General features: G+C 35.6%; 1 protein-coding gene across 2 annotated transcripts; it reads left to right on the top strand.

The window, feature by feature from the left end:
• Nucleotides 1–111,385: 111,385 nt before the first annotated feature.
• Nucleotides 111,386–242,063, top strand: HNF4G (hepatocyte nuclear factor 4 gamma). Of its 2 annotated transcripts, none has more exons than XM_012751493.3 (10): nucleotides 111,386–111,682; nucleotides 221,261–221,432; nucleotides 225,842–225,936; nucleotides 226,883–226,989; nucleotides 228,505–228,660; nucleotides 231,720–231,807; nucleotides 233,944–234,096; nucleotides 234,225–234,461; nucleotides 235,660–235,782; nucleotides 239,296–242,063. In XM_012751493.3, exons 2-10 carry the CDS (start codon nucleotides 221,287–221,289, stop codon nucleotides 239,415–239,417), a joined length of 1,227 nt encoding a protein of 408 aa, XP_012606947.2. In that variant the 5' UTR covers nucleotides 111,386–111,682; nucleotides 221,261–221,286; the 3' UTR covers nucleotides 239,418–242,063. The 2 variants fall into 2 exon arrangements, with proteins under 2 accessions (XP_012606947.2, XP_012606945.2); XM_012751491.3 differs by lacking the exon at nucleotides 111,386–111,682 and adding an exon at nucleotides 217,220–217,760.
• Nucleotides 242,064–288,358: the final 46,295 nt, after the last annotated feature.

Here is a 288,358-nt window from a genome sequence, read left to right as displayed (position 1 = left end):
TCCTAAACAGGTTGATAAAACTAATCATCTGCAAACATGTGCCACTTTTTAAGAAAATGAAAGGATAACTCCTAGGGCACAATCAAGAGCCCAGAAGGTGAAGCCACAGCCTCAGACAATTATTTCCAGGACAAACTTGAATAAAGTTTGTCCAGATGATATCAAAATTACTCAGACGTTTCTTTTTCCCATTTTTTTTCCCCTTTTAAAATGGAAATGTCTATAAACTATTATCCTTTGCCTGCCCACCATTTTATTCAAATGAAAATAAGTCATTTCTTGAGCATCACTGGTTCACAGCTGGAGATGAACTGTGACTCAGGATGGATTATATACATAGCCTCACCCATGTCTGATTTAGATGATTTAGATAATGAGACTTGGGCCTTTGGGGTTGATATTTAGATGAGCCATTGAACTTTGAGTTAATGCCGTAATTGCTTGAGAATTTGAGGACGTTAAAATGGGATGACTGTACTTTGAATGCGAGATAGATGTGAATATTTGGGGGCCACAAAATAGACTATGATAGGCAGAATAATGTCATCACCTGAAAGATGTGCATGTCCTAATATACAGAACCTTTGAGTAAGTTACGTAACATAGCAAGGGGATAGGAAAGTGGAAGATGAAATTAAGGTTACTAGGGAGCTAACCTTAAAATGAAGAGATTGTTCTGGATTGTCTTAAATAATCCAGTAATGTATGTGTCCTTTTGTCAGTTTTGGAAAAGGTTAGAATTTTTCCCAGTGTTCCACAGCTAGGAAATGAAACTCAAACCTAGGGCTTCTGACTAAATCATGTATACTATCCACTTTCTACACTGACCTAAATATGACAGAACAAGGAAAAAATAAAAGGAATTTAGCCTGGAATTCGATTTTATAGATTTATACATTTAGGCAACAATGATTGTGGTTTTTTTTTTCTAGGAACTGGCTTTATGGAAAGCACTAAAAATAAAAAATAATAATAAGAGGATGCCTGCTCTAGAGAAGCTAAAAGTTCGATTATATTAAAATTACAAAGTCTAAAGTTACTGCTGTTGTAATGAAATCATTACTTAAACAAAATTGATCTGGCAGCTTTATAGAAGGAGTTTTAAAAAAGGGAAACAGTGACAGATGCCAATTAAGAAACTGGTGTAGTAATTTAGATGCAAGGACATGAAAAATTAATCCAAGACATAGCAGTAAAATCAGGGGTAGGGATTTTTATAGGTCTTCCTAGCTCTTTGACCTGGTGAAATGAGAGAAGAATTAAGTCACTGTGTCTTCACATTTGTAATCTCTGAGGCATGGGTTTATGTAATACCTAGCAATGCATACCGTCTGCATTAGTCGAGCTCTAAAGCAGAAAAGCTCCCCCTAGTGTGTTCTCTGAAATTAAATGCAAACCTTTAATAATCAATACATGAATTTGGGGAAACTGTGGGTCAGGAAATGGAGTCTGGTTTACTATACATTAGCAGGAAATGAAGTAGGCAAAAGCATCTATGACAAGAAAAGTAGACTGAATTCCTAGGAATCTGGGGAAGAAAGAATATGGGGCCAAAGAATCCAATGATTGAAAGAAGAAATGGATCTGAGGTTTAATCAGCTGAAGATCCTAAGTGGGTTTCCCAACAACCAGCAAGCAGATAGAAGCAATAGTTCTAGGTGGGTGGGCCTTGTTTCCAACATACAAGTCTGTCACCTGCCCTGAATTCCTAGAGAATATGATTTGACTAACCACTATCACCCCATTATATATCTAGCAAAGTGACATCTATGGAATTGTCTTAGGAACCCTTTTAAACAACCTGTATCAGTCCAATACACATTTTTGAATTTTGTAATGAAAAAAATCTACTCTCAAAATGTGACAATCAGTAAATGTATTAGGACTCAAAATAAATAAAGTGTAATTTCTACATTTAAAAAACTTACAATCTAGTTTTATTTGTTTACTCTGACTCAGAGTCAAATGTATTGCCACATTTAATAATCTTTTCTTGGGAAGTAATACCTAAATATTGAAAATTGGTTCATGAATCACTCTTAAATGAATGCGCTCATCTTAAAATAAATTTAAATATTTATATTTCAATTATACTGAAATAATATTAATATGTTATTTTAATATAATACATTAATTATATTAATATATTATACTGATATATTAATTAATATATAGCTATATATTTCAATTATAATGATTGAAATATAAACGGGGCTCTATTTTCTCATTGCTTAGACTGAACTGTAACTATTTTCCTCTATAGTCAAAAGTCCTTGTTTTTAAAGAAAAATGTAGCAGATGTTGCATGCCCCCTAGTGGCCACACAATATATCTTTACATCTTTTCGTACATTTTAGTGGTTTTGTCCAAAATGCATACATGTCAGACATATTAATTTAACTAACATTACATTTTAGATATTCTATTAATTCTTACTACTTCTACTACTACTACAATAGTTAAAAATCAAATTTTAACTTCTTGGTATACAGGAAAACATAACCTATATGTTTTTTTAAGAGAATATTTAGTTTCAAACCACAGAAAACTTTGTGAAAGTAGCTCAAAAGAGTCACGTCCAATAAGTGCAATTTAGAAAACATGCAGATTAAATTATTCCCAAAACATTTTTATGGTCTCATATTACCTATTATGCTGTGCTAATATGTACCAAAAAGAGAACAGAGAACATTTAACTTACTAAGCTGCAATTAATATATTAGTCAAGTCTCTACAGAGAAACAGAACCAATGGGACACAGATAAATAGAGATAGAGGAAGAGAGAGAGATTGAGATTTATTTAAAGAACTGGCACACACAATTGTGGGGGCTGGCAAGTCTGAAATGTATAGGGCAGGCCGGCAGGCAGGAAAGTAATTTAGGAGTTAATAATGTAGTTTTGTGTCCAAAATCTGCAGGGCAGGCCAGCAGGCCAGGAATTCAGACAAGATTTCTATGCTCTGGCATTACTCAGAATTTCTTCTTCTTTGGGAAACCTCATTCTTTGCTCTTAAGGCCTTTGACTGATTAGATGAGACCCACCCTGTCATGGAAGATAATCTGCTTTACTTAAAGTCTAAGAATTGTAAACGTTAATCACATCCACATATTAGCGTCACAGCAACATCTAGGGTAGGGTTTCGCCAAACAGCTAGCACCATGGCTAGCCAAGTTTACACATAAAATAAACTATCACAATTGCCAGCCCCAGTTTTAAGTGTTTTAAGTATATTAACTCATTTTTTCTTATCCTCCTATGACCCTATGAGGCAAGTGCTTTTATTAACCTATCCAAAGGAAACTGAGGCACATATTTTAAAGTGAGTTGGTACAGTGACAAGGGTCATAGCTAGCATGTGGGGGAGTTAGAATTGAAACAGCATCACTGTCTTAACTATTAATATGAAATATTGATGTCTCAATAAACTGATAATCCCTTTGTAATAAAGTATTTCAGGCATATACAAAAAGACAATAGAGTATAATGAAAATCCTTGTCAGCTTTGTCAAATTTTACTGTTTGGCTTCATTTGCATCATTGTTTTTGAATTTTTAAAAATAAATAAGTCATGCAAGACAGAGTTGTGGTCACTCATATAGTTCTCCTTAATTGTATAACTCACTCTTCACCTTCAGAAGTAGGCTCTACTCTGAATCTGGCATTTATCATTCCCATGAATGTTTTTGGGACACTTCATATACAGATTCATATAAATAAAAACATTATAAAATTTTTCCAGTGTTTAGTTGTTTTTTTTTTTTTTTGAGACAGAGTCTCGCTCTGTTGCCCTGGCTACAGTGCCATAGCGTCAGCCTAGCTCACAGCAACCTCAGACTCCTGGACTCAAGCAATACTTCTGCCTCAGCCTCCCAAATAGCTGGGACTACAGGCATGTGCCACCATGCCTGACTAATTTTATGTGTGTGGGGGTGTATACACACACACACACACACACACATATATATATATATGTTTATATATATATTTAGTTGTCTGGCTCCTTTATTTCTATTTTTTAGTAAAGATGAGGTCTTGATCTTGCTCAGGCTGATTTCGAACTCCTGACCTCAAGCAATCCTCCCACCTCGGCCTCCCAGAGTGCTATGATTACAGGTGTGAGCCACTGCACCCGGCCCACTTTTTAGCTTTAAAATATGGTACAATAAAATGTACAACTTACGTTTTGTTAACAATGATGTTCTGAAATTGATCCATGTTGACACATGAGGCTCTAGTTCATTTATTTTAACTGAGTCTATTGTTTGAATGTACCACAATTTGTTAATGTAATCTTCTTCCAATGGGCATTTGGATTATTTCAAGTTTTTCAATATTACAAATAATACTGCAATTAATATTCTGTGCACATGTGTCTGTGTGTCTTTTGTGCACGTGCATAAGAGTTTCTCAAGAGTATACTAAGAAGTAGAATTGCTAGTGGGGAGACAGACCCTAGTTGGGCCACAAAGACTTTTCTCTCCTTGATGTTACACCTTTGTGTGAACTTTTCCTAACTTTTTTAATGAGGGGGAGGTGTAAGGGAGTGGAGAGAGAAAGAGAAAGAGAGAGGGAGACAGAGAAGTAAGAAAGGAAGGCAGTCAGAGAGATGCAACCTTGCTGACTTTGAAGATAGAAAAAGGGAATCCTAAAACAAAGAATATGCTTCTGGAACCTGGAAAGATAAATTAAATTTCATAATTGGTATAGCTATCTGGTAAACTTTTTTGAAATTTCAAATGTAGTGAGTCTTTTATCCCTAGTAAAGACCCTAGTATCCCTATTTCATCTGGTATTAACAGAGCAGTTGCAGTTTTAATTTGCCTATATCTTTTCCCACCCCTTCTTTTTCCTCCTTTAACTAGACTACTTTTTAGGGCATTTATAGGTTCAGAGCGATACTGAGCAGAAAGTACAGAGTTCCCATACACCTCCTGCTCCCCTCATGGCTTCTTCCACTATTAACAACCTGTATCAGAGTTGTACATTTGTTATAATTGACGAGGCTACATTGACACATCCTCATCACCAAAGTCCATAGTGTGTATTAGGGTTCATTCTTGGTGTTGTACATTCCATGGATTTTGACAAATGTATGATGACATGTATCCACTATTATGATATCATACACTATGGTTTCATTACCCTAAAAATCCTTTATGCAACATGTATTCAACCCTCCCTTCCTCCAACCTGTGACAACCACTGATCTTTCTACTGTCTCGAAAATTTAGCCTTTTCCAGAATGTCACAGAGCTGGAATCATACAGTATGAACCTTTTTCGGATTGCCTTCTTTGACTTAGTAGTATGCATTTAAGTTTCCTCCATGTCGTCTCATGGTTTGACAGCTCATTTCTTTTCAGCACCGATACTATACCATTGTCTGTATGTATCACAGATTATTTATCAATGTGATTTATCCATTTGCCTACTGAAGGATACCTTGGTTGCTTCCAAGATTTGGCAATTATGAATAAAGCTACCATAAACATCCCATGCAGGTTTTTATGTGGACATAAACTTTTACCTCATTTGGGTAAATACCAAGGAATGTGACTGCTAGGTAGTATGTGTGTGTAGTTTTGTATATATGTTTAGTTTTATACGAAACTGCCAAACTGCCTTTCAAAATGGCCGTACCACTTTGCATTCCACCAGCAATCCTGTCACTCCACATGTTCACCAGCATTTGGAGTTGTTAGTGTTGCAGATTTTGCCCATTCGAATAGGCGTGTGGTGGTATCACATTGTTGCTTTGATTTGCATTTTCTTGATGACATATGATGTGGAGCATCTTTTCATATACTTATTTGACATCGTTATATATCTTCCTTGGCGAGGTGTTTGTTAAAGTCTTTGGCTGATTTTTTAAATGAGTTGTTTGTTTTCTTACTGTTGAATTTTAAGAGTTCTTTGTGTATTTTGGATAATAGTCCTTTATCAAATGTCTTTCACACATATCTTCTCCCAGTCTGTGACTTGTCTTCTCATTTTCTTGAAAGTGTCTATTGTGAAGCAGAAGTTTATCATTTTAATGATGTCCAGTTTATCAATTATTTCTTGTATCATGTAGTTCATGTATTTCATGTTTCGTGGCTTTCATTTCTCATTTTTAAGTATTTTGTATCCTAATATTTTAGGACTGAATCTTATAACCATCACAAAGCTGAATTTTTATTTAATTCAAACTTCCAGTCTCTTTTTTAAAGAGAAATAATCAATAATTTTACATTTATTGCATTTTCAATATATATATTTGATTTACTTCTACAATATTTTCTGCCTTCTTTCTTTTCTGCCTTCCAGTCTGCTATTGGATTAATAAAGTTTCTTTATTTTTATTTATTAACATATTCTCTATTAAGCTTTTGTTTTATTTTCCTTCATTAATTTCTTTGTGTCTTTTGTTTTTTAGGGACACAGTGTAGTGTAAGAGTTCAGCATATATTACCTAAGCTTGAATTTTAACACATACGTTTGCATATATGAGTTAAGTATTATTATTTTCTTGTTCGATGTAAAAGTTACTCAGTATATCTTTTAGATGCTACCCTTAGACTTTTTGGCATGCACACATGACTAAGCAAAGTCTAACGTTAATCACTAGATCTACTCTCCTCCCAAACAAAGCATGACCATGAATTGCTCCTTTTATCTTACTAGTAGTTGTCACTATTTCAGTTTTCTATCTTATTTTTCAGTCTTTCCCAAGTTACACATTAATTATTAATTATTGCAGTAAATATTTGTTTAAATTTACTCATTTTTTTAAAATCAAAGTCTGTTCCTATAATTTCTTCTTGGCTATCATTCCCAACTGTGTTCAATTTTCTCTTTTCATGAGGTTTATCATGTAGTATAGTTTCTTAAAGGACTTTGTTGTATATAAACTCTCTAGGCCTCAGTTCATCTGAAAACATCTTGATTTTTGTCCTCACTGTTAATAATAATTTAGAATTATATGTAATTCTAAATTGATAATTATATAATTTTAAAATATATAATTTTACATATGCATTTATATATAATAATATATTTTATGTAGTATTCCATTGCTTTACTTGTTACTGTTTGTTTTTTTTTTAAGTAATCTCTCGTCTTCAAGTTAGGCTTTAAAATTTGTTTTCCTTTTTTTGTGCAAATTCCTTGTTAAGTTTAAAAATGCCAGATTATTTTTTATTTATCTTGCTTAAACTCATTTTACTTATTGAATATTATGATATATACCTTTCACCTGTTGTGGAAATATCATTTCCAATATTTCCTTTACATTAGTTTTTCTATTATACCTTTTATTGCTTCTAAGGAAATATATTCCAAGTTCTCAATCTTCTGTGCCTTTTAACTTCATTTCCTATTTTTCTTCTCTTTATATTTCTGTGATTTCTGAGTGTCTTTCTTATCTTTATTTTCCATTTCTCTATTTTTTCCAGTAATTCCTAATCTATAGTTTTTAATTACAGAGACTTGAATTATCATTCTAGAAATTGTATTGAGTTGTTTTCAAATATGCCTTTGTTTTTTATTGTCTTATCCTTTTCTGCTGCTTTTATTACTTTTTTTTTTTTTAATCATTGTCTAATGGTAGCGTTAACTTGTGCTGCTCAGTCTATTCTTGTCTCCAGGAATGCTATCATTCTGATCCCTAGCCAAGATGGGAATTAAATACACAAGCCAATGATTTCTAATGTGTTGCTTAAAGTTAAAAACTCACCTGGAGGTATCTTGTACCAGTTTGACTACTCTGTTTATTGAAAATGCATACATTAATGCTTTGCATTTATTTCACCTGATTACTCAGCCTCCTTTTAGCTCCATGACTGATGTTTTATAAAAGATCCATCCAGTAAACTTTTATCTTGGATCTGCTGAATCACAGTCTCTCACATGTAACTCGGTGGTTCGCAATCCACAGACTATGCACCTTCTGTGTGACTGAGAAGAGTCTGGAAGCTGTGCCTGGAAATCTCTATCCTTTCTATTGTCTGTGTTTCATATCTCCTGCTGCATTATATCCTTTTCCTTTATTAAAGGCTTGCAGGAACATACCCTGTGGAGTCTCAGGAGTATTTTCAATTGTCTGACCCTGTGTAATTGCTGCAATTGGTATTCTAAGCAGGATATTTGAAGTGGCCCTGGGCTCTATAATTAAATAATGGATAAGGTTTTGCTTGGGAGAAGGGAACATGAGGAAATGGGGCATGAAGAATCTTTGATGACCAGGCTAGCACACATTTGAATGGTGCTGTGACCATTGACAACAGGAAAAACACATCAACTTGAAGGTGGGCAGATCTGGAGCTGAGAGAAATAGCTAAATGGATTAAAAAGGAAACTCAGACAGAAGGGAAGTCAGCCAAGAATTCTGTGCCTTGGCTGCTTTGGGCTGCTTTGGCAAAAAATGAGAGTAACTAAGAAAAAGCATGAGGCTTCTGGTCTGCCAACTTACCACCATTGATTCTGTCTGTAATGGGAAGGGACATGATAAAAGCAGGGTGTAGTGCAGATATTTCTTTTGATCAGAATGTTACCCTGCCTAACCAATAACCACTGAAAAGATTATGCAGGATTTGGGAGTAGGGGGTGAGGTGGGGCGAAGATCAAGAGGTATCTGAAACCTGGAACCTTGGAACATTTGAAGGGTTCAGACAGGGCAGCTTTTGCAGAAATGTGGACACCCTAATTTGCTGAACTGGGTGAAGGCAGAGCAGTGTAAAAATACCTTGATTCGGGAAATAGTGCAACTCTACCCTTATGAGATCAATTAGTTACTCCTGAGGGTGCTCAAATGTTGAAAATGTAGCCACTTTAGATTTATTATACAATGATAAAGTTTGTTCCAAGTTTAGACTTTTTACCCAAAAAATGATTGATATGACAAATGGGGCTCCAAATTCTTGGGATGTTTTTTGTGACTGCAGGTAGAAGGGTAAAAACCTGTGAAAAAGGCTGTCACAGCTCTATGGCTCAACTCCCCCAATAGGTTGGATGATGGGAAAAACATTAGAAATATTGGGAAGAAAAGGAATATTAAGAATAAAAGGGATGAAAAATCCTACGGACAATTACACAAAGTGGGATTGTCCAGATGCTAATTAAAAATGTCATGAAAAAGGAGGTGATAGAATAAGTACTAAAATTTGAACAGATTGCTATAGAGAATACATGGTCCAGCTGCTCCACCAGCTTTTAAAACTGTAAAAGGAACAAGGCAGCTTTGTTCAATTTATCTTAGCTGTGAAGATTTTTTTTAAATCTTGGGCTGTGCTCAGTGGCTCATACCTGTAATCCTAGTGCTCTGGGAGGCTGACATACTGGAGCTCAGTGGTTCGAGACCAACTTGAGCAAGAGTGAGACCCTATCTCTACTGAAAATAGAAAAATTAGCCAGGCGTCGTGGCTTGTACCTGTGTTCCCAGATATTTGGGAGGCTGAGGCAGGAGGATCGCTTGAGCCTAGGAGTTGGAGGTTGCCGTGGGCTACGATGACGCCTCTGCAGTCCACCCAGGGTGACAGAGTGAGACTCTGTCTCAAAAAAATAAATCTTATAATGACACACAAAAAAGTTCTTCAGAACCAGTGTTAATGTGAGTTTAAAAAAATATATATGTCAGGTTGATCCCCTGGTGGAGGGGGTGTTCTCCCAGCAGGGTATCTGAGACCATCTACACGGACATTGAGTGATGGGTCATGGTCATGAGTGTGACAAAGAAATTTTATCAGAATTGTTCTACTCTGGTTCATAGTATTTTTATACCTAAATCTGCTAATAAAATTGAAAAGGCAATGTAATAATGTTATGGGGATGTGGAGAATGTTCAGTGATTTGAAATGGAAAATACTGCTCAAAGTAGAAATTTATGAACAAAAGTTATTTATGGTTGTTTCATCAACCCTACTAGAATGTGCTGTTGGAATGTTTGTGATGTCTTGAATGTTGGAGGTGAGGGGAGACTGCAGGAAACTTTCTTTACTTGAACAATTAGAGAAAAGCATACTGTAAAAATCTGTTCTTTATCCTGTTTTAATTGGGCCTGGTAGATGGAAATCTTTAGAATGACCTTACCCACTCAAGTGGTTAATTTAAAATAACATAGCAAACCTGAGGAATCATCAATAAATTTCTGATTTGAATAAGGATATATTAGACACAAGTATATTAGCACCCACAAAATACCTTTGTTAATAAGGTATTGGTCTATGAGAAAAGTTCGTGAATCCTGGAGGTTAACTGTAGACTGTTGAGGACTCAATAAAATGATTAACATTACCTAACAGGGTAATAACAATTCAAGCTTGCAACAAGCTCAGGAGGATTGGTATTCTATGACTGCTTTATCTAATGACATCTTTTTTACTTCCATTATGGAAGAAAGTCAAAGTCAATGTGCATTTATGTAGGACTCAGAATCCAATACAGTTTTATTGAGCTTTTGCAGGGATATGTAAATACTTCTTGCTTATTGCCACAACCTGTTGAGAAAAGGCTTTGATTAAATTCAATTGAAAGGTACTGTTATACATTATCCTGAAGATATAATGTTGATCTCAAATCTTAAGATCAAGTTAAGACAATTAGAGGTGCTGGTTACTCATATCACTGTCAGGGACTAGCTAATTAACCAGCTAATTAACCAGCTGAAATAGAGGGCCAAGAACGCATGGTAACATTCACTGGAATGACTTGGGACAGGGACATTAGTAACCTAAAGAGAGCTTGGGTGACTATCAGACCAAATATATTTTGAGTAAAAAAATGTTACACAAAGGACACTATATATTGAGAAAAGGATCAAACTATCAAGAAGATATAACAATTAAATATATATATGCACTTAAAAACAGAGTCCCAAAATATGTGGAACTAATCTTGACAATTGAAAGGAGAAGTAGACATTTTTTAAAGAATAGTTGGAGATTTCAATACTGCACTTTCAATAATGGAAGAAACAACTAGAATGAGATGAAAAAAGAAATAGAGGACTTGAACAACATTATATACCAATTATATTTAATGAACATATACAAAACATTCTGCCTATCAACAAAAAACCCATTCTTCTTCAGTGTGCTTGGAAGAATCTATAGGATAGATTGAATTTTAGGCTGCAAAACAAGTCTCAGTAAATTTTAAAAGATGAGAATCACACAAAGAATAGTCTTCAAGCACAATGGAATGAAATTAGAAATTAGCAACAGAAAAAAATGAGAAACTAATAAATATTTGCAAATTAAATTAACACACGATTTTATAACACACTATTTAAAAGCCAATGGGTCAAAAAATAAATCACAAGGTAAATTAAAATATATTTAAAGATAAATAAAAACAAAAACACAATATAATGAAACTTTTGGGATTTAGCGAAAGGGGTCCTCAGAGATTAGTATATGGCTGGAAATGCTTACATTAAAAAAAGAGCAATGATCACAAATAATAACCTAACCTAATCTTTAAGAACTAGAAAAAGAAGAGTAAGGTAAAATTAAAGCTAGCAGAAGGAAGGAAATAATAAAGATTAGAGCTGACGAATCCAAATGTTTATCAAGATAATGCTTATCAACATAATCCATCACGACCAAGTTGGCTTCATCCCAGGGATGCAGGAATGGTTCAACATGCTCAAATCTATAAATGTAATTCACCACATAAACAGAAGCAAAACAAAAGATCATATGATCCTTTTAATAGACGTAGAAAAAGCATTTGACAAAATTCAACACCCTTTTATGATGAGAACACTTAATAAAATAGGCATAAAAGGGACATACCTAAAAATGATACAAGCCACATATGACAGATCCACAGCCAACATCATACTGAATGGGGAAAAAATGAAAGCATTCCCACTTAGAACTGGAACCAGGCAAGGTTGCCCACTATCTCCACTTCTATTCAACATAGTGCTAGAAGTCCTGGCTATAGCAATCAAACATGAAAGTGCAATTAAAGGTATCCAAATGGGGGCAGAAGAGATCAAACTTTCACTGTTTGCTGATGATATGATATTATATTTAGAAAATCCCAAGGATTCAACTAAGAGACTCCTGGAATTGATAAATGAATTTAGTAAAGTCTCAGGATACAAAATCAATACATACAAATCAGAGGCATTCCTATATGCCAATAACAGTCAAATTGAGAACCAAATCAAAAACTCAATACCCTTCACAATAGCAACAAAGAAAATAAAGTACCTAGGATTATACTTAACTAAGGAGGTAAAAGACCTCTACAGGGAGAACTGTGAAACACTGAGGAAGTAAATAGCAGAGGACATAAACAGATGGAAATCCATACCATGCTCGTGGGTTGGCAGACTCAACATTGTTAAAATGTCTATACTACCCAAACTGATCTACAGATTCAATGCAATCTCTATTAAAATCCCAACACCATTTTTCACAGATTTAGAAAAACTAATTTTACCCATTGTTTGGAACCAGAGAAGACCCTGTATATCAAAAGCAATTCTAGGCAATAAAAACAAAATGGGAGGTATCTATATGCCAGATATCAAACTATAGTACAAAGCTTGTAGAAATTAATCAGCCTGTTATTGGCACAAAAACAGGGACGTTGACCAGTGGAACAGAACTGAGAACCCTGATATAAAACCATCTTCATATAGCTATCTAATCTTTGACAAAGCAGACAAAAACATTCACTAGGGAAAAGAATCCTTATTCAATTAATGGTGCTGGGAAAACTGTATAGCCACATGTAGAAGACTGAAGCAGGATCCACACCTTTCACCTCTCACAAAAATCAACTCACACTGGGTAACAGACTTAAACCTAAGGTATGAAACTATTAGAATTCTAGTAGAAAATGTTGGAAACACTCTCCTAGACATTGGCTTAGGCAAAGAATTTATGAAGAAGACCCCAAAGGCAATCACAGCAACAAAAAAATAAATAAATGGGACCTGATCAAACTAAAAAGCTTCTGCACAGCCAAAGAAACAGTCATGATAGCAAACAGACAATCTACAGAATGGGAGAAAATTTTTGCATCCTACACATCTGATAAGGGACTGATAACTAGAATCTATTTAGAACTCAGGAAAATCAGCAAGAAAAAAATCAAACAACCCTATCAAAAAGTGGGCAAAGGACATGAACAGAAACTTTTCAAAAGAAGACAGAATAACTGCCAACAAACATATGAAAAAATGCTCAACATCTCTGATCATCAGGGAAATGCAAATCAAAACCACAATGAGATATCACTTATCTCCAGTAAGAATGGCCTTTATCAAAAAGTCCCCAAACAATAAATGTTGGTGTAGATGTGATGGTGTGGATGTGTAGGAGATGGGAACACTCCTACACTGCTGGTGGGACTGAAAACTAGTTCAACCTCTGTGGAAAGCAATATGGAGATACCTTAAAAGTGATACAAGTAGATCTACCATTTGATCCAGCAATCCCACTACTGGGCATCTACCCAAAACAACAAAGGACAATCTACAATAAAGACACTTGCACTCAAATGTTTATAGCAGCACAATTCACTATTGCAAAGCTGTGGAAACAACCCAAGTGCCCATCAATACATGAGTGGATTAATAAAATGTGGTATATGTATACCATGGAATACTATTCAGCTCTAATAAACAGTGGTGATATAGCACATCTTGTATTTTCCTGGATAGAGCTGGAATCCATACTACTAAGTAAAGTATCCCAAGAATGGAAAAACAAGCACCACATGTACTCACTAGCAAATTGGTTTTAACTGATCAGCACCTAAGTGGACACGTAGGAATTACATTTATTGGGTATTGGGCAGGGGGGAGGAGAGGACGGGTATATACATACATAATGAGTGAGATATGCACCGCCTGGGGGATGGTCACGCTTGAAGCTCTGACTTGAGGGGGAAAGGAAGGGACAAGGGTATTATATGTAACCTTAAAATTTGTAGCCCCATAATATGCTGAAATAAAAAAAAGAAAGACAACCTCAGGGGGAAAAAAAGATTAGAGCTGAGATAAATGAAGTAGAGACTAGAAACACAATAGGATTAATGAAACCAAAAGTTAGTCTTTTTGAAAAGGTAAAAAAAATTGATAATCTGTAACTAGATCAAATGAAGGAAATTTTATCATTCTCAACAACATAGATGAACCTGGAAGACATTATGCAAAGTGAAATGAGCCCAGCACAGAATGACTAATATTGCATAATCTCACTTACATGTGGAATCTTAAAAAGTTGAATTTCTAAAAGTAGAGGAGAATGGTGGTTGCCAGAAGTTGGACAGAGGGTGACTAGGGAGAGGGAAGATGTTCATTAAAGGGTATAAAGTTTCAGTTAGACAGGAAGGAAAAAAATTAGTAATCTATTGCTCATCATAGTGACTATATATTATGTATAATGCATTTTGTCTTTCAAAATTGCTGAAATAGCAGATTTAAATGCTCTTACCTTCAAAAAAGATGAGATGAGGTGATGGTTATGTTAATTAGTTTGATTTAATCATTCCCCAGTGTATACATATGTCAAAATATCACAACGTGCCTCATAAATGCATACAATTTAAAAAGAAGGAGAAGACAAATTAGCATCAGAAATAAAAGTAGAGACATTACTAACCTTATAAGAAGCCAGTCACACAGGACCACATCTTGTATTATTCAATATATATGAAAGGTCCAGAATAGGCAGAAAATAGATTATCGGTTCCTATGGCCAGGGGAAGGGGTGTGGCGTTTGGGGGAAAGATGAAAATGTTCTAAAATAAATTATGGAGATGGACACACATATGTGTAGATATTCTAAAAGCCATTGACTCATACACTTTAAAAGTGTGAAAGGTATGGTATGTGAATGATATCTCAGGAGAGCTGTTAAAATATCCCTGAACCACATTAAAACAAAAAAAAGAAAAGATATCTTTGAATGTGTCAAGCATAGTTTTGCACTTAACATTAGAAAATTCGGGGATGAAATAGTGACAATAACATCAAATTGAGAAAATGAAGAAATAAAAAGATGCATTTATTATTTCCATGGACAATAGAATTTTGTACAAGAAGGATATAATACAGAGTAAATATGGCTCAGCTATGGATTCTGATTCAAAGACAATTATAAAAATAATAGTAATGTAGAGATGAGATGTAGTGAAGGAAGAAATGAGAATGAGTTAAATGCTTTTCTTTCATAATTTTCTATTTTAAACAAAATAGAAAAAAACCCATAAAATAGAAAGGTATTAAAAATAGAAATAGAAAAATAGAAAAAAATCATGGAGTAAGAGTATAGGTACATTATTGAAGTCTGGCTATATAAATGCCACCTCTGAAAGAGGCACAGTCATCTGCAGAGAGGTAATTAGAAGGAGCAGGGAGACCGGGACTCCTATTCTTCATAATAAGCCTTTTAAAGTTATTGTATTTTTAACTATGTGCACATTTAACTCGCTTTAAAATTAAATGTAAAGAATACTAGAATGTGTACTTTAATGTTTACCCAACAAAAAATGTTTTATCGCAGCACAATTCACAATTGCAAAGGTATGGAATCAACCTAAAGTGCCCATCAATTCACGAATGGATAAAGAAAACGTGGTTTATATTGTGATATATATATATATATGTATACACATACATACACATATACATATATATAGCATGGAGTGCTATTCAGCCATAAAAAGGAATGAAATAATATCTTTTGCAGCAACTTGGATGGAACTGGAGATCATTATCCTAAGAGACATACCTCAGAAATGGAAAAACAAACAAATACCACATGTTCTCACTAATAAGTGGGAGCTAAACGATGGATACACATGAGCCCTAAGAGATATAAAGGCCACTGGAAACCAAGAAGGGGGAGGCTAGGACAGGATAAGGGATAAAATCTTACCTATTGGGTACAATGAACACATTCTGATGACAGGTACGCTGAAAGCCCTGACTTCCACGTGACATAATTCATCCATGTAACAAAAAACACTTGTACTCCCTAAATTTTCTGAAATAAATAATTTTTTTAAATGTTTTAAGGAATCACAAAAAGCATATCAGCACGGCTAAGGAAATAGTTTCCCATGTCTTCCTGATCATTCCCATTATTCTTTGATGGTAATAGACTAATACATTTTTTTTTTCAATTCAAAGCGCCTGTGACAAAGGATAAATACATTTCTAAGTAAGAGACCATTATCCTCCAGTAGTTTGATTCTGCCTCTGACTTCGTAGTTGGCACTCTATAACATAAAAGAGGAAAAGAAAGAATGAGAAATTAACAAGGAGACTATTGCCGATGGTTATTAATCAAGAAAACAAAAAAGAGTACTGCAATGACTTTATACTAATTTAGGAATTGGCATGCTGGGGATAATTGCAGTAGATTGCCCTATGGTGACATCTAATGTCCATGGAGAATTGTAAGAGAGGTTTGACCACGGAACTGGGCAGGAAGTCAAGTTAAGTCAACCAGCTGCATGTGTGTTCTATGAGTTCTTAAAAAAAAAAATAAAAATAAATAAATAGGTCAGATACTCAGCAAATACACATAAGTCATAGCAATTAAACATGAAGAGTGGCACTTGTTTGGATAAGTAAGTCTGTTTTTAAAATAACCTTTCCACAAGTTAATAATACAAACTATGGGGAAATGTAAAAATTCATCCTTCTACTTAATTTCACAGAGTACCCAATCAACAATTGGTACAATAGAAATGAATGCAACAATTAAAACACTTGCTAGATATTGGATTTAGATATAGATGTATCTTCCTTACGATATATCAATAGATCATTTTCATAGGGAATGAGAGAGTACACACACAATCTCCTAGATTGGCTCTGAGACAGAGCTAAAAAGCAAGACCGAGGGCGTTAATCTTCCATTCAAAAATGTATCCCTATAGAAAGCTTTTGCACTATATTGTCTTTTGTTCAAAATACAGCCTAGTCAAAACTTATTTATATTGAAATTAAATGGGAAGCGGTTTTTGTCAGTTTTTTTCTCCGTACAAATCGAGTGACATTTATCAGCACCTCAAAAGCCGGCTAAGGTTAATATTTGACTAGACATTAAAGGAAAAAAAGGAAGCACAAACCCACGGGGCTTAAGATTTTCAATGTATCAGCTCTTGATTAGCACATCAGATAGAGCATTGCTGGGCTCTGTTGCTAAAAGGCATTGTCATCATTCCTTCTCCCATTTCCATGACAATAATATTAGAGATATAAAATTATGAAAGGCCTTCAAATGTCAGTTCTGTTCAGTCTAACCGTGCTTCAATATCTGCACCAATTTTTTCAGTTAGGTTGCAAATACTACTCTCTGCGGCGGACCCAGCCAAAATTTAATCAGGTAGAACTACTAGGAAAATTGCTAAATATTCAGATGTGATTATGAACATATTATATAATTTGTGTCAAAATAAAGATTTTAAAGGAACTCATTAAATCATATTTCTCTTCCAAGTATCCTTTAATATACAGTAAATAAAAATAGATCATCATTGGGATGTTAAGGTATTTTTTGTTGTTTTTCCTCAGAATCAAATATGTAGATCAAGAAATGTACTTCTTTTAAATGCTTATACAATATAAAAGGATATGCCATGTGTTAGATACAGGCTTATGTTTGTGGGCAGAGTTGCCTAAAATGTCTGGATTCCTAAAAGCTTTGGACATATTCACCATAATATTTAACAGGTGAGGGCAGTGAATCTTTGTCACAAAAGCTACCATTGGAGAAGGCAAGACACTTTAAGAGCATGAGACTATTGGCTTTCAAATATACAGTTCTTCAAAGAGAAAATATTTTGGAAATAAGGAAAGTTTATATTTTCAGCAGTGACTTTTAGAGTGTTATTTTTTCCTCTTGAAATGAGAACAGCAAAAGTAACTGGGTGCTGTTAAGAAAAACCTCCGAATAAAGCCCTGTCTCATAACCAAACTTTCTGAGTTTTCGGATCTCACTTTGCCTAGTTCAATATTTCTCTATCCATCAAAGAATAGCTTTGAATAACTTGATTTATTAGCATTATGGAAAGATTTTTTTCCCTTTTCCCCTTTTTAATTTACACTAAGAATAGTAAAAGAAATAACTGCTTAATCCTTTTTAAAAGAAATGTCATTATTTCTTTTCAAAATATTTTATATAGTTTATGACTCAACCATAAATCATCATGCTCACTGAACAGAGGAACACTATTATGGAGAACCAAGAATAGTTGCTGATCCAAAAATCACAAATGAATATTTCATATATAAGATCTATGTTACAGGGATCAAAGATAAGAGTATGTCATTTATTTTCACTTATTTCTCAACAACTGAAAAAATTATTTTTTAAACCCCAGTTAAGAAGCACCTTCTTTGAGAAGATGGTCTAAATTCTTTCAGTTTATTGTTCCCTCCTCTATGGTCATTTCATAGCACTTTGTAGATTATTACATAATATTTTTATCTGATTTATTTTAATTCCTGTCTGGACTGTGAACTCCTTCACAACACTGACCCTATTTTACTCATTGTGTACTTTTAACACTCATTCATTGATTTCTTCAGTCAACATTTATTATTTATTATATGTCAGGCACTGTGCTAGGCACTGAGGTCAAAATAGTGTTTAGGTTCCCTTCTTCCCAAAGCTTCAATCTGGTGGAGAAGTCAGACATAAATAACATTTATTCGTTTGATTTTTAATATCAACCGGTAAGTGTTAGGACTGAAATGCACATAGTGATAAACAGGGAGATATAAAGCTAGCAAAAGATTTGAAGCCTGAGCTGACATCTAAAACATGAGACTAAGTTAAGGAACTAAAACGGTGGCAGGGGTGAGATGGGGAAAAAGCCTTTGGCAGAGAGAAAGTGCAGGGAAATGATCTGTGGTAAGAGGGAACATGGCCTGTCCATGGGGCTGTTACCAAAAATGACTAGATCACAAAACAAGGGTTTGGTGAGGAGGGGAAGCTGAAGAGATGGGGAAGGCCAAGCCACCAAGGATCTTGTTGACCATGCTAACAGTTTTTTGCTTTTCCTTCAGAGCAATAAGAAGCCAGTGAAGTTACTGAACAAAGGCAGTATTTCAATAAGATCTGCCTTCACTCTAGATTTTACATGAATTGATAGTGGCCATGTGGAAGCCAGATTGGAGCAAATTAGAATGGATGGCAGAAGCCAGCGAATACTGATCTTAGCCATGTGCCTGATACGATCAATGAATTGTTAGATCATCCCCAAACACATCTGAGTGGTTTACCCTCCCCAATTTTTGCAATCAAATGAGAAGGATCTCAGCAGGGCCCAGAAAGGACTGCATTGAGGTTTTTGTTTTATTTTTAAATTTTCAGCCTATAAGTAATTCACTGAGATTCTAGAAGTCAAGGGATTTGTAGAAGTGATGATGATTGTTTGAAAAAAGTATTTAGAGAGCATTAACTTAACTTTATTAATAGGTGTATAGATATGTATGCTTTATCCATCTTTTAAAAGCTGCTGTGTGTTATTTGTTTTGTACATAGTGAGAGATTAAATATACAAATGGACAATGGCCAGAAAATATATAAAATAGAACTGTCATCCCCGACTGCAGTCACTAGCCTAGGAAATCCACCTGTTATGTACATTAACCAGCCCAGGAAGCCAGCCTATCCATAAGCCAAACTTGCAGGAAGTCAGACAACTATCTCTAGCCACAATCCAAGAAGTCAAACAGTAACAATTGCATCAAAATGTCCAGAAATTATTTAATAACTGAGAGCTTTCCCAATTTTTGTCCCTGCTTTCAACCTATGCCCGACCAGAGAAAGCCAAATACTTAACCCTAACAAATAATATAGATGGCCCACTTCTAGTTAGCCCACCTACGGCTTCTCTCTGCCATCAGCCTTTAATCAGGGCATACCTGAAGCCTGCCCTTTTATTTGCTATGAAGCTTCTCACTCGTCTGTCTGCCTTTCAGTCTTTGGTAAAATGCAAATGATGATGGCTTATGCCTTTGCTATAGCAACCTCTGAATATGTAGCTTTCGCTTCTTCTTCTTTGGGTGGTCTTCATTTATTTCTTCAGTAGACCCTTTAATCACCAGAAGCCATGAAGAACTAAATGTCCATTTGCTATTTCTAGCCATATATCCATTTAATCAGGGCCTGGAAATTTGAATGAATGAGTTATTATGTTTTTGAATTAGGATGTATGTGAGTATATGTGTGTTTGAAAGAGAAAGAGACAAACAGAAAGAAAAAAAAAGGGAGAGAAAAAAATGAGCAAGGTTTTTAAGAGTGGGAGGTTGGTCATGTTCATTCATTCAGCTCATTCATATTCAACACCCACAATGTGTCAGGCACCATTTAAGGCCTCTTTGATGGATAGATCCTCATCTGTATGGAGCTTTGCAGAATAGAAACATTGCAGAATAGAAACAAACAATAAACAATGAACATAATAACAGGTAAATTTTAGAGCATTTTAGTAAATGGCAAATGCTATTTTTTAAAAAAAGGCAAGATAGGAGGTTTTTAGGAGTCTATAGGTGAGGAGTAAATTAAATAGGTGGTCAGGGAAGGCCACCTGTGAAGGTGAGAGTTGAGCAAAAACCTGAAGGGGGTGAATAGTCAGATATGCAGATATATCTGGGGGGAAAGTTTTTTTAAGCCAGGGAGAGCTAAAACAAGGACCTAAACATGGACAAGTGTCTGGTGTATTTGAGTAATAGCAAGGCGGTGAGTGTGGCTGCAGCTGAGTCATTGAAGAGGAAGAGAATAGATGAGGCTGAGGGGGTGGAGTGTATGTAGGGAAGAGGAAGTTGAGGCTCTTAGGCCATTGTTAGGCCATTGCTTATTATCTGAGGGAAATAGAGAGCTGTGGCAGAGTTCTCAGCAGATGAATGGCATGACTTAAGTTTTAAACAAGATCCTCTGCAGCTGCATTGAGAATAGGCTAGGGGGGAAAGAGTGGCTTTAAAGTATAGTTTTTTGTTTACATTTAAACATCGGTGTGTTCAATAATATAGACATTCTCACAGTGGCTAAAAATATAATGAGGCAATTCTGGAAACACCAATTCCAAGATAATAGAAACCTGGAACTCTTATGGTTTTGTTTTCCTTGTCATCTTTTCCCTATTCCATTTAACTAGAGATCAGGACAAGACAAGTTATCCCTCCTCTCTAGGCTTGTTTATTCCATAAATGTAATGAACTTATGAAGGGACATTTGGCCTAAAATACACTGATATTCAAACATTTCAATAATATCTCCTAAATTCAAAGCCCAGTTTATAGATCAAATAATGCCTGCATCCACTCTATAATTTTCAGTCTATGTGCTAATTATACCCAATATTAGCTCACCATAAATAATTAAGCCAGATGCATTGGGAAAGAGTAAAAATAATTTGAGAAAATTTAAATATATATGCATTCTGATTCAATTGTGAGAATCCGTAAGAGGGAAAAGCTAGAAAAGAAACTTGGTTTAAATCTTAATATAATTCTATGGCAACTGTTCTTGGAAAAAAAGTCTTAACTTCAATATTAAGCTCAAAGAAACTTGCCCACTCAGACCCCTGCCCAGGGCCCATGTCAGAAAATTCCTCTAGTTCGGTGTTAAAGTGATGCTTAAGCGGAAGGTATTGGACTGACACCAATAGAAAAACACACCTGCACAGAAGGCTGACTTGTGCCATAAATGGAAAATAGAAAAGTGTCGTTCAGAAGAATGTATTACCTAAAAATTCAATCTGTTTTCTAACTAATCTCATGTGAAGACAAATTTTAAATGGAGGAATGCAAAATGCCTTACATTTTGGCCTCAAGATGCTATCCTGCCTCTTTGAATTTTCATTGAAAAGAAAAATGCAGGAATCCAGAAAGAATGCATGTCCAGTTAACCTGGTTATGGCCCATTGGCAAGGCATTCCTTTCCAACCATAAATATTTCCTGATGGTTGAGAGATATTCCAAGAGTATAACCCATTTAGATTTTCAAATCTAATAAGCAAACAACCATCTTCACTTCATTACTCTTTCTGACACCAGTTTAACACCACACTAGCGGACTCCAAAATGGTCAGTATCACTCATGGTCTTTTCATATCAACACTTTTAGTAGAATTAAAATTATTTGTTTAAATTTTCAATTTTTTAAAAATGAGTTTCAATTAGACACTATATAAAAGGTGAAAAGAGATGTTGTTAATAACCCTCCATTCATCAATCACATGCAATATACAGGTGACAGCCTGCTAAATTAAACTCCGAGGAACTAAAAATAGCTTGGTAGAAATTGTTGCTTAAAATAACTTAATCTTTGAACAAGTTTGCAAGTCTCATTTTCTTTCTCTCTTTGTTTTAAGACTTTTTTATTGGACAAAGTATTAAACACACACATGGGGACTCTTAAGGCAGTATTTAAAGAATCTAAAATTATCCCCCATTATATGGCAGCAATTGCATCTATTCTTCCTTCTTTTTGATTAACTTGTCACAGACCATGGCATATGCTCCCCAGAAGGAAGGCCATATTTCCAGCCCTGTTTGGCAGTCAGGTGTGGCCATGTAACTGAGTTGCAGCCAGTGGGATATGAGCAGAACTGATGTGTGAAATTTCCACGTAGTGACATTAAAGGGAAGGAGTGTGTCTTCCCATGTGTCCTTCTCCACGCTAGCTGGAATGCAGACGTTTTGGCAATCTATTTTAGACATCCAGTTAAGAGCAGCACTCAAGAGTAGAAGAATGGTAAAATAACAAAATGAAAATGTAGACCGCTGATGGCTTTGTGGAGCAGAGCTTTCATACCAGCTGGGACTTTTAGGTAAGGGACAAATAAATTCCAATTTTTTAAACTATTATTTTGGGTGTCTCTATTTCCTGGTAGAAATTATTTTACCAGTAACACATATTACGAACACACCTTGTGTAGCTGAGAGCAGAGATGTAAGAATCAATAAGTGTAAGTTCAGTGGGAAGCATGTGGCATATGGCACCAGTGTGGCTGAGCACAAGTCCCACATTAATCACTTTAGATAGCTGCTGATTTACAGAAAATCAGTTAACTGCTCTTTGGTTCTTTCATCTGTAAAGTGATGATAGTAAAAGCAATTCCATAGTTTTGATGGGAATAAAAATGTCTTACAAGTTAAATCAATCTATAGAAATTTTAGTTTCTATTGTGATATGCCTGCCTTTAATATATAAATAAGCAGCTAAGTTAAGCACAAATTCTCTTCATTTACATTAAGTTTATACCAAAATTATATATCTTAATGATGATCTAAAACTGATGGGGTTTTTTTCTGAGGGAGGGTTGTGTTTGTTGGTAGTATTGATTGATTGACAAAACATAGGTAACAAAGATGAGAAAAAGGAATGCGATTTTATTTTTAATGCTTAGCCAACAGATAACTGGAAACACAGGCATTTTACAGTATGCCAGATGGTGGGAAAAACTTGATTGTGCTAAGTATTTGGTGAGAGAGATTCTGTCGTGCTATCTCATTTACTGTTATTAGCCATTTACCTGCAATTGTTGACCCATGAATTTCAGAAGAAAACTGATCTGGAGCATATCAGGTAGGATAAAATTTATTTAGCCAAAATTATGGAATGTGGTTAAAATCTAGGCAGCTTCTCCTAGGCCCCTCGAGTACTTACTGGGGACCCCATTGCCATTCAGTGTCAGGGAGCAAGGTCTCACTGTATCCAAGAAGTTCAGTACTTGCCACTGTACAGTTGATACATATGAGCTTACACCACTATTTTGAAAGAATGCACAGTATAAATTATGTGCTTCTGTTTAGGAAGTTCTTTATTTTGAGCTCTTTCAGGGTTTGGAACAGGTGTAGCATCACAAAGGTTTTACCCTTATTGGTGAGAAGGGGGAATCAAAACTAGATTCAGTGTCCAAGTAACCCTGGCTAGCATCTCTCCTTACCCTGTGTATATGCATTTTCTTATATGCCTGTTTGTGCAAATATTTGGGTCCCTAATGACCCATCAAAATATGTCAGTATGGATTATGAGAATTAATGAAAATATTTTTGCCTAGTATTATTTCCTTCCCATATACACGCATGATCCATTTTAATGGATCTTCATAGTTGACTTGAGATCCAGTAAACAGGATAATTTACCAGTTAGGCCTTAAATACAAATGAGTCCCTAAATGACCTCTCAATCTTCTATGAAAATGGAGGTAGATAATAATATGAATTTACAGAATAAATTTCTGTTTGTGTTTGGAATCCATTTTCTTTACTTAATGAGCAAATAAACGTTTTTTTTTTTTGAAGACTGAGATGTTGTAGAACTTTATTTCAAACTTATTAACGACAAGTAACCATGAAGATCTAACTCAGAAGAAGCTTGGAATTCGCCTTTGCCTTTCCTGGAGCTCCTGTGCCCCACTCTGATACAGACAGACCAGGGCCCCTGACTGTATAGAATATCATGTTGTGGGAAGGAATGTAGCAAAGTGCACATATTAAATTTGTGTACCTCGTCTATTATCCTGGATAGAGCTGGAGCCCATCCTCCAAAGTGAGGTATCACAAGAATGGAAGAATAGGCACCACGTGTATTTGCCATCAAATTGGTACTAACTGATCAACACTTAGGTGCTCACGAGGTAGTAATATTCACTGGGTGCTGGTTAGGTGGGAGGTAGGTGGTAGGGGTGAGTAAACTAACAACGAATGGATACAGAACACACTGTATCGGGGAAGGGTATGCTTGTAGCTCTGGCTTGGGCAAAGCAAAGGCATTATATGTAACCAAAGTGTTTGTACCTCCATAATATTCTGAAATTTAAACAATAAAATAAATAAAGTCAATTAATGTAAGTCTTCTAACTTTGCATTTTGTTTTTCAAAGTTGTTTAGTTTCTTCTAGGTTCTATGCATTTCTGTGTTATAAACTCATCTTCTCAATCAGTTCAAGAAAACAGCATAGATTTTGATTGGAGCAGTGTTTTGATATCTAGAGATAAACCTGAGGAAAATTTATCTATAATAAATATCAAGTCTTTTGATCTAAGAAAACATTGTGTAGTCATAGTGCTTGTTTACCATCCTGGGCTCATGAGGCAAACAGGGGTGCAGGCATGGGCAAGGAACAGTACATCAAGCACAGACATGAGGGAGTCACATGAATGCTACCACTTTACATAGATTAATTATTTAGGATTCGTGAGTTAGTCAACACAGGAGTTCTCCTGAAAGAAATCTTCCTGCTGATCCAAGCAAATAGACTACAAAAATGCACCTGGATCAAAAGGTATATCCATTATCATTCCTCATAAATATATTCAAATATATATAAAATTGTATACAATGCCCGCCTGTAAGTTTACTACATTTGGAGTTCTAAACTTCGCAGGTTGGATGATGGGATGTCAATAAAGCTAATTAAACATTTCCAGAAACCACACATAACTGAAAGGAACTTGGAGGACTCATCTGTTGACATTTAAATATCTACCTCTACCTTGCAAAGTGGAAAGCAAGATTTGCATCCAACAATGCCACTTGGTTAGTCCAGCAGCTTTTATAACCTGGCAAATTGTTTTTGTGCAATAGCGCATTTTTATGAAATTAGGTGGATATTGTCAATGTTATAATCAACCTTTTTTTCTCATTGCCCTTTCATTGGAGTAGCTCCATTGTACCAGATGTTTCCCTCTTTACTGCTGAGGTAAAACTGCATGTATCTTGACACAGGCAAGCAGCACTTGGCTTTGGAACATTAAGTCTTCCATCAGGTTATTCCCTCAGTTTCAGTCATTGGCTTAAATAGGTCTGTTTCTTCCAAGCTCAACAACATGGGATCCAAACACTGTTTCTCCATTAGTCACCTGGTTCCATGCTCCAAAATGCAATTCAGACTTGGAAACAAGTGTGTATCTGTGACCTTTACAGTCTAACATGGTCTGGTGGAAAGCATATTGGAAGAATGGTAGTCTCACCAACTTGCTAGGTGACCTTTGACAAATTACTTGACCCCATTGTGCTTCATTTTCCTTTCTACACAAGAAACATGGAGGCAACAGCATATAGCTTCCTGCCTATATTACAGGGATTTCATAAAGCTAAAATGTAATAACTGTTTACATTCTGTTTTGACATGTTGATGCTGAAATAACTTCCCTTTCTGTGCTGGTAAAAACATGTTACCAAATTTATAATAAAAATTGTTGGAAAAGGGTTTAGAAGAAACACAATTTACTCCATTTTTACTATGGAGAACAAATTTATTCCATTCAGTGATGATGCCTGTTATGTTTTTAAATGGTAAAAGCACAAGATTCAGAATTCAGACCTGAATTGAAGTTCTAACACAGCTACTTAAAAGTCTCTGGTCCATACATCTAGGTCCACTAACGCTCTCCCACCTTATGCTTAGTCCCATGCAATAGAAGAGACAATGTTGGCCAAGGCAGGTAGGATTCTAACAGCCAAAGGCAAATTCTCACTCCCCAAATCAAGTAACTCATAGACATCTGTTGTGCTCTCACATTGCTCAGTTTGTCTCTTTGTGCAAGTGAGGTCCAGAAAACAGGACTACCAGTTAGGAAAGACAAGGTGTGTGTTCTTCAAGTCACAGTTCTACCAACCCCGAACTTCTTCTGAAAGTAGTACAGTTCCCATTCAGGTCCGGAGGTCTGATCAAAATCCAACCCTAGCATAGTTTCTGGCATAACAGTAGACAATTTACTCTGCTTTTGTTTCTCTGCCCTCCTCCCTAAGACTGACTCTTCATCCTCATAAATTGGGATCTGAGTTCCTGACTTACAGGACATAACCTTTAAATGACAACCATCTATTACTCTGACAACTGTTTCTGAATTCTCTAAAGTTGTGCTTTAAATTCCAAGTGGAAATATTGGATCTGATCATTTATAGAATCCTAATTTAGACTTTTGGGTCATCTGGCACCAATGGCCTGATCACTGGAAGCTCTGAAGTAAAATTTTAAAATGAGATCAATTCTCTAGTCTCTCTTCCATTTTGATCTGTGATTCTGTTAACAAAGCAGAAGCTTCTCCCAAGCATTCAAAAACGTATATTGATCATCCATTATGTGTCAGGCAGAGTGTCTGGGTGGGATTATAATAAACTAATATTTATTTAAAATTTTCTATATTAAGCATTATTCCCATTGTTCCTCTCTGCCTCACAACAGCCTCCTGAGTAGGTGATATTCTAATTTTTATTTTACAAATAAGGAAATTGAGGCACAGAGAGGCTTACTTATTCACCCAGGGTTACATACTTATTTAGTGATAGGGCTAGGCTCTGAATGCAAGCAGACCAATTCTGGAATCTATGCTCTTAAACATTATGCTGTATTGAGATGAGGGGGGAATTAGAAATTGTTTCCTGGAAGAGGGGATATTTGAAATGGGATTTCAAGATTAAGAGAAATGACCCAGGTAATGAATTGGGGTGAGAGCATTTCCAAAACACAAGACCAGGTGTGGGTTATATGGGGGTGTGTAAGTACATTGCAGGGTTGGAAAGTATGGGGAATTGAATACACAGCAAAGTTGCTGATTGGAGGGGCCATGACAGATAACCCAAGTGAGACAGGGAGGAGCAAGAACAGCCCTAAAACATTAAACATATCTTAGCCATTTGGGTATTATCATAATGTCACTGAGGGAAGATCATAGTAGTTTAAGTCCTTGAGTGACATAAATAGTACTACTCTTAGACATGAGCCAAAGGGATCTCTGATTTTGGAGCCATGCATATCACAAACACGTGCACACATTTTATTAAAAGACATGCAGACTTTCTAGTAGAAGAATCCTGGTTGCCTGGGATGTTCTTGGTTTTGGTGCTGAAAATCCTACATCCTAGGAATGCCCCTCAGTCCCAGGAAAATCAGAAAGGCTTGTCACCCTAACTCCTGTCACGGATAATCTGACTTTCAGTGTTGACACAGTAGGACCTAGAACCCTAAGCCTACACTCCTGTGAATAAACCCATTCAGGCCCTAGAGAAATGCTGCTCATATATTATTTTCCACACATTCTCAAAACAAAAGGTGACTGCCTCTGAAGCCAGGGAAGGACTGTGGGTTGTGCCACTATTGATATTGTAGACAGACACTACTGTGGAGTATGGACAGAATTTGAAATACAGAAATATTTAGGTAAGAGAAAAAGACAAAGTTTTTCAACTTGTTAAATCCTTCCCTTTAGATATTATAAATATAATAGATACTTGAAACCATCTGATTGTTTTCCAGTAGTGCCAACTGTTCTTATTGCATTTAAATTCAATGTATGGAGGCACTCAGAAAGTGATATAGTTTATACAATAGTTAGATATTGTTTATGTTAGTAGTTAGGGATGGTTTAGATATTGCTTTAAGGGAAGGCAAAAATATGACATGATCAATGGTGACTTATACAATGAAATTAAAATATTTGTAATATTTATTGCAATAATAATAATTTATCATGTAATCCCACTTCAAAGTTTGAATATAATATATAAAATTCACTGTTTACTTTTGATATAGGTATTTATTTAAGAATTTTATTGACAGTTCCAAATGCCAATGCCCCAGAAGAGAAATGTTCCTCCACATTGCCATTAATAAAAAGCTATTTAAGAGCTACAGAAATTCAGGGAAGATGTGCTAATTTGGTATGATTAACAATAAAAAACAAATTATGAGAAAATTTTGATGATAACAATATAATTTGTGATTTTGCTATAATGAAGTCAAAAAACATACATTTTATTGAAAAAATTATACAATAATTACTGATTACTGAATTACTCATGCAAAAGTTATCATCCCAACATCATAAAATCTATACATGGGCAATAATAATTCATTCAGATATTTTTGATAATTTGCCAAACATTAGTTATATAAAACATAGCTTTGCAATACATTGACTTTATTGTTACCAAAGTATATACTTTAAGATACAAAAATATAATTGATTTTTTTTTTTTTGAGACAAAATCTCACTTTGTAATCCAGGCTAGAGTGCCATGGCATCGGCCTATCTCACAGCAACCTCAAACCCCCCAGGTCTCAAGTGATCCTCTTGCTTCAGTCTCTGGAGTAGCAGAGACTACAGGTGCACACTACCACACCGGGGTAATTTTTCCATTTTTAGTAGAGATGGGGTCTCACTTTTGCTCAGGCTGGTCTTGATCTCCTGACCTTAAGAAATCTTCCTTCCTCACCCTCCCAGAGTGCTAACATTACAGGCATGAGCCGCCATGTGAGGCCCTGTAATTGATTTTATTTAATAGTTTTTTACATTTATTTACCACTTTTAAATATCTAATTATGTGATAGGTGAACCTCCATGTGTACTCTTATTCTAAACCCACTACTGTTAGCCACAGAGAGAGGCATGGGTGATTAAATGTACATTTGGAAAGATCACTCTGTCAACAGTTTAAATTTTGGGTTGGGGGAGAATAATAGTAGAAACAGGGAGATCAATTAAGAAGATTTTGCAGTAATTCCAAACTCATGGATGAGATTTCTGGCTTGTGTGATTGAGTGGACAATAGTATGATTTGGTAAGGTGCTAGAAAACTCTGGAGATCTAGAGGGTTGTTGATGAACATGCTGAAAAACACTTTAAACAATATTGAGTTTGAGGTACCTGAAGAAAATATTAAGAAGGAAGTATATATGTGTGTGTATGTATAGACATATATGCATGTATGTATTTATGTATGCAACTGAAGCTTGGAAGAGAGGGCCAAGCTATACATTTACAATTCTGCGTCATCAATGAGAATGAGTAAGGGTTGATTTCACAAAGAAGAATGTGTACAGTATAGCGTGCAATACGTGAGGAACAAAGGAAAGGACTGGTTTTAAAGGCGAAAAGAAAGTTAACCTATGTTGAATGCTACAGTAGATCAAGAATAGTTAAGAGTTGAAAATTATCAATGGAAGGTATTGAGAACAGACAGAAAACTGAAGTGGCTGATGCATAAATGGAAAATAAATAGTTGGAGATTGAGATTAGACTGCTTTTCTCAGAAGTTTGGTAGTGGATGGAAAAAGTTCTTTGTTAAGTGTAATTGTGACGATATAGAAATGCATGAGAGAAACAAGGGTTCAAGAAAAGTGTATTGTTGTTTTTTCAAGGTGGGAGTGATATAATGATGTTTACATTTCAAGTACAAGGAGATACAGGTGAGGCTAAAGATGTGGGGGAGAGAACACTGATGACCAATGGTATAAGATCTCAAAGAAAGCAAGAGAGATTATCCAGAGCACATAGAGAGAGAAGGAGACTGACCCATGATAAAAGAGAAACTATTTCAATGAAGTTGCAGAGAAGGATGAATAGACCTGAACACTTGCCCACATGGAAGGTTTTGTTGTTGTTGTTGCTGCAAGTATTTACAATCCATTTGCTCTAGTTTAACCAGAAGTAGGGAATATAAGGTTCAGAGGTATCTCCCAGGACCTCAGAGCAAGAAACACACCTCACTAGGGCCTGAAAACAGGAACAAGAAACTCTTTAAAATCCCTCTCTCCAGGGCTGTGAGTCTCTCATTTCTGCTTTTCCTTGTGCACATGGCTCCTGGGTTTACATCTGGCAGTTCAAACAATCATCAGAGACCACCTAAAATCTCTGAAACCAAATATCCAAATATCGCATTCTAAGGAGAGACCATCTTATTAGCCCAATGTGAGTAGATGTGCTAATGCATTCAGCTATGGTCAAGGAAATATTATGGGCCATGTGATTGAACCTCAGCAACCGAAACCCATCCCTGCAAGTAAGTATCTGAAACTCCCATCCCTGTCCTAAGTCATTTATCACACTGCAGGTGAGTATTTTTAGTGAGAGAGGGACACGAGTTGAAAGAATTTCTGTCTGATAGTCTCTATTTAGTCACTGAGTTAGGAGGCAAGGTTTTCTGCTAAGTGTGATTGTAGCGGTATTATATAAATTGTAATGAGAGTAAGGAAGGTCAGAAGTGGCTGTTTTGAGAAATTGGAGATGGATATCTACGGGGACCTAAGAAGTTTCAATAAGATATCATTGAGTTTCCCGCTTAGACGAAAGACCACGAATCTATCCTGGTGCCAATCCAAGCTATTGTTTGTGTAGAAATTCTTGACATTCTGGCTATGAGAAAGTGGCTGAATAAGTGGATGGACTAACACAAGGTTAGAATTTTGTCAGGGGATATCCAAATTTTATCAAGTTTACATAGAAGAACTAGTAGACAAGACAATGAAATGTTAACAATCTAGTGGTTTAAGTAATGGATTTTTATGAGACTGATGAGAAAGAGAAGAGAGAGAGTCCAGAGTACGCTCTAGAATATTTAGGAATGTTGGGTAATTCTTAGTCATTAACAGTTTTAAGGCATGACTATGGGTGTGGTTGGCTGCAGTAGAGTTGAGGTGCATTGGTGTTAAGACGGGCAACAAATTATGAGACAAGGTTTTTGGATAGATCAACCATAAGCACTAAAGCATCTAGGATGATAGTTGGAATTGTGGGTGAGGGAAGACCGTGAGTGAGGTGCAATAAACAGTGTAGATACCAGCATTGAGGTGGAAGATGGATAAAACAGCATAATATTAATAGCATGAAACTAAAGAAATTTTATTTGAGTGAGAAGGAATATTATCTTTGGAAACAAAATAGTTCTAACACTCTTTTCTAGCCTGAAATATTTAGACTTTTGAACAATAAACAACATCCATTTAAAGATTCAACAGCAATTGGATGAAAAAACATCCAATTAAAGATTCAAAAGCAAAATTCTGCAGAGGTTCTTGTTTGACTCTTAAGAGACTGAAGATTTAGAATGCTTGGGGATTTCTTTACTATGAAATTCAATTATATCTGGATCAGATGGAGTTGGATTACATTAGTAAATTATTTAAAGGTGGAAAAAATGTCAGTAATAATAAAAATTAATATTTTGGATTCCTCCTGTCACCAAGGCACTTCTGAGCATCTTCCACATGATGTTATCTCATTTTTAATAATCACAAACCCATGAGCTATATACTATTTTGCCTATTTTACGGAAAAGAGAACTGAGGCATCAAAGAGTTAAGCAACTTGTCCAAGACTATGCAGGTAGTAAGAGATAAAGTTGATAAAGATCAAGTCAGAAAATCTGATAGCCACCTGAGCATACTCTTAACCACTATGTTATACAGATGGAACAATCTAGGTTAAAATAGAAAAGATGATGACAAATTCAGGAACTTAATTATGACAGTGAAAGGAAGGCTGGAAGTACTTACATTTGGGCCAGTAGCACAGAATTACAACATCAAGCACAAAAGATTTATCAGGTCACAATACTCCCCATCAAATACAAATGCCAGTGTAAGATGTGCAACAACTGCACCTCAACACACGAAGGCTGAAGACTTTTCTTGGTGTTTCACAGAAACTTTGGGTAAGCACGTGTTACATAGCTCAGGAGTGAGGTGTAGGATGGGGGATCCTAATTTTAGTCCAAGAATGTAAGCAACAGAATTAGTTGTTTTAGGGAACTTCAATCTCTTTTAAAGAAAAAGGTTAAACTTTCCTTTTCCACTAATGAGTTTAAATACTCAGCACCTTTGAGTCTAGCTATTCAACTAAACAAATCAGTTGACTTACCTTTCCCAATCTTACTTTGCTTAAATGTCTGCCAGTGATTTCTAAATTTTAGAGGCCCCAGGTTGATTAAATCACACAATCTCTTTGAATATTTAGTACTCTCACTTGTAAAATATAAATAAATAGTACAAACTTCATAGTCATAAGGGAAAAAATAAAACCACACATATGAAAACTATTAGAACAGTTTAAAAGCATTGAATGAACAAATGCTTATTCTTTAATGAAAAATAATAGCTTTAATATTTGGAACCTTTGTGATGTATACAATGTTTTATTTTTAATATTTATTTCTCATTAAATAATCATAATAATCTTTAAACATGGGTATTATAGTATTTCTACTTTACAAATGTGGAAAATTAGTCTTAAATGCCAAGCATCAAGTCATGGAAACAGGACTGGAATATATCTCTCTGACTTCAAAGCAATGTTATTGTACACTATTCTCTTAATACTAATGCAGAATACTCCAGGTAAATATCACTACTGTATAAAAGTAAGCAGAATCATTACAACTCACTGGTATAGTAGGTCTCAAAATGCAGTGCTCCAAGCTATCTGGCTTAAATATAAACCATTTAATGCAAACATAGAAATATATAGTGAAAACTAGGATAGCCATTATTCCCAATATTTCTTGTAGGCATATTTATCCAAGCCCCCAATTACTAAGCCTCTACACAGCAGTCATATATGAACTCACATATTGATTGAGTGACTGTAGGTCCTAGACTCCCCAAGACAGTTTTGATTTGTGCTACTGAATTGGCAAAATCTAATACCTTTTACTCTCAAACATACGCTGGTTTGGACAATGAATTATATGAGCATCCCACTTTAACGTCTAAAGGGGTTAGACCTTACCATTGTTCCTACCAGTGATGGATCCACTCGCACTCATCTAGACAGTCTCAAAGTCAGTAGAATACCCTCTGAATATGATAATTTCTAGAATGCTTCCTGTATTCCACAACTCTTCCGGTAGATACTTAGGCTGATTTTAATCTGAAAACAAATAGAAATCATAAATTATAAGGAACAGTACTTCATATCCCTATCTTCTTATATGGACATAATTTAAATATAATATTTTTATTGGTCATATTAAATTTAATTCGAGTTAATTTTGACTACATAGTTAATAGAGTATATGATGACCTATTTCTAATGAAACATTTTCTAAAATAAAATGTTGCCTTTTAAAATTTTTCAAACTCAGAACATTATTCTCTCCTTGACTTTAATCTTTACACTGAATTTTGAACTTTCCCTTGGTAGCCTTTGGGTAGCAAATATTGTAATTTCTCTTGTTCAAAGCAATATAATCAAGATCTTCTAACACTTGCAGCTTCCTGTCATGTTAAAAACACTATTATTTTTTCTTATTATTCTATATTTTATATGTTTTAGGTATGATATTGATATAAGGTTTTTAAAAGTGTAACTTGGAATAACTAAGAACAACCAAGTAGATGGTTTGAAGTTTGCTTGTTTATTGAAGTCTTTCTAGTCTAAAAGAGCTTACTCAACTCTTCAGATTAAAAGGATTAAATAAGAATGATGGTTTATCTTAACATAGAGGAATTTGATCAAGTACATTTAACAACAGTTTTCTCTAAAAAGGAAAAACAATAGTTTTTTTTTCTTAATCCTCTGTCTTTAACCCACTGAATGTTATCTCAAAAACCACCAATAGAAGGCGACTATATGAACTTTCTTCTCTCTTTCCCTCCCTCAGCTTCTGCATTTATGACTACAATTAGACACTCTATTGCTTCCAGAGTAGTTTCTACTATAATTAAACTCTAACCAACAATTATGTTTAAACAGTGGGAATTTTTTACCTGGCCATTGGCAAGAAAGAAAAGCCATTGTCTCACCTAGTGTCTATGAAATCTCCAACAAACAAGAGTTAATGCAGAAAGTTTTAGGCTGTGAGAAATGTTGTTTAAAGTTCAGTTTATCTAAATCTAAACTATTTAGATAAAGTATCTCGAAACTGTTGAAATAAAGATAAATGCGTAAGAGTTAAAAAATATTTACCAATATAATAATTTAAACTTTAATGGATCTTAGGAAACAAAATATCTTCTTTCTGAGTTTGATACATAGAGCTTTCCAGCAGAGGGCTCCACAATACTGAAGGATGTTACATCCCACAGACTTGAGGAGGTAACCCTAGTGAAGCCATTTTGTAATTATACACAACGTAGTGAACAGTATTTCGAAACTCAACCCATAGCATTTTCCACAACCCCATACAGTAGATTGAGACTTAAGTAAAAAAAGAAAAAGAAAAAAGTAATCTCATACTAACTTACAGTAATAATCATTAGTTTGATTTTTAACACTGTCAAAGTATATGTAAACTAGCTGGTTTCTCTAGACTCTTGTCTGATGATACAAAGCTATCTACCCTCTGAGCTGCAGGATGCATGTGGACAATAGAAGCTGTTTCCTTGGAAACGACTATGTGAAAGCTCTTGGAACATCTCCTCCCCAGGAGTTAATTTGTTTCAGATGGGGAAAGGTGATTACTTATATCTGTGAGGAAGAGGGAAAGAGAGAGAGGGAGAGAGAGAAAGAGAAAGAGAGAAGCTCATAGATTTTTTTTCCTATCATCACTGTAATTTTTTTTTAATGTAGAGTAGATGGCAATAGCAAGGGTAAATTAATGACATTGTCACCATCTATGATTATAACTCTACAATGGTGCTGGCCTATTGTAGAAGAAACAGAGAAGGGGTGGAATAGGAAAATTTCCTAATTGAACCAAAGTAGTCCAAAGTGTGTTGCCTACTCTTCCCAATTTGCTGGAAATTTTCCAGTACTCTGCTTCTCTTAATGCTGATCATTATAAAGTGCAGATGTTTACCATGTGGGTAGAATTACCTATAAAAGATAATGAGCTGTCATATAATAAGGAGGAAATTTCTGTCCCATTGATGTAAACTTTTTTTTCAGTTGCAGTGAAATATTAGTCCTGCAAAATCCTCTCTTTTGCTTGCACTCTTGCCTTCTTTTTCCCTCCTAGCATGGATTCCTTAGGGAGTGTGTCGTATTCACTCCTATGGAAATTTCCTCAATTCTGGACACAGAGTAGCAGGTCTTGAGTAAGGCTCTATTAGTTGATTGGTTAATTGTTGGCAATACTGACCATTGTGGTTTGGAGCTATGGAAGTGTTGAGTTGTGATTTGGGGCTATAGAATTGCATAAAGCTAATCAGTCCATAAGTGGAAGAAAGTTAGGACCTATTCTTTAGTATCACTTTGTAGATAAACAAAGTTAACCAAACAACAGAGATCTTACACAAATTACCAGGACTCAGCTAAAACAAAGCAACTAAATCATTTTGGTACATAAGTTTATCAAGAGTAGTGATTGTGTTAATCAATTTTTACAGAGCCTTTTAGTTCGATATGGTCTAATATAAAGAAGTGTAAATTAACCTTAAATATTTGAGATTAAAATCAAAGCCAGATGTCTCCACAGGAAAAGTGATCCTGTACTCAGATAAATAGCATTGGTATTATCTCTTGTCTTTTTAAAATAGATTTTTAGTAATGTGAATTCATATTTTCTATGTAACTCTATAAATTCACAAAGAAAAAGAAGTGACTAGTTTGATAAAGCCCTTTCTTTGCTATTCAACTATATTGTCATGAAAGATTCTTAAAGAATTCCCATAAGAGAGAAGAAAATATTGAATCTTGGGGTGTTGGTTGTCACTCAGAAATTCTCAATATCATGTTAGTTTTGTGACTATTCTAAACCAATAAACATGAATATTATATAAATAGATTATCATTAGTTGTGCCAACTATCAATAAATTCTGTTTACGCAAATACTTATAATTTATAGTTTGGTTATCATTAAGAGATAGTTACACTGTGTTTATGGTAGTTATAGAATTCGTTTTTGTTTGTTTGCATCATCTTTTTGGAATTCTTAAATACCACCAAGTTTCATAGAAAATCTACTGGATCACTACCACAAATACATAAACACACTGATCAACGTAAGAAAAAGATGAAGATTTCTCAAGTAAATGAATGTATTCACAGCCTACAATTTTATCTATATACCAGAAAGACAGACCCTAAAATCTACATAATTATCTTGCACATATACTTTTTAAAAAATACTATGTAGCAAGTAACTTTGTTCAATTGCTTAGGTTCACTTATAAATGGTTTATTTTGGAGGCCATAATAAATAATTAACTGTAACTCAATTGCAAATTCTATCTCAAAAGGTACAGATTATATGGCAGATTTCCTGAAGTTTCTTTTTGAATGGCTGAAGGTTTGATTACACTATTTTTGGTCTAAAACATTGAGTTTTTATCTATTTGAATAAAACTTATCTGCATGTATTAATAAATTCTTACCAACCTTGTTCTCCTACTAATTCCTGTTTTCTCTGGCTCTTTTTTTTATATTTTTTCATTCAGGTCCTAAAGGTGAGCGTATTCCAAAACTGTCTCTAGACTTTGACTTTGATCATTTCACATATCTTTAAATATAACCCACATGCAAATTCTATCCTAAAATGTTCACCAATAGCTTTGATTTGTCAGCACAGTGTTTTTTTGCTCCCCTGCCTTCAAAAGATCAAAAAACTAGATATGTCTTCTCCATCTCCAATCATGCTTCTTCCCTTGCATTCAGTACTTCTCATATTGCTTCACTATTTCCCCAGTAATCTAAGATTAAATCCTTATAGACTTCATATGTTTTTCCTCGAAAATCCCAAATGAATTCATTGACAAAAAAAAATCCTATTTCTTCCTCTACCTCAATCTCTCACATTTTTATTTCATTACCTTTATTTTTTTTTTCTTTTTTGTTTTTTGAAACAGAGTCTCTCTCTGTTGCTCAGGGTAGAGTGCCATCAGCCTAGCTCACAGCAACCTCAAACTCCTGGGCTCAAGCGATCCGACTGCCTCAGCCTCCCGAGTAGCTGGGACTACAGGCACGTGCCACTGCGCCCGGCTAATTTTTCTAATTTTAGTTGTTTGGCTAATTTCTTTCTATTTATAGTAGAGACAGGGTCTTACTCTTACTCAGGCTGGTCTCGAACTCCTGAGCTCAAGCAATCCTCCTGCCTCGGCCTCCCAGAGTGCTAGGATTACAGGCATGAGCCACCGCACCTGGCCATCATTATCTTATTTATTACATTTTTTTTTCCTGTACAGTGAATTAGATAGTTTTGCAATAGTACATATCGTAAGTCTTTCTCTTCCAATTCATCTTACACAGGGTTCTCAGTAAAACTTCCCAAAAGACTTTTTCGCAGAGCTCATGTACATAATTTAAGTAAATAAAGTGTAAATTCTAGACTTGGCTTTCCAGACCTTCTGTGTTGAACCTTCTGTACCATTTTAAATGTTGACCTCTACAAATCATTATGTGCATTATATTCCAGAAAATTCAAATTTCTGCTTTCCCTCAAACACTCCATGAAATTTCCTAGCTCCATGCCTGTCTTTTCCCATTCCTTTCACTGGGAAAATACTTTGACCTCCCTTTTTCTACTTAAGTCCATTTACCTGAATAATTTTTCTTTCATCACTCTCCTTATATTAGTTCATTATGGTTGTGAAAAATTACCCCAAAACTTAGTGTCTTCAAACAACTAACATTTATTATCTCATAACTTGTTTTCATTAGAAATCTGGGCACATCTTGGTTGGATGCCTCTGCCACAGGGACTGTCACTCATCTGCAGTCAAGGTGCCAGTAGGGGCTACATTGATCTCAAGGTTCAGTTGGAGACAGAATCTACTTCCAAAGTCACACCTGTGGCTGTTGTCAGGATTCAGTTCCCAGTGACCTGTTGGACTGAGGTCCTGCAGGCTTGAGGTCCTCGCTGGCTGTTGACTGGAGGCCACCCTCAGTTCCTGGCCACTGCATAGGACATCTCATGACGTGACTTGCTTTATCAGAGCAAGCAAGTGAGTGAGCAAGCAAGAAAGGCCAACAGGATAGAAGCCAGTGCCATTTTGTAATGTAATCTCAAAAGTGACATCCAGTCCCTTTGCAGCATTCTCACCATCAGTAAAAAGTCACTTAAAAGAAAAGGATTACACAGGATGTAAATATCAGGTGACAAAGATCATTAGGGACCAGCTTAGATGCTGTCTACTAACCACACGCCTCAATTGTCATTTCTTTCTTGTCTCTCTCAGGAAATACAAATTTTTTTGGTCTCTGAATTCCTGTAATAGTTGATTATCTTCCTTTCTGTGGCACTAATCAGTTTTATCTTTTTATTCAAGTACTTTCACACATATTAGCTATTGACTACAATATTTTTAATTCCCAATGTATTTCTGTCTATTGCAATATTTTATACATAGCATTTTTGACTAAATATTGCTGGGTGGTTTCTATCTCTGTCACAATCCGTCTTAACAGGAGGGACATGCACTCCTGTTGGTACCTTTTTATTCAAATGCTCACCTCAAATATCATGAATATTCTAACTAGCAAAACCAACCTAAACTTTAAAATACTCCGCGGAAGAAATCTTGTAAGATGGTCTCACTTTTATTTTCACCTATAGGTCTCAAGTTATGCCCTTGCAGTTTTTAACAATGTAAACTTTTTTTTAAACAATATCTACTACAACAAAATATTCCTGAAATAAAGAAACAGCTCTAATGGAGTTTCATCTATATTTACATCTATATTTACTTGCTACAAAAAACACATAAAAATTGATATTAATAATTGGCACATGCAATTTGAGGCAAGTATACTGCAGGGTTTCTGTCTTCTGCCATTTAGATGCAAACTTGGCTGAAAACAAAAATCTAAAACCCATATTAAAGAATATTGTTATGCAACTTAACACATTTCTTCTTATTGAAACCTATATGCAGACAATAATTTCATAAAACATAGTATAACAATGTCACAAAACATTGTCTAATAATGGACTGATATTACCAACCCTTATCCCATAAAATTTGGGGAATTTGATTATTTCTCACATATTTCATCAAACAACACTCTATATTACTTATATTTATAAACTCTGCTGTAAAATTCCCTTTGTATTTTAAATTAGTTTACAAATACATCATATACATTAGATTATACACTTTTAGCAGATATGATTTACTCATTTTAAGAGAACCTTAAAATATAGCCCAATCACAGATGAATATCTCTGTTTCAAATGACAGTGATTATTTCCTTCTTTGACCATAGCTGGACTTTTTTTCTTTATTCATTACCTTTGCATATCATAAAAATAGCTTTGAATAATTATATAACCAAATTATGTATATGTCATATTATTTCTGTAATCTTTGCTATTAACATCAAAGAATAGCACCATTGTGCTTGAATTGGATCATTGATAATTTTTCTCCAAGGGCATTGTTGATTGGCAGGCCAGTGGAATTGTTGGTGATGCTACAGAAACATTCAAAGAACAACATTGTCTCACTGGATACACAGGAGAACTGTCATAAATTAAATGCACCATCTGCTGCTGTTTAAATGAAATAATGATTTAAAAGCCTCACATAACATATACAAACTTCAGAAAACATTTTTTTTTAGTACAAATACAAGAGCTATAAAATTTGATTCCAGGAAAAAAAAAAAAAAAAAAAAAAAGAAGGAAACCACAAAGTCCTTGAATTCCCCGAGACTGAGTTAGAATCCAGATCTTCCTGAATTCAATTCCTTTTAACATTTTGCATCAGATCTTTAGTTGATCTGGTTTCCCAAAAGATATAAGTTTCGCTTTCATAATTCATTCCCAGTTTGGCCTGGAATAAGATAGCTTACCTCCACATTCCTGGCAAGAAACATTTCTTTGCTGGAAGAAAAGTTCACCTTTTAACTGAATGTTTGGCTAGAGATCAGGAAAAAATAAGATCTGATTTCTTTTACACTTGACTTCCTTTTTCATGTGAGCCTTACACAGAATTGTCTTTATTCTTCACTCTGTCAGCTGAAATATAATAAATTATGCCAGTTCCTGTTGATCTATCACCCTTAGGAATTCTTAAACATATCCCACAAATAATGTATCTTCCAACTCATTGAAATCTAGCAGTTTGAGAATTTATTCATCTCAAACAAAGGACTTGAAATATGCCTTCTTCAATTCCTAAAAGGCCCAATATACCAACTGCCTTTAAACTGGTATTTGATTTTCCAGGCTTCTAACTAGTGCCAATGTTCTTTCTTTACAACGTTGCTGACTCCTTAGTTTTAGCTTCCTCTCTTTTGCCTTCTGGGCCTAAAATATTCTCTCTTCCAATTTTTAAACTGCTATTGCTTTGTTTATACAAGTTAACAATCCCCTACCAATTTTCCCCCACCCTCTCCTCCTTTCCTCTGATAGCTTAGTCAAGAAGAGAAGGCATGAAGCTGTGGATTCTAAAGCAAATTTGCATGAAGAGAATGTTTATATTTGAGCCAGTTTAATATTAAATTTTTGCTATGTCTGTGTATGAATGAGATCATTGAACTTCCACGTAAAAATAAATAATACTCACATAAAATAGGTAAAAAGATTACATTATTCTATCTTATGATGAAATAAAACAAGCATACTAAGAAGGATGGTGTTCAATAAAATTTACCAATTGTTGAAATGATATAAATGATTTTTTTAATTGACAATGTAGGATACAAGAGCTTACATATGGAAGTTTCTTGTTATTGCTCCACTGAGAGAAAAGCAAAGAACGCCACTGAAATTACAAACCCCCATGGTGACTAGTACAATGTCTTGAACGTTACAGTCTCTCAGATACTCAATTAATTGTATTAAAGTGAGATTTTATTTGAAGAACAAAATATAAGACAGAAGAAGCTCTTGCAGATTCAGTAGCAATAAATGTCTATGTAGTGTTTTCAGCAGAATGTTTGCAAAGAGAAGGAAAATAAGCACATGCATCAGTCAGGGTCCACTTAGGAAAACAGTAATTGCACCAGGTACCTTAATGGAGAGAATTTAATAAAGGAAATAGGTTAACAACTACAGGAGAACTACAGAGGCTAAAAACAATGCACTGAGATAACAGAGATAGTCATTTCAGCATGTAGACTTCACCTATAGGTCAGAGACAGAGGAAAAATCAATCGATCATCAGGTTGTGGAAGTTTGGAGTCAGGTCTCCACGGGGCTGGGACCTACAACTTCTAAGGATAGGTGCTGTCCAGCTGGTGCTGGTGAGGAGGAATCCCACAGACCCACCCCTCGGAAGAGCTAGGCACCAGGTGGATGGTGCTAGTATCTTGGATATGGCTATTCAGGCCTGTGAGTGAAACAAACCAAAAGAAAGTGGAAATCGGCTGGGCACGGTGGCTCACGCCTGTAATCCTAGCACTCTGGGAGGCCGAGGCAGGCGGATTGCTCCAGGTCAGGAGTTCAAAACCAGCCTGAGCGAGACCCTGTCTTTACTAAATATAGAAAGAAATTAATTGGACAACTAAAAATACATATACAAAAAATTAGCCAGGCATGGTGGCTCATGCCTACAGTCCTAGCTACTCAGGAGGCTGAGGCAGGAGGATCACTTGGGCCCAGGAGTTTGAGCTTGCTGTGAGCTAGGCTGATGCCATGGCATTCACTCTAGCCTGGGCAACAACGCGAGACTCTGTCCCCAAAAAAAAAAGAAAAGAAAAAAAAGTGGAAATCATAATAATTACCACTGGAACCAAATGCTGCTTCCCAAGGAGGGGTGGTGAGTGTGAAGAATTGTGGCTGACAGAACAGCAAACAAAAGGGACCAAGCCTATCCCTTTTCCCTCCTCCAGCCTTCCAGTCTCGCCCATCAGCAGAACCTACCAGGAGACAGCTGGCAATACAGAAATGCAGTTTGCAGAATCCCAAGTCCAGGTTCACAAAACAGAACACAGAATGCTGTGAGAGATGATGGCCTGATAACCAACACAAGACAGTGGAGGGAACCATTAGAACAGGCAAGATGTGCTGCATGACTGGAGCAAACTGGGCATGTGCGGTGATCAGGGGAAGGCTGGAGAAGGTAGTTTAGGAAATCCAAGAGTTCAAGATGTTCCTTGCCCTCAGCAGAGCCTAAGCATCTGTTCAGACTTCTTCTCCGAATTGCTGGAGTTATCTCCTTGCCTAATCCCTTTGATAAGGTATGTGTGGTTCCTCATTGACCATAGACTGAAATTCGACTCTTACATTCATGTTCATATCCCCTCATGATTTGGCCCCTTCCTTCCTTCCCCATCAAGGTTCTTAGGTCCAGGTGCCTAAAAGCATTAGCCTGAACATGACACGTTGAGACACATATGCTATTCTCCCCTTCCAACACTCTCCAATATATCATTCGGAACAGAATTGAACTGCCTGTCCGGGTGAGCCCTGTTGTGTGGTCCAGTGCTTGGCTCTCCTCTCTAGTAAATGAGACCAACACTGCTCTTTTGGCTTTTTTTCCTCCTGTCACATCTCCTTCTCCCTCGCTCTGTCTGCATCAGCCACACTTGTCTCTATGTTTGTTTGTTTTTTTGTTTTTGAGATAGAGTCTCACTCTGTTGCCCCGACTAGGGCTAGAGTGCCCTGGAGTCAGCCTAGCTCACAGCAACCTCAAACTCCTGGGCTCAATCAATCCTCCTGCCTCAGCCTCCTGAGTAGCTGGGACTACAGGCATGAGCCACCATGCCCGGCTAATATTTTTAGTTGTCCAGCTAATTTCTTTCTATAATTTTTTTAGTCGAGACAGGGTCTCGCTCTTGTTCAGGCTGGTGTCAAATCCCTGAGTTCAAACGATTCTCCCGCCTCAGCCTCCCAGAGTGCTAGGATTATAGGCGTGAGCCACCACCCCTCCCCTTGCCTCTTATGTTCTTGTCTTAGGGTTTGGCCCCGGCTTGACCCTCCTTTTCCTGCTTTATTTTTTTACACTGTCCTTATCACTTTCTAATATACTATAGAGTTGGCTTATTTCATGACATCTGCTCCACGGAGGCAAGTTTTTGGTTTGTATTGTATGCTCACTGCACCTGGGAGTAGGGGCAGCCTAGCACGTGGTAGTTCTCAGAAAACGTTGTTGAATGAATGAATTGGGGCTGAATAAGACACTGCAAAGCCCCCGGGGCACTGAGAACATTAGCTGCTAGAGAATGGGAATGCAAAAAGCTGAAAGTAAAAAAAGGATGATGGATTCCAACTCTTTTAAAAAAGATAGTATTCCTTGAATGTACAGAAAGACATGGGGGGGGAAAAAGTAAAGTATTTTTTCAAGAAGAAAGGAACTTGGAAATATTTTTTGGTTGAGGAGTAACAAAAATAAGAATTTGATAATTTTTAGAATACATTATTGAAGGAAAAGGAGGCTGTTGATTATGAGCATAAGTAACGTGGTCAAGCTTAGAAAAGATTAACTCATTCTCCTCTGAGAGTAGAGGGAAAGCAGACAAATGAAGGTAAAACACTTCATTTCAGGGGAAAGAAGAAAGTTGCAGAGTGCTTCTGAAGTGAAAAGTTACGCCACCTAGTTAAAGCATCTGGTCAGAATGAAAAAGGACAAGTGTTCTGCAGCTGCGCGAAGACCCCGGCGAGAGGGGTGTTCCTGTGAGAGGCTCTTTTGCAGAACATCCACAGTCTTTCTCAGCTTCCTGCATGTCACAGCGCAAAGTGCAAGGTTGAAAGAGTGAGATTTGCCTTCGTCAGAGCTGCTTCTGAGTTGGAGAAATGGCAAGGATGTGAGAGCAACAGATAGAAGCAAAGCGGGTGTTGATTTGAGCTTTTCTCTGGAAGTTGGCAAGTGGAGAGGAAGGAAAGAAAATAGGTGTTATTTGTTTAGGTTTTTGAGATATGTGGTGTGAGGTCATTTTCAGTTAACGTAATTGGTAGAAAGAGCATTTGCAAGAAAGTTAATGTCAGAGATTGCCCTTCAACCTAAGCCAATTTATGGCACCAGCGTCCACAGTGATGGAAGATAACACACCAGCAAGGAGAATTGGGGACAGGATTAGCACAGGGAAATGAAAACCCAACAAAGTAGAGGGGAAATTAGGCTTCTGAGGTGGTGACCAAGGTCACAATGACAAAGAAAGCAAGTCTATTGTGAATAGGCATCAAGAGAATTTAGGAAAAATGTCGACCTCAAGTTAATAAACTCAGAGGATGTATTTGTACCATGCAGTGGTTCTCATGTTTGACCTTAGTATTCCTTACACTCATTTCTCAATTTTCAACTCACATTGTAAGGCAAATAAATGATTCTGTAAAACTTTAAGGACAATGCAAAAACACCAGACATCAAGCTGTTAAAATCATATTCTTCTGAAAGTAAGAAATGTATTGCTGGACATGGTGGCATATGGCTGCCATCCCAGCTACTTGGGAGGCTGAGGTGGGAGGATCAGTTGAACCCAAGAGTTCAAAACTAGTCTTGGTCAACACAGCAAGGTATCTAAAAAAAAAAAAAATGGTAAGAAATATATTAATCAAAGCTATAATTTCTGTGATTATGTAATGATCGGTTGCTTTCAAAGATTTTAAATATTAAAGAAACATTATTAAAGTATTAGAACATCTGAGGTCTGTAGTTGTGCATGATATGCAAGGAGATTAATATGATGTCTTCTATTAAAAAAATGAATAGAAAAATTAGTTTACATCTGTATAAATCCCTGCATTCTTTATCAGGAGTCTTTTCATTTTTTCTTTTTGTTCTAAATTTTTTGTTTGTTTGTTTGTTTTAAATTTCTAGTATTTGGGGACACTAAACTCTGAAACTTTTGGTATTTTAAATGTGCTGCTAATATACTTCATTTTCTCATTTATATCATTTCCATTTCTTCAAATAAAGTTTTAAGAAATAAAATATAATTTCTTAATTTACAGATTAAGAGTATACAATCTTTAAAATGGATAAAATTAAGAACTGTTGATAGAAAGCAGAGTTAAATCAATCTATCAATTTAAATAATCATTATAAAAACTCTAAATTTTTGAAGTCACCGTACTCTTACATGTTAATTATTTATTTTCTGTAGTTCTGCACTGCCATGGTTTGATCAAGTCTCACATCTTGAATATTGTGGCTGTGCTATTTATTGTGGCTAATAATGTGTCATGCCTGGCTGTACAGTATCTCTCTTTCTCTTGATTTATTTAATTCATCTAGGAAAGTTCTACAAACACAGCCTTCAGGGCATCATATACGAAACTTTTCACCCAAACTATATTTGAGATGGTGAGTCATTTATGAACTCCTATCTTAAAAATCAGAAAGGCCCACAAGGCTTTCAGATTTGTTTATGAATAATTAAAAATAATGTAACCCATACTTTTATATTATGGTAATTCAAAATTTAATAATATATAAATGAGAATCCACTTTTATATGTTTTCAGTTTTGTAAACTGTCTTTCTACTGTAAAGCATTCAGACTATAATATTTTGGAGTTCAATGGAAAAAATCTCAAAAGCCGTCTTTAATTAGCAGAGTACAAATTTCGTTAGTCCCTGTTCTCCATTTCACAGCAGAAACATTCATACTGGTGAAAACTCCTTGACATAAGATAAAACATATATCTATATATATATGAACCATCTTTTTAATTCAGGTACTTTCTTCCTACAGACTATTTTGCGTTCAGCCATTCAGAAAATAGTATATTTATACTATTAACCCATTAAGCACATTTTCCCATTAACATAATTTTATCCACTACAAAAATATGCTTTTCAAAAATGTACTCAACTTATAATCCAATCCCACAATGCTTTTAGAAGTACGCTATTTATCAACAAAAGAATCTAAATAGCATGTCAAAAATAATGCAGTCTCAGCATTGATATGCAAGATTTGGCTTGATTTGGTTATGACTGTTGAACTAGTCTAATTACCCATTTATCTGCTATATGACTTATAATAAGTCACCTAATATTTCCTCTCCTTGTTCTGAAGTTTGGAAAAACATGCCATCAGGATATAAAACTTGCTTATTTAGTAAATATTGACTTGCTCATTAAACTTTCCTATGCTATAACTATGAAGCATTATTTGAAAATTGATGCCAGTTAATAGACTATTAAAGAAGATAGAGGATTTCTGAGGCTCATTGACACGAGTTGTTTTTATAAATGCTGAAAGCATAGGCAGTTACCAAAAGAGATTAAAATATATACAAGAATATTGAATTCATAATGCTTTTTTAGTGAAACTTGTGTTATACTAAGAATGGCCATGGTTACTTGGATTTAAATCAAGAAGGGCAATAATGGCCTATCAAAGTTCCTTGTTGCACTTTTCAGACACACAGATGCAATTCATGTTTCTCAATTTGACCAAAAACTCTCTCCTACCAGAAAACATACTCCATGAGGGCATATACCCCTTTTTTCTTTTCTTGTGGTTATTTATCATTGCATCTTCGAGGCTCTCTATAGTGGATGCCACATATTAGGAGCTCAATGTATATTTGCATGAATGAATAGGATAAATCTTTGGTCTTACCAAACATTTTAATACCCATGTAGCATATTTTTAGTTATATTACAAAAGATCTTTCTAGAATGAAAATTAGTTATATATCAGAAGAATTTTGAAAGAAAGGCTATGTAAATATACTTATTTTTTATTTTTAAATATTCTATTACACAGGACATCCATCCACAAGGGAAATATTTTTCTAGGCTCTGGCTACATGACCACAGGTGAATTGGATCAGTGTTGAAAAACTAATTGAACAATTCAGGCAATCTGTTTTCCTAAGGGCTGCTTAATACATCACAAGTGTCAGGACTAGTACTTTTGGTTCCTCACTGCTGAATTCAGGCATATAGTTGAGTCATGATTAACTGTGTTAAGACAGTTTTCAGACTTTTAGTTTTAGTATTGAAATCATTACATTTGATATTCACATCAAATCAATTCAATTCACATTATTCACCAAAAGTCTGAAAGTAATGGAAGTTATACTAGTACTTAGAAATATATCCAAGACCCTTTAAAGAAATTGAAAGAAAGCACAATGGCTTCTATAAAAGTGGTTGTCCTGGCATATATTCTGATTTCAGATTTCAGTTATTTATGTTCAGTAATTTCAGAATGATCATCCTAACAGCTTGAAATAAATTTGTTATCTTCTAGGAAAAAAATTAATACCTGTCCATAAAGCAAGAATATCACAAAGAGGATTCAGTCATCATGTCCTAGTATAATCTACATAAAACCAGACTGATTTGTACGTGCCTGGAAGTCTGCCTCAGGATAGTGTTTTATTAAAAGAACTGAGTCCAGCAACAGCAACAGATTAATTGAAAATAAATTGTCCAATAGTTCTAAATGAAATCCTGAAACAAAAAAAGGACATTAGGGAAAAACTAATAAAATTTGAATAAAGCTTGGATTTTAGTTAATAATAACATATAAATGTTGAATCATTAAGTGTAGCAAATGTATCATAGTAATGAAAGATGTTACCAAGAGGGAAAACTGAGTTTGGGGTATTTGGGTACTCTTTGTACTATTGTTGTAACTATTTTGTAAACCTTAAACTATCTAAAACAAAATTTTATTTTTTAAAGCAAATTATCTATGTTGGAATTGCTGTGAAAAAACTCAAAGATTCTGTTCATTATTCATGCCCAAAATGATTGAAATTCAGCATTTTATTTCTTTTTTCTCTTAGTATCTCACATTATATAACTGCCTCAACTCTTGATTATGCTTCATGAATATTCCAAAATTTTTATTCCATGACATAAACAGCTAAAAATTTTTATCTCACTTTCCTGTTGATCCTTTTTCATTTCTCTTATTTTTTTTCTTCTGCCCATCAGTATCACAGCTTCTCTTCCCCACATCATTCCTTAACCATGTGCTATATAATATTCTGCAATCATCAAGCAACACAGAATTCTTGATAGTATCTGAGACAATGGCTGCACATGTATTAGTATATTAGAAAGTAATATAGTACAACAGACTTTCAGCGAAACAATTAATTATTAAATAACTCATATGAGGTTTATAAATTACTGAGAAACAATACTTCTTTTAAATAATCTAGCTCTATGCCTTGATATGAAAACAAAGACTGGATATCAACAAGTTGTCAGTTCTTTACAAATTAATGTCTATAGTCAAAGAAACTCTAAAGAAATATTTTTAAAATATTAATGAAACTTGAAAACTTATTCTAAAATTTAAATAGTAGAGGATGAGTTCAGAAGTAAACTAGGTAGTTCAAAAAAGAGAATAAGGATAAAAAGTTATCCTTCTAAGATAGACTCATCATCTGCTATACCTATATTTTATGTTTGTTTGTTTGTTTGTTTGTTTGTTTGTTTGTTTTTGGTCTCTCTTCTACAAATAAAGTTTATGTCTCTTGATGCAATGTTGTCTGATTTTATCCACCTTTGTATCCCTTCAATATACTGTTTCTACAATAGTGCATGGCACATAGTAGTATCTCATAAATATTTGTGGAATAAACCAATTATACATCTACAATTGGTCAGTGTAATACTTGTCAAGAAAGATAGCCAATTAGCAAATGAGCAAGAAACAAACTCAAGCATACTTGGGACCTTATAATATGTCAAAGGAGATATTAAAAATCAGTCAAACTCAAGAAATCAGGGTTTCTTAGCTCTGTGCAATTATTTAACTGGGACATAAAAAGACAAATAAATATGAGCATGAAACTTGTTAACATTTTTTGTGCCAAAATATAAGGAAGTACTCAAAGAATGATGAAGATATATGTAAAGGTCACAGGAGCCATATTGAAGGGGCCATCACAGGGCAAGTCTGGGATAATTTAATATAAATAACAATATTAAAGGATTATAATCTATTGAATGGTTTAAGAATCCTTGAATCAACATTGATATAATGAATGAAGGATGATTGAGTGAATAAATGAATAAGGAGCATTCTTCCTTGTGGTAGACACCAACTCATGAACACAGAAGAAATGATAGAAGTAGAAAATTACCATTTGCCAAAAATCATAAGGACTTAGTTGCAAGAAAGAATTAAGTGTAAGCATATAGGTGAATATAAATAAATATCAACCATATGGAATAATAATATCTAAATTGCTGTATTAAAATTAAACAAGACAGAATGAAAATACTGGACAGGAGCACAATTAAAGTGGGAGATGTTGATCACAGTTAAAGCATGCTAAGTTTGTCATAGTGATTGAAAGGAGAAAGATGGGTTTTAGAACTTAAGTTACATACACATTATAAAACTTCTAAGTTTGCCATTAAAAGTTACAGGCAAGACATTAGCTGGGTTTCCCATAATCTGAAGACAGGCTTCAGGATGAAGGACCACATCCAAGGTGGCTCACCTGCATGCCTAGCAAGTTAATGATGGTGATTGACAGGGGCCTCTGCCTTTCCTCATAAGCCTCTCATAGGACTGTTTGGGTGTCCTTCCAACATAGCATCTGGCTTGCTCAAGAAAGAATTATCAGAGAGAGAGAGAGAGAGAGATTCTTTTATTTCTATAATACCTTACTGGTTACATATGATGGTCTCATTAGACATAGAAGGAGCTACACAAGAGTGTGAATACCAGGAAAGGAGCCATTTTGGAGGTTGGTTATTACATGTGCTTTTAAAAAAAATGTGTATTCTATAATTGTTGAATGTGATGTTATAAATACACAGTAGCTCAAGATTTTTATTTGTATTGCTCACATCTATATTCTTAATTTTAAAAATCTTTCAAACAATGTATAACATACCTACAGTAAAGCAATAAATCTTGAAATTTTACAAATGCCTACATCCACATAACTACCATCCATAGCAAGAAATAAAACGTTACTAACATTTGAAGTATCCTGCAGGCTCCCACTGATTTCCTGTCTTTTAAAAAATAGTACATAAATAAAAATCATTAGTTTGTACTCTTTTTCATTTTCTTGATTTTATGAGCTTCAGCCATGTTGATGCATGTGACAGTGATTCATTCTCTTTCATTACTATATAGAATAAGACTGTTTTATTTTACAATAACTTGTTTATTTTTTAGCCAGTAATGTCCATTTGGGTTCTTTCCAGTCTTTAGCTATTGCAAAGAATGCAACTATAAACATTTCGTATATGTGTTTTGTATATAAATACTTACTATAAACATAAATGCTATGGTTTGGATATTTGCCTCCTCCAAACTTCATGTGAAAATCTTATCTCTAGTGTTGGAGGTGAGGCTTAATGGGAGGTTTTTGGATCTTAGTGGCAGATGTTTCATGAATAGATTAATGCCTTCCCTCAGGAGTGACTGAGTTCCCATTCTACTTAGTCCCATGAGACTTGGTTGTTTAAAAAGCCTGGTACATTTCCCTTGCTTGTCTTGTTTCCTCATTCGCCATGTGATCTCTGAACACACCAGCTCTCCTTTGCCTTCCACTATGAGTGGAAGCAGCCTAAGGCTCTTATCAGATGCAGATGCTCAATCATGAACTTTCCAGCCATCAGACTCATGAGCCAAATAAACTTTTCTTCTTAATAAATTGTCAAGCCTCAGCTATTCTTTTATAGTAACAGAACAGACTAAGATAATATGTAATTAGGACAAAACTGCTGGATGAGATGATGGTGAGTATGCTTAATTTGAAAGACACTTCCAAATATTTTTCCCAAGTGGTTTTATCAAGTTATATTCCTTCCAGAAGCCTATGAGAGTTTTGGTTGCTCCAAATTCTTTCCAACACTTGATATAAGATTTTATATATTTTTAAATTTTAGTTCTTCTAATGTACATGTGGTAGAATTTGCTATGATTTTAATATTAATCTCTCTGATATTTAATCTGTGGCATAATGGTAAATGTTTAATAAACTGCTCTCCAAAAACTATATGTATATAATAAATACATATATGCACACATACATTAATTATAAATTTTATTTAGATACTGGCTGTTGCACACAATTTATGAATAAAAAATTAAATACTGAGGAGAACCTGGAAAATGGTGGACCAGAGATACCAGCTACAGATCATCTCAGAAAGAAGGAAAAGTTTTAGATGAAAATGAAAATATAAACAAACGTAGATTGAGTATAATTCTGAGAGAAACATGCCAGAACCTACCAGAGACTCTATGAGAAGAAGGTGTGGAATAGAACAGGAAGTAGAAAGGTATTGGCACAGGTCAACCCTTGAGAGGCATGGAGTCCAGTGAGAATGGTAGGTGGTTTGTTTCTCCCTCTGTCACATCTCTGACAGATGGTGGATCCCCAAGCTGCTGGAGAGAACTTCTGTCCATACAAGCCCAGAGTCTGCTGCTGCAAGGGAGCTGGAAGCTTCTTGTGGACAAGGTACCAGAGTCCCAGCCCCCCTGGGGCATGTTCTGCCCCACTGACCAAAGCCAGGACAGCAGGCACCCTATTGTTTCTCTACCCACCATGCATCCTTGTCCTCCTCAGGGGGCTTCAACTCCCCAGGTTTCATCTCACTAGCTCCCACACAGACATTTTTCTAACTCTAGCCTAGACTGCAGGAGCCACAGGGGTCCAGTAGGTCCCGGATGACCTGTGTGGCTCCATTCTGAAGATTCCGGGCAGGCAACCTCCCAGAGGGAGGATGGGCATGACCAGAGTGGTAGATTTCCTCCATCTAGACTTTTCTTCTCCCCTTCTCCTCCCCAAACTGTGGCTGCCAAAAGAGACAATTGAGCCACAACACTGAGGCTTCCACAGAGAGTGATGCTCAGACGTTTCTTCTTGGGGTCCTGCAACAGACTTAGGGATTCTCAGACTGTGAGCTCCCTGCCTTCCAGCCCTCCCTGGTGCTGCTTATCCAGGAACTCCATCAGAGCAGGACCTGCCCAGAAGTGGAGGCACGTTGAACCTCTTGGACAACTTGGAACTAGCATGCTTCTCCCTGGCATGGTCAAGGATTAATCTTCAAGAACCCAGGGATGGACCCACAAGCAAGATTTCATGCCCCCCCCCCCCAGTTCTCAATCATGTTTCTTGGGTGTAGGTAGAAGAGATCTGTAAATTAGTCTTGGGAGTCAAGGGAGCCCACATGAGCAGATCAGGGGGAGGGTGTAGGAGGTCCTAGCTGCAGTCTGCTCACAGGACACCCATGCCTCAACAAGAGGGCCATGCTCTCAGCTCAGGTTGAGATCCTGGGAAGGGAATTTCCTGGCCTGCATCACAGTTATGGAAGACATCAGGAGATTTGAGCTTCTGCCTACTAGCAGATGCTTGGGGTGGGGGGGACCTCAGAGCAGGGGAGGGAAGAGAAGAGTGAAGTCCACTTCATATTGCCAGACTATGAATCTCAGATGGTCTTGCCTCCTCAAGCAGACTATCTGGCTGAGTGGGGTCATTTTAGCCCTTCCCTAGTGGCTTTGCCCAGAAGCTGGGAGCAGACCTTTGATCCCTGCTGAAACAGATACTTTGCAAGCTTTTGTGGAGACCGAGGGCAAGCTAAGCCAACCTAGCCCTACCCAGACACATTCTCCCACCTGCCTCTGCTGTGGCAGAGAATTAGGACTCACCTGACATTCTGGGACCCACCACCTGGGGCATTTGAATGCTTCTCCTGAGGGACTAGAGCTGGTCACAGGACTCCAAAACAACATTGCAGCTTATTCCTTCCGGCAAGCAATACCTACTGATGTGGAGGCCAATTTGCACACCCTTTACAGCATTTTATGACTCAGTCATACAGGGTATAATTGATTCTCACCCACAAGCACTGCCTACTACCTCAAAGATGAAACTAGATGTGACATTATCTAAACAAAAGAGAATCCAAAATAAGAAACAACAGCGGCTCCAGATGAAAATAAATCAGTGAAAAAACTCCAGAGGGATAAAGAATCAGAGCAAAAGATCATCCCCCAAAGGGAACACCAGCTTTCTAGCAATGTGTAATAACCAAAATCAGAATATTGAAATGAAAGATAAAAAATTCCAAATATGAATTATAAGTAAGCTCAACAAATTACAAGAGAAAACGAAAAATCAACACAGAGAAACCATAAAAAAAATTCAAGAAATGAATGAAAAATTCACTAAAGAAATCAAATCATTAAAAACATCAAATAGAACTTCCAGAAATAAAATATTCATTCAAGGAAATGGAAAACACAGTGGAAAGTCTTAAGAATAGGCTAGAGGCCATGCACGGTAGCTCACGCCTGTAATCCTAGCACTCTGGGAGGCCGAGGCAGGCAGATCGCTAGAGGTCAGGAGTTTGAAACCAGCCTGAACAAGAGTGAGACTCTGTCTCTACTAAAAATAGAAAGAAATCAATTGGCTAACTAAAAATATGTAGAAAAAAAATTAGCCGGGCATGGTGGTGCATGCCTATAGTCCCAGCTACTCAGGAGGCTGAGGCAGGAGGATTGCTTGAGCCCAGGAGTTTGAGGTTGCTGTGAGCTAGGCTGATGCCACGGCACTCTAGCCTGGGCAACAGAGTGATACTCTGTCTCAAAAAAAAAAAAAAAAAAAGAATAGACTAGACCAGAAGAAAGAATCTCAGAGCTGGAAGACAACATCTTCAAATATTCAAATTTAAAAAGGCAGTTAAAGAACAGAGAACTAAGAGGAAGGAACAAAGCCTACAAGAAATATGGGATTATGTAAAAAGGCCAAACATAATAATTATAGATATCCCTGATGATGAAGAAAAAAAAAAACCACACAAGGCATAAATACCTATTTGAGGGAATAATAGAGGAAGACTTCCCTGGTCTTGCCATTAATAGAAATTTATATATCCAGGTACAAGAAGCTCAAAGGACACTTGGGAGATTCATTAGTAAGGGGCAGTCACCATGACAACTAGGCATCAGACTGGCCAAATTAACACGAAGGAGGAACTCTTGTGGGTCATAAGGTGAAAATATCAGGTAAGTTACAAAGGAAATGCCAGATGATTGCAGTCACAAAAAAAAAAAAAAAAAAAAAAAAAAAAAAAAAAAAAAAAAAAAAAAAAAAAACAAAGGAAAAACCATCAGACTAACTGTAGACTTCTCATTGAGATCTTACAAAACAGACGGGTTTGGGGTCCCAGATTCAGTCTTCTTAAACAGAATAATGGCCAGCCTATAATATTGCATCCTGCAAAATTAGGTTTCTTATATAAGGGAGAAGTGAAGACCTTTTCAGACAAGCAAGCACCAACAAAATTTGTAAAGACCAGACCTGCCCTGCAAGAAGTACTCAGATCTGCATTATACATTGATCAGCACAATAGAAACCCACCAGTGTAAGATTGCTCAAAAGTTAAAGCTCAGAGGTCATGTAAAATAAGGGCTCAAGAGGTAAAAAAAAAAAAAAAAAAAAAAATAGTGGACAAATGTTGAATGAGAACCAGGATATTTTCATAATTGTCTCCCTTAGATACTTAATAATTACAAAGGGAAAAGCCATAATTTTAAAGTGGTAAAACCTAGAATACATCAACTTATGCAAGTGATCATTTTTAAATTACCAGCAATGTGATTTTTTGGTACCATGTCTCCAGATATGATGCATTAAGAACATGTCGCTGCTGTTATATTCTTGCTAAAAGTGCATAATCTGAATTAAGTTATGGAGAAATACTATACATCTAGGTTGAAGGCTATTCTACAAAACAAGTGGCCAGTCATTTTCAAAAGTGTTAAACACACGAAAGACAAAGTAGATTGCAGAACAACTGTTTGAGTATGGGGGGACTAAGAAGACATGCCAACTTATACAATGTGTGATCCAGTATTAGGTATGAATTAGTAAAAAGGACATTAGTGGGACAGTTGGAAACATTTGTATTAAGTTTCTTTTTTTAAAATTTCAGGATATTATGGGGAAACAAACATTTTGGTTACATGTTATGACTTTGCCTTACCCAAGCCAGGATTAGAGGCGTGTCCTTTCCCCAATCAATGCTCACCACATCCATTAGTTGTGAGTTTATGCACCCCTACTCCCCAACTCCCAGTGAATATTACTACCATGTGAGCACCTAAATGTTGATCAATTAGTGCCAATTTGATGGCGAGTACATATAGTGCTTATTCTTCATTCTTGTGATACCTCACTTCAGAGGATGGGCTCAAGCTCTATCCAGGATAATATAAGAGGTGCTAGGTCACCACTGTTTTGTGTAGTTGAGTAGAATTCCATGGTAGACATATACCACATTTTATTAATCCACTCATGTATTGATGGGCACTTGAGTTGTTTTCAAATCTTTGCCATTGTGCATTATGCTGCTATAAACATTCAAGTACAGATGTTTATTAGAAAATTTGATAGTACATAAATATTAATATTTGTTTATACAGACACTTTTATATAACATTGCTTATATTTCAATTTATGAAATAAAAAAGAACCGCTTTAGTTTATTGAGTCACTTTGTAGATTATGTACTATGAGACCTTATTTTTCCCCTTTCTTTTCTGTTTGTCCTACTTTTATCTCCAACTATATCTTCTTGAGCCAGTCAGTGATAATATGAAGGGATGACATGCCAGCCTCAAGAGGCCCCGAATCCTTCTGTGCTGTCTCTCTCACTCTCTCTGCCTCTGTTCCTACTGACTGAAAATGTCATTTTTCCATCTATGTTAGTGTGTTGTTGTTTTTTCTTCTTTATTCTACTTTAATGCTAAATTAGCCTTTTTGGCATGAATACCACAATGTCCCATATGTTACCTATTTAGGGTATGTTTAGTTAGATGGCATTCTAACCTATCTGGCTTTCTTTTTACAAAGAAGAAGAAGGAGAAGGAGGAGGAGGAAGAGGAGGAGGAGGAGGAGGAGGAGAAGGAGAAGGAGGAGGAGAAGAAGAAGAAGAAGAAGAAGAAGAAGAAGAAGAAGAAGAAGAAGAAGAAGAAGAAGAAGAAGAAGAAGAAGAAGAAGAAGAAGAAGAAGAAGAAGAAGAAGAAAGAGGATGAGGAGGGAGAAGGGGGAGGAGGGAGAGGAGGGGGAGGAGGGAAGAAGGAAGAAGAGGAAGAGGAAGAAGAAGAAGAAGGATTGCTTTTCTCTAGGAGAGAAGGATACACAATTTCTTTTCATTTTCTTTAGTACAAAGCCATCTAGTGTGAAGCACTGTGGTGCCTTATGCTACTCCAGCATGCTGTTTCATGCTCACCCTTTTATCTACCATAGAACTTAGTATGGTACCATAAATGTAGTGGGTGTTGAGTAGATATTCACTGAAAGAAATGAAAAGCCCTTTCCAGAAGCATTTAGGGGATTGGGAAGATACATGACTATCAAACAGAGGATTGTTATTCAATATACCTCTCACTGTACATGGCTAAGAATTTTGCAGAAAATCCCCAGAACAACATGGAAAAATAGACTGCAGCAACATGCTGAGAACTTAGAAAACAGAAGAGAGTCCAGAAGAAAATCGTGTGTGTACATATGAAGTTTGAGTGTATGTATCAGTTAGCCACTGTTGTTTAACACAACCTCAGTGGTTTAAAATAATAAGCATTTGTTATTGATCATGAACATACAAGTCAGCTGGCAATTCTGGTCTTGGCTCAGCTCTCTTGCATGTTTGGGGGTTGGTTAGCTGTAAACTCACTTAAAATAGCCTATGTTAGGGAACGTGAGCTCTTCTCTATACGGTCTCTCATCCATTCACTTGTTTTAAAACAATTTATTTTAATTATCTTCCATATCATTTATTTTAAAATGGGAAACCTTCACTATAAGGGAACAGGCTAGGAAGACGACATTATTCCAATCACCGGGAGTTGTGGTAATTGTTTCCAGTTCTTTATCTAAGGTCTTTGATACCTATAATTTCTTTAATACTGAATGGCAGCTCTTGAGAAAGCTGCAATTTTTAAATGTGGTCATTCATATAGTCTAATTGTTTTAACCCAGTAATTGTTCTTCCAGGTAATACAAAAGGACCATACGTCAAATTTCTCTTACTGAAGGGAAAAGAGTATTCCTTCAAGAACAGGAAGATTCTAAGTGCATATTGATTTTTTTATTTGCAGAAGGATTTATGTTAATATATTAGTTAATACAAATAGTAAGTTTAGATGTAAAAAAGCAATTTCCAATTTATTCTCTTTTTTGCTTTTATTTGAGATTAAGGTAGAGTTTTTAAATTATAAAATTCCAAAAATTGCAGCAAATACAAAGGGATATCACTTCATCAAGGACTCATAATATCAGAAAAAAGATATAAAAATAAAAAAGAATCATAAGTATTTAACCCCAGGTCCGTCTCTCACATCTTAAAGAGTTTTTTTTGAAAGAAAATAGGTGATACAATTTTGTACTCTTAAAATAGTTCCAGTTTAGATGTCAAATTTTATCTATGTTGGTTTTGTAATTAGTCTATACTTTCCCTATAAATGACAAAAGTTTAGCTTTGCTGCAATGCCAAATCACACACAAATTCTTGAGGCTAAAGAGTTAAGACACCGTTACCGTCTGCCCCCTTGCTTTCCCCATCCTGATACCCAATGGCTCTTTCTAATCATACAGTGTTAATATCAGGAATTGCTCCAGGCATACCTAAACTTTGACCCTCTGAGTAAATTTCACTATGATGCTTCTAATGAACTACCAAGCAAATAAGAGAGAGCCTGACACTCGGTGGAAAGCAAATAAAGTTTCTATTACTAAGACCTCCCAGGTATGAAATAAAAAATAGGAGGACAAAAGGATTCTCAGTTTACTTAAAAGATTATTGATAGGCTAGAAATTGTTTATTTTAAAATGTATTTCTGAAGCTAAATAAAAACCTGCTCTGTTTATCTCTTTCCATGCCTACATAACTTGTATGCATGAAGACAATCACCTCATTTTGCAGTATCTTTTATCTCTAACATTTAAAAAAATTTTTTTAGAATTTTCATCTCTCTGCTTTTATATAGTCTTCTACTTTATTAGAAAAGCAGAATAAATGCTTTTATTCTATTAAAGCATTTCACATATTAATCATGGTTGTTTTAAATTTTCACCATAATAATTCCAACTGCTATAGCTGAGTCAGGTTCTGATGCTTGCTCTATTTTTTAGTGCTGTGGTTTTTTTTTTGCCTTTTAGTGTGCCTTGTATTTTTTTCTTGATAGCCAAACATGTATTGAGTAAAATAAACTGCTGTAAATAGGCCGTTAGTAATGTAGTGGGGGGATTTTTAACTCTCAGACTAGTCCACTCTGAGCTTAAAGCAATTAAGTCAATTAGAGTTCACCTTTTCCTGCTCTGGCACCAGTTCCCTTTGAGATTTTGGCTGGATGGTTTTTGCACCAGTACATTATGTATTTGCCTGTATGTCTCTCCAATTTGAAGGGCAGTGATTTGCCTTGTGACCTCACTTCTTTGATGGATCTAAGAAGATTTGTTGGCTTTCAATTCATTCAGCTCTTTGCTTGATATTAGAAAGGAATGATGACTGCCAAGCTTCTTACCTGAAGGACCAGACATTGGAAATCTTCAATTATGCTCAAAACTTCACTTTCTCTGTCTGCCCTTTTACTCCAGGCACAAACAAGTTGCAGTTTTTCCAATGTTCTCTTTTTTCATATCCACAGAGGTGAGAGAACTTAAGAAAATTAGCTATGAAAGGGAAGAGAGAGAGCAGGGGGTAGAGGACGAATGATGGTGAAACCAGGGTCAGGATTTGATGAATTCAGGAGAGGGAATGTGGTGGAAGAGGCACGTGGAAGTCACTGGGAAAGAGTGTCACTGATGGAGCAAGTCCCAGGAAACAGAAGAACTTGATAGAGCTTTCATTCAAGGATGGCAAAAACTTAAATATCTCTTTATTCTTATGCAGAGATTACTGTTTATGATTAGAGCAAAAGGGAACCAGAGGTTCCGAGAGGTTAAGTGATTTACTTAAAAGTTATAATAGCCAATTAGTGTAAGAAGATATTGATGTACCAAATACACTAGTGACTGTTGGGATTCCATTTTTAATATTTTAACACCAGACACAGACATTATGCCAAGGAGCCTCCTTCAAGAGAAGGTCTATTCTCACTGCCACTACTATTGTTTTTTAGAAGTGTAGTTAGTTTTGCAAGGTTGCTTTTTAACAAAACTGACTCTGTCAGAAATATTTTTAAGAAAGCCATTAGGCCATCACATTCATAGTGCTATGGCTTCAGTTTAGACCTTTATTCTACAAAACCATTTCTTCTGAACATGAATACTTTGTATGAAGCACAATTTCATCTGTATTATATTGGACATGATATAAATATATTTATACACAGAAAAGTAAGAAATGATATTTTATTTCAAAACTATCATGTATCAAATGAAAAAGTATAAATAGTGGAGAATCCTACATTCTAATACTAAAGGAGCAGCTGAAACCATAGCATTTATTCAGAAGGCTTGCTTTTGCACTACAATGATGAAATTGTGCAGACACATGATATAATAAATTAAATAATATATCAACTAAGTACTATTAAATCACATTTAAATATACTATCCTTGATTGCTAGAGTGAAGCTCAGAGTATGCACCAGGGAAATCGAGTTGTTTTGAACTTAGTTATATGGTCCTTAAATAAATTACACTTCTCTGATGCATTTGCTTTAGAGCAGAAGTTTGCTCTAGACAAAAAAGATTCTAATATAAATCTCAAACATAAAAATAAGAATATCAAAATTTGCTCTTATCACAATGACAAATGTAGTAGTTCTCTAGGTCAGAAATATGATCTTGGTAATTAATTGGTCTTTATTAATTGATCTTGGTAAATCAATTAATAAAGGTATTGTTCTAGAGTAAAAAGAGCATTAGATCTTATTAAGAAAAGTGGATTACTGAACAGTCTTAGTCATTAAGTAATTATATGACTTTGGGCTAGTTATCTAGCTTTGCTAGATTTCAGTTTCCCACTGGAAAATGAGAGAGTTACATGTGCTAATAGGAGAAAGCTTACCTTGTACTAAGCAATTCATAAACTTTTAAATTTTTATTCATAAAAATCTATAAGGATGGTGTTACATTACACATGAAAAGCCAGGTAGTTCTGAAAGATTAAGTAATGTTCTCACAGTTACATAGCTAGTTAGAGGTAGAACCAGAATTTGAATCTGCCTCTCAGTCTGGAAAACTCATGTTTTTCCCTTCCTATATGGTATGTGTTGGCTTTGACTAATACTACCTCCTGCCCGTCTCTGAGCTGACACTTTGCTAAACATTTTTTAAAAAAGAAGAAGCAGATGCATTAATTCCTCTTGTCTTTTCTGAGGAAAAAATAAAAAAACTCCTACAATACACAATAAGAGGAAATCATAACCAAAGGGCTGCCAATTATACATCCACAGACAATGGCATAGTCTCCCTCCGTTTCCAAAAGAACAAAAAACAATGCTACTTTCAAAGATGCAAAAACTGCATCAGAATATTACCATGCAGGCCATATGTCACATTTAGTAAGTCTACTTGTAGAGAGATATGCCCACAGTCATTTTCAGACGCTGTATTATGTCTGAAATACACAATATTTTCTCCTAGTAGTAATGGTTTTCTCCTAACAGTCATGGTGGAGAGAAAAGGGAATTGAATTGGAGGTCCAGTGACTTCCCCAAGGCCACAGCTTTTATAGAAGAGTGAAGAAGTTCAGAACTAGGCATTTTTGACCCCAAATTGTAGAGTGTCTTCAATTAATAAATGGAGGAGCTGAGGAAAAACATAGTTTCATTAATATATGCAGACATCTTAATTAAAATTTTAGCACAATAACATCCACATGAAAATGGTATCATTATAGAAACTTTTTCCTGAGTAACTACGAGAACAAAAATAAAATAGCATGAAATTCAGGATTATAACCATCCTGCCATTGGTTTTTTTCTAAGTTGTATTAAATAAAATAATTTCATTTAGAAACATTTTGAAAAGAGTACAAGCTCCTTAAAAAATACAACTAGTACATCAAAAAAAAATCATTTCTGTGAAAAAGAAAGAAAAATCTAAAGGTCCATTGTATTGTCAGTGTATTGTTGGCAGATATTTTTAAATCCAAACTCTAGAACTGAATGTTCGAGCTACTTAAGGGAAATGCCCAGGAGCAATTGGTCTGGGCCTGAACTACTGCTCAGGCCTCTACACTGGCAGAGTCATCAGTGGTGAAATTGTCAGCGCAGTTGAAGGCATTTACGAGAAAGCCAAGATAGGAGGTGAAGGGAAATGAAGTGGAGGAAATGAAATGGCTGTATTATTCAAATGTGCTGCAGACAAATCTTCAGCCCTGGAAAAATGCACTCTGTATTCCAGGTAACTGTATTAGCTTAACTGATTCCAGGTGTTCTCAAGCATAATTGATTCATTCCGCAAACATTTCTTAAGTACCTACTATGTGAAAAACAATGCTATAAAACAGATTGCATGAACAGCCTTCATTCATTTCTAGAATTCTTTGAATTACAAATCATCAGACTTTATTTTCATAAATTTACAAAATCAGCAATTTATCTAATATAAGTATTGGTTAAGAAACTCGGAGGTTAATATGCATACTTTCTGTCTATTTACAGTCTACACTTTATCTCAGAGGTTTTCTGTTCTCTCTTTGCCTGGTAATTTGAAGTAAATTTACTCAGGTATTTGTTACGGAAAATTCCATATGTCTAAAATGCTTTTCGACTTCACTGTTTTCTACAGAAAAAAAAATCAGACTTTACCTAGAAACTCGTGTGGTAAACCACAGTACAAATACTAAGAGAAAATTTCATCTCAGTACATTATTTCCTGAAGTAGAAAAACCCACAATGTGGAAAAAAATAATGCCATAGAATATAGTATTATACTTTGTTCTCAATTCTTTGTGACTACAGGAAAAGAATTAATACAACCAAAATAGAATAAATTTAAAATTAAAGCAACTAAAATTATTTTGTTATTATTACTTGCTTGTTGCTTAAGCATATTGTACTGAAAGAAAATTCTTCCAGAGCATTTATCTTTTAGAAGTCCTGTTTTATTTCAGAGCATTGGAAGTAGAACATAGTAGTAGTAACTTCATAATGATAAAATAGCAGATATGAACATCAGTTCCTCAACTTCATATCTTAAATTGGGTATATAAAAGTAGATTGAATAAATTTAACTGCATCAATATTTAAATATATAGGAAATTAATCTCATATCTTTTTTTAAGTCTCTAAGCAATTGGGCTTTCTCTCTCTGATACTACCTTCTTGCTAGCAGTCCAACCTAAATCTTACTCTGATCTGATCATTAAAACAGTCTCAGGGCTGGGCGCGGTGGCTCACGCCTGTAATCCTAGCTCTTGGGAGGCCGAGGCGGGCGGATTGCTCAAGGTCAGGAGTTCAAAACCAGCCTGAGCAAGAGCGAGACCCATCTCTACTATAAATAGAAAGAAATTAATTGGCCAACTGATATATATATAAAAAATTAGCCGGGCATGGTGGCGCATGCCTGTAGTCCCAGCTACTCGGGAGGCTGAGGCAGAAGGATCACTCGAGCCCAGGAGTTTGAGGTTGCTGTGAGCTAGGCTGACGCCATGGCACTCACTCTAGCCTGGACAACAAAGCGAGACTCTGTCTCAAAAAAAAAAAAAAAAAAACAAAAAACAGTCTCAGGAAGAGTTCACTTTCCTGGATTAAATGATCAAACTCTCGTTAACATGCCCTAGAAAAAGCCCAAACAATAAGGTAGGACAGGATCCCTACTCTCCTCTCTTTATCTAGCATGTTCTTCTCTCTGCATCAAAACCTCAGGATAAAGCAGGGAAACTACTCTTGTTCTCCCTCCCCTTCTCTTCCTTGCCATTGCTAATGCCAGGAATGCAGGTGAGGTTTTCTTTCTCTTCCTTTCTATCATACTCTTGTAACGACCTTGGAACTAGTCCAGCTGTCATAGACAAAAGATGCATCTTCACTACCTGGGACAACTCCACTGAGTTGTGTCCTTCTGGATTCCCTATTGACATGCTAAATTAAGAAAGGGAAGAAAGGTAGCCATGGGAAATCCTCTTTCTAGTCTTGTTGGAGAATTCTATTTTCCATCTCAAAACCAGAAAATAACTTCATTCCTTCTGTGGCAAACTCTAAAACTCTCCTCCATCTCTACTCACTTTTATTAAGTAGATGGACAAACACCTGTGGCTTGCTAGGATAAAGTATATCTCAAAGGAAAAAGAGAACTGGATGTTAATTTTTTTCAAAATATTGCCTCATTACAAATATGGATAGGAATGTAATGCATTCCATTAGCATTAGAGAGTCTATATATGGTACCCTTCAAATTATTTTTCATATAATATTTCTACCTTTGAGGTCAAAGTATTTTTCTATTTTTATTCTCTTTTTTCCCCTCTTTCTTTAATCCTTCATTCTTTCCGTTCAGTTTAGTGTCATTACTTTTAGCATCATTTCCCATAGCTTCACTGATGCTGCTTTGGAAGTTTTAGTTTCTCTTTGCCACTTCGTTTCAGCTGTATTTAATCAATGTGAGCTCGAGTATTCTGTTTCTCCTTGTCATCTGTCTGACTTGTGCAAACTAGAAATAAAAGTGAAGATAGGAAGGTATATGATAGAAACATAGATTGCTTGATTTATCAAACTTCCTTAACATGGCATCAAAAGCTCTTCATCCTTTGAGGGTGCCTCACCCATTCTGCCAACTCCCCTGTGTGTCCATCAACAGAGACTTCTGCTTTTGAGTGTGGGCTTTAGTGATTCATGTCACCCAATTTTCCTATTTCTAAAAATGTATTCACGATTATAAAAATGCTTGGCTCTCCTCTCAGTCAATCCAAAATCAAGCTTTAAGACCTAGCCCAAATTCAGTGTCCTTGTAAAGTAGAGTTTACCGAAAGCTAGGCTCACTTTTCCCTTTAGCCTACCTGCAGCACTCTACAACTACAGTAAGAACAAACACACACATAGCACTACTTGGAGCCAGGCATTGAACTTAGCACTTGACATACATTAATTCCCCTAATCCTTACAACCATCACAAGAAATAAGTAATCAAATTTTCCAGAACATACGGATGAGGAAACTGAGGCATAGTGAATTTAAGTAACCTGTCTACAGTTATATAACTAGTCTAACATCAATTTTTCGGGACTGTATAACCAGGACATATCTTAAATTTGAAGAAAACAATGAACCCCATTAAATTGTGTGCAAAATTTTCTTTAGATGGCCAAATGTAGATTTTTCTAGGGAGAAGACCTCCATCTTCACATCAGATTTTTAAAGTATTCTGTTACTAAGAAAAGTTTATATGCTATAAGAAAGTGTATTCAGTCCTGTTCTCTAGTTATCTATTTAATGAAAGTGTATTTTTTTTGGAATTCTTTACAGTGTACACGAGGAATCTAGTGAATACATTTGATTTGATAGAACATCTGTCTTGAATAAGTAGAAACATTGGAGGTGGCAATAAGGGAGCAAGTAAATTAACCAATCAAAAAGAAATGAAATCACAGTTCACTCATTAATCACTCTTGCTAAATTGTAATAATAAATGTAATCTACACCTGTAATAGTATTTATCTCAATATAATAATAAAATTGCATTTCTCAAAGGACACATCACAACCAACTTATGTATCATTAGCTAATAAATCATAACAATAAGTTTATTGTAACTTGAGATCATCCTTTACCTTTACCTTGTTATAATTAAAGATTTTTCTATAATTTCTATAGAGTACATATGATAATGAATATGTATGTATTTTGAATTTTTATGAAACGGATTTAAGTCTCTGCTGTGAGGTTACTTTGTTCCTTTTTCTAGCACCTATTTGTCCATATGTTTTCATGCCAGCAAATATCATTCAGGAACTTGAGGTCATAAGAGCTCTAATTATGCCACATGCAAACAAGCACATACACATACATGTGCCCTCCCATGCACACATACACACATTCACACACACATTTATAATGTCTAATTTATTTTAAAAGATACATTTTATAGTATCTTCTCTAGAGTTTACACACACACACACATATACATACACACACACATACACACACTTCAAAATGTGAACTAAAAACCCATATCTTTAACAAAACCACTTTAATTCAAGTTGCTTGGATGGTTCATAAAATATTCAAACCTAGCATTCTGTATGGACCTGATTTTTTTCAATAAAGTAGATGAGAATAATATACATTCATTCATTCATTTTAGAAATTGTTGAACCTGATAACTTGACCGGTCAAGAATATATGGAAATATGAAATGAGTCATTTAAAACAACTGAGGGCCAGGTGTGACATCTTTGGAGGAAAAGATTACAGTTCTGAGATGGCAATGAAAACAGTTTATGTTTACAGTTCTTCATGATATTGCAGGCTTGTCATGAAAATAAATTGCTTGTAGTCCTCTGCCATTTTCTATTCTTGTCTCATCATGATAATAAGGCATGAAGTTTTTAACATTCAATATATTCTGAAATACAATTTCATATAAAGATGTGCTGAGTTCTAAAACATTTGCTGCTTATGTTTACTTGCAGATTCCACTTACATTCATATTTCTAAATGTACTGCTTGCTCTGTCTAGTAACAAATGAAAATTAAACCATAGTTCTGAAATATGGATGGCTCATTGGAAATAAGATAGCAACCCCCAATCTCACTTTCATCTCCGAGAGGTAACAAATTTTCTTCTAAATTTAGAAATGCCCCAAAGTTCATCTTGCAACCACAAGAAATTCATATAGTGCTATGGGAAAAGGCAGTGCATTATCATAGCATAGTTTCAAAGGAACCTGAACGTTTCTACTTGGTTGGGTCACCTGCTATCTTATTATTGCTTCCTAAAATATGCCCACTCACTAAGCCCCATGCATACCAGGACCTGGTCTTAAAATGTAAGATAATTTTCCGGTTAGCCTGAGGCAGGCTGTACCTTATAAGTGTTGGAATTACAACTCTATTAATAATAAAGAACAAGGGTGCAATAGGCATACTAGTATTTCTTAAGCAAGAATAAGAAGCTATGGTGTTCAAAAATTTTAAGAACTTTCTTAAAGATCAAAAAGATGATCTTACCTTTCAATATAAGATATGATTAGATACTCTGGGACTAGAGAAATGTCAAAAATGAGTAAAATTCAGAAAAATCATAAACATTATGAAAGCTCTTTGGAAGCATAGGAATAAATGTTAGAATAAAACAACATTAGGAAGTTTGGAAAGAGCAAAGTACTCTGTACATTTTCTGTTATAAAACTTCTCATAATGAAATCATGTAGTTAATTCTGTTAATGTTATATCGTTAGCTTCATGAGAACTGATATCCTATCTCCGTTGCAGGGCTTCATTGGCACCCTTTGGTACTATGTTTGACACGTGGTGAGTACTGAAGAATGTTTACTAAATTAATGAGTATTCCTCCTTAATATCCAGTAAGCATGGCCGGGCGCTGTGGCTCACACCTGTAATCCTAGCTCTTGGGAGGCCGAGGCGGGCGGATTGCTCAAGGTCAGGAGTTCAAAACCAGCCTGAGCAAGAGCGAGACCCCGTCTCTACTATAAACAGAAAGAAATTAATTGGCCAACTGATATATATATATAAAAAAAATTAGCCGGGCATAGTGGCGCATGCCTGTAGTCCCAGCTACTCGGGAGGCTGAGGCAGAAGGATCACTCGAGCCCAGGAGTTTGAGGTTGCTGTGAGCTAGGCTGACACCACGGCACTCACTCTAGCCTGGACAACAAAGTGAGACTCTGTCTCAAAAAAAAAAAAAAAAAAAAAAAATATCCAGTAAGCAAAACTGAGTAGAGACTACAGAAATACTAGTGGGTTGTAAAAGTAAAAATAATGCCAGTATTATGACATCAAATAGTCAAGTAACCAGAGAAGACAATAGGATAGTATATTGACAATATAAACATATAAATATAATATGAAAAAGTAGAAAATTGTAGCATGCCATTTGTGATCCCTACATTATAGCTTCAATATGTTTTGATTCTTAATTGTAATTATAAAAACTATTTTGAGCATGCTGCTCTATTTCTTATGCTAAATTTCCTTTTTTGCCACCGAATATTGGCCCATTATAATGAGAAACAATCCTTTCTTCTTTTACACAGTCAATACAACACAGCACGGAACACTTCTGGTCACCAAAATGCCTGGGGAGATAACCCCGGTGAACACCAACTGGGTGTCCTACAATTCAATTCAATTCTGATACTGTCTACCTGAAGTTAGATTCAGATCCCACAGGTTAAGGGCTCCATTTTGCAAGACCACTCCTATTTCAGACTCCAGTCACAAGTTGTAGTTGTTACCAGCACTTCTAACCAACCAGTTCCACATCCCCCACCATGGGTTCAATTAATTTGTTAGGACAGCTCACTGAACTAAGGGAAACACTTTTACTGGTTTGTTATATTAATAAGGGATATAATAAAGGAGGCAGATGAACAGAAAATAAAGAGATGCATAGGTTAAAGTCTGGGAAGGTCCAGAGTGCAGAAGTGTCTGTACCCAAGGAGTTGCTCTACCCTAGTGGTATGTCAACGTGTTCATCAATCTGGGAGCTCTCCAAACCCCATAGTTTAGGGATTTTCATAGAGGTTTCATCACACAAACAATGATTGATTATTAACTCAATCTCCAGCCCCACTCCCTTCCCCAGAGGATGGGCAATGGGGCTGAAAGTTCCAAGTTTCTAAGAATAGCTTGATATCTGGTGACCAGCCCGGATCCTGAAGCTATTCAAGAGACCATCAAGAGTAGCTTCATTAGAGCAAAAGACAATTCTATCACCCAGGATCTCTAATCCCTGGTCTTCTAATCCCAAGGTATTAGGAGCTCTGTGTCAGGAACCAGGGCCAAAGACTATATATATATATATATATATTTCTTATTATATCACAATATCATGCCCATGTTCTCCCAACAGTGGCAAATTGGCTTCACCTCTTATGCCGACCATGATTGATTGATACTGACTTCATTGAGAAAGATTGCAAGAACTAATTACTCCAAGTTTAGATGGTTCTGTTATAAATGTCTGCAATAAGTAAAGGTATTAGCTGAGACATAGCACAGTGTATTTACTGATGTCCTGCAATCTTTTTCGTCTGCAATTGTTTCTCCATTCTTCATACCTATTTAATTGCCACCAAATCTTCAAGGTCTAGATTACATGCTATTTCTTTTTCTATAACAGCTTTCATAACCATTAATCCTAAATGATCACATTCTTCTAAAAAGTCCTATGACATACATTTCCCTTATTTTGCTGTCACCTTTATCTTTGCATAACATTATATGTCTTTTCCAAACAATAAGATTATAATCCCTTTAAGAACAAAGACTATGTTTTCTCTGTTTTTTCTATATTATTTAGAATATTACACATGTAAAATCTCACTATAATCCCTAGTGAAGAATAGATTTTTATGTGTAGAATTAGAGGCAGCTTTCCTCATTAGTTCATTGACGTGTTGTCTTCTTAAATTATCATCAGTGAATTTTTAATGAATATGTAAATCTGTAAAATTTTATGTAATACTATAATATTCTACTATAAACATGCTTTATTTCATAAAACTTTTCAAAATTAAAATTTGTCACAAAATCTTATCTGCAACTTCTTTTTCCTCGTTTTTGGCACCATGCTGAAGAATTATTTTCAATTCCTATTTTTTAAATATAACATATTTAAATCAACTTTACAATAATTCCATTATTTTGAAACTCTGATATGTTTAGCTAAACCCTTCACATTATGAAAATTTTCCCCTATTCCCAATTTTGCTGCTGATAGATCAAATTTCTTCCTATATTCACAAAAATAATTCTTAGTGGAATATTACCATGAATATGCCATGTAAAATTAATTTTCAAGTATTCACAAGGCAATACATACTTTTTCATACTTAATTCTTTTTAAAATTAATCTAATTTTGAAGCTTGGGATTGAGATGTCCTATGTATGCATCATCTTTGACCTCACAATTTCATCCTTATCCTCATGTTTGGTTTATGTGTCAGGTCTTCTGGGATGTCTTTTATTAATGTAATCACCCACTTCCTAGGCCCCAGATGAAGGTTGGAACCTTTTCTTTTCACACCTCCACAGCATCTTCTACTTCTTCCAGTTGCTTCCATTAGAAGGTGTTACAGTGGGTGGTGACTGTTTGCTTGCTCGCTTGGGTATTTTAGCCATAGATGTGAGTTCAGATCTGCGAGGGCATGCTTACCTGTTACACATTCATTTAAAAGGGTTGAAACAGAATAATGTGGTTGGATTTATTTTTTTGATCCACATAAAATTTTTGAATATTTTCAATCTACCTTTGAAGTACTCAGAGCTCTTAATCAGTCCAGCGGTCAACAAAAGGTATTGATCGCCTAATTGTACCCAGCCCATGCTGGTCCTCAAGAAGTCTGACAGACACCTTCAGTGGCTTTCCATGTGACTGAGTAAATAAAACCATTTGGCACCTAAAACAGATATGAAAGATCAACTTCTGACAGTAGAATTTCAATTTTTACTGTTGTTATTTAAACAATTTCAATTAGGTATCTTTCTTAAATGTATTGAATAGTTTCCTGCTTTCATAAACAGAAGATATTTAATATAAGTAAAATGTTTCCTAATAATCAGCATCATCAACATCATTGGCTATTCTCTGATATAATTAGGGTAATCAACTTTTTTGACGGTAGAAACAAATATTACTGATCTTTATTTTTTAATTACATAGATACTGAAAAACAACTGTTGAAATAAAGAATAAGGAATATCTTCCATTATATTAAAGATCCCTGAGGTGCTAGGGAGTTTTCTGAGCTCTTAAGTATTAATAATTTTTCCATCTTTCTGGCTGTCAGCTCTTCTACTAGTTTTATAGTACCTATCACTTTATCTTTCATCCAAGTTCCTTTTCCAAGTTTTGATTCCAATTTACTGTGTACTAGGAGTCTAGACAAGACAAACGAGTTTACTAAAATTCTGTCTAAAGTAGGTTCGTATATTTCTAGTAAGTAAAGTTTGTAAGCATTCAGTTATTAATTCCATTTTGACTTTCAAAGTCTTTTTTCCCCCCTTTGGGTTCCTTATTATTTGGTTTCCAAATAGTTGAAATTGTCAGATAAATACCACGTCTGAAATTGACACATAGACAATTAAAGTGTATGATTAAGGGCAACATTAAAGTGTATGATTTGGGATAAGCTCTGCAATTCACTTAATTCCCAAAATAGAAAGTTTCATGAAGTCTGCTTACTGAGCCATTCAGAGTCAACAGTTATTACTCTCTGTGTCTCCTTTATTTATCTGGGTACTGGAAAGAGCTTGAATATATGCTTAGTCAAAAGAAATCTAGACTGCACAAAATTTCAGGCAGACCGAACTGCGTGTACAAAGGCACTCAAAAGACAGCAAGAAATTTGGTTTGATTGGAACAGAGGTTACATGAAGGGAAACAGAAGATAGGGCAGACATGAGATGGCAGAGGTAGGATGGATGCAAGTGGGATATTCTCCTTGGTTTGTGGATGTTATCCTTAAAGCCAATTGTTCTTAAATATCAGCGTGTTTCAAAATCACCTGGTGAGTTTGTTAATAACTGTACCTACAGTTTTTGTTCTGAATTCCCCTAATTTTTTTTTTTTTTTTTTTTTTTTTTTTTGAGATGGAGTCTTGCTCTGTCGTCTGGGCTAGAGTGCCGTGGCATCAGCCTAGTTCACTACCACTTCAAACTCCTGGGCTCAAGCGATTCTCCTGCCTCAGCTTCCCAAATTGCTGGGATTATGGGTGCACACAACCACACTTGGCTAATTTTTTTTTTCTATTTTTAATAGAAACAGGGCTTTGCTTTTGCTCAAGCTTGTCTCAAACTCCTGACCTCAAGGGATCCTCCTGCTTCGGCCTCCCAGAGTGGTAGGATTATGGTCGTGAGCCGCCACTGCACACAGCCTGAATCCCCAAACTTAAGAACCATTGCTTTAGAGAGTAACAAGCCAGTGCAGGTTTAAGAGTAAGAAACTGATGTCATTAAAGCTTTGTTTGTCTGCCTTAAGAAAATCACTGAAAGTATAATGGAAAAGGGAAAGACTGAAGAAGAATTATTAAGTAGGAAGTATGTAAAAGCCAATCTCTATAAGAACAAACTACCAAATTTTGGCCTGATGAAGTAGGCTGCAGTATGCATAAGATAGAAAAGGAAAAGGCCAAGGGAAAGTAACTTAAATTTTTAAGAAATAAGAGACTAGGGAATAACCAGATAATAAAATCTTAATTACCTATTGAATATGAGTTCTACCTCTAAAGGACAATGTTTCTATTATATAAATGTCATGAGTCATGTTATTAACTGATATTTATGGGTACTGTAGGTGATAAGACAATAACATATTATAGGATTTATTTTCTATCCAGTGATTATCAAAGTAATCCACTTAATTTTAAATTCTGAAGTATCAAGACCCTAAATAGAAATTTACTACGAACTTATTAAAGAGGCAAAAAAGTCACACTTTTGAAAAAAAATTATTGTTCTTTTGAAGAGTGAAAGCAACTGCTCTTCCAATGTTCTACAATTCACTACTAGAATTGAGAGCAGACGTCAGAGAAAACAAGTACTATATATCTTTCCATGTAAAGAAGAAGCTTATCTTTCTTTTACTCACTCAGGAATCCATTCAGCTGCAATTTATTGAGGCGTTACTATATGCCAGGCATTTTATTAAGTGTACAGATTTGATATGAAAAAACTAGATATATTTCCTATCTTCCAGAGCTTGTTCTCCATGGCTAACGATAACATTAAAGGGGAAGAAGCTGTGATTAAGGGCTAAGAAGAAGTGATTAAAAACAACTAGCCTAATCAAATTGATGTGAATTCTTGGTTCTCTAAATATCCAGTAAGAAGAAAGAAGACACATTTATCAAAGAATGATATGCTTATACCAAAGGGGAAATTACTTGCAAAAAAATCTGGAATCAGAACACATTCATATTCTGGTTCTTACACTGTTTAGTTATGTAATCTTAGTCAATGTACTTAATTCTCCTGATTTACTTACCTCTAAAGTGAGAATAAATATAATTTTAAATAGGCCTGCCAGCCTCTGGCACATAGATAAAATGAAATAAGATCAAATGCATGAAAGCATTTTCTAAATTGTAAAGAACTATGGGAATATTAATGACATATAAACAAATACCATAGGAAAAACTGCTTAAATGCTACTTGAGCTTAAGCTATAAACACTCATTAGTGATGGTCCGTTTGAAATGTTCATTAGAATTAGAAGTGCAGATCTATAAATTGTCCACTATTTTTGTCATTTAATTATTGCAATAAAATGATCAATTGTTAAAAGATTAAAGTCTGCAAAATGACTGCACTTTTAGAACTGATGTTTTTGGAGGCTGTGGAAATTTCTCCTATCCGTTAATTTGTCACTGGAGGATTTTTAAGAATTGTGCAGTTAGAAATTCCTTTCCAAATAAACCTACCTTTAATGTTGTCACAGTTTCATACATTAAGTTGTGGAGATAAACTCAGGTTTCCAAAAGCCGTTCCTTTACTAAAACATAAATACTCAGGCCTTCCAACTTTTACAAAATGGGTCAAAATTAAATTTCAAGAGTGAGATGTTTCCTTAATGTTTCCTTAAATGAACTGTTGACAAGACTTTGGAACCTTGCAGAATAAAATTTGGCTTCCTTTACAATAAGTCTTCTTCTGTACAAATTGTTAAAATCTAGTCACCACACAGCCATAGACCCAGCGTTTTCATTTTTGTTACAAAATGTCACTGGAAGGGATTTTGTCCTTGCAAACTGCATAAAATTTACAGTAGAATATTTGTAAAAGCAGAATGCTGAAATAGATCTGCTTTGATTCCTTGGTAAAGAAAAAGGAAGGGCAAGAAGCTTCAGCTTCTATTTACCCTGGCATTAACTCAAGATAAGCCTTAAAATTACTTTTTGGTGTACAAACAGTGTGGTTTCCCCATCAAAAGGTTATTTGTTATAAAAGGGCTTTATTCTGTAAGATATTGGGTACATTCACTTTTTAATTAGAGCTGCCAAACTCTGGGCCAGTGTGAGGTCAAAATCATGTCTTTTTACGATGCTCTTTTTCCTGATTATAAAAGTAATAACAAGTGCAATAGACCCAATTTTTTCCCCAGAGGATTTTCTCAAGTTAACTGTAGCATGAAAAAATTAACCACAGACAGATGCCCTGATTTTGCCCTTTAAATATCTTAAAACCTTCTTCAAACACTACAATGAGATACAGAGAGACTGGGGTAAGAATGGGATTGTGTTGTCATTGTTCTTGTAGTTCCTTTTTATGTCATCTGGCACTGAATGAATGAATGAATAAATGAGTGAGTGAATATATGAATAAATAAGTGAATGAGCTTTTACATGCGATAGACAATTTTATTTTCTCTTGCCTTGCCAAATGGGTGGATAACAAAATGCAGGGGCAATCAAATACAAGTTTTATGGTGTTTCAGTGTTTATTTGTGAGGATTATGAAGCAATGTCAAGAACACAGTGACTAATAGTGAAAATTTTTACCACTTAGTCTTAATAATGAAACATTGACAGTCTATTTGACATATTAAATCCATATTTTCCACTACATATTCTGGTTTTCCATGTCTTCTGACCTATTTAATTCTTTAATTTCTTATTTCACAGGGGAAAGGTGAACAGATTCTAAAATAAAGTGGTTATCGCTCAATTTTGAGTCTTACGTTAACCTTTGAAAATATATACTTTCATAGAGAATGGAAAGTTGTGAAATTAGGCAATGTTGAAAGAAGAAATCTTCTTTCAGTTCACAAACCTTCCCACTACAAAGCCAGAGCAAAAGCTTGAGGGTCTGAGGATAGAGTTTTGCTATAAAAGCACAGCAGAGAAGATGGCGGAATGAGTTAGTACAATTTGAAGGGAAAAGACCAACTTTTGGCTTTGGAACAGGGTTGGACAGATTTGGAGGAGAGGACACCGTGATGCAGAAACAACTTCCTCTTCTCTCAACCACTCCAGTCCACCCTGAAGAGGAGGTAGTCTTAACAGGGGTCCTCAAACTATGGCCCGTGGTCCACATGTGGCCTGCCAAGGACTTTTATCCCTCCGGGCCCACTAGGTGTTTTTGCCACCGCTACTTGTCCTGCTTAGCAGCCGACTAGTCCCAGGCCCATAGGGCCCATAGTGCGCATGTGTGGAATGTGCAGCTGCACTTTTCAATGGCCCTCTAACGGTCTGAGGGACAGTGAACTGGCCCCCTGTTTAAAAAGTTTGAGGACCCCTGAAGGATGTTCCAATGAGAGATGACAGAACACAGGGAGGTGATGGGGAACCTGAATGCAAAGGCTCTTTGGGGGCCCTGCTGCTTGTTTGCAAAGCAGAGAGAAGACTACATCATAGGATACAGTGCAACATCCTGGTTCAGCTGAGGCAGAGCACAAGAGGAGATTTGAAGTCGCAAAGCAGTGGGTGCCAGTCCATATGACCCATGGGGCATACATATAGAAGGGATGAGAGGCTGTATGGACTGTGATTTTCCAAGTGGCACTATTGCAGGACACCCAGGGACATGTAGCCACCAGGAACACCTCCATGGAGACAGCAGCATGGACTGGGAAAATAACGAGCCAAACAGAGTCCCCCACACACACAGAAATATGCACTCTTTGCCTTGCATTGTTAACATACCATCCTGGAAAAGAAAGGGGGAAGAGGACACCCTCTAGAAGTTTGAACTGACTAAAAAATATTAACAGTAGGAATAAATACTGGCTTACCAAGATTAGGTTTTCATTTATTTTTATTTATTTATTTATTTTTTGAGACAGAGTGTTGCTTTGTTGCCCAGACTAGAGTGAGTGACCTGGCATCAGCCTAGCTCACAGCAACCTCAAACTCCTGGGCTCAAGCAATCCTTCTGCCTCAGCCTCCTGAGTAGCTGGGACTACAGGCATGTACCACCATGCCCGGCTAATTTTTTTCTATATATATTAGTTGGCCAATTAATTTCTTTCTGTTTATAGTAGAGACAGGGTCTAGCTCTTGCTCAGGCTGGTTTTGAACTCCTGACCTTGAGCGATCCGCCCGCCTCAGCCTCCCAGAGTGCTAGGATTACAGGCGTGAGCCACCGCACCCGGCCAAGGTTTTTATTTTTATTTTTCTCTTTTTTCTTCTCCTTAATCACTGAGAAAGGTGCTTGCGATCAAGAAGATATTACAGAAAACAAGTCATGTCACAGTTTAACATATCTAAGTCATAGTGGGTAAATTCTGACCAGATTAAAGTGGCATTACCCAGACATTACCCAGACATTCCACAGCACTCCCACCCGCCCAATCTCTGCTTCCATTCTTTTTTGTGGGACTGTAGCAAGATAGTATTAAGCTTTCCAGGCTAGCAGTTGAATTTTTGGAAGCAAAAGACAACTTCATTCTGAATAAAATTTTACAGTTGTGAGCTTGAACAACTGTACTCTCCCACAAAAAAGAAAAAAAAGGTCCGATTATGTTAAATCATCTCCATATCGTTGGTTATAATTTTTAACACTTAAAAATGTAAAGATATATTCAAAACCAGATATTCAAAACAAACAAATGAAAATATCTGGAAATAATTCAAAAATTATATATCAAAATAAATGTTATTTTTGGAAAGTCATCATGTGGTCAAATTAATGTACATTATGCAAATATTCCTAAGTATCAATTACATTATCTAGTAATACTTGACTAGCAAGGCACAGTGAGGTGTGCGTGTAGTCCCATCTACTCGGGAGGCTGAGGTGGGAGGATTGCTTGAGGCCAGGAGTTCAGGGCCAGCCTGGGTAAAAGAGTCCATCATCTCAAAAATGAGATGATGAGTCTTCCATCACTTAAAATTCCATCATTGAGTCTTCCACCACTCAAAAAAAAAAAAAAAAAAAAGACATAAAAAAGATAATATTTGATAGAGTTGTAATACACTTATTTTAGTTATTTTTAGGGTAGAATAAAGCTAATTATTTTTAAGTCAATTGTATCCCAGAGCAAAATATGATGACAAAGTTTAATCATAAAAAAGCTTTAGGGTGTGTGCAGTGGCTCATGCCTGTAATCCTAACACTCTTGGAGACCGAGGCCAGAGGATTGCTTAAGCCTAGGAGTTCAGGATTTCAAGACCAGCCTGTGTAAGAATGAGATCCCATCTCTCCTAAAAATAGGAAAATTAGTCAGGCATCATGGTGCAAGCTTGTAGTCCCAGCTACCCAGGAGGCTGAGGGAGGAGGATTGGTTGAGTCCAGGAATTTGAGGTTGTAGTGATCTATGATGATGCCACTGCACTCTCGCCAGGGTAACAGAGTGAGAGTTTATCTAAAAAAAAAAAAAAAAAAAAAAAAAAGCTTTAAATTCCCTTTAATTTTCCCTATTTTCCCCTATAAATGCAATGATAGAAATGAAAACCAAGTGTCAATTGCCACATTTGGATGAGTATAATTTCCTGAATAAACCAAAGAAATTAACCTCTTGTTTTTATTTATAGATTAGTTTTACAGGAAGGTTGGATGTCTTTTCACAATCCTGAATTTGAATAATCTGGATAATACATTTAGACTTTATTTTGCCAGTAAAAATAAGACTCTCCAAATGGAGAAGTGCCTATCTTTTACATCTTAAGTTCCTTACCTGTAAAATTATGAATTTGAACTAAAAGATAACTAAATACTTAAATGGACTAAAGTTCTGTGATTTGGGGATTCCTTAAAATTTATATGTATTAGTCTTCATTACTTACACTAAAATCACAAAAAACAATTGTACACACACACACACACACTCACACATATATATATATCCCTGCATTCATACCCATTATCACTATACTTCAGTAGTTTCAAAACTCCACAAAAATTATGTAAAGAGTTGCTAAATCTTTAGTTCCATGGGGGGGAAAAAAACTAAACTAAATTTCAAAATCAAGAAAGGGCCCATATAGCCATCTGGTGGCTATTTGGGGAAATACATCTGACTCTTTCCACCAATATCATTGAAAATTGGTATACAGTATTTTAAAAAAATGAATAAATCATATATATTAATTTAATATTTGCATTATTCTAATAGATCATCCAAAACATTTACATTTTATATATGCAAATTTGCTTTTAGATTTTTCTTTAAAGAATAAAGCTTTTCTCATTCTCTTACATGCATATTACTAATCATACACATCATTGTTCTTTCTATTCATTATAAATTATGCCATTTTCAAGATCATAAGCTCCTTTAAAATATGAGTTAGATAGGTAAATAGAATGAACAATATTTGATAGCACAACAAAGTAACTATAATCAAAAATAAGTTAGGATATACTTTAAAACAACTAAAAGAATAGAATCGGAATGTTTCTAACACAAAGAAATGATAAATGCCTGAGATTATGTACCCCAATTACCCTGATTTGATTAATACACATTGTGTGCCTGTACAAAACATCACATGTACTCTATAAAGATATACAACTATTATGTACCCATAATAATTGTAAAAAAAAGAAAATATGAACCCCAAAGAGACTAAACACATGAAGTTGAATGAATATGTATGCACTTTTTATAAATACTCATTTATAGGACTTTTCAACCAATATATTAATACATATATATTCATATGTGCCAGGCTCCATAATCATATGAAAAAACATAGCGCAGGTTTAAATATTTAAAATAATATGAAGAAATACCTAAGTAGTAACATATAAACATAACATTGTTAGACTTAACTAAAGTATAAAAACATCAAAGAGAAAGACCATATTTTGTTTAAAAGAAGATAATTGCAGGGAAAAAAGCTACCTATACATTGTTGTCAGATAACATAGCTTATTCACAGAATTTTACAAATATTCTGAATATGTCTTTTAGAAAAATGGACATTTTTTCAATGTAGTTGTTTGTAAGCATTGAAATAAGAGCGAGTTTATAATTTAATATGACCATGGTGAAATGAAAACATTATTATGGATATTCTTAGAGAGGTTTTGTAGGCAGAGGCAAAATAAGTATGTCAATTTACTAGACGAATCTTTTGTTATATATGTCTGCATAAAAAAATAAAAAAGAAATGAAAAACTATGAAAAATAATCCATGTTACATATTTTTCCCCCAAAGGCAATGATATTCTCAATATATTAAAGTGTAAGCGTGTTCAAAAAGCAAATTTAGGCTGGGCGCAGTAGCTCATGCCTGTAACCCTTTTGGAGGCCTAGGCAGTAGGAGGATCGCTTGAGGCCAGAAGTTCAAGGTTACAATGAACTCTCCTGACACTACTGACAAACTAAACGTGGCAACAGAGCTAGATTCTGTCTCAAAGGAAAAAAAGTTTATGAGGTTAGCAGTATATTTGCATAACACAATAATTTTATTGTTAGCATTTTGCTAGGCATTAAATCTCATTATACGTAAGATTTAATGAAATTTATTTATTGTACTATTATATATGATATTTAATGAAATAATTATTTATTTATTAGAAATAGAGTCTCACTATGTTGAAACCAGGCTGACCCTGAACTCCTGAGATCAAGGGATCCTCCCACCCCAGCCTTCCTAGTATCTGAGACTACAAGTATACACCATCACACCCAGTTCTAATGCAATATTTATTTAAATGTGGAGTCTAGTCTACATATATTGCTCTGATGAAACCCCTTGCTCAGAATTTATTTTCAAAGGTGTAATATTTTTCTCTTGTGTAATTTCATTGTTAACTTTATGAATAGTGAATTTTTCAGTCAATAAAATGTATGGCAGCAATTTATAGTTTTAGTAAGGTGATGATGGAAATTTAGAAGTCAGTCAATCTGAAAACCAAGGAAAACACTAAAATAATCAACACTAAGTTTTCAGTTCCAACATTTCAATCTAGAAACAATAATGTTAATAATAAGTTATCATTAAAACAAATGACTTTTATAAACATTCTGTAGAAATAACACATAGCAAAGAAGATTAAGACTGGTTTCCTCAATTACTGACTTCTAAGTACTATTCTGTCCTATTAAAGCCAAGAAAAGCATGAAAATTTTTTAAGTATACAAAAGAATAAGCAAATATTTATGGGAAGAACTATAATCATATGTATGAAACCGAGATTTATTGACTACACCTACCTAAGCTTTTGTCTGAAATATTGGTATGAATGTTCTATACCAAGAGTTTTGTCCCTTTAATACTGTCCTCAGAACCATACGGTATTTGCCTCTGTGTGTGTGTGTGTGTGTGTGTGTTGTGTGTGGGGTCTTTTAATATTTTTTATTTTTATGTATACACCATAGTTGTACATATTTGTCTTCATTGAGCCTATTTTAATGAATGGACAAGAATGCAAATTCTAGAGTCAGACATTCCTGGTCTTAATGTCAACTCTACTGCTTAATAAATATCCCTTCTTAAAAATAATAAGATAATATTGGTAATTCTTTTTTATTATAAATTAGAGATTATATTGCATATATACTCATTATATATAAATGAATAATTATAAAGTGAACAATAAATTAGCTACCACACAGGTCAAGAAATAGAGTTTTGCCTATAACCAAAATTCCACCATTTGCCCCTTTCATATTACTTTCTTGCTTTCCTTGAGAGCTTTACCACTGCAGCATGAACACTTCACAGTATTTTTTAAGTTTTCTTGGATTTTATTTTCATATGAATAGAATCATACATATACATTCATTTATATCTTGATTCTTTCTCTCAACATTATATTTGTGAGATTTATTAATGTTGTGTGCAGCTGCAGTGTACATGAAATCATGTAGATTCATTTTTATGAGTCTGTAGAGTTATAATGAACGTGTGTGTGTGAGTGAGTGTGTGCATCCATTCTACTGTCAATGAGCATTTGAGTTATTTTCAGTTCAGAGCTATTACAGACAAAATCACTATAAAGATTCTTCTATGTGCAACCTAGAGAACATGTGCAATACTGTCTCTAGGTCAGGTTTGTAGGAATATAATTTCTGAGTTTATCATATGTACACCTTCAACTCTAACGCTGGCCAGACGTGGTGGCTCGCACCTGTAATCCTAGAACTCTGGGAGGCCAAGGCGGGAGGATGGCTTGAGCTCAGGAGCTGGAGAACAGCCTGAGCCCTGAACAAGAGTGAGACCCTGTCTCTACGAAAAATAGAAAAAATTAGTGGGTGTGATGGCACACGCCTGTGGTACCAGCTACCCCAGAGGCTGAGGCAAGAGGACTGCTTGAGCCCAGGAGTTTGAGTTGCTGTGAGCTAGGCTAATGCCACGGCACTCTAGCCCAGGCAACAGAGCTAGGCTCTGTCTCAAAAAATAAAAAAAATAAACTCTAATGCTGAACTTTTTTCCCAAAGTAGTTGCTCCAATATGTAGCCCCATCTACAATTGGTGGAGAGTTTCCTTTGCTACACACCCTCCCCAAAATATGTTAGTCAGACTTTTCAAGTTTCGTCTATTAGAAGGTTGTCTAATGACATCACATTTTGGTTAAATTTTATCTTTTCTTGACTAAAAATAGGGTTGATCATCTTTTTACTTGTGTGTAGCCATTTAATTTTTTGTCTTTCATAAAGTACCTCTTCAATTTTTAATGATTTATAGGGACTATCTATGTATTTTAGATCAGAGGCATTCCCAACCTCTCATGTTGCCACCATTTTGATCATGTCAGTATTAGAGATGGAAATGGGTCAGGTTGCAATTTCAGATAGTTTTGAACCATGGGTTAGAAGTCACATAAGGCAACCCACGATTAAATGTGGTTCTACCCAATTTCTCTCTGTTTTTCTCCAAAGCCACTTTGAGGTTTTTTTTTTTTTTTTTTTTGTCTGTCTGTTTGTTTGTGGTGGGTGGGGGGAGGTGACACGATTAAAGTTTGTGTTAGGAGGGGCCAGGAAAGAATGGACAGGTAGAGCAATTTTTTGTGTGTGTTTGGGGCTCTTTTAGATTTTATTTCATCTCTGCAGCCCATACTGTTGACACAGGATAAGCTGATTTCTCCTGTTCTTGGAAGCGTTTCTCTTCTACATCTGGCTTTTTCTTCTGTCCATCCCTGTCTAGGCCAGATGCCCACCTGTGGTAATGGAAGCTGACATCACGGTTCTCTGCTCACCTATAGAGAGCTTGTTTATCTCTGGAATTTAATTTCTTGAGCCTCCTTGTATCTACTGTTCTTCGCTAGCTGCATAAAAATTTGTGATTTTTATTTTGCCTGTGTTTTTCCTGTTGCCACGGAAGAAAGGATTGTCACATATTTCTACATCCTCAGAGGAATGTATATCTGTGTCCACATTAGACACAACATAATGTTGATTCAAAAAAGTGAACCACAACAAAAATTTGGAGAATTCCATTTATTAAACATTTTAAAAGAATAAATACAAATAATTCCAAGTGTATGTGCCTATTTTTACTGTTTTGATTACTTCTGCTTTAGGATAAACAAGGATAGTTGTTAGGGCAACTTCCCTCTCCTTTTTTCTTCGTTTAATTTTTTCTTTCTTTCTTTTTTATTCTTTGGCTCTTTATCAAAACGTCCATTCCTTTAACTTGGTTGATATCAATTGAATTTTTTAGGAGGAATTGAAATAACTACAATAATTTATGCTGCAGTATAAATGACTAATAATCTTTTAAGATTATTCCCAAATAAGACTCAGATCAATAAATTTGTCAGTAGTGTGACAAAATGAGCTAATGCTTCTAAGTTAGAGATTGTGTGTATGGTTGAAATTCATATGTATATTTCAGTCAGTCTTTCTGCCTATGTACTTATATAAGGAAAGTGTGAATTATTTCTTTTCTCTTTACCAACAATTATCTGCCATTCAAAATTTTGATCACAATTTAGTACACCATGATTCCTTCTCTTATGACTCCATCTACTATAGACTGAATGTATTTCCCCAAAATTTATAATTTAAAACCTAATCCCGGCTGGGCGCGGTGGCTCACGCCTGTAATCCTAGCTCTCGGGGAGGCCGAGGTGGGCGGATCGTTTGAGCTCAGGAGTTCAAAACCAACCTGAGCAAGAGTGAGACCCTGTCTCTACTATAAATAGAAAGAAATTAATTGGTCAACTAATATATATAGAAAAAATTAGCTGGGCATGGTGGCACATGCCTGTAGTCCCAGCTACTCGAGAGGCTGAGACAGTAGGATTGCTTGAGCCCAGGAGTTTGAGGTTGCTGTGAGCTAGGCTGATGCCATGGCACTCACTCTAGCCTGGGCAACAAAGTGAGACTCTGTCTCAAAAAAAAAAAAAAGGCCGGGCGCTGTGGCTCACGCCTGTAATCCTAGCTCTTGGGAGGCCGAGGCGGGCGGATTGCTCAAGGTCAGGAGTTCAAAACCAGCCCGAGCGAGACCCCGTCTCTACTATAAATAGAAAGGAATTAATTGGCCAAATAATATATATATAAAAAATTAGCCGGGCATGGTGGCGCATGCCTGTAGTCCCAGCTACCCGGGAGGCTGAGGCAGAAGGATCACTCGAGCCCAGGAGATTGAGGTTGCTGTGAGCTAGGCTGACGCCACGGCACTCACTCTAGCCCGGGCAACAAAGTGAGACTCTGTCTCAAAAAAAAAAAAAAAAAAAAAACCTAATCCCCTGCTGGGTGTAGTAGCTCACGCCTATAATCCTAGCACTCTGGGAGTCTGAGGCAGGAGGATCACTTGAGCTCAGGAGTTTGAGACCAGCCTGAGCAAGAGTGAGACCCTGTCTCTGCTAAAAAATAGTAAAATTAGCCAGGCCTCCAAGCGTGTGCTTGTAGTCCCAGCCACTCAGGAGGCTGAGGCAGGAGCATTGCTTGAGCCCAGGAGTTTGAGGTTGCTGTGAGCTAGGCCGATGGCACGGTGCTCTAGCCTGGGCTGTAGAGCGAGACTCTGTATCAAAAATAATAATAATTAAAAATAATAATAATAAAACCTAATCCCCAATGTGATGACATTAGGATGTGGGGCCTTCGGGAGGCTCTCCCTTTTTGAATGGGATTGGTACTCTTATGAAAGAGGTCCAGAGAGCTCCCTTCATCCCTCTGCCATGTGAGGACACAATGAAAAGGCCACGTATGAACCAGGAAGCAGGTCCTCACCAGACACCAAATCTGCCAGCACCTTGATCTTAGACTTTCCAGCCTCCAGAACTATGAAGAATAAATTTCTGTTGTTTATAAGCTACCCAGTCTATGGCATTTTGCTGCAGCGGTCTAAACAGACTGACGCTATCCCACACATATCACTCTGTGAACTTTTATTTATTAAACTTTAATTATATGCTTTTATTATGTTCTCTTGTTCTATAACTCTTAGATAGACATCTTAAGTTTTGTATTATAAAAATTTCAGTTGAAAGTGACAGAAATTCAACTTAAAATAACTAGCAAAGGAAATGTACTGGCTCACATAACCAAACCAAAGAAAGACAGGAGCGGAGTCTATTTCAGGAATAAAAGCTGGAATTTGGAATTCAAAAAGCACCAGCACTCTCTGTTAATCTTTCTCTCCTGCTTTCTCTCCTCACCTACCACCACCATCACTAGTCTAGGCTTTTATTTCTGTAAATTTCTGTCTCAAGTACCTCTATATAGCAGGTTGCTATGGTTTGAATGTTTGTCCCCTCTGAAACTCATGTTGAAACTTAATCCCCAATGTGGCAGCACTGAAAGGTGGGGCCTTTAAGAGGTGAGTGGGTCATGAGGGCTCTGTCTTCATGAATGGATTAATCCATTCATAAATTAATGGATTCATGGGTTGATGGATTAATAGGTTATCATGGAGGTGGCACTGGTGGTTTTATAAAAAGAGGAAGAGAGATCTGAGAGAGCACACTGAGCCCCCTTCGCATGTGATGCTCTGTACCACCTAAATTCTAAAGAGAGTCTTATCATCATGAAGGCCCTCACCAGGTGTGGTCCCTCTACCTTGAACTTCAGCCTATATAACTCGGACAAATGAATTCCTTTTCTTTATAGATTACTGAGTTTTTGGAATTCTGTTACAAGCAATAGGAAGCAGGGCACTTGTCTGGGTTTATATCTTGACAGCTTCTGATTCAAGAGGAAAGAAGTCTTTCCTCCACTGCTAAAATTCAAGGAAGGATTCTGATTGTCTTAGTTTAGATTATGTAATCGCCTTTTGGACACTATAATCTAAGGTATATAAAATTATTACCCCAGCATGAGAGGTGCCTCCATTTGGCTAGAGAATGGGATGGGCTGGGTCAGAGTACTCTGACTGGCAACCCACCATCTCCTGTTAGAATCCATGGGGTGGGGTTGCGTAGGCTCCAAAGGTTGGGTGTGCGAGATGGCAGGAAAATCTTGATCTCGCCTAGAAAAAGAGAGGAACACTGGGCATATGAAATAACAACAAACTCCTGGAAAGCTGGAACTGTATCTTCTCCTTCAGTGTCTCCCCACCCATTCCTTCTTTGAACAGAGATGGTGATTTCAGAGGTCAACTGATCACAGGAAATATCTATGGGCTAAGTTCATTGATTAAAGCTATAGAGTTTTAAAATATATTCACAAGAAACTATTTGCAATTATGTGTGGATTGAATTGAAATAATACTGTTTTCTTATTTTTAAAAAATTGGTGAGATAGCAGTGTCAGAATATTAGAGAAAGAGATACAGATTGGAGGGTAAGATAAAGCTATTGAATGTGAGCAAAGATCTATATCAACCAGTGATGCAAGAATAGAAAAACACATTTATGTTAGTGGTAGAGTTGGAATACCTTCTCTTCTCTATGTCTCTCCAAATTGTATCTATAATTCCAGGCATGACTGATGCCTCTCCCTTTCAATCTTGACGATCTGTGGAATTCCAATCTTTGTCAAGCTCTTCTTTCAGTAATTCTACTCTGTTTATTTGTTCTGTCACAAAGTAGAAATATGACCATTTATTTGCAATCACAGAATAACGAGATGTTTATTTCTTTAATAACGTCTTATAAATACGCCTTGGCTATCTCAATTAAGTTCTAGATTTTTTGACAAAAAGTGGCGTGCCTTCTGCTTTTCTTTAAACCTATGTAGTACTGATCATAGCTCTGAACACACAATCTTTCGTGCAATGTTTGTGGACAGTGAAGAATCAGAATGGAATGTTAGGAACTTCCAGCAGGATATATCTTGTTACTACTTTGAAGGTAGTTTAAGAAAAAAACATAACATCTGCTAAATATGCATGCTTATATTTACTGTTACGGATGCCAAGTAGTTACCTTCCTTCCTCTTCTGGAAAAACAGAGGGTTGAAGCCAGAAAACTGTCTCCTCAATGGACAGGTAAATATATGCTACTAAGAGAGTATACTCAGAGAAGAGGAAAGGATGGGAAGCTCAGCCAGCTCCTGTAAACACATTTTCAAGATCACAAGGGGACCAGATCTTTCTCTTCTTACACTATTCAGGCTGGAACAATGTAGATTCTCTTGGATTTTGTCTTACATTCTTTAGAGAAAATGACAAAACGTAATAATTGAAAATAGGATTCTTTCAAATTGTAATCAAAAACTATTTTGTTTGTCCTACCTGAATTAGAACAAAGAATCTACATATTTCCCTGAGAAAGCATCTGTGTTAGGGGCCTTTTCTCACTTAGATGTATGCTCAGAGTCCATGAAAGTTATATGGGCAGGAGAGAGCTGGCCTAACTCATTGGGGCCAGCAATACATAGTAGAGACTGGAACCCAAATTCAGGCCCCGTGTAGAGAGGTGTTAGCTGGTCTATTTTTTTTGAGATGAAGGTGGGGGCCATAGGCTTTCGTCTTCACAAGAGCTCTACTCTACTTTTGTGGACTTGCTAGTGCACCAGATAAATTTGTAAAATTGCATAACTATATTGACCAAGTCCATTTCTCACTACCATGTATGTCTTCTATATCCCATGATGCCTTCAAATTCAGACCACATAATCCTATCTATAAAACACTTCCTTAAAAATAAAATAAAATGAAGTAAGAAAATAATAATATTTCAGAGAACCAAGAACATAAAAGGACAGTGACAAGAGGTCAAACATGGCCTTAACCTAAATTCCAACAAAGAAAACACATTCCAGTTTACTAAAATAGAAACACATAGATATTTAGCAGCTCTTCTTGCTGTAAAGTGCTGCCTGATTTCTGACTCAGAAGGACGGTTCTTTTTAGGCTCAAACATGGCGGCTGGTGGTGATTGATTTCCCTGTGCACCATTTTGATCACAAGTACTTTGGGTGAGATAAAGTGATTGTCCATATCTGATTGTTGTCAGAATAGTGTTAAAACTCAGGATTCCCCATGGCCAGTAGGGAATAGAAACAGAAGAAAAGGTCTAATGTGTCTCAGCATATGGGTGTGAGGCAGCCTCACAGAGTGAAAGGAAAAGGGTCCTCATGGCCCTGAGGTGGTGTGACTTAGCTCAGAGAGGTGAATCTAGCAAAGGCCTACAGTTTGGACCAAGGCAAAATGCAGCAACTGGGTGGACCAAGGACCAAGAATCTCCCAGCACCATGTATACCTCAGGAGAAGCAAACAGAAACAAGTGGTCACCAGGGACACTATGTTGCTCAGTGCTTGGCATTAAGAAGCTCCTGAGGACTGATGAGGTGAAGACAGAGGAGAAAGGAAGGATCCTGGATTAACTAAAATTACCTGGAATTGACTAAGGTTGACTTTCTGCCACAGAGAGCATTGGAGACTGAAATAGAGATTAAGTTCAGTATCAAGAAATAAATTTAGGCTGGGCGCAGTGGCTCATGCCGGTAATCCTAGCACTCTGGGAGACCGAGGCAGGTGGATTGCTCGAGATCAGGAGTTGGAAACCAGCCTGAGCAAGAGCGAGACCCCGTCTCTACTATAAATAGAAAGAAATTAATTGGCCAACTAACATATATATAGAAAAAATTAGTTAGACATGGTGGCACATGCCTGTAGTCCCAGCTACTCGGGAGGCTGAGGCAGTAGGATCCCTTGAGCCCAGGAGTTTGAGGTTGCTATGAGCTAGGCTGACGCCACGGCACTCACTCTAGCCTGGGCAACAAAGCGAGACTCTGTCTCAAAAAAAAAAAGAAGAAGAAAGAAAGAAATTTACATTTCTACCCCAACTGGCTTTGTGAACTGGGAGACATTATTTCATAAACTTGAAAAGCAAAACTGTTTCAAGAGGACAGCTAATCATGACAGACACTACAGGTTTTAAACATTGCTAAATTTGGGGAGTTTCTGTTATTCTAGGAAATGACTCAGGAACATCAGGAGTTGAGGAAAGCAGATGGCAGGAGTTCTAGAGCAAAGGCCTAAGCCTTTCCAACTGTGCAGGCAGGTATGCCCTGGCCTATGGGGACTGTTGGCCACATGGTGCAGCAAGAGACCTATTTGCGTCAGGGTTGGAAATGCTCCATGGGAAGAAATGGATGTTGGTGAATTGGCCTACCTAGCTCATTTTCTTGGCAAAATTCCTATGTTTTAAAAGAGGCAAAGGACAAAGCCCCTCAGAAATCCATCCTAAGTAAAATAGAGTCACACAAACTGCACCAAAGAACAGGTTGGGAGGCAGAGGCCCAGGGAAATTCTGAGTATAACATTTTGCATGACATACAGATGGACCCAAGTGGCTAGGGACAGTGAATTCCTTGTGCTCTAAGTGATGGTAGGAGAATGATGCATGTTCTCTCTGATGACCCCTTCATGTTCCAGAGGACGCTAGCCCTGGGAGCCAGTGTGAAACAAGGGGATCTGTAGGTTAGAATCGCATGATGTGAGAAATAGAGGATGACCAGCCAGGTCATAAAACATGGCACAAAATATCCCGTTTTATAATGAATAATTTTGGCAAAAAAAAAGGCCAAAAATTTGAAAATACACATTTAGTAAAAATTAAGTACTGAAATGTGTTTCTCAAGAGAATTGATGATGTATAGGAACTTACTCAAAATATTTGGTGACCTCCAACACCCACCAACATGGGCGCTATAATGATATCATTGACCACCCCAAAACCAAAAGAAATAAATCTAATGAAGAAATATCAACCACTACTCCAAAAAGGAGCGGGAAATTTTAAAAGTCTGTGCTTGAAGACATAGATTAGGCCGAGCGCGGTGTCTCACGCTGGTAATTCTAGCACTCTGAGAGGTCGAGGTGGGCGGATGGGTGGAACTCCAGATCAGGAGTTCCAAACCAGCCTGAGCAAGAGTGAGACCCTCTCTCTACTATAAATAAAAAGAAATTAATTGGCCAACTAATATACATATAGAAAAAATTAGCCGGGCATGGTGGCACGTGCCTGTAGTCCCAGCTACTCGGGAGGCCGAAGCAGCAGGATTGCTTGAGCCCAGGAGTTTGAGGTTGCTGTGAGCTAGGCTGATGCCACTGCATTCACTCTAGCCTGGGCAACAAAGCAAGACTCTGTCTCAAAAAAAAAAAAAGACATAGATTGAACAAGTGTGTCTGCAGAAGTTACATTTATCTACCACACAGTGATGGGTAACTTTTCATACACAGTCATGCATCACTTAAAACAATGAAAATATCTTCTCATAAAGGTGATTATCTTTAGATGATTTTGCCATTGTGTGAACATCATAGAGTGTGTACTTACACAAACCTAGGAGATATAGTCTACTACACACCTAGGCTGTATGGTATAGCCTATTGCTCCTAGGCTAAAAACCTGTACAACATGTTACTGTACTGAATACTATAGCCAACTGTAATGCAATGGTAAGTATTTGTGTAGCTAAATATAGAAAAGGTATAGAAAAATAAAGTGCATATTATAATTCTATGGGACCACCACAGTACATGTGGTCCATCACTGACCAAAAACATCATTATGTGGCATGTAACTATACATCAAATAGCTGCTATTTTATATTAATTTTACTCATTTCAATTCCATGATATCTGGTAGAATTGCAAAATTATTATTGTTACTATGTTGGGTCCATTAGCAAAAGAAGAAATTTATAGAGAGTTAAATGATGCCAATTTTATATCCGAGTAATCAAATGCTAAAAGCAAAAATAAGCTAATTTTAATAATAATGTAATAATTTTCCTTACACAATAATTTTCATCACACAATGGAATCAATGTACAGTCTTGGAAGTTTACTTTTCTGAAGTGAAACATTTGATGTTATCATGAATGTTACTGTAAATACAATTTAAAAGGTCAAAGTTGAAGATACTTTTTTGTGCAGATAATTCAAAATACTATATTTTCATGAGACTCGGCACCATAGTAAAATGGTATAATTTCTAAATTAGGAAACCAATGGAACAGAAATATACTTTAAATTATTTGTAGTATAAGCATATTTCACAAGTGCATCTGTTTTAGCTATTATGCTATAACAAATTACCACGAACTTAGTAACACACATGTATTCTCTTACAGATCAGTGTGTCAGAAGTCCAACGCTGGTCTCAGTGGACTAAAATCACAGTGCAGCAGGGCTGCAATCCTTTCTGGAAGCTCCAGGAGAGTCCTTGCCTTTTCCAGTTTTTAGAGGCTGCCTATATTCCTTGGGTCTGGTCCCTGTCACTCTATCTTCAAACCAGCCAAGTAGCATACTTTTGATCCTCCTTCTATTGTCACAATTCCTTCCCTGATCACATCTGGGAAAGATGATCTGCTTCCATGGACTCAAGAGATTAGATGGGGCCCTCTTAGATAAGGTAGCATATTCTCCCCATCTCAAGGTTCTGAACTGAATCACATCTACAACATCTCTTTTGATGTATATGAAGGTATTCACAAGTTCCAGGTTAAGGCATGGAAATCTTCAGGGGCTATTATTTTGCTTATCATATCATCCAAATAAACTGCAATATCTTACCCACTCTTATATAGGCTTCCATAAAGACTTTGATATTTAATAGTCTCACAATTACAAATTTATAAGTAATAATAAATATTATAAAAGGACATTACAGTGGCCAATAGAACATATGGCACAAAGACTTCCTTGAAGAAGTTTGGACTGACAACTGAAGGATGGGTAGAAGAAAAATTTTTGAGCACATAGACTGTGAAGAGTGGTGGTTTTAAGGGGGGAAAAGAAGGCTAAATTCGTGTGTGTGTAATGGGCAAGGGGAAGAGAATAATCTACTACAAATTAAAGAAACAGAGATCAGATCAAACAGGCTTTTTAGATTCTGTCAACTTTTTTTTTTTTTTTTTTTTTGAGACAGAGTCTCACTTTGTTGTCCAGGCTAGAGTGAGTGCCATGACATCAGCCTAGCTCACAGCAACCTCAGACTCCTGGGCTCAAGCAATCCTTCTGCCTCAGCCTCCCGAGTAGCTGGGACTACAGGCATGCTCCACCATGCCCGGCTAATTTTTTTGTATATATATTTTTAGTTGGTCAATTAATTTCTGTTGGAGACTAAGACCCTTCACATTCCAACGACTTGTCCTACGCAGCACGGGCCTCGCCCCGGAAAATAGCCTAAGACGAAAATAGCACCCAGCCCCCCAGCTATAGTTCCAAGAATAATGCATTCCATGCCATGCTTGCTCCAGGGCATGCCACCTGCAATTGTTCCCAACCCCCTGCCAGGTTGGGGTTGAGTGATCCATCACAAAGAGCTTCCGGTGCCATTGGGATGCTGATTGGGGCTGATTAGCCCACAGGAAAGCCTCATTATTCCCCCATTCTATTTTTCTGTTTCTACTTCCTTGTTTTCTGTATATAAAACCTACTAAAAATCCAAGTAAAGTAGACCTTGACAACCCTTTGCTTGGTCTTGTTTCTTTCTCTCGCGCCCATCTCTTTCAGGCACGGTCCCCCTCGCCCCCGCGAGTAACAGAAGGTCCCGCGGGCCGGGACAAATTTCTTTCTATTTTTAGTAGAGACGGGGTCTTGCTCAGGCTGGTTTCGAACTCCTGACCTCGAGCAATCCGCCCACCTCAGCCTCCCAGAGTGCTAGAGTTACAGGCATGAGCCACCATGCCCAGCCCTGTTAACTTTTTTTTTTTTTTTTTAAAGAAAATCATTTAAGGGTTTTAAGCAGGAGAACAAGTGTTGTAATAAAACTGGGTATTTTGGAAGAGGATTATAGCATCACTGTAGAAAATGGATTTAAAGGGACAAAATTGAATGCAAGTTACTAAAAGAGTTGATACAAGAATCTGTAGACTCATCTACTCTCAAAGATCTCGAAGTCACCTTGATAGATCCCAGGTCTTCTCACACGAGGCTGCTTTTCTTTTGTGTCTGCCGTGTGAGTAGATAACCATCTAGTTCTGTAAGCCAAGACCTGAGAGCCATCTACGATCTTCCCTCTCCTCACTTCCCAGTACCCAAGTCCTATCAATCCCCAAATAGCTCTTGAAATTGTCCCCTTCTTTCCATCCCCACTCCTACCACTCTAGTGCAGACTACCCTCATTTCTTGCCCAACATTTGCAGTAGGCTTTTAACTGATCCCCCAGGTAGATGTTTGTCATCTCTGTCATCCATGCTGCAAACAGATCTTTCCAAAGCATACATTTTATTGAAATCCCTCTACTGTACTTTATATTCCATACCTCTCTCCTCCACACACACACACACATTTAGGACCCATGGGTGGCTTCCTCATGCTCAAAACACACACCCCTGCAACCTCACCATAGCTTTGTGTCCTCTAGGGCCTGATGAATGTCCCCAGCTCACATATGCCACGAAGGCCCCCAACTCTCAAGCTCTATCTCAGAGGTCTTCTTCTATCTCTTTGGGCTCTCTCTCATGACAGAGCCTTTTTGCATGTCAATTTCTTAGTCTCTCCAATTAGAATGCTTCTCCCTGTGCCCAGTTAACTCTGATTCTCTTTCTTATCACAAATAAGAAAGTACTTACTCAAGGATGCATTTGCTAATACTTACGTTCTTCTTTTATGTTTTTATATCTTTTTATGTAGTCAGGTAATGTTGGCACCTGGATCCGAATCCAGTTGAAGCTGATTTCCCAGCCCATGCATTTAATCATTAAGATACCTGCTACCCTCCAGTTTAAGAGTTTCCCTCTCCAACGTCCCATATTTCAAGAAAGGCTACACCATTGACTATATAATCTATTTTCAATTTTTATTTTCAGCAAGAACATGAACCTAAAGAACAAAAACTTGACCAAGGTTGAATACAAAAATGAATTTTCTGTAAAAGTAAAGTTTAATAGTTTTTGGTTACACCCAAAGTAGACACTCAATAAGTGAGAACCCATGGTAAGAACTCCCAAAGTTGTGCTTTAAGAATAAATATACCAAGTGTATTTGTTAGCATGAATACTGTCTGTGAGCAGGGAATGAACCCACATTTGGGATTGGCATTTGGACAGCTCTCATAACCATTAACCTTCATGGGAAAAATTGCAAACACAATAGGTAATTTTACAAGTCATCTTAGCAAGTAAAGGAATAAGTAAGAAATCTTCTGTTCTTAGAGAAAAGAGGTGAGATGTACTAATGAGGCTGCTTAGAGAGGTTTGCATTTTCACTATTTGTGCTATGCAATAAATTAAAAAGGCTCCGGTCTCCAAGGTTGTCACTCCATCATCCTTCACAACACTAAGTTCACTTAATTTTTTTTTTTTTTCACTTTAACAGCTAAGGATGTTATCGCTTATGCTGAGGTCAGTGAGAGGGTAATACTACTCTTGGTGACGCTAATGAAAAGGTACAGTGGTGACATGAGTTAATTGCATAGTTACTACACAATTGCCAATTTATGTTCTACTGATGTTAACAGAGAATGGAAGACAGCTAGCATTATGTGTCCAGAATACTGCAGGATATAATAATATCATATAATATAGAATTGCGCTTGGCAGTATGTGACATTTTCATAGACAGGTTTACTCACATAAATAAAAAGGATTGTGAAAATGTATGCTTTCCCATATTTACTGTTCTAGTGCTGCTTAAAATGGACCTCATGACAGTGATCTTTCTTTCTCTCTTTCCCTCTTAATCATTCAAGTTTCAAAAATCTGACGGACTTTTTTAAAAAAATAAATGTAATGTTCATCTAGAAAAAACAGTTATTTTACTCCTGAACACAAGCTTCAATTTGACTTTATTTTTCTGTAAGTGACATATAAAAAGTACAGAGGGAAGAAATAGATTAGGTTGAGGACTTGGTTTCCATAATAGAAAAAAATTCATTTATAAAAATTTTATTAGATTAAAATAAATTTCTTTGTAGTATTTGGTGAGTTCTTTTTTTTTTTTTTTTTTCTTTTCTTTTTTGAGACAGAGTCTTGCTTTGTTGCCCAGGCTAGAGTGAGTGCCGTGGCGTCAGCCTAGCTCACAGCAACCTCAAACTGCTGGACTCAAGCAATTTTGCTGCATCAGCCTCCCTAGTAGCTGGGACTACAGGCATGTGCCACCATGCCTGGCTAATTTTTTCTATATATATTAGTTGGTCAATTAATTTCTTTCTCTTTTTAGTAGAGAGGGGGTCTCACTCAGGCTGGTTTTGAACTCCTGACCTCGAGCAATCTGCCCACCTCGGTCTCCCAGAGTGCTAGGATTACAGGCGTGAGCCACTTCGCCCAGCCATATACCTTTATTTTAAGTTTATAGTTCAATTAAAGCATGCCCACTTTAAAACAAGGATTATTTAGTGACTCTCTGAAGGATGGTTTCAGTAAAATGTAGAAATTGGTTGATTCATAAAATTATCCATAGTATCTCTAAACTAACTTCTTGAGAAATTTTACTCTGAACATTAGGTAGAGTCCATATCTTACCTATCACTCATACAGATGTAGAGTGACTATAAGAGTAAACTTTTTATCAAAACAATTTAAACAGTTTTAAGTTAAACCCAACTATAACCTCCACACATTTGCTGATAATGAGCCACAATGAGCAGAATGATAAGAAACTAGAATAAAATTTATTAATCCTTTGGCATTATCCAATCAAAAATATATATTATATATTATATTAATTATATTATATATTATATTAATTATATATTATATCATGTATATATTAATATATTATATATAAAATATTAATATATAATGTATATTATATAAGAGACATAATATATAATATAATATATATTAAATATATATTATATATACAAGGCACTTGTAGATACTGGAGACATAGTAGTAACAGGATAGACATAGTCCCTAAAAGTTGTTTCTTTACCCTTCCTAAAATGTTTGTAACCTATTTAATACTACATACTAAATCAATTTCTGCTTAAATTAACTAGAGTAGATTCTGTTCTCTGGATGCTGATCAGTGCTTTATAGCTACTAATGCTTTCTTGTCTAATTGCATTGACCAAAATTATTCTTACTCTTTACCTGAATCTGCCTTACTGCTGACTGAATATAATGTCCACATTGCAGTGGACTTGAGGGAAAATGAATTTTCCAGTTGTTCAGGAGCCAAATAGAATGCCCATTCTGCAGAAAAATGACCTCCAACATGTGTCCTGAACTGCTTCATGCTCATAGTTATATAGGCTGCAAAAGATTGTTAAGGTTAATAGTTGAATACATCAAGATTGGTTAGTTCAGATTCTCAAAGTGTGGTCATTAGACTAGCAGCAAGAGCATCATCTGGGAACTTCTTATAAATACAGATTCTTGAGTTTCACCTACTGAATCAGAAACTCAAAAGGTAGAGATCCCAATCTGTATTTTAACAAACCTTCCAGGTAATTCTGATGCACACTTAGCTTGAGAATCTCTGGGCTAATATATTATGCTTAGATAAAAAAACTTCCTATGGCTTGAAACACCAAAGGTTTATTTCTCACCCATGCAGGATATTTTGTGTGTATGTGCTTCGGGGTGTGTGTGTGTGTGTGTGTGTGTGTGTGTGTGTGTGTGTGTGTGTGTGTAGTCTGGCTGCTCTCTTTTGCGATGTCCTCACTTCATAACCCACGCTTAAGGAAAATCACTGTCACCATCTTAGAGGGAAAAAGACATTTGGCAATTAAATATCCTGGCTTAAAAATGTGGGTGTCACTTCCACTTAGAACTCATTAGCTAGATCTGGTTACTTGGTCCCACCCAATTATAGGAAGGTCAGGAAGTTCTATCTAACATATTTGTAGAAGGCAAAGATCAGAAATAGTGAAGACCTTTTATGACCACCATAATGTATAAATCTGGTAACCAAATATTTTGTTCATTCTCCCTTCTGTAGAGAAGACATACTCATCCACTAACCAATAGAAGTAAAACAGAAATCCCATTCAACATGGCACTGAGCTCAAAGTCCACATTTTTGAAGTTTAGCATTGTAATACTTAAAGTAAGAGATGATGTAGGATAGTCCTCATAGTAGGTCTGGATGTAGCTTTTCCTCATTCAAATAACTGTGAAAAACAAAACAAAACAAGTCACTCTCACTCTTATAACAAATGGTAGAAAAGTACAGTTTTTCCACAATGAACACTGTCATCTTGAAACAGGATGAGTGAGAGTCATCCAGCAGTCCCTGGTTTGTAGCAATTCTGAAATCCTGCTGATCAGATTGTTCAAGGGTCTCCTACCCTAAGACTAGCATGTTCATTCACATCCTCCAAGAAGTAGATGCCAAGATAGGAAAAACTACTATCTCTTCTTGCTAATCAGGAATCATGCAGTACGGTGATTCCTCTTCTTGTCTGTTGGTCTCTGGGCACATGGAATCCAAAATGTCCTGGTAGCAGCTACACATTATAGTTCCATGGCATGTGTTCCCTTCAAGAGCACACTCCTCTGGGGACCAGGACTTCCAAACCAACAGAGCCCAGAGTCTGTAGGGACAGGAAGCACAGTATTTCCCAGTATGCCATAGGGAGCGGTAGTAAAGACCCCACTTCTGCTTCCATCTCTTGATTACTGGATCCAAGTATCTTTCCTCTTGTGGACACAAGCAGCAAGTAGAGGATTTTGATTCAATAAATATGCACATCCTGAAGAATGGTACCCACCATTTCAGGTGTCTCCTCCAACGGCATGCTTCAGTTACACCTGTGGAAGGCTGATCTAGAGTTTGTTGAAGCTGTCTGCCTCTGGGTCATGCAGTTTGTGATATGACCACTAGATTCCATGATCATGGGCCAGCTCCCACACCCCTAGTTAGATATGCTGCTGTGTGGGTCATGCTGGAAAATAATCCTAGTTATCAACCTGGCATGCAGTCAAGGATGCGTGAGCAGCTCATAAGTGGGCAGGGACAAACCTGTTCCTTTGAATGAGAGGTTTCTGCAGTATCTTCCAGCACAGAAGAAATGCTAACTCTTACTAGAGAAGAATGGCCCACTTCTGTAACCCCAGAAGATCCAAAGAAGTTACAGAGACAACATTCTTAATGTCATCCATCTGGTTGGCTATGCACCATAATTCAGGATTTAAAAATTTCCCTACCAGTGTCCTGACCTTTGATAACAGATTTACCATTGCTGAGCATTCAGACATCTCTGGAGTTCTGTAATTCTGACAATTAGGTCCTTAGCCTACCCTTAACTGTGTCTGACCTTCCACTCCAGGTATAAGGGCATTTTTGTAAACTAAAACAGAGCTTTCTGGCTTTGAAAGTTAGGTATGTACTGCTGGTTAACAGCCCACACTCCCTAATTATTCTTTGGCAGAGTGAATACAGTTTAAGTCATTAATGAGCTGCGCTGTTCTTGCAGGCATTGTTCCCCCCAATTTTTTTCAAAGGCCTATGTCATTATCATATCTTCCTATACATTCCCCTCCACGGGGACATTTTCCCAGGTCACTTTTGCTAAAATCTTCAGCAATTTTTCTTTCACCTTGTGGCAGGGACTATCTGTACTCTACCTACCAGGCAGGGTGGTATTCTCTTCACCTGCCAGGTGCTGGTTGGGCTATGTTTATCTTTCACTAGTTGGAGTTAAGAAATATTTGAAACTTCCAACTTTATAATTTCCTGATTTTTTAAAATTTCTTTTCACATCTATTTGTAAATCAGCAAAATCATTTTGTCTTATAATATGTTGCCAAACATAGCCAATAGCAACAAACATTGTTGGTAACATCTATTTTCAAAGCATGTTTTCTGGAGTTTGAGTTAACTAAGTATGTAATCTGATTTCCAAGTTAATACATTCAAGAGTTTACCAAATGCTTCACTGACACATTTCAGGGACTTCAGTTTTTGAAACCACTTTTCTCACCACCTATGTATGTCCAGCTCTTTAACTATTGCCACATACCTTATAGGGTGTTAGCATCTCTGTAAAGTAGCACCCCACTTCTGGTACAAATTTCTGTCTCAGTTAAAATTGGCTAGCTTATACTACATTATCAAACAAACCTACAAATTTAGCTTAAAAGCATGGTATCTTTTCCACGTACACAAATATTCCTAGTGGTGCAGGTAGAGACTCTAGTCCATGCCGCGCTTGCTTTTGCAACCCAGGCTGACGGATCATCCACTATCTAGATCATGATTATCTGGTTCAAGTCTTTCCCACCACTATGGTGACCAACCCCATAGAGGCTCCTTCAGTCACCACTGAGGCCACCAACTATAAATGGGACTAATTCCAGTCCACACAGGGATACAGTTCTGCCTCCTTAGATAACCACTGGGATTCTAATTCTTCCCATTGCTTTTAGACCTGAGTAATATAGATTACCCAAAAGCTCCTGAAGGGAATAAGAGACACCACACAGATGTATAGAAAAGTGACTCCCCATGAGCTACACATTGGGCATTGAGAACTTTAACGAATGAGAAACAACAGTTAGAAGGAAACTCACAAAGAAATCTCTCCTCTGCCTTTCCCTCCACCACCTTCTGAATCTGTCAGGATACACTTAGGGGATTGAAACCCCAGCTGCTATTTTAACAAAATAAAAACTTAACACAAATAATTCTTAGTTAGATAAAAGGTAGTTTTATCAGTCTGCTTGAGTTGCTTTAACAAAACACTAGGTGCTTTAAACAACAGAAATTTATATTTCCACAATCCTGGAGACCAGAAGTCCAAGATCAAGGCTCCAGCCAGCTCAGTTTCTGATGGTGGCTGTCTTCCTGGCTTGCAGATGGCTGTCTTCTCACTATGCCTTTGCATAGCCTTTCCTCAGTGTGCGCACATGGAGAAAGAGACAGGGAACTTTCTGGTGGTCCTTCTTATAAAGACACTAATCCTATCAAATCAGAGCCCTACTCTTTTTTTTTATTTCAGCATATTATGGGGATACAAATGTTTAGGTTACGTATATTGCTCTCCCCTCTCCCCACCCCAGTTAGAGCTTCAAGCATGTCCATCCCCCAGACGGTGCTCATCGCACTCCTTATGTGTGTGTGTGTATATATATATATATATATATATATATATATATATACCCAATCCCTTCTGCCCCCTTCCATCTGCCAGGCGCCTGATAAATGTTATTCCTATATGTGCACTTAGGTGTTGATCAGTTAAAACCAATTTGCTGGGGAGTACATGTGGTACTTATTTTTCCATACTTGGGATAGTTCACTTAGTAGAATGGGTTCCAGCAGAACCCTACTCTTACGCCCTCATTTAACCTTACTTACCTTCTTAGAAGCCCATTCTCCAAATACAGCCATGCTAGGGGTTAGGGATTCAACATATGAATTTTGGGGGACACAGATATTTGGTCCGTAACATACCATAACTCTGATCAGATTTTCAAAGTGACTCCATTCTAAGAAAATTTAACAATAACTGATGTGGAAGTTAGAAAGTTATGGGGATGCTTAGACTGCACAGACGTTTTTTAAGTACAGGTGTCTCCAGATTATGGACAAAATATATTCCTGAGCACATCTTTAGGTTGGATTTGTATGTAACTCGGATCCTTGATGAACAACACATATAATAATAATAACAATAATGTAATGGTTTATATGTAATAATAATGCAATGTAATACTATAATAATAATAATAATACTGTACTATAATAATGTAATACTATAATAATAATACTCCTGTACCATAACAATAAATTACAGAAACTATTGTTCTCTTTCTTTTAATTCAAACAAACAGAACATAAAAACAAACTCATACAAAAAGCTTAGATAGGAAATAGTAGAGATTTCAAAAAAGAATATTAAAGGTTGACACTCATTTAACGTTGCATCAATGTCTTGCTTACTGGACAGGGCATTTTTGAGGCAAAAAGGTAGGTTGATTTTTTTTTTTTTAGGCTGACTCTCACTCTGTTTCCCAGGCTAGAGTGAGTGCCATGACATCAGCCTAGATCACAGCAACCTCAAACTCCTGGGCTAGAGTGATCCTCCTGCTTCAGCCTCTCTTGCCTCAAACTCTTGAAAAGATGGGACTACAGGCACTTGCCACCATGCTTGGTTAATTTTTTTTTCTATTTTTTTTTTTTAATAGAGACCAATTCTCTTTCTTGCTCTGGCTGGTCTCACACTCCTGACCTCAAGTGATCCTCCTGCCTCAGTCTCCCAGAGTGCTAGGACTACAGATGTGAGCACCATGCCTGGTGGGTAGGCTGACATTAATCAGAAGATGATGATGGAGACGGTGCTGGAGAGGATGGAGTGGGTACTGGAGAATCCTGATTCTGTTGCTGGAGGAGGGGGGCTCACTACTAAAGTCTAGCTTCTTGAAAAAAGTATTTAGGGTTGTTTGCACAACCTTTTTCTTATTTTCATCATAAATGGCTTTGTAGCAGCCAATGTTCTCACTAACAAGCATGGTAAACCTTTGTAAACAGCTCAATGTTAGGATCTTGCTCCTTAAGCTTAGCAAATCCTTATTCAACTAGATGAAAAGTTTCAGTTAATTCTTTTGTCCTAACCTTTTTTGGCTCTTGGCCAGATGCAGTGGCTCATGCCTATAATCCTAGCACTTTGAGAAGCTGAGGAGATAGGATCACTTGAAACCAGGAGTTCGAGACCAGCCTAAGCAAAAGCAAGACCCCCATCTCTATACAAAATTAGAAAAATTAGCTCGGCATGGTGGCATGTGCCTGTAGTCCCAGCTACTCAGGAGGCTGAGGCAGGAGGATCATTGGAGCCCAGGAGTTTGAGGTTGCTGTGAGATATGATGATGCCACTGCACTCTAGCCCAGGCCACAGAGTGAGACCCTGTCTCAAACAACAACAACAACAACCACCCAGCTTTCTTGGCTGTGGCTGTTCTGATTCTTTTTGTTCTTGTGTTTGTATTAGCTGCTTCTCTATCTATGAACGAGACTAGCTGCTAGCATAAAGATGTTGTGTCAATGAACTGCTTACGCCATGTGGGTTTGTCTACATATACAGAAGAAACTAGTTCCTGAATTATTAGTTTAATTATTTAATTATAAATTATCCTTATGGGAGTTTGGGAACCTGTTTGTAAGTGTGGAATGCAGTAAGTAAGCCAGGTCATCCCGTAACCCGAGGACTACTTGTGTTATCAAGGTACTGACAGTTTAAAGAGGTTGAGATATGAAAGATGAGGCAGTCATTAGTTTGCCTACCCAGTATCTATTCTCCTATACTTCCTTACTGTAGTAGATTGGGGGGGGGGGGGGAAATGGCCATAAATTCTTCCCATTCCAATAAGCATTGTGACTTTGCCATCCTCCCGTCAGGAAGTAGAATCCATCTGTCTACCCCTTGAATCTTGGCTTGGCCATATTATTGGCTTTGGTCAATGGGGCATTAACAAATGTGATATAAAAAGATGCTTAAGAAGTACAAGAGTATTGGGACTTGCCTTTTTTTCTCCTGGGAACCCTGAGACCACCAAGGAAAAAGGAGCCTTATCCTTCTGGGTAATGAGAGGTCGCATGGAGACAGAAGGAGGCCCACCTACCCCAGCTGAGGTCCTTGAGACCAAATTTGAGACCATTGTATTATATCATCCACCTTCAGCCAAGCTGTCTCAGAACTGCCCCACTAACCCAAAGAATTGTGTGAGACATAAGTGTTTTAAAGCATTGAGTTCTAAGATGGCTTGTTACACAGCAAAATCCAATTTACTGTTACTTAACAAAACCCCAAATATATTTGGTTTAGCAATCTGGCTACTGAAGATACTGTGTTTCCCCCGAAATAAGACCTACCTATAAAAAAGCCCTAGCAGGATTTCTTATCATTTGAGCTATATAAGCCCTCCCCTGAAAATAAGACCTAGCGATGGGCGTGGCTACATAGTGTATCTGCATAACCCATGCATTTCCTTGCAGGGCAGTAAAGAAGACGAGCAGCCCTTCTCATCTACCCCATGAGAGCTCTATTGCTTGACATGAGAGATTGGGACCAATGGTTCTAAAGGAAATAGAGTCGCAAGAAATTCAGGATGGAATTCGGGGTTTGGAGAGCTATGATGATGTTCCAGAAGAAGACAATTTAGCTATATTTGAATAAATGGAGATATTTGTGCCATACTTAAAAAAAAAATAACACATCCCCTGAAAATAAGCCCTAGGGTGTCTTCTTGAGGAAAAACAAATATAAGACCCTATCTTATTTTCGAAGGAACACGGTACCTTCTGATATGGTTTGTATGTTTGTCCCCTCCAAACATGTTGAAATTTGATCCCCAGTGTTGAAGGTGGGGCTGAATGGGAGGCATTTGGGTCATGGGGGCAGATCCCTCATGAATGAGTTGGTTCCCTCCAGATGATCATGAATGAGTCCTCGCTTTATTAGTTTACTCTAGAGCTGGTTGTTTAAAAGAGCCTGGTGCCAACTTCTCCCTTGCTCCTTATCTCTCCATGTGATACACCTGCTTCCCCTTCTCCTTCCACCTGGATTGGAAGCTCCCTGAAACCCTCAGCAGAAGCAGATACTGGCACCATGCTTCTTGTACAGCCTGCAGAACCATAAGCCAAATAAACCTCATTTCTTTCTAAATTCCTCAGCCTCAGGTATTCCTTTATAGCAGTACAAAATGGACTAACACACCTTCTTATAATCTACAGCTGTAAATAGTATCTTTGTGATCCAGTTCCAGCCAAAGAGGCATAAACATACATTGCTGATTAGTATCTGGTAGTGAAGCCATATAAAAGAAAATAATTCTTTTAGTTGGCATTGTCCTTTGACCCTTTTCTCTTCCTCTTTCTTGTTTGAAATACAGATGAAATGAAGGAAGCATATTGTAACCATGAGATGAAAGTTCTACACTAAGAATGGTAGGACAGGAAAATAGAACATGTTTGTGTCCTGACAGCATTGCTTATCTGCCTTGCCAGGTTGAGACTACTTACCTCCAGATTTTTTGTTATGTAAAAAAACTAAAATCTTTAATCCACTGGAGTGGATGAATGCAAATACTAACTTAAAGTAAGAAAGAAGGTGGAATCGCTGTTCCTATTTTGCTGGCTTTGCCATCTGGGTAGATAACGGTGCCATTAATTAATCCAAAGAAAAAACAAGTTTGGGAGAAGATAACTTTTGGAAACACTGAGGTTGAAGTGGCTGTGAAAGGTATCAGAGACACCATTTAGAAGGTGGTTGGTAAGCCAAAGCTTTTATAATACTGATACTTAGGAGAAAGATCTGAGTTTGAATATAATTTAGGGAATCGATAGCAAATTTTGTGGTAGGTATAATTATTGGAGTGTATGAGATTGCCCAGGAAGAATGAGAAGAAAAGAAGTCTGAAGGAAGAGTCTTAGGAAATACCAGTTGTTAAAGGATGATTGGAGCAAAGTATTAAGAAACATAGATAAAAGAATGTTAAGAGGGTTAGACATAGACTCTGGTGAGCCTAATATAAGGATTGAACATGTCCTTATTGGATTTACCAATCAGGAGGCCACTAAGGCCCTTTCTGAGAGCAGAGTCCCTGGAGTGGAACCAGCTAAAGCCGGATTATGGTGGGTGAAGGAGTGAATGGAAGGTGTTGATAAGGAAACCATAAGTCGCCTTGGCTAGTGAATCTTGCCTGCAAAGGACAAAAAGTAGGACAACACCAGAAGGAGACAGAGTAGAGAGAGCAAATTTTATTTTCACTTTTTACAAATTTTGGGGTCTGTTGGTAAGACCTGAATTTATTTGTAGCCCGCAGGGAAGAAGCCATTGGAGAGGGAGAGTTTGAAGATAGAAGAAAACGAAATACTGTAATTGATAGAACAAGGCCAGGCATAGGCAGGAAGGGATGGGATCAAGAACACAGGTGGAGAGATTAACCTTAAACAGGAGTTGAATCTCCTCTTCCTGTGAGAGCGTCAATATTTCTTCCTGAGAAGGGAAAGGTGCACTTAGATCTACATGGATACACAGGAGAGATACAAAGGCCCTGACTGCTGTAGTTTCAGCTTTTATCTGCTGTCTGATCTTGATTGGAAGCATGTAAGGGATCAGGAAGGCAGAACTGGTGGCTTCTCTTGTGAGTATTAAACCATGGCAGGAATTCCGAGCCAGCCGCTGTTAGCTTTTGAAAGCACTCACTGCTCTTAACTTAATACCTACATACTACAGTGCTACTTGATCATTACTATTTCAAATGTGGATTAACACAAAACATCTTGTGTCACAGACTAATCATTAACCTACAGTTTCGAAAATGATCAATATGCTTCCAGAAGAGAAATCTTGTTCTTATGACGCAGAGTTATAGAAGAATTTGAATACATTTAACTAGTTCATATTTGTAAAGTAGCTGTCCTGAAAGGAAGAGCATACTTTGTATAATTAGAGATTAGAAAAATATGTTTAGAACATATTTACATTTTGTTTAGGAAATAAAATATGCAATTAGGATGAGGCAGGGTGGGAAGAAAATTGATCTGACAGGTCCAGCTGAATTCAGGGACAAACCTTTGGCAGCTTGTTAGAGGACTTTTCAAGACCTGTTTGCCTCAGCATTGGTAACTTCATTACTTGACATCAAAGTGCAGGTGGGCATAGACTGTTGGATAAATCTACGATAAAAATTTGCAAGGTGTCTGTCAAAAATTGTACTAAACAGATGAGATAAATGAATACATCGTTTGCATTTTACAATATATTTCTCTTAGTACTTGATGTTTATAATGAGTGGTAATAAACTGATTGCTTTTTCTTTTCAGTTGGATGTCTGGTATTTTGTAGACCATGCGCCAACATTTGCATGGTCAAGCAAATGTCTCCTTTGGATGTATGTTCTATCTATTTTATCCCATAACATGAATTGCATTGGTATCTTTTTGCCTCTTTTCTGTACGAGGGGCAGAGGGACAGTATGACACAGAAGATGCGTGCTTGCCTTGTCTGGAACCATGTTACCTCTGCATTTACTAGCTTTATGATTCCTCAATTCCTCAGCTTCTGCTGATCACCTATAAAATGGTATTAATGCTATAAATCCTCTAGGGTCCTTGTAAGTACTTAATGTGTTAACTAATTAAAATCCCATAAACCAATGTCTGGCACATTGTAAGCACCCCCCCCCCAAAAAAATAAAAGAAAGCAAAAAAGTTAGGTAACATTCAATTTTGGTGATGATTTTTTAATATTTATTTGAGTAAACTACATATGTTAAATATTTTATAATGTGAACATCAACAAAACATAGTTTTAAGTTGCCATACCTTGTAAATTTTAACCTGTTTTTTGATACAGCCCTCCCTTAGTATACATGGTTGATTGGTTCTATAACCTGCTGAGAATACCAAAATCTGCAGATGCTCAAGTCCCTGATATAAAATGATATAGTATTTGCATGTAACCTACACACACCATCCTGTCTACTGTAAATCATCTCTAGATTACTTATAATACCTAATACAAGGTAGAATAATGGCAGGGGAAAAGTCTGTAAATATTTAGGACAAATACAGTCATCTTTTTTGTTTTCCTGAATATGTGGAATCCGAGCTTGGTTAAATCCATGGATATGGAACCCATGGATAGAAAGGGCCAACTGTATTTGATAAAGTCAAATTTTGGAGTATAATACTTATAACAAGTCATCAAAGGCAAGCATATAAGTTTAATCAACTCCATCTTTTTTTTTTCTCATTTTCTTTCTCTCTCTGTTCCTTTTATTTTGGCAAATATCGGAGATAGCTTTGTGTGCATATTTTAAGAGTCCAAACAAAAGGGATACCTTTTTGCTCTTTTTGAATTTTTTAAATTTGCAAATTAACTAGGTCCAAAGCTAATAGTGAATTTAATCAAAAAGAAGGCAAACAGCATACAATCTACATGAAAAGGATATACAGAAGAAAAACTAATGTAATAATAAATTGATTATCTGAGCAAAAATCAATAACCTTAATGATTACTAAATGAAAAAGGAAATGGAGCACAATTGAATAATTATATTATAAAACTCCCTAATGTAATTATTTATTTCCCTTCCTTTAGCTTTCAAGCTACATTTTTCTTTCATTTCTTAGACTTATTTTGGTTTGTAAATAAGACTCAAATCTTTTGAGGGTGCCTAGAATCAGCATTTTCTCTTATGTCCACTAGATGGCAGGTATAGGATTCTGAATGCCTTTCAGAAGCTATGTGTCACCTATTTTTTTAAAGCATAGTATAATAGCGTTTATATAAAGTTCAAAAATAGTTAAAACTCATTGGGTTAGAAGTCAAGGTAGGTACCTTTGGGAGAAGGTGGTGACTGGGAGGTTTTCAGAAGTACTGGAAATATCCGATTTATTTTATTTTGTAATTGATTTTTCTAATTGACATATTTAATTGTATGTATTTATTGTGTACAACATAATGTTTTGAAGTATATATATATATATATATCATGGAAATGTTAAGTTTAGTTAACAAATGTGCTCCATCAAATATTTATAATTTTTGTGAGAACACTTAACATCCACCGTCTTAGCTTTTTTCAAAAATAAAATATATTGTCCTTAACTAAAGTCACCATGCTATACGACAGATCTCTTGGAAGTTACTGTGTCGCCCATTCTTATTTGTAGCACTAGATGAGAAAACAGATTTGGTATAAAGTATGAAATTTTAGAAATGAGACTTCCCCCTCCCAGTCTCCTACACATAGCCCTAAAAAAAAAAAAAAAAAAAGACTGGTAAAACTGGTAAAAGAATATAGGGTTTCTAATAAGGCTTTTAAGTTCTATCTACAGTTACAGAGTAAAACAACAACCCTTTTGCCTATTTATTTTATTGAAAGTTTCTACAATTAAAATCCAGCAACAAGTTTGTACTTAATTAATCATGTACTTTCATGTAAAACAGTCAAGATTCAAGATTTCTTTTTTTTCTTTCTCCTTCGGACACACATAATCAAAAATGGTGTGTTGTCTCAGTATAATCTCTTTTTATTTCCTCACAATGGAAGGTCCTCTGGATCCTTGTTATGCAAGGGGCAGAGATTGCATTGCAAATTGGTAATAATTTACTTTTTTTCTTTGTGAAAAGGGACAATAGGAAATTAAGGAATTTTAAAGATATTCTTTCTCTTTATTTAGTTTAGACGATTTCACCCCTATCCCTGAGGCCCTGAAAAAAAGTTGAATTGCCTGAATTTTCTGCTTTGAACATGTGTGGTTTCCCACTGAATGGCCAAGGCCCTGGAAATGTAAAGGGCCAATCTTTGTAACAGAGGGGTTCATTGCAGTGAAGGGCGTGTTCTGCAAATACAAACAGGTCTCGCAGATAGTTGCCAAGGGCACCGAATACATCTTTGCATTACACCTTGAACTAGCGTGCTCATATCACCTGTTTTTATTGCATGCACCATAAATGACTGTAAAAGTTTGCAAATCTTGCAGGGACCTCGGCAATCAATACTTCAGCAGGAAATCTACAAAGAGGGGGGTGGGGAAGCGAAGAGATCCAGCCTAGTAGTCTGCCTGTTTGGCACAAGAATCATACCTTGACATTGGAAATTATTAAGTGTTCAATTTTCACAGTGTCTCAGATGCGTAACATACGCAGAGCAGTTTCAATTTAGACGCTCAATTTGAAATCTTGCCTTTGCCTTTTTATTAACAGGTAAGCGGAGTCTGGGAACATTCCTGTGGCCTTACTTACATGAACTTACTATGGGTGTTTCTGATCTGTAACTTGAGCGCAAAATAAAGACTAATTTTTATCTGTGTCAATGTGGGGCCAAGTAGGGCGGTCAGTCCCAAAGGCTACACCTGCAGCTTTACTGTTTTTAAACGCCTGGCCCTCAAGCGGGCAAGGCAAGTGTCTGGTTCCCCCCCCCCCCACACCTTTTTTTTTTTTTTTTTTTTTAGGATCTACACACTGGTGATAGGGTTGGGAGCACAAGTCAATCGTCGTGCCCTGTTCAATCGGCTTGTTTTACTAATTTTTTTTTCTTGTTTTATCACATTAAGTATGTCTTTAAAATGTGGGAGCCCCGTGGAAAGTCCGACAAGTCAAGTAACAGACGAGGGTACCAAAGCCCCCGATCCAAGTCACAGTCTGCTACTGCTCCAGGCCCGGCGGGGACAGACTTCGCCGGAGGCTACAGTGCAGGGTCGCAGGAGATGAAATGGCCCCGCGTCCCCCCTTCCCAGGGGGGCGAGTCGGCAGCTTTATGGTTCTGGCAATCCGTGCCCTCGCTTTGGGCTGCGCTTGGGAGCAAAAGGACTGTGCTCCCCCAGAAAGAGGCGGGGCGACGAAGACACCCGCGACCAGAAGCAGCCCGCGGCCCTGCCCGAGGCCTGGGTGGCTTAAGGCTGAAACCGTCCCCAAGCCTACCCTCCACCGTGCTCACCTTCACTCCCATCCAGCAGGCCAGCTTCCCCTCTCCCCATCCCCCCAGCGCAGCGACCGGAATCCCGGTCTTCCCTTCTAATGCATAAAACATTCAGTGGCCTCCCGGGAGTTTTTGGGATTCTGGCGGAGGTTGCTTTATCCGCTGTTCCGCCCCCAGGGTCAAACCCAGCTCCGTCGGTTGCATTAGAGGGGGGCGGGGGGGAGATGCGTTTAGCGCAGCTACATCCTGAATTTCTCCGGAGTGCCCGTGGCTACTTCCCACCGGCGCTCCTTGACATACAAGTGGCTTTGAAGGTGTCACTGGGCTTCGCCCAAATCTAGAAAAGAACAGGAGGAGAACTGTATGAGCTTTTGACTTTTGTCAACCCCCTGCCCTGCCCCCACCGGTAGAGGTGAGCACGGGTGGGCCGTCGTCCCCACCGACGGAGCCCGCGCGGGGCGGTGGCGGACTCCGGCGTGGGTGTCGCCGCGGTCGCGGAGGGTCGGGCTCTGAACCTGGTCAGCAGGGATGGCAGCGGCTCCAGCAGCGCCTCCGCTTTGGAAGAGGACACTTCCCGGTCGAGACTGGTGGCGGTTTTACGTACAGGGCGAGGGGCGCGGAGTTGCCCTCGGAAATAAGGTCTCTGGATGCTTAAATCGGAAAGACCTTTTCCCGGAGGTTGCGCGCGCCTCCCGGCGCCCTCCCCGCGCCCTGAGCCCCCTGCCTAAGGCCACTGCTTTTAATTAATGGTCCTGGAACCGTTCTTGGGACAACCCTGAGATCTTATCTAGACAATCTGGGTGGCTGGCATTGGGAAGCAGGAAAAAGAAAAAAAAAAGGTGTAAAAAAGATTAATTACTAAAGGGAGAAGAAAAAGCATAGGCTAAACGAGATATTTAATAGGAAAGTTAAGTAAAGGATTTTTTTTTGACGCCACAGTTATAGTGCGTTTAGTTTTACGTTAAACGAGCAGATACGACATAAATGCATATGTGCATAATTTCCCCCTAACCACTAACTAGCGAAATGTGTGTATCTCCTGAGAACCTTTCCCTGAAAAATTATCCTGATCCCTTCACTCTCATTGTTGTCCAAGCATCAGGGAACAACTCTCCGTAGAGCACATTTTTCATCTTCAGTAGCTTAAAGCCATGCCATGGAGAATCGTAATAAATTAGGTTCAAGAACAATATAAGTGATGCCCTAAAACTTGGTCGTCTGGCACTGGTTTATCTAGTAAAAACTGCCAAGCTCCGCAGTGGAGCCAATCCTTGCACGTTCTTCTAGCTCTTAACGTAGTTCATTCATTCATTCCTATGAAACCCCTCTCTTCCTCCTGATGCAAGAGGATTGGCCATGTTGCACAAACTCTTCGCACAGATTTTTTTTTTTTTAATTGAGCAGATGCAATGCTTCCCTTTGATAATAACAAAGATTCGACACAGTTTAATTCCTTGAATGCACGGCCGTTTCTCTCACCATCATTCAAAATGCTCAGGTTGATAAAATTCTCTCGCAAAGATTCTACATATGGTGTCAAAATAATTTTGAACACAGAACATGTGATTATTTCCTGGTCGATCAGAGGCTCTACCGCACATCAGTAATGAACTGATCATACAAAAGCGAACCTTCCACTGACACTGCGGATGACCAGTGAAAGAAACTGAGACTACTGAATTAAAATATGATTTTTTCCCCCTCCGCCGAAAACAAGAGATTTGTCAAATGTCATCAAAGTGTCAGTGAATGGGGATGGAGAATTTCTGTCTCCAGACTTTCAGTGTTTTATGGAAACTGTACATTTACATGTTGGCATATAATAAGACCATCTGAGTACCTGGAATTACTTTTAAAGAAAATGTCCACAGGTGATCTGTCAACAACACAGCGATGAAAGATTTACATAATAAATAAAACCCGTTAATTGTAACTCCTTTGCCTCCGCTGTCTCTGGGCGGTTTCCCCGGGAGCGACAAGGACAGGGGCCACTTTCTTGGCGCAGTTCGCAGACCGCGTGGGCAACGAGGACCCAAAGGACCCAAAGAATGTGTTTTGCACCAGAAGGTCGATCTAAAGAAAATAGCATATGATCTCTTTCCTTTGTTCTTATTTCTAAAACAGCCAACGACTTGTTTTTAAAACAGCCTTTCAGCAAGATATTCAGAAGGAGGAAACTGAGAAAGTTTAGTAAATCCTATCTAAAAAGAAAAAAAAAATAGAAAAGAAAGAAAACACCTAGCTCTTTGATCTCCCTAGCATTGTTATTACAATCTTAAAATAACAGCCAACCCCGGGTCGGGAAAGAAAAACCTTACGGATTAAGTAACTATTTATCTCATGAGGATAATTACTTGTTTGACCCGAAGTCATTCATTCCTGAAACCGCGAAGTTAAATTGTTGAGATTTTTTTTTTTTTTTTTTAAAGCCACAGCTCTGGCTATCTAGCTGGGGGACAGACGCGGGCTGAGGGTGACCGGAGCATCTCTGAGCACCGGGCCTGCGAGCGGGAGGCGCGCGAAGGCGCCCAGGGCCGGGGCGGGAGGAAGGGAAGTTTCCCCTTCCATACACGTGTAAAGAGGGGCTCCAAGTCTGGAACCGCAGGTAGCCAGGACCGCCGGGAAACGGAAAACTAGTCTTTCCAGAACTCTCGCAGAGCCAGGTGGTCGCGAGCGTCAGGGTAGAATCTGATCCCAGAGGCCCCCAAGGTGCCGAGTAGAGGAAGAAGTGGTTACGGCTTCCCCTAGCGGCGTGGCTTCAGCGCTGTCCCCAGGAACCCACTTAATCCCTTTAATGATACTTCCGGCCCTTTTCTGGGCCTCACTGGCCCAGAATCAGATCCGCATTCTAGGGTCAGCAGGCTTCTCCAGCCAGGGCTGACACCGCCCGAGACGAGGCGTGACCCGGGGCGGGCGCGGGGGCCGGGGCCCGCGTCGCGGGCAGGGCGCTCCGGGCTCGAGCGGCCGCGGCGGGCGCGGGCGGCGGGAGACGCGCGCCCGGGTCCCCGCGCTCAGGGTGCGCTGCGCCCCGCGCTGGCGGCGGCGATGTTGGCAAGCGGCGGGCGGCTGTTCCCGCCGGGCGGCCGGAGTTGGGTTCCCGCCGGTCGCCCTGCGGCCTGGGGAACAGGGAAACGAGCTGGCCGAGGCGGCGGCGGCCTGGCCGCTTTCAGTTTTCATTGAGACTGCTGGTTACTGTTTAACATCCCCACCCACGCTTCAGTTTGTTTAGTAAATCGATCAGACTGTGAGAGTGAAGCCGCTGCCCTGTCGCCATTGAGCAAAGCCAGCGTTCCCCCGGCATATGGTCTGAAGTCTCCGCCGGAGATCGGGGAAAACAAACAAACAAACAACAACACGACCCTTAAGCCTGCTCTCCCAGGTCACCCGGCCCCACCCCCATTTCCCACCTCCCAGCTTGCAGCAAACTTCCTGGGCTCGGGGAAGCGCGGCGCGGGACGCCGCTGCCGGGCCGGGCGGGGGGACCTGCCGCCGGGACATGCCGCGCGGCTGACGGCGACGCGGGAGCTCCCGGAGCGGCTCCGCGCAGGTAAGTGCCTCCGCCCGCGCCCGGCGCCCCGGGCTGCCCGCGGCCCACGGCGCCCGCGGCGCGGCCGTCGCGCACGGGCAGTCTCGGTTCCCCTCGGGCGCCTGGAGGAGGAGCGCCCGCGGGGAGGGGCCGCGCCCTGGGACCCCTGGGCCAGCCGGTGTTGAAAGCGGATACCCCGAGGCCTCCCGCAGCCTGCGGTGGCGGGAAGAAGAAAGGGCTGGAGGGGAGACAGTGGAGGGGGGCGGCCGGGGCAGAGATGTGCGAGTGGTTCTTCACCCAGGAAAAGAAAATTAAAAAAAAAAGTTGTATTTGTTTGGGTGCAGAGAAAGGTTTGGTGGCTGTAGCGGGTCACGTGACTCCCGGGTCTCCAGTGGGGCTTTAGTGGAGGGTGTGTGTGTGTGTGCGCGTGTGTGTGTGGCCTGGGGCAAGGGCAGGGCATGTGGATGTCTGTGACCCAGGAAGTTTGTGGGGAGGTGCTTGGTCCTGCAACATCACCCCATGGCCTTTGCTCAACTCTCAGCTTGCGTCGTTCTCCCATAGACATTTTGGGAGTGGGCATCTTCCGGTGATGCCGTGGGTGAAGATTTTATGTACAGTATTTAAATCATCGCAGTTCCTTTGGGATGAAGTGTCCTTTAGAAGCTGAGTCAACAACGTGCCGGCTAAGCAGTAAGGATTCTATGTCTAACGGGAATAAGGCAGCACGTGATAAGATCTTAGGAATATCAGTGTGTGCTTCATACCTGATGCACTGTGCAGCTTTGAAAGTGTGCTCAAAACTGAGGCAAAGCGTTCTTCTCCAACATGCAAAACTGTCTTAACATCATCTTTCACTTGAGGGCAAGGGCTAGGGAATGCAGAGTACAGAAGCTCAAAACTTCATGAGGTGTCCTGAAAACCAAACACTTCATTGATACCCACACTTCCTGTTTTTGTTACTTTCTCCTGCTTTTTCGTTCGTGTTACAAGTTTCTTTTCTCTCTTCACAAGCATTTATTTATCTTAAAAACTATTCTTCCTCTCCAGCTATCACCATTTTTTTCCATTACAGTCCTCCTGTCCCCACCCTCTCACCACGCCTTCTGTTTTCATCTCCTATGCGTACTCTCAGTGAGACACTTGATCCCTGTGTTTGAAATAGGTGACCCAGTGCTGCTGGGCTCCTTCCTGGTACCTTGGGGTGTGGTAGGGGGAAGGTGGTGGTGAGTGTTAGTAAACTACTCATTTTTCACATTTCTAAGTGGATTGGAAATTGAGAGCCATTTGTCTTCTCCATCCCATTCCTCCTACGCTCCATTTATGGGCCTACAAATATGGAAACATTCCCAACAAGCTTTATTAAGGTATGACCCTTTTATTAAAGTGTGTCTGTTAAGATCTCACATGCATTTTATTCTGCATTTGTGGGTGTAAGTATATTGGATGGCACAAATTGATTTTAGGGATTGCTAAGATTTTTTTAAATATTCCTATTGCAAACAACTTTATTTTTATTATTTTATTTGATTTTGTTTTTCTTTTGAGACAGAGTCTCACTGTGTTGCCCAGGCTAGAGTGAGTGCCGTGGCATCAGCCTAGCTCACGACAACCTAAAACTCCTGGGCTCAAGCAATCCTGCTGCCTCAGCCTCCTGGGTAGCTGGGACTACAGGCATGCGCCACCATGCCTGGCTAATTTTTTCTGTATATATTAGTTGGCCAATTAATTTCTTTCTATTTGTAGTAGAGATGGGTCTTTCTCTTGCTCAGGCTGGTTTCGAACTCCTGACCTAGAGCAATCCGCCGGCCTCAGCCTCCCAGAGTGCTAGGATTACAGGTGTGAGCCACCTCGCTCCGCCAACAACTTTAGTTTTGAGTGCCTTGTTTTGAAAATTCTTGTTATTTCAATGAAATCTAAAGATAATACTTATAAAAAAACATAAAAATTAGAGTAAAATATAAAGTGAACCCCCCCTTTCCATTCTATCTCATGTATATTCAATCTCCATTGATGTTTGGGTTTGTGCCCTTCCAGTCTACATGTATATAATAGAATTTTTCTTTCATTGCTTTAAAAATTGAACAATGGTTCATATGCTAGTGTTCTGAAATTTATTTTTTATTTAGTACTTTTCAAATACTTTTCTGTCGATATATGGAAATCCTATTTTTTTAAATGTATCTACTCAATGTAACTAGCCAATATCCTCCAGAATATTCACTTGGATTTTTAAATTTCTTGGTGTTACAAACAATGATGTAGTGAATGTTTGTGTGTATTATCTTTGCATGGGTACTGCTGAAGATTTATTCTGAGAAGAGAATTACTGGCTCCAGGGGAATGTTCATTTTAAATTTGATAGATATTGCAAAGAACCTTGCTAAGTACTCACAGTATATTTACCCAGCTTGCCCAAACTGGGTAATAATGATCTGCTTAAAATATTTCCAATCTCTTGTGGAAAAATTGATTCCTCACTGTAGGAATTTAGTCTTTGGAAATTATATAAACCAACCCTTGAACATCTGATTTGGGGAGTTTGAGAATTTTGCTTTAAAAATATAATAAAATGGGAAGGGCATTAAAATGCACTTCAACATACTATCTCATTTTGAGCTTGTAAAAGATGCTATTGCATTTGTTACTTTCACTTAAGGACTGGAGATACTGGTAAATGATAACTGAGAATTTCTTTATTGCAAACATGTGGACCATTGTTGGTTGAGTAGTTACTGTTGTGATTTTATGGTTCTTGACTACGTGTTTGCCGCCTTCATAAAAGAGGCTTCACAACCCTGGGAAAGTACAATTTTAGATGAGGTATGATAGCCTCGGATCCTTTAAAGCTATGAATGCAAAGGAAACAATGGGCTATACAATGATGTGTCCTTGCTGAGTTACTTTTCTCTACTTTTCTCATTGGAACTTACACCCATTGGAATCACTCCTGCCACTCATGCACAGGCACAGACATAAGGAGTGTTTCAAATATGGCTTATTCTCACTATTAATTTTTTTTGAGACAGAATCTCACTTTGTTGCCTGGGTTACAGTGAGTGCCATGGTGTCAGCCTAGCTCACAGCAACCTCAAACTGCTGGACTCAAGTGATCCTTCTGCCTCAGCCTCACAAGAGCTAGAACTACAGGCATGTGCCACCATGCCCGGCTAATTTTTTGTTTCATTTTTAGTTGACTGGCTAATTTTTTTCTGTTTTTAGTAGAGACAGGGTCTTGCTCTTGCTCAGGCTGGTCTCAAACTCCTGAGCTCAAGCAATCCTCCCACCTTGGCCTCCCAGGGCTAAGATTACAATCATGAGCCACCACGCCCGGCATTACAATTTTGATAATAAAAATAGACATAGGTATTTTAGCTAATACTTATTGAATACATAATATATGCGAGGTACTGTTCTAAGCAATTTACAAGCATTTTCTTTTTTAGATTCTAAAACAATCCTATGAAGTTCATATTGACATTCTTCCCGTTTTGCAGATGGGAAAAATAAAGCAGGGAGAAATTAAATAACTTGACTGAAGTCACACATCTAAAAGGCATAGAGTAAGGGATTCAAATGCAGGCACTATGGCTCTAGGCCGTGAGAATAACCATGGCTCTTCCATGTAGTCTTTGAGTTGCTCACTTCACAGAGATGCTCCACTAAGGAGAAAGTGAGGACTGCAACCTTGACCACACCCCACCCCACAGGCCAAGCCATGTCCCTTTGCTCTTGTCTGAGTATACTCTGGGGAAGTCACTTTTCTGGGTACAAAATGTCTATGAGGGATAGTATCATCTTTGTACAGGTGCTGTTGTATCATTTGTAGGAGCCACAAGTATACATGTTTGCTTATGTATCTTTGTGACTCAATCTATCTTGCCCCCTCATTAAACCTTAGAGAACAGGTGCGGCTTACTGCCTAAATTTCCTGCTTTGTATATTAATACATGGAGACACAGTATACTCTTTACATGGTAGAATTAGCTGATAGCATCTGAAGATATGTTCTTTTGACAACTTTTCATTTAGTCAAGATGGTTTTCTGGAAAATGCATAAAGAGTCAATTTTTTTCTTTTTCGTGACACTGTTAACATTTGGGGGAACATGAAAGTCTTTGCGGATGACCAGCATCATAGGTAGCTAGATACAAAGGAAGAGAGCAGGCCTTGTCAGATGGTAAGACTTATCTCCCTGTTCAATTCCTTACTAAATGGAAAGGGGGTGCTGTTTGGGCAGGTTATTCTCTTTCAGGCACCGTTTCCTCATTTTTGAAATGTTTGCAATTATAATACCTATGTTATAGAATTGGTGAGATAATTATGCATGTTAATCTATAGGAAACATTTAGAACAGAATGTGGCATGTTGAGTACACAATATGGGTTCTGTGTTGCTCTTTGTTGCTATAATAGAGTGAGTTAGTGCTTCTAAAATACTGCTTAATTTATAGTAAAGTTTTTGGAGTTGCTTGTTTTTGTTGATCTTCTTCCTAGAGATTATTATATTTAATACTTACATACACAAAGTACATACCATTTCAAGAATTTCTGGACCCCCGGAAACCTGGCCAAGCACTCTGATAGACCTCAGAGGTACAATGATGAATAAGATAAAGACTTCTCAAAAAAAAAAAATAAATAAATAAATAAAGACTTCTTAACTTCATGATGCTCTAAACTAAGCAGTGTAGACAAAAATCATCCTATGTGTAATTTAAAGACTAGAACATGGACTTTGAGATCTTTTTGACCTGTTTGCAAATCTCAGTTCTGCCCTCCGCCAATAGTGCATCGCAGAGCAAGTTACTCAATGCTTCAATTTAAAAGCTGTGAAGTGAGAAAATATTATAGTTCTTAGTCTCAAATTATATGTGGATAGATTCTTGTATTCTTTAAATCAAACTTTTTTTGTTTAATGTTTGACATTTTTCCTATGCTCTATTCCAATATAGAAGTATCGCATTTATATTTGATAATAAAAAGTTGACATGGAAATCCTGGCATTGTTTCCCCATCTCATTTAAAAGTATCAGCTGATATAATCAGGACATGGCAATTTAATTCTTAAAAATGTTATATTTTGAATCTTTGAGTATTGTTCTTCTAGGTTTGCACACTGTGTTGTGCTTTGTTTATGCTTGTGGCTGACTGAAGATGGTGCAGTCTATCCTAGATTTTTTTTTTTTTTTTGCATTTTCTTATTTCAATTGTTATGGTTATAGGTTGCACATAATGTTAGTATATATTAATTTAGCAGAAATTAAGTTATAGGGACTGTACAAGATGCTTGGTATACAAATAGGGAATACACAATAGTGTCTCTGCCCTCAAACACAAATTACTGGGAAGACAAACACTTGCAATCATCCATAATATAAGGTGATTACTATTATATTAGCATAATAGATAATTAACATTAACATAATACCATGGAAAATGGAAGCATAAAGGATACTTTTGGCTTGATAGCCTGGAGAGATTTCATGAAAGAGTTAAGGATTTTCTGGTTAGAACCTGCTGAGAGAGTAGAATCTGAAAGGTACTGGGGAAGAAGAGATTACACCTGGAGTAGGAATAGTGTCAAGAGATGACCTGGAGTAGGAACTGTGGGCCACATTCTGACAATCTTCATTAGAGCTATGTCCCTTAGACTGTGGAAGCCATCAAGAGTCTTTCAGTAGCTTGGTTATGAATTTTTTTTTAATGATTGGCAGCATTTTGGAGGATGGATTGAAGAGAGAAAGACAGGAAGCAGGGAAATAGTAGGAAGCTTCTGCAATAGTCCACTGGCAATGAAGATGAGAAGAGGATGGAATCTAGAAATGTTTTGAAGTTCTTTAAACTGCATTTAAGGACTGTAGAAAATGCAAGATAAGGGAGGGGGAAGAGTTGAAGCTGGCCTGCATTTCTATATTTCTAAGCAATGACTAAAACAGTTCTTTCCTAAGGTTCTCGTGTCTTGTTGGGGATACATGTAAAAGAATTGTAACTCACAATGATAAACGTAATTGTTGAGTACTGGAGAAGTATGATAGAAACCTAGCGGAAGACCCAGTCAGTTTTCCTGGAGTAGGTTACAAAAGAGATAAGGTATGAATTCTTTATTTTCCAATCAGGTTTATGGAGATATGATTTACATTAAGTAAAATCTCTTTTTATGAATATATATTTCAATGAGTTTTGACAAGCGTACACAGTTGTATAACTGTGGTCACAATTTAGGCATAGAACATGTCTGCACCCACTCCCCCAAATGCCCTGTGCCCTTTTGCAGTCAGCCTCCTCTACCATGCCCTGGACAACCATGGATCTAATCTCTGTCTCTAGTGTTGCCTTTTCCAGCGTAATACATAAATGGAATCATATAGTATGTAGCCTTTTGTGTCTTGCTTTTTTTCATTTAGCATTATTATTTTGAGACTCTTTCATCTTACTGTATGTATCAGAAGTTTATTCCTTTGGGGGAAATCCTTTAGATTTATGAGGTGCAATTGACAATGAGCTGCATTTAAAGTGTACAATTTGAAGTTTTGACCCATGTATATATCCATGAAATCCCCATGACAGTAAAGATGGTGAATATAACCAACATCTCCAAAAATTTCCTCAAGCTCTTTTATAAACCCTCTCTCCTGTTTCTCCTCTTCCCCTCCTCTCCTGTCCCCAGGCAACCATTGATCTACTTTCTGCCCCCGTAAAGTACTTTGCATTTTGCATTTTTTTAGAATTTTATAACCATGGCATCATATGGTATTTTTTTATGTCTGGCATATTTCACTCAGCATAATTATTTTGAGACTCATTAATTTTGTTGCATGTATTTCTTTTTTTTAAGTTTTTCTTTCTGCCGAATAGCATGACATTGTTTAGATACTTGACAATGTGCTTATCTCTGTTCACCTGCTAATGAGCATTTGGGTTGTTTTCAGTTTTTGGCTATTACAAATAAAAGCTGTTATGAACATCTTTGTACCAAGTCTTGGTATGGACATATGCTTTTATTTGTCTTATACCATTACCTAGGAGTAGAATGGCTGGGTCACATGGAAGAAATTATCAAACTGGTTTCCAGAGTAGTTCGTTTTACATTCCCATATGTAGTGCTGGAGAGTTCCAGTTTCTTCACATCCTTACTAAAACTTAATATGGTCAGTTTTTTAATTAATTAATTAATTAATTAATTAATTTCTGAGACAAGATCTTGCTCTGTTGCCCAGGCTAGAGTGTAGTGGCATCCTCATTGCTCATTGCAGCCTTGAATTCCTGGGCTCAAGTGATCCTCCTTGCCTCAGCCTCCTGAGTACCTGGGACTATAGGCACTCACTACCTCCCTCAGGTAATTTTTGTATTTTTTGAAGAGATGGTGTCTTGCTCTTGCTCTGGCTGGTCTCGAACTCCTGGCCTCAAGTGATCCTCCTGCCTTGGCCTTCCAAAGTTCTAGGATTACATGCATGGGCCACTGTGCTCGGCCAGTCTTTTAATTTTAGACATTCTAAAAGATATCCAAAGATGATATCTCATTGTGATTTTAATTTACATTTCTCTAACAATTAAACATGCTGAGAATCTTTTCACGAGATTATATAGCATGCATATATTTTCTTTGGTGAAGTTTTGTTCAAAACCTATGCATTCCTACTTTTTAAAATTGGGTTGTTTGGTTTTTTTTCATTATATATATATCCTTTAAGATATGAGTTTGGAAAATATTTTCTACCACATTCATTCATTCTTGTACAAGGGGTAGGATTTGACCAAGAGAAAGAATAAAGGGTATTACAATCATAAACAGGAATAGTGTTGCAAATGAAAAATGAAATAAAGTTGGTTTTATGAGGCTGCAATATATAGTAAAACAAGGAAAGGTGGTATAAAGTGAATTTACAAAAATAGGAAGAAGCCTGAATATAAAGACCTTTTTGTGTCATGCTGTGGAACTTAGACTCTTTTTATGTGAGCACTAATACTAGTAAATACTAATACTGTAACAATATTGATACTAATTATTGGGCTTTATAGTTTATAGAATCCTTTCATATGCACAGTTTATAGTATTTCCCCATACATTATTTTATTTAAGTCCTGTGACAACCATGGGAACATTAAATATATGTTTTGGGGTTTTGAGATAATGTCTTTTTAGCTAATGTTTGTGTGGAGTGTGTGTGTGTGTGTGTGTGTGTGTGTGTATGTGTGTAAGTTTAATGGAGTGTGAGGAAAGAGTGACAGCTGGATTGGTCTGCAAGGGCTCAGGAGGGCACTTTCCCAGTAGGGCAGGGGACAGTGTCCTGCTGAGCCCTGGCAGATGGTACAATAGGCTCTGATAAAGGTTTGGATGTATAGCTGTACTTTGAAAATGACAATTCACAGTTATTATATATAGAACTGTTCACAAAAATTCTAGAATCTCAGAGGATCATCTAGATTCTGTGAATTTTCTTTTAGTTGTCCTTTACTCGTAAACTGAATCTAGATAAAGTAAAATTAATTGTATTTGTTAGTTAATTTGTTAAGAGAAAATAGTATGACCAAGTTCTCCCTTTATTTTTTAAATGTAAATTTTTTTTTTTTTTTTTGGTTTCTCATAAGAAGTTCAAAGAACTTATTTTTTCAAATATAATTCTTTGGTTCAATATATTCTGTTTTTATTGGCCTGCTTAGGGCCCTGACTTCTTTTTCCATACCACTGACATGCAATTCATACCTCAGATCAACTTCAGAAACATGTATTAATAAAAAATTACATGCTGAGCAAGCTCGTGATTTGGAAATTTTTCCCTTCCTTCCTTCCTGCCTTCCTTCCTGCCTTCCTTCCTGCCTGCCTGCCTTCCTTCCTGCCTTCCTTCCTGCCTTCCTTCTTGCCTTCCTGCCTTCCTCCCTTCCCTCCCTCCCTCCCTCCTTCCCTCCCTCCTTCCCTCCTTCCCTCCCTCCCTCCTTCCCTCCTTCCCACCTTCCCTCCTTCCCTCCTTCCTCTTCCTTCCTTTCCTTCTTTAAACTCACTTGGAAGCAAATGAAATGTTTTCATTTGCCCCCTTTTTGAAATTTTCACCCATTTTTAACTACCGTGGGCTCTTTTCATGGTAAAGAAGTGGTATTGTAATCCAGAAGAATTAAAACGCAATTGTGGGGCTTATCCCTATCAAAATTCTGTACTATTACCAAGAAAGTAAAAATGAATTAATAATTAATTATGTTTAATGTGTTCATACACATTACTGTATGTTATTTGTATATCTTTTGTGTAATCATTTCAAGACCACTTTAAGAGTATATCCATGTAGATTTAGCATGGGATCTGCTATTTTCTCACAGGTTAACCTGGAATGCCTGTGCTTCTTTTAAAACACATTTGCAAAATCATTCCCTTTCCGGTTCATATTACTTAGTTGGTTTGTGGCAATGGAACAAGCATGCAGGCTTTGGAGTCAAATATACTTGATTTAAGCCTGTAGGGCTTTGGGCATGTTAGTTAGCTACTTAACCTGAACCCTGCCTTGCTCAGCGGAGAGTGTGCTGTGAGATGGCATCTAAAGTGTTCAATACAGAGTCTGGCAAAAGGTAGATGCACTTAATAAATATTGCAATTGTTTGTTATCTTGACTCCTCTTTATATAATGTTAGTATTTCTATACATTTATCCCAATTTCTGTAGGTTTAGTATACACACACACACACACAGCTACTACTATCATTAACTCTATGGCTAGTTAATTTACTAAGTACTTTCCATGTGGTAGGCATGAAGTGTTTCACATTTATTAAATCATTTAATCCTTACAATAACTTTGTAAGGTATTACTATAAACTATTGTTATCTCTATTGTGTAGCTGAGAAACTTAGTCAAAGAAAGGTTAAATACCCAGTTGAGACTTTACAACTAGTGTCAGCATTAAATATGAACCAAGGCCATTTGACTCCATAGCCCATACAATTTCTTCTAATAACCTTAATTCCTAAAAGATTGTCCTATTAATCTCATCTGAATTTTCCCAGTATCTTTTAAAGCTAAAAATGAAATAAGGTGTTTTATTTTCCACATTCTATGAGTCCTATCAGTTATTTATGTGAAGCATGTGAGTGATTTCACTGGATTTATTAGTATTTGAGCATCTATTAGATTAAAATAGTTTATCTGATATTTCATGTGTAAACAAAAAAATATTAGATTGACTTCTGAAATATGTTAGAATAGATTTTGTAAAACACTGAATTGGAGCTTTTTTTTTTTTTTTTTTTTGAGACAGACTCTCACTTTGTTTCCAGGCTAGAGTGAGTGCCATGGCATCAGTGTAGCTCACAGCAACCTCAAACTCCTGGGATCAAGCAATCCTCCTGCCTCAGCCTCCCGAGTAGCTGGGACTGCAGGCATGCACCACCATGCCAGGCTAATTTTTTCTATGTATATTAGTTGGCCAATTAATTTCTTTTTTATTTATAGTAGAGACGAGGTCTCGCTCTTGCTCAGGCTGGTTTCGAACTCCTGACCTTGAGCAATCCGCTTGCCTTGGCCTCCCAGAGTGCTAGGATTACAGGCGTGAGCCACCACGCCCGGCCTCCAGCTTTTAATTTAAGCTAATTTATTAATTCAGGTATAAAAATCATAATAGTCACATGTTTGATCAAATAAAACCTATGCTTATGGTATCAATTTTTAACATTTTATCTAGTTTTACACAATAAATTAAAGCATTTTGAATATTCAGTTAACTACTGTCCTCTCTGTAGGAATCACAAATAAGTATTAGTTTTAAAAGTTTCTTGATTAGTAATTACTTACTAAAACTTCTTGGGAAAACAAGGCTTAGAATGTGAAAGCCCTGGTATGTTTTCAAAGCTGATTTTTCTTAGTTTAGTTGGTCAGCTCCTTTCTGGACAAAGAACCCTGCTACCTGAAACTATCCCCATTAAACAGGAAACATGAGTAGTATTTGTACCGAGCATTTTTAATATATGTTAAACTACTCTCCATTGCCACATGGCTTGTGAATTTTAATGGTCATATTTTTCTTCTATTATGCATGGATTCCAAGAAAGTTAAAACTTATAGAACTTGCAAAGTAATTGTTACCTAAGGAGAGAACATTTTTGATATAGTTCTTCAAATTGCCTCACAACACTCAAGTTGTAATGCAGAAACAAACAGTATGCATGCATAACAAGTAGTGTTATTATTTAAGCCCCAACCAATTTTGAATAACATTGTGGCTTTTTACCTACATAAAGCACATATTTTTTATCTTATAAATAAGTCCAAAACGTGAGGTTTGGTTTTGTAAAACTGAACTGATAAGTTATTTATTTGAAACAAGTAGCTACGATGAAAATGTATGTCATTTATTAAAAAGGGCTACAATTCATTTATGCAAGAGTTTTTGAATGGGTATTATGTGCAAAACATGTAGTAGCTTAAGTGATTTAAAAATAAATGGGATCCCTAGAGTTTAGGAACTGGCAAAGTAGTTGGGGAAATAACTACAAAAATATCCTTATTCGAGTTGGTTTATGGTAAGTGTTGCTATGTACGAATCACTTATTTCGGGATACTAATATACATGAACACATACATAGAAACACACATATTATATATACTTATACATTTACAATACACATATATATACATATGTTATATGTGTGTATATATGTGCATTTTTTACACATTAATATAGATTAATAATATACACTAATATATTAACACATAAACCTACATGGACCTTTGTACTTGGATTCTAAATACATGAAAGCCTTCATTCCAAGTTCAATTAACCTAAATAAAAGAGCATATGTGTTCTTAATCATTCACTATATTTCCTATTATTTATGATGTGTCACTCTTACAGTTAAGTATTATTCCTTGAACAATTTGTCATTTTAAAACAAAGAAAAAGCAAAAGGAGATGACTATCAAAACTAGTGAAGACAATTTTGATAAAAGAAGAAAATGGGAGCAAAATTTGGGAAATTAATGTAATGTAGAGTTATGTAAATTAATTTCTATAAAAATATGTACATTAAAGATATTGCATAGCACCTTTTTTGGTATATTTTATTTCAGATATAGAGAAATATGCGGAACTTATTTCAAAAAATTGTATTTGAAAAATATTTCAAAAAATACTTTTTTTTTTCCTATGTGAAGAAAAGGAATGAATACATTTTTTTCTTTTTTAGGTAGATGTGTTTGTTTGCTTGGGCTACTAAAACAAAATACCACAGACTAGGTTGCTTAAACAACAGAAATTTATTTTCTCTCAGTTCTGGAGACTAGAAGTCTAAGATCAAAGTTTCATCAGGTTTGGTTTCTTTTCTTTTTTTTTTTTTTTTTTGAGACAGAGTGAGACTTTGTTGCCCAGGCTAGAGTGAGTGCCGTGGCATCGGCCTAGCTCACAGCAACCTCAAACTCCTGGGCTCAAGCAATCCTTCTGCCACTGCCTCCCAAGTAGCTGGGGCTACAGGCATGTGCCACCATGCCCGGCTAATTTTTTCTATATATTTTTAGTTGTGCAATTAATTTCTTCCTATTTTTAGTAGAGACAGGATCCCTCTCTTGCTCAGGCTGGTCTCGAACTGCTGAGCTCAAACGATCTGCCCGCCTCGGTCTCCCAGAGTGCTAGGATTACAAGGTTTGGTTTCTTTCGAAGCCTTTCTCCTCTGTTTGCAGATGGCTGCCTTCTCCTCACGTCCTCACACCGTTGCCCCAGGTCCATGTGTTGTCTGTGTCCTAACGCATTTCATGAGGGCACCAGTCATGGTGGATTAGGGCCCACCCCTATGACCTCATTGTATGTTAGTTTTACTCTTCAAAGGGCCTATCTCTAAATATACTCATATTCTGAAATACTGAAGGTTAAGATTTCAACATATGAATTTTGTGGGAGGGGACACGCAATTCAGCCCAGAATAGCAGGGCAGCCATAAAATGATTTAGTCTTTACATACAACCTTGGATGTTCTATCTTCCTTATGGTTCATGCCTATATTTGTTTTAGACCATAAATGAAATCAACCCAATCCAAACAAATGGTTTAGAACCAAAACCATTTATGTTGACCCCTAGAAAGCCTTCTTCTCTCTCTTTTTTTTTTTTTTTTTTTTTTGAGACAGAGTCTCGCTTGTTGCCCAGGCTAGAGTGAGTGCCGTGGCGTCAGCCTAGCTCACAGCAACCTCAAGCTCCTGGGCTCAAGCAATCCTGCTGCCTCAGCCTCCCGAGTAGCTGGGACTACAGGCATGCACCACCATGCCCGGCTAATTTTATATATATATACATTAGTTGGCCAATTAATTTCTTTCTATTTATAGTAGAGACGGGGTCTCGCTCTTGCTCAGGCTGGTTTCGAACTCCTGACCTCGAGCAATCCGCCCGCCTCAGCCTCCCAGAGTGCTAGGATTACAGGCGTGAGCCACCGCGCCCGGCTAGCCTTCTTCTCTCTTAACACCCATCCCCATCTGTACTTTCCTCATTGTTGGTTTAGTGCAGGGGTCCTCAAACTTTTTAAACAGGGGACCAGTTCACTGTCCCTCAGTCCAGCCCTCAGTTGGAGGGCCAGACTATAGTTTTAAAAAAAAACTATGAACAAATTCCTATGCACACTGCACATATCTTATTCTGAAGTAAAAAAACCAACGGGCAAAAACACCCGCATGTGGCCCGCGGGCCTTAGTTTGAAGACGCCTGGTTTAGTGTTTTCTTCTTTTGGCCAGCTGTTCTGGCTAGGACAAATGGCAAAACTGATGTGGCTTGAGGATGCTATCTGGAGTCACCAAATAATATATAGAAAGAAGAATCTTCCACGAATAACCTACAGATAAAAATCTGTTATTTTTTAAAACGTATTTTCTGTTGTCTGCTACTTATGTGCAAACTCCTATTTCCCCATCTTGGCCTTTGAGTAAATTTTAAATGGTAAAGTCTTTTGATTAAGTAGCAGCAGAGGGAAGTTCTGTGATTACGTATGTTTGTGGCCCTGAGACTATCCGAAGTTAAAAAGCAATGCCAAAAGAAGTTGAATTCCCAAGCAAGACAGACACTGTTTGCATTTTGGAGTAACATTTTAAGTATGTCTTTCCTTTCAAGCTTCTGCACTCTGTTGTTAGATCCAGATCCTCATACTGGCATTTATGCATTACCTTAATTTATAAATGTTGAGTTTAAGTAAGAAGTGTTGAACCTATACATATGATAGTCCAGAGACTGATAAACTCCACTCCTCTTGAATTAATGGGAAAGAAACACACAGAGTGAAGCACCACTGATGCTAAGCAGAAGTTCTAAGATATCAGAACAGTTACAAGGGACACTACCCATGCTGGCACCCTTCTGCCCTGGTTGAGAGATAGAGACATGCACAAGCCTTTAAAGTACAAAGGAGAGCTTCTGCATTTGAAGTTATGCATTAAACAGATTCTTTCAGAGTTCCTTAGGTAGAATCCTAACTACTCAGACTGCAATAAAAGCTCCATGATTCATTCTCGCAAACACTTTAATTTCACTAACAATATAACTGTGAATCATGGGTGTTTGGAACAGTGTGCTCATTCCTGTGAGTCTGTTTTAAAACTGTGAACGATTAGCTGTGTTATGTTTTTAGCCATCTTGCAATAAATATCTTAGGAACAGTAGTTTATTGATTGAGAGAAAATGATCAGGTCCTGGTACGGCGTGGTATGTGAAAAGCATTTCAGTCAGAGGGAATTAGACTCTTGACTGCGCTAGCTGAGTGATCCTTGACAAGCTGTTTAACTGCTTTGTGCTTTAGCTTGCCTATCTCTAATCCAGGATTCTACCACCTACTTTTATAGGGTTCTTGCGAATCTCAAATTCAACAACACATATAAAAGAACCGGCACCTGGCACCATTTCTGCTACTTGGCAGTTACTTAATAAATGGAAATATTCTTTTTTTCTCCATGACTTTTAATTTCCTCTTATGATACTGGAACTGGGTATTAGAAACTCTCATTTTTTTTACTTAAAAGCCAGGAGTCTTCCTTAATTTCTGTCTCCTCTTTACACATCCTAATTTGTTGGTGGATTAGAGATCTGCCAACATTACCTCCAAACAAGCCTCAAATTTTCTATTTATCTTTTCCTCTACTGCTGTTACATGATCCAAAACACAATTATTACATACCTGGATGACTGCTACAGTCTACTAACTGCTCTCTCAGTTCCATATTGCTCCCTTCAAGGGTGATGGTTTTAAAACATAAATAAGAAACTCCCACTGGTTTTCCATTGTACTAGGAATTAAGTTCAGAGCCTTACAATGCCTATGAAGTCTTTGATGTTCCACCTTGGCCTGGCCTGTCTGTCTTACCTCTTGCAACTCACCTTCACTCCTGAGATTTTAGTCACATTGACTTTTCTCAGTTCCCCCCCAAAAAGCCCAGTTATTTTTCATCATAGGGCCTTTTCCTTTGCATTTGATATTCCTTCCAAATTCACTCTCGCCTCCCACACATAGACATCACATGAGAATATTTCATCCTTTAGTTCTTGGTTTCTATGAGTTCTAATGTGTGCAGGTGTCTTCATATTTATTGATGATTGGAGATAATTGAATAGACCAGCTGGCTGGGAGGTCTCAGCAGCAGAAGTTGGAGTGGACGTTGCCAGAAAGGGTTACATCCAAAGGCCGGGGAGCAAGAGGAGAAAGGAAATCAGGATGCTAAGTAATAAAGTAAAAACAAAGAGTCTGGCACATTCTTTACTCTGTATATAACTTGAAAATTTATATTACATGACATGATTTTTTTATTTGGATTAAGATATAATTACTACTAAGTGCTAGCTGAGGACCCTAAAGCAGCACTGTGGAATAGAAATATAATTCATATATATACAAATATATGAATATAATTCATATAAATAAAATTCAATATAATCCCATGTGTACTTTAAAATTTTCTCATAACCACATTGTAAATAGAAACAAGAGAAAGCCATTTTAAGAATCTATTTTATTAACACAATATATCAAAATATAATCACTTCTTATATAATTATTAATAATATAAATGCAAAAGTTATTAATGAGATATTTTACATTCTTTTCTCATAGTAATTCTTTGAAATCTGGTGCATTTTACACCTACAGCACATCTCAGTTTCTCCTAGGTGCTCAGTGGCCACATGTGGCTATTGGCTACTTTTTTGGTCAGTCCAGGTCTAAAGGGTAGGTAAATGAGGTTTAATATACACCCCTCTTTCATGGTCTGGGATGATTTTTGATTCAATTTTGTGACAATTTAACTTTGAATTTTTTTTTCTATTAGATACCTCAGCTTTCTCTTCTGAAAAACTTTTAAATAGATTTATGGGAAAAATATTTTCTCACATTTATGAAAAACCCATCATCTCTATGTTAATTATGTTTGAAGATAAATAAGGTTGATGGGGGTTAGTTTACTCTGGAGAGTTGATGGCTGCTAAACTTTCCACTACATTTAAGATTTATTTATGAGGCAGTTAACCCAGAAAGGTATATATGCAAGTGGTTCTCAAACTTGAATGGGCTTAAGAATCACCTGGGGAGCTGGTGATCATGCAGACTGGTGGGCTGTATCCCCAGAGATTCTGAGTCCACAGGTCTAGGATGGAGCTGAGCATGTGCATTTCTAGCAAGCTTCCAGGGGTGCTGCTACTTCTGCGGATGAAGACTAGTATTGATGTAGACCATGTCATCTCCCTGCATGCATGGTGCATACGGAGATTGCCCTAAACAACACAGTTCCTATTTCTTCATATGGTTGATGGTGTATGTAGACCCTGGAAACCACTCATTATATGTTTCTATGTGTTTGTGTGCGGGAAGTGGGGGGTGGATGAAGTTGCCTACCCATTCATTATGGTATTGTGCTCCACTTGGAGAAAAGAGGAAAAAAGAAACTTACAGGAGCTCCCTAGTGTCTATTCTTTATTTTTTACAACTTACGTTGTGGGGCATGGGAAAATAGTAAGGTATTTTACCTGAACAATATCCATTAATATTTCTAGGACCATATGACAGACTGTTACTGAAGTAGTAATAGCTTTGTTGAATACTCGATCAAAAAGCTAATATTCCCTCTGCCCATGATTTATCAGTTTTTCTAGCCCTTATGATACCTACTAATTTCCAGGTCTTAGATTAGCTTTAAGACTCACACAGAAATAAGTACCATTGTTTATATGAACAGGGCAGTGCTCATACAGCTACTATATACCATGTTGAATTTCTACAAAGCTGTGATTGGCTTTGAATCAGACCTCAGTGAATATTAATGCAGATTTTCTGAGTGATGAGAAAAATCATTATCAAATTAAATATATTAACTTTGATAAAGTTATGACTTTAAAACATTTTTTAAAAGGCTAAGTCTAGGGAAAAAAATCAACTGACATTAATCTTTCCTTTTTATTTTCTCTGAAAACTTTGATTTCCCTGTGGCATTATCTAATATTTATTCAGCACTTATTATGGACAGGCACTGCTCTAAATGCTTTACCTGCATTAATTCATTTAGTCCTCTAACAAGCTGATGTCTGATGTTATCACTCTAAGTTTACAGCCAGTTAGTAGCAGGGATGGGCGGGCGTGGCTCACGCCTGTAATCCTAGCACTCTGGGAGGCCTAGGTGGGCAGATCGAGGTGGGCGGATCGTTTAAGCTCAGGAGTTCAAAACCAGCCTGAGCAAGAGGGAGACCCCATCTCTACTAAAAAATAGAAAGAAATCAATTGACCAACTAAAATATATAGAAAAAATTAGCCAGGAATGGTGGCACATGCCTGTAGTCCCAGCTACTTGGGAGACTGAGGCAGAAGGATCGCCTGAGCCCAGGAGTTTGAGGTTGCTGTGAGCTAGGCTGATGCCATGGCACTCACTCTAGCCTGGGCAACAGAGTGAGACTCTGTCTCTCTCTCTCTCACACACACACACACACACACACACACACACACACACAAATGTAGCAGGGATGATGTTCTAGAGTGCTTAACTGCTACATTATATCTTCCTCCATGACATTCCCCTGCCTTAATTTGTCCTTTTAACACTGCTCTTTTCCTTGCCTTCCTCCTATTGTACAAATTGATACCCAACTATGCATCCATTTGAATTTTTGTTTGTCCTGGAATTTTTTCCTTTTTGCATAATTTCATGCTCTGACCTCCCTCTATGTCTTCTCTAATCCATTAACTTTATCTGAAAAGTGGAGTTCCTCTTCTTTTTGGCTTAGATCTCCCCTTAATAACATTTTATATTTATTAGTTCTTATAACTCTCAATGTATTTTTTCTTGTTCCTAATTACAAAAAACAAGTTTTTTTAAAAAATGGAAATTAAGTCACTCATTATCCAGCACACGCTTACTTCCTTTTTCCACATTTCTGTCCAGTTTCTTATATGCGTGTTTGTGGACAGGTGTATACTTTATATTTATTTATTCACCATGAGTAATTTGTATTTGGATTTTTTCACTAATTATCAAATAAGTTTTTTTTCTTATTTGCGTAATCTTTAGGATTATCTTTTTAATATCAAATTAAATGCCTGATAAATTGACATACTACAATCTACCTAACCATTTATTGTTGTACATGTTGATTTTAATTATTTCCTGTTCACAATTTTATAATGAATGATTGTCCATGAATACAGCTATTTTTTAAAACACATTTATTTCTCTGGTATTAATATCCAGAAGTTAATTTAGTGAATCAACAGGTTAGCCTCTTTATGTCTTTTTATACATGTTTTATACTACTTTTGCTTTTAACTGAAGCTTTTTTTATTGAGTTGTAGCTAATGTTAATCATAAGCTCAAATTTTTACATATATATAGTTATGAACCATTGCCATGTGCTACCCCTAGTAGAAAATTTCCAGTGCCCTAAAAGTACCATTGGGCTCTTAGCCAGACATAGATTAATTTTGCCTACTTTACTGATATACTATGAACTATATACTGATATATACTATGTATCAGTAGCTTGTTCTTTTTTCTTGTTCTGTGATATGACATTGGATGAATATACAAAAAATAATTTACCAAATCTACTGTTGATGGCCAATTGAGTTGTTTCTAGTATTCAGCTATTATAAATAAAGCTGTCTTGAATATAATTTATGTGCCTTTTATTGGATCTGAGCTCTCATTTCTGATGGGTATATTCCTAAGAGTAGAATTACTGGGCTTTAGGGGATACGTATTTTTTTAAGGTATAAAATCTATTTAAAATGCTGATAGAAATATTTCTATCTTGTAAATTGGTAAGAATATCATACTATTGTAGCAGAGTTTAGAACTCAACAAATTCTGCCTGTCTTTGATCATTTCTTTTTCTCTGAATGAGTTTAGCGTACATACAACTATATATAATTATTTGTTCACATAAATGTATTCCTAAATAGTTAGACTTTTATTTTGATTATATGTAATCAAATATATATATATATATATCCTTCATTTCCATTCCTCGTGGATTTTGCTCAGGCCATGATGTCTGCCCAGAATCACATGTTCACTGCTTTCTTTTACATTTTCCCATTGTACTTTTTTGTATCACTTTCCGCTTACTAAGTACTGAATCCATGCTGTCCACTGACAAATAGGTATTCATTTATGTTAATGAACCCAATAAAGCCATACCCTGGCACTATGCTTAACACTGAGTTTACGTAAATAGTTCAGATAAGCACACCCACACACGACAATCCTGTGCTTTACTGTGTATTAGTGAGCATCAGTTTGCAAACATACTTTTCATTTAAGCAAGGTTATGAGAACAGTAAGCTTTAAAGAACTTAAGCTATTCTTACAAATTATCTCTTCTGGCCATCTTATAGCGTAATTTTCTCTAAATTAATCAGACACTTCTTTTATAGTCTCTATTATATGTCTGAACCGGGAAGTGAACTAAAAAAAAATTTCCTTCAACACAGGCCTTCATGCAGAGTCAGTAAGCAGCTTTTATTTGTTAGGGTGTGCCGGCAATAAATATTTTCTCTCAGGGACACCTACATTATGGCCACAGTTTGAACCTTAATAATATTGTTGAGGTGCAGACCAGACAATGTTTCCATTATTGCAATTCTTATTTATTGGAGGATAAAAGATTGTTTAGTGAATAAAGTAGATGGGAATAGATAATGATTGGCTAAGTACTATGGAACTCCCTGACACTGATCGAACTATGTTAATGTTTAGTTTAGTTCTTGGGAGTAGTAGAGTCACTTGTTACAACTCCATCATGTAACATTTCCAGGCCTGAGGTTGATGATGGGGTTAGAAAGAAATGCAATGATTAATTTTTAATGCAAGACAAACATCAAATTTAAACATTTTAAATCTTTGTGCTCTTTTCCACATTGTTATTTAAATGATTTTATTTTTTAAAAAAAAAATTTAGAGTGAATGTTCAAAGATACTGTGATTATATGAGAAGTGAGGGAATAATAAGTAATCTTTTTAGAACAGTTTCATCAACAATTTACAACATAACATGCCCTGGTTATTTGCAGAGATTTTTAACTGGTCATGACCCTGAGGTTTTTAGCATCAGAATGAATCTGAAGATCAGTGAGTAAGTAGCCTGTGGTGTTGAACATCTACAGGCATTTAGACTCTAATTAACTGATGGAATAAGGGTATAAAAAATTAAGAATATTCTGGCATCTAGCATAGTATCTGACTAATAGTGGGTACCTTGCCTTGATAAATAATTATTGAATGAATGAATGTATTAATAAGAATGAAATAGGTTAAACTTTTTGAAAGTGTATGCTCCTTTGAGTTAGATAATAGCATGCTATGTTGAAAAAAGTTTAGAAAATAAATGAAATTTATAAAATACTCCTATAAATGTATATAAGTTATATATAGCATGTAAAATAACTTATACTTTATTAATTTAAGTGAAAACTGAAGATTTTTTTTTTTTTTTTTTTTTGAGACAGAGTCTCACTTTGTTGCCCAGGCTAGAGTGAGTGCCATGGCGTCAGCCTAGCTCACAGCAACCTCAAACTCCTGGGCTCAAGCAATCCTCCTGCCTCAGCCTCCTCAGCCTCCCAAGTAGCTGGGACTACAGGCATGTGCCACCATGCCCGGCTAATTTTTTCTATATATGTATTAGTTGGCCAATTAATTTTTTTCTATTTATAGTAGAGATGGGATCTCGCTCTTGCTCAGGCTGGTTTCGAACTCCTGACCTCGAGCAATCTGCCCGCCTCTGCCTCCCAGAGTGCTAGGATTACAGGCGTGAGCCACCGCGCCCGGCCAAAACTGAAGATTTTTATAGCACTTCAAGCTAGCAGTTCTTTTCCTAGGTGTGTCCCCTTGACAAGGTCTTGCACATGAATGGGAAAAGGCATGTACAGCAGCATCAATCAGAGCAACATTGTTTTTAATTTTATATTTTATTTTTTGAGATAGAGTCTTGCTCTTTTGCCCGGGCTAGAGTGCCATGGCATCAGCCTAGCTCACTGCAACCTCAAACTCCTGGGCTCAAGCAATCCTCCTGCCTCAGCGTCCTGGGTAGCTGGGACTACAGGTGTATACCACCATGTCTGGCTAATTTTTTCTATTTTTAGTTGCCCAACTAATTTTTTCTATTTTACTAGAGATGGGTCTTACTCTTGCTAGGGCTGGTGTCAAACACCTGAGCTTAAGCAATCCTCCCACCTGGGCCTCCCAGAATGCTAGGATTACAGGCGTGAGCCACAGCACACAACCACAACATTGTTTTTAATAGCAGACATCAACAAACCACCCCAATGTCCATCAATAGTGCAATACATAAAACATTGTTTTATATACATAAGCTGGAACACTATGTGGTAGTGAAAACGTGAACTAGGTATACTCATTACATGGTTGAATCTCAGACTCATAACATTGGGTGAAAGAAGCAAATCAGAGAAGAATGTATTGAGTATGAGTCCTTTTATGTAATTAAAAAAAACCAAAAATCTAAACACTATCTGTTTATATAATTCATAAGTATTAATATTGTTACTTAGGTTTTATAAAGGCTAAATTTGGATTAATGATCAAAACCTCAGGTTAATGTGAGTTATTTTGATATGTACCTGGCAGGTGGGGATATGTTTGGAGAAGGCACAAATGGGATTTTCACAGACTGACTGTGTTTTCTTTCTTTACTTAATGTTACTTGGTATTTCATTTATTACTAGTCTTTTACCATACACTATATATATATTCTTCCATTTCTGATAAATTTTACAATTTAAAAATAAGCTGGCCAGGCGTGGTGGCTCAGGCCTGTAATCCTAGCTCTCTGGGAGGCCGAGGCGGGAGGATTGCTCCAGGTCAGGAGTTCAAAACCAGCCTGAGCAAGAGCGAGACCTCGTCTCTACTATAAATAGAAAGAAATTAATTGGCCAACTAATATATATATATATATATATGTATATGAAATGAGCCGGGCATGGTGGCACATGCCTGTAGTCCCAGCTACTTGGGAGGCTGAGGCAGAAGGATTGCTTGAGCCAGGAGATTGAGGTTGCTGTGAGCTAGGCTGACGCCATGGCACTCACTCTAGCCTAGGCAACAAAGTGAGACTCTGTCTCAAAAAAAAAAAAAAAAAAAGCTACTTTTTAGAGACAGTAATGTGCTATGTAATATCCTGTATCCATGGAGCTTTCAGCTAGAGTAAAGATAGACATTAGTTCAACAACGGAAATTACTCTAGGCTTATTAAATAAGAAGTATGTTGTGCCTTAAGACGATGTAATAGTGATATGGTGTAATCAAGAAAGTGCAGAAAGAGCTTCCCTGAGAAAATGATAATTGAGCTGATATCTACATGACTTTTGGAAACTAACTTGGAAAATAAGAAGGGAAGAAAGGACTGTTTCTTGCAAGGAAACTGGTATTTGCAAAAGCCTTGTGGTGCAAAAGGGAGCACTATGAATATGAAGGAAAGGAATGAAACCAGTGTAGTTGGCGCAGAGAGAGAAAGTATCCTGAACAATATTATTCAAGAGGTAGGTAAAGGTCAAGATTTGAATCTTGTAGATAATGCTTTTGCCTTCCCCCAGAGTGATGAGAAGCTATGGAGATATTTTAATCAGGGAGATGATGAGAACAAATTCATATTTTCAATATAATATTCTTCTGGCTGCAGCTAAATAAATGATTGGGGGGAGGCAAGGTAGATATGGGTAGACCAGGTGAGAGACTATTTTAGTAGTTCAGGCAACAGATCATGATAGCTTAGATGAAGATACTGGTAGGGGATATGAGAAGGAGACTGATGAGAGAGATTTTGTGTACAAAGTGTAAGACATTTGGCAATGAATTGGATATGGCGAGTGTGCAAGAAATTCCTCAAGCTTGACTTCTGTTTTTTTCTAGCTTGCTTAAACGGATGGCTGGTGGTAACCTTCACAGAGAGAGAACATAGGAAGATCACAGGTTAAAGAGACTCTGCACATTGTTTATCAGATTTGTGTACATAACATCTGTGCATTTTAGACCTCTGAGAGTAGATACTGTTCTAATTTAGACCGTATCCTTCAAAAGTATGTTTCTATGTTTGTATTTTGTTTGGAACTGAATCTTCAATATAGTGTAGGTCCATTCCTCTCCCTTTATATATATATATATGAGGAGAGAGAGTTTTATATATATATATATATATATATATATATATATGAATATAAATAAAGTGTTTTGGTTCTCTTTTTCTGTCTTCCATTTCAATTTCTGATCATTGTCCTTTCCTTCTCTAACAGGAATTTTGGGATTTCTTTCCACCACAGAAATTTCTAATTCTAGATCCAACATAGTAGAGGGTTCTACTGGTTCTTTGCTACTCATCATGGTTAAAATAATATCTTCTCTCATAATAAAACTGGTAATATCAAATGTGAGCCTTGTTCCAGGATAAGTGAAGATCTTGACATTTCATAAATGTGTGGTGATTTGAAGCATAGCTCTGGGTTTTGTTCCCTTTGAGGAGAGAAAGGCTAATCAGGGCCAAAAATCTGAGTTTAAGAATCATAAGTCTAGAATCATAGCATTTCATCCTTTCTTCCAATCAGAAATCCCATGCTTAATGTTTCCTTTAATTTCTATCAATATAGTGGACTCTATGTCTATAGAAATCTTCCCACTAGAAAAACCTAAAAATGCCAAAAAGGATATATTTTTTAAAAAAGATTATTTAATTGCATAGCTGAGTTGGTGGAAAGTAAGGGGAATTCTCAAGAGTCCATGAACAGCATGAAATCAAAAATCAAGAGAAGTAAGCAAGCACTGAAACAGACATTTTCCCTAGAGACATATGACAGTTCTTTCTTGTATACAGTCTAGTATTTAAGGGACCATTTTTGATTCACATATTCAGTTTTGGCTGGCAAAAGTTAGCAGGTTTGACTGGAAACCCCCTTTGCATAAATAAGGCTTCTGAAAGGCAACACCTATTGAGAATTAAATAAGCGAATAAAAAGGTGTGTGGGAGGGGGGAGAGAGAGAGAAAGAGGGAAGATAAAGAAACTGCTCTTGAAGGAGGTACTTGGTTTGGAGAGTAGTACAGGAAAAGGAAAGTTTCACATGAATAAAATTCCTAACTTCAGTCTCATGAAAGCCAGATGCATAGCACATATGTAATCTGAAAACATCTACAGGTAAAATGCCATTTTTAAGTGTTACTTGATTAACAGTATCCCCAAGTATTTTGCAGAAGCCAGCAACAATCCTGTGAAAAGAAAAACACTTTAAATTAAGGTCTCAAATAATTCTCACAGATACAATTTAAAAGCACACAAGATTATGTTAAAAAGATAATCACTAAATACAGGCAGAATAAAGCATCAGAATGAGAGTCATCAGGACAAACAAACTGTAGAAGTGGATTTTAAAAGATTGTAGCTTTTAGAATTTTCATTCATAGAATATAAGTTAATTATGCTTATTATGTTGAAAATAATACAGATTATCAAAAGTATGTTAAAAGACAAAATATAAAAACAGATGTATTTGAAAAAGAACTAAGCAGCATTTTGAAAGATAAAGAACAATTAACAAATGAAGGTTGAAATTTATTATATGGAGTAGATAGCAGAGTAGACACAAGTGAAAAGTGAGGTTTTTTTTTTTTTTTTTTTTTTTGCACTAGAGTGCAGTGGCCATGCACAGCTCACTTCAGCCTCTAACTCCCCGGCTCAAGCGAGTCTCTTGCCTCAGCCTCCTGAATAGCCAGTACTACAGGCATGCGCCATCATGCCTGGCTAATTTTTTTCTCTATTTTCTTGTAGAGACAGGGTGCTTCTACATTGCCCAGGGTGTTCTCAACCTCCTGGCCTCAAGTGATCCTCTCTCCTTTGCTTCCCAAAGTGCTAGGATTATAGTTGTGAGCCACCACACCCAGCCTGAAAAGGAAATTCTTGAAAAAGAAGATAAGTCTGAAGAAATTACATAGACACCAGAGCAGAGAGACAGAACTAGAAATTATAATTGAGAGATAAGGAGGATAAAAAGAGAAAGTGTAACACACACCTAATTGGAGAGCTAGAGAGAGAGAGAGAGAGAGAGAGAGAGAGAGAGAGAAGAGATGTGAGACAACATTGAAGAAGATAATTGCTGAAATATTTTTGGAATTAATGAAAGACACTGTTCTTCATATTCACAAAGCAAAACAAATCTCAAGCCAATTATATATTACGATATAATCATGGAACATCTTGATATATTACAGTGAAATCACCGAATGTTGATTGGGAACACTGATCAAGACAAAGAAAGAAGAAAAAAAGTAAATAGAGAAAAAACAAGACAGTAGTAGAGGATAGAAACAAATCCCATATGTCTGTAATCACACTAAACATAAATGAATTACACTATTCAGTTAAAAGAAAAAGGGATTATCAAACAGAAAACAAAAAATCCAAGTTATTGCTTATAGAAACACATCTAAACCAAAGAATACAGAAAATGTTAAGAGTAAAAATATTGATAAAAAATATACCAAACTGATAACAACAACAACAACAAAGAGGTTACTTTTTAAATAACAGAGAAAGGAAATCCTAAAGTAAGAAATATTGCTTTATGTGATAGCTAGCTTCTGACATGGCTCCCAGTGATCCTTGTCTCCTGGTGTTCATGGCTTTTTAAAAAATCTTGTCTAATAATGAGAAGGCAGTTTTAAGCAATAAAATATTCCAGAAATGACCATGTGTGACTTTTTAGGTTGAGTTGTAAAAACCAATCTAGCCTTGCACTTATTCTCTTGAAGTACTGCTCTGGGGTACGTCAGCTACAGGGCTGTGTGCACATTTAGGCAGCTCTGTGGAGAGATGTGTCTAATAAATTGAAGCCTCTTGCCAATAGATAGTATCAATTTGACAGCTATTCGAGGGAGACATTTTCAAAGAAAATCCTCTTTCCCAGTCAAGTCTTTGGATGTCCATACCCTTGCCAATATCTTGAATGTAACCATATGAGAGATACAGGGACAGAACCACCCCCTAAACTGCCCTCAATTCCTGACCCATAGAAATTGTAAGGTAATAAATTTTTATTATTGTTTTAAGTCATTAAATCTTGAGGTAATTTGTTATTCAACAGTAGATAACTAATACACTAAGCACAGAATTTCAACTCAATAATAAGATAATTTTTCTTTTTTTCTTTTGATACAGAGTCTCTCTGTCTGTTGTCCTGGGTAGAATGCAGTGGTGTCATCATAGCTCACAGCAATCTCAAACTCCTGGGCTCAAGCAATCCTCCTGCCTCAGCTTCCCAAGTAGCTGGGACTATAGGTGCCCGCCATGACGCCTGTCTCATTTTTCCATTTTTAGTAGAGATGGAGTCTTGCTCTTGCTCAGGCTGGTCTTGAACTCCTGAGCTCAAGTGATGCTCCCACCTTGGCCTCCCAGAGTGCTAGGATTACAGGCGTGAGCCACTGAACCCAGCCTCCAAAAATCTATTTAGAATTAATGGTAAAGTTAAGCAATAACACTGTGAGCTAGCATTTCCACTGCTAAGTATACCACAGAACAGGGGTGCTTCTCAAACTATCCCAGAGAAGGGAAGAATATTTTTAAAATTTCTAATTTTTTATGCAATATGATAAAAATAAATTATTAGAAAAAAGAAATGTTACAATACATTTCTAGAAAAAATAAATTAAAAAATAGATATAAATTATAAACCCATTTTTTAATCATTAGATTCAGTAGACATACAATTATATTTTTTGTTAACACAAAAGCTACAGCTGAAAAAATTACATTTTAATAAAAATCATCCAAAGTAAAATAACACCCATGAAAATATAATTAGAAAACCCATACAGGTTATTCATTGAAAATGTGATTATTAGCGGTTAACATTTACTATAGCACTTGTCATGGTTTTTTTTGTCATTCCACAATTATTTCTAAATAAGATGCTGAGTAAAATAGTAATTCCATATATTTTATGCATATAGGGACAGTTTGAATATTTATAGTATATATCAATACTTAGAGTTTTGATGTGACAAATTAGCTAGTTTCCCACATTATATACATATAATGATGCATATACATAAACATATGCACATTTAAGAAATTGTGAATTCCCTCCAATACTTCCAATTCTGCTCCATCCCCACATGATCTTTCTTCCTTTTCTACATACTCTATTTGTCCCTTTTTCTACAGCCAGAATACTGGCTCCCAACAACTTCGAAACATTTATTCATTTACTTAGTCCTATGTTAACATCTAAAATTGTTTCAGAATTGCTTCCCCTATACCACTATAAAATCTAAAACAAGTTCAAGATATGTTTGCACTTTGTCCTCCCCACACCCAATCCTGCTCTATAGACTGAGGGGATATAGATAAACAATGAATTCCTAAGAAACTTGGGTTGGTTCTGCCTACCTGCCCACCTCCTTTCCTTCCTTCTTTCCCTCCTTCCCTATCTCCCTCTTTCCTTTCTTCTTTCCTTCTGAGTATGGTATTTATTTGGGATACAATTTAGCTTCTTTTGTTTTGCCTGGCTTTCCGTTTTAAGTGTGTTTTTCTTTTGCTTCCATTATTAATTATTTAATTAAATTTTTGAATACGTATGTTATGCTTTCAAAAGTAAAAACTATATATAAAAGGGAATTACTACAAAAAAGTCACATTCTCTCCTGTCTCCCTTCCATTTTATACCCCTTCATATGTAACCAATTTCACTGGAATTTTTTTTTTTTTTGCAAAGATAAGCTGATATATGTACATTAGTTTATTATTCTTTCTTTCACAGATAGAGTGGACTGCACTTTAATTTTTCTTTCAATCATATGTCTTGGAACTTACTCTGTATCAATTCATAGAGAACTTCCTCGTTCATTTTTGTAGCTGTGTAGCATTCCATTTTGTGTATGCACTGCAGTATAGTCAACCAGTATCCTAGGCTTGGATACTTAGGTAGTTTCAATATATTGCCTTACAAATAATCCTATAATGAATAACATTGTGTGTGTGTGTATATACATATATATAAATATATACATATACACACAAATAAAATTGTTGGAGGTTTATCTTCAGGATAAGTTCATAGTAATGGATTAGAAGATCAAATGGGTAAGTGTAAGTATATTTATTTTTAACTTTTATATAAAATGAACCTAGTCACTTCATATTTTCAAAATTCTTTTCAAACCTCCATCAATGACCTATTATAATTTAAGTGATTTTTGATTAATTTCTTATATGTGTATGTTTTTGATGAAAAATAAACTACAAAGTGTTCTATCAAATTCATAAGACCCACTGATAGTTTTTTTCTGATGTACAATATCAAGATCTTCACTTCTTCACTGATAATTTTATTAAATTATGGGACATGTCAGGATAATTTAGAAACTTTTCTCTTTTAGGCTTCTAACTTTCATTTTTGTTTTTTATTTGGCATTGAAAAATATACTGTATTCCTTTCTTACATAGAAGTAAAAAGAACATTAAATATATCAAAGATAAAGACAATATAGCAAATCTGGCAGTTCCAATCATATCTTTAAATTATTGGTATCAAAATGGTTTAATAAATTGCAGAGACATTAAGAGATCATATTAATATATATGACATTTATGTAGAGAACTTTAAACATTCTCTACAGAAAAATTTCCCTTATTAAACATTATATCTGCATATGAAATGAGTTTTTTTAAACAATAAGTTTACATACTATATCATAATAAAGAAGATAATCTCACTTAAAACTCTAATCTTCAGAGAATTCACAATATTTTTTACATCACTAAGACTTTGTTTTCCATAGCAAATATTTTTCAGTGAAAAAAATCAAATTGTTGATTTATATTCTAGTGAAAGCTCCTTATTCTGTGAAACTTGTCCAGATTGTTTTCTTGTTATTGCAACCGTGCCGTCAGAACATACTCTTAATGAAAGTTGAACTCCAAACTATTGTTTTGTCAGTGTAATCCTGTATAGTTTTACAACTCTGTAGTTGGTTATTTGTGATCAATAAAGTTGAAAACGTATTTCTCTGTATCACCATTCTGTACAGTTTGCACATGTATTAAGATAGTTGCCAAGTTAGTGGTATCTTTGCATTCATCGGGTTCCTAGCTGTATTTGTTCTGTGATTCCATGAAGTGTTGAACTGTGTTGTTATTGGAAAGTGGTACTTGAGCTACCTTCTTTGCAGCAGATGCACCTGTTGTTTCTAAGCACACAATTTTGATGCAGTCTTTCACTAATGTCGCAGCAATTATTTATGGATTTTTAGTCTTTTTTTAAAAAGTCTGTGAAGTGTTTTTTGAATATGTATAGTTTCACATATTACCAAAAATTATAGTTAAAAAAACAGAATCAAATGCATGAGAGATAATATTCTGGGAAAAACTTAATGGCCACCTAATCTTCATTTCTTTGAAATTATTTCTTTTTCATTATTTTGTTGAGTGCTATTGCTACATTCTGAAAGGTAAATCTTGTCCTGGCCTCCCCCCATAAAATTTAAAAATAGAAAAGAATAAAGAAAATCCAGTAAAGCTTATATTGCTATCAATAAATTAGTCATTACAAATACACAAATTTTACTACCCTAACTTAGCTAAATGTTAAATTGTAAATTTTAAAAGTAGGCTTAATTATAAATTAAAAGATTACACAGATATTTATAAAAATGTATATATACTCATATTTTATCCACTTTTTATCTACTTTTGAATTACAGTTACCAATCTAATCTTTAAAATATTATATGGTTCTATTATGTGTGATTGGCATGTGTTTTATTTTTATTTTATTGTCATATGAATACTTAAGGTCTACTCTGTAACAGTTTTAAAGCGTATGATATAATATTATTTAACTATAGGCCCAATGTTGTACAGCAGTTCTGGAGAACTGGTTTTTGTCATATTGTGACTCACCACATAAGTTCAAATTATTAAACTAGTGAAGCGATGTTAAATGATATGGATTCACTGATTCTGCACTTGGATATTTTAGCAAAGTTGACATACTGTTAAGACTTCTAAATACTTACCCTCTATTTCTACGCATATCCCATCACAAACTCGTAGCAAACAATGTATAAACTGGCTTGAGTTCACAAACCACATATTGATCTATGCCCCTGAAAATATATACCAAAATATTTATAGTAGCACATTTTATAAAAGCAAAAATTGGAAACACCCCAAATGTCCATTGATAGAATGGATAAATGCCTTGTGGTATATTCCTGTGATGATTTACCATAAAACAGAAAAAGTAGAGTATTCCTGTGTCCATTAATATAGATATAAATACAATGTTTAGTGAAAAAATCAAGTCAGAGAAGAATGTATTACAGTAATTATTTAAAGACCCAAAAGAGAAACAACTAACCAGGACATTGTTATTAATTTATAGATATGTGGTGAAACTCAAAGAAATGCAAGGAATTATTATCACAAGGTAGAATTTAAGTCTGAGAGTGGAGAATAATCAAGGAAAGGTACCCAAGGTCCTTCAAAGTCACTGTTCATGTTCTGCTTTATAAACTAGGCACTAGGTATATGCATATTTATTTCATTCTTATTATCAAACTGAACATATATTAATTGTTCTTTTGCATATATCATGTTTTATAATAAAATTGCTAAAATTACAAAAAGGCAAGAGTTAAAAGAATAAGACATTTGAAAGCTCTATAAAAATATGTAAATATTAGGAAGACATTCTTAGATGGGAAGACACAAAATGATAAAGCTGTGAGACCACATGAATACAATTGATCTAATTCCAATCAGCAAAATAACAAAGTAAACAAAATTTAAAAAATTAACATCTATAAGTATTTCCGAAGACCTGAAATAGACAGGTGATCATTATTCTATACTGAGTTTCAATATAGGGATTTGATCATGACAACATAAAAACCTGGTTTTTAAGTTGTTCTGGGGTAAAGAAAAAATAAAAAAATGTCCATATTCAGTGAGTTGTCCAGAGCCATTGTAGAAGTAATGCTCAGATGACTGTGACTAGAAGTCATGACCAGAACACAGGAGTGCTGACTCAGTCTCTGCTAAGTACTGACTGGTTGATCTGAATGTTCGTGCCCCACAAAATTCATATGTTGAAATCCTAACCCCCAAGGTGATGGTATGAGTAAGAGGGGGCTTTTACCAGGTGATTAGGTCATGAGGGCTCCACCCTTACAAATGAGATTAGTTCCTTTATAACAGAGGCTCTAGAGATCTAGGTAGTCCCAGATCTTCAACAGTATGAGAATACCAGGAGAAGGCACCATTGGGGATCTAGACAAGGCCTTCCCCAGACACTGACTCTGCACTTTGATCTTGGACTTCCCAGCCTCCAGAACCGTGAGAAATAAATTCCTGTTGTTCATAAGCTCCAAGTTTATGATACCTTTTTATTGCAGCCCAAACTAAGACACATATGTCCAAATATTATATATCCAATAAAAAAATTTCATGGTTTTAATTGAATTACAACTGCATTATCCAGTTTTCCAGTCTCTAAAATGAAAATAACAATAGTTATAATATCTGTTCTGAATTGTTGAAGTAATGATATGAGAAAATATATATTAAAAGTCTAATGTTACACATTATTAGACAAAATTTATCTTAGCCTCACTCTAATGAAGTATTCTATGGAAGTAAAGCTTTTGCTGGCTTACTTTTGAAAGTGAAAATGTATAGCATATAAGACATATCATCTGATTGTTTTCACATGTGTATCATGAACATTCACCAATGTCAGTCTTTCTTTGTAGTTGTAGTAAATAAACTGAATAAGTTATAATTCATTTTATATTTATCATTAGACAAAATAAAAGTTTAAAATTCATACTTCTCCATATACCCCTCAAAAAGTTAGAAACCGTAAGTATGAATAAATAAGGGGGACTTAAAATACTGCATATCAATTGAATGCTAAAACTATAATTATAAAAGCTGTATGATACTGGTTTGAGACATGAAGAATAGAGCAATGCAATAACATAAAAATTCTAAAATGGACTCTAATGATTATAAATTTCTAATAAATGATTATATGATATAAATATGAATACATACTTAGAATATAAGTTATTATAATACACTTATGGGGAAACTATTCAATAAATACTGCTGGTTACTATTTGGAATATTTATTTGGAATGAAAAATTATGAGTGAAATATAAAGAAAATTAAGAAAAAACACCAAAAAAGACAACATCTATCTGATCTTTAGATAAAGAAAACTGTCTAAATATAAAAACAATGCAAGAAATTCTAAGAGGAAATAATGATAGGTTTGATAGAATATAAATATTTTAAAAGCTATATAGGAATATATCATAAGCATACATCAGAAAAATAACCTATAGACATTATTTTCCGTATTACAAACATAGATTTGACTCCCTAACATACAAAAGACTCCATAAATTAATAAGAAAAGTCTCAAACTTCATTTAAAATGACAAATTAACTCAACTAAAGTAATTTCATAAAAATTCAGATTTCCTGATGTATTAGTTAGGATGGAGATTATGCTGCTGTAACTACATGGCCCTAAAGAGTTCTTTAAGTAAAATAGAAGTTTATATACTTCTCACATAACAACCTCAAAGTCTCTGGTCTAAGTTGGATGGTATTTGTTTTTCACATTTTTATTTGGGGATTCAGAACTGCCTCTATATTTTTGTTTTGTTTATATATTTTGCTTCTATATTTTGTTTATATTCTCCAAGAACAGCAGTTGGCATTTTGTTTTTTTCTGTAAAAGTCCAGATAGTAACTATTATAGAATTTGTGGGCTATGGGGTTTCTGTCACAATTACTCAACTCTGCAGTTGTTGAGTGACAGTAACTATAGAACACGCATAAATAAATGAGTATAGTTATGGTCCAATAAACGTTTTTTAAAATTTATTTTTAATTGACAAGTAAAAATTGTATACAACATATTTTGATATATGTGGCTAAATCAAGCTACTTCACATGTATATTACCTCACATTTATCATTTTTCTTTTTGTAGTGAGAACACATAAAATCTATTCTCAGCAATTTTCAAGTATATAATATATTGGTCTTATCTTTAATTACCTTGATGTACAATAGATTTCTTGAACTTATTCTTCCATCTTAACTAAAATTTTGTGACCTTTGACCAGCTTACCCCCAAACCTCTCCCCCGACTAACCTAGTCCACGATAACCACTATTTTACTCTGTTTTTATGAGTTCAACATTTTTAGATTCCATATATAAATGAAATCTTGTGGTGTTTATCTTTCTGTGCCTGACTTATTTCACTTAACATAATGTTCTCTAGTTCCATCCATGTTATTGCAAATGACAGGATTTCATTTTTTATAGCTGAATTATATTCCATTATGTACATGGACCATATTTTATTTATCCATTCATCCATTGATGGTCACTTAAATTGATTCCAAATCTTGGCTATTGTGAATAGCACTGCAATAAACATGGGTGTGCAGAGATATCTTTTTGATATGCTGATTTGCTTTCTTTTGGATATATGCCTAGCAGTGGGATTGCTGGATCATATGGCAGTTCCATTTTCAGTGTTTTGAGGAACCTTCATACTGTTTTCCATAATGGCTGTACTAATTTACATTCCCACCAAGTGTACAAGGGTTCCTTTTTCTCCACATCCTCTGCAACACTTACTATCTTTTGTCTTGCTGTTATTAATAATAGCCATTCTGACAGGTGTAAGGTGATATCTCATTGTGATTTTAATTTGCATTTTCCTGATGATTAGTGATATGATTTGAATGTGCCCTCCCCCCAAGGTTCATGTGTTGGAAACTTAACCCTCAGTGTAACAATGTTGACAGGTGGAACCTATAAGAGGCTGTTAATTTCACTCGCACAGGAATGGGTTTATTATCCACAGAGCGTGTTTGTTAGAAAAGTTTGAGTCTGGCCCTCTCTTGCATACTCTTTTGTCCTTACACTCTTTGCCATAGATGACACAGCAAGAAGGTCCTGGCCAGATGCAAGTGCCTTGATATTGGACTTTCCAGTCTCTAGCATTGTGAGACATAAATTCCTTTTCTTTATAAATTACCCAGTCTGTGCTATTCTGTTATAGTAACACAAAATGGACTAAGACAACTAATAATATTGAATATTTTTTTATATACCTGTTGGCCATATATATGTCTTTTTTTGAGAAACGGCTGTTTTGGTTCTTTGCCCATTTTTTAATTGTTTTTTTTTTTTTTTTTTTTTTTTTTTTTTTTTTTTTTTTTGCTTTTGAGTTGAATTCCTTGTATATTTTGGATATTAACCCCTTATCAGATGTATGATTTCCAAATATTTTCTCTGATTCTTTAGGTTATTTCTTTACTCTATTGGTTGTATCCTTGGCTATGCAGAAGCTTTTTCCTTTGATATAATCCCATTTGTCTATTTTTGCTTTTGTTACTTTTGCTTTTGGAGTCATATCCCCAAAATCACTGCCCAGATGAATGTCATGGAGCTTTTCCCTTGTGTTTTCTTCTAGTCATTTTACAGTTTCAGGTCCTACATTTAAGTCTTTAATCCATGTTGAGTTGATTTTTGTATATAATGTAACATTAGGATCCAATTTCATTCTTCTGCATGTGGATATTCAGTTTTTCCAGCCCCATTTATTGAGGAGACTGTCCTTTTCCCATTGTATGTTCTTGCCACCTTTGTCAAAGATAAGTTCACTATAGATATATGGATTTATTTCTGGGTTCTCTAACTGTTCCATTGGTCTATATGTCTGTTTTTATGCCAATACAATGCTGTTTTGATTACTATAGCTTTGTAGTAGATTTTGAAATCAGGTTCTGTGATGCTTCTAGCTTTGTTGCTCTTCCAATAAAACTTTATTTATAAAACAGACAACTTTGTAGCATTATGACCTTTGCCCTAGGCCTTGTCTTGTTTTGCTTAATTGAGGCCTAATTGCAGACATATCTGTATTTCAGCTTGTAGAAGGAGTGAGCATGGAGGATTTCTTTCATGATGTCTGAAAGCCTAGGCATATCTGATCATATTCCATTGATGGAAACTTAGTTCGACAGTTACACTGAGCTGCAAGGGTAGGTGGGAATGGAGTCTCCAGTTCTGAAATGCGTAATTACAAATCTTGCTGTGGAAGAAGGGAAAACATGTTAGGAAACTGCTGGTTTCTTTACCAAACTAGTATCAAATAAATTAAAAATAACTTTATAATTTTATAATAAATGATATAAATAAACATTACCAAAGAACAAGAATTATAATATCCAGTGTTGGCATTGTACCATTACTGGTGGTTATAGTAGTAATATTTACAATGACAAATAATTGTTGCAATATTAATATGGTTCAAACAGCATGGTAAGTGATTTATGTACTTTACTTATCTCCTTTATCCCTAACACAACCCCAAGAGTTGGGTATGCTTATTGTCACCACTTTCCAAATGAATATTTTAGTTTTTAAAGACTAACATATGCAATAAGTAAGTGTTTGAGCCATGATTCCAACCCAAGCATTCCTGTTTTAAAGCCTATGCACTTCTGTAGTGGATAATCAAAATAAGAACATTTTTGTACAGAGTGGATATGTTTCTTTTTCTTCTTGAATGAAGTATTATTGAAAGCACACCCTGTTATCATTCATTTCGATTCTTGAGCATATTTTCTGGTCTGTATTTTGCTTTCAATAGATATGTTTAGAATAAATTAATGTGTAAATAAATAATTATATAAATTTAATTTTAAGATACAAATTTAATTTTAAGAGGTTAAGTGATTGCTAAAGTTCACCTAGAGAATAACAATAATGACAGACCTTCTTAACTTCAGCTTTCTTTTTTTTTTTGAGACAAGGGCTTACTCTTTTATCCCAGCTGGAATGCAGTCATCATAGCTCACTGCAACCTCGACTCCTGGGCTCAAGCGATCCTCCTACCTTAGCCTCCCTAAGTGCTAGGTTTATAGATGTGAGCCACCACTCTCAACTTCAGCTTTCTATTTCCTACCCCAGGCTGATCTGATATCTGCAACCAGACTCCTTGTTTCAGGGCTGTAGGGTTGTGTCTGTGTTATTCCTTGCTGGAAGCAGGGTAGCACAGAGACTAATATTGTAATAATAACATTGATTTGGGCCTCTTGAGATTAGGTCCTAGATCTCCCTCCATCATGGCAAGATATTTTATATCTCTGATCCTAATGTTTTTTGCTTTGTTTTATAAAGTGAGAAAAATAATATATATCACACAGGGTTGGTGTTATGGACTGAATGTACATGCCCTTCCCAAGTTCATATGTTAAAAGCCCTAACTCCCAGTATGATGGTATCTTGAGATGAGATATTTAGGAGTTATTTAGGATTCTATTATATGATAAGGTTTGAGCCCTCATTTTGGGCTGTCTCTGTCTCTGTCTCCCTCACTCTCTGTCTCCACACACATACAGAGGAAAGGCCATATGAGGACATAGGGAGAAGGTTGGTATCAGCAAGCCATGGAAGAGAGCCCTCAGCAGAACTCAGCCCTGGTAATGCCCTGACCTCAGATGTTTAGCCTTGAGATCTGTGAGAAACAAATTTCTGTTGTTTAAGCAACTCAGTCTATGGTATTTTGTTAAAGTAGCCTAAGCTATCTAAGATAGATGGTACTGAAGGTTAAGTAAGATAAATATATAATGTTTAGTATGTTTCCTAGTAAATCATAAGAACTGAATACATGCAATTCTTACTATCCTGGGCATCCAACAGAGTGCCTGGCACATGGTAGGTCCCCACTAATAGTGAGGACATAGTAGGCCACTTGTTACCCTTCTGCCTCATCTCCAACTACTTACCATCCTCTTGCTCTCCAACCACATTGTCCTATCTGAAGTTTCCAGAAGACACAGAGATTATTGCTGCATCAGAATTGAACTTGCTGTGTTCCTCACAGAAGCTTTCTTCTCCCTAGTCATTTGCTCAGGTCTCCTCTTAAATGTCATGTGATCTTGCAGAGGTCTTCCCTAAGCAACCTATCAAAAAGAGCCCTGATAGCACTATCACCTCACCTCACTTCATTTATCTTCATATATGTTAGCAGTCACTGATATTTTGATACATATTTAATTATGTTCATAGTGCTCCCCTTGCTCACAAGAATAAGGCCCATGAGGGTAGAAACTATCCCCAGTGCTGAGAAGAGTACCTGGCTGATAGCATCATTAAACCTATTTTTGACTTACTGGTTGAAAAGAGTTGTGTAAGAAAATGCTGCTAGTAAGAATCAAACTACATAGGAACATGTATTTATATGTATATCACCATAAATGTTGGCAGTTTTGAAGGAATGGTTGAATTTGTACATAAAAAATGAGATATAGGTTTTGGGTCTCTCCTTTCCTATTGCTCTCACATCTATCCCTTTTGTGTAAGTAACACAATCCTTAAATGTATTTTTCTGTCTCATCAAAAACCAAATGAGTAACTCATATTCCAAATTAAGTGTATCAACCTTCAAAGCAATAATATATTAACTGTAAATTTTTGAAGACAGACTTCCTGAGAAATTAATATGAGATTATATACTCTTTTTGAGAAAACACAATGTGGTTTCTGAAACATAAAATTTATGAAATTTTTTTCTTAATCTAAGTATTATATTCCATATAGCTCTTCCAATTGTCTTTATCCAGAGAGATTTTATTTTTATTTAATCATTTTACTTTTAGATGGACAGGAAGTGATTAATAATTAAAAATTAAGTTTCATAAAGTGTTGGCATCCCCTTTAGTTACATACATATCCAACAATGACAATCGATGCGATGAGTAATGTTTAGGTAATTTATGCTCCAGAGAACAATTCAATCAATTGCTACAACCTGGTATTTCCTGTTATGCATAAACTTGGGGAACTACAATTTTCTGCGTAACTCAACTTAAAGTAAAGCAAAGTGAAATGTGGGAGTAGTTAAATAAAATGTTCCTGTGTTAACATTTACCTTGATAACTTATTTCAGTACTATGTTTGATTTTACAGACACATCCTTATCAGAGAATTAATAAAATACAGTAACTCTGCAAAAGCTCATGAAATGATAATTGCCTCTATATTTTCCAATAGGATGTTAAAATAACCATGGTGCACTGTGAACATAATTTCTTCTAAGAAGTTACTTTTGCTGCTTTTAAAATACTAGCAGTTGCAATGTCTGCATACTTCCTGTGGAGAGACTGATTTGATCTCCTATCTTGATCTCATTAAAAAACAAAATAGTCTTAGTTGAATAAATTAATGGAATCATTACTTTTTCTGTGGGATTAAGTATTCTAAGTCAGAAATGGTTGCAACAAGTTGTATGTTGTTTTCCATCTTATGAATATAATTGACTAAGTGGTTATGAAAAGTGTTAAGTCTGTCTGGAAGTTCCCTGGTCCCTGGTTCCCAGGGTCAAGAATAAGTACTGGTATCAAGTTGAGCCGATGATGCAGTGATCACAGATACATAGCAATCCCACACTGTTTATTACAGGAAAAAGAATGAAGCCATAAGAGGTGAAAGTGAAGAACTGAGCTACACAAAATGACACAAAGTGAAAATACGTGCCAGAGAGAGATGAACGAACAGGTCAGTCTCCATGAGTGGAGAAAGACGCCAAAGTCTGAGCACACCTTATATTTTATATGCGCACTAGTTTGTCCCGCCTTTCTCCTGGCAGGATTGGTTGCTGTTTCCTGCCTTTGGGGTGACTGACAGGTTGGGGTTATATACAGGTTAGGTTATATGACAGTTTCCTTACTACAGAGTATCTTACCAGGATAATGAGCACAAGGTCAAAGGTCACTAGGAGCTCCTAATGGTGTATGTCCCACCAGGGAACAGTTCATTATTATTATTATTTTATTTTATTTTATTTTGTGAGTGCCGTGTAGTCAGCCTAGCTCACAGCAACCTCAAACTCCTGGGTTCAAGCAATCCTGCTGCCCCAGCCTCCCCAGTCGCTGGGACTATAGGCATGCGCCACCATGCTTGGCCAATTTTTTTTTTTTTTTCTATATATATTAATTGGCCAACCAGTCCCTTTCTATTTATAGTAGAGATGGGGGTCTCGCTCTTGCTCAGGCTGGTTTCGAACTCCTGACCTCAAGCAATCCGCCCGCCTCAGCCTCCCAGAGTGCTAGGATTACAGGCCTGAGCCACCGCGCCTGGCCTAGCAGTTTGGTTTCTGCTCTCCGCCCTTAGCCACTTCCTTGCCACCTCTTTACCCTCTCTCAGACCTAACAAGAAGTATAAAATGCATTTATCTGGGTGTAGCTGCAGACTTCTTTGTTCAGAAGGACACAGAATTTTATAAACCTGTCCCATGCTTCATGTGTGTAGTAAGGCTAATTTTCTACATGTCTGAGATCTTATTCTCTGTATAAGATTTTAATTGGTTTATTTGAAGTTCAACATATTTATATTGTTACTGAAGAAATAAACAGAGAAGTAGAGGATTAATCTCAAATGCATTGAGTACCTACTAAGAATGAAAATAAAAGTATTTGAAGGTGGTATGGGGCCTGAGATATAACACAATTCAAGAGGAGATATATGGGAATATTACAAGCATTTCATGATTTATATATTTGAGATATTGTTTTAGAAAGTCCCTTGTCTATTTCCCTGAAAGCACAGTCCTACAAAAAGTATGACTTTTTCTGTGTTATTGGATTACTTGGTTTTCATTTCAAGTTTATATTTAATGTTGTATCTTGTCTGGGCCGTATTTAAGTACACATTCTTTTATTTTAAAATGGGACATAGAGAATAGAGTCAGAAATATTTCCTTAGAAAATGTAAAAATGATAGTTTGAAACCCCAATCTATTCCTAGTCTTAAGAAAATGATAAAATTAACATTCTATATATAATAAAAAGCATAAAAGGAATATTTTAACTAATTAATTTGGTTAAATATTTACTAAGTCTCTATAATATCCGGAACAGATCCATTGACTAATTAATTAATTCAGTCATTTACCAAGCATCTAAAGTATTCAGAACAGATTCTAAGGCTTCATATTATCCTTCTGCAGTCTAGTTGTAAAGAGAACCCATGCACGTTGGTTTTCATAATAAAGAACCACATCTCTTACATGCTACATAATCGAAGAGAAAGTGAGAAGATGAGGATGTGTATTACCACCCTGGTATCTTGTTTCTTATTTTACACAATCAGGTAGTAGTGCCTTACTTGTCAGGTGGCTTTATAGGATGCTCTGGTTTGGTGTTAAGATAAAAGAGAGGTTGGTATCCACCGTGGCTCTATATTAATACTTTACGTTTAATCCTTTCTGCACCTCTGAGATAAATCTTTTTTAGCACCATTACTTAAATAAACAAACTGAAGTTGTCCAAAATGAGATAGCAAGTAATAAAGGCAGAATTAATACCTGACTGTAATGCCATTCCCCTAGATTTTAGTATGAATTATTTGAGTATAGGAGTAATTTCTTAGAGAGGTTGAAATTTCCTTGGGGCCTGACATATTGCATTGAATCTAATAGGTGGATCTTTTGCTGTTTGCTATAGAGAATAATTCTGAAAATGCATGTGCAATATCTAGGGTGGGGGCCAGGGTTGATGGGGGTGGTGACTGCTCAGCTCTATCTCTACAAAGTGATATTTTCCCATAGGAACATTGCCATAGAGTACAGTGAAAGCTTTATTGGACACAGGGATATATACGTGTGTGTATATTACATATGTATGTATATATGTACACACACACACATATATATTGTTAGGAGTGAGATGATGGCCCTATTAAAGATAGATGGTAATTCTGAGGAAAATATAAGAGTAATTCAGTTATTCAGCTTGCTCACTGGTAGTTAGGATTAGACATATACATTGAGGAGATAATAATAAAAGTACCTGCTCCTATTATACATAAAATCACTGTGCCTATAGATAAATAAGACAGTGTTAAAGACCAAGTCTTGGATTAAGGATTGGAGGAAAATGTAAAACCCAACTAAGAAAGATGGAGAAGGAAAAAAAGAATCAGAAGAAATGACACCATAGTTTATATTTAATGATCTTACCCTTATCCACTTACCCATGAGAAATAGTCACCAAAACGAGAGAAACCCTGAGAAACGAGAGACAATCAGACTGATTTTCAAAGACTTCATTTTCTCAGTGGAAGCAAGCGTCAAATTTTCATGATATTTACTCAAACAACAACAATAACAAACAAAAACCTGTTTTGTCTTTGACCATTCAAAAAAAGAAATGCAAAAATGTCCCCACTATCACAGGAATTGTATCTTCTTAATTTCTTTGTTTCCTGAATGCGTGGTACATGTGGTGCATTTATTGAGTTGAATTTACACCCTCGTGGGAAGAAGCAATAACCTCCACTTGCAGGTTGGCATTCAAGGCCATAGTGTAACTGGGTCAAAGATAAGAACACAGTTTTCATTTCATGTATGCTTTTTAAATCAAAAGTGAAAACTAAAGAGAATAGTGATAATTCCACTTGCTCTATGTTTCTAATGATTTTTGATATTTTAACTACTACATAATGGATATGATTTTAATGAAAGCATGCTGATTATTCTTAGCAATGGATATTATTAAGAATCAGTAATGGTCTTCATCTCAGATGATGGAGATTATGAAAAAAGATATAATTATATTCAAAATAAAACAACATAAAATATTAGGTATTTAAATTTTTTTGCATTCATTTTTTCTTCACTTACAATGACCACATTCATTCAGAAAATATCTCTATTTATCTTTTTATCGTCTATCTGTCCATCACCTTTCTCACCCTTCTAGGCAGAGTGGGATTATGTAAAGAGATGCAGTTCCTATTCTCTAGTAGGAGAGAGCTTTCTATTAGCTGGGTTAATAACACATTTATAAAGTTGAATAGAATGCAGGCTAAATAATAATATCCCAGTGCGTCTACTGGCAGTATATGACTGCATCCTTAGTTAGCATAATATTCATAAAGGGTCATGAGTCCTTAGGAAGACGAGATCACTGTGTCCTGTCAGGATATGAAGCCTAACGTATGTGCAGAATTTTATTTTTTTTTATTTTTATTAATTTCATTTTATTTTATCATATTATGGGGATACAAATATTGTTAGGGTTACATATATTGCCCCTGCCATTCCTCCCCCTGCTGCCTGACTTACCAAAACATCAAGTGTGTCCTACCCCCAGGTGGTGCGCATCGCACCTATATTGTAAGTATATATCCTTCCCCACCTCCCCCCTCCCATCTACCCACCACCCGATAAAAGTTTTTTTTTTCCTTTTTTTGACCTTTGGGTTACATTGTATATCTTCACCTTTCCCTAGGAAGGGTTAGAGGTATTCCCTTCCCCTCCCATCCACAATGCTCGCCACAACCCTAAGATGTATATCTCCCCTTCCACCTCCCCCAAACCCTGGTGAGCACTATCACCATTTGAGCACCATAGTTTTAATCAGTCAGTACCAATTTGATGGCGAGTAGATGTGGAGCCCGTTTTCTTGATCTCGTGTCACCTCACTGTGTAAACTTGTGCCCGAATTTTTCTCATTCGGTAGGAAAAAACCTCTGATTTCCCTGTGCTAAACAAATAAGCTATATAAAATATGATCAGTAAATCAATAGGAATGTGAAAAAATTGATTTCAAGGGCTATAAAATTCTGGATAATAAAAGATTTCTTCTAGTCTTGATGTCATAAGTCTTGACTTAATACTGGCTTGTGTAGTAGTGTTTATAAATGACCTGTGTACTTTGCCTTTATATTAGCAAAGAGAAGTAAACTCTGCTACCTCCTCATTTGAAATCCAGGAACTAACTCATATATATCTTCATTCCAGAACTATTTGTTCATTTACGCATTTAGTCATATCCATGTTTATCCTAACTTCCCATCCATTGGCACGTTCCAGACACTGAAGGTCCGTGCCAGCACCGACAGGCACTTGTCTTCAGAATGCCAGCGGTCTAGAAAAGCTCCCCAGGACTGTGCTCAGAGTCCAAAATGGTTGTTTTTCAAATAATGTAAGTCGTGTCTTACAGTAATTCACTTACCAATGCAAAACCACACACTGTAGAATAGAGGGAGTTATGTAGTAAATCATTTTCATTTTTCTTCAGTCATAGTTTATATTTATACTTTTTAGAATGATCATGGTTTTCCATGAAAATTTACCTAATTGTGAGGCTTCATGGATACTGATTAACTCCTGTCATAGTATGATCCTATATACAGAAAGCTTACATAGCTTTCTGAAGGAAAAAAAAAGACTCTTTAAATACAGTGTAGACAAAGAGTTTCTGAAAATGACCAGTAACTAAGTTGTTTGAAAGAGTTAATACAGTTCCCTACAGGCCTAATTAATGAAGACTGTACCAATCCCTACATTGAAAAAATGGATATGATTTTCAGTTCTATTTCAGGTCTATTTATGTGGGAAGACTGTGGTGACAGAAAATACTTATTTCTTTTAATTCAGTTTACCATTTAATATGTAAATGCAAACCATGTTAAAGGATGCTTGGAAAAAAAAACAAAAAACTTGAAAGCCAACATTAACCCCCCGAACTAACTGAAGGTGCTCCAAAGACAATAAGGGTAAAATTTCATTGTATAGACTTCAAGTGGGCTTTTTAAAAAAATATATAGCCTTTCCAACTAAAATGATGAATGTTGTTCTGATTCTAATTGACAAGTGTTATATATAAAAGAGTTCTTGCCTTCATTCTTATCAAAACTATGGGGATTTCCAATGATAGGACAATATTATGTGGGTGGAAACTTCTCAGAAGAATAGAGGACTTATCAGTATTTACTTAGGTTCTATTACATTCAGAGCCATAAAAGCAACTACACTCATAAATTTATAGACAGTCAAGGATATTGCCTCTTCCCCAAAGAGGCTAGATATTAAAGGAGTGGAGAGAATGAGCTCGAATCATGAAGTGGTTTCAATATTGGAGCAGTTTCCCTCCTTCATATTTCAACTTGTAGCCAATATGTTAGGAAGAATCACTGGCTATCTCACTTTGAGGGTTTGGAAGTGAAAAGCGGTCTTCACCATTTTTTCCTACAAATTTTATTTTATTTTTCCTCTATAATTAGTGTTTAATAATATCTACCCTTTAGTGATATCTGCCTCTTACTGCAGGTTAATGATCACCACACCTGTTCAGATAGGTATTTTTTATCATTTTGGGTTTGCAGATAAAGAAACAGAGGTTTAGGTTTATGGATGTTAAGAATCTTGCCCCAAATCACACAGCAGAGACAAGACGTAAGCCTAAGTCCTTCTTAGTTTCCTATGCCTGCTGTAACAAATGGCCGCAAATGGTCTTGAAACAACATAAATTTATTATTTTATAGCTCTGGGGTCAGAACTCCAAAAGAGGTCCTAGTAGGCTAAAATCAAGGTGTCAGCAGGGCTGCATTCCTCTGGAGACTCTGGGAGAGAATCCTTGCCTTTCACAGTGTCTATGCATTCCTTGGTCCCTTCTTCCATTTTCCATCTTCAAAGTCAACGGTTCCGTCATTCCAACCTCTGTTATTACATCTTCTTTCCTGACTCTGCGCTTCTCTGTTCCGTCATCAGGCCCACCTGGATAATCCACAATAGTTTCTTTAAGATCTTTAATCACGTCCACAAAATCTCTTTTGACACGTAAGGTAACGTAGTCACAGCTTTCAGGCGCATTAGGACATCTTTTTTAAATTATTTTTTTTAAACTTTACTTTTTATTTTTATTTATTTATTTATTTTTGAGACAGAGTCTTGCTCTATAGCCCAGGCTAGAATGCCATGGCATCACTATAGCTCACTGCAACCTCAAACTCCCGGTCTCAAGCAATCCTCCTGCCTCAGCCTCCCGAGTAGCTGGGACTACAGGCAACTGCCACTGTGCCCAGCTAATTCTTTATATTTTCAGTAAAGACAGGAGTCTCTTTCTTGCTCAGGCTGGTCTCAAACTCCTGATCCCAAGGGATCCTCCCTTCTCAGCCTCCCAAAGTGCTAGGATTACAGGTGTGAGCTACCATACCTGGCCAACATTAGGACATCTTTGGGAGGCTATTATTCTGCCTAGCAAAGAAGCCAGAGAAGATCTGGGTAAGGATAGTGTAGTTGAGTGTATACAGCAGTTCTTCTTTATCTGCAGTGCAAAGTGTCCCAGACTCTCAGTGGATGCCTGAAATCATGGATTGTGAGAACTCTATCTATTCTCTGTTTTTTTTCCTATACATACATACCTAGGATAAGGTTTAGTTTATAAATTGGGCAAAATAAGAGATTAACATCAATAACATATAATAAAATAGAACAATTATAACAATATAGTATAATAAAAGTTATGTGAATGAGGTCTTTCTCTCTCTCAACATGTCTTGTACTGTATTGACCTTTCTTTTCTTCTTCCTTGGCATATCCAAATTGCCGGCATCACTACTCTTTCACTTTGGGGCGTTAGTAAGTAAAATAAAGATTACTTGAATGCAAGCACTGTGATACCACCACAGGTGATTTGATAACCGAGAGGGTTACTGAGTGACTAATGGACACAGTATAGAGATGATGGATGAGGGGATGTTTCACATCCCAGGTGTGAGGAAGCAGGACGGTGTGAGATTTTATTGCACTATTCAGAATGGCACCCAATTTGAAACTTACAAATTGTTTATTTCTGGAATTTTCCATTTACTATTTTCAGACTGTAGTTGATTGTGGGTTACTGAAATCCTGGAAAACGAAACCATGGATAAAGGAGAACAACTGTATTTTAATATTAATATTTAGGTAATATAATTTAGTAGACCAAAAATATAATCACTGAGATTAATGGGCACAGAAATTATTATGGTAGTATAATTAATAGAAGTAGCTTGGAATCCAGAAAAATTCTTGCTCCATCATTTATTAACTGTAACCTCAGAAAAATAAATCTATTAGTGTCATCGCTTTAGAGTTGATGTGGAGGCAAGTTACCATGAATTTTATTCCTCAGAACAAATGGAAACATATTGAAACACTTAGCTGGTGGTCGTTGTACAAATGCGTGTTCTTTCTTCTTCATTTTTAGAAAATAATAAAGTTAGAAAAAGCAGAAAAAAGTAATATGATACTCAAATGTTGTACGTAATGTCCAATAATCCAATAATAATTAAACTTGCCAAAAAAGTTTACTTTCTAAATATGTTAAACATTTTGTAGGCCTTATTTTTATTTAACAAATAATATTCTGCTGCTCGATATTCCTTTTCTTTTTTCTCTTCTGGTATTAAATGTCTGCTTTTATTTTTTCTATAATGTCTGACATTTAGGCATTTGAATTAATTTGTTAGCCTGATTATGGCTTCTTCTCATTCCATTTTATGTACTTAATGTTTTAATATATAGTTTTCTTTTTGTTTTTTGCTAGTACAAGTGTACAACTAGTCGTTTTATGAGAAATGAATTTAGCATCAGCCTTTTAAAAATCATGTTTTGAAATAAATCACAGTCTCATAAGAAAGTTATGGTACAAAGTACGATCTCTGCCTCATCTTTCCCTCACTCTGATCTCATTCTCAGAAGAAACTCCTGTGAGTTTATAATTATTTTACTTTGGGAGGTTACTGCATAATTCTAGATCACATGGTTGTCAATATTAAAACAGTGTCATTGATTCTTTTTTTTTTTTTTTTTTATAAGGGCACTAATCCCATTCATGAGGGTGGAACCCTTATCACTGGATCACTTCCCAAAAGCCTTATTTCTTAATACTATCATGTTGGGTTCCAACATATGAATTTTGGGGGAACCCCAACATTCGAACCATACTGGTATATATGCATGCATATAAATATGTATATATGCCTTGTTTCCCATATCTGATTCTTACAGGGGAACACTTGCCTCTTTGCTGCTATTTCCTTCCAGGAGGAAGGAAGCTCAATTGGTATAATATGTCTGGTCTCCCTATGCTTTTATTCTATGGTCAGAGGAGGAGTGACTTAATTGGTAAATTTAGGAAAAATAAGCTGGGTTTGCTAAGCTCCACTCCTACCACATTCCTCTTGAATTTGAGCTGCCTTGTCATCAGCATAGGGAGGTCCACCCTAGTTGTTTTCACTTAGGGTATAATTAACAGGCCTGGCTGGCTTACATATTATTATATGTTCTCTGACATAGCCTTTATTATTAATAAAGGTCATATTTTGGCCTTCAGATATCTCACTCCTTTTTTAATTTCTCAGTTGGGTGACATCATTCATTGTTCCCTCTCATCAATCCCATTTTTTTTTTTGAGACAGAGTCTCACTTTGTTGCCCAGGCTAGAGTGAGTGCCGTGGCGTCAGCCTGGCTCACAGCAACCTCAATCTCCGGAGCTCAGCGATCCTACTGCCTCAGCCTCCCGAGTAGCTGGGACTACAGGCATGCGCCACCATGCCCGGCTAATTTTTTGTATATATATTTTTAGTTGGTCAATTAATTTATTTCTATTTTTGGTAGAGACGGGGTCTCGCTCAGGCTGGTTTCGAACTCCTGACCTTGAGCAATCCGCCCGCCTCGGCCTCCCAAAGTGCTAGGATTACAGGCGTGAGCCACCGCGCCCGGCCTACTTTTAAGATCAGTAAGAGAAGAAGCCACAGATTCAACATTTATGTGTTATCACATAGTAGGTGCTTATCAGATACTGATCCAGTTGTTTGATTTCTAAAGCCTAGCAATTGGCCTGAATTTTAGCTGTTTGATCAGCTGCAGAAACTGATGGAGGAGATATGGCAGGAACTGAGTGTATTCGATTCCTACAGCTGCCATAACAAAGTAACAGAAACTAGGCAGCTTAAACAACAGAAAGTTATTTTCTCACAGTCCTGGAGGCTAGAAATCCAAAATCAAGGTGCTGGCAGGGCCGTGCTCCCTCTGAAGACTCTAGGGAGGAGTCTTTTCTAACTTCTGGTGGCTGCTGGCAATCCCTGGCGATCCGTGGCCAAGCTACATCACTCCAATCTCTGCCTCCACCTTCATGTGGCATTCTTCCCTGTGTCTGTGTCCCATTGATTCTTGATATGAAAGTCCAGGATCTGCCCCACCTTACCTCATCTTTCCCTGCCCTTCCTTTTAATGTTTGACATTTATATTTTTAGTTTTGTTCTTCTATTGATTACTTTTACAACTTAATATAAAGGTTCATTTCTTTTTTTCAACAGAGACTATACTCTTTACTTTCTAAGGTAAAATATTAATACTCCTACTCATTTGCTCAGTTTCCTTTCTCTTGTGGCTTATTTTGGTCCGCTAACCTCTTATTTGTCAAGCTTTTTTATACTTCTATTTTTAATATAATCACCACCAACTCCTTTAAAAAAATATGTTGCCTCTAAAGTTGAAGATATATAAACAATGTTGGCACTCCACAAATATTGTTCAAGGGTGAGTCATATAGTGTGCTATATTCTGTTATGGGTTCACTCTCAGGAAAACTATACTATGCATTGGAAAAAGTTCACCATGTTCAAATAGATTCTCTCCTTTTTTTGTTTTGCTTTGTTTTGTTTTAACTCAATTGTTTGAAATCATTTCAAATTTATATTTGCTTTAAATTGTTATTTGCTTTATATAAAACCAATCCAAACTTTTTTATTTGCTTTATTTGGTTTTGACATTTTCAAACAGATTTGTTTTTATCTTGAAATTTCAAATTTATCTTTCTTTTTATTTCATGAACTAAATTTGCCTTTACTTTAATCCTCAATTTTTTATACCCTCAAAGTCTTAAATTGTCTCACATTTTTTCCTTCTGAAAATTTCCCTTGGGGATCTCTCTATATTTTTCCTGCTTCAATCAGACTCCATAGCCTCTCTTGTCCTGCCATGCAGTTGCCATTTTACAGATCCCTTCATTCTGTTTCTTAGATAAGATCCTTAGTTTCTGTGATTCCATGTAATTCTATTTATTATTGCTTTAATTTTCTGGAATCCATCAGATTGTGTATTAGTAATTTGAGATATTTATTAGTCATTGGTTTGTCTTCCACCCATGACTACTCTCCAACTCCTCCTATTTCAATCATGGGAGATAAGGTTGCTCTTGTGTCTGAAGGTGTGTTTGGGAAAATACCAGGGAACAAATATTCTAGACTCATGACTGCTAGGTTCAAAAGGTATTATCCAAATGTGGATGGCAGATTCATTAATAGAGTGGAAATAAAAATCACAAGAGAACATGTTGGGAAAGGAAAAAGAATGAGGTATGGTATAAGTGTGATAAACCTTGTCTCCCTAATCCCTGCCTGGATTAGGATAGAATAGAAACACAGCAGTGTCTCACAGAGTCTTGCTGAATTTCCCAAGGTATTGTGACTGGAGGCAGTAGTCACGTTGTCTGAACTAACTGGAACTCTGGTATTTGGTTGACTTCCAAAGATGACACTAAGCAGTAACATGGTATCATGAGAGCCTACAGAAAGCATCATTTAGGATCCAACAGATCCTACAGATAACCTCATATAGCCTCCACACAGAAAATTTCAAAGTTGAAGATGATGTGACTAAATAGAGGGACATATTATGACCATGAATTAGATGACTCACTAAATTAAGGTTGTCATCTCTTTGTAAATTAGTCGATAAATTTATAGCATTTTCAGTAAAAATTCTAGCATAAATTTTAGTGACTATTAATAACCTCATTCTAAACATCTATATGCTAATCAAAGGGATAAGAATAGCCAAGAAAATATTGACGACAATGTTGGATCCGCTTTTATGCATTGATGGATGTATTTTATAAGTTTAAAAATTAAAATAAATAAATAGAAATAATTATAGAACTAGAGAGAGTTTTAGAGATTAAATATCTAACAAAACAAACGTAAAATACACTAGAAGCCTAAAAAATAAGCGATGAAAATATTTGTTATATCAAAGAACAAAAGTAGAAAGACAACAAAAACTTGATATAAAAAACAAGAAACAAAGAAAATGAATCTAAGAGTTAGAAATGAAAACCAGAAAGTGAAAACAAAAACTGGGAAATAAGAAATCATCAAAGGAAAAAAACTAGAAAATATCCCCAGACTAAAGCATGACATAGTTTCAAAAGTCAACTTTCTCTCGTAACTCAAGCCTTTATTTACTTACTCCTCTTTTTTTTTTTTTTTTTTTTTTTTAGACAGTCTTGCTCTGTTGTCCAGGCTAGAGTGCTGTGGCGTCAGCCTAGCTCACAGCAACCTCAAACTCCTGGGCTCAAGTGATCCTCCTGCCTCACTCTCACTAGTAGCTGGGACTACAGGCATGCGCCACCATGCTCAGCTAATTATATATATATATATACACACACACACACATATATATATATATATTTTAGTTGTCCAGATAATTTCTTTCTATTTTTAGTAGAGACGGGGTCTCGCTCTTGCTCAGGCTGGTCTTGAACTCCTGACCTTGAGCAATCCTCCCACCTCTGCTTCGCAGAGGGCCAGGATTACAGGCATGAGCCACCGGGCTTGGCCCTTACTCCCCTTCTAACCCTTTCTGAAATCTTCATTCTATTGGAAACAAAGGAAGCAGCCTGGGATAATAGAATGAGATAGTTCACTTTATGTTCTTGATCCTTCCTAGTCATGGTGGGTGGGTGTGCATCTGATGAAACAATGTATACAAAGTGAGTTTGTATGAAAATTAGAAAATGGCCAATATTTATTTGTTAGCTTATTTTTTCTTTACTATTAGGTTTTAATAGGTGTTGTTTATTCAATGTGAAGAAATCTGAATTGAAGGTTCATTATATTCCAAATCTCGAATACATTTCTGTGACTTTAAATACCAAATGATCTGGCTTCACAATGCTAGACTTTTGTTCCTCATACCAAAATTTTATTTTATGAAGGATTATTTTGTTAATTCATTTTTCTATCCTTATGTCTGCCACCAAGCAATTACTGCTTCTCCAACTTTTTTCTGATACAGCTTTTTCTCAAATTACTAATGTCTACCTAATTATCAAGTCTATTTTTATGGATTTTATTCATCCAATTAATTTTATTAGAGTGCCCTGCTGAGTTTTACCTTGCATGACATTCTTCCTGTGAAAATCCACTTCCTTGATTTTGCTTGACATTGTTGACCATTCTTTCTTTGTCTTTTTTTTATTTTAATTGGAAGGTGCACTCTTTTTCCCATCACTTTTTCATTAAATAGTTTCTTAGAATATTTTTAGTCTTTTATAATATTCTAGTATGTTCCCATTTGTTTCCTTGAAAAGATGATTCTTAGATCTATGACCAGTTCACATATCTCCTGGAGAATCTTCTCTACTAAAGCATTCATTTATTTATTCAAGAGATATGTGAGTGCTCATTGCATGCTAAGCATTTCACCAGAACATTCTCTCCATCACTGTCCTTTGCCTGTGTTCCTGCTCCATTTCATTGGAATGGTCACGTCCTGAACCTGTTAGCATCCAGTAATCACTGGATCACTTCAGAAATTTTATATGGGAAAACAAGACATTGAGATCACACATTTTTACCTAGCCACACTTTTCATTTCCTTCTTTTAGACATAAAAAAATTATTATTTTTTGAAATGTCATTCCTGGATCACTTTCTTCAGATGTGAGAAAGTAACTCATATCAGTAACTCTGTGTACTGTTAAAACTGAGAATCTTGAGTCCCGACTCAGACCACAGAAACTGAGTTACCAGGGTGGACCTGTGGGAATCTGCATTACTAGCATATGTTCTAGATGATTTGTATTCACATTAAATTTTAAGAGCTCCTGCTATAGGTTGGTTATTTTTCTTATTGTTATTCTAAATAATGTCATCATATATGTCATACACACACACACACACACACACACACACACACACACCAGGGTGGAGAACCTGTGTCTTTAAGGCCCCATGTAGCCTTCTAGGCCCTTAAGTGTGGCCTTTTGACTGAATCCAAATTTTACAGAACAAATTATTTTATTTTTATTAATACATTTTTGTTTGACTTTTATACTTTTATTTTTAAAATGAACATATTTAAAATACTAAAGAATAAAATAAGTTTCAATGAAATAACCCTCTGAGATTACGTGGCACAATTAAAACATTAGTAAGCCATAAGGGCCAAATTGACAGCTGCTTTGCTCATGATTGGGTTCTAACTTCCCCTGACTACCACAGGAGGCTGGTTGGTGAGAGTTTATGAGGGTCAAGTACGCCAGTCTGTTATCAGCTTTCGACAATGGTGCAACTATTTTCTGAAACAGCTTTTTCTCAAATTACCAATGTCTACCTAATTATCAAGTCTATTTTTATGGATTTTATTCATCCAATTTTACAGAACAAATTGTTTTATTTTTATTAATACATTTTTGTTTGACTTTTATACTTTTATTTTTTAAATGAGCATATTTAAAATACTAAAGAATAAAATAAGTTTCAATGAAATAACCCTACGAGATTACGTGGTTTCTGCTTGAAGTGGAATTTGTGAATAGTTGCACACCTTGATCGTATTTTTTAATTCTGTCTGCTTAACAGCCCATCATGTCACAGACGACCAAGAGAACAAAGAAAACAGATTTTTAAATAAAGATTGGGAATTGCAATGTTATCTCTTGTTTTTGCTGAAGATAGGATGATTTCCTTGCTTTATGATACTGCAGTATCAACATTAAAGACATTTCGTGCTCATCAGCATTGTAACACTCATAAGGACCACAAATATTTTAAATTAGAGAGAGAGCCATGAAAGGTTGTATTGCAGAAATTAAAAGATGAAAACCAAAAGCAATGACAATTCTTTCAAGCAATGATAAGACTGGAAATAATGCCACTGAAGCAATTTATAAAGTAGCTTATATACTCAGGAAAAAAGGGAAACCATTCAGTGATGTAGAAATTGTGAAAGAATGCATTGTTGAACTTGTAGGATGCTTAGCCCATGGTAAAGTTTCAAACTACAAACAATTGCCTCTTTCAAGGAAAATACTGATCAGCAGCATGAATCAGACTTCAACTTAGCAGAACAACTTCATACAATACTTCAAAAGGAAAATATATATTATTCAATTGCTTTGGATGAATCAACTGATACTGCTGACTTGGCACAGGTTTTATATTTCATTTGGGTCATAACAGATTTTCTTTACTGCTCATTTTGGGCACTCTTGTGAACAAAACATGGGGAAAAGATATCTTCAACAACTTTCGAGATAAATCCAGTGAAGCCGGACTGAATTTGGTAAATTTAGTGAGTGCATGTAACGACAGTGTACCTTCCATGACAGGAAAAGATTAAGGGTTTACTGCATAGATAAAAAAAAAATATTAACAGATTCTGATGCTCTCATTTCTCTTCATTGTATTTTGCATCATCAAAATCTCTGTGCTACTATTTTAAGTGACACTCTGCAGCAAGTTATAAGTATTGTTAAGTATATTTTTGCAAATGCAACACTGCATGGTCAGTTTTGTAACACGCTATAGTTAAATGATGAAGCATTCAGTGTGGATTTGCCATATCATTCTAAAGTGCATTGGCTACTGCAGGAACAGGTGTTAGCCTAAATTTTATCTCTGTGAGAACAGATGGTTAAATTTTATGAAGAACAGAATCAGCAATGTGAATTATTGAAAGAAGATTTCTATAAGAATGTAGCATTTCTATGTGATATGTCAAATCAAACTGACTTGAATATTTCTTTACAAGGTAAAACTAACTTAGTTTTATATGATATGTGGCAAAAAAAAAAATCTAAGCATTTTTTTTTAAAAAGCTATCTTTTTTCAAAACACTTCTTCAAAAGGAAATTTTGCATGAACATTTTTCCCAGTTAGCAAAGTTCACTGATGAGCAGGATGACATATGTGAATCATTTCAACAATAAGTTACAGGCCTATTAATTGGAGAATACAATGAAAGGTTCACTGACTCTGAGAAGCATGACATCACATTCAAATTAGCATTTCAGCCTCACCTAGTTGATGTCACTAACTCACCTAAAAAACTACAGTAGGAATTGATTGAGCTTTCAGTAGATGCCATTTTAAAGTCATTGCTTGATACTAGGAAAGATCCAATTGAAATATGGAAAAATGCAGTAGAATATCCATCCTTTTTCAATAACGTGCCTGAAGAATGCTTTCTTACTTTTCAACCACTTATTGCTGCAAATCTACATTCTGCTCCCTAACCCAAATTAAGATGCCTTTACACTCACAAATGACTGATACCCATCTAGAAGATCAACTGAAACTGTGGACCTCCATGCTACAACCAAATATTCAAATGCTTTCCACCAAAAAGCAGGCACAACAAAATCATTAAAATGCTAGTTAACTTTAAAATGAAGTTTTCATTTTTTGAAATTATTAAGTACACAGTAGTTAGATTTTTTACAAAATAATGTACATTTTTAAGTGCATCTAATTGAAGTTTGTTGAATGCAGCCTTCCCTTTTTGATTATAGCTAAATTAATGCAGCCTTCCAACATGAAAAGTTTCCCCACCCCTGTTATATACACATCACACACACACACACACACACACAGGATATCTATATATATGTATATATCTTTTTTCATATAGATAATTATCTCTTTGCAATACATGCCTGAGGAGGGGAAACAATGGTTAAAAGGAAATAGCATTTTAATATTCCATCTACTATTCCAATTTTTTGCACTCTTTCCTCCATTTAATTCCATAATATTGTTTTCCTGGTTGTATATCTACCACTCTGTCACCATTTCGTTTCAGTTTTTTTTATTGGCTTCTTTCCTACCAGTCACTTAAAGTGACGTTCCCCAGGGAAGGCTTCTCCTTGGGTCCTTGTATTTTTTCAACACTTAGAGTTCTGCAGAGGCCTCTTAGGAATTTCTCAAGAACCCTACTTTAACCTGCATCTCCCAGTTTATGTTCATTTTATGGATTGGAGATCAATACAAAATATATTATTTACAGTGTTCCAATGCTAAAAAAAAAATTCAAAAAGTCACTTTTTCAACCTTTCCTTAAATAATTTACTCATTAGTAATTACTCCCTAATATGAGAGCCTTGTTATCACTTGCCTATCATGTAGAAAGCAAGCTAAGACACATGGATTATGATTTTATAGGTAATTACAGTCTTGAGGAAAAAAAACAACAAAAACAACTCTTTACTTTGAGGTAAAGGAAAAGTTTTATTAGTCAGCTATTGCTGCAATAATGCCGCATAACAAAAAAGACAAAACTTTCAATGGCTTATTTATGCTTTAGTTATTTTTATGCTCATAGGGCTTTTTTATGTGTGATCGAGACTACAGGCTTCTGATTAGGTTTCAGGTCTGAGGTGAAGACTGAAGGAGCAATAGAGACATGGACAAGTTCTTTTTGTGGTGTGTTACCATTCTTTTTCAAACTTCTGACCTTGAGCAATCCACCTGCCTCAGCCTCCCTGAGTGCTAGGATTACAGGCGTGAGCCACCGCACCTGGCCTACCATTCTTTTTGTGTGCACAAAAGATCAGGCCCAAACTATGCAAGCAGTTACACGGTGTTCACTAACATTCCATTGGTCAAAGTAGTTTCATGGCCAAGCCCAAAATTAGTAGCATGGGGAAGCATACTTCACCCACAATGGGATGCACTGTAAGATTACATAATCTAGGGTGTGGCTGTATAATTCTAGTATTAGGAACTGAATAATTAGGACAACAATACAATCTACATCAGAAGGAAAGTATATGAATGTAAAGTTGAGTATTCTTGGTACACATGATTTTTTGGTGGTTTGCTTTGCCGTTATCTGAAATGTCCTCAAATGTTTTTGTAAAGGGTTTTATTTAGTTGATTAAATAGGTAACTCGTTTACAAGCTTGTGTCTTATGATTAGCTGCTTTACTGTAGCAGTCATGGAAATCAGGAAGGAAAGGGCCTCAGCCTCTCTCCTGCTTATCAGGCCTGTATTTTGAACGTTCTAAAGGATTTTCCACAGGCACCTTATTCTCAGGATACACCAGTAATTTTATTAATTCTTTGTTTACCTAAACCTGATGCTCTTTACTTTCTCATCAACAAATCTTCCCAAGTTATCCTCCAGTTTTTCTTCTTTCTCATTCCTATACCCAATTTGTGAACAGATCTTGTCAGTTCCAACTCAGTATACCTTTCAAATCCCTTCACTCAATTTTTATTCCATAAAAGTTTTCGTATTTAACCAAGAATTGTACCTCACCAACTTGGAGCCAGAGACATCTTATAAAAAGGAAATTTGAGAGTGTCCCATGTTTATAGGGTTCAACCGCTAGACTCTGACTTCCCACTAGTTATGAGATGAAATCCGAATGTTTGTAGGAGGGCATCTAAAACCCTTTACAATTTGGCCCCATTGTTTTCTTTCTTGGGGAACATCCCAGTTTTATCTTTTCTCCACTGTCCACCAGTCAAATGTGAAATGCTGACTTCAAAACTTAATACTCTTTCAACGATTTGCTCACTAATTGACTATCGCCTACAATGTCTTCTCCACTCAGTAAAGTCTGATTCATCCTCCAGAGTCAGGTCAGGTGTTATCTTTGCTCTTAAACCTTTTCTGACTCTCATACAAAGTCAATGGTCTTCTTCTGGAGCTCTCAGTGCATTCTGCCCAACTACTCATTAAATAATTTATTACACAAATTCATTACTTTTTTTTTTTTTTTTTTTGAGACAGAGTCTCGCTTTGTTGCCCAGGCTAGAGTGAGTGCCGTGGCGTCAGCCTAGCTCACAGCAACCTCAAACTCCTGGGCTCCAGTGATCCTTCTGCCTCAGCCTCCCGGGTAGCTGGGACTACAGGCATGCGCCACCATGCCCGGCTAATTTTTTTTATATATATATCAGTTGGCCAATTAATTTCTTTCTATTTATAGTAGAGACGGGGTCTCGCTCTTGCTCAGGCTGGTTTTGAACTCCTGACCTTGAGCAATCCGCCCGCCTCGGCCTCCCAAGAGCTAGGATTACAGGCGTGAGCCACAGCGCCCGGCCAATTCATTACTTTTGATTATAAAAGTATTAAGGGATCCTTATGAAAATCACATGATATATAAAGTATAAGAAGGTATATAAAGTATAAAAAAAATCACGTGATATATAAAATATATACATCATGTGATTTTCACATGATATATAAAGTATAAAGACATCACATGATATATAAAGTATAAAGAAAAATGCTATGTAATCTATAGCATTCACCATTCTTTGCTTAAGAGAATACTATTAACATTTTGAAATTATGTTTGTTTTTAAGGCAAGACTACTTCATTTTGCAATATGGCAAAGGCATTTTTTTCAATTATTTTCTATTATAAAGATTAATTGAGTTGTTTCTCTCCCTCTCTAGATTGTGCAGTCCTCTAAGGAATGTCTTTTCTCAGTGTATGCCCTATTTCCAGTGTTCAGTGCAATGCTTCACAAAGAGGAAGCGTTTAATTAACAGTTTTGTGATTGCTCAATGAAATGGGAATATAGTTCTAAGTCCAAAATAATTCAATGAACCGAGAAAGTATAACTGTAGTCAATAAAATTACAAAATAGGTAGTATTTTACTCATGTCTGGGCATCTTGTTATATTAAATATTATTTTTGGAATCCTGGCACTGTGTCAAGGAAATAGTTATTCTATAATTGTGTGTTGATTCTATTCTCCACTGTTTTCACTTTTGAAAATTATTTGCTATAGGAAATTCAGTTACATAAGGCTTTAAATGTTGATCAAGTAATGCTACAGCTTTAGCAATGGTAAAAGATCGAAGGGGTTAAAACACTCTGTTCTTTTTCTTCTTCTCCTTTTAAAGATATGTAACTCCTTTGTCTGATCTCCTTATGGTCCTTGTCACAACTGTATGGCTTTTAATCACTCATACATTCAGTGAGTTACTGCAGTCCTGGAACCTTAATAATGTTCTAGTTTGTTTGGATGATCTTCCTGATAAAGTCCTGACAATCTCTCAGTATAATGGGAAGACAATCAAAATAAAAAATGCTTTAAGAGTTCAGGTAGTGGAGCATACTATTATTTTTCACATGGCACAAGGATATTAAAATACTGACTTTCATGCATTTGATTGAGTTTGTGATGAAATCCAAGAAAAATTGAAAATTTGAATTATTCTACTGCCAGTAGGGACTGTATATCATGAACAGAAAGCAAGCATTTGTAACTCTTGTATCATAATCTCAAGAGTGTCAGATTGCCCTTCTTTTATATGAGTTTCTGCAGTTTGTCTATGCAATTAATTCATTATACAGCTCTTTTTTATTTGTAATTACCACATGGAATTTTACAAAAAAAATAAAATGTCATCTTTAGTGCAAGCAGTTTGAACAGTTAATAACAATGCCTTACATTGATGGAGTGTTTCAGATTTTTCAAGGTGCTTTCCATCAAATTACCTCATTTGACTCAATAGTGCTCTGAAGTAAGCAGTGGAATTCTTATAATTCTCCAGCCTGTCCCATGCTTTCTGCCTCCTTTCCTCTTATTCTTTCTCTATTTCTCTTTTCTTTCTTTTAAAGGAGGCAGTTTGATGTGGTGGAAAGAGCACAGAATGTGACTTCAGGTATTTAATTCCATATTTGCCTCATTGATTACTTTGGGGAGATCACTTTCGCTTCTCTGAACCTTATTTCCTGGCAAAATAAGGATAATGCTGAAGTATATACTCCTCAAAGTTGGGAGGATTAAGTCAGGTGAAATAAGGGAAAAATGAAAAAAAAAGCCAATATACTGTCCATGTTATTAATAACTTCTTTTAAGGGCAGCTTGGAATAATGGAAAGAGAGTAGACCTTGTCCTCACTGCTTCTCAATTATAGTACTTGAACAAGTTATCAATCTGAGCTTCATTTTCCCATATATAAAATGGGCATAATACTTACTCTTTGAGGCTGCTGAAAAATAACATAGCACATATACTGATGCTAGCCTAGTTTCTAACACATAGTAGCATGCTCTATTAAAAGTATGTTCCCTTGTTTCTTCTCTTCCTTCCTCCCTCCTACCATGCCTTTTTCCTACACCTCTTTTCTTCCTCCTTTCTTCTTCTTCCTCCCACCTCTACTTTGTGTGGCAGAGAAGGTGGGGATCATAATTGCAGAACCTGGGGATTTAATATTAATCATTTAAAAACTGTTTAGAATCAAGATTCTTCTTCTTTTCTTTGAACAAAATTGTAAACTTCAGTTGAGGCAGAAGGTGAGGATCCAAGGTGCCCCGCTCCCCATCTTTTGAGAGAAGACCTCCATCTCGGCATGATTTGAAACCTCGATTGCATCTGAAAACTGTGCAGTAGAATTTGAAAACTGCTGCTGTAGCCTAGCCCTCTCATTGTACAGATGCAGAAACTGAATTTGAGAGCCGAGTGTCTTGCCCAAGGTTGCTAAGCTGGTAAGTGGTAAGCTAAAATTAGCAGTCAGTTGTTTTTGCCTTTACCTTAGTGTTTTTCTTATTAAGTAAAGGTACAGAGTACAGATATGTATAGTGAAGATTCTTCTCTTGAAGGATATCACAGTCTATTTGTGTACATGAAACTAACATGTAAAAGATGAGGAAATGTGAAATAGCATGATATAGCCGTGAAATTGGTGAAAGAGTTAAACACATCAAGAAGAGAGAAGTATGGATAATCATTCATTTGTGGGAATGGGACACTGAAAACTCCACGAAGGCAGGGACTTATTTGATCATGGTCTTTTTATTCCCATGTATACAAAGTGCCTGATTTCTAATAGGGAATTACTGTATTTTTTTAAAAACTAAGTAAATTAATGAATGGCTAAATGAGATATATAATTGAACCAGTCTTAGAAAAGGGACGACGATTTAGAAAATCTAGATCAAAGTGTTTATATTGTTCACCATTGGGCAATGAAATGTTTAGTGGGTCATGATTTATGTATGAAAAGTTACAGAGTATCATTATGCCATGAAAATTGTTTAGATTTTTATGTGATACAGTCATAAACAAAACACATGGATGAATATGCTTATGTGTATACTTGGTCACAAATAAAAACATGTCTCACCATAGGTTGGGGTTAAAAATGTTTGAAAAGTACAGTTTTAGACAAAGCGAATTCTATAGTTTGAGGCAGGTATGTGAATGCTTTGTAGAAAAATAATGAGCTTGACAATTTTGCTAAATCAGAGGGAAAGAGAGTAGTGAAGTCAAATTAAAGTCTATCCAGGGGAAGAGGAATCTATTTGGTTTTTTTAGCTATTGAAGAATCACTAGGAATCCTTCACCCTCCCAGTCTTCACACTGCTCATTAAGGAGATTTAACAAATCTTAGGAAGATGAGAAAGATTAATCTGTCATAAGTGGATAAATTCAATTGGAACCGGGGAGACCAGAGAGAGACCTATACAAAAAGACAGGACAGGGTAAGAAGGTTGTGGCTTTAACTGGTGACAAATGGTCAAGAAAACCAGTTTTTTGGACATGGTTGGGGCAGATAAGGTTAAAAAACAGTGAGTGGGTGATGATGTAATGGAGACCCAGTTGTAAACAATTTTTTTATAACTGCTGTCTGAGGGGGCAAAAAAAAAAAACAACATTTAGGAAAACCATAGGAGTTAGGAAAAGGTTTTTGGTAAGATAAGGTGAGAATCTTTGTGGTCAACTAGGAGTAGTCGGTAGAGTTCTCTAGACATTGACTGGAAAAGACTCTAAAGAAGGCATCAAGATCCTAGTTAAAAAGATTACTTTGGGCGAAAGAGAATTCCCTTCCCTAAAATCTAGCATTAAGCCTAGAAGGGATGGGAGGGCTACTGGGTATAGATAACAGAAACTTAAGTAGTCAACATTTCTTTTTTTAAGTTGAAGATTGACTAGAACAACAGTATTAGTCAACAATGTGACATTGGCTTACTACTTTTGTGTTAATAACAGGTGATATTTTTTAGAATATTTTTTAGAATAAAGAATGTTTCTTACACACTGTGTAAGAAACATTCTTTATTAACCTTAAATTTGTTTAATATGATACAGTCACTTGAGAAATTATATAACTTTGACCATTCTCCATGTTATGTATAAGTCAGGAAGTTGGAAAGAAGGTTTAAAGTATTGCATGAAAGTTTTGGATTTCACATTCTCAAAAACCACTTAAAATGAATTTAATAATGATGAAACAAGTTCAGAAAGCTAGAAATCTAGCTACAAAGTGTTGAAATCTGTCCATATAAGTTAAGCTTTTCCTTTTGGTTTAAGTTTACCTGACATGCAGAGGAAATTCAGAGGGCAAGCATTAAAAAATCATTATTATTTTTTAAAAAGCCATGGCTTAAGTTATTTATTTTTAAAAGGAAACCAAGTAACACCCCTTTGTTGTTTATTAAAGGAAATCTATGACAGCATTATAGATGTTGTACCATGAACATGTGTATATGTGAGTGTATATAATTGAGAGAGAGAGCATGGGCCTAAGTGTGTTTATGTGTGTTTGTGTGTGTATTTGTGTGTGTGTAATGAAACTCTGTCTCTAGGCATGGTCAGGTACAAAGGTCCATCATTTAAGTCTCAGAACTAAATAAACACGTAGGTTATGATTATTTTATTGAGCTTTCTTATTTTATGACCCACTAATGGCTCATGGATCAGTTATATTGATGAACACTGAAAACGTACAGCTTCAATGAGGTTTTTTATTTATTCATTTATTGCTTTTATTTTAAAGTGCCCAAAAGAAAATGCCCAGTTCCCAGTCTTATTTTTCATTTACATCAAACCATAGAAGTATGATATTTATTATAGAGAAAGAACTAAAATATATGTAGAGTGTATCTAATTGGCAATTTGTATGTGGCTTTTTAATTTGCTTTCAATTTCTAATGCAAATTGTTAAACTTCTGAGTTTGAGTATATTCTTAATATCAACTATTCACTATCAGGCTTGTGTTTCTTTTTGCACATTTTAAGGCTGAACTTATTGGTGAAATTAACCCTGCTACGACATTTAGCATTTATGAGGAGATAACATAATTTGAGTATATTGTTAATATCAACTACTCACTATCTGGCTTATGTTTCCTTTTGCACATTTTAAGGCTGAACTTATTGGTGAAATTAGCCCTGTTACGACATTTAGCATTTATGAGTAGATAACATAATTTGAATATATTCTTGATATCCACTACTCACTATCTGGCTTATGTTTCTTTTTGCACATTTTAAGGCTGAACTTATTAGTCAAATTAAGCCTATTACGACATTTAGTATTTATGAGGAGATAACATAATTCAAGAGTAGTTTTTCGATTTGTCTGTTTGTGGGTGTTTTTTTTTTTTTTGCATATACGGTAGGTTTTTCACATCATATTTGTTTTCTTTTTTTCCCAAACACCAAGTTTGTATATTCACATCATATTTTATCAAGAATTCAGATGGTAGGAATTCCTTTCTATGTAATTTCTTGTGGGAACTTGCATGTGGCTTGTTCCCTAATGAAAAAGGGGCTAGGCGGAGCTCTACATCCCACTTTAATCTTCCCAGATTTGCCAACCAAATAACTCCCTTCACCTCCTCTAGAGCCAGCTGAATAAAGGTCAGGAGACAACTCCATTTCCACAGAAAGAAACATCAAGAGTGAGGAGCAGCTGGGTGCAGTGGCATGTGTCTGTAATCCCAGCTTCTTGGGAGGCACAGGTGGGAAGATGGCTTGAGCCCTGGAGTTTGAATCCAGCCTGGGCAACATAGCAAGACCCCTGTCTCTAAAAAAAAAAAAAAATAAAAAAGAGTGAGGAGTAAGTGGTCCTCTCCTCACCAATATGCATATTTCTAATATTTATGAGTAGATTCAGTTTGAAAATTAAACATAAAAGTTTTGTTTATTGTAGTAATTGATAATCTGATTTACTAATCTGTTTTCAAAGTAAAATCGAAGACTGAGTATGTAGCTTTAGAATTAACTAGCCTCTCTGAAACTAGCCCCTCTGTTGTTTCATCAACATCTTGTCAGTTTTATTTTATTTTATTTTATTTTATTTTATTTTATTTATTTTTTTGAGATGGAGTCTCGCTCTGTTGCCCAGGCTAGGGTGCCATGGTATTAGCCTAGCTCACAGGAACCTCAAACTGATGGGCTCAAGCGATCCTCCTACCACAGCCTTCAAAGTAGCTGGGACTACAGGTGTGTGCCACCACAACTGGCTAATATTTTCTATTTTTAATAGAGCCAGGGTCTCACTCTTGCTCAGGATGGTCTGAAACTCCCCAGCTCAAGCAGTCCTCCCACCTCGACCTCCCAGAGTGCTAAGATTACAGCACCACATGAGCCACCATGGCAACATCTTGTCAATTTTAATTGGTAGCACCTTTAGTAGAGTTTCTCACGGTGAAATAAAAGAAGGATTTGTTAGTTTTACCTCAAGAATCTTAAATATTTTGGTTTTCTATCAATAGATTAGTCTGGAATTAAAAGCAAAACCATTTGACTTATCTACATGTGTTCCCTAAGGTGAGAGCCTACCATTAAATTTTGAAAAGATTCTTAGGTTAATTTTTTAAACTGTGGACTTTCAGTGCTAAAATATTTATTAAAATCACTCTATGGAGAATGAGGAAATATTGACTTTTTCAATATCATTGTCTCTTGGTCCCTCTATATTTGGGATCAAATCCATCAAGTCTCTATGTATATACAGAAGTCGAACAGTTAATTCGTAGGTGATCAAATTCGGAAATACATGTACTGGGAGCAGACGGACAATACCCATGCAAGAGGCAAACACCTATTTTCTGAGGACGTAAATATTTAAAATAGGATCCATATTTAAGTTAAATAAAATAAAAAATGCAAGGTCTATTATTCTTGTAGACCTTGCATTTCTTTGTGTTAGCTGGGTGTGGTGGTGCATGCCTATAGTCTTGGCTACTCAGGAGGCTGAGGCAGGATGATCTCTGAGCCTAGGAGTTCGTGGCTACTGTGAGCTGTAAAACGAAGTGTCTCTGGACTTCCAAAGTGTGATGTGGTGACTGAGAATGCATATTTTGGTTTAAAGTAAATTTAGGTTAGAATCTTGGCTTTGTCAACTGTACGTATCTTTCTCAGGTTACTGAACTGTTTTTGAGTCTCAGTTTTTTCACCTATAAAACTGGAGTAAATAATGCATACTTTATAAAATGTGGATTAAAAGAGAAAAGGGAGATAAAGGGCCTTGCAAAAGGGCCTGGTATAGAATTGACTCTGGGTATCCATTAAGTACAGTGTTCTCCTTTCAAATGGAACTCTCTAAATCGTCCCTGACCATCCTACCACCCTTATTATTAAGAGATAGATCGACCTCTTAGATTATATCGCTTAGCTTTGCTCATGAATGAAGGCAAGTAATTGTTTTATCTAAAGGAATAGAAACAATTGCCCTTGAGCAGTCAGTGGATTCATGCATCTAAAAAATGGCCTGCATGTGGTACAAATCAACGCTTTTATTTCTTGAATATTTTGCTGATAATGCAATCTCCAAATGTAGATTATATGGAATCAAGTGCTTGATGTTTAGGAAAGGATTGATTTTTAGCAATCTCTGTGGAGACTGTTCAGCAAATCCAGGATTTGAACTAGGGGAGACTGTCTTTAGAACCATATTTATTCAGGACATGTAAATAATCAGAGATTAAGACCATTTAGAAATGAATATCAGGGCTAGGTCATTAACAAGATCCTGTCACTTGATTTGAAATGTTTTTTGCTATGTTTATTTGTCTTGGATTAATATAAAGAATAGCTATGCTGTGTATGACTGCATTTATTGAGCAAACATTTTATTTATTAGATATTGGATAACAAGAAGAAATATGACAAATGTTCTTTATTTATTTAACTACCATGGATGTGAAGGAAGATTTTACAATAAGCTGAAAAATATTCTTTTAAATTTCTGTATCTTCTGTAATTAATTTTGATAAATAATATATTTCTAGAAGAATATATTTCTTGTATATTAGAAATATACAAGAAAACATTGTATCCAAATTTATTTGCATGTGTTTGAGGAAAATAGTCTTCATGATACTTTTAATTGATTAGAATATACCATATTACATGAAAGAGAAAAAGCATATTACAAAGGTTCATGATTTCTATAACAGAAAACAAATCTCTTATTTTTAGATTTTATGGCATTTAGGTTCAGAGTTTTGTTTTTGGAAAAATCCCATGCAATTTAGGAACAAGACAATTCTTGAATGCTTACTTACTTGCCTAATAGATAATATTTTTGCTTATTTATGTGTTATATAAACTACCTTTTAGTTTGTTATTCTAAATAAAAAAATTAATGGTAAGACAAAACTTTAATAAGGCTAACTGGAAAATGTGTAATATGTGCAGTTAAATTAAATCCAAATTTGGGAGAAGTCACTTTTACTTCTTTGAGCAGTACACAATGTTTTGATTGTACACTTGTGCAGCCATAATGGAGCCCCGTATATTGAATGTCAAAAATGTCAAAGAGAGCAAAGCTGGCAGCTTAGGCTAAAGCCTGCAGCAGGGCTACACTCCGATAAGTGACTACAGGTCTTCTTTCTCACTTTTGGTTTTATATTAAAAAATAATTTTTATCAGTAAAACCACGAGTGAATGATATAGATAACAGTTAAAACAAAATTCGAGTGAAGGTTGTAAAAACTCCAACATTATTACTTTTTTCTTACTGAAGTGTGATATCTGAATACTATTTTACATTATTTTCCCTGAACCTTGCAGAAAATATAGCTATGGTAATTATAGCTTTATATATATTACTGCAAAGAAGTAAAGGCCTCTTCATTTTTAATCCTAGTAATGACCTGGGTTTTCAAACATCACTTTCTTGTGAGTCCTACAGATTGGGAGTGCTTTAGTCCCCCATATAATTTTGACTTTGTATTTTACCTACTGGTTGCCAGCCTGAAATTTATTTAGAAGATATTTCCGTACAGTAAAGATGTGAAAAGCCGTGGGCTACATTACATCTGAAATTCTTTCACTTTTAACATTTTATGATTTATTTCTTCTTTTCTAATTCTTACGCTTGAGTCAGACGCAGGAATTATCATATAAGTTTTGTGTTCTTCCATTTATAGAACTGCCTTACCCTTCAGACTTTTCATGGAATACCCATCTGCCCATTTTTAGTAGTCGAAATTCCACTTGTTTTTCAAGGTGAAACTCTGGGACCATCTCTAACATGAATAGAATTATCAGCAAGGAAAAATTTTCCTGGAATTTCAGTAACAGTATTATTATTGTTTATGAGGCACTTCACCTGTTCTTCATTCTATCCTGGTTGTCTTGTATTTGAGGAGTTGCCAGCTCTCATTCCTGCAGGATCTGGGACATCACATAAAAAAGAGTAAGGAGATGCATAGAAGACAAGGGTGGGATGCTGGGGTACATCCTGGAGTAAGTTCCTTCAAGAGGGAGTGTCACACAGCCTTACTGGTTTTCCTGCAGACTGTCCATGGGGATATTTAAGAATGACGTGGCCACATTCTATTTCAATAATAATTATACATCCAAATTTTAATGCAATTTTTAATGTTTGAAAATTCATTTAAAAATAAAAACCATAAACTACCAAAACAAAAAAAGTCAATGGCCACTTGTATACACACCTCTAGACTGAATATGCAACATATGTCTTCACCTTTTACCATGAATGTAATTTAATTACACCTTTGTTCAGCAAAATTTAGTATTCAGATTTTGTTCAGCTTGAATAAAATAATGATATAGAGTAAAGAAAAAAACGAGTGCAAACTTGACTGTCAAGAGCAGTGTGACAATGTCCTCAAGAAGATCAAATTGTTAAGTGGATTTGTTAAGTGGCTCCTCTTCAAAGGTAAAATCTTTTTGTTCTTAACCTCAGAGTGTTTCCTACTTGAGGTTATGCAATATAATATAAAAGTCTTCCAGAATAAGGATAAGGTTAAAGAACATTTAACAGTTTAACTACAGTTATGTAAACAGCAGTTGGAGTAGCTAGTCACCTAGAAGAAATAAAAAATTTCATTGTGAAATTTGGGAGGATTTTCATAGTACCTCCTTGTGTTGATCTTGAAAGAGATAGTTTGAATTAAAGTCTGGTTTACTTTTAGATGTTTTTCCTGAGCAGTGTTTGTCACTAGAACACAAAGTTTGTATCCTTTTAAGTATTGCTTTGTTGGTCGTAGTATCATGCTTCCTTTTTCCCTAAGAACATGTTTGAATGTTGAATGAAACTGTACAAACAAAATTTGAAGCAGGCATACTTTGATTCTATAAGAACAGTGGTAGTGTTTATGACCTATTTACACTATCATGTTCTCATTGTTGACTGTCTGGAGTAATTCCTAGTTAACTTTTCACATTCTGGTTAAAATTTTAATCTAAACCTGCATAGATTAAAATTTATTTTAATTTATTAAAACCTGTTATTCTGCTTATCACTCAATAACAGAGTATTCAGTAGTGACTGGACATGAAGAGGAACGATTGAACACTTCTAAACTCAATGACATGTGAAGTGAACATGCACAGGCATCACACAATAAAATTTGGAATGATTTGTTTATGATAAAAAAATAGTTCTTCAGTTATGAAGAAATAGATCATAGTTTACATGTTACATTTTACTAAAATACATAGAAAATTGATCATATATTTTAAAATAATGAATATTGATATATTAAAATACTTATCCATTTATTTCAAATAAATCAGATACATTTTCCCCTAATTTTATCTTAATAAGTAAGTCAAGAGGTGGTCACTTTCTCTTTTCAACACAAATGTAATTCCTTAAGTGTTTTGATGGCCCCAAGCTTGTCTGTACTTTTCTGCATCTTTTCTCTTTAACATGGCTATTAACATAAAACCGGGAGAGGTGTTCTATTGTTAAAAAAGAACAATTCACCTATTCTACCCCGGGAAGTTCCTGCTGGTACCTAGCCCCTCCCTGCACGGAATCCTGCAGTTCAGTCACTTATTTTCTCAGCCTTTGTTACACTGCCCCCTACGCCTCGCCTAGTGGCCTTGCAGTCCACATTGTTCAGGTTACTCATCTTTTTTTTCTCCCTAAAAAGTATATCATCTAGGCAACTTTTCCTTGAACTTTAATATCATTTATTGAAAACTGGGCTTATGTAATGATAGGTTTACTCTCTTTAAAACTAAGGGAAATTATGTACTTAGAAAGATTGTACATGACATTTTTAAATTAAGTGTGTGCCAGACAGTCTTTTAAAAATTCATTATATAATAATACGAAACCATGCAGGCCTTTAGAAAAATATGTATTGTAATAATGCCCATTACAAGATTAAATAGGTGTATATCTTAGTAAGTATTACTAATTATAGTTTCTCAGAAATATTATCCCTGTGTTAATATATTTTTGGTCAATAACAAACAGTATTGATAAAAATAACTGACCTTTTAATATGATTTTCTGTATACATGGACACTTTCACATGAAGTACCTCACTGGATTATCACATTATTATTATTATAGATTCAAAAATAAAGTTAAGGAAAATTCAAGTTAAGAAAGACAAGTGGATGGCTGCTTTTCACACTGTAAATTTTTACTCCTTTAATGAAATGAAATTTGACAAATTGACAGTATTTTTCCTTTTGACCTATTATATCATTATGAAAAATTAATCTCAAATAAATCTGAATATTTATGTAAACATTTCTTAAAATAGAAATCACTAGAAACAAACCAAATGACTAAATAGGGGAATAGTTACATATATTTTGATACATCTTCTTGATGAGCATCAAACAGTCATTCCATATCAGGATTTTTAGTAGCATGAAAAAATGCTCACAGGTTAACGATAAATGAAAAGAACAGGATATGATTGTGATTATGGAGGAATAGCTCTGAGTCCTGAGTATGAGAACTCCAGTGTACAAAGCTTCTATCTATCTCAAGGTCCATGCTAGTATTCTCTGCCTGGAGATTTGGGCCACCTCTTTGCCTGGCTACTTCTCCTTCAGGTTCCAGCTTAAATGCTACTTTCTAAGAAAAACTTTTCCTGATTTGCAGGGTCACTCCAGACCAGGTTGCGTCCCCCGGTTATATGTTCTCACAGTACCTTAGTTTTTTTTCATGGTATTTATTATGATTGTAATTAATCACCTTATGCTATCTGTTTAAAGTCTGTCTTCCCCAGTAGACTATAAGCTTCACTGGAGCAGTGACTGTCCTTGTTTGCTCAGTGACTGGAACACAGAATGAATGCAGTAAACATCTGCTGAAGAAATGAATGAATGAATAAATGCAAGGCACTCACAGAGCACTTTTCATGTAATTTCATTGAGACTCCACAAAAAACTTATAAGTAGAAACCATATTTATCACATTTTATGGTTAAGGAAACTAAGTCTTAAAGAAAGGAAATTGTCCAAAGTGATACTGCAAGTCAGTATAGACAGCTCAAATTTAAACCTGATGTCCCTGAAGGTAGTGGGGTAGGCTCAAGTAGCTACCAATTGTGTGAGTGGTTGTGTCCAATCGCAGTCTGAAACGTCGGTTCTTGTTGTGCTTAGCTGAAGAATGACCAGACACGCTGAAAGTAAGGCAAGCTGGAAAACAAGGTTTATTGAGGAGAGAAAGATAGGATTACAGAGCAAGAGCAAGATGTAGGTTTATAAAGCAAGATACATACGCCCCAGATGACAGCTAGACCCATTGCCTTAGCAAAAGAGAGAGCAAAAAAAAGGTCTTGGTTATGGTCTGGGTTTTGTTTTATATAGTGTCCATATTGGGACCTCCCTTGTGGCTCAGATGTCACCATGGAACCACTTTGATTGGACAGTTGGGAGCTATATGACCTGAATCTTAATGGGCATGCAGATCTCCTATGAGCCTCTCTGAAAGCTCATGGAGGGGTGCCGTGAACCACAATAGCACCCACTTTCATCCCTAGGAGACCCAGAATCCCTCACTAGTTACCTAACAGTTGCACTGAATGTGACTAATAAAATAATGATATTTTGTTGAACTATATTAAATGTTCATGTCATTAAGATAAATATGCAGAAATATCACAAACTTCATTAATCGTTTATTGAATGAATTTATAAACATGTAAAATTCTGAAGAAATCTACAAAAATGAAAATAGTGGTAGAATCGCAGTGGCTTTTATTTTTGCATACAATTCTACATACAATTCTACATTCCCCCAAATTTTCCATGCCAAGTCCTTATCATTTTCTGTAAAAAGGAAGACAACTATTAAAATTTATTCACCTCAATGTGGTGAAAATAGTTCTCAAACCCAGATCTTTTGATACCAAATTCCAAAGAGTTTTCATTGAATAAAGAAAGCTTAGAAAGAGAAAAATCAGAGTTCTGTATGTTGCAAAGTTGACAATTATCTTGTGAATTGGCACACAACTTACAATTAATTATTCTGGATAATTTAATCTAAAGTCTATCTCTAAAATATATTTTTATATTTTTATGTAAAATGTAATTAAAAGACTGCAGAATAGGAAGCCTAATTAAATCTGTACCATAGAAATTTTTAATTAAAGTTTTGAGCTGGTTGAACATATTTCTTTCCATATATACTTTTTATTTTTAATATATGTATTTGTATTATATATATATTCTACCACAGACACTGGCTAGCAATCAGATTCATGTCATTCAGTTTTTTAAATGCCTGTTTTATTTATTGTAAATGCCAGTATTTAAGATGAACTTGCCTTTAGAAGTTAATTTTGTTCCTGAAACTCGGCAAGGTAACATAATTTAAAATATATCTCTATAGTTTTTATCATATACTTTTGCTTTTGGTTTTCCCTCCTGTGATCACTGCCTTCACTGTCCCTGCTCTTGAAGTAGATAGAAAGGAGCAGGGACCCTAAAAAACTCTGGGCTCAGACTTTTGTAGTTTGCTAGATATTTTTGACAGGACACAGACATGTATCTTGGGATAGAGCATTTGACATTCTTTAGAGTTAAGTCATGCTGCCTACACTCAGATTATCATGGTGGTCATAGATACCAGCCCTCCATGTTCAACCATATCTTCCATCCAGAAGATCAAATATGAACCCTGAGTGATTATACAGAACCTATTTTTCTTCATGGCTTAATGCCAAGCTTATGAATGAAGGAGTGAATGACGCCTTCCTTACCTGAATTCTTAATTTCTAGTTGTTCTTTCTTGACCACCACATTGGACTTGGCCTTGACATCACAAATGAACCTGGCTGTCCTTCCTTTGGACATTGTCCCTAGGTCTAGCCTTGGTCAAATCATTTTCCCTTAAATCCTCTGTATGTCATTTGCCCTCTTGCAAAGACTCCAGCATGTTTTCTGCTTGAACTTCTACAGTATCTTTTATTGTATTTTAATAACCAGATTTGAGTAACCTGACTTGGCCATCTTTTCTTCCGTCATGATCATATGCATGTTGAACCTACATAATATGTGAAGTAATGAGCTAAGCTCTTAGGGGTAAGACAGAATATGTATAAACTATAGTCCTTGCCTAACAGTATTTCATACTTTGGTTAAATTAGTGATACTTTATTGTGGTTCCGTTGCATAAATCAATTCTAGCTCATCTGTATCTTTGTAGTTGGAACTTGGTCACATTAAAGTAAATAACGAAGCAAATTTTTTTTAAAAAAAAACTTTTTCTAGGCCTAAAAATTTGAAGTTAATTTTGGAAATTCACTCTTCAAAAGTGAATTCAAAAACTGGGTGATAGTAAAAATACCACTTAACGTCTAAACAATATAAAAATAGTGAAACTTAAAAACCTTAGTTATTTGTTTGCTCTTTTGTGAATAATATAAATGATTTCAAACTAATTTTTACAAGTTTTAATTTTTTGGGACAGTCTCCTTTTACCAACTTGCAGACAGTTGTTCTTTTGCATATAATTGTTATGTATGGATCAGTGGTTCTTTTTTTTTTTCTTTTTATTTATTTTATATTTTTAAAACATATTAAAATAGCTTTTATTTTATCTCAGTATCTTTGATATCCTTTTAAAAATTGAATATAAGTGGTATGATGTTTTCTGCCTATTAAACATACTCTTTTCTCTGGAACCTGCCACATTTAAAACTTTCAGGATAGATACAAGTTTGATCTTTTGTCTTTGTTATTGAGTTTGTACACATTGGATCACGTATCTGCTCAAAAACCTTTAATGACTTCCAATCATTCCTATAAACAAATCTGAAATTTTCTGCCTAGTTCTGTCTACACCCTCCATGAAATAGTCCCACTCTTATTGTCCAATCACACTTTTCACACATACTTTCAAACACCAATATTTGCTTTTCTTCACCCCAAAAGTCTTCTTTACTTTTGCCCACCAATCAGTCTGCCCATTCTGTAAAGCCCGACTTAGACCCCATCTCTTAATCATTTCAGTTCTCAATTACAAATTTTCCTCTGAATTCCAGGAGTAACTAGAATTAGAATAATTTATTTTCCCACTTGTTCATGCTAATTAATCTTACCAATATTTCTTTCCACAGAGAGATTGACTTTTTAAGGGTAGGAACTATGATTTATATTAATATTTTTCTTTATGTTCTCAGACTCTGATTCTAAAGACCATTTAATAGGAAGTTTAGAAATTGCTCCTGTTAAACACAATTTGACAACATTTGACATTTGGACATTTGGGACAATAATCTTAGATTCATACAATCTTAAGACTTTAAAGCATTTGAGACTTTAGAGATTAATGTGACAAATTCTTCATTTTACAGATGAGAAAACTCAGGTTTAAATGGGGGCACCATGGATCAGTCATTCTTAATAGCTTTTGTCTCAGTATCTTTGATATCCTTTTAAAAAATGGAATATAAGTGGTGTGATGTTTTCTGTCTATTAAAAAATATGAAAAGGCACTGTCTCATCCATGGTTTGGTCAGAAAAGCAGAAAACACTTCGGGAATTTGAAGTAGAAGGGATTTAATTCGAGGAACAAAGTGCTCACAAAACCACTGGACAGCCTGGAGAAGCCGAATTCAGGAAAGACCCTGATACCTTTCAGGTTCACCACTAGCTGACAAGTCAAGGAGCTGCCAGCGCTGATCAAACAGCCTCCAACATCCAGGTGGCTGAGTTCTAGGAGAATACCCAGAGGCCACTATAGAATCTCATATTTGGGAGAGCCCAAGCATTTTTTTTTTTTTTTTTTTTTTTTGAGACAGAGTCTCACTCTCTTGCCTGGGCTAGAGTGCCGTGGCGTCAGCCTAGCTCACAGCAACCTCAAACTCCTGGGCTCAAGCGATCCTCCTGCCTCATCCTCTCTGATAGCTGGGACTACAGGCACGCACCACTGTTCCCAGCTAATTTTTTCTATTTTTAGTTGTTTGGCTAATTTCTTTCTATTTATAGTAGAGACAGGGTCTCGCTCTTGCTCAGGCTGGTCTTGAGCTCCTGAGCTCAAGCAATCCTCCTACCTTGGCCTCCCAGAGTGCTAGGATTACAGGTGTGAGCCACCGCACCCAGCCAAGCCCAAGCATTTTTATTCGTCTTCTAAATTTTGTGTGAGTGCTCCTAAATGGCAGAATCTATACTGGAAAGAAAATGAATTCTTTTATGCATTCGCCCCTTAATTTTTTATCCCAGTGGTTTGGTGCCATTCAATTTAAGGGCGAATGTTCCCACACACCTCAATAACTCACAAATTATCAATCCATTCTAACACTGAATTAATATTTATAATAATAGAATTGTTAGTGCTTCAAGGGACAAGAGCTAAATTGAACCCCATCTTCCATTTAAAAGGTTGAAGTCACATAGCAATGGCATTGGAGAGCCAACTTTTAAACCTACTTCCATGGCTAAAATGAAGTGTTTTCCTGTTAAACTTATCTCTGAACCTTCCGACTACTTAATACTTACGTTCAATTTAATGCTATAACTTTCTGATTTAATGATATCAGGATTTATTATACCTAATTATTTAGTGCTAAGAGCATATCTGAGTTTTATAACACTTACAAAATTTTTGCCTAGTACAAGCTAACAGGGAGTTAGGATTGCTGATTGCTGTTCCAAAATCAAGTCACCATTTTATCTAATGACTTACAAATGGAAAAGTTGACCCATAAATCTATTTAGTCAGATCTCTCCATATTTGGAATGATCCTCCTAGTAACCAGATATCATAAGTCTATCATGACCCCTTCTCATTGTGACTTCTTGTTCTATATGTTACTTGCTGTGGCAATAGAATTTTCTTAAGTACAAACCATTCCAAAATCACGCTGTTGTTTTAGGTTGCTTTGTCCTCAGGCTCTCTAGTATTCCTTTTGGGCTGTTAGTCTTTCAACATGCAGTTAGGGATTAAAGTAAATCATTTAATTCATGTAGCATGTCACTCAATAGTATACTTTTGGAAATTGTTTCTACAGGAGCACCCGTGAAAGCAGCCAGTCTGAGATATTGACACTATAGAAAAAACTGACAGCTTACTCCTTGTATTGATTCTACTCTTCTCTACAAATATAGACTCCGTTCCCTACCACAACCTTGTAAGTGGTGCCTGCTGAGGTTGCTAAATTGCTTTGTAAATTATTTATTACTTGGACACCTTGTAAAGATCTCTTTTCTTCTTGTCTGACTTGCTAGTGCTTTCCAGGGTCATGGGTATTAAAAGGTCTCAAAGTGTTATACTGACCACAGCTGCCTTACGGAATCCTTTCCTTCCCATCTTATGTTGCAATATGATTTGCCCTGCCTCTAGTATTATGATGCTTTTTGTCACTGGTTCTTATTTCTGATATATTGCTTACAAAAGATTGCAAATGTTTATACGCTTATGTGCCAGATTGAGCACTGGGCAGGCTGGCAATTTGGAGCCCACCACGAGGCAATTAATTAGCACATTTTCACACTAAAAAGTTTAAAGTATTTGAAGAATACTTATGTAATGATAGGGGGAAAGTTTATATTAATAAAAATGGCTTACCAGAGCAAATGCACACATTTAATTTACTTGCACTGATAGAGTCAATGATCTGAAAAAAAAATCGTAAATGCTTTCTCTTTCTTCTGAATTATTAATATTTTCTTCTCATTTACGTTTTCTTTTGTAATTTTCTGAACAAGAATTTTTTTAATGTTTATAATTTTATATTAAAAATACATATACATTTTTATGTCCAGTAAGCACAGCAATTTGAGCAGATCATAATGGCCTACTTTTAGCCAACTGAAATTACACACACACATACAAGAATACTCAATAAGAAAAGGTCTGTGCTTAATAATTTGCATTTTTCTTTTCCCTTCTCTTAGCTTCCTAAATTAAAAGGCTCAGGTCAAGTATAAATTTGGTAAATTTGGTGCAGAGTTATGTTAGTGTCCTTTACAGTTTAGAAATTCAATAAGCTACTCTTCTCATCCCTCCCTTAGAATTCATTTAATTATTTTTGAAGAATCTGGGCTTTTCCATCCCATCTCTGCCATTTATGAGCTCTGTGACTTTAGGCAAGTAACTCAGTCCTTGTAAACATCACTTTCTTTTACTATAAAATAAAATAATGATAATAGTAATATCTACCAAAAGGATTATTGGAAGAATAAATGACTATATATTTGGAGCCTTAGCACAGGCATATATTAGGGGTCAGTGATGATTACAACACGTTACTGATATCTAATTTTTTACTTAGAATTCAATTTTATGATAGTTATATTTTTATATATTACCAATAAATACATGTTGACAATAAAAATGCAGTTAGTAATTACACATTAATACTATAGCATCTTATAGGCATTTTTTTAATTGTAGAAGCTTAAGGAATATAAAAACACACTTCTACGATCACTGTAATTCTCAATGAAATGGAGAATGAAAATCTGTTAGAAGACAAAGGATCAGATCATAAAGATTTATAAACAGAGGAAGGCAGCTATTTCTAGACAGGCTGCTGGGGGTGAGAGGTGAGCACAGGAAGAGCCAAGCTGGAAACATGCAAGCGGATTTAGGCCCTGAGCCCCTTATGGCCATAAGCTTCAAGCCTGTTTTACTGATATTCCAACCCCCAGGCAAGGGTTGTTCCAGTGCAGTGCTGGTTTTTTTGTCCACTGCTCTGTGCCATAGTGTATCGTTATGACCTCATTTCATTCTTTCTCTACATACTAAAGGCAATCGTCTTTAATATGAGTTTTCTACACCTATTTTCCTACTCCACTCTGGCTTGAAATGCTTGTTTCTTAACATTATTCCAAGTTTCAAGGCCCAGCTCAAGTGCCACCTCCCCCTAAATCCTTTCAGCATTGATAGTATGAATTACCCTACCTAGTATCTGAGATTAGATACAGTGCTATCTGGTTTAATAATTACTTAACGTCAAATTACCTTTCCAGCTAGAAACACGTAGGGCAGGGAAGATTCTTTTACTGTCTTTTCAGTAGCAACACAATGAAAGAGTGAGGAAGAAGCCAAAGGCTGGTTAAAAGCCGAGTATTTGCAGATAAAATGCATGTTCTAGCCCCAGATAAGAGCTTTACTATGTTTGTGCATATTTTACCCAAGTGCCCCATTCTCATAATGACTGCCTATACCACACTACTTTGTAGATTACATAAAACTTTCACATAGTTTATCTCATTTATTCCTCAGGGCAGTTCTATGAGACGAGTCTTACTGTCTTCATTGGTAGAGAAGAACCAAAGCCTCTAACAGGTTACAGTGATTTGTTCTGCATCACACTGAAGTCCATTACTTTTCTTTCCTATCCATCCCAGCTGACCTCACACGGTGGCTCACCTTGTCCTCGCCAGAATCACATGAGGAAGCCAGAAAGCTTTTAGCTTTGATTTATAAGCAACAAGGCTGATTTCTCTTGAGAAAAAGTGAGAGAAGAAGAGCCACTCATCCAGGCAGTCTTTGCCTACTCCCTTTTTGGGGGCAGAGAGAGTGCAGTTCTTTGAACAGCGAGATTAGTTTGACACAAGAAAACAAGTGGGAGTCTGGAGACAACTGTCTGCAAGAGATGCATGAGGGAACAGAGTTGGAACATGATTTTTTTTTTAAAAGATATACACACACATAAATAGATCTATTTATATATATGAATCATACAATATTAAAATATATGTGAAAAATATGTATTGAAAACATGTATGCCTATCTCTATTTATATACATGCTGTGAGATTTGGGATAGGAGGGGAAATCGCAGAAATGGAATGAACCAAATTAATGTTAAATAGTTTTAGAGGCAAAAACAAGGTAAAGTGGGGAAAGGAACTATGAGATTGAACTATACTAAGAAGATGGAGTTTCATGTCCTGGGATGATGTGGAGGATGGTGGATGCCGACTTCTCCATCCTGAAGAGTTCCTAGGAAAAGTCCCCCTTTCTTTCTTACAAATTGAATCGTTGAAGGAAAAATGTTAAAGGCATGCATTGCAAATAGCTTTGCATAATGTTTGTACCACATGCATTTCCAAAAAATGTTTAAGGTATTATCTGTTCTCCTGCATCCTTATCGATATTGAATAATAGAACTGAAAAATAAAATGCTATTTTGAAATGGACAAAAAAATACTTTTTATAATGTTCAATTTAGCGTGAAGATTTTCTATATATTTCTTCACTAATTGCATTTCTTTTTTTAAAATGTTATATTTCTTAATATTTGTTTTATCTATTTTAACAACGTTTTAAATCAAATTAAGCTTAATAGTGTCTTTTACCTATTTAATTAACATCTGATAAGCATATATAATTTCCATTGATTATATACAAGAATTGTAAAATTTCTTTCCTGTACCTATTAATTTCATTAAACCTGATAATGTTTTTTATTGTGATTCTTTAAAAAAAAATGATTAAAGGCCAGATGTGGTGGCTCACGCCTGTAATCCTAGCACTCTGGGAGGCCGAGGCAGGCAGATTGCTCAAGGTCAGGAGTTGGAAACCAGCCTGAGCAAGAGTGAGACCCCGTCTCTACTATAAATAGAAAGAAATTAATTGGCCAACTAAAAATATATAGAAAAAAATTAGCCGGGCATGGTGGCACATGCCTGTAGTCCCAGCTACTCAGGAGGCTGAGGCAGCAGGATTGCTTGAGCCCAGGAGTTTGAGGTTGCTGTGAGCTAGGCTGATGCCACGGCACTCACTCTAGCCTGGGCAACAAAGTGAGACTCTGTCTCAAAAAAAAAAAAAAAAAAAATTGTCCCAAGCAATTGGAGGATATATTTTCTTTGATTTTCTCTGTTGCTACATTTCTCACTATGAGCAAACTTGCAGACATAGACATCAATGCCAAATAAGAGAATCTCTATTAATCTCTCTCTGTAGTAATATTTTTCAAATATGAGTTGTCTGAGCAGCATTGTATTGGTATTTATATAATAATATATATTAGGAATACTAAAGTTAGAATTCATTCATGAAATTTACTGAGTCCATACTTGGTTGAAAAATTATGGAAGAATCTGAGTTATCTAAAACATTGAACCTTCCCTACAAAAAGAAGGGAGTGTAATGAGGTTATAAACATGTATTCTATAAATTAATAGGCAGCAAGAAATAAATGACATAACAAAGTTAGACAAAATGTTGTTTTTGCAGAGAGTGAATGAAAAGCAGTCTCCCTCCTCTCCAACACACACATACACTGGTCTGACAATGCAGAAGGAGATTAAGGAGAAATCGTGTGGTAGATAAGTGAAAATTTAAGTCATTTTTATTGTCTGAAATAATTAGGTGAACATTAATAAGATCTTTTATTATAGCTGCATAAATTGGGCTTTAATTTGTGACCATTGAGGATACTGCTCCTGACTAGAGATTAAATTTGTTTTTATTGAATGTAATAAATAATGATGACACATTAAAATATGAATCATGTGCATTTAGAAACAATCTTATCAAGTGCAGGTACTGTGGTTTATTAATTCTTGAAGTTATTATTGCCTAGATTAGTGCCTTGAACATAATAAGTGGTCATTGTTTTTTTGGATGAATGAATGGTGGTGAAAGGCAATGTCTGAAAGAATCAAATTTTAGATAATGCCATTAACACAGCACATGTAGAAATAAATATGCACTAAAACTCAAAATCATAAAAAAATACATTTCACATTAACAACAAACATCTACTTTAAACAGGTAATAATAGCAGTTTTTATTTAAATTGACTGGCAATTATGACCTGCCAGCTACATGCAAAGTAATGTTTTTGATTTTAAGGAAACTATATAGTTTGGTCTCCATCAATAAGTAATTATACCAGTAGTAAGCTCGTGTACATCACCCAGTAACAAAATTGAAGACTGGATGAGATGAATATCATAGAAAAGGAATAATGGCAATGATTTTGGAACAAAATGAATTTATGCTTTCGCAACTGATTCACAAATTATGTTTTTAAGATTTAAAGACTAGTGTCTTCCTATCCCTTTCATCATGTTCTCGTCTTTGAAACCACTAGCAATAATATTTCATATATGTAAAGTCATACAGAAAACTTTAATACAGTTGTAATATCTCTGAAGTCTCCATTTGTAATGTTCCCATGTGATGGCATTCACTATTATCACTTTTATTACAGTTATTATGGATGGGAGGTTATTATTAAATAGGACTTTAAGGTACTAACCAGTAACGCTACTGTAGGTCTCACAATTCGCTATGCTCAGGAGTTGGCAGGATCCTGAGATTTAAGTGTCTGCCTGTGTATGCTGTGAATTTTGGAACTTGTTTTTTTACAAATTAAGTGGTAAGAAGAGATGCAAGATTATTTAAGAATTCTAACGTTGAGAGTAAATTCTCTCTCAATATTACGAGATGGGGAATTGTAGTGCAAGCCATCCAAAATAACTAGGAGGTTGAAAATGCCCTAAGAAAAACAGTAGTAACATCAAACTTTTGTGTGAGTAATTAAGAGTTGAAGGCCATAGGAAACATAAATAAAAATATCTCAGTGTTGTGAAGTTAATGTAGCATCAACTGAGTTGAAAAGGAATTAGAATATTTAGATATATTCAGGAAGCTACTAGAACCCTGCCAGTAGGTGTCAGGTAGAGTTCATTATAAGAAGAAGAGAATAATGAATAACAGTGACCAAAATAGTATTTTTTAAAAATTCCTTAGGAAGGACATTTTACTATAAATTTTGTTTAATCTTGTTACAGAATAATTTTCTGTGTCCCCCAATTTTTGCATGTGAATTGATTAATTTGATATTAAAATTGGATTTAAATATAAAATTACTTTTGAAGAAGTAACAAATTTTAGATATTAGTTTTAATATTATTTTTTCCATGGATATTTTATGTCTTTCAATTATTAATTATTAGTAGTACACAGTCATAAATATCATACAATAGCTCACAAGAGAATCCCCCAGCAAAGCTCAAAAATATGTAACTAGTTGTCATGAAAGAGTTTGTGTCACTTTTGGTTTTTATTCCATGAAAATCAACAGGAGTACTGTTGCTTCAACCAGAAAGGGGAAAAATTGATATAGAAAACACAGAAGAAATGTCACATGTAGAAATTATATTATAACGGAGCAGCATCAAATACATTATTACTGTATGTAATAGGCATTAAAATAAGTAAAGGAAAGTTTTGTTATGTTTCAGATGACTGGTATAAACTTTTGTAACTATGAGAATCGCAGTTTTAGGCAAAACTAAAACTAATAGTGATTACATTTGGAAACATTATCTTACCAACCAAGTGCAAATTTTGTTACAGAAATGGCACTTCCTCCATCACGGTGCCTGATAATTCAGAAAAGCATGGTTGGGTAGGGTCCTTAGCCCTCTGCTTGCTCCTCACTAGATGTGACTGGGTGTAAATGCTGTGTGGATGCGAAGCATTTAATGCTCAGAACCAAATAGGATGGCAAATTTGTATTTGAACCGTCTTAAAGCTATCCATAGTTCTTAGGCTCACAGAATAGCCTCTTGAAAACAAAGTCTGTTCCCTCTATGGGCAGAAAAACAGGTTTGTGTTTGTGTGTCATTAAACATACTTAACTTTATCAGGCAAAGAATACCATGTTTGGTTCCTTGTAGAAAGAAGTCCTAACTCCTGGATAGAAAAGAGACCAGGAGAAGGTGAGGCATAATAAAAGAAATTAAAAGAGGTGGAAAGCTCAGTAAATGATACATCTACTAAATAACTCACTGAGGAAAAGATAACATTATTTCACATATCTATTGAAGAGGAGCAAGTCATCATAAATTCAGGGCAGAAAATCTTTATTTTGCCTTAATCTGTACTATCAAATGTCTTTCTTCCTGGTCTTTCCTATATATCTCAGATTTCTTTGTAGTACTGAAATATTCTATTCAGATATTTCTGTGTTTCTAGCTTTTGTTACTCTAGGATAGAGTTTGTTTGTAGGATTCCTTGGATTTTGTTTTAATTAAAGGAAGATTCTTGTGCTATAATATGCTAAGTCAATTTAGAAAGTAAACTTAAATTGCATTTAATATCGTCCTGATGTTTTGATTTTTAGGTATAAGACTTTTCAAAAAATGTATAGACATTTCTTAAAATACATTGTAATATCATTAATATAGTATACTTATTAATAGAGACCACACTGGAAATTTAAAAAGCAATTTAAGGTATTCACACTGCAGGCAAAAGCTAGGATATTTGAGAACCAGTAGAATTTTTAAGTTCTACCATAATCCCTATAAAAACACACAACACACAAAAAATCATGCTTAATGCTCTGTACTTATGTTTGGTTTTGTTGCTAACTATATCTTGGGTAATTATTAAACTCTCTAAGCCTCAGTTTACCCTCTGTAAAATAAAGACTAAAAATGGGGGTCACCTACAGAGCTATTGTATTAAATAAGATAAAAACATGTAAAGTAACAAGACTTGGCATATATATCAATCATTTAATTAATATCACGTATTCTTTTTATTACTAATAGTGATAGGGCAAGACAATTGTATGTATAGTGTTTTTGACTTCCAATGAGAGATGTCGTCAAGATATTCTTACAATAGCTGCTGGTCTGGATCAGAGCTTCTTATCCATGGTGCCATGACAAGCTAATGTGTCACAATCGTTGTTTGTGTTGTGAGTAATTTGTTACTTATAAAACTTTACTGAAGTTTGGGGATTGTTCTATGTTAGCTCTGAATCAGTGTTGTACCTATAAAAACTCTCTTACTTTCTGGAATTATGAAATGAATTTTTTGAATGGGAGAAAAAGAAGTGGAGTTACTTATAGCCATAGTTCTGAGAGTTGATGACACTTCAGGGTGTGCCAATGGGAGGGTATCATGTATGGTAAAATCACATGACCACAAGCTATAATCTTTTGGGAATCAATTTAATCTTAACAAACAGGAAGTTCTGGGTCAGTTAAGGCCTAGCACTCATTGTAGACTATTTTCAGAATATAGGAGTCTAAGTTGTCTCCATAATCCTAAAGCCAGTAAAATTCTGGGCATGGTCAGGAAAGGAAACAGAAAATATAACCTTACCCTATATAATAACCACAGTATTTCTGCCTTTAAATTATCAAGTGCAGTTCTGGTTATTAAATCTCAAGTTTCTATTTATATTTTCCTTTGTCTAATATAATTTATATTCTGCTGATGACAGTTTTTAAAATTAGTTTTGATGTTTTATTATAAATTAAAATAATCTCTCATTACTTATATTTAAATAACTGTGGGATTTTATGCAGGGAATTGTGAATTGTGGAAGCTAGTGTGAATCTCTTATCTATCTGACTCCGTAATATTGTGCTTTTGAATTATACCTATTGTATTGCGTGGTACAAGAGTGGGAAGGAGGATGGATATTTCTTAATTTCACTCATAAATGCAGGGGATTATAGAAATTTTACCAGAATCTGGGATGTACTCAACTATTAACACTCATTATGACTATCACTGAGAAATTTTCTTTTCAGAGGGTTTTTTGGATAATTTATTAGGGTTTCGAGAGAAAAAGGTCTCAGTTTTTCTGTGACAGCCTTTTCTAAGAATGTGTTAGTTTTTAAGTGCAGGTACTGGTTTTACACACTGAATATTTGATAGTTACTCATTCCTTAACTTGATTCTTCTGCTAACTTGGTGGTGGACTTTTGACAAGTCCCTTAAAGCTCTTTGTTTCCACAACTGCAAAATGAAGCATTAATCTGAGATGTCTCTAAGCTCTTTGCTAGCTATGCCTTCCTGATTCATATATACCTACGATTCTTGCCTCTCAATACATCTTTGGAATATGCAAATAAATTTGGAATAGTTAATTATCAACCATAAGTAGTAGGATTCTCTCTTTACCCCATTCTTTAACCCTTTATCCATCACAAGATAAACAGTACAAAGGTTTCAAAAGTTTGGAACTCAGAACCAGAGCATTTGGAAATTGTACTGATTCACTAAAATATGGACAAAGTTAAAGCAAAATATGTGAAAACATTGTTTTATCTTCCAATCCTTTTGCTTCAAATTCACTGTCTTGTCACTCATATACAAATATAAATGTGCCTTAAAATAGAGTTATATTGCAAACTCCATAATATAAGAAAGAGTTCCAAAAAAGTACATAATACAAAAGTGGCAAATATACATATTTGGGAATTCTTGCCATTTTTTTTTCATCTAGTTTAAAATCATCTGAGGAAGAATGTAATGAATCTATTTAACTGCCAGTTGCATTTTAAATATTTTGTAGAGACATAAACTCTGAATAATTAACTCTGTTTACTACTGAATAATTTTAAGTAAAATGACCTTTGACAGTCTGTTTGTAATAACTAACACAGTACATTTTAACTCATTTTTTTTTTTAATTAGGAAAAGACAACTCTAGAATTGAGGGGGCAAAATTGAACTTTTAAAATTGCTTAGTTTAGTGAATTTTTCTTTCTTAATGAAAATAAAACTATTGTGCATTTTAAAAATCTGGGCGCACTTTTAAAACTGATTATGTAAGTAATTTAAGGTCAGGCATATATTATAGGGAATTGTATCTTATCTATCACTTGATACCAATCTTCTAGTGTATTGCAAATTATATAGCCTTAAAGTTAAATAATAGGTCTGAGAAGTAGAAGATTTTATGATTTGTAAGAATCTGAGTTTGAACATTCAGTCAACAAATGCTAAACTAATTTTAAAACATAAAAATTCAGTTTATAAGATAGCAAGAATAAAGTCTATCCTAAAATTTACAAGCAGCTTTAGTAATTATTAAATGTTAGGGTTAATAAGCAGGAAACTCTCATCCCCATTTTCTGTGGCTGTTTATCTTATACTTGACCTCTTCCCTCATTTTATTCTCTTTGAATAATACTGTACTAAAGTGAATCTCTGATTAATATTTAAATGTGCATGGGAGAAATAGGTAACCTAATCAGAGAAAATAATTAACGAGCCACCTCATTCTCGTATCCCTTCATTCCTACAAGGAAGCATATATTTTTATTACTGCAATATCATTCCCTTTGACCTGCTTTCTGATTCAAAGCTTAATAGATTCATGATTGAACTGACTCAATAACATTTAACTATAGTTCCTAAATATTTTCTGAATATGCTGCCGTGTACTGGTTTTTCCTAAGTTCCATTTTTCTCCTCTTACAAAGGTTACAATACCAAAGGTAACCTTTAAGGATTATTTTCCTATTTCAGACAACTTTGTGATAGGATGCAAGGCAAATTCCTATGGGCTAGGTGGGTGAAATGTTTTTTATGTAGTGGCTAAAACATAAGACTTCATGTTTTGATGTAGAATGATATTCATGTTTTGATGGTTGAACAGTGCAATTTTATTTGAGCAGAAAAATTCTATAGGTATATGAAAAGAATATATATATATAAATTTACATATGTATATGTATGTTTATATGTGGGTGTGTGTTTATGAAATATGTTTTATATTTTCTATATAGATTATAGGAGTTATAGATGGATAGATAGTTGTCTACTTTTATATATAATCTATATACATTTCCACCTATTTTATCACAATCTGTATCTCTATATCTCTCTACTGAGAAGTGACATTGGAAGGGAAACTATTGACTTTTTTTTTTTTTTTTTTTTTTTAGACAGAGTCTCGCTTTCTTGCCTAGGCTAGAGTGAGTGCCGTGGCGTCAGCCTAGATCACAGCAACCTCAAACTCCTGGGCTCAAGCAATCCTGCTGCCTCAGCCTCCCGAGTTGCTGGGACTACAGGCACGAGCCACCATGCCTGGCTAATTTTTTATATATATATATTAGTTGGCCAATTGATTTCTTTCTATTTTTATAGTAGAGACAGGGTCTCGCTCAGGCTGGTTTTGAACTCCTGACCTTGAGCAATCCGCCCGCCTCGGCCTCCCAGAGTGCTAGGATTACAAGCATGAGCCACCACGCCCGGCCGAAACTATTGACTTTTAAATTTTAATTTACGCATGTTGTAAAGTTTGCTATTATTTTTGATTTACAATCAAGCTTATATGCCTTCTATAATTAAAGACATAAGAGAAAAGGTAATGATGAGCATTGTTATTCTTTTTACGAATAATATATTTTATAAAACTATTTAATATATAATAAAATTAGAAACCTAGTTCAACAAGCATTAACTAATTCCATCAAAACTTAAACTATTAGTTTTAAAACTATGTGATGTTTGGAAATAATTGTAAACAGAGATGTGCCAAGTTGCAGGCAATTTTACACTGATTAAAAGGAAACATAAAAAAAATTTTAGAATTACTAGGTCCTTGGGTAAGAAAATGAAAATGGGTAGAGGATTTAGAAGTTTCAAAATTAATTTATAGTTTAAACAAAACTTATCAAAAGGATTGTAAAGTTAATTTTAACACGATAAACAGATTAAAGTAGTAAATTTGAAAAGGGATAATAGTGAAAGGAGACTAATCATATCATATATTAAACAATATTATAAGGATATAGTGATGGTGTTGGGGCATTAATAGACAGAGAAAATATTGTAACAAATAGAGACTAGATGGAGACCATTTTCCATATACAGGAAAAAATCATCCTTCCAGGACAGGTAGTGAGATTTGTTGGAGCTCCTCTCCTCCACTTCCTGCCCCCACAAGAACTTTCCCTCACCCTATTTGGAAGGAGGGGCTGGGCAGAAAGACTTGAGCTATTTGCTAATCTTATAATATCCTAATAAAATATGTGTTTATGGGTATTTACTATATATCTATATAAAAATTAACATATGTTAGTACAAAAGTATTTTTTAAAAAATAAAAGGAAGTTAGATCTTCATCATACCATGGCCCAAAATAAATTCTAAATACATGAAAGAATTAAATGAAAAACTATGCCTTAATAACTATAAGAAAATTTATTCAATCTCTTAAGGAAGAATTTTCTAGGTTTAAAATTATTCATGTCTTCAAAAACTGTTTATTGAAACCTCATTTTTGCAGCTCGTAGGTATACAGCTTTAGGAAGACAAAAAAGCCAATTTTCAAACAGCTTGGAGTCTAGCTGAAAGCACAGCTCAAGTAATAACAACTAGCAATAACAACATCAAGAAATGTTGATCTTTATACTGGGGGGAGAACAGAATATGATAAGAGGGGAAAGAGGGAAGCTGTCACTATGCATATAGCCCAGAGCCCAGAGAGAACATGAGCCGAGGAAGTTCACTTATACTGATACTTAGAGGAGAAGGGAGGAGTGACAACAGATAAAGCTGAAGAGGAAAGCCAGACCTCAGTTTGAAGTGTCTCCTAATCCATATTGAAGAATTTGAGCTCTGCCTTAAGAGCAGTAGAAAGCTATTGAAACATTTTGAATGAACACTATCATGTAAATTGAATTTGAGAACATTCAGTTTCATGGCCTTATAACACTGAATTGAAGTGACTATAGGGCTGAGACTCCAGGTGAGAAGACACACAATTAAATAGAAAAGTCCAAAAAAATGCATGCTAAGAGGGTGAGTACAAGGTACCACGGATGCTGACATACCTTTAGGACTTTGCTCATGTATAAGTTACCAGAGGTCTATAAGTAGAGAAATTTAAAAAAGATTAGCTGGTGCAGGGGGAGATATTTGTAGCTGGGCTTAGGGTCATATTCCCAGTTCTAGTGAGTTCTAGATGGCTAGACAGTGTAAGGAGTCCGTTTTCATTGCGAAGAGCCAAGCACTGAGCCAATGTGACAAACTGGAATGTGCAGAAGTTTGGAAGTCACAGAGAGCCATATTTGTTATTCTGGAATTAAGATTTGGCTGAGAGTCCTGATGTTAAGAGGAGATATATGTAAAGATTGGGCAGATTCAGCAACTAGGATTGGGTGTGAGAAGCCAGAACATTCTAATGCCTGTCATGTGGTGCATTATGAGACACCGACATTTTGATAGCCATTGTCATGATTCATTTGGAAATTGTGGCTAAGACTTCTAGATAGGGCTCATCAATGGAATTTTATCCTCTCCCTGTCTCCCTACATATGTGCGTGTACACACACACACACACACACACACACACACACACATTACACAGTCAAGTACCACATACTGACATTTAGGTCAACAATATAGGGTGATGGTGCCATAAGATTATAATGGAACTAAAAAATTCCTATTGACAGGCGAGCATGGTGGCTTATGCCTGTAATCCTAGCACTTTGGGAGGCCAAAGTGGGAGGATCCCTGGAGGCTAGGAGTTCTAGACCAGCCTGAGCAACATAGTGAGATCCCTATCTCTACAATAAAATAAAATAAATTGGCAGGGCATAGTGGTGCACACTTGTAGTCCCAGATACCTGGGAGGATGAAGCAGAAGGACTGCTTGAGCCAAGGAGTTTGAGGTTGCAGTGAGCTAAAATGAAACAATAGCACACTAGCCTGGGCAACAGAGTGAGATCCTATCTCAAAAAAAAAAAAAAAAATTTCCTATTGATTCATAGCCATTCTAATGTCATAGGGGAATATATTACTCACTTTGTAGTGATGTTAGTGTAAACAAACCTACTCTGCTACACATCACATAAATGTATAGCACATACAATTATGTACAGTACATAATACTTGGTAATGATGATAAATGACTATGTTACTATCGTATTTACTATGCTATATTTTTTATTATTATTTTATTGTATAGTCCCTCTACTTATTAAAAAAATAGTTAACTGTGAAACAGACTCAGGCAGGTCTCTTCCTGAGTTATTCCAGAAGAAGACATTGTTATTATAGGAGATGACAGCTCCATGTGTTATTGCCCTGGAAGACCTTCCAATCGTGACCCTGTCTAGGCTTAGGGTAATGTGTGCGTTTGCGTCTCAGTTCTTAACAAAGAAGGTAAGCACCCAGCCTGTTCTTAATATACTTATTATCTCCATCAGGATGTAGTATAAAGTATTTTACACTTGGATATTTTTAATGAAAAATAGCAGAAGAACAAACAATAAATAATATTAGGATAAATAAAAGAATAAACATTTGCAGATTATCAGGTCAGGCTTAAAACTGCTGAAATAACAAATATTTCTTAAGTTTTCCTGGATAGACTCAGAGAACTCAATGAATAAGTTGAAGTAGTAGAGCTCACAGCTAAAATTCCCCAGTTAAGAGAAGACAGTGGGATATATTTTTTGAGAAAAAAATGAAAGAAATAGATTTTTTAAAGAGCAGCAAAAGTAAATTATATGCTTGGTAACAGCTGCATAGGACTATGTATATATATATTAATAATACATCTGAAAATCTATTGATAATATTTATAATATCAATACTATTTATTTACTTTAGGTATAATAAGAAGGAGGAGCAAATGAATGATTGATTTTTCACACAGTCCTTAGTTAATGGTGGTCATTGCCCCAATTTAATGAGTAATTTTATTACTTGTTTCTAGGATTTGGATGTATGTTAATGTTCTAATAGTCTTGAACTCTGCTTCTAACAGTTTTAGCCTATTGAAGCCTGTGATTAGAGATAAATGTATATTCTTACTATATAAAACTAATTTGGTATCATCTTTTACTTGAGATATTCATATACTGTTTCATTTGGAATCTCATCGTAGACTCTGGTCTTTAAATACAATAGTTTAAGATGCAAAAGCAATATGCATTCTGTATGCTCTTTTACTTATGGTGGGGTTACATTAAAAACGTGCTTTTGATTTACAATGTTCTTAACTTATGATGGCTTTATGGAGACACAACCCCATTGTAAGTCAATGAGCATCTGTACTTAGTTATTAAAATCAACTTTGGAGGCTATAAAACTTATTTTCAATAAAAGAAGAAAGCTGTGTCGGTTAAGCTTCTATGTAGAAGATTCTGCCAAGGAATCATAATTGTTATGTTAGTGCATTAGTTCATTAATGAAACAAATATTGTTCATATGAATACTACTTTCTGACTGTGAAGATACTGGGATTATTAGGAGATATATATATATATGTGTGTGTGTATATGTATGTGTATATATATATTACAATATATAAAAGAGGCAATATCTATATAGCTCGGAGTATACCAGAATATATTTATATATTTATTTTATAATAGTAACATTATGGATTAAACAATTCTTTATGATGTTCAAAAGACTGAGGCATATTATCACAGTCCATTCTTACAATTTCCAAACATTAAAACACGTCATTACCATCTCATTTAAAATAAGTTATATATCTTGCCCAAGAACACATGAGTGGTTCTATGACACTGCAGGTCAAGGTCTCTCCATCTAAGCATTATTGACATTTGACTTAGGTCATTTTTTGTTGTGGGTAACTACTCTGTCATTGTAAGATGTTTGCGCCATCCGGGCCTGTACACCCTAGATGCAGTAGCATCCCTGTCCCTCAGTTATCACAGCCCAAAATGTGTCCCCATTACTAGAACCACTGATGTAGCCTGATGATTTCTCTTATACCTAAATTTTGGTAGAGTGATAGATATTTTATATAAATCAATATAAAGCTGGAATTATGGCATATCTACATAATGGAAATGCCTCCACCAGAGATTGATTACTTTAAATAGTTTGACAAGGCCAGGTGCAGTGGCTCATGCCTATAATCCTAGCACTCTGGGAGGCCGAGGTGGGTGGATCGAGGCGGGTGGATTGCTCGAGGTCAGGAGTTCGAAACCAGCCTGAGCAAGAGCGAGACCCCATCTCTACTATAAATAGAAAGAAATTAATTGGCCAACTAATGAATATAGAAAAAATTAGCCGGGCATGGTGGCACATGCCTGTAGTCCCAGCTACTCGGGAGGCTGAGGCAGTAGGATTGCTTGAGCCCAGGAGTTTGAGGTTGCTGTGAGCGAGGCTGACGCCATGGCACTCACTCTAGCCTGGACAACAAAGTGAGACTCTGTCTCAAAAAAATAAAATAAAATAATATATGAGATTCTGTCTCAATAAAATAAAATAAAGTAAATAAATAAAGGTGAGTTGAGGCATACCAGATGGCATTTAGAAAGCACAGCCTGTTTGCAATCAGAAAGACCTTCTTTTGAATCCTAACTCTATGTAAATGATGCAAACAATAGTAACATGCTCAAATACACAGAATGATGACTTTCTTCATCCTAATCCTTCTCTCAGAACTATTCATCCTTCTAAAATCAAGCAATTTGAATACTACGTTTCTATTCATTGTATAGACTCCTAAGTGGCCCTGAGGTCCCATTACTGCAATGGCTTCTTACAGAAAAAATTCTAATCATTTATTTCATTTTCTGCTTTCCCTAGTCATGCACACAAAACAGTCCTAGATACATAATAAACTAATTGTTCCAATATTTCAGACCCTAGTGATGTACAATAAATAAAGAAGACAGGTAGCTATGTGAGTCTTCCTAGTGTATGTTTAATGTAGGGGGAAACTGGTATGTACAATAGTGTTATCTAAGCATTCAGGTGTGACTAATGAATGAACTATGGAACATTTTTTAAGATTAAGAGATACAATGAATTTTTTTTAAAACTTCTCCAAAGCCCATAAAACTAAAGAGAACATTAAATTTATAAAAACACGAAGGCATTACATTAATACTTACTGATTATAACTGACCAGAAACAAATAATTCTGTATATTTGGTCTTCTATACTTTTCATAGAAGTATCAAAAATTGTTACTTCTTTATCAAAGGATATACTTAGTATAATAATGTGTGCAGTACAATGAAAACATTTAATAGAAGACATTTCATGTGGGGCTACCTTAAATTGCTAGAAATAGTGACACTTCCTTAAGATACAATCTCACAGCAGATAAATTTTTTAAGCTATTTATTGAAGTATGATATAGATATAGAAAAGTGCACATGTCATAAGCATATAACTTGATAAAGTTTTATAACTGCAAATGCCTATGTACTCACAAATGTGGGTTTCAGCACAGAGATATGAGTACTTTTTAAAGGCCTATACTGGAGGTATGGTATACATGGTTTGACTTCTTATTAATATATTTATTAAATAAAAAATGTATGATATAAGTATTATATGCATAGTATCCTATTAGGTATATGAATGACTATGCAAAGTTATAACTCTGGAAGGAATGGCTTTGACTTTGGGAAATATATAAAAGGAAACTTTAGCCAATAATTCAAAACATTCTACAATTGTGTACCCAACCTCATTTTGAGATGAGCCAGAGGTCTGACCACAAAAAAAATTAAATGTCTTGAGAAATATTCCATCATTTAATATGACACAATAATAGTTTTGAAAGCCTACCTTGCATATTTATGCCCATATGTTACATGCTTTGGATATTATAGTAGTCATTAATTTTTTTATCAGAATGATGATGTTATAAAGTAAATATATTAAGAACAGTGTAGATCCTGTATATAGTACACAGGATGAAATGGATGGGAGAGAGGATAGAAGTGAATATATTGAAAGGCTATTGCAATACTCTACCCAAGACGTAACTTTGGCTGGGCATGGTGGCTCATGCCTGTAATCCTAGCACTCTGGGAGGCCAAGGCAGGCAGATCACTTAAGGTCAAGAGTTTGAAACCAACCTGAGCAAGAGCGAGACTCTGTCTCTACTAAAAACAGAAAGAAATTAGAGCGAGACTCCGTCTCTACTAAAAACAGAAAGAAATTAATTCGCCAACTAAAAATATATAGAAAAAATTAGCCGGTCATGGTGGCACATGCCTGTAGTCCCAGGTACTCAGGAGGCTGAAGCAGGAGGATTGCTTGAGCCCAGGAGTTTGAGGTTGCTGTGAGCTAGGCTGACGCCATGGCACTCTAGCCTGGGCAACAAAGTGAGACTCTGTCTCAAAAAAAAAAAAGAAGTAACTTCTTCTCGAATTAGGAAAACTATAGGAATGAATAGAGATAAATAAGTAAAAAGTTATTTAGATTAATCAACATGACATGGTTATTGAATTGATAATTGAAGTAGACAGAATTTGCTAAATCTGTTAAGGTTACACATGTATATACAATATGTGGGTTATGAGGGTAATAATTATACTAAGATAAAATTAAGGAAATCAGAAAGAAAACCTTATGCATTTGCAGTGGGTAAATGAGTTCCAGTTTATAAATATACTTGTGTGTGTGTGCATGTATAATAGAACTTGTAATAACATGTTTTATAGTTTGGGCACAGTGACAGTTTTGGGCAGTTGGCTCCCATCCTTCCCATAACCCCCATTCTCAAAGTGTAAAGGAAGATGAGAGGACACATGAGCTCAAAGCAGTTAACCCTGGGAAATAATGAGACGAACAGTTGTCACTGTGTTGTCAGTTCTAACCAATCACACCTTCCAGAATCTTTTCCATTAACATTTCAGCCTTAATGAGCAATTGTTACCCTGTCCAAACCACCTCTGGGACCTGGAAAGAGTTGGATTGTGCCACTTGACAACTCACCTCTAAGCCAGCGAGTTCCACAGGCTCACCTGTGATGTTTTAGAAACCTCATAGTAACAAGATTGAATTTTTTGATCTGCACTTAAATTATTGTGTCCAAGTTTTACTGTAGGTGACAGAAAAGCATTCTAGGGAAAAGAGGATTTATCAACAACTGAGGATATAAAATTATATTTTGCAATGGTGTCATCTCTGTAATAAAAATTTGAAATCATATTTCTAAGTAGTGATGGTAAAATTTAAATGCCTAGGATTCCATAGGAAAAGAGAATATCAACAAACACATCAATGAACATCGGTGAATGTCTATGTTTTATGGAGTGTATGAGGAAGTGGGATAAAAAGGGAGTTGCCACAAAGGTAGAAGATGAATGAGGATAATACTATTTTAAATAGAAGCAGTTATTGTATTTGGTGGGTTGAAGAGAGATTTCAAATGAAGCTGTGAGTCTGAAATTTCAGGGCCATCAGGTGCATGAGGCCCATCTAAGTCTTGGGTCCACAATGTGTTTCTCATAATTCCTTTCTTTTCAAGAGGCCCCTCAAAAACAGTATAAGCATCAGACCTTACAAAAACTAAACAAGCAACTATAAGCAGCTTTTTTCTCTTGGTATTAATTTTTACTCATTTTTATTTTGAAAATAGTAATAATATCATGGAAATTATTCTGGTGTACTCTTAACACAAGTAGAACATATAATTATGTTTTGCCAATAGCATTTTGATACAAATGCCTATTGAATTCATTTAAATTCTGCATATTTATGACTTACTTATACTTTTCCAGAAGTCCGTATGTTTATGACCTAAGTTGCTTTTTTTCTCTTTCTCTCCCTTTATTTCTCCTTTTCTTCTCCTTTCTTCTTCCCCACTCTCTATCTTTCTTCCTTTCTATCATAACCGAAGGGAAAACAGTTGGAAGAATATGATATCTGCTATCAAAATGCATATTTATCATTGAAAAATTAAATTGCCCTAATGAATGTGGGTGTAACTGTTTAGCTGAACACACATTCATTTAATGTCACAACCCAATATCGCAGTGATATTACTGGCTGAGGTTTTTTGTTTACTTTTAATTACAGATTGAGTAACAGAGTTTTAACTTTTAGGGTACTGAAAGTGAAAATTCCTTGTTTGTATCAAAGCAAGTAACTTGTACAATTTTGAAGGTTGGTTCAATAAAAAATGGACAAACCTAACAGGAAATGGATTTAATATATACCAAGTTGTTTTTTTTTTTTTTTTTTTGAGACAGAGTCTTGCTTTGTCGCCCAGGCTAGAGTGAGTGTCCTGGTGTCAGCCTAGCTCACAGCAACCTCCAACTCCTGGGCTCAAGCAATCCTGCTGCTTCAGCCTCCCAATAAGCTGGGACTACAGGCATGTGCCACTATGCCCGGCTAATTTTTTCTATATATATTAGTTAGCCAATTAATTTCTTTCTATTTATAGTAGAGACGGGGGTCTCGCTCTTGCTCAGGCTGGTTCCGAACTCCTGATCTTGAGCAATCCGCCCGCCTCGGCCTCCCAGAGTGCTAGGATTACAGGCGTGAGCCACCGCGCCCGGCCAGTATACCAAGTTTTCTTTACATGTAAAATCCAAGTACTACTCACAAAAATGTATTCACACAGCTTTTTTAAGGTTCCTAACATCTCAACAAATTTCAAAAAATTTTAAATATGTGTATTTAAAAGATTTTTGCAACTCTCATAAAGTTTTCTTTGTCTCAAAATGTAATTAATATGTTACACAGCCCAATGAATACCTTTCTTTTTATTGCATATCTAAAACCTTAGTAATAATGTATATGTATGTAAATAGAGTCAACCTTCATTATTTGCAGATTCTGAATTTGTGAATTTGCCTACTTGCTTGAATTGACTTTTAACCCTAAAATCAATACTTGGGACACTTTTGTAGCCATTCCTGGACATGTGCAGAGTGGTGAAAAGTTTGAGTTTATTCAATGTGTATATGCCCAGCAGAAGTCAAACAAGGCAACACCCTCCTTTCTTGTTTCAGCTTTCATACTATATAAAAGTATCCTTTTCACAATATATTTAATGCCATGTTTTCCTCATTGTTTGGGGTTTTTTAGGTGATTTTGTTGTTCAAAATGGACCCCAAGCATAATGCTATCTAGTGTCCGTCAGAGCAAGAGGGCTACAATGTACTTTACAGAGAAAATATGTGTGTTATATGTGCTTCCTTTAGGGATGAGTTTTGAGATGTGCTTCCTTTAGGGATGCTGTTGGCTGTGAGTTCTATGTTAATTTAACATGTATTAAATAGGTGTCTTTAAACAGAAACACGCACAAAAGGAAGGTTATATATTGATTGGTCTGTGAAAATGTTGTGACCAGAAGCTCACAGGAACATAATCCTTGTTTTTCCTAGGAGCAGAGATTCAGCATTTGCTAATTCAGTGTTCCCAGTGACTGTATAGAAAATAATTACCATGGATAATGAGAATGGACATACACACACATATACACACACAGATAAATATGTGTATCTTTTGTATTTAAGAAGTTAAAATGTGAAATTATAATATACCAGTATTAGTCAATAGTTTCCAAGAATACAAATATAAAAACATATTTTGACCATTAGATGGTAACTGTGTTTTATTATACCATTTATAGTCTGAAACTCAAATAATTTTAATATTTACTTCTGAAACTGGCACACTGTTTAGCTATTTTGGTAGCATGAACATTTGTTTTATAAGCAGACATTAAGCAAATTTTACAACTATTTGTATATAGGATCTTTCAGTTATTGTGATTAGCTCTTATTTATAAAATGTATTTTGAGTGACCTTATATTAGGATTTCTGCTTTTTTTTTTTGTAAATTAGGTAAAATTCAATACTTCCTCTTCTAACTTTATTTTTAAAATGCTTCTTGAGCTCTCTGTTATTTGGTGGGAATTTAGTAGTTCACAGAAATCAACTCTTCTACTTCAACACTTACTTTCTTTGTGAAATCTTGAATAAAGGCTTTAAACCTGATGTCAATACCTTTATCTTTAATCCTATTCATGTGAGAAGGCATAATTGTGCATTTTACAATTTCCTTTTCTAACTTATTCTTTTGTGGGTGTTTATCTGCTCACTCCTAAATTTGGGAAGAAGGATAGTATATGAGTGGCACACATAGTAAGTGAGAAATGTGAGCGGTCTATGGGTATCTTATTTATGTCTTGGTACTACTGGCATGTCATAGTATGGGCCTACCAGGGCTCCCAGACCATTTGTTCAACTGTAAGGTACTTTGTCAGATACAAAATATAAGGTGAGACTTAAGATATAGGAGAAACTATGGTGTGGGAAAGTGTAAGAGTGGTTACATTCAAGTCTAGCTATTTGCATCCTCTAAAACCTCAATGAAACATATTTCTTTTGCTTTTAAAATGGAAGTTACTAATACCTGATCTAACTTTCTCACACCATTACTGTGATTATCAAATGAACAGAAGACACATTTAGCTGTCTGTATTTTCTTCTGGAAAATAGTTTCTTTACTTTCTCTATGTTTACAGAATGGAGTCTTTTGTGGAGTAAGGCCAGTATCATGGGGAAGATGACTCTTTTAATTCTAAGCTCTAATATGTTACATTGATTTGTCTTAAAATAATCCAGCTCAGATGCCATAAAATGAGTTCATGTGGATCTGCGTAGTACAATTCATAAAGAATTTTGTTACCTGTAAGTTTGGATTTGAATGTTGCTCCAGTGAGGCCTGGAGTTTGAGGGGCCTAAACTTCTTCCTTCCTCTACTTTCTTCATGTTTCCCTCAGCTATAGGCAGAAGCAGGAGTGTCAGTAACACTACATGCAGATATATTCTTCTTCTCGTACTTTATTTATGGAAACATGATTCTGTTAAAAACGTAAGGCTGAGAGATAGGGGGTGAAGGTCAGGTACCATTTTCACTGTAATGGAGATGGGGTTTGCTTATTTGTCCTATTGGCTTACTTTAGGAAATAGAGAATAATCATGTAAACAAAATTAATTACATAACTACAAATTGGACTATAAAGACAAAAAAAAAAGGGTGCCATGAGAGAGAACTAAAAGGGAGATCCATTTCAAATTAGATGTGAATTTCTATTCATTAATTTTTACTAGAATCTGTTTAGGCATACTTAGGATTTCCATTGTTTTTTTCTTTTTCTTTTTTTTTTAAGACAGAGTCTCACTCTGTTGCCCAGGCTAGAGTGCCATGGCATCAGCCTAGCTCACAGCAACCTCAAATTCCTAAGCTCAAGCAATCCTCTGTCTCAGCCTCCTGAGTAGCTGAGACTACAGACCTGCGCCACCATGCCCAGCTAATTTTTTCTATATATTTTTAGTTGTCTAAATTAATTTCTTTCTAATTTTAGTAGAGATGGGGGTCTTGCTCTTGCTCAGGCTGGTCTTGAACTCCTGACCTCAAGCAATCTGCCCATCTCGGTCTCCCAGAGTGCTAGGAAGGATTACAGACGTGAGCCACCGTGCCCGGCCTCCATTGCGTTTTAATGTTTCTGAGTTTGGACCACCTTTCTCTTCACAATATTTATCTTCTTTTTCTATTTTTTTTAAATATAGAGTTTTCAAATATTTAATTTTGTTGCCCTCCCCTTCCAACTTTAAGGTACCCACCACCTACCTTTCTCAAGAGGGACAGTGCTGAGATAAGCTGGGAGTAAGGCCAGGAGGGTGTGAACAAGGCAGAACAGCCTGAGTGGGTAGGGGCCATTGTTCCCCTTTTCAAGTATGGATGTGAACCTGGACACTTGTGCAAGAGGGCCCTAGAGCAAGAACCAGAGTCCGTTTGAGATATCTAGGCCAACCCCATTGCCCTCAAGGAAAGGCTGTGCCAGCCTAAATGTGTTATCGTTAGAAGAGCTTCTGGTGTTCTAGGCCTGTGTGGAAAATAGGAGAGATTTTATAGTAAGCTGAGTTCCCCTATCCCAGGTCCTCAGAACACTGGACTTTGTAGCTGAAGGCGCTGCAAGCAGAGAGTCTCTGTCACCATGCAATGGAACTGTCAACCTTGTACCTGATCTGTCACCTACAGAGCTACTGTGCCTTCCATTTCTGTGTGACTCTTGTATTTGCCGTACTCAAGTAGGCTGATATGGCACCTGAGGTGAATAGAGCTATGAGTAATCAAAACAAAACAAAAAAACAATGCACCTAAAGAAACCCAGCAGCCAGAGAAAGGAAAGATAACGTAGAACAATGTAGAACAGGTGACTTGCATTTAGGCAGAAATTCTGCAAGCTGATTGGTGATAATTAGAACAAAAATAATGAATATTTAAGGCAACTTTAGATTTAAATCATTTTCTCCCATCCAGGTACTAACCATGCCCAACCCTGCTCAGCTCCCAAGATCAGGCAAGATTGGGCACATTCTGGGTGGTATGACCATAGGCGGTCTAAGACTAAAATGTATGATTTTGAGTTTTAGAGATTTAGAAGAATTCAGTGAAAATATGGTCCCTATGGAGATCTAAATTAGTGGTCCAGAATAAATATCTGAACAAGAGCCAGACTGCAAAGAGATGTTAATCATAAAGGAAAACATACAAGACCTGGAGGATGGATAACATGAGCTTTTATGTACATTTTTATGATGATTACTTGATTGTAAGATCTATGAGGGCAAGGATTTTCTCTATTTGTTCATGTAGAAAAATAACCCAGTGACTAGCAAAGTGCTTGACACATAAAATGCACTTAGATACTCAATATAAATGCTATCTTCTGTTACAGTTTATTATTTGCATATGTATCTTATTTACATTTTCAGTAAGTATTTGTGGAGTGTTTGCAGCCATTGTTGTAGGTACTAGAAACATAATAATAAATAGAAAATAGAAGGTCTTTGCCTTCACAGAACTTACATCTTAAAGCACTGGTTCCTAGACTTTCCTGGACATTGGAATCACCTAAATATTTTTTGAAAACAATGACACCTGGCTCCTACCTCTAGACTTTCTTATTTAATTGGTATCTGATGCATATTGGACCTCGGGAACCTTTAAAATTCCCCAGATGATTCTAACATGGAGCAGAATTTGTGAATCACTGGTTGAATATGTAAGTTAGGCAATAAGCAATTTCAAATTAATTGCCTGAGAATGATGCTGGCTTGTGTTACAAAAGCTACAGCTTTACCCATGATATTTGCTTCATCTTAGAATCATGTGTTTACTATTAATATTATTTTAATCATGTCCTATATTTCATTACAATATTGGCAAAAGCCCAATCAATACTATTTTTGAAAAATTGTTTATCAAAAAGGTGAAATATTTATCATTTCAGTTGTGCCCACTATATACCTTTATTAAATGAAGATGCAAATATTGCTTATTTTTATCCAAATCAAGCATCACATTAAAATGTTATCCTCCCTATGTGCCTAAAAAACCTTTAAGGAGGAATGTTAAGTAATTCTTGACTGAATGACTGTCTATATAATCTATTATTACATTTTTAGATGGAGAAACTGCAACTGTTACTTAGGTTTTTATTTATTTGGCTTCCAGATGCTAAAGTTTATGTTCATTATAGTGTATTTGTTTAAATGTTCAAGTCTAAATTGCACTCAGCATAGCAAAACTGCTGCTATTTTTCTTAAACATTATGCCTTTTAGAAGATATTTGAAATAGGTACTGGCCCAAACTAATAACTTCCTTCCCTTCATTTTGCATAATGCAGCAACTTTGGTATCAAAATGCCACCACAATCTTAAATATTCTGACTAGTTTTGCTGAGTTTGCACTAGCAGCAATGATAATACCCATTGTAAAAAGGAAATGCAGAAATAGTGACTGTCAAATCCTAATATGCTCCTTATATCCACACTTTTTTATTTTTCTTACCAGTATAATCTATATTCCAGTTAATAATTTAGTACAAATCAGCTCCTTATCTTTTGAAAAGGAGAGTCTGTTTTGAATCACAAGGCAACTGACCTTGAAGGTAGGTTTAATATATGCAGATTTCGTATATTACCTCTAAGCTTTTAACTCGGAGTATTTTCTTGGTTACGTTTAGCTCTCAGCTGCGCAGTCCTCGTTTTGTCTACTTTAACAGTTACTGATTTAATTATGATGCAGTTTTTACTTTTCTTTAGTTTGAGATTTTACATTTATTTGTATAACTGGTTTTAAATAGTAATCTAATGTGTTAATGAGCAAATAAAATGAATATGAAGAGTTAAAGTAAATCATAAATAGAAGAAAGAATAGAACCATCTTTCTAAATTAATTCAGATATTTCACAAGGTGCTCGTGTATCTCCGTTCACTTTATTTAAATTTTATTATCAGATGACATTTTCTGCTGGTATGTAATAAGGATTTAAAATTGTTTCCTTGGATAAGTTTTATGAATTGAAAAAATATGAATTAAGAAATGAACTATGGAATAACTAATTCTTTAAGGGGGAGTTATAAAACTATGTAAGTAAAACCATAGAAGTTCAGTTTAAATTTAAATTTTCAAAAATTGTAGGACAGAAGTATGTTCAGAAATAGTATTAAAAATAGAAATATTTTAATATTGGGATTGACTTTGGTTTAAATGCCATAATGAGTTAATGTGATTCTGGTGGCAATTCCATAGATCCAGACTGAAGAACAAGGAAAAAAAGATAAAAAACTTATTTTTGTTTGTATAAAATTATATTAATCTGGACTTTAAGAAGAGATTTATGAAACTCTTTGAAAATAGAATCCATCATTTCAGGCAATTTCAGCCTTCTTTATGTCAGTGATAGTGACTTATTTTGAAGAATAAAATGTCTCTCTTTGTAATTTTTTAAATTACTTTTTTTCTCATCAAAATTAGGAATAAAAAAGGACAAGATTTCTATTTCAGAAGAGGAATGATGGCTAGGTTAGGGCAAGGAAATGCAATGTTTTTGGGTTTTTTTTAAATTGAGTTTTTTTTGAGAAATGAAAGGTGGCTTTGCTTTGAATTTATAAACCATTTTGTTAGGTAGAGTTCTCCACTTAATGGTTTCTTATTTATACTGAAAAATACACTAGGTTGATTTGGCTTGTTATTCTCCTTCATTTAGCTTTTAATGATCATGTTTGTACAATCTTCATACTTGAAAAATGGAATATGAAAACAATAAAAACTACAGATATGCTTTTGGAAATACTACACAATACTTTTGATAATGAAAAATAATCTCAAAGGAATAAGTTTAGAGGACAAATTTATTAACTATGCTTTAAAATAAGATGTTTTTACATTGGTATTAGCATCCAAATTATTTTCATGAAAATTCTTTTATGAAAATAACCTTGATTTTTATTAGCCTGTTTTCTATTTTAAATCACGCTATGAAGGAATGATTAAATCAAATATATAGTATAGCACAATTTAACAAGCTTAATAGTCTTACAGATAAGATAGAAATGTTTCTCCTATTACCTTGAATAATCGATAATGAATTGAGTTGTTGTCTTCCTTAAACACTATGCTGTTTTCTTGTTATGTTGCTCTAAAGAAATTTAAATATCATATTTCACATTCTAGTTTAGAGAACCATTGTTCTGAGAGAAACATTTTTCAAGATCATTAGCTGCACTTTAAAATTTTACCTTTTATCTACAAATAATGTTGTCATTCTCCCTGGAATATTTGATCTGACTAAGGCTAAGATGATACATCTTAGCCTACAAAACAGGAGATTACACTAAATAACAGTAATATTTTGTTCAGCTTAGAGAACAGATACTGACAAGTGATGTCTGTTAAGAGATTTTTAGCAGATCGTAGTTTATCTCATATATTTATGTTTTTGGAGAAACATTATTTTATATATTTTACTTTAGAAAATGTGTGCTACTTATTATAAATTACTGTTTTAAGTATTAGCATGTATTTTTGATGTTTTTCCCAATTTAACCTTTAGAAGTAAACGTAAAATTATTCATAAATTTATGCTGAATGTAGGGGTTAGTAACATATATCCCATTTATTTAAGGATAATTGTTTCTATATCGCCTGAGCATAAAATTAATATAGTGATTCTTTTTACTACTTAAACTCTTACGCTAATGTAGCTTTAATGAGTTTATCCATAGGAAGTACTTGAAGCTATAATGAAAGGCTGCTTGGCTGATATCCATATGTCCCCTTCCTGAAAATACCTGAATTTTAATTCAGAAGTATATAAGCAAACACTATAACTGTTTCATGTATCCAAGGTTTATGCAATTTAATTTTATAATTTTATTTTGTTCGACTGTGCCATAAACATATTTCCTGAATTATAAAAACTGCGCAATCACTATTGAATGGAAAACACAAGGAATACTAAAGACTTGCTACTTGCTTTGATTATGATGCATAACTAAAAATCCAGAATAAACGGTAACTCAAATTTTTCAATGTGCCATGTTTTCTTCTTTTTTTTTTCCTCTCTTTCTTTTCTGCGTCTTTCTTGCTCTTCATTTTCTTCTTCTATTGCAACAAATTAAAATATTCCTAATATAACCAAATTGGTTTCAGAAGTAGAGAGGATGGATTGGCCATAAAGAAGAATATAAGTTAATTTATAGATATAAGTTATCACAAGTTAAAATCAACATAAGAGAAACTCTAATCTCTATTTAGCCAACCCCTAGGATTAACTCAGGTTCTGTTTCCTTTGTGGATCATACTAATTTGTTTCCAGGGTAGTCACATCTCACCAACTTTATATACCTATCAGAAGTCACTTGGATTTGTTATCTAGCATGTTATTGCCATTTGTTCTTGTTATTTCATTTCACAATTTAGTTAAATATTCTGCCATCTAATGCAACATAAGTGTTAAAAAGAGTTTTATTTTTTTCTCTCCTATAAAAACCAAGGGAAATACATTAGAAGTGAATAAATGCAAGTCAACTAAAATATAAAAAATATTTTGAAAAATTATAAAATTCTAGAATGTTTCTGCATTCAGATTGCTTTATAGGTAGCTTTGATTTTTTTTTCTCCATTAAAAAAAATACTAGAAATCAAAGCCAATGAATGAGGTTTATGCAAAAAACTATCTACTAAACTATCTTACTAAACTATCCCAATCTGCTGAGTTCTTGCTCAAAGAAAAGGTCTTGGTTTTACAACAAAGCAATAGTATTTATATCTACTTAAGTCAAATAAGCTATTGGGTAAACATATACCATTTTTATGATTCGTGTTTTAATTATTTTATTTGCTTACTCAGTTCAGTCAATTACAAGTCCTGGAATTTAAGAACAAAGGGTTTCCACTGTACTTTGTAATCTCTTTGCAAAAAAAAAAAAGCTACAGAATCCTTGCTTTGCCAGTCTAGGGATGACTGAATCCTGTGGGTGTTTCCACATCTGAATATCGTCAGGAAGACTAACTGCCCACTTGAGGAGACATGCCTGGTATTTGAATCTACCATATCTTCTGGAATTCTCAGGTTCTTTTTCTATAAAATGAACAAAATAATTCACAATAACATGGACAGGAAACAGGTTTCATCTTGAAAGCCAGCTCTGATTAATTGCTAATGGCAACTTGAAGATCTGTGCTGAGATGAATCTGTGGCCCCTTTCACCTTAGAGCAAAATGCCCTGATCTGATAGTGATGTCAGCCAAGGAACAAAGTGGGCTAGAGCAGTAAAACCATGACAGCATTGTTCTCCTGCACTATATCCACGTTTCTTTTAGTGTTTTGCAGACCTATAAATGAACAGTTCCCTGTCTTTTTCTTTTCTGTTTTTCCTTCTGTTGGGATACTCTCATCGTTGACATCCCTTAGCATTGGTTAGTTACTACGTAGATGAGAAAGACAGTGGGCTATGCACACAATTCACCCCTTTGTTTCCCACAGAAAACACATCTTTGTTGCCTCAGTTCAAATGAGAATGACTTCATGCAAATGAAAACCACAGAATTTACTTGCTGTCTACTTCTCCAAAACTGAATGACTTTGTTAGCCTTTATTAAAGAAAATCAGTCAAAAAAAGAAAATATATCCCAAAATATTATCCTCACAATTAAGAGTCTGCAGAATATGAGGGCAAGAGGACTAGTCCAATGATCACTGTTTGATTTAGGAAATCTGGCTGCCAAAATGACTCTGCTATTTTCTTTATAGTTTGTCACATATTAAAGTATTTTAAGAGGTCTGCTTTCCTAGGTGAAAAATACAATAAATTTTAAGAGTATTCACAAGTTTTATGTTATTAAAAAATTGATTAAGAAATATTGTTTTGCTGTTATCATTAACAAATGTGGAAAATGAAGTTCTGAATTTTTAATGTAAGTGGGGCTAGAATTTTCTTGGAAGACAAAATCAATTAACATAGTCTCAGAAGTAAAATATACCCATTGAATACTAATCAATCTAAATAGCATCTAATGTCATCTAAATATTCCCAAACTCTAAATGTTTATCGTCACATATATTAATACATATAAAAGATATACCGTGCTCTATAGATAAAGGTTGATGATCCTAGGGTGTTTAGGTCCACACTTATTAGGGATAATTTTATCTCAATTTAATGCTTAGAATATAATAGGCATCAGCAGTCAAAATCAATGAAACTTTTATTCATATAATTATTATTAATTAAATGCCTATGATATGCTAGCAACTCTACCAGTTCTGCCCTTGAGAAGTTCACAAACATGGAAGGAACAAAGACCCATAAATTGATAGTTGAAAAGAATATGTCACAGGCCATATTAGGGTAATACCCAGGGTGCTACTAGAATATATCATAAATCCCCACGTTTCAAATTATAACTTTTTTTTTTTTTTTTTTTTTTTGAGACAGAGTCTCGCTTTGTTGTCCAGGCTAGAGTGAGTGCCGTGGCGTCAGCCTAGCTCACAGCAACCTCAAACTCCTGGGCTCGAGTGATCCTTCTGCCTCAGCCTCCCGAGTAGCTGGGACTACAGGCATGCGCCACCATGCCCGGCTAATTTTTTTTATATATATATCAGTTGGCCAATTAATTTCTTTCTATTTATAGTAGAGACGGGGTCTCGCTCTTGCTCAGGCTGGTTTTGAACTCCTGACCTTGAGCAATCCGCCCGCCTCGGCCTCCCAAGAGCTAGGATTACAGGCGTGAGCCACAGCGCCCGGCCTATAACTTTATTTTATTCCAAAATAAACAAAGGTAGCTTTATTGTATATAGAAAACTTGAAATTATTAAGTTTTTATGTTACTTAACACTTAAGTGTTCAGTGTTAATTTATAGCCTTGACTTATCGAATTTATCATGGTAAACTGACTCCTATTTTTCAGAATATCTGCTATGTGACTTCAGCCCCTTAAATGGGATACCTGACATTATAATTATAGTGTCAAACCTGAGAGATTCTCTGTTCTAGCTTTTATCCTTCTCCTAATGACATCACTTATTGTCTACTGGAAAATCAATTTAGGAAATCATTTTAGTCCACTAAGCACTTCAGATAAGGTGATTCCACGAAGCATTCCAAGATTATCACAAGGAATTGCTTTCGTATGTCATAAAAGAAGAAGAAATAAGCAGAATATGGCCTGCTGAGGAAGGTTACAGTTTTACAGCCCCTCCCACTGCAGCACTTAAGTCACTCGGTTACAGTTAACTTTGGATTGTCACAGATTGAAAGCAAAACAGTCGTCACACACTCTGGGCTTGTGGTGTGACTTGTATGTGCGTTTCTAAATCAATGATGAGGGTATCGGAACCAGTACTGGATATGGACATGGCAAATTACAGTGAAGTTTTGGACCCAACTTATACGACTTTGGAGTTTGAAACCATGCAGATTCTGTATAATTCAAATGGTGAGTTCTCATCTGCTTATAGATGTAGAGAAAATTAAGTATAATGGGAGAAGTAAAACTGAGCTTCCCAAGGTGGTGGCTCATAGTTTTATTGCTAAAGAATTCAGGGCTTGCTTTCTAAGGCCACAAATCTGAGCTTTCGTGCTTCATCATAAAATTTAAATTAACAGTGCTATGGATATTTTATGTCAGCGATAGAAAAAGCTTAGTTTTGTGTTATAAAGTAACCTCAGAATTCTGTCATGGGCCAGGTAGGAAAGTAAAAAGAGTAGTTTCAGCAGTCATTTTATTTGCTGTAAATCATAGTAATAAGTAATATTGGCAGATTGGCTGTGAAAGTATATTTCCTATGCAAGATTTAAAATGACTTACGGAACAAAGTTTCCATAGAACACTAGGGAGTTTTCCTGATTGCCTACTCCTTTCATTAGTCCAGTTTGCAATTGCTGCTGCTGAAAAACTGACATTTAAAACTACTATCGAGTTTTTGCATTGAGCACAAATATGAAAGGAAATAAGGTTTATATTATAACCTCACTTGGCAGGCTAATGTTTAGCCTCACAACGTTCTTGGTATTTATCTACTGTAACATTTTAACTTTAAATAAGACATGAGTTGTTGAGGTTTTGTATTTTTATGTAATACAGTTTACTATTGACTTTGAATTTAGATTGTTTTTTCCAAGTAAAAATCTTGCCCCAAATATGTTATAATTGTTAGAACTTCTAACATCTAGCAATTATATATGCTTTGGAAAATGTGTGTGTGTGTGTGTGTGTGTGTGTATTTAGTTGAGAATTGAGAATATGTCTTATACTGAGGACATCTTTGTATTCTACTGTACTGTATAGTTTGTATGACTGATGTTCTGGTTATATTTCCAATAAACAATAGCTTATTAGTGAGGAGATTTTGAAAATTGCTAAAAGATGAATTCTGAAATTTTAGCAGAGTTAAAATGAACCTACAGTGCAATAGGAAATCACTATGTTGACTTCTTCTGCTTAGTTTGACTAGAGATATTTAATATTTATCTCATTGTAATCATGACTTTAAAAAGAAAGACTCACGATTAATAAATGGTAGGGGCAGATTTACCATAAATACTTATCATAAGTATTTACCAAAATATACTAAAACAACTCTTTGGTATGACTATTTCCAAATTGTTGTTTAACTTGTTTGATTGTAATAGTGCTGTCAATTATTATGTAAGTATGGCATTTAACTTGAAGCAGCAGTTGAATTTTTCATATTTCCATCTAATTTCCCAGAAAACAATCAATTCCCAACAGCGCTAATGTCCATATTGCTACTATCTATTTTGTTAATGTTACCCAAACAAAAATTTTAGCATTTAAATTCTATAATGTCACATGACTAACCTTACACATTATCTCATTAAACTTTTATTCCAAATTTATGAAATTATATATAACAATATGTCTACTCAGAAGTGTTAGTAAATAGAATGTAAGTAACATTACATAATGTATTCAGGACATGACAACCTTTAATTTTCTCCTTTTGTTCTATTAGAGATATGATAATGAGTTATTATTATATTTGTATCATTGTGCAACTTTATGGTAATTGAATTTTTAATATATTGCATATTCAGTATCTTTTGAGAACATGCAAATTTTAAGGTGTAATCAACAGTATTAACTCATTTAAGAAATATTTATTTATGGCCAGCGCAGTGGCTCACGCCTGTAATCCTAGCACTCTGGGAGGCCTAGGCGGGCAGATGGATCACGGTCAGGAGTTCGAAACCAGCCTGAGCAAGAGAGACCCCGTCTCTACTCAAAATAGAAAGAAACTAATTGGACAACTAAAATTATATAGAAAAAATTAGCTGGGCATGGTGGCCGTGCCTGTTGTCCCAGCTACTTGGGAGGCTGAGGCAGGAGGATCGCTTGAGCCCAGGAGTTTGAGGTTGCTGTGAGCTAGGCTGATGCCACGGCACTCTAGCTTGGGCAACAAAGTGAGACTCTGTCTCAAAAAAAAAAGAAAGAAAGAGAGAAAGAGAGAAAGAGAGAAAGAAAGAAAGAAAGAAAGAAAGAAAGAAAGAAAGAAAGAAAGAAAGAAAGAAAGAAAGAAAGAAAGAAAGAGAAAGAAAGAAAGAAAGAAATATTTATTTAGTTTAAATATCTAGTTTTTTTTAAATGACCCTTCATTCATAGCTATCCATTAGTTGCTCACTATATGCTGGACAAAATTCTAAGACCTGGAAAACAGAGGGAGTAAATAAAACAGATAAATTCTCTGACATCATGAAGTTTATTTCCTATGTGTAAAGATAGATAATAAATGAGCAAATCAATAATAATATAACTTTAGGCAATGAAGTTATTAAAATAAGTAGGGCTCTAGGTTCTATTTGAGGGACAGATGACAGGTGACTCTTTTAGATGTGTGTTCTGAGATAGTTTCAGACAAAATTTCACATTTGAATGGAAACCTGATAGCTAGCTCAAAGAAAAATTTGTAGAAGAACCTTCTTTCAGGCAGAAGGAGCAGCCAGCGTACAAGTGCTGGGACGTAAACAGGCTTCAATGGAGAAAAAAGACAGTATTGCTGGAGAGTCGTGAACTGGTTGAGAAGTGGTTCAGGGATCAGAGAGGCAGAGGAGTGGGGAGTGCTTCACCACGCAGGGGTATACAGGCCGCAGTAAGGTGTGTAGACTTTATTCTGTATCTAGTGACAAGTCGTGGCAGGGTTGGATGCAAAAGGGTGACATCATGTGAATTTCTTATACCAAGATCACATTGGTAACTTCGAGGTAATAAATAAACAATAGGGGAGCAAAGGTAGAAGTAGAGAAATTAGAGAAAAGGCTATTGCAGTAATTCAGGGGGAAAATTATGGTCAACTGAATAAGGGCGTTCGTGGGGTAAGGGTTAAAAGTTGTGTTTTAAATATGTATTTTAAATGTGCACTCACTCATGGATTGGAAATGAAGGATGAAAGTAAGAATACAAAGAAAGCTTCCAGGTTATTGGCCTTGGGCACTGGATGAGACCATTGACTGATTATAGGGGAGGCTGAAGGAAGAACAAGTACTAGGGAAAAAAAATCAAAGAGTTCTGTTTATGATACATGATTCTGCAACTCTTAGATTTCAAAGTGAAATTCTTCAATAGGTACTTGGGCATTTCAGACTGATTCCCATGGGAGACGTCAAGGGTAGAGGTAAAATTCTGGGGTTTATCATCACACAGATGATATTTAATGTCATGGGCACTGGATAAACTTTCCTTGGGAAAGAGTATAGTTGGGGGCCTGAGCCTGATGATGTGTTAAAGTTAAATACTCGTAAATATGAAAAGGGGAACTTGGAGTGAAAGCAGCCAGTGGCTAAAAGGAAAGCAATGGTGTGGGGTCTCCAAGAAGTCCTGGAATGGGCTGTTTCGAGCCTGTAAATAATGAGTAGGACAATTTAATCAGGAAACACTCAGCACTAACTCCAACTCTACTCTTCCTTTCTCTTCAACAGAGAGTTCTGCCCCAGAGACGACAAGTATGAATACCACCGACAATGGGGTCAACTGTCTATGTGCTATATGTGGAGACAGAGCAACAGGAAAACACTACGGGGCCTCAAGCTGTGATGGGTGCAAGGGCTTCTTCAGACGCAGCATTCGCAAGAGCCATGTTTATTCCTGCAGGTACTTGAAAGGCTCCTTTGTGGAAAGTTATCTTTAGAGGTGTTTCAAAATGGCATGCAAGGAGTAAGGAAAGAACATGAATTTCAGAGACTTTTTATATCCGTAACTCAATGAACAGAATCTCCTAGCTGCAGTACAAGCGAGGATGTGTGGGTGTGTATATATATATATATATATATATATATATATATATATATATATATATATTCATATATATATATGCAGGTCGTATTCACATAAGTGGCTCTTTTTTATTTTATTTTATTTTATTTTAAATTTTTTTAATTTTTAATATTTTTTGAGACAGAGTCTCGCTTTGTTGCCCAAAGAGTGAGTGCTGTGGTGTCAGTGTAGCTCACAGCAACCTCAAACTCCTGGGTTCAAGCGATCCTTCTGCCTCAGCCTCCCAAGTAGCTGGGACTACAGGCATGTGCCACCATGCCTGGCTAATTTTATATATATATATATAATATATATTAGTTATATATATTATATATTATATATTATATATTATATATAATATATATATATTAGTTGACCAATTAATTTCTTTCTATTTATAGTAGAGATAGGGTCTCGCTTTTTGTTCAGGCTGGTTTCGAACTCCTGACTTCGAGCAATCCACCCACCTCGCCTTCCCAGAGTGCTAGGATTACAGGCGTGAACCACCGAGCCCGAGCCCGGCCTGGTGGCTCTTTTTTATGAAACATTTGAGACATATAAAAGGTATATAAAAAAATCCACCTACCTACCACCCACCTTAGATCAATATAGTTGAAGCTGCAGTGGACACCTCCCCTGTCATTTTCTCTTTCTCCCTGGCCTCCTAGAGGTAACTACCATCAGGAATTTGATGTTGATGTTTTCCTTGTGTTTCTTTATTGTTTTACCACATGTTCATATACTTCTAAACATTTTAAAATCTGAATTGAAATGGCTTTTCCATATATGTATTTTTCTACATGTTGATTTTTTTTTAGCACCATTATGTCCTGAGTCTTTTAAAACAAAATTATAAAACTACAGATGATTTCGGCAGATTGTGGTTGTCAATGAGTGAAATTCGATTTTCAGTCCTAAAATTAAAAATGTATGTCTCATGCCATATTTTTTGCCATTGAATTTAAATGTTTTGTCTAAAGTTTATTTAGCTATTTTATGTGTCACACATTTTCAGTAGGTGTTTTTTTTTTAAGTTAATATCTAGTCAACATCATAGCACAATTTAAGTATAAATAGTGAACCTCAATTGATCGGTATGACAGTTCTTGAATGAAGATTATATCTAACTGGAATATGGGCTATTCACAAAAATTGCTGGGTTTACCAGAAAAAAATCTGTGTTTTGTCTATCAACAAAAAGCTTGTGTAAGATTATGTTTTAAGAACAAGTTGGACATTTGAGAAGTTAACTCTCTCAAAACATTGTCATTTTATTTCTCAGGGTGTAATAAAAGTTAATATATAACTCCCCAAATATCTACCTAGTAATCTCTGGCAATTTTTCCAGGATAGTTTGAAGTAGGTTAAAAGAAATGTAAATCACCCACTTTAAAACTTCTTAGTAAACAAAAAAGGGTTTATAGATGAGTTTTGCTTTCATAGACATCAAAACTCTAGAGGTAAAAAACAGATCAATTTTCTTCATCACAAGTATTTTCTTTGTGATAACATTAAATATTGAGTGCTCCTAAAAAGTAGCAACTAAAATGAATACAAAATAACATGCAAACAGAGCTTTCTAGAGTTAAAAAATGACGATTCAAATAACTAAATGCAATAATTTGTAAGAATCAGAGAATACCTGCTATCAGCATCCCTATGCAGGAAGCGTTGAAAAGTAGCACTCCCTCCCACAGCAGCTTTTAGAAGTTCAAAAAATGTTCTAGCAACATGTGTACAGTTTACCTCCTTGTACCATCATGAAAGCTCCTGCCAACCTAGCTTTTATAGATACATATTTTGATATTAAGCAAATGATATGATTTTCCATTTGGAAAATAGATATTATATTGATGCAAGTTTAGGAGCATCAAGGTTTTTTTTAAAATTCAGGTTTTTCTGGTCTCAAATTTATCCATTTGAGACCTTATCTTTACAAATTGCATTTCCACTCTAACTGCTCCATCACAATGAAGTTGTGCTTTCCCAGCCAAAGAACTTTTAATTATTGTTTCAATACTTTTCACATTATACTTTTTATAATGACCATTTTTAAATTTGTATTTGTGCTCCACCAGATTGTAATTTCCTTGAATGGAAGAGACAGGTAGTATTCTACCTGTTTAATCCCTACACCGGCATCTTTTACAAAACTGAAGGTGCTGAATAGTATGTTTATTTGATTTTTGTTATTAATTTAACATTAATTGAATTCTCTCTCTTTGTTATTTTTTCTTGGTAAACTGGTCCCCTCTCCTGGATCTCCTTGGCCATACATTCGCAAATGAGCAATGCCTTTTTCCTCACTCCAAAAGCACATTTCTCTTCTAGCTCAATTTATAGTAGGCTTTACTTCTCATTCAATTTTAAGTGGGCACCCATAGTTTTTAGAAGAAATATTTTTCTAGGTCACAAAATAAATATATTTCTTTATTCTTATAATTAATTATCAACTGAAACTAATCTGGGACATATCAATACATACAAGTAATTTTATGCCAGAATTCTAAAGAAATGTCATTTTTTACTACACGCTTAATATGCCCCAAAATGTTGAAAATACATTCTCACAGCAACCATTTTAGCAAGTTCTTCTCCTTATTAATGTTATTTAACATCCCCAAGTTCTACTGAGAATGAATGGTGGACCTGGGAATCAAGCTCAGGTCTAATTTCAGAGCTTGCACTCTTTGTGTAAGTGTACAATTCAGTTTTTTTTATTGTGCTCCCAGAGTTGCACAACCATCAGTACAATTAATTTAGAATATTTCTATCACCCTATAAAGAAACCTTAAGCAATTACTTCCTATTTCCCCTCAACTCCCTTTCCAACAATGTGAAGCAACTGGGAACCTACTTTTTCTTTCTATAGATTTGCCTCTTCTGGACATTTCATGTAAATAAAATCATGCAATATGTAGCCTTTTGCGTCTGACTTCCTTCATTTAGAATAGAATAGTATTCTCAAAGTTCATCCATGTTGTTGCATTTGTCGATACTTCATTCCTATTTATCGACAATAATCTTTTGTTATGTGAGTATTCCACATTCTGTTTGTCTTTTCATCCGTTGATATTCATTTGGGCTGTCTCCACTTTCTGGCTATTATGAATTATGCTGCCGGGGACATTTGGATACAAGTTTTTGTGCGGACATATGTTTTCATTTCACAGGTGTATAGACCTAGGATGGAATTGCCAGATCATATATGGTAACTCTATGGAGACTGTCTTTCTGAGACTGTCTTTGGGTAGAGCTGATCTAAAGCAGCTTTATCATTTAATTTCTAACCAGCAACGTATGAGGGCTACACTTTTTCTACGTCCTCACCAACACTCATATTGTCTGTATATTCAATTATAGCCATTCCAATGGGTGTGAAGTGGTACCCCATTGTACAGAGACTGTACTTTCAATAACATTCTCGGCTGGGCGTGGTGGCTCACGCCTGTAATCCTAGCACTCTGGGAGGCCGAGGCAGAAGGATAGCTCGAGGTCAGGAGTTTGAAACCAGCCTGAGCAAGAGCGAGACTCTGTCTCTACTATAAAAAGAAAGAAATTAATTGGCCAACATATATATATAGAAAAAATTAGCCGAGCATGGTGGCTTATGCCTGTAGTCCCAGCTACTTGGGAGGCTGAGGCAGAAGGCTGAGGCTTGAGCCCAGGAGTTTGAGGTTGCTGTGAGCTAGGCTGACACCACAGCACTCATTCTAGCCTGGGCAACAAAGTGAGACTCTGTCTCAAAAAAAAAAAAAAAAAAAAAAAACAACAACAACAACATTCTCAATGGCCTCTTGATATGTAATTTAGCATGTAGAGTAAACTTTAGTTGGATATGAGGTACCCTTAAAATTAATAGAATAATTTAAGAAAGAAACATATGAAAGTACATGGGAATGAAGTTCTGATGTATTCTCCACCACACTGAAATCACTTAGCAATAAGCAACAAGAATTTATATGCCAAAGATTTTTAAAGCTAGGTTTGGCTTTCGTGACTCATGATAGAAATGCTTATGCACCCTGGCCAAAAACGAGATAGGCATCCCATATAAAGACTGCATGACAGGTGAGACTTGTATTTCCACGTACGTGCTGCTCATCAGACTAGAAGGTCATAGTTAATTGTTCTTACTCATTCTTTCCATAATCATATTTCATCATATTTATTTAAGTTCATTTCTCTGGGTTTTTTGATAAATAATAGTTGTCTGCAAACTAATATATTTTTGTTTGATATTATAGGTTCACTCGGCAATGTGTTGTTGACAAGGACAAAAGGAATCAATGTAGATATTGTCGATTAAGAAAGTGTTTTAGAGCAGGAATGAAAAAAGAAGGTAATAGTAATAATAATAAGGACACTTAATATTATTGATGAAAAATGATTAATACACACACACATTCTCATTAACCACAGTAACCTTTTCCCATGAGTTCTAATCTTCCTCAATATATTAATGAAGATTCTACTGTAAAGAATTTAGCCCAAGAACATCCAGTTAGTAAGTGGTGGAACCAATCTTTATCAGGTGACTGTCTGATTATGGAGCATTCTCTCCACCACTGCTATCCCTGGCATTGCTATCCCTTAGACACTGTTTATATAATATGCAGGACTTTGTCACCTTTCCGAAATGCTGATTTTCCAACTTTAATCTTCTCAGGAGAGACCTATCTGGTGCAACTTTTGCTTTATTAATGTTTGTAAACTGTCTGAAGGATAATGTTTTATAAGCTATCATAATATTATAATCTTAAAATCATCTTAACTAAAATAAATTTACTTTCCATTTTTGCTAGTGTTTTACAGGAAAAAGAAAATGGAAGTTTCAAAATCTATGACTCATATTTTCTGACAGTGAATACACTCTTATCTTTGACCTGGTCAATCTCACAGGCAATACTCTTCCTCTAGCTATCTTACAGTTTTATTAACTTTGAGAGAATAGAAAACCATCCTATTAAAAGTACAACATGGGAGAACTGGCTGACTCAACACTTTCTAACACGCATGCCGTCATGAAGTGCCAAACAGCAATATTTTATAAGGTCTAGCAACAAACTTGACTATTCCTGCTTTTAAGAGTGGGACAGAATGAAAATATCTTCAGTCTTACTTTCCCCGCCAAGGTCTTTTAGAAAGAACCCTTCTCATATATCCTGACATACGTGTGTGTGTGTGTGTGTATGTGTGTGAGAGAGAGAGAGAGAGAGAGAGAGAGAGAGAGAGAGAGAGAGAGAGAGAGAGGACTGACCAATAAACCCTGTGATTTTCTCCCCTAGCTGTGCAAAATGAACGTGATAGAATAAGCACCAGAAGAAGCACATTTGATGGCAGCAACATCCCCTCCATTAACACGCTGGCACAAGCTGAAGTTCGGTCTCGCCAGGTACCTGCTCCAGCATTCAGCCCTGTTTACAGGAATCAAATGACTATTTAAGCATAATGCTAAAATGATCATAGTTCATTCAAATGTGCTCATTACTAAAACAAATCACACAAATTCAAGAGTTTTACTTTGAAAGTAGTAATGGGACTGCTGAATTAATTTTCACTTTTCCTGGACATGACTGTTTTTGAAATGAAAAAAATGAAATTAATTTCTGCCTAAAGATTGTTACCAGTTTGTTTACAAAACTGATTAAAAATAATGCATAGCATAAGGCTCTGGGGGGGGGCAGCATTTTATTGTATTGGTTGAATCTGTAAAATCAGCTACCACAACTTTTGGGGAGTTTGGTTGAGACCTGTCATCAGAGTTTCTTTCCTTGAAAATGACTTCTGAACTCAGGAAGTCACCTTGGCACCTGTTTTAGAAACAGATTTTTTTAAAAATGAAGAGCCAGAATTTAGAAAACACAGGAGGAAAAAAGCCCTATTACTTTAAGCTTCTAGCGTAAGAATATCAGTTCTAAAGTTTAAAAAAAGTTTAGAGTCAAATCCTTTAAAAGAAATCCTTTAAAAACAACTTTGTCTTAGCATTTCCCCTATTAGAAATGTTAATAATATTTTTCTATTATAAAGCAAATTATGAAATAGCCAAATAGTTAATTAGGTCCTGTAATGAGTCAGTGTGACGACTGCTTTCGCTTTTGGTAACACAAGGGTAATATGATGATGTTAATCACCATTATCATCATCATTACTTGAAGATTATTTGATTGTCCAATAAAGCATTTAGAGACTGCCTTAAAGCGAGCTGTGAGGAAGTATCCAGATACCCGTAATGATACAGACATGTACATTCAAAAACTAAATGTATAAAAACTTTGATACAGTGTTTTTTTTCAGTGTTTTTTTTAACACCAATTATAATTTATATAGTTAAAAATTATATACAGTTTTTAAAATTTATCATTACATATTTAAGCCACTTAACATTGCTGAGGGAAGCCTTTGTTTTTTAATATTATTTTGATCACCTTCCATTTAATGCAGCAAGGTAAATAGTTCAGGCTTCTCGTCTAAATCTTTTCTCCCCAGTTTGGTAAATTTTGTCCCCTGCAAACATTTTCTCCATAAATTTTAACACATTGAAGATGGACGTTCTTAATGAAAATATCATTTTTAATTAAAAATAAAGTCATAGAACATATTTTTTGTGGATACTACCAATCTCTTTATGTAGCCATTTGGAATTGTGAAACTTCCCAAAAGTTGTGGTAACTTAGTTTACAGCTTTGGCCAATAAAATAAGACACTGTTCCCAGAACGTGATACTATGTATTGGAAGTTTTCGATCTAACTTATTTCTCAATTTAAAAATATTTGGTATATTTTAAGATACTGTGACAATGATAGTGCTTCCTTCAATGTTTTTTTACTTCAGTCACAAGAAAAAGAGAAATATTGGCCATGTGTTATTTTAAATGATAAATTAATATAACATTCTTCTTAATGCCAGATCTCAGTCTCAAGCCCTGGAGGAAGCACTGATATAAATGTTAAGAAAATTGCAAGTATTGGTGATGTCTGTGAATCTATGAAGCAGCAGCTCTTAGTCTTGGTGGAATGGGCTAAATATATTCCTGCCTTCTGTGAGTTACCATTGGATGATCAGGTATAAGTTTAAAAAATTATGAATGCTTTAAAAGTGCTTTTTGAACTTTACTGAGTGTTTGTATCTTTTCAATTCTATTTGTAATGCCTGTACTACATTACCGTATTTGACAAACGATCGATTATCTTGTGAGGAAAGGATTGGGTTTCTTATCCATTCATCTTTTTCTTTTAGCAAGAGGCACAACTGTTTGACTTCTATTTTAGGGGTCTAGCAAACTTACTGATTGGACAAGAGTCGAATAAAATATTCTTTGGTCCTCTTGGAGTTTAAAAAGCTTGTGTGAGGGAGAAAGGCTGACAGCACATGACTACCGTTGTTAGATAACATATTGGAAGAATGAGTGTCTTTGAGGGAAATGGTGCACTCTTGTGTCTTGCTGATTATTGAAGGTGCCATATATAATATCTCAGAAATACCAGACTGTTCCTAGACAGAAACCCCTCAGGATGTGTTAGTCGTGTCTTTGTGGACACTTTATGCAATTAATATGTAAAGTTTTGCCTTTCATGCTATCAATTTTATTCTAACATTTATTGTAAAAAAATTATAGGTCTGGCACAAAAGTCTGTAGAATCATGATCTGAAATTTATAGAGAGATAGAGAATGTAGATATAGCAGCCCCCTTTTCCTAATACTTTAATCTTCATAATTTGTCATATGTACATTAAGACATTTTAATTCACACTTAGGATCTTGAGTGTCCTAATTAGTTTATAAAGACTAGATTGTTTTACAGACATTTAGAACTATTCTTGCTAAGTAGTGTATAATTTTTTGTAGATGAAAATAATTTGAAAATTATTTTCAAATTATACCCAGTGTGTATTTAAACACCCCCTGACCAGTGTTCTCTATTGTTGATACACAAGAACAAAGAAACAATCAAAGGTGATAGGACATAATTTTGTAAAAATCAAAGAAAGGAAATATAGTTACACGACCAAGAAAAAAAAATCACCGTAGGAAGTTTGCAGCTATATTTCTAAGACAGCATTTCACTTAGTGACAGGGAAAAAAAATGCTATGAAATCTGAAATCATTCTTAAAATGTTCTTAAACTGCCTTCCTGGTATGAGTCACAGTTATTGACATATCATAAAGATAGCTTGGCTCAGAAGGTTATGCCACAGTGAAAATGCTAAATTGCTAAAACCTACCAGTTTCACCTCAAGCAATATAAGTAGAGTTATGTTATTTATCAGTTTTATATTTTTATTATCACCCTTCTTTAGAAATAGCTGATTTATGTATGCAGACGTTGATTTAAAAATTGGGACATTGAAATCCAGTAAACAGTCCAAAATTATTTTTATTTGCTAAATGACACTATATTATTAACAGTATAACATTAATATCCATGCATTAGTGAATGTCTATTATGGATAAAACCCTGGCAAAGTAGCTTTCAGTTGCATTATAAATTACTTTTTATTTATTATTTTATTTAATATTCTCAGGAGCTCTGTGGCATAGGTGTTATCTACTCCATTTTACAGTTTCTAAAACTGAACCCTAGATCAATTAAATTCATTCACTAAATTCATCAAACAAATATTTATGAGGAGGCTACTGTTCGGTTTAAGGAACTATGGATATTTCACGTAAAAATACAGATTGCCTCACTATTCTCATAAAGTTTGCATTCTATTTGGGAGAGACAGACAATAAAAAAAATGCAAATTATGACTAAGGTAATTCTAGGTGGGGATAAGTTCTATAAAACTGAGTACGATGACTTGTTGGAGAATGAGTGGGGGTGGGATGTTAAGAGATACTTTAAATTGGGGCTCAGAGAAGATATCCCTGAGGCCTGAATGACAAGGGGCCAGGTGCCCCAAGATCTGAGGAGAAAGCACTAATCACAGGAACAGCACGTTCCTGCCGAGGTTCTGAGTCAGGCAGAGACAATGTGAACAAGGGGTGTTGCAAGAGGAAGTCAGAGACATGGGAGCTGGAGACAGAGCATTGAGCCACCCCCGGCTCCCCCCACCACCACTCCCATGGCCTGTGAGGCCAGGATTGAGCAGTTCAGATTTTGTTCTAAGGACACTAGGGAACCATTGAAGAGTTTTTAGCAGAGCAGTGATATTAAGTGCTTACTCTTTTATAAATATATTGAAAGCTCTGTCAGGAAGGATTTAAGATGGAGGACCCGGAAAGGAAGCAGCATTGCCTGTTGGGTATGTTGCAGTATCCAGTAATAAATGACACTGGCCGGAACCAGGGTGGTAGTGAGGGAGATGGAAAGAAGTGGATTGATTATGCTTATATTTTGAGAAGTAGCACTTGGATTTACTGGCTAGGCTTTTGTTAAAAGTGAACTTTTGTTTTAAGTGAACAAATGATAATATCATGTACTTTAAATGATAGTATCATTTGCTAAGATGATGAAAATATCGGAGAGGCATTACTTTGGTATATGTTAAATTTGAAGTGCTTGCTATACTTCCTAGTGTTGATATCCAGTAGCAGGTAATTGAGTAGATGGATGAAGCTCAATAGAGAGCTTACTGCAAAGATTTAGTGATTCAATCTAGAAAGTGACAGAACTCACTTTTCAGTTTATTATGTGCAGGAGATTATGTTTTACTTGTATTCTATCATTTAGTCTTTATATAGTACACTCTGAGATTTTTGTATTACTAACCCCATTTTATAGATGAAAACAAATGAGTCCCAGGCATACAGTTTTAAGTTACCCAAGGTTAAACAGATAGCAGGTGGTCATGCTGGGATTTGAACTCTTTCTGGTCTGTTTGATTCTGTTTCCCTTCATAACAGTAAACTAACTCGTTTTTTCTGCTGCCATTGTATTGACTTGTTAGATAGTTGCAGAAATTTTGAAAATTAAACTCTATTCACATGCTAAGATGGAAAACTAGAAGGCTTGATAATGGAGGCTTGATATGGCAAGGATCTATGAATATTGTAATTTGTTGAAACAGAAAAAATGTTCCAGGCTTAAGAACACTGCAAGTTAATCGGACTCCTTTCATGCCATCTTTTAATCATTATATTTTATAATTAATTGTTAAACTTGGAATTTTTCATTAAGGTGGCACTGTTGAGAGCTCACGCAGGGGAACACTTATTGCTTGGAGCTACAAAGAGATCTATGATGTATAAAGATATTTTGCTTTTGGGTAAGTTTTTTTTTAATTTGAGAAGAAATTATGCATATTTTATCCTTACAATAATATGCAGGATCTATTTTGTATGTACAAAGCATTTACAGACACCATCAAATGGTGCTCTCGCTCCACAGATTGGATTTAATTGTATTCTCGCTCTGCCTGATTTTTCCTTGCCTTGATTGCATATAAGTTCAGAGTGCATGAGATGATCAGATGGTCAGAGAGCATTAAGATTTAAAAATAAAAAAGAGATGTTACTCAATAAACATAATATTGAGGTATACTTAAATCATGTCAGGACAAAGAATCAGTGATTTTTATGACTGTCTTAAGGAGGTCCAATTTTTTTTCACACTCCTTCAGTGTCTTCTTAATAATTATTTCGTACACTTTTAAGAAACATGTTTATCTCCTATGATCTCATTGCCCATGATATGCTACAAAATAATCAAGTAAAAATAATTACTGGCAATATCTGAAAATTTCTGATAGGAGTACTTGAAGAGGGAGAAGAAGGGTGACAGGTGGTGAAGGGTGGGAAGAGTCACAAAGGAAAAGCTTTTTGTCTTATGTGATTGCTCCAATCTCCCTACCTTACTTAACTCATAAAATTAGGTTTTGAAGGTTGAGATCCTACTAATACTAGCTCTCCCTCTCTCTGGCTTGTGTGAAATGATGACTGGATTATTTAATTTTTGTGATAGATGTTTTTGCCCCAAATATAAATGTATGGGACATAATATAATAGTAGTTAATATTTGTTGAGGGGGGCTTATTATGTAAATGTGCTGCTCTAAGTGAGTTACATGTACATACACACTCTCTCACTTAATCCTTGAAATAACCCTAAGGGCTAAGTACTATTATTTTTAGTCCATTTGCAGGTGAAGAAATGGAGGCAGAGAAAGTTTGGCAAAGGTCACAAAGCCAGGAAAGTATAGAGCCAGGATTCTAAACCACATAATGAGACCACATGTTCTGAAATGCTATGAAACGCTTCTCTTGCATTTCTAGAAAACACCTAGAATACTGTTCTCATTATAGAATTGAATCCAATATACCTAGAAAATAAAATGTCTACTATATAGTTCTAAATTGTTTTATCCTGAATAATTAGGTAACTTTTCATAAGACAGAATGAGGCTACAAAAAAAATGATAACTAAGTAATGTGATGGATATATTAATTAGCTTGACTATGGTAACCATTTCACAATGTATATGTATATTGAAACATCACCTTGTACACCTTAAATGTATACAGTTTTTTTTTTTGTCCATCCTACCTCAATAAAGCTGGAGAAAAATGAAGGAAAGAAAAAGTGAGGCTACATTTATACATGTTGTTATCTTGAAGATTGTCTTTGCCTGCAGTGAAAGAATTCAGAATATTCTTTTTTATAATATCAGAAAATAGCAATTTCACTGTTATTTTAGATGCTATAATAAATATTCATTATATTATAGCCAGAGAACTTCTAAGTTAGAAAGATCTTTAGGGGTTAGGTGGTCTAGCTCCCTATCCAATTTCTGAACTCCCTTGAATTCAGCCAATAAAGTGGTCATTTCACCTCTATTTAAAGAAACCCAGGAAAAGGGAATATACTATCAAAGGCATCTCTTGAGAATACATGTGCTAATTTTTAAAAGCAATCTTCTTTACTTAGGCTTGTTAAAACAGTCTCAACAATTTTTATTCTTTCATATGCCTAGAGCATCAAAGGAGTGCTGTTTTTAATCCACTCTAAACAAAAAAGATTCTGTAGGGTTTGTGTTATGCTCATTAATGAATAAGACTCTAATAGAGACTGACATAGAGGAAAACTAATCATTATAGTTTGATTTTCCCCTGTCAATTATTAGCTTGGTATTAGTTTGTACTTTTGTGTTATCAACCAGTGACTGAGGCTGTTAAAATGCATGTGATCACGTTATCAAAGTTATTGACCCATTAAGTATTCTTAAATGTTTCTAACATAATTAACACCACTGAGAAAGTACTATCACTATTCCTTCAAGTGTAGACCATTTTAAACGTAATTTGCAAAATTTAAAACACTGTCCGAAAGTTTTGGGGGGAGATTTAATTTAATTTTTAATTTTTAAATTTAAATTTTAATTGTTTAATTTTTCTCTTCCCCTCTAGGAAACAACTATGTTATTCACCGAAACAGCTGTGAAGTTGAGATTAGCCGTGTGGCCAATCGGGTTCTAGATGAGCTGGTTCGACCCTTTCAGGAAATCCAGATTGATGACAATGAGTATGCTTGTTTGAAGGCAATTGTATTTTTTGACCCAGGTCAGTTTTCAAAATTCCATTAAAGAATGAATATAATTAAAATTAAATTACTTTTTAATGTGGGAATATTTGTTTCCACACTCTAATTAGATGAAATCTTCAGATTTCCCTTTTTATTCCTGCATTAGATGCAAAAGGGCTAAGCGATCCAGTAAAAATTAAGAACATGCGGTTCCAAGTGCAGATCAGCTTGGAGGACTACATCAATGACAGGCAGTACGACTCCCGGGGGAGGTTTGGAGAGTTACTTCTGCTTTTGCCCACACTACAGAGCATCACTTGGCAAATGATTGAGCAAATACAGTTTGTTAAACTTTTTGGGATGGTTAAAATTGACAACCTACTTCAGGAGATGTTACTGGGTGGTGAGTACATGTAAGAATTTCTATTTTATTGATTAGCCTCACACCATGTACTTTAGAACAAGTTTGACCTATTCATTTTTTTGGCCATATTTATCAACTTTTGAAGTTGTTTTGTGTTCCTGCCCTTTTTTTGCCCTTCTGCCATGACAAAATGAACTCAATTTCTTTCATTTAAAATGTATGCAAAACCCATTGGAGGGAGATAAAAATGCTTAAATCAATTAAAATCCATTTCTTTTTTTTTTTTTTTGTCTACATGATGCTTCTTGTATTTATTTTAATTATGTGACTCTAGTACAGCAACACTTGCATAGTGATTGCCAATATCTGAAGCATGTTATAGACATAATTTCATTTAGTCCTTCAGCATTTTTAAATTGTCTTCAATTTTACGGATTAAAAAATAATAATAATAAAATAAAATCTCCATTCTCTTTAGCCTCCACCATCTTTCCTCCTCATAGGCCCTCTGATTTCAATTTTCAGAAAATACCAAATATGGTGAATAGAAATATATTTTCTGTTTTTAGGACTTCTTGAAGTATATTATGTATTTTCATGCCCTGACTGCTTTAAGACCTCAGGGATACTGGAATTGCAACATAACCTAAAAATATATATAGTGCACAGCTTAAAAATGAACATTGTGCTCCTTCCTGAAATAATTAATTGACACAAAGCAGTAGAAGAGAAAAATGAGATTTCATTGCTGCAATTTATGTCAGGAATGAGTTAAGAAATCATTTATTTTGTGCTCTGATCTAGATTAAATTTCCTTGTAAAATAACCATATTTATTTTTAGTTTTCTGGTTCATAATGTGTTCCTAATGATATCTTTCTGAGATAAAAGTTGTTCATGCTCTTAGGGTAATCCCAAATACCATAAACTTGCGGTAAGTGATTCTTGGAATTGCCTTAACAACAGGCAGCAAACCTAATGATTCCAGGAAATGGCACACAAGGTCCATTATTAATATACAACATAATATGATACAGCATTAATCTAGCCAATGTACAGTGAGGGCTGACATTCTCCTTAATATGGCAGTGGCTCTATCAATTTATTTTTGAATTCCCAAGAAGCACTTTGCAAAAATAGCAATATTTAAGCTGTCAATCCAAACATTTTTTTTCCAATGTAAACTTGCCATCTCTGATTAAATATCACTAACACAATCATGTTTTTCTCTTCTGTAGGTGCTTCCAATGATGGTAGTCATTTCCATCACCCAATGCACCCGCATTTGTCTCAAGATCCATTAACTGGACAAACTATACTTTTAGGTCCTATGTCAACATTGGTTCATACAGACCAGATTTGTAAGTGTCTGGGCTACTTTTCCACTGTAATAGTTCTTAATGACCTGAGAAAAAGTAGAAATTGGGGGAGGAATTTATTAGTACCTGGAAATTGCAAAAATTGGGTAGAATTTCTTCTCCAAGACACAACTGTGGGAGACTGTGATAATTTGGCTAGTCATTTTTTCTCCCTAGGAATAAGCTTGCTTTCTATGATGAATATGTGAGAACTTAAATCTTTCTGCATCATAGGTGTGGGGAACAAAAAGAATGTACGGGTAGCCCTAGCTTTGCATGGTAGTGTGGGACTGAGACCATAAAAATGGCAATGAAAACTGAAACCATGGAAAGGGATCTCAACAATCAATAGGAAAATTATTTCCTGCCTGTGACCTTTGAAAAATGTTTGTCAAAACATTAACAACTCTCTTAACCCTAGATTGCAAATACATAGAGAAATTTAAAAAAAATAATAATCCTAGTTGTTTTTTTTTTAGTGGACTATAATTTAAAAACATCACATTTAGCACACTGCAATTTAAAACATTAGGAACATTGAGAAATAAGGCGTTTTATTTCTTTGTGAAAAAATACTGTGAAAAGCAGTTTGAATAGTGTTTGCCGCCTTCTTCTATAACTTCCAATAGGAAATGAGCATCTTTTCCATGCCTTGATGAGTTTCACTTCTTTAGAAGTTTGGATCAACTTCCAACATTTTATTTTTGGCACTTTGAATGCCCTAAAATATCCCTAAGAATTCATTTAATGTGAAGTTTTTTTCTGGTTTCCCATCTTTTGGGATAAATTCTTCCTCTTAGTCACATCAAGCTTCCTTATTTGTGTGGACATGTTTTCCTTCTCTACGTCCTTGGCTGCATATTTAGAAACTCAAACAGCAGCACCATCAACATTGCCATGGTCAGCTACTTCTTCTATGACTCTATTGGTGTTCTATTTGAATTATCACTTTTTGTTTCTTTTCTGCACTTTAATCTTGGTTGATCAATTCTCATTCAATTATTCATTTCTGTAAAATGTCATGCAGATTTATCACTAGAACACAAGGCGCAAACTCAACTATTATATGCTATTTGTTGCCCATCCATGAGTGAACTAAATAGAAGATGTTCAATGACCAACCACAGACAGACTAAAATTTGTGATGTGATCAGTCACTCATCACAAAGTACGCTTATTTTTTAAGTAATTGTTTGTAGGCTGGAGAGTTGGCAGTGAAGTTTGTATTTATGCAATTACTTAATTGTGAGTTACCATGGCAACTGGAATTGGAACTGTCTTGTTGCCAGACTGGTGTCATTTAACTAAGCCATGGTAACTGGAATTCGTAAATATCAGAGTCGTGCAAAGTGAGGGCTGTTTATGAAAACTCTTTGGAACTCAAATCACTATGTAAATACTTGGGGTTGTTAGTAGCTGAATTAATCTGATATTATTGCAGCCTTTAATGCAAATTCTATTTTTCTAAGCTACTCCGGTGATAAAAATCTCTAATTCTTTGACAAAATATTTAGAATTAATTAATTGCTTCTGAATTTTTACTAATTAATCCCAGGTTTACCCTTATTCTATTGACTCTGAACACCAAACCAGCCAACTCACTGAGATGCCTTGAGTTATGGTGATATATTTATTATGCACATCTTTCTTGCCTACTGAATTTATAATAGTCTTGAGTAACTAGTTACAATGTTGTTTTATCCAAATATTCAATGCAATGCAGCTACAATTTAGTGAGTACCCCTGACTACTAGGTAGTAGTGGGGAGAGTAGAGGCTGCAGAAATGTATGTTACCATGCTGTCCTTTAGACACTGCACTGGTAGACCTTTGTGTAGATAGTGTCAGAAACACAGAATCCTTGGAGTATATGAGAGAGGCAGAAATGAAATTGTTAGGAAAAAATACAAATCGTGGAAATAACATGGCATATCAAATTTGTGGGTCACAAACTGAAACACATTATTTGGGACCATCCTTGCAGAGTAGATGTTACCATTTTTATTAAATAGATAGTCAAGGGCAGAGAGAGGGGCAAGCTCAGTACCATACTAGAGGGTCTGTGGAGTGTGTCTTTTAAAGATCAGTTATTCATAAACTCAGAAAATAAAACACATTAACAACACATTAAGCATTCTAGGAATCAACTGGCAAGAGAGTTTGACAATTCTGCTGGCGGTTGAATTCTTTACTTTTTAAAGGGTAGTGTTCTAGTAATTTAAAGACATATTTACTGCCCCTAATCTTATAAGAGTTACATCATCACACTTTTCATTTTTATTCTTCCTCTTTCAATATAATATGTATGAGAATCATTTGGTAAGAAAAACTTGGCTTTGCTGTGCTCATTTGGAATAGTTTACACGTCATGGAAAGCAAGATTAAACACAAACAATAAAAACCTTAAATTCATGCGTATTTTCTTGGTCATTTAGAGAGGGCCACTGCAGTTTAGGATCCATTCTAAAATCCAGAAATAACTTTAAAGGCAGATTTGGATATTGTTTTGTCAAGTAAACTGCATTTCCAAATGTTGTTTTTAAGCAATTGTTAATTCATACTTAACAATAATATGAAGTTAATGTATTAAAGAACACAAAGCAAAAGGAGATTGCTCTTTTATATAAAATTTTAAAAACTGTTCAGAAAAAAAACCTATAAAGTTAACATTGTATTAGTCTGATCATCAAACATTTCCTATTAATTCTGTCAGATATGTAGGATAATACAGTAAAATTGTAAGGACTAAAATATTTCAAGTTTTTTAGAATTACAGGGTAACTCCTAGATTATTTTATAATGTGGTGAAATTTTACAATAGGAATAAATACTATTCTAGACAATGAAGTATTCAAACTATAACTTTTCTGTATCTGATTTAATTTTTTATATTCAATTACTTTCTATTCAATTACTCAGGTTTGCTCTTTGTATCAAAAGGGAAGGGACAGGCAAGCTCAATTGTAATAGAATAATTTTTGAAGCAAGAAAGCCAGTATTTTCAGATGTTTTTGACTACAACTTATATACATTTATAAAGTATCATGCCCCTAATTTTTTATGTCATCTAATACATCTGAATTAGTGGAATACAAACCAGGTGTATTTTTATTTTGTGTGAGTTTTGATTGCAAAAATGATAAATATTTTCTAATATTTGAAAAACCTGGCATTCTGTTAATTCTTTTCACTAATTTTTTTTCTGCTGGCTTTGTTAGAGAATCAAATGCTTCTAAATGCTATTAAGAAAGGCAGAAGAAAACATGTTAAAGTGACTCTGAAGATTTTTTTTAGTGTGACCTATTCCTATTTAATTGCTATTTGGGAAGGTAGGGTGAGGGTGCTGTCTGATAGCATGTCAATGGGCCAATATTGCAACCTACAAATTGCTACTTTATATGAAATCTTTAAAAACTGTTTTGAAAACACACTAATGTACATTAAAGTTATATAGGATTTAATAGGGTGAGGCAGGTTGATTGCCATCATCACATACAATTCTCTGATTCTTTTTCAGCAACTCCTGAAACCCCACTCCCTTCCCCACCGCAAGGCTCTGGACAAGAACATTACAAAATAGCCGCAAACCAAGCTTCGGTCATTTCTCACCAGCCTCTCTCCAAACAAAAGCCATTGTGAAAATATGTTTACTTTTGAACGGCACTGCATAAATGTGAAAAGCTGTTGGTCTCGAAGTATCTCAGGATAGTACTTTTGGCAAACTCTTAGCCAAGGCTTCATCATGGTGCTGTTATTAGATGGTATCCTATTTTATTGTTTATATGTTCATTTTGTTTGTTGTTGCTGCTGTGTAAAACTTTCACATCAACTATATCTTTTTTGAATATGTTTGTAGAGTGTATCGTTTCCAACTGCCCCTGCATCGCACCTCAACCAGCTGAATCTTATGTACTACTGTCATTTGTTTTCTTAATATTAATTTAAAAGTGTAAATAATTGTTTTATTGTGATGTGGTGCAGAACACATCTTTTGTTCTTTTTTGACTGAGAATAGTAGATGAGAAATCCCAGGTTAATATAAAATGAACTAAGTTTTCTATAAATTATAAACTTGCAGATTAGGAAAAATAAAGCAGCTGCTGTAGAATAGGATGCATTTCTTCAAAGAAGAATCATTTATGGGCATTCTGTGGCGAAGTAGCATCTCTTTGGTTCATTGTTAAATATTCCTATCTTAAGTTTAGATAATTATAAAAAGCCATGCCAAGGATGACTGGATAGTCTTTGAAATCTGTTTTTTGAGGATGCATGTTAAGATAAAACATGTTAGGATACAGGCTAAACTGTAACAAAGAAACCCCTAAAACAGTGGCTCAGCCAAGAGAGACATTTCTTTCTTTCTCCTGAAACAATCTAGAAATGGTCATCCATGGATTAGAAATGAGCACATCTAGTTCCCAGGGAAGCCAGGAGAGTCATCTTTCGATAGAAAGCCTGCGTCAGCTAAAGCCATTCTGCTCTGAGAGAGCCAATCCTTGGGACAAATTAGCCATCTACCACACATGTGCCTTATTTAGTCCTCACAGCAACCCTGAATGAGAGGTATTATTATCTCTCTTTTATAAATAAAGAAACCTTTAGCCTAAGGGTTTAAGGAATATCACCAGAGTTCATAAACCGAAACAGTAAGAGAAGCCACATTCAAACCCAGGTCTGGTTGACTGTAATGAGAATAAATCTTCGGTATGAAATGAAAAATGTGAGCTTCTTCCAGTGTGACTTTTCAATATATGCGGCTGAGTGATGATTGAATACTATCCATCACGTTGCCTGTAATATATATTCACACGTAAACAATGAGTGCAAAATTGTTGCAGCTTAAATAACACTTTTGTACTTTTAACAGGCATCTTCCCCTAAAAACATAAAAAAAATAAATAAAAATGAATCAGATAGATTTTGATGAAAACAGAAAACAAATTCAAATAAATAACTTAGCAGATTTTCAAAAATCCAGCAGCCCAGGGATGTACCAAATATCTAATTCTAGACTGAGGAATTCATTGGAGCCCTAAACTATTTGCTATCATTTAAAGCTGGAACTTATTTTAAAGCAGATAGTGATGGGATACCTCATAAAGCAATGACTCCTCTTTGGCTGAGGAGAAGGAAAACTGGTTGAGTAATTATCAATAATATTTTTTAAAAGTATCCAAAGCTGTGAAAGATTGAATTAAAATATGTTTTCAGAACTTTTCAAAATTGCTAAGATTATGATTTCATAACTCCCACTTACCCTACAAGTAAAAAGGTTTTGTTAATGTTGATTAACTTATTGGCTCTTAAAGTTATATTGAACTCTTGGAGTAGAAAAATTATTACTTAAAAACCATCATGATTGAATAGAATCAATAAAATTCCTTCAAGAGCTAGTACCCTTGTGAAACTGTAAAATGTATTGTTGTGTTCAGGGGAGTTTTTTAACTCTTATTTTTTGAAAATTTGCTGTAGTGTCTATTTCATGAATAAGAATGTTTTTGATTTTTATAAATACAAATATCTTTTGTAGGTTTTTGTTTACTTTCTTGGGGTTTTTTCTTAGAAGATATTAAAAAAATACTCTCTTAGTCTATTTGGGCTGCTATAACAAAATACCTTAAACTTGACAGCTTTAAACAGAAATTTATTTCTTACAATTCTCAAGGCTGGGAAGTCCAATATCAAGATGTCAGCAGATTTGTTTTCTGGTCCATAGTTGGTGCCTTCTTGCTGTGTCCTGAAATGTGGAAGGGGCAATGCAGTTTTCTGGGACTTCTCATGACCTAGTTACCTCCAGTACAGTAGCCCTGGGGCCCAGGTTTCAACATATAAATTTGAGGGGACCCAAACATTCAAACCATGGCAAATGCCTTAAAAATGTAAAACATAAAATTCATTTTTGTTAACCCTCCAACTCATCCACATATATTTACTAAACAGCTTTGTCTTAGAAATTATTCCTAATGATTTTGTTTTAATAACTATGGTCAGGGAATTTGTAATATAATAGTTTTATATACTGAACTGCCAAAAGTGCTGAATAAAGAGGAACTGATGTTTTCAGCATATTTTCAAAATATTGGGAAGAAAAAGTTAATCGCTTTTATAGAGTATACAACTTTTTTCAGGTAATAGGAATGAATAATTTATTGTGAAATAACAATTCATTTTATAAATGTAAAATTATTTTTATAAATTTCATTGTTGAAAATCAAAAATTAGTAGATTTTTTTTAAATGTTAAATTATAGTGAGATTAAAATATGTCTAAACTGTGATGCCATGTTGTTTCACTGAACTCTCTAAATAAAAACTGAGGAAAAAAATAACAAATGGAGTGCTTTACTAGTGTTGTAAAATGATTTCATAATTTTAGAGATACTGATAATATCTTTTATATAGTCATTTAATTAAATTTATGTAGTACCTATCAATGCTTGCCTTTAGAGGCCAGAGCAAAATTAATTAGCACATCTCCAAATAATCACAGAATCGGACACTGACCAAAGGGAGAATCCTCACATTTATGCTTTAATTACATAGTTTTTCTTGCTTTTTAGTGTTGTCACTATAACTTAAATACATCCCCTAAGCTGGTTTAAACATTGTACAAATATCCTTTGGTATATAAATTTGTAACCTAGATGTTTCAATTGCTGGTATCCTCTGTTCCTATTTCAAGCTCCTATGTAAAATTTCTTAAGCTATAAGGCACAGTAAATCTTATTTTTATGGAATTCTATGAATATGATTTATTTTATGTTTACTCTTTTTTTTTTTTTTTTTTTTTTTGAGACAGAGTCTCACTTTGTTGCCCAGGCTAGAGTGAGTGCAGTGGCGTCAGCCTGGCTCACAGCAACCTCAATCTCCGGGGCTCAGCGATCCTACTGCCTCAGCCTTCCGAGTAGCTGGGACTACAGGCATGCGCCACCATGCCCGGCTAATTTTTTGTATATATATTTTTAGCTGGTCAATTAATTTATTTCTATTTTTGATAGAGATGGGGTCTCGCTCTTGCTCAGGCTGGTTTCGAACTCCTGACCTTGAGCAATCCGCCCACCTCGGCCTCCCAAAGTGCTAGGATTACAGGCGTGAGCCACCACACCCGGCTATGTTTACTCTTAATCAAGGTAATATGTGTATATCACTTAAAAAAAGAAATTACACTTCAGGTTTATAATGAAAAACAGTAGCTCTCCTTCCTGCTACTCCCTCTGCCCCAAGTTCTGCTTTGCAGCAATGACATCCAAATCCTGCAGCTACTTTCTCCGTAGTTTGAAAACATCTTTAAATCATACTTTATCTTTCACTTTAGGTTTTTCTTTTTTTTTTTAGTCTTAGACATTATCTGTTGTCTTCCTACTATGAAAGAAGCACATTTTTTAGCACACTGATGTCTATACAGGTAACTAACACCACATTTTCCCAATTCCTTAATGAGTCAATATTTTTATTTACATTAGTAGTGACCATTTAAGTAATTTCAAATCATCTTTTAAAAATATAAAATAGGCAATTTTTATATCTCAGTGGAAAGTGGAAGAGATATACCCTAATTTTATAGAGAAAGTGAGAAGAGGAAGTCCTTGCCTGAAACACAGGAGAAATGCATCTTAGAATTAAAAAATCACATACGAACTGTATTGGTAATGGTTTATTGTAACACTGTACTTGACTGCAATTAGACATCAGTTTCACCTTGGCTGATGGTTTCTTTTTACTTTTCTATTTTTTTTTTCTTTTTCTTCTTTCTTTCTTTCTTTCTTTCTTTCTTTCTTTCTTTCTTTCTTTCTTTCTTTCTTTCTTTCTTTCTTTCTTTCTTTTTTGAGACAGGGTCTCTCTCTGTCAGTCTGGATAAACTATAGTGGTGTCATTGTAGCTTACTGCAACCTCAAACTTCTGGGCTCAAGCAATCCTCCTGCCTCAGCCTCCTGAGTACCTGGGATTACAGGTGTGTGTCAAGATTCCCAGCTAGTTTTTCTATTTTTTAACAGAGACAGGGTATTGCTCTTGGTCAGGCTCGTCTCAAACTCCTGGCCTTAAGCGATCCTCCACCTTGGCCTCCCTGAGTGCTAGGATTACAGGTGGGAGCTCACCACGCCCATTGAGCTGATGGTTTGTCTTAATAAATTTTCCTATCTTCTTCCAAAATTTCACTGAACCTAGAGAAAGATTTTTTTAAAATAAGTAAAATCTATGCATGTACTAAAACATAAATTTTTAAATTTTTTTTCTTCAAAATATAGGGCAGATAACATCAGAGTGAGGAAAACACAGACAAGCCTATGATTAAATATAGGCAAATTGTGCTGCTGGAAAAGTAATATCAAAATTCCTGAAGTAGGGCCCTCAAAACTTCAACATTGTAAACAAGAGTCTAAAAGCCTAGGTATAGCAGGGGAGAGTTAACGGTCAAAAAAGGCCGGGCGCTGTGGCTCACGCCTGTAATCCTAGCTCTTGGGAGGCCGAGGCGGGCGGATTGCTCAAGGTCAGGAGTTCAAAACCAGCCTGAGCAAGAGCGAGACCCCGTCTCTACTATAAATAGAAAGAAATTAATTGGCCAATTGATATATATATATAAAATTAGCCGGGCATGGTGGCGCATGCCTGTAGTCCCAGCTACTCGGGAGGCTGAGGCAGGAGGATTGCTTGAGCCCAGGAGATTGAGGTTGCTGTGAGCTAGGCTGACGCCACGGTACTCACTCTAGCCTGGACAACAAAGTGAGACTCTGTCTCAAAATAAATAAATAAATAAATAAATAAATATTTAAAAAAAAAAAAAAAAAAAAACAAAGACAAGGATACAGGGGGCGGGGGGAGGGGGTGACCCAATATAGAGGGCTGATAGTGAGATTCGCTTGGTTTTCCTTGAGGAAGACAGGCTAAGTGAAGGGGAGGGGCAGGGCCAAACAATTTGCAAATTAGGAGAGTTGCATTCAGTTACAGAAGAGACAGAGAGCCTCTAACTTCAGAGCACCGTAGTAATCATGTGAGGAAGAGACCCAAGCCAAAGTGAACTTCCTTTCTGCAGTTTGTCCTCCCCCGGAGAGTCTTCCTTATTGGCCACAGATAATTGGAATTGTGAAATGATGGTGGGCATATCTAAGTAGAAGGCAGTACCTTAGGGGGAAATGATGCTGTTGGACAGGATGAATGACAACAGTCATTGTACCAACCTACCCAGATAATGGTAACTGCAAATAAATGCTGAAAATAATAAGTAAACTTTCCTGTCTTGATCACCTTTCAAAGTCAGCTAGCACCATGTTTTTTATAGTCCATTTGATCCTTTATTTGGAAAAGTAGTTCTTTAGAAAGTACAAAGTTTGCTGTACAAGACAAAAAACAGTAGGCACTCAGGGTAGCTTGGGTCATGTGGGAGGGTAGAAGAAAGAAGAAATTGTATACTAAAACAAATTTTACACAGGGTATAAATAATAGGTGCAACTATGTATACTAATTTCTTCTCAATGTTTCATAAGAAACTATAATTTAAAAATAATTTCTAGGTAATCATTAATGGAGCAAAAATATAAAATTCTATAAAAGAAGAATAGGAAAAATTGAGCAGTCCAGTAAAAAAGTCATTTTTAATAAAAAGATCAAGAAAGCAAAATTAAAAAAATAATTATTATATGGGTGATATAAGACTAATTTTGGAAATGCCACTAAGTTTTACAGGCCAAAACTTCACCTAGTACAATATAGTATTTTTAGATCAGATCAGAATACAAAATTCATCTATGTTTTGTTACAGTACATGTTGTTTCCTAAAGTGATCCAATAAGAGAAATAGGGATCTGATTGCATGTTTCTGCATGTGATATCGAGTTTTATCAGTGCCATTTATTGATGAGACTGTCCCTTCTTCCCAATGTGTGTTCTCAGAGCCTTTGTTGAAAATCAGTTGGCTGTAAATGCATGGATTTATTTCTGGGTTCTCTATTCTGTTTCATTGGTCTATGAGAACACAACATTTAAATCTTAGGGACAAAGTCAAAAGAATACACATAAGAACATTCATAACTTCGAAAGTTTTAAACAAGAATCAAAATAAATTTGTTGGAATGAGCAGTCTTTTAAAAGTTTGGTTATTCTAGTGGGCATGTAGTGTTACATCATTGGGGCTTTTATTTAATTCCCCTGATGACTAATAATGCTGACTGTTGAATAATGTTAAATGTTTTCATGAGCTGATTGACTATCAGTAAGTCTATTTTGTCAAGTTTTTACTTAAATGCTTTACCCAGTTTCAAAATTGGAACATTTGTCTTCTTGTTACTGACTTGTATGAATTTTTTACATAGTCTTGTCCTTTGTCAGATAAGTGAATTAAAAATATTTCCTTCCATTATATGCAGAAGATAAAGATGTTGATCTCATAAAGAGTAGAACAGAGATTACTAGAGGCTGAAAGGATAGGGAGAAGAGGGGACAGATTGCGGACAGATGAAGGAATAATTTCTAGTGTTTTACAGCACTGAGGGAGACTATAGTTAACAATAATATATATTATACTTTTAGCTATATGAATATGAGCAATTAGTATGTGTCTATTAAAAAACTGAAAACTAAAAATGAAATTTTCTCCCAGGCTATGGTTTGTCTTTTCTTTTTCTTAACAATGTCTTTCAAAGAGCAAAGACATATATTGATGAATTCCAATTTATCCCTTTTGTCTTTTATGATTCTTGTCTTTTATTCTCTATTCTTGGTGAGGATGGAAAAGAACAGAACTATCACTTTGCTGTTGGGTATGTAAAATGCTTTGAAAAGAATTTGGTAGTTTTTTTTTATAAGGGTGAAGCATACAATTACCATATGAACCAGAAATACCACTTGTAAATATTTGCCCCAATACAGCATATCACATAAAAACTTGTGCAAAAAGTTTATTGATAATAGTTGGAAAATACAAACAACCCACCCAAATGCCTAACAGCTAGCTATTAGTGGCTGAACAAATTGATTAAATTAATTCAGTAATTAAAATAATGAACTACTGATTCACACTACAAAACAGATGAATAGCAAAAATATGATGAACAAAAGAAACCAGATATGAGTGTACAGTATAATTCCATTTATATGAAATTCTAAAAAATATGAAACTAGTCTATAGCAGTAGTCCCCAACCCTTCTGGGACCAGGGACTGGTTTTATGGAAGACAATTTTTCCATGGACAGGAGCAGGGATGGTTTCAGAGCGATTCAGGTGCATTACATTTATTGTGCAGTCAGATCTCTCTGCTAATGGTAATTGTATTTGTAGCTGCTCCTCAACACTAGCACCACTGCCTCAACTCCACCTCAGATCATCAGGCATTAGATTTTCATAAGGAGTGCGCAACCTAGATCCCTCGCATGGGGAGTTTATAGTGGTGTTCACACTCCTATGAGAATCTATTGCCAGAGCTGATCTGACAGGAGGCAGAGCTTATGTGGTGATGACAGTGATGGAGAACAGCTATAAATACAGATGAAGCTTCACTGTTCACCAGCTGCTCACCTGCTGCTCACCTACTGTGTGGCCCAGTTCCTAATAGGCCACTGACCGGTACCAGGGCACAGCCTGGGGGTTGGGGACCACAGGTCTATAGTGATAGAAAAATCAATTATTGCTTGGGATAGAATCTGACTTTCAAGGGGGCAAGAGGAAATGTTTGATGTCATAGAAATATTTTATATCTTGATTTTGGTGTGATTACATAGTTGTATATATTGTAAAGACTCAAACTTTATTTGTAAATGGGTATATTTTACTGTCTACAAATTATGTCTCAATATGTTCACATAAAAATAAACTAATAATTATAATAAAAAACTATAAAAACAAGAAATAAACACAAATAAAGCAGTAGAAATATATAAACAGGAAAACAAAAACAAATATATTTAGGAAATAGAAAAATGTATATTTGTAATAATTTCAGTTATTAGTACTCTGAAATGAAAAATAAATTGGATGAAATATTTGATTAAACTCAGGAAAAATGGAAGCAGCACAAAAAATTACAGGCTAATAACTCATGTTACAAATGGAAAATATCTAAAGCAAAATATTGTAAGTTAAATTCAGTGCTATATCAAATGGATAATATACACAGCTAGACTTTATTACAGCAATGCAAAATTGATTTCACATTTAAAATCAATTAGTCTAATCTGTCACATTAATATAAGGATCAATGTCATATGTTCTCAATAGATGCAGAAAAAAATTTGATATAAGCACCTAATCTTGATAAAACATAACATCAATAAAAAAGATAATTCTCAGCAAACTAGAAATAGAAGAAAACTTCCTCAAATTCTACAAATTAACATCATACTTACTGGTATGATATTAAACATTTTCCTCTTAAATCAGGAGATAAAAATACATTCCACTTCCAATAATACTGTACTGAGAATTCTAGCCAATGCTATAAGGCAGGAAAAAGATGTTAAAGGTATACATATTGAAAATAATTAATGAATATTATCAATTTTTACAAATTACACAATTTTACACATAGAAATATTTTGAATCTATAAAAAGTATTAGAATTCATAAGTGAATTTAACAAGAACACTGTGTACATGGTCAACATATGTAGTGCATATTGTGATGGACTGAAGGACTCAAGAATTCATTTCTTTAGCTGCTACAAGTCCTTCCAGATCAAGGTCCTAGTTAGCTTTCCAGCAATGGTCCTTGACTATAAAAAGGTTACTTATACAAGGTCATACTCTCTTCACATGGGCATCTTGCATCTAATGATACAAGACTATAAAGGATTGGCTTTGTTACCTCAAGTTGAGATAATTTTTGTAGTGGCAGCTTTTCTCCCCAGTGCTCAGTAGGAAAGGAATAATTACTCAAAACACATAGTTTTTAGAGAGAAGGGGAGAGACCAAAGTCTGAAGGAGAAAATGGCCTGCCAAGCTAAGTTCCTTCCTGTATTTATTTCCAAGGACACGTGCAAAAGGTCAGGGCCATTTTCTAATTTCTTTAATGACATCCATAGAGGTCAGCTGTTTTCAGCTGACCTTTGCACATAGTAAACAAGCAGTTTTGGGCAGGTGTTTTCACTTGTCCCTTCATTCACCCTGCTTACATTCTTTCCATCCATCCATCCTTTCTTGTAGGCCCAGCCCCCACAAATTTTGACAAGTCATCTAGCTTTAGGTTCTCCTGTGGGATTGGCTGAATTCTTTGTTAAGAATGCAATGCAATCCAACACCTTGCTTTATTTGGTCTTTCATCCTTCCTTTCCCCTACATGTGTTGCTCTCAAGATCACTCCTTGATAAATGTCCTGCATGCTAATCTCAATCTCATAGTCGGCTTCCCAGGGAACCCAATCTGCAATATCTTGTAGAAGGAGTGTTGCAAGAAAGAAGACATTTTATGGGATTCTGAAACAGGATTACCCAACAGCCAGCTCCCAGGGGAAACTTGTTGCTGGTAATAGGTACAGAATGGATAGCCCCTGGCACAAAGAAGCAGAGTAATTATTTAACTTTCCACCTATTGTGAAGTTGTATACAGGTGAAAGAAAATGTACCAGTGGGTGAAACAAACCAAGTATTGAGCAAAATGAGGGAAATGATAATTGGAAGAACAAGGAAATTAGAAAGGTATTTCTGGGGGCAACTAATGTTTAGAAAAAGATAATAAAATGCTCCTACTTCCCATTCAAGTTAAGAAATTAAAAGAATATCACAATCTGGGTGTGTGGGAGGGAGCAAATATTATAATCCCTTAACGATCTATAGAATGTGAGTAGTAGTATTTATTATATTTCTATTTAGTTTATCAGAATGGACCCTAAAAAGGCCAACAAATTTTGAAGAATGATTATAGACTCCCACAAACTTGAACCAAATAGCAGCTCCAATTGCAGTGGATTCACATGACTGCAGGTATGAAGTATGTAGCCAGATGTCTTCTTTTCTGTTCTTTTCTTTTTTTTGATTCAGAGCTTTCTCTCTCTCTCTCTCTCTCTCTATATATATATATACATATATATATATATATATATATATATATATATCCTGAATAATATCCTGAATAATACTTATATATATAAGTATTATTCAGGATATTATGAGGGTACAAACATTTTGGTTACATGAAATGAATTTGCCTTGCTCAAGCCAGGGCCACAAGCATGTCCTTCCCACATACAATGAGCCCCAACTCCATTAGCTGTGGGTTTACCCATCCCACTTGCTCTACCCTCCACCCTCCCATCCCCCCACCTGACCAGCACCCAGTGAGTATTACTACCATGTGAGCACCTTAGTGTTGATCAATTAGTACCGGTTTGATGGCAAATATATGTGGTACATGTTTTTCTATCCTTGTGATATCTCACTTCAAAGGATGGACTCAATCTCTATCCAGGATAATAAAAGAGGTGCTAGATCACCATTGATTTTTGTAGTTGAGTAGTATTCCATGCTATACATAGACCACATTTTATGAATCCACTCATGTATTGATGGGCATTTGGGTTGTTTTCACATCTTTGCAATTGTAAATTGACCTGCTATAAATATCTGAGTGCAAATGTCTTTTTTTTCCTTTGGATAGATGCCTAGTAGTGGGATTACTGGATCAAATGGTATTTCTATTTTCAGTTCTTTGAGGTATCTCCAAATTGTTTTTGATTCTTATCAGAAAGAAGGATCATAAACAGTTTACTTTCATTAGAAACAGACAACAGTATACATTTACAGCTTTGATCCAAGGCCATTTTTGACTCCCCGACCTTCTTCTGTAATCTAGTTTGAAGATACCTAGATCATTCTGACATGTTACAGAACATCATATTGTTTCCTATTCAGTCAGAAGCTGTTGGCTTAAAAGCAATGGCCTCTTGAAAGTACATCTGAAGAACCAGACCTGGATCTCTTATCACAACTCAGAAAAACTCTGAAGAGCCACCAGGTTTCAGATCTCACTGTAGGATGAGTTGACACCTTAATTGACTTTGCATCACAGCTTACCTTCTTCCTCTACCAAAGTGTGCCTCGATTCTCCCTTTTGGGTGTGGATCCTTAGAATATTTCCTGATAAATGTCCTACATACTAATCTCAGAGTCTCATTCCTAGGGAAACTAATTTGAAATAACATATAAAATTTATTTATATTTATATAGTATAAATAGATAATTATAAGATAAAGTTACCATGATATAGATTATAATATTATCAAAAATAAAATTTATAAAATAATCTAATGGAAAATATTTATACCAAAGCACTAAAAATAATGAAATAACTGTTATCTAATTCATTTCCAGGTAAATTAGGCCATCGAAGACTGGTGGATTGGGAGAAAAAGGAGATATTAAAAAGTGTGTATGAGATTGAACTACAGATGTTTGGAAATAGCAACTAAAATGTAAAGGCTGCTGAGATCTGAGTTCAAGTTATGAAAAGATAGTGTAGCTAAAGATTTCATAGTGGAAGAGCTCTAAGTGACAAACTTCTAGCTTTACCCTTTCCATAGGCTATTTCTTCTGAGTGATGATTTCTTTTCTTTGATCTCGTGGCTTGTTCCTAGTTGTCTTTAAAGATTCAGTTAGCATATTATTCCCATCCCTTCAGGAAACATTTTCACAGCATTATTCAGATAAAATTAAGGAATTCCCTCATGTGTTTCCCCATTTGTTGTATATCCTTCTATTTATAGCATTTATTTCAATATTTTAATTGTTCATTGTCAATAACAATGAATACCAAAACAGCAAGGACTATGTTGGATATATTTTTGGGAGTTCCAAACTTCAACAGAATTCCCAACAATTATGAGATGATGAATAGTGACTTTTAAATCAGACAAAAGATTAGCCACAACTATTAATTATAAATAGGCCATTGCCGTCAAATCATGGGGGAGAACATATTTGAAAATAAAGCATCATTTAAGAGACAAGTTGCAAAATCAAGAGAAAGGAGCAGGGATAGGGATATAAATCACAAATGAGAAAATGATTTCATTTAAGGAAGAATCCAGTAAACTGCTGAAATTAATTTATAATTTTGAAAATCTATTGAATGATGTAAGAATAATTTCCTAAAATTTCTTTTACTATTTCATGGTTAGGATTATCTTCATGATATATTTGATTAAATTATGGTTTTGAAATCATGATCTAATCCAGATATTAGATATTTGTCTTAAATGTATTTTAATTTCTACACATACTTTCCACTAGTTCCCTAAAACATATTTTAGAGAAATTTCTCTTTTAAATAACATTTTGAAAAATAATGCAGTTCTTTTCAAGCTATTTATGGTAAATCATCTTAATAATGCTATCAGGTGAATTGTATTAGCTTAGATAAATAAACCCAATTTTTAACCAAATTTTCAAACCATAGTCTTTAAAAAGTGATCCATAAAATCAGGTATTGATCATAACTTGAATATATTATATACAAGGAATCCTCAAACATATTGCATATTATTTTTTTATATGGAGCTCTAATATGACAATGTTATTTTCTTGGTCTGATTAAACATTGCAATAATGACATAAACTACCTGAGGACCTATTGACCAATTGCTTATACAACATGACTAGAAACATTATAATTATTGAACTATGACATGAAAAAAAATGGCTGTATACTGTGTAGCATAAAGTTTCTTGAAATTATCAAGAATAATTTAAAAGGGTTATCTACTTCTATACATTTTTTAATAACATAAGAAATGCCTGGCTGGAAAGGGAATGGTAGAGATGCAATAAAGTAGTTGGTTAATCCTTCTCCAGGAACTGGTGGTATACCTGAAATGGGTAGCTTGAATGACCTCAAGGTCACAATCTAAGGGTTCAAGTTTAACGTGCCAACACTTAAGATCCAGACAGCCTGAGTGACACAATCTGTACTCTTATTGCTCTGTGCCATAAATAATTACACAGGTGCAATTCCAAGAGTGCTATAAATGAGAATCACTCTAATTCCTATAGGCTGAGAATTTTCTGTTGTTACAGAAAGCTCAAAGTGCTCATCTCACATGGATTTTGAGATCTGGCCAAGTATTCACAGCAATTCACTCTGGGGCCAGAACTATCTTCTAACTCTCTGGTAGATTCAGATAAGATCAGATCCAGAGAATGGCCTTCCTAGGAAACGATTTGAAAAACAGCAAAATGATTTCTTTAATGTGTGTATTTCAATGGCTAAAAAGTCATGAAATTTTAGTAGCAATAAATATAAAGAGGGAAATGTTTGCTTAAACTTAACATTTTCACTTACGATTCATAAAAGTGAAAATATTTGGCTTGTTTAAAATGTATTTTGAAAGAGGTAATTGATTTTTTTAATTATTTAGCACAGGAAGATGCTGTGACAAACTTACAAAATTGAACTAAGATGTCAAGGTAGAATTAGAATAGGTGTTCTATTAGAAATGTGGTTTTGTATGTCACAATTGAACATAAATGGTTATGGCATTCCCCTTTTTAAAGCTCTTTAATGGTTTCCCATTATGCTTAGTAAAGTAAAATGTAAATTCCATAACAAGCCCCACAAAGTCCTATATAACTACAGTCCCCAACACCCTGGGCCAAGGAGGGCTACTGGTCTGTGGCCTGTCAGGAACCAGGCCACACAGCAAGGCTAGCGAGCTAAGCTTCATCTGTATTTACAGCTGCTCCCCATCCTTGGCACCACCACCTGAGCTCCACCTCCTGTCAGATTGTCTGGGTGGCAGTCTGCTCTTCGTTCTTGCTGCACTCTTGGCTCAAGAATGACCAGACACACCAAAGTGTCAGTGTTCCACCTCTTGGTGGACCGTTATCCTAGTTCTTTGGCTCCTTGCTTGGAAAAGAATCACAAGTGATGGAGTGACAACAAGCAGGAAGCAGTTTCACATGAGTAGCTTTTCATTGCAAAGGAAACAGGTCTAGCTCCATGAGTGGAGAGAGACAGACCAACTCACTGACTCACTGATTAACTGACACACTCTCTCTGGGAATTCTCCAGTTGTTTCCTTTTAATGGCCTATTCCAGGGAAGGGCTTTAGGGAGGTGTGGGCTATTACCAAATGATTAACAGGTGTTATAAAGGTTGTACCTGCATATTCAAGCTCCTTCTCTAAAAGTCCTCCCTGGGGGGAACAAACCACAATGTAGATTTAAGCTAATAACATAATAATTAGTCTTAGGTTACTATAGGTCACTTTCCAGATCCTGTTATGCCTAGGATGTAGCATTCCCCAGGTGTAGCAGTTGCTGAGGATAGGATTAAGGGTGGGGCAACGCTAAAATGGAGTGCCCACCCTTATCTTCTTCCCAGGTGGGGCAACTGCTTGAGGAAGCACCAAAGCAGGGGATCCTTGTCCTTCCAAGAGCTGGAGATCCTAGCTATTTACCTAACATGATCAGCAGAGGCTTTAGATTCTAATAGAAGCACACAAACCCTACTGTAAACTGTGCATGTGAAAGATTTAGGTTGTGCACTCCTTATGAGAATCTAATGCCTGATGATCTGAGGTAGAGCTGAGGTGGAGATGCTAGCACTGGGGAGAGACTGCAAATATGGATTATCATTAGCAGAGAGGTTTGACTGCACAGAGACCATAATAAATCAACTTCTTGCAGACTCATATCAAAACCCTACCAATGAGTGGCAAGTGACAATGTAATAATAATAGAAATAAAGTGCACAAAAATGTAATGCACCTGAATCATCCTAAAATCATACCCTCAAACACCTCCCACCCCAGCCTGTGGAAAAATTGTCTTCCATGAAATCAGTCCCTGGTGTCAAAAATGTTGGGGCCCACTGTTATATAATTTATAGATTCTCTCTCTCTCTGACCTAATCATTTCCATTAGACCCCTTTCACTCACTATGCCAGAATCTCATCATCATCATCATCATTTTCCTCATTATTATTTTTGTTAGTGAACTTAGGGCTTTGACCATGCTATTTTCTCTACTCATAATACTGTTCATGTAGTTAACACAAAATATGTACCTGAACAAATTAAAATAAATGCAAATTTTGTAATGTCAGCTTTCAGAAAACTATAGACCTATATCTCTCATAAACATAGATACAAAAATTCTCAAGAAATTATTAGCTAGTAAAATCTAATAATATATAAAAAAATTATATATTAAAACCAAGTGGGATTTATCCCAAATATATAGTACTGGTTCAACTTTCCACAATCAATTTATGTAAAACATCACCTCAACAGGCTAAAGAAGAAAAAGCAAATGATCATATTGATAGATACAAAAAAGCATTTTGCAAAATACAACTTCTATTCATCATTAAAAAGCCTAATCAAACTAGAAGAGGAGAAAATTTCTTTCACTTAATAAAGAACATTCACAGAATATCTGCAACTAATCTCCTACTTAATGGCAAATAACTAGAAGCTTCTTTGCTAAGGTCAGAACAATATCATACTGAAAGTTCCAGCTAATGTAATAATCCAAGAAAAGGAAATTAAAAGTTACAAATGGGCAAGAAACAAACAAAACTGTTCTGTTCATGGATGAACTGATTGTTTATGTAGTAAAAGCCTATGGACAAAAAACTGAAACTAATAAGCAATTATAGCAAAGTTGAGGAGTCTAAGGTTAATATACAAAAATTAATCATATTCCTATATGTCAGTAATGATCAAGTACAATCTGAAATTCAAAACACAATACCAGTTATATTAGGATCCCAAATCATGAAATACATAATTATAAACCTAACAAAATATGTACAAGAGCTGTATTAAAAAATTAAAAAAACTCTAGTGGGTAAAATTTGAAAAGATCTAATAAATAACTAAAGAGATATTACATGCTCATGGATAGGAATACTAAATATTATTAAGTTGTCAGCTCTTCCCAACTTGATATATAAAGTCAGTATATTTCCTCACAAATCTCAAGATGTTATTTTATGGATATAGACACACTGTTTCTAAAGATTATATGGAAGGGGCAAAAGATCTGGAATAGCCAACACAATATTAAAGGAGAAAAACAAAGTTGGAAGACTAACACTATTCAGCCTCAAAATTTACTATAAGCTGTGGTAATCATGACCGATGTTGTATTGGTAACAGAATAGAGAGCTCAGAAATAGGCCCACATAAATATAGTCAACTGATTTTTGAAAAAGGAGAAAAGACATGCAATGAAGCAAAAATGTTCTTTTCAACAAATGGTTCTGGGACAACTAGACATTTAAGCACAAAAGAAAATAGATGTAGGCACAGACCATCACACAAATTGACTCCAAGTGGATCGTAAGCCTAAATGTAAAACACAAACTATAAATCTCCTAGAAGATAACATAGGAGAAAATTTAGTTGACCATGGTATGATAATAACTTTTAAGATGTAACTCCACAGTCATGATCCATAAAATATATAATCAATTAAAAATAAAAATAAATAAAAATATAAATAAATCAAATACTTACAAATTAAAAAAAATAAGCTGTACTTTACTAAAATTAAAAAACCTCTGTGAAAAACACTTTCAGGAAAATAAAAAGACAAGCCACAGACTGGGAAAAAATATTTTCAAATGACATATCTGATAAAGGACTTTTTCCAAAATATACAAAGATCTTTTAATATTTGACAATTGGAAAATGAACAATCTGATTAAAAAATTGGTCAAGACCTGGATAGCCAATTCAGCAAAGAATACATAGAGATGATAAATAAGCATATCAAAAGATGCTCCACATCATGTTTCATTAGGGAAAGGCAAAACAAAACAATGAAATACCACTACACGCCAAATTGAATGGCCAAAATCGAGCACAGTTAAAACACTGCATGCTGGTGAGGATGTTTACTAACAAGAACACTCATTGATTGCTGGTGGAGAATGTTAAATGGTACAGCCACTTGGAAGACAATTCAGAAGTTTCTTACAAAATTAAACATATTTCTACCTTGTGATACAATGACACTTCTTGCTATTTACCCAAATGAATTGGAAACTTATGTCCATACAAAAACACTGGTGTTAACAGAAGCCTTATTCGTAATTCCTAAAGCTTAGAAGCAACCAAGATGTCTTTCAGTGTGTGAAGGGATAAATAAACTGTGTTACATTCAGACAGTGAAATATTAATTGGCGCTTAAAAGAAATGAGCAATCAAACCACGAAAAGACATGGAGGAACCTTAAATGCATATTACTAAGCGAAAGAAGTCAATCTGAAAAGGCTACATGGTGTATTATTCCAACTGTATGGCATTCTGGGGAAGGCAAAACTGTGAAGACAGTAGAAAGATCAGTGGTTGTCAGAGGTTAGGTGGGAGAAAAGGACGAACAGGGAGAGCACAGTGGACTTTTAGGGCAGTGAAACTATTCTGTGTAATACTATAATTGTGGATACATGTCACACATTTGTGAAAACCTAGAATGTACCACACCAAGAGTGAACTTTCATATAAATTATACACTTTGAGGGATAATGATCTATCAAGGAAGGTTCATTGATTGTAACAAATGTTATCACTATGGCGGAGTTGCATAAAGTCAGGGAGATAGTGAGTGTGTAGGGGTAGGAGACATATGGGAACTCTCTGTGCTTTCTGTTCAATTTTTCTGTGAATGGAAACATTTCTAAGCAGAAACATTTTTTTAAAATAATGTTCATTTAATCCTGCTTTAAAATAAATAAAAACTTTAAAATACATTTAATAATGGTGGTTTTCATGACAATGTATTCACATTAAAAGGTTTGGGCCGGGCGCTGTGGCTCACGCCTGTAATCCTAGCTCTTGGGAGGCCGAGGCGGGCGGATTGCTCAAGGTCAGGAGTTCAAAACCAGCCTGAGCAAGAGCGAGACCCCGTCTCTACTATAAATAGAAAGAAATTAATTGGCCAACTGATATATATATAAAAAATTAGCCGGGCATAGTGGCGCATGCCTGTAGTCCCAGCTACCTGGGAGGCTGAGGCAGAAGGATCACTCGAGCCCAGGAGTTTGAGGTTGCTGTGAGCTAGGATGCCACGGCACTCACTCTAGCCTGGGCAACAAAGCGAGACTCTGTCTCAAAAAAAAAAAAAAAAAAAAAAAAAAAAGGTTTGGCTAATTTTTCTGCCAATATACTTCCACAATGCAGCTCAAGACCACAGTAAGTCACTATCTTCATTTCCATTATACTTCTAATTATACTTTGATTTGCATTCTTTATATTTTGTGTGTGTTATTACTGACAACCCAGTTTTAAAGAAAATTAACTAAAGTAAACATAAAATTATGTTTAATTTTGTGGTCTACATCATTTATGTTAATGTGTAATGATAAAAATGGCAATTTTAAATATTTATTTATTGACATTAATTTTTTTTAAATATTGTCATTTTGTCAAATTTTCCAAAAAAATACCGCGCTTAAATATGTGACAACATAGCTTTGACATTATGACTCTCTTCACCTTTCTGATGTCTATTTTTATGTAAATACTAAGTTTACTGGCATTCAATTACAATTAATTTTTAAAATATACACTCATTTGTTTTATTATGTACACACAAACAAGAAAACTTGTTATTTTAAATGTGAAAATTTCAGAAACTTCTTAAATAAAATTGATGAACACAGATATTGGAAATCAGAGTAACATTTTTTGAATCTTTGCTTTTGTATGAATTGCATGGAAAAGGTATTCTAAGGAATCTGGGAATGTAGCTCTGATTTTCCAAGAATTGCCTTAATAATTATTTAGTCCCTTTCTGGAATAGAATTGTATTTCTCAAATGAACATATTTAATACTTTAAAGAAGTATAATTCTCAAAATAGCATATCAGATCACCTTTCATTTCAAGCAGTTTCATCCCATATGAGCAATGTGCTCATAACACTATTTTAATGTTTGCTGCCATGGAAGTTGCACCAAGAATCTTGGAGGCAAGCACTCCAACTATTAAAACCCGGAAAGCAACTAAAAAGTACAATACAATTGGCTCTCAAGCATAAATAAAACAAACAAACAAACAAAACTACAGTCTTTGATTTTGGTAGTCTTTCAATGTGAAAGTGTATCTCCAAATTCTATGTGTTACTGAATGGTAGGCAGTAACACAACATGAAATTAGGAAACAATGACACCACAATGTGTGAAATAACCTAAACTTTAAAGTAGTTTAAATCATATCTAAGTGGTAAAATTAGGGATGTACAATGAAGAAAGGAAAATTATTTTTAATAGTGTATTCTAACATATAATTCCTGAAGTTCTTGGCTAGCAGAAGTTCTTTAATTAAGAATTTGCTATGCTGCACCACATGTACTCACCAGCAAATTGGTATTAACTGATCAACACCTAAGTGGGCATATAGGAATAACATTTATCAGGTGTTGGGCAGATAGGAGGGGAGAGGGGGGATGGGTATATACATATATAATGAGTGAGATGTGCACTGTCTGGGGGATGGTCACGCTTGAAGCTCTGACTTGAGGGCGGGACATGGGCAATATACGGAACCTTAACACTTATACCCTCATAATATGCTGAAATAAAAAAAAAAACAGAATTTGTTATCCAATTTTTAGCACCAATTATTAAATAAGGATTGTTTTCCCCAGTGTATGTTTTTCTTTGCTTTGTCAAAGATTAGATGGCTATATGAGAATGGTTTTATATCTGGGTTTTCAGTTCTATTCCATTGGTCTATATCTCTGTTCTTCTGCCTGTACCATGCTATTTTCATTACTCTAGCCTTGTAGGACAGCTTGAAGTCTGGTAAATTGATACCTCCCAATTTTTTTTTTTTTTTTTTGCTTAATATTGCTTTTGCTATACAGTGCCTTCTCTGGTTCCATGCGAAGCATATAATTATTTTTCTAGACCTGTGAAAAATGATGTTGGTATTTTAATAGGGATTGCATTGAATCTGTAGATCACTTTGGGTAGTATGGACATTATAACAATGTTGATTTTGCCAAGCCATGAGCAAGGTATGGTTTTCCCTGTTTATCTCCTCTGCTATTTCCTTCCTCAGTGTTTTGTAGTTCTCCCTCTAGAGGTCTTTTACCTCCTTAAATATATTTGTAGGTATTTTACTCTCTTTGTTGCTATTGTGAAGGGTATTGAGTCTTTGATTTGGTTTTCAGTTTGACTGTTTTTGGCATACAGGAATGCTACTGATTTCTATACATTGATTTTGTAACCTGAGACTTTGCTGAATTTGCTTATCAATTCCAGTAGTCTCGTGGCAGAATCTTTGGGGTTTTCTAGATATAAGATCACATTGTCAGCAAAGAGTGATCGTTTGACCTCTTCTGCCCCCATTTGGATGCCCTTGATTTCCTTCTCATGTCTGATTGCTCTGGCAAGGACTTCCAGCACTATGTTGAATAGATGTGCTAATAGAGGGCAACCATATCTGGTTCCAGTTCTAAGTGGGAATGCTTTCAGGTTTTCCCTGTTCAGTATGACCTTGGCTGTGGGTTTGCCATATATGGTTTTTATCATTTTTAGGAAAGTCCCATCTCTGCCTATTTTGTTGTAAGCATTCTTATCATAAAAGGGTGCTGAATTTTGTCAAATGCTTTTTCTGCATCAATTGAGAGAATCATATGGTCTTTATTTTTACTTTTACTTATGTGTTGAATTACATTTATAGATTTGCATATGTTGAACCATCCCTGCATCTCTGGGATGAAGCCCACTTGGTCATGATGGATTATCTTTTTGATAAGCACCCAAATTCGGTTTGCTATGATTTTCTTGAGAATTTTGGCATCTGTATTCATAAGGGATATTGGTCTGTAGTTTTATTTTTTTGTTGTTGTGTCCTTTCCTGCTTTTGGTATCAGGGTGATGTTGGCTTCAAAAAACATATTGGGGAGGATTCCTTCCTTCTCGATGCTGTGGAATAATTTCTGCAGGATAGGCACCAGTTCTTCTTTGTAGGTCTGGTAAAATTCAGGTGTGAAACAATCTGGTCCAAGACTTTCTTTTTAGGAAGCTTTTTATTGCTGCTTCAATACTTGGTAGTATCTTTTCAGGAATTCTGTATCTTCCTGATTGAGTTTAAATAGGCCATGTGTTTTTAAGAATTTGTACATTTCCTCCACATTTTCCAGTTTATGTGCGTAGAGCTTTTTCCAGTATTCATAGATAATATTTTATATTTCTGTGGTATCAGTTGTAATTTCTCCTTTTTCATTCCTGATTAAGCTTATTAGAGTCCTTTCTTTTCTGAAATTGGATAGGCATATGCAGAAGACTGAAACAGGATCTGCCCCTCTTACCTCTCACAAAAATAAATTCACGGTGGATAACAGACTTAAACCTAAGGCAGGAAAGTATAATAATTCTAGAAGAAAATGTTGGAAAAACTCTTATAAACATTGGCCTAGGGAAAGAATTTATGAAGAAGATCCAAGGACAATCACAGCAACAACAAAAATAAATAAATGGTACCTAATCAAATTAAGAAGCTTCTGCACAGCCAAGGAAACAAATATCATTAAAGTGAATAGACAGCCTACAGAATGGGAGAAAATATTTGCATGCTACACTTCCAATACAGGACTAATAATTAGAATTTATTTAGAACTCAGGAAAATCAGCAAGAAAAAATCAAACAACCCCATTAAAAAGTGGGCAAAAGATATGAACAGAAACGTTTCAAAAGAAGGCATAGTAAAGGCTAGCAAACATATGAAAAAATGGTCAACATCTCTACTCATCAGGGAAATGCAAATCAAAACCACAATGAGATATCATTTATCTACAATGAGAATGACCTTTATCAAAAAGTCCCAAAACAATAAATGTTGACGTGGATACGGAGAGATAAGAACACTCATACACTGCTGGTAGGACTGCAAAGTAGTATAATCTCTGTGGAAGGTAATATGGAGATAACTCAAGGAACTACAAGTAGAACTACCATTTGATCCTGCAATCCCATTATTGGGCATCTTCCCAAAAGAACAAAAGACATTCTATAAAAAAGACATCTACACTCGAATCTTCATAGTAGCACAATTCACAGTTGCAAAAATGTGTGAACAACCCAAATGGTCATCGATACATGAGTGGATTAATAAAATGTGATATATATATATATATATATATATATATATATACACACACACACACACACACACACACACACACACACACCATGGAGTTTTACTCAGCCACAAAAAAACAATGGTGATATAGCACCTGTTGTATTATCCTTGATTGAGATGGAACCAATTGTACTAAGTAAAATATCACAAGAATAAAAAAACAAGCACCACATGTACTCACCATTAAATTGGTATTAACTGACCAACACTTATGTGCACATATAGTAGTAACATTCATCAGGTGTAGGGAAGATGGGAGGGGGGAGTAGGGAATGCATATATACACACCTAATGGGTGCAGTGTGTACTATCTGTGGGATGGACATGTTTGAAGCTATGACTCCAGCAGAGCAAGGGCAATATATGTAACCTAAACATTTATACCCTTGTAATATGCTGAAATTTAAAAAAAATAAGAAAAAAATAAAGTACTAGAAAGAAATTTAACAAAAAAGAATTTGCTTAACATCCTTTTGTATTTCCATGTCTATTTCTTAGGTATGTTCAAATCTCTGTCATTTACTGATGCCTAGTTTTCACTTTCAGATTTATGTTGTAATTTCACCAGTGAATGAACTAGGACAAAATCCCAGAGTTATATGCTGGGATTTTGTTGATTGTTAACATATACTCTAGATCTTCTGTAGCTCAAGAGAGAGATTTTCAAGCTCTTAAATGAGGAACTTTATAACATTGTACTATATATATATATATATATATATATAGTACATATATATATATATATATACACACACACATATATATATATACATATATACACACACACACACATATATATATATATAAAGGCTAAACTTTCCATAGCAATAGTGTGATCAAACAAATTGCCAATGTTTGTTCTTAAAATACTTAGTGCTGAAAGAATTCCTATCAGAACCTAATTCCCAAAAGGAGATTTTCAATCTGGGCAGTAAAAATATGGGTATAATAGGAAACATAAACAGGAAGGAAAATGATCTGAGGTAGGTGGGAGAGTACCCACAGCAGGGATTGAATAGCTAATTAGAGAACTAATTGATTAAATTATAAAACTAAGACAATCAATGTAGCAATTCATCTCATAATTGAATTTGTTAAAAATATTTACATAAGTAAACAAAAAAAGATTGTTTTCTTTATTAGCCAGATACTTGCCATAGTTTATGTAGTATTTAGACACAATCTTCTTTGCAAGTGAATTTAGTATTATACTTAGGAATAAACACAGGAGCACTACTTGTTTATAAACAACCTTCCAATGATATTACTTGGTGTTAGGTTGTTACTCATTTGTCTGACTTGGACTTTGGGCTAGGGAGTGTGCAGTCATGAAACTTTGGGTTACATAGAGTTCAGTTAAGTTAAGGTTGTACTTACAACACTAAATATCTGTGATAGCTATAATCAAAACATATATAATTATAGAAATAACCATGTATTTATTTTATTTAATAATTTTAAAAATATTTTAAATAACCATATCAATATGATTATTTGTATAATTGTACAGGCAGTGCTCCAAACTCTGAAGTAATGTGCATACATCAAAAGCAAAGAAAAAGAGAATTGAAGTCAGGTTCTAGATAGGGTAGAGTAAAGGAAGAGAGTTTATGGAGTAGAAATGATCTCTAAATAGAGACCTGGATTTATCAAATTCAACTTTCTAACATTTTTATCCATAAACTCTGTGAAGCAGTTAGATCCCACTATTAAAATCCTGCAACGTAGTTAATCTTTAAGCTTTGTACCAGTGTTTTGCATAATTCTGTTTCTTTGAGTTATATAAGGAAGAAGAAGAGTGAAAGCAGAGTACAAAATAAATCAGCTGCATAATAATCATTTTCAAAATCACAGTGTGATGAAACTTTTTCTCTTTTTGTGTATCAGAAATAAATCATAGTTGTATTACAACTTTGTGAGATTACCCATCCCTGTGGTAATATCCATGCCTTATTATTGGCTTCCTAACAATTACTTCAACAAGCATTTAATTTTGCATCCTTCTGGCAAGAATAGGTAGAAGAAGCCTATCAACTTCAAACAGATAAATGCTTTTATATTGTAATATGAATTCAAAATTAAAAATGTAAGTTCATAAAAAATGAAACTTTCCATATACAACCCATTTTGTAAGAAGAAAATTATTCACTGAAGCAAATTATTGTAAAAATAATACCACATGGATCGCATTTCAATGTGCTTTCCCACAGATCTTTTAGTTCTGACATTTTTTGCCATTTATACTTTACACAGATTTGTTAGGTGCATGTACACTAATAATTTTTATATCTTTCCTGGGTTAGCAAACTTTAAGTCATTCGAGAATATTCCTTTTTACCTCTCTTAATGTTTGTTGCTTTGAAGTCTATTTTGTTTGAATTTCAAGATTTTTACTAAGATTTTTACTTTTGATGGTGTGTATTATGAGCAACATATAGTTTGATTTTGCTATTTTATCCAGGTGAACAAACAATAGCTTTTTGGGGGATATTTTATCCATATATTTAATGTAATTGCTGATACACTGACACATAATTCAACTTTTTATTCTCTGCCTTCTACTTGACCCACCTATTTTATATTTATTTCTCTAAAATTTGCTTAATTTTTATTTCATTAAATATAATTTAAGTTTTACCTCTATTAGCTTACTAATATGTTCTCTTTTTATTATTTTCATGGCTACCTTGATTTAGTAAATATAAAACTTTATACTTTTAACACGCCACACATGATACAAAGAACTTAGAACACTTTAGCTTCACTTACTTGATTCTTATCTTATTTGTTATTGTTGCCTTTGTATTTTGACTCATATACATGTTGAATCCCACAAGGCATTTTAATATATTATATGTTTAGTTACATTTTTTGCCTATATAAGCCATTTTAATTACTCCTTAATCCATACTGTATCTCTGAGCTTTTATCTGATATAGTTTTTTTCTTCTAGGTGATCATCTTTTTCCTGTTGTTGGTGTGCTGGTATTAAATCTCTTAGATTTGGCTTCCTAGAAATATCTTTATTTTATCTGCATTTTGAGGGTTTTTTAAAAGTAAGATTTTAGGTTGGCAGGTATTTGTTTTCCATATTTTGAAGATGTTTTTGCTGAAAAGTCAGCTGTCGTTCTTATTGCTGCTGATTTGAAGGTCATGTGACAGATTTCTCAGCTGCTTTGAAAACTATCTTTTTGGTATTTCTTTATTTCCCATCAGTTTTATCAGTTTTACTCCGACAGCTTTATTTATTCTCTTTGGGGTGGTTAGTGCTCCTTAAATTTTTGAGCTTTTTGACATTTTTTTTTTTGACAATTATCATGTTTGTATAATCGTCTGCCATTATGTTTGCCATGATGTAGTAAATTATTGCTTCTAATTCCATTTTCTCTTTTCTATACTTTTAGAGTTCCAATTACATAGACCTTTATAGAACTTTTTACTATATATATATTATAATGTAAAACATTGTATATATAATGTACTTAAATGTTATCTTCCACCCTTTTGTTCTACATGATTCATTCAGGCTATTCCTTCGGCTCTATTATCCAATTCCCTACTTCTCCCTTCAGATGTGACTAATCTGAAGTTAAATCCATCTCTTAAACTCATAATTTGATTTACCTTGTTTTTCAAATAAAGAATGTCCATTTGAGTCTTTTAAAAATAATTTTCACTTTTTTTTCTGAAATGTTATATCTTGTACTTTATTTCCTTGAACATATTAAGCCAAGTACTCTGAGTTCTATGTTTTACAACTTTAATACCTTGGTCACCTGTGATTCATTCCTACTGTCTTGTTTTCTTTCTTTCCAGTTACATATTGTGTTTTTATATGCTTGATTATCTTTGATTGGGTACTAGGTGTTATATATAAAAATTATAGAATTAGTTTGAGGCACTGAACGATGTTATCCTCCTCCAGAGAGAGTTTACTTTTGCTTTTATTAGGAGCTAGGCTCAAGACTCTACCATTCGTAAATAACCTTAATCCAATCATAGATTAAAACCAATTGAAAAGTGGACTAGTCTATATCCAGTTTACTCTTTCTCCTATATTGAAGACTGTTAAAGTTTCAACTGTAATCCCGGTGTATTTCTCTGTGCTGTTGTTGCTTATAGGTCCCTTAACTCAATTTTTGGCCTCCATAGTCCGTGACTGTAACAAAAACTCTTCTTAGCTTCTCAGCCACCACTTTTGGAATTAGTAATTACCTTGAGGGGAAAAGTAGGCTCTCTGGCCTTCCTTTTTCTCCTAGTTCACACTCAAATAATTCCTCACTACCCTAATGCCTTCAAAAAATAGTTTTAAATATTTTTTCTCTATTTTTTTTAAGTTTTTCTCAATGCAAGATTTGTTTTGAAAATACCTAGTACACTATTGCCAAAAATTGAAACTCTTCAGCAAGACTAGTTTGTCTAATGCCACTCACCTATTAAGTGAAGAGTCAGGCTTTGAATCCAGACTTGTTTAAAATAAAACCCCATTCATGTTAATTTCATCCAATAATACTATCTTATTGAAAACACAAGCAGGAGGACTTCCAGTTTCAGCTCTGTCATTATTCCCATTCTGACAACAAGAAAAAGCTTTAGAAATTGAAATACTACAGATTTTCTTGGACTCATCAGAGAATTGAAGCAACATGGAAAACTGACATGTTGAAACCAGGAGAGACAGGTTCATCCAGAGAGATATAGCAACTCAGATTGACTTACAGAGAGCAGAAACTGCTGGAGCCATAAACTGGGGTTAATTTTGATGCATTGCTGGAAGCTGAATACAGATTAGCACGATAGAGAAACATTTCTGGAAACAATGATTTTGCAAAAGTCTCCTATACTTTCATGGGCTTTCCTCCCAGAACCCTACCAAGTTCTCATGCTAAGGATCCAAGAATGATATCCTTATGGTCCTTGCAGGGGGTGGGGCGAAAGAGTAAACTTTGAGAACCTGCCCATAACCTTCTCCATAACAAAGGCCTATCTTCCGGGGAAAGGACAATGCTCGGGCATTCTAAAACTTTATTCTATATCAGAAAATGGAGTTCTTCCCACTCCAGCCCTCTAAAATCTTTATGCCTCACATACGGTAGAAGAAACATAGTCAACAGGACACAGATCTTAAAAACAAAAGAAACAAAAGGGGCAGAGGAAAAAGCTATACCACTACAGGAAGGAAACTTGTAAGGCCCACAAGCCTGAGACACAGGCCCACTTAAAGAATGAGACTTAATCAGAAGATTATAGAATGTTCACCCTCATCCACACTCTACCACCACAGCAAGGCAGCTCCAGTATAATAAAAGTGGATACGACTGAAGGAGCTGGAAGAGTTAGAGTCTCTCTGAGTAGCAATATCTACTGAAGCACCAAAGTCAAGAGAGAAGACAAAATATGAACTGTAGAATAACTTGTGACTCTGGTAGTCTTAGCTAAAACAAATATTAAACACAGCTCAACTTTAGTAAGGTTAATGTAAGTCCCTACACTAAATGTTTACCTGTCTCAGTTCCTATTATCTAATGGAATGTGCCCAGCTTTCAATAAAAAATTACAAGGAATACCAAAAGGCAAAAAACAACAAAAAAGAAAACATCTGGAAAAAGCAATCATCAAAATCAGACTCAGATATAACACACATAATGTAATTCGTAGATGGGGAATTTAAAATCACTGATTAATATGTTACAGACTGTAATGCAAAAAATAAACATGCAAGAGCAGATGGATAATGCCAGCAGAGAGGTGGAAACTCTACTGAATAATCAAATAAAAGGCTAGAAATAAAAAATAAGGTAACAAAAATGAAGAATGTCTTTGACAGCCCATCAGTAGCCTCAACACAGACAGGGAAAGAATCAATGAACTTTAAGACAGGTCAATAGAAACTTTCCAAACTGAAATGCAAAAACAAAGAGAAATGAAACATAAGAAAAAGAAAACATACCTGAGAACCATGGGAAAATATAAAAAAATGAAACATATTCATAATTAGAATAACAGAATGAAAGAATAGATCAGAAGAAATACTTGAAGTAATAATGGCTTAGAACTTTTCAAAATCAAATCACAGATGCAGAGGGCTCAGAGAACCTCTAGCCGGATAAATATGCTCCCAAATCACAGCTTGGCATAGCATATTCAAACTGCAGAAAACCAAAGATGAAGACAAAATCTTGTGGAAAGTCCAAAGTGGAATAAAAATCTTACCTCTATGTGAAAATAGGTAAGAATTACAGTAGAATTCTAATCTAAAACCATGCAAGCCCCACCAAACTAGAATTCTATATCCAGTGAAATTATTCTTCAAAAGTGAGGAAGAAATAAAGGTATCCTCAGACAAACAAAAACTGAAGGAATTCATTTCATTGCCAACAGACCTTTCTTGTTTAAAAAAATGTTAAAAAATATTCTTCATGCAGAAAAACATGGATCAGGAATGGGGGGCAGGGGGCAAGATGGCTGACTAAAGATCAGTCACCAGATTGTCCCAAAAAGAAAAGCTTCAGGTGAAAAGCATAGCCTAGGTGGAATACTGAGGGAAAGGTAGAGGGAGAAGTTGTGGAGCAGAACATGAAGGAGCAAGATATTGGCAGAGACCTACTGACCACTGAAGGATTTGGAATTCAACAGAAAGGGTAGGTGGGAGTGTTTCCTTTTCCTCCCCTCACACCTGTGGTAGTCTTCCAGCTCCTAATCCTTGAGAGAGCCTTTTTGCTCTCAGGAATGCAGGTGTTTCTGCCATGGATGAACTGAGAGCTTCTTGAGAGTTGAGCACCTGGCTATGGGCCTGTGCAGGGTTGCTTCCCCCAGCAAAGACCCAAGCTGAAGTGGTGGGTGCCATATTGCCTGTGCATCCACTTGATGCCTCTAGCCTGTCTGAGAAATCACAGTCCCTCAGTCTCCTTGTCACTTGATCCCACATGAACATTCCCCAGCACCTACTTGGACTGTGACAACCACAAAGGAACAGGGAAATACAGAAGAGCAGTGGTATTTCCAGAGTCTGACCCATAGGACGGGCTGTCCCCAAAGGGTCTGGGAAGTTCCATGAATGCTTTTTAGGACAAAGAAAAGTGAAAAACACATTCTCCTGCACCTGAGAGCTCCTCTGTCTCATGACCAGATGTTGTCTACACTCTTTCCAGTGGAGACATGGTGAAGAGTGGAGTCCATAGGGTAAGACAGTGTGAACTCCAGAGCAGCAGCAGCACAGGAGCCTGGAAAGGAACATGGAGATTCCCTTGTTCCAACCACCCAATGCTGCAGACATAGCTGCCTCTCTTCTAGTAGGATGAGCTCTTAAAGTGGGTGTACCACACAACGGCCAGTTCTAGGCTTGCTAGGCTTCTAGGCCAGTTCTAGTACTCTGCTCACCATACCCATGTTTTGCACAGAGGGTGTGGCTCATTTTCCTCCCTCATGGACTGGCAGCTTTTTTTGTAGATGTCAGGACCAGGGGATCTCAGCCTTTAGGTCTCTATATCACTAGACCCAAACCCAGTACTCTCTAGCACCTACTTGGACCACAGCAGTCTTGGGGGACTGATGGGTCCCCTGGGGAACTATAGGTCACCTGAAGCTTGGGAATTTAGGGCAGGCCACTTCCAGCTGAGAGGAGACTGGCAGCATACCAGAAGGCAAAGGGGGCCAGAAGGCTAGCTTCCCCTTATTTGGGGACTTCTCCTCTTCCTCGCCTTGTCTGCCCGCTACTGGCAAGGCAGCCATGGCTGTTTCTGCCTGGAGCTGGTGAGGGCTACACAGGAAACAATTAAGCCAGGGTATCTGGGAGCAGCTGCCCCATCTCTGACAGAGCACCTACCACAATCAGGCTTCCGTGGGATGTGGGGTTCTTTCCTTTTCCTTTGAGGGAGGGCAGGCTAGCAGTCCTCTCACCAAGCTGCTTGTCTCTTCTGGGAGAAGCCTACTGTCTCTGGAGGCAACTGTCTGGCACAGCTACCCCCCCACCCTTACCAGAGCATTTCAGCGGCAACCCCCCAGTCATTCTGGGAACCCAGCAAACAAAGGTTTGCAGCTATAAAGTTGCATACTGACAAGAATTCTTGTTTGAGCTTTAAGAGCTGGAGCTATGGGCATGATAATGAGAAAAAAAGCTAAACTATATTTTATAGTTGCTATATAAACAGAAATCCAAAAACTATGTTCTTTAAGTAAAGTGGTTTGCTGCACACATCCCTCAGATTTTAGTAAAAAAAATGCCTACCTAATAATTTTAAAGTGTCTAAAATATTACAGTACGCATGCAGCTATTCTTTCTTTTTTTTTTCTGCTACTTCCTCAGGATTTTGCATTTCTTGACTCTCTTAAGATATTAAAATACCTTTAATTGTTTTCTGCTCATATCTTAAGGTTTTCCTGACACAATGATCATGCTTCTAAGATTCTTCTTTTTTAAAAAATCTATTTTAATTGACAAGTAATATTTATATTTATGGAATACAATGTCATGTTTTAATTTATGCATGCATTATAGAAAGATTCCACCAAGGTATCTCACATGTACATCATCTCACCAACTTACATTTTTGTGGTGGGAACAAAAATATTTTTTACCCATTCATTTGTTCATGGACACTTACGTAGCTTCCATATCTTGGCTATTATAAATAATGCTGGCATGAACATGGGAGTACAGATATCTGTTTGACATACTGATTTCAATTCCAGTAGTGGAAATGATGAATCATATGGTAGTTCTATTTGTACTTTTTTGAGGAACCTCCATACTTTCCCATAGTGTCTGTACTAACTTGCTTTCCTATTAACAGTATAAAAGAGTTCCCCTTTCTCTACATCCTTGCCAGCATTTGTTATTTGTTATTTTTCATCTTTTTAATGGTAACCATTTTAACTGGGGTAAGATGATATCTCCTTGTGATTTTAATGTTCATTTTCTTGAGGATTAGTGATATTGAGAACTTTTTATGTACCTATTTTGCATTTCCATCTCCTCTTTTGAGAAACGTCTATTGATATACTTTGACCATTTTTTAAATTGGGTTATTTGATTTCTTGCAGTATCCTTGTCTGGCTTTGCCATAAGAATAATATTGGCCTTTTGTATTATAAAATGAGTTTGGAAGTATTCTATCCTCTTCAATTTTTCAAAAGAGTTTGAGAAGGATTTCTATTAATTCTGCTTTAAAGGTTGGATATAATTCAGCAATGAAATCTTTAGGTCCCAGGTTCTTTGATGGGAGGTTTGTTATTATTTATTCAATATCATTACTTGTTACTGGTCTGTTCAGATTTTCTGAACAGTGTTGGCAGGTTTAATGTTTCTAGAAATGTATTCACTTTTTTCTAGGCTATCCGATTTTTTGGTGTGTAGTTGTTTATAGTAGTCTCTTGTGATCCTTTGTATTTTAGTATTTCATTTATAATGTTTTCTCTTTCATCTTTGATTTTGTTTATTTGAGCCTTTTCTCTTTTTTTCTTTGTTAGTCTAGCTAAAGGTTTGTCAATTTTTTTATCTTTTAAAAAAACAACTTTATTTTATTGATCTTTTCTATTGTTTTTCTAGGCTCTATTTTATTTCTGCTTTGACTTTTGTTATTTCCTTCTTTGTAGTACATTTATTTGGGCTTAGTTTGTTTTTATTTTTCTCATTCCTTGAGGGGTAAAATTATGTTGTTTATTTGAGATCTCTTTTTCTTTTTTTGATATAGATATTCATTGCTATAAACTTCCCTCTCAGGACTGTTTTTTATTGCATTCTGTAAATTTTGGTATGTTGTGTTTCCATTTTCCTTTGTCTCAAGATATTTTTAAATTTCCCTTTTAATTTCTTGCTTGACCCATTTGTTGTTTAGAAGCATGCTTAAATTTTTTTTACATATTAGTGATTTTCCAAAATTTCTCCTATTATTGATTTCTAGTTTCATGTCATTGTGATCAGAAAAAAATGACATTATTTCAATCTTCTTAAATTTTTTAAGACTTGATTTTTAGTTTAACATATGATCTATTCTGGAGTATATTAAAATAATGTGTACCCTGCTCCTATTGGATGGAATATTCTGTGAATATCTGTGAAGTCCATTTTGTCTAAAGTGTAGCTCATGCTCAATATATTTCTTTTATTAATTTTATATCTGGATGATTTATCTAATGTTGAAAGTGAAGTATTAAAATCTAATATTGCTGGATGGTGGTCCAAATCTTCCTATAGATCTATTAATATTTTCCTTATACATTAAGGTTTTCTAATATTGAGTGCATATATATATATACATATATTTTTATAATTATTGTATTTTCTTGATGAATTGATTAACTCCCTTATCATTACATAGTGACCATCTTTGTCTCTTTTTACAATTTCTGACTTAAAGTCTATTTTGTCTGATATAAATATAGCTATTCTTGCTATCTTTTGAGTTGTATTTACATGAAAAATATTTTCCTATGCCTTCACTTTCCATCTATGTTTATCATTAGAAGTGAAGTGAGACTTTTGTAGCATATAGATTGGTCTTGTATTTTTATCCATTCAGCCACTAGATGTTTTTTGAGTGGAGAATTTAAAAATTTTATCCACTTACATTCAAAGTAATTGTTGACAGGTAAGGGCTTAATATTGGCGTTGTGTTTTCTAGTTAATATGCAGATACTTGGTTTCTCTATTTCTCTTTTATTGTCTTCTTTTACAGTGTGATGATTTTCTGTAATGGTATGCTCTCAGTCTTTCTTTTTACCTTTTGTGTATCTACTAATTTTCACTTTGTGGTTTTAATGAAGCCTATGCAAAACATTTTACACTAATAACATACTATTTGAGCTAATAATGACTTAACTTTGATAACTTGTCACTGTACACTTCTATGTCCCACCTACAATTTGTTTCTATTGACACTTTTTGTATCATTTATAGTTTGTGTTTCTTAACAAATTATAATAGCTATAGTTGTTTTAATAGTTTTGGCTTTTAACTTTCATGCTATAGATATAATTGATTTCTACATTGATTTCTACATGAAGTCCATTACAGCATAAGAATGTTTTGAGTTTGACCATATACATACTTTTACCTGTGGGCTTTATATTTTCATATATTTTTATGTTGCTAATTAGTAATTTTTTTCAGCCTGAAGGGCCCTTTTAGTATTTCTTGTAAGGCATGTCTAGCAGTGACAAATTCCCTCAGCTTTTGTCTTAGAAAGTTTTTATTTCTCCTTCATTTTTGAGAGCAGGATTTCTGGGTATAGTATTTTTACCTCAGAATTTTTTTCTTTCATCTTTTGAAATATACCATTCCATTCTCCTTTAGCCTGTAAGGTTTCCTTTGAAAAATCTTCTGATGGTCTCATAGAAGTCCCCTTGTATGTAACAAGTCACTTTTCCTTTGTAGCTTTCAATATTATATCTTTTGACAATTTAATTATAATGTGTCTTGGTGTGGTTCTCTTTGCATTAATACTATCGGGTGTCTGTCAAACTTCTTGGATCTGGATTTCTATTTTCTTCATTTCATTTTGAAAGTTTCTGCCATTATTTTTTTTTTTTTTCTTTTTTTTTTTTGAGACAGAGTCTCGCTTTTGTTGCCCAGGCTAGAGTGAGTGCCGTGGCGTCAGCCTAGCTCACAGCAACCTCAAACTCCTGGGCTCGAGCGATCCTTTTGCCTCAGCCTCCCTGGTAGCTGGGACTACAGGCATGTGCCACCATGCCCGGCTAATTTTTTATATATATATCAGTTGGCCAATTGATTTCTTTCTATTTATAGTAGAGACGGGGTCTCGCTCTTGCTCAGGCTGGTTTTGAACTCCTGACCTTGAGCAATCCGCCCGCCTCGGCCTCCCAGGAGCTGCCATTATTTTTTGAATATGTATTCTGTTACTTTCTCTCCCTTTTCTCCTTCTGGTACACTAATAATGTATATATTATTTCACTTGATGGTGTCCCATAAGTCTTTTAAGCTATGTTCAGTCTGCTCCTTGTATTGAATGATTTCTAATGACCTGTCTTCAAATTCAATAATCTTTTCTTGTTCTTAATCTAGAACCCTTTTGTTCTTTTTGCTTGTGAGAAGTCCTCTGATGCCGTATACCTGTTGTTACTTAAGCACTGTAATTTAAGAGCCAACTCCTCTGGCAGGGACTATAAAAGTTGGGCACTATAGGTGTGGTATAAGCCCTCACCTATCAAGAAGCTGAGAGTTGGATCAATTATAAGGAACTGTGCTCAGGGTGGACTAGTTTATAAGTGTATCTTTGATTTTCCTACCCATTTTGATGTGGATATTTTCTCAGTCTTCTGGTGTGTAGGAATCTCTCAAGTGGATTCTGTTTTTCTCTTGGAGAAAACTGATCCATATGTAGGTATTTATGCAGTGTGTCAATGGAAGGAGGAAGAGTCAGGAGTCTTCTATTTGCTCAGTGTTTCTGACATCAGCCCTATAATCCTTCTAATGACAAATGGAAACTCTAAAATTCTACCATGATTGATTTAATGTCCCTATACCAGACATAGACCAACTTGGTTTTTCTGTATGGGACATAGATTCAATGACCAATTTACAAGAACATTAACTTATGTGTTTCCTTACCAAAAATCTTAGAATGTTAACTGAGCACATAATAACTTCTTATAGAAGGGCTTTATGTTAAATGACATGATACCTAAAAATCATTCCAAACACAGTCAGTGTTAGATACAAATACGTGGTTTCTTCTTCATATAAATTATATACTATGATGCAGTCATTTGTGGCATAGTGTTATTCCTACTATGAAAGTTAGAAAATCTAGATATGTTTTCAAAAGCATAGGAAACTGCTGAAACAAAGTAAATACTAAGTGTTATGACACTGGAGAAAGGATATTTTGAGAGAAAAGCTGATGATCTACAGCTTCTTTTCTCTGGAATAGTTACCAACTCTAGACACTGGAAAAGGATTAGAAATTCAGTATTGGACCGGGCAAAGTCCACTAATTGGTGAAGAGATATTTGTAGAGTTTTTGATAGTCTTGCTAGATTAGAATAGCATAATTATAGTATTAAAAACCACCAGCACAAATCCATACTTCTTTCAAGATATTTGATGAATTTTGAAGTTATGCATGGCAGATGGCTAAAGGCTAACTTGAATGCTTTTGAAAGTGAGAATGGAGATTTTGGCAGTCTTGTGGTACCAAAGAGGTAAACCTCTGTGAGAGAAGAGCTGTGATGAATAAACAAATATTTCAGTTGAAGGTGCTAGAAGATGATCAACTTATCCTCTGTATGACTGGTATAAATGGACAAACTCTCTCTGGAGCATTATAATATTATAAAGAGACTCTAAGATTTTTCTCTTATGACTGAAGTGTAACAAATTGAAGGCTTTACTCTAAGGACTGGAACAGGACAAAGGTGCTCATTTTCACCACTATTACTCAATATAATACTGGAAGTCCTATCCAGAGCAGTTATGTAAGAGAAAGGCATTCAAACTGGAAAAGAAGAAGTCAAATTGGCCAAAGGCACCACCCCAAAACTATTAGAACTGATTTAAAAATTCAAGAAAGTTGCAGGATACAATATCAACATACAAAAATCTGAAGCATTTATATATGCCCAAAATGACCTCTGTGAAAAAGAAATCAAGAAAGTAATCACATTTACAATAGCTACAAAAATATAAAATACCTGGGAATCAATCTGACCTAATAAGTGAAAGATCTATGCAAGTAAAATTATAAAACTCTGATGAAAGAAATAGAAGAGGATGCAAAATAATGGAAAGATATTACATTCTCATGGATTAGAAGAATTAATATTATTAAAATGACAATATTACCCCCCAAATTTATAGATTCTATACAATCCGTATCAAAATACCAATGACATTCTTCACAAAAATTAAAAAAAACAACTTTAAATTGTATATGGAACCACAAAAGACCCCAAATAGCACAAACAATCCTGAGCAAAAAAAAAAACAAAAACAAAAAAACAAAGGTGGAGATATCATACTACCTGACTTCAAAATCTACTACAATGCTACTGTAACCAAAACAGCATGGAAATGGCATAAAATAGACACATACACCAGTGAAACAAAATAGAAAATCCAGATATAAATCCACACATTTATAATGAACTCCTCTTTGATAAAGACACCTAGAAAAGACAATGGCAAAAGGAGAGTCTTTTCATTACCTGGTGGTGGGAAAACTGGATAATTATATGCAGAAGAATGAAACTAGACCCTCTATCTCTCACCATACTCAAAATCAAAATGGATTAAATACTTACATATAACACTTAAAACTATTAAACTACTACAAGAAAACATTGGGGGAGCTCTCTAGGACATTGGTCTAGGCAAAAATTTTTTGTGTAAGATCTCTAAAACAAAGGCAACCAAAGCAAAAATAGATAAGTGGGATTATATCAAGTTAAAAAGCTTCTAGACAGCAGAGGAAACAGTCAACAAAGTGAAGAGAGCAACCCACAGAATGAGAGAAAATATTTGCAACCAATCCATCTGAGAAGGTATTAAAAAACAACATATATAAGGAGCTCAGACAACTAATTAGCACAAAAATCAAATAATCCAGTACAAATGGGCAAAAGATGTGAACAGACACTTCTCAAAAGAGGACATACAGCTGGCCAACAGGTATGTGAAAAAATGTTCAACATCACTAATCATCAGAGAAATGCTAATCAAAACCATGATCAGATGTCATCTCACCCCAGACAAAGTGGCTTATATGAAAAAGGCAGGCAATAACTGATACTGATGAGGGTGTGGAAAAGGAAAATCTTTGTACACCGTGGATGGAAATGTAAATTAGTGCAAGCACTATAGAGAACATTAAGGAGGCTCCTCAAAAACTAAGAATAGAACTATCATATGATCAAGAAATTTCACTACTGGGTATATACTGAAAAGTAAAGAAATTTAAGGTATAAAAGAGTTATCTGTACTCCCATGTTTATTGCAGCACTATTCATAATAGCCAAAACATAAAATCAACCTAAGTGCTTATCAATAGATGAATGAATAAAGAAAAAGTGGTATATATACACAATAGAATATTATTCAGCCATACAAAAGAATGAAACCCTGTCATTTGTAGCAACATGGATGGAACTGGAAGCCATTATGTTAAGAGAAATAACTCAAGCACAGAAAGACAAATATGACATATTCTCATGCATATGTGAGAGCTAAATAAAGTGGATCTCGTGAAGATAGAGAATAAATTGGTGGTTTCCAGAGTCTGGGAAAAGGCGGAAAAGGGGGAATGAAGGGAAAAAGATAAAGAATATAAATGTATTTATTACCACTGAAAATGGTACACTTAAAAAAAGCAAAGATGGTAAATTATATATGTCTATTTTACCTCAATTAAAAAAAATCAACTCTATGACTGAACAGAGGGACACCACTATAGAATCTATAGGCATTGGAATGAACTTTAGGATACTCATCTTCACAAATTAGAAGTGTTCAATATTGTAAAGATATCAATTCTTCCCAGGGTAATCTATACTTTCAATACAATCCAAAATCAACATTTTAGCATTTTCTGGTAGATGTTGACAAGCTAATTCTAAAAATTAAATAAAAATATAAAGTGCTGGCCTTAGTCAATTTGCATTGCTTTAAAGGAATACTTGAGGCTGGGTAATTTATAAACAAAAGAGGTTTATTTGGCACACAGTTCTGCAGGCTGTATAAGAAGCACGGTGCCAGCGTCTACTTCTGGTGAGGGGTTCAGGAAACTTTCACTGGTAGCAGAAGGCAAAGGGGAGTGGGCATCACATGATGAAAGAGGACAGAAGAAAGAGAGGGGAGGGAGGTACTAGGTTCTTTCTATCAGTTCTCATGGGAACTGACAGAGAACTCACTCATGATAGTGAGGAGGGCACCAAGCCTTTAATGAGGGGTCTGCCTCCATAAACCAAATGCCTCCTGCTAGGCCCACCTCCAACGCCGAGGATCAAATTTCAACATGAAATTTCCTGGGGACAAATATCCTAACTATATCAGTACCAAAAATAGCCAGTGAATTCTTACAGATGAAAATAAAGACAGAGAATGCATACTGCCATATAACCAACCTATTGTGAAGGTTAAAAAATTAAAAGTGCAGAAATGGTGCAAAGATAGAAAAGCAAACGTGGAAATAGAATAGTGAATCTAGAAACAGACTCACGCATACATATCACAAGGTGACACTTCAGCACACTGGAATAAAGATGATCTTTTCAATAAACTGTGCTAAGTCAATTGTATATCGACGTTGAAAAAATGAATCAAGAACCTTATTTCACCCATGTAAAAAATCAAATTCAGAATGTAAAAGGTATAGCAACAAAACTTTTAGAAAAAAATTGGGGGTACCAATGTTAGACTGGGTTAAGCAAAGCTTAAAAAGGATATAAAAAACCAAACAGTAAAAAAAAAAAAAAATAGCAACTTACGCTGAATTAAAATTTAAAAAAATATGAAAATATCACTAAAATAGTCAGAAAACAAGCCATATAGTAGAAGATATTTATGTTATAATACATATATCTGATCAATGATGCATATCAGAGTATTAATGGAATTCCAACAAATCAATGCCAAAAATAGGAGACAAACAAATACAAAATGCACAGGACTTACATAGTCACTTCATTAACGAGAATATGGCCAGTAAACATGTTAAAAACATGCTCAACTTTAATAGCTATCAGGTAAATGAATTTAAAACCACCCTACAATACTAGTACACACTGATCCAAATATCTAAAATTTAAAAAGACTGAAAATACTTGTGTTTCTGAAGATGTAGATCAAATGGAAATATTATAAACTGTTAATGGGCTTGTAGAAAAATTATTTTAAAAAATACTTTGCAGTATGACTTGTCTTAAAGGAACATATACTTTATAACACAACAATTTAATTTCTAGATAGATACCTAACAGAATATGTTAGGTGCTCTTGAAACGATCATACAGGAATGTTGATAGCTGCATGTTAGTAATAGGTCCAAACCAGGGACTGCTAAATTGTGGTGAGTATATACAATGGAATAGCCTAGGATATTCTGCAACAATAAAATTAATGAACCACATGCAATAACACAGCTAACAAAAAAATATAATGTTGAGCAAAAGAAGTCAGGCACTAAAGAGTGTGTACTGTATATAAAGTTCAAAAATAGGTAAAACTCATCAATGGTGTTAGAAATCAAAATAGTGGTTATAGTGGTTGTAAAGCAGGTTTTAGGAGGCTATGCAGTGTTGTTAATGTTTTATTTCTTCATCTGGGCGCTATATATGAGTATCTTTCTTTAATAAAAATTAATCTGTGTGTTTATGACTTGTGCACTTTTCTGTATGAAGAGTGGTAATTCACTTTAAAAGTTTCCAATCCAAAAATGAAGGTAGGCATTTCTGCTTTTTGTCATGAGAGACTCAATGGGAATGGACTTCCTTTCCCACTGTAAACAAATATAAGACAAAATATATGAAACTACTCTTTTTAGGCATTAGAGAGCAGGAAGTACAGGACTATGGCCCTTCAAAAATAAATCAAGCGATGTGAGTCTTGCAATCACCCTGGCTGTTTGCCTAGAGGAGCAGGCCAATCTTTAGGATCATGGTGTGGGTAGGAAAATCCAAAGCAGAGCAGAGTGGTCTCACTGAGTTGAGCACCCCAGGAGACAGATCAGAGTTCAGGGTGGCTGAGAAAAAATGGTGGAAATTTGCTAGTCTACCCTATATTCCCATGCACCTGGGAAAAAAAGCCTTCATTTTTTTTTTTTTTTCAATTACTTCATCCAGAGGACAGGTTCAATGCTTAGCATTCAAATTATTCTAGATCATCCCATATTTATATTGTGTATAACAAAGAACAATAATTTTGTTAAGGAATAAACACAATAATTTTATATGGAGAAACAGAATCCATTTTGAACTGAAAAAGGAATATATTTGAAGATATCTGCAACTGGCATTGAGTTTAGTAAGGTGGTTTTCTTTAGGTCTACGAAGCCCACAGACCAGACAAACTCTCCCCACCCCCATTCTCCTACCCAACACATTAGTAGGCATTAGAAAGCAGTGGCTTTTCATTTAGTCTGAAGGGATCAGCGTCACCTGTAACATATGAATTAGCTGAGCCTCTGAGAAGCCCTATATTGACCTCAGTCATTTTGTTCAGTAATTTTTCAAAAGCAGGCCAGGGGCTCACTGGTGAACATGCCTGCAATACTGATGTTTGTGCAATGGAAAATTTTAAGAAGGGAATTCTATTTCCCCAAGCAAGTTTCCAAGCACTAAACTCTCTTTCAAATAATAAAAGAGGTTAGAGACTAACTTAGGGAACAGATTCAATTTTTCAATGTGGCATTAATAGGGGCAAAGCAAAGAGACAGATTGCATTGACAAGGAAACAAAAATGGATAATGGATTTAATAGCTTGAGTTCTAATGGAAAAAATAACATTTTCCATGAGATTGTCGTATTTTTTAAAAATGTGGCTACCATTAATAGTTCATATGTGGACAAAAAAAGCCTATATGGTGGTATATAAATAACTAAAAAGTTTTCAGCAAAATCAAGTAGACAAGTATTTCTGTTTCTTTCTGTATATTATCTTCTTCATTATTCATATCCTCAATAGTTTTTTATGCACTCAATATCATTGATAATAGTATTGCCACACTGAATATGAACCTAGAATTTTCATCTTTTTACTGGTTATAATAAAAAATACCAGTAAGAAGAAACATGGAGCTAATTTGAATGTTAGATTATTTGTAAGCTTTTTAGGGGGGATAATTGCATATAATGAGAATTGTTAGATTCAGTATGTGATTAGTTGGATAATCAAGGGACATTTTAGTTCATGATTTTTGTTAATTGTCCCTATATGTTATGTGAGATATTCAGAAAAGCTCAACCAACTGAAAGCTTTGAAGATCTCATGAAATTGATGGGCCCTATAATAATGCACATGTGAGCACAATCCAAAATTTTACATGTAATTTAGGTGGTAAAAGGAAACTAAAAAATATCAGATTAAAAATCCCTTAAAATTATTAAGTAACTGGATAAATGGTAAGAATAGAATGAAAGGTCAAGTTCAAATTATATTTTTGTCAAAACACAAAGAGAAAAATACCTGGAGTACCATAATTGATCTTAGCACACAAAAAGACTTGAGGACCCAAAGGGATAGGATCTAACACAAAGTTGATATATAGAAAAAAATTCAGTTATGTCAATATATAAGCAGTAATTATGATTATTATATATAAAAGTGGGGGGGGGAAGAGAGAGGTGTTTGCGGGAGGTAGAGAATAGTACATGCTGATGTGAGCCACCGTACCTAGCCCAAATGTTTATTTTTATTAGTTCCAAATTTATGTTTTGATGTATATAAACCTTTTAGCTAATTTAGAAAAAAACGTTGACCCTTGAAGTGTTGGAATTAGTGAATGAAGCTTAGGGTGAGGTGAAATAAATGCAGGTCGTGTTGCTGGATGAAGACTAGGCAGGACCAATGATCTCAACATTGTGTTAGAAGGCTGGCTGTCAACCGCTATACTAGTGGCCTCCTGTGACTTTCATAGAGGCAACATAAGGATTTGAGACAGTAATTTTGATAACTAAAATAGTTAAAAGCTATTGTTCCCACTCAATATATGACCAATTATGTCAGCTGGCTGCTATATCCCCAGCCACCCTTAGGCCAAACCATGCAGAGGAAACTCTAGTAACATTCCAGAATGCCCTGACAAGTGCGGATCAGTACCAACTCTCTTAGTGGGCCTTACAGCTTTCACTCCTGATGGGGCATGCTCAATACTCCACTTGGTAGCCATTTGCTGCTTTCTCTGCTCCTGTTTGCTGGCCTTGGTTGTCAATCATCCCCTTAAGCAGAGTTCCTAAACGTTGGGAATTCACTGTTAATTGTCTGGTGTCATTTGGCTATTGCTGGACCACAACACCCTAATGCAAAACAGTCCAACTTCATCCCACTCAGCTCTTCTCTCCTCAAGGATAGGAAACTGGCCTGTAACATCTCACTTACTTCACTTCCAGACTCCTGCCTCCATCACGCCAGCAGGTGACTCCAAAGAGAACATCCAAATTTTTGCTTTTGTTTTACATTCTTCAAACTAGATCAACTTCTGTTGCTTTTGGCTTAACGTTGCGCACAGCTTCAAAAATGCATTTTGTCTATTCAGGGGAACTAAATGAGAACGGCTGCAGGGCAGCTGTGCAGGCCGGCAGTTTTTAGGCTCTGCTAGATACTATTCAGAAAGCAAACTTCCCAGACACATGTTCAAACACCCTGCTGGAATTAACGAAAAGGTAGTAGCAAGAATCGTATGATCTTCTACGTATTCATTTGTTAAAGCAGCTTTTGCCTAAAAATATTAAGGGGCCAAATAAATATGAGGGAGTTACAGACACTGTCAACGCTACGATGAAGAAAATTTACTTTGTAAAACAGTAGCCGTGCTGCTGATCTGAAGAAAAAGGGAGACAGAGGAAGCAAGACTGAGAGCAGGTGACTGCAAAGAAGAAATTATATTTTACTTAGCAAATCTCTTTGAAGCAGGTGTATATTATCTGAGTTTGAGTTACTGAGTGTTTTGAATATTTGTCTTATGTGATAAGCAAATTAGCTGATTTAATACTGCCACAAAATCCTCTAATAATCTGACTGAAAAGAGCATAATTAAGAGGAAACCGATAAAAAAATTATTTTGTTATAAGCTTCAAGAATGCACGACACTAATATGTTGCTGTATTTTATTGCAACCAATTAAGGAACGATTAAGAATAATTGATCTTACTCCTGAATTTCTGCGTTGGGATATGTGGGGCATTATATGGCCTATCATATGTCATATTTCTATTAATGTGTGGCAGACAATAAACATTGAACTGTAGACTGCATATTTCAAATTAGTCTGCTGGACATGGAATAAATATCAAGCAAATACTCTGCCTTTGTTCCGTCTTTTCCATTCCTTTTCTGAGAGAATTGATCAAAGTAGTCAAAGAGGTTCTGGAAAATTCTTGAAAGGGCTATTGCTGTAACTAATTCATGCTGAATCATCACAATATAGAAAAAGCTTGTTTTTTTCCTCAATCCAGATAATAAAATACACCTCAGCAACTGGTATAAAGATAAATCATCTTATTCAATTTGCATTTAAAATTGTTATATATTTCCATAATGTTTATTTGAACTGACACATTTTAATTAGAATAGTCACATTATCATTGACTATCAAACAAGTTACAGAGTACATCATTCATGCACCTGAATAAAAATGACAGGGAATATTAATATGGTAACCACACAGCACTCCAGATAATTGTTTTTTTTCTATCACTACGTTTTATGGCCAATGGCCACAGTGTGGATTTTTGGAGAGACATCTACATACTTCAAGGAGAGGGGAAGAGTATGAGTATAGAGCTCATGATCTTTAAAAATGAAGTGTAAAAGAACTTGGAAGTCAAGAATTAACACCGAAATGCTATAAGGAAATGACTTACATACAAAATGAATATGAAACTTCCTATGAACAATTTTCTTCTCTCTAATTTTCCTGCATATTTTTTATCATACATTTGCATGTATATCCACATACACAAATATGTAAAAAATAGTAATGCTGTGGAACTAACTGCTGCCAGCTAGATGTGCATTTGAAGTTCAGATAAAGAAGAACATGATGGCTACCAAAATTCAACTTACCATTCTTTTTTTTTTTTTTTTTTTTTTTTTTTTTTTTTTTTTTTTTTTTTTTTTTTGAGACAGAGTCTCACTTTGTTGCCCGAGCTAGAGTGAGTGCCGTGGCGTCAGCCTAGCTCACAGCAACCTCAAACTCCTGGGCTCGAGTGATCCTTCTGCCTCAGCCTCCCAGGTAGCTGGGACTACAGGCATGCGCCACCATGCCCAGCTAATTTTTTATATATATATCAGTTGGCCAATTAATTTCTTTCTATTTATAGTAGAGACGGGGTCTCGCTCAGGCTGGTTTTGAACTCCTGACCTTGAGCAATCCGCCCGCCTCGGCCTCCCAAGAGCTAGGATTACAGGCGTGAGCCACAGCGCCCGGCCTTACCATTCTTAAAGTACAAAATACTCCCCCTTTCAGTTTTACCTTTTCCACCTTGTCTCTCACCAAAGTCACATAAACAAAAATCATATCAGAACACTAACTTGTTTCTACAGCAATTTTTCTCTCTCAGAGAAAGCAAAGTTTCAGATTATAAATTTGTTTTGAATTGTCTTTCTATTTTTCGCAAGAAATCTCCAAATGTAAAGGGAGTCTTAGAAAAGTTGTAATTGGTGAGTGGTTACCAGAACGCTTCTCAGTTAACTTCATTATTGCATCCATTAGTCTGGGTTGGCAGAGTTGGAATAAATAAATGACTCCCTGCTGGTAGCATGAGCTCATGACCAACTATACAGAGCTGGGGATTAGGATAGCTGTGGCTTTGATGTTATAGATATGACAATGAGTAAGTTAAGCATGGTCTTTAGTGCAGTTTCCTCATATCTGTAAAATGAGTGTATTGTGCTCTATATTCTCTAAAATGTACTTCTAGAAGTCTACCTCATTTTCTGTTTTAAAAAAAGACTTAAAAAATATTTTAGCCACATGTATAGAATCTTGGCTTGCTTTGTTTAATTTATATCTAGATTACTCATAATCTGTAAATTTCTTGCATTTCCAGGGCCATTAGTAATTTCTAGGGCCATTCTATAGCATTTACATTTTGGATGGAATACAAGAAACTATAAATAATGCCCTAAAAATAAAATATGTCAAAGTGTGTAAACCACAGTTACACTGTCATTCATTATTTTTTAGGGAAAAAATGTATTCTAAAAGTTTCCTCTGTTTAGAAAGCTACTACATTTTATTAATATAATATGTAAAATAATTTTGCAATATACATATGCCTTGAAACAAAATATTTACATTTGACATAAAATAAAATGAAACCCAATTTATTTTTATTTATTTCTACTCATTGCACCAAGAAGTCTACAGAAATTGATCGCTCTGAGCCAAGTGACTGTCATGCCCAAATATGACATATACTACAGTGAGAGGTGAAAATTAGTGCATTGACATAATTCTTGTTGAACCATATTTTCATTGCTGTTTACAAACAAGCTTTCCTTGCTAATAGAACAGCTTGGCAATTCTCAGAAACCTAGACGATCTGAGGGAAAATTCAATAAGTGAGTTAAAAATACCAAATGGTAACCAGGCCTTGGGGAAGCTATGGAATTGAAACACAACTTTTTTTTTTTTGACAGTTTGTAGTGTAGCTCTGGTGGTCTGTTTCAAAATCTGTCAAAAAGATGATAACTGGACTTAGGAGTTTAGTTTGATTCGTAAACCAAATAATCAGACAGCCTGTCTGGCCTTACTGCCTTTGGCTATTTAGAAAAAAAAAAAACACAAAAAAACAACTGAGTTTTGAAAGAGCAAAAACATTAAAATCATCAAATTGCTGCTATGTACTGGCAGAAGCACTTTCTACGTTGCACTGCAGGAACACCCAGTCAGGGCGACCAGATAATGAAGGCATCCTCACCAATGTCAATAGAATTCGACAGCAAACACATCCCCAAAGAAATGCTGTTTAACAATTATGTCATCCAAAGTGATGGGGATCATCAACCTCCATTTGTTTCAGTGATGATTTTACTTTCACTTTCTCAACATCAATAAAGCAGTTGCCCCGACATTTGTTATATCGGATACCCGAGTAAAACTAAGGAAATTGACACAAGAGTTTGGTGGCTTTTGCATTCCATCAGGTTGCTGCTAGAGATCAAAAAACAGAAAGGGAAAATCGAAAAATACAATAATATTGTACTTAGGGATGTTTGTGACTGGACACTTATTCAACCGTATAATTCATAATTGTATGAATCGTAGAGTCATTAGACCCGAGGGTTTGAGGATACTTCAAAAGTTACCTACTTTTAAATTTTGCTGTTTTTATTTCCTATAATATTTGCATACAGAATATGTTAAATTTAACCATTAAGCCAACAGGATTCTAACTATTTTAATGATTACTTGGTAAAAATAACATCAATAATAATAGGTAATATTTATTACATGCCTTCCATTTTCCACAGACTGTACTAAGTACTTTATGTGAATTTTTCATTTGACACTCAAAACCCTCATATAAAGTAGGTAGTATTAATATCTATATTTTACAACAAGGATATTGAGACTTAAAGAGGCTTCATGACTTCTTCAGAGCAGAGAGACTAAAGGACATTCCTAGGTGACTCTGAATCATGGCCTACCTGGATTTATACAGAAATATTTTAGAAGGTCTTTGATTTCATTAATAAAGATATATTTGTAAGTCTCTTACCTGATGTTACATAAGGGATTTCAGATGGCCAGCCCATTGGGAAAAAAACTCACTGCCGGCCCATTCTAAAATTTATGTCAATTTAATTCAATAATGTAAATAAATTACCAAAGAACTCACCTGCCTCCCATTGTGTTACCATTCATCAAATCCACCACCATTATTCTGAAGATATATGACGCCAAAAGGGTAAATTACAACAGAGTAAGCAAGGCTGTTACAAATCTTAGTTGAAGGGATTAGCAGGTGAAAATAATCCAAGAAAAGCAGTTCTGCTGTGGGGCTTTGTGTGAGGAAAAAAAGGAGGATTGCTGAAGGAGTGTTTAGGATTGACACTAATTACATCTCTCAATCTCTAAATTTTTAAACTACAATTTGTATATTGAGCAGATAAAGACATTTTAAAAAACATCATTTGTATAATGCTTACATGATGTAGAAATTATAATTGTCTCAGAATTCAGACAACTAAGATTAATGCTGAAAATGTCAGAACTGGGTTAACAGGAAGACCAGTATGGAACTTGATCAATAGTCTCTAAGCAGTTAAACAGCAGAAATGTATGAAAAACTGCATTCCCTAGAACTCTGTTCATGGAAAGTTCCATGAATAGTTTGAAGATGGAATGGTTAAGGTGAGCTATTGCTTCCACTCCTCAATCCCATCTGTCATTGTAACTCTTCTTCCAAGGAAATTTTCATCTTCTGCTAAGTGGAAAATTTAAGTTTGGAGCTTGGAGTTTTGAGATGTCCTCAAGACAATATAGTATTGCCATGCACAACTCTTTCTTTTCCTTTCTACCCCCTTGTAGGTCCTGTCATCTTCCCTATCAAAATTGTTGAACAGTAGTTTGACAATATTTGTTTGAAGAGGTATTAGATTATGAGCCTTCTTAGGATGACTGTGCATTTTAGTTCAATCCTGATTATTGCAGACTGGAGAAGACAAAGAACATGCCATTGTTGGCTTTTGTTGTTATTTTTAGAAACAATTTCTCTCTCTGTTGCCCAAGCTACATTTCAGTGGCACCATGATAGCTCAATGTAGTTTCGAACTCCTGGTCTCAACTGATCCTCCTGCCCCAGCCTCTTAAAGCACTGGGATTGCAGATGTGAGCTACTGTGTCTAGTCCATGCCACTGTTTTAAATAATTATTTATATTATAATAACATGAAGAAAACCATGAAACCCAAACCAATGGTAAGAGACCAGCAAGAAAGTCCATGCCACTGTTTTAAATAATTATTTATATTATAATAAAATGAAGAAAACCATGAAACCCAAACCAATGGTAAGAGACCAGCAAGAAAGGCTTACAACACATTTCTCTTCTATTTTTTTTTTTGTCATTTCTATCTTTTTGGATAAACATTCTCTAAATAAACCATTTTGACTCTGCCAGGCTAAATCTAGACAAAGTTTCTCATTTACTTGTAGAGGCCTACTCTCCGAGAAAAGACTGATTACTGTTCATATGTGACTACTTCGAATTTTTTTCTGGATAATGGGGGGGATATTTATATAGTCTGGGGAATAAATTATATTTATATTTGTGCTGTGAACTATAAAGAAGATTCAGTTTAATTTATATATTTACAGTATCAAGTAGTTAAAACATAAATCCCCAAGTAATTGACTATTTTCAAGAAACATTATAGCCACTTGGAAGAATGTTGGTGATACAACACAAAATGTAAATGTAGGATGTCCAAGTTAAGAAAAAAAGTTTTTTTTTTCCAGATGGCACCAGTAGTAGAAGATGTTTTCATCCTGTCAAGTGGCAAGGAGGAATATGAAATCCTGCCACTGTAACAGTACCAAAAAAAAAGGGCTTTACTTAGCATTCCTAGTCATCTACCATAGGCACATTGAAATTTTTGAACTTCTCAGATGTGTATAGTAGCAAATAGAAATTGAAGTGGAACTTTACAAACACTGTACAAATAGTATTTTCACAAACAGTTATAAGACACATGCTTTACTTTAAAAATGGTCTTTAAATATTTGCAAATATAGAAAATAATTCTCTGCAAATTTATTTTACTGGTATTGTGGAGTGGTGAGGCAGGTAGCAATCAGTTAGTAGATTATTGAGGGTTGGATAACAGAATA

The sequence above is a fragment of the Microcebus murinus genome, chromosome 7 (assembly GCF_040939455.1).
Source record: "Microcebus murinus isolate Inina chromosome 7, M.murinus_Inina_mat1.0, whole genome shotgun sequence".
NCBI classification, from domain to species: domain Eukaryota; kingdom Metazoa; phylum Chordata; class Mammalia; order Primates; family Cheirogaleidae; genus Microcebus; species Microcebus murinus.
Note: the sequence above shows the minus strand (reverse complement) of the source record. Positions and strands in the feature narration are given on the sequence as shown.

What these genes read in the sequence shown, in the direction of transcription:
- HNF4G (XM_012751491.3), top strand. Translation starts at nt 217,625, where the DNA reads ATGTGCGTTTCTAAATCAATGATGAGGGTATCGGAACCAGTACTGGAT. An exon ending in CTGAAGTTCGGTCTCGCCAG is followed by an intron (nt 226,990 to 228,504) that starts GTACCTGCTCCA and finishes TCTTAATGCCAG; the next exon opens with ATCTCAGTCTCAAGCCCTGG. An exon ending in TAAAGATATTTTGCTTTTGG is followed by an intron (nt 231,808 to 233,943) that starts GTAAGTTTTTTT and finishes CTTCCCCTCTAG; the next exon opens with GAAACAACTATGTTATTCAC.